Below are 281,821 nucleotides of genomic sequence, written 5' to 3'. Positions count from 1 at the left end.
AATATTCTGCAGCGAACAAACAGAACTAAAAATTGTTTCAATAAAAAAAAGAGCCACACTTGGAGCCAACTGCATCTCTGAAAGTCTGTTTATTCTGTTGCCTCAAATCTGACAGGCCCATGATGAATTAAATGAACTACAGTTCAAAGAAGTGTTTGGGGTGAACTAGAAACGCTTTGTTTTCTTTTTTCGCACTAGGACTCAGCTGACTTACATACCTCATCACAAGATGCAAGGATGTGACTCTGCCCTTCTTACTGTGTGACAAAAACTTAAAAATAAAGGCTGTGGTAAAATTAGAAATAGAAATCTTAGAAGCTTGATATTATGCAAGCTATTCCTTAACACAGTAAAAAGAGGGGTATTTTACCCTTCAGCTTCATGATTTGGAGCTTGTGGCTGTCAGATTACAGGAATAAATTGCAAAGGAGAGTCAGGCTTGCGTGGGGCTGAGATAAATTGCTGCCTCAGCTCTTTTAAGGACCTCTTTGTATTGGATTGGGAAGATCAGGCTGTTAACCTGCATTTTTTGTAATAAAGGAAATAGTATTTCTTACTTGCAAACATGTTAAGATTTTGCCAGATATTAAAAGGTGTTAGTTGAAATTAATCTTCTGAAAATGAACCTCTCTGCTTTCCCTGCTGAATAAAAATTTTCAGGCCCTCCTACTGCTCCTCCATAAAACTCTGACCCCTGAGAAATCCTTGTTCTCCCAGAAAGGACAGACAATAAAACCGCTGTCCGTAAAAAAGATGTACACCTACCCCTATACAGCAAAAAAAAAGACTTACCTCCCTTTTCCATGGACAGGACAAGGATACTGAAGAACTGTTTTCCAAGAGGTCCCCTCCTCACTTGTACTGGCTGGGAGGGGAGAGATGAAGATTCCCACTTGGAGGTGCCCCACCGCCTTCAGAGGAGACTGTGGATCCAGAAGGAGATCCAGGAACATCGTTAAAAATAAATCCGCTTTGTTATCTATATTGACAAACTGACAGACAGATTCTGACACTGCCATTTTGCCATCTCCACCGTTAAACAGCTAAAACGGGCCCTGGTATGGTTCTGGCCCTGACCAGCCAGCAAGTTCCCAAACAAACCCTTAGCACAGATCCAGAATTAGGAAAGACGGGGGACTATTTCCCAATAGGTAGCTTGAGCTCAGCAAGCTTGTTTATGAGACTTCAGTAGTACGAGCAAGACTAGTCTGTGCCAGCTGGCCAGAGGATCGGCGTACGGATCCTGGCACTGCTGAATCTACGAGTAGAGGGGTAGCCCTTGTGTCTCCTGTGTTATTGAGACAAAAGCTGTTAATGTTTACCACTAAGAATGGGATGAAATCAGTATAAGGCCTAACACTAATAACACTTGTGGAAGGGCCAGGAGGCTTAGAGAGGTGAAAACCCAGCTTATATCCTGTAGTTAGGCAAGGACTGGTGTTGATTTGAGTAGGGATGAAGGCAGGTGGAGCAAATACATGGGCTTTTCTGAGGAGACAGGGGAAATAGGGGGCCCCATCACCTTTTGGATATTTAGAAGTGTGAGAATTTTTTTTTTTAATCCCACAGTGTTTGCAGATATGTTCATGATTTTCAAGATTCAAGATTTTTTTGTGTTACTTTGTATTTTGGTCAACTATTTTCCATGGCTCTGGGAAAAGTTTGCATTATAGCAAGACAAGGTGGGCTTGCCAAGTCATAGACTTTTGTTATAAATTCAAAACACTGAGTAAACTCCTCCAGATTTGCCAATATTTTAGACAAATGATTGTGATGTATCAAGGGCTAATCAAGCAGAATGGAAAGGAGCAAATGCACATCTACTATATCATTTAAATGAAAACAAGAAGGTAAACTGATGTACTTACAAAAAAGCTGCAAGGCAGTGCTAACAATAAATATATATATATATATAAAATAATTAATTATTACTACATATTTTCTTTACTCAGAAGATAATATGGAGACCAGCTTTTACAAAACTGTGTACCAGTCTTTAAAGTGGACTTAAAGTCCGTAGACAAAGTTGGCCACCAAGTTCAGTAGCAAAAATAAACTCCCTTTAATAATTTGAATGTGATAGAAAAGTTACCCCACTCTGAAGATGCAGTAAGAATTCAAATGAAAACCCAAGCAGTTAGGCTGGAAAATTTTAATAATTGCTTTTTTCTCTGAGGAGGGAGTGGTAATTTTATATCATTACAACTTTTTGAGATTATCCAATTGGCCAGGTTAAAACCCTGTTTCAATTCCCTTCAAAATTACTTTGAAACAAATAAGGATTATTTCAATTGCGCTTGTAAATTGAGAGAAAAAAAACATATTTAGACTCATTATTTTTAAATTCCTTCCGTCTATCATTCTTTACCACAACTAAGTCAAAAGAGGCTATTAGACACTGCTCCTTCTTTAGGAGTTCATTAAGATAGATGAAATGCTAGGTTTTGACTTTCATTTAATTAGAAGATAAATTTAGTTTTGGTACACACTGAATCACTAAAGCATATTAACAGCTATTTCAACTAGGTGTTAATTTAAGCCCTAAAACAGGAAACATTTTGCATGTCCCTGAGCCAAAACCGGTGTGGATATTTTCCTTTTAAATGGAGTGAGCTAAACTGAATGTTGATTTTATCCTACATCTACTTTCACTGAAGTTTCTTCATTTCCTGTATGAACCCGTTCTGCAATGGCGTTTGCACTAGTAAATAGCACACTAGATTCTAATGAAAGATAAAAGATCTTAAAGCATTTCTTATTGCCGCATGAAATAATTGCCTCGCTCATAACTTCCTCACAGAATCTTGATTAAAATGCCACACCCATATAACAACTCGTAACGACATTTCAAAGCACAAAGAATAGACATATTTAGGGAACATAGGTGCCCCCAAGCAATTTTTGTTTCCAGCAGAAGTCACAAGAAATGGTGAATCTGGTAGAGATATCTTGAATGTGGGTTTAAGGTGGTCAGAGGAGACAAAAATCTGTGTCCCGATGTGCACCTGCTGTGTTGGTGGCAGCACTGCTTTTGAACTCAGGTCTACAGGGACCCCTTCCCACCGCACCTCAGAGCAGAGCTAATCCTGACTAGTCTGAATCAACTCATGATTTCATACCACAGGAAGCCACGGTGTGGAATGACGGCAGACTGCAGGGTGCCAAGTACCACAGATATGCCAGAGACATGTATGTGAAGCAAAAGATGAACAGAGACATCCTTCAGAATGAATCAGTTCTCTTTCTACCTAACGGGGGCTGGGGTGGAAGCAGTATTTTGACGGAACATGTGCCTCGGTATCCAAAACTGCAACACCAAATCTTCTGCTTGACTGTGGTGGGTTGACTCTGGCTGGACACCAGGTACCATCGAGCCACTCTATGACACCCCTCCTCAGCTGGACAGGGAAGAGAAAATATAACAAAAGACTCGTGGGTCAAGATAAGGACAGGGAGATCAAAGCCACATAGACTTCACAAAGTTGCCTTCTTGTTTGGCTTTAACATCCTTTATAAGGGCTGACCTTTCATACGTATCCCAGGTGTCACACCAACTATAACTTGATACCTTTTGTCTGCCTCACATCCCCAAAGGTCCCAATACAGTACTTGATCGGAGAATAAGACCAACTGCAATAAAATGAGAGTCCATTAAAATAGCAATTGAACCCTGTAATTTTTTTTCAAGTGCCCTCCAAGGGCAAAGATGATGACGGAGTTACCCGCACTGTGTCAAATTATATGAAAATTAGGGCACTCACCAGGACCTTGGACCTAGTTCCACCTCCCTCCTGAGCCCAATGAAGACTCAAACCCACATCTCACATCTCTGAGAAGGTAACCTAACCACTGGGCTACGAGTTACGCATAGAAATGAACAAGTGGCAGTGTTGCACAGTAGCACAGCTCCAAAACCAGGAAGAAGGATTTGTTGAGGAGGTGGGTTTGACCTCTGATTCCCTCAGACCTAAAGCAGAGGAGAGATCTGAGTCTCAGTTTCTAAGTGCTTGGGCATGTGCTGAAATGATAAAAAATCAAGGGGAACAGCTCCATGTTATGATTTCAATCTTTAAAATGAAAGAGTGTGCCCACTCTGAAGGAAAAAACTCTCTCTCCAGGAGTTGAAGCTTAGTGGTGGATCACAAGTAGGTACTTATTCGTGAGAGGGCGTGTACACCACGTGGGAGGACTTCAGGCATACTTCTATGCCAGCAGCGTCTCTGCTGTCTGCTCACACCACTGACTACTCTGGATCCTATAGTGAGGCATTTCATTGGTTAGATAGACTGTTTAGATAGACCACGTAACATTAAATCCAGCAGCGTGAATGAAATTCAGGTATTGTGCTGTCTTCATGTCTGAGTTCCTAGGTCCTGGATTCACCCTGCATCCCTAGGCATTTAATTGATGTGCCTAGAGGTTTTTGGTAGTCTATTAAGAGACTCAGCTCTTTTGAGTGTCTCAAAGCTGAATTACTACCTGGAGATGCCCCTGGGAATCCATTAGAGTTCCCAGACTTAGGTGCATGCCCAACCTCACATACCCCAGCTCTAAGACAAGCAAGACACCCAAACGACTGTCTGCCTTGGTTTCCAGATGAATGAGATACAGGTGCAGAAGCCAGAAAGGAACCACCATGTGCTCCAACAGCTCTCCCCTATCTGGCCGGTCAGGGATACAGGACTGCAGGGCACGATAACTCATCTCCCATTGCTGACTTCGCAGGTTGCTGACAGCACTTGGTTCCTAATTTAGGCACTGGTAAAAGGCCAAAGGGAAATGGCATGAATAGGTGCCTTATCGGATCAGTTTTTATCAGATCTAGTGCTCCACTGAATCGTATCACTCTATTCTGTATCACTGCAGAATTTTCTGTATTTCCCTACCTGGTACATGAAGAAACATTTCAAGCTGTTGGAAGGACTGTGGTTTTGTTCTTTTGCTTATTTAAAATACAATAATTTACATATATACACAGACTTAAGACCCATTCTTCTGCTTACAAGCTACCATGTGATTTTTAAAAATGCATTAATTTATTTTTTTATTGAATATTTCATGTCTTAATTTCATTTTTGAGCGGAAAGACAAAGGATGAAAAATAAAAAAAAAATCACTGATTATGTGAAATTAACAAGGGAATGGTTGCAAGCAAGGTCAGAGAAATATGCTGCTAACTTACCTCAATTTTCATTGTTCTTTAAATTCTTATGGTTGGAAAGAGGACTTTCTTAGAAAATAGTTTCTCAATCTTTTTTTTCCCCTGTTATATGAATTATCATGATGTGCTTGATGTATTAACAGTTTTTAATTGAAGATTCCAAAAGTTATTGCAAGGATATGTTCAAAGATGTGAACTCTGACCAGTCAGATGACCTAAGCCTGCAAATTGAATGACATTCCTGCAGAGAAATTCACTTTTAAAGTTCAGAACAACAAGTAAGATTAAATAAGTCATCAGATACCCCACAATAGAGCTAGTGAGACTTTCAGAATTGTAATCAGGTGAATTAATGAGGTTGCTGAAATATATGGTAACACGAGTAAGACCACGGTGACATGAAAGGCCTTGCACTGACTTTTTTTTTATTTTTTTCATGGCTGTGTTGTTGAGACTTGTGATTCCAGCATCTACACTACATTATCAGTTAGTCTTGTCAGTCTTGCTTTAAACGCTTGCTCAATGCAGAACCGCTATTACCCTTAGGAAAGTAATGTAAAACCTACAGCACCTCAGTTGTCTAGGTAGAGACCTTTGCATAGCTGCAAAGGCACCGAGGAACTCTCGAACCACAGTGCACAGAGGGACGTTTTCAGTCCGCCCTCTGCTCCCTCCTAGGTTTCCTCCAGCAGAGGCACAAAGAAGGCACACAGCCTTGTTCTGCCCCTCACCTCTACCTTCATGAACCATCTGTTGAGCGCTTGGGGAACTTGTCCCAGACACAACGTATGCTGACACTGCAAAGTGTTGTTACTACTGGGATCATTTTTCCCTTATCTAATTTAATCCTAGAAATTCTGCCTTTTAAAGCATAGACATAATGCCACTGATTAATAAGATAAGGAATATTGTCAGCTATTTCTTTTTATACTGATATTGAATAGGCATGTCCGGGGTCTGAATCTTATTAAATGATTTCTCTACAAGTTCGGTGTATACGTATTTACATTCCATAGGCACATGGGAAAACATTTTAAATATTTATGTTCCTTTGGATGAGGAGACCTGAAAATTAGCAGAAAGGAGGTTTCCAGTATTTCAGTGAAGGCTGTGAACACTTGCTTTCCTTGATGAAATGTACCTATTTTCACTTTGCAAGCTTGCCAGGTGGTAAAAGTGAGTTAAAGTACCTGGCAAACACAAGTTCTGGGTACATCTGAGCTGCCAGTTGGGCTTGCTCCTCTTGCCCGTGTGCACATGCTGAAACCCTCCAGCTAAAACCTGGAACCGACTCGATAAAAAAAAAAACTGGAACTGACTCGATAAAATCATCTCAGGGCCTGCTCCAATAAGCATTATGGGTGGAAGTAAGCCAACTCTCACCACCTCCACCTGGCCTAGCCTTCAAACACCATCCTACCAGGCGGTGAGCTGTCATAATACATAACTCCTTATGCAAACACACCCTTGGCATCACACACAAATACTCTAGTGTTAGAGACACCTGTAAGTGGCTGCAAGGGATAGCTGCTGCACCCGTGATATCCGAGTGCTACGGAGAGGGCCAGGCTGCTCAAGGGGGAGTGCAGCAAGTTGTAGGACACAACTGACTGGTTGGAGAACTGGGAACCCATCCCTGGAGCAGGTGGTGGTACCAGCACAGACACAGTCATCCTTTCCCAGCTGGATCCTTACAGACAGAGGTTGTGCACAAGCCAACCCCAGAGAACCTGCAACTGAGAGAAGTCTGGCGATGCCAAATACTGAAGCTTATTTGAAGCTCATTTCCTCCTAAGTCTTAGCTTGAGAACTAGTATCAGTTGGTCACGCACTGAATGCCCTGCTTACTTGCTTGCTTTTTTTCTCTGTTTTTCTTCTTTTTTTTTTTTTTTTTAATCACGGAGATGGCCTGTGCTGAATGCTGTAGGTCAGGTTTGGTTAACCAGCCTTGCCTCCAGGGCTCCACGCTGTGTACAAATTCCTGCGCTGCACAGCCTACTTCTTGTTTGGTGACTCCTCCCGAATTAATTGTCCACTTTCACCCCAATGCCTGTTTCTATCTTCTGTGCTTTTTGCGGTTTTGCCCAAATGCCTTATTACCTGCATTTTCTAGGATCTGAAAACAATTTTGTTACTTTTATCTACTCTTATTACTAATTGTATTTTGCTCTTCTATATGTCAACTCTGTCATTATCTACAACACCCTATCTCATAAGAACACAAAGACATTGTTCAAAGGTGGGGTTTTTTTAGATCATTAACCACTATGTTTAGATAACAACATTGAACTCTACAGAAGACTAATAGACATCATCTCAATTCAATACATTGCCCTAAACTGATACTCTTTGTAGTTTTATGAGTTATTTTTCAATCTATGTGACAGAATTTATAGCAAATTGCATTTGGTATAAATATTTGAAATATTAATGGATAATTGTTCAAATAGTTTATTAAAATCCACGTAAGAACTATGCCACTTTCTTCCTTTCACCCAGTAATTTGTTCCAACAAACTTTTTCTTGAATCATTAGTGTAATATAAACCCACTGTGTGCAATACTTTTAATTTCTTTTATCTGTATATTTTTTTCTATATACTAGTTTCAGTAGTACTGGAGGTTAAAACAGAATTAATTGAAATTATTTTCAAAATGTCCTACATCTTTTTTTTTTACTGAAAAGTAATCTTTTCTGATTTTTTTAATGAGATAGCTTACCCTTTTGGCTTTTTAATTTAACCCAAATTTAACCTTCCTGCTTTTAAAGTATTCATAAATTTGGGGGGTTTATTTGGAGGCTTTGAGGCAGTCCTTGCCTCTGCCTCAAAACTCTGAGCACCTCTCTTTAAACTTTTTTGGTTGTCCTTGCCATTTTACGTTGTAGTCCTGGATCTTGCGTTTAATGAAGAACTCTTCCAATTAGGTGCCTTGTGTTATTTTCCAGAGAAATAGCTTGTGGGTTTTTTTAAAATTGGCAATATTTTTCTCCACTTATAGAACCAATTAAGCCCCTGACTTGCATATTGTTCACCATACTTCTTTGTTCTGTACACGTATCTGTCTCAAAACGTAATGGCCTTCTAATACTATAGTTGGTAAACTCCTTTCTTCTTATATTATTAAATACCTGGATACAATTTTTTTTTATTTTTTTCCCCCCACTTAGTATCACTATCATAAAGAAGCAGATGAAGATCTTAAGCATTCAATGGATATTTTAATATCTATCTTACAGAGCCCATCCATGATGCTTTGTTATCCGGTGGTGGCCAACGTACCTGAGATTGTCTCACAAGAAAATTATTTTGTTATTAAATCTTTCTTACACCTAGCATGCTATAGTCAAACTCTTCTGAAACTTCTCTCATTTCTCATTCGCTTTATCTTTCTCAAAACAACTTCCCAGCCAGACTTTACTTTCACTTCACATTTCATCAGTACTGCACATGACCCTGCTATTCTTTCCACCTTGCACCATCTCTTGCATCATTTAACCATCTGTAATAAAATGTAAAAGCCCTGGAGTGACAGCAAGCTATTGATGACCTTCTGTATTGGTGGGTTCAAAACTAGGCACTAGTGTTATAGCTGTGAGCTACACACAAGCCAGCGGTGTACCTTGGCAAAAGATGCTAAAGATGGACAACAGCATCTGGAGCTGTATTAACAAAAGTACAGGCAGCATTTGTTAGACCAAATGAATAATACTGCATCCAGTTTGGGGGCCTCAGTACAGGAGGCATCAATAAACTGGGATAAGTTCAGTGAGGGCCACCAGGATGTTTGGGGCTGGACCACTTGCCCCATGGAGAGGCTGAGGGGCTGGGGGTTGTTCAGCCTGGAGAAGTGATGGCTCTGAGGGGACCTGACAGCAGTCCCTGGTACCTACAGATATGTCAGCAAGCATATCATAGAATCATAGAACCATAGAATCGTTTAGGTTGGAAAGGACCTTTAAGACCATCTAGTCCAACTGTTACCCTAAACCTAACACTGACAAGTCCACCACTAAACCATGTCCCTAAGCACCACGTCTACCCATCTTTTAAATACCTCCAGGACTGGTGAGTTAACCACTTCCCTCGGCAGCCTGTTCCAATGCTTGATAACCGTTTTGGTGAAGAAATTTTTCCTAAGATCCAATCTAAACCTCCCCTGGCATACCTTGAGGCCGTTTACTCTTGTCCTATCGCCTGTTATTTGGGAAAAAAGACCCTCCCTCTCCTGGCTACAACCCTCTTTCAGGTAGCTGTACAGAGCAATAAGGTCTTCCCTCAGCCTCCTTTTCTCCAGGCTAAACAACCCCAGCTCCCTCAGCCGCTCCTCATAAGACTTGTTTTCCAGTCCCCTCACCAGCTTCGTTGCCCTTCTCTGGACACGCTCCAGAATCTCGATGTCTTTCTTGGAGTGAGGGGCCCAAAACTGGACACAGTATTCAAGGTGGGGCCTCACCAGTGCCGAGGACAGGGGGACGATCACTTCCTTAGTCTTGCTGGACATACTATTTCTGGTAAAAGCCAGGATGCTGTAGGCCTTCTTGGCCACCTGGGCACACTGCTGGCTCATATTCAGCTGGCTGGCAGCCAAGAGCCCCAGGTCCTTCTCTGTTGGGCAGCTCTCCAGCCACTCTTCCCCAAGCCTGTAGCGCTGCATGGGGTTGTTGTGACCCAAGTGCAGGATCCGGCACTTGGCCTCGTTGAACTTCATACCATTGGCCTCGGCCCATCAATCCAGTCTGTCCAGATCCCTCTGTAGAGCCGTCCTACCCTCAAGCAGATCAACACTCCTGCCTAACTTGGTGTCATCTGCAAACTCACTGAGGGTGCACTCAATGCCCTCGTCCAGGTCGTTGATAAAGATATTAAAGATAACCAGCCCCAGTACTGAGCCCTCAGGAACACCACCTGCCAACTGGATTTAATTCCATTCACCACCACTCTGTGGGCCCAGCCTTCCAGCCAGTTTTTTACCCAGTGAAGCATACACCCATCCAAGCCATGAGCAGCCAGTTTCTCTGGGAGAATGCTGTGGGAAACGGTATCGAAGGCTTTAGTGACGTCCATGTAAAAAACATCCACAGCCTTTCCCTCATCCACTAAGTGGGCCACCTTGTGATAGAAGGAGATCAGGTTAGTCAAGTAGGACCTGCATTTCATGAACCCATGCTGACTGGGTCTAATCACCTGGTTGACCTGTATGTACTGCATGATGGCACTCAGGATGATCTGCTCCATAACCTTCCCTGGCACCAATGTCAGACTGACAGGCCTGCAGTTCCCTGGATCCTCCTTTCAGCCCCTCCTGTGGATGGGCGTCACATTTGCTAGACACCAGTCAACTGGGACATCCCTGGTTAGCAAAGACTGCTGATAAATGTTAGCAAGTGGCTTCATGAGCACTTCTGCCAGCTCCCTCAGTGCTCTTGGGTTACCCCATCTGGCCTGGTAGACTTGTATGTGTTTAAGTGGAGTAGCAGGTCCCTCACCATTTCCCCTTGGATTATGGGGGTTTCATTCTGCTCCCCATGCCTGTCTTCCAGCTCAGGGAGCTGGGTACCTGGAGAACAACTGGTCTTACTATTAAAGCTTGAGGCAAAGAAGGCATTAAGTACCTCAGCCTTTTCCTCAGCCTTTGTCACTGTTTCTCCCTGCATCCATTAAAGGACGGAGATTCTCCTTAGTCCTCCTTTTGTTGTTAATGTATTTATAGAAACCTTTTTTATTGTCTTTTATGGCAGCAGCCAGATGGAGCCAGCCAGGTGTTTCACAGTGATGCGTGCTGGGAGGATGAGAGGCAGCAGACATAAATTGAAATAAGATTGGTTCAGACAGGATATGGGGAAAACCTTTCCCTTCTATGAGGGCAGTCAGGCACTGGAGCAGTTGGTCCTGAGAGTTTATGCCATCTCCATTCATGAAGGAGATGACTGGATAAAGCCCTGAGCATCCTGGTCTGACCTCAGAGCTGGCCATACTTTGAGCAGGAGGTTGGCCTAGAGACCTCTGAGGTCCTTCCCACCTGCATTACACTGTAGTTCTATGGTTACAAAGATCACCCACAGAGTAGCATTAAATAACACATAATATCATTCTCATAGATTCTCTTATTAAAAATGTTCAGATTTACCATTAACCTGGTTAGCACAAAGACTAAATTTCTTCACTTGTAATAGTAATGGCTGCTGGTGAGATCTGTAACTGTGGTCCGTTTCATATACTCTTTGCTATTGTGTAGAGACACTAGAGCACATTCATGCTCTTGTTCTTTGCCTTCTGTCTCCTAGCAACTCCATCTGCTGCCTCATTTTGTATGTTGGAAGTACAAGTCAGAAATTTTTTTTAGTTAGGGAAAAGCTGCTCCTTCCCTGCTTCCAACCTAGCTGAACGCACAGTTTTATATTTAAGATGCTGGAATCTCTTTTGCACAAGTGAAGTTCATTTCATCCTGCGCTTTGGCATGACCAGACCCTCTTTTCCACAGATCTAGGCCAGTCTTTTAGCCATGGATTCTTGGCCACATAGGAATTTCAGTGACTATTTATATTGTCTTTTCTCTCCAAGACTCGTTAATCCACCTTTGGTTTGAGGGAATGTTTCTGTTGTTTTTTACCCCTATTGTTTGGTCTTTCATGAGCTATAAATAGACATTCTCTGGCATCCATAATTCACACAAATCTCGATTACTCATTCCCTGGCACATGACATCTTTCCTTGCCAATATTTGTGGAGCACACTGTGAGCTGAGTGGCACTGAGAAGTATGTAATAAAAAGTGCTTACCCTGTACATGCCTGTCAGTTACACACCCGTTCAATTTAACTCATCCAGCTCCACTGTGATATTTGTATCCTTGACTACAAGCGATTAACCATCACAGCAACAGAATCTCTTACCCATCCAACGGGTAGAACGTCATACTATAGGGTGATGGGTAGAAAAAAGGAGAGAAAAATCAGTCTGCACTTGGAGGGTGTGAGAGCGCCTCAAGAAAGCACCAAAATACTATGAAACATTTCACCTTTCTTATAATATTTTATTATTTATACATGGAAGGATGACTTTTCTCTACAAAGTAAAAGAATGAAACCTAACCCTTCTTAGTAGCCTACAGAAAAATCATGATGAATTTCAAGTATTTTCAGTGGAATTGGAGCTGAACGTTTTGTTTTAGAGTTCAGGGGTTCCTCAGCCTGAGTATTTCCCCCTTCAATATCTTCAGTCCTTTTCATAGCGTGTAATTTTTATGCAATTTAGTCCTCTCTCCAAAGCTCATTCATTGATCTCTAACTGCTTCAGGCATTGTCTCTGCTGATATCAGCAAAAAAATATCGTTGGGCTGCTCATTTCTGGAGTGGAGTTTCTGCCTAAAATTTGAAAAGATGGATTGAGAAGGGAAAATAGCCTGTCTTTATTGCATCCAGGTTAGATTGTGCCCTAAAACAGAATCTAAAACAGGAAAGCAGCAAGTGCAACAGCCATAAATGAGAACATTTATGAATTTTCAGTCATTCCTAGGACTCTCTCTTTTGAGGTATAGGACTGAGTTGTGATGCTGAAGGTAAATTGTTGTATGGATTCTAGTGGTTTTAGGAGAACAGATTAAAAGAAAACATTAACATCAAAATGCGTAACAATATAGGAAACTTCCTTTATACAACAAACAGGCAGTTTAACTGTAGTCCAGCCAAAATATCTATTTTGTCTCCTTTATATATGACTCCTTGCAAGGAAGGGTGTTTCAAAAAAACCCACGTATTAATGGTGTCCAAAATTTTTATTTTTAAAACATTCCCGAGCAATAGCTAATCGCCAATGGCTAACAGTACAGGCGATTGCTGGGTTGGTGTATAGGTGATGTAGTCAACTAAAAAAACCCACCTCATTCCAAAATTCCCATGTGGACACAAGCTATAATACAGCCAATTGGCCCACATGTCTTGGGGTCCATTGAGGCTGTCACAAACAGAACCAATAATCCCCTAATTTAACAGAGCAAAATTATGACAATGAGTTAATCCTCCCAAGCACTTTGCCCATGAGACAGTAACAACTAGAAAACAAGCACGAAATACTCTGGCTGTTTGTGTTTACTCCTTTTGTAGTTGCCACGGGCAACAAGAAAACTAACACGTAAAAAAAATATAATAAAATATATATTGATTTTAATTGACAAAGAATATATCATTTTGAAAATAAACAAACCTAGCAGGAAAAAAGATGTAATGAAAAATATGACCTTTTTAAGGTTTCTTTTTTAATTTGCACAGCTGCAGTCTTCTATCATAGTGAACTAAAAGAACAGTAAATACTAGGCAGCTGACACTTAAATCATTATATATCTTCTAGTTTTCAGCTCAGCATCTGCTGCATCATTTCTCAGACTTCAAAGTGTCTGGGAAGAGAGACCAAAGACAAGAAAAATGCATCTTTTCAACTGAAAGCATATATTTTTCAATGACAAAGGACTACAGGCCATATTCCATTAGTATTACACAATAGAAGGGCACTCTGAAACTCTCATTTTAATTTGAAGAAAAAGCTACCTTTACAATAGCAATTTGGAGGGAAGGGGTGGTTACAGGAAAAAGAAACTTAACCAAAACATGTCAAGTTTTCATGTTCAGTGAAAACGAACATGTTCATTTTTCCAAAAGAAGTTTCCAAAAGAATGTTGTAGTGCGGACAAGCTGTTTCCGAGTGGGAGAACACCCTCAGGTACCTCCAGAAACCAGTTCAGAGAAGCAGTAGTTTTTCCTGTTCTGCACTGATTTTCAGTGCCAGAGGAGAGTTCTGATTTCACGGATTTCTTACTTAAAATGAAAGGGCCTGATTCTCCTCTTACGCCTATGCAAATCAGGGGAGAAAGACAATAGAGTAATACCAGCGCTAAAGAAAAGAGGATAAGACACAGGAGCTTGAATATCGTTTTATTTATCATCCCTTTCATTAAATGGAATTACAGTTAATTAGCCCAGCTTGTAGAGAAATTAGACATTCCATGCATATCCTATTTAATCTTTCTATTATCTTTTTCTAGGTTTTCTCTGTGTTTGTCAGAGCTTCTGTAAAGGAGCATATTAAATGACTTTGGCCCACATCATTAGAAAAATCAATACGTTTTAGTTTAGAATCAGATCAAAAGACTGTAGCTCCAAAAAATCAGAACTGTAAAGCCTTATTTAAAGCCTTTCTTCTGTTAGGGGAAGTTATACAATTTTCAAAGCATTTCGGAAGCCTCAGTACTATATTTTAAAAAGACTGAAGAACTGAAATCCTACTGAAGCCACACTGCTAACCACTAGACCCCGGCTGTCCGCACTGCCTAAGCGGTGCCTACTCCCTGCCTCTACTTTGAATGGCTTTAGCCAAAAACCATTTCATCATGGAGAGAACTAACCCTAAGCAGCATGGATTTCAGCCAGTCTGTGCCATTTGACCCCAAGGCCAGCCATAAACGCCCAAATCCCCAGCTATCGATACTTCACAAAACAGATGTATTCAGAGAGATTAGAATTTAGAGACCGGGACTCAGCCCCAAAATGAGATGAAGTGTTGTGATATATTCCCTTCCTATGCAAGTGCTCATGGGCTCACCACGGGCATGCTGTCAAGCCCTAACTACTACAATGTGGTCAGAGTACCAGTTTTCACGGAGTTTTAGGAAAAAATGATGACGTTGCTGAGGCAAAAGTATGGAGATGCTTTTTCTTCCTCCAAATTGCCTGTTGAAGGAGGAGAGCGATACCCTTGTTTGGCTGTTCTTCCAGCCAGATGAGGAGATGCTGGGTCACAGCTGCAGCAGGTGCCTCTCTCCAGTCAGAATTCATCACCGGGAAGCATTTACCGATTCCTACAAATCAAAAGCGTGTCTCAAAAGTCATTCCTCTTTCTTAAAATATAGCTGGAGGGTAATGAAGCCGTGTTAGGTGATGTTGGCTGCATTCTCCATGTTCCTCAAAAACATTCCATTTTTTGGACAGTAAGAATTCTCTGGATAGAGGGAACACCCTCCGTCCTTCATGCTGTATCTTTTCTACCTTGAATAAAACAATTAAAATGTGACAGGGAGTGGCAGCCACCACAAGAATGAAGTCTGGTCATCACAGGCCAATTACATTAATCACCAAGTACTTCGTGTAACCCAAGGATAAAGTACTGTCATTTTTAAGATGCTTTTCCCTCCGTATTTCTTACTGACCAGCTGCGGTAGCTCTTTATTTGGCTTGCTGGGGCTTTATGCTCTCCGTGCGTAAACCCTAATTCTACCCACACATGCAGAAGTACATGCACACACAAACACATAACGCCCATAAATACCTCTGCTGGTGTGCATCGTACTCTCATCCCACAGTGCTACACGGGGATTTCACAAGGCAGCAATGTCCTTGCAAGGCACATCTTGCGACAGCGCATTTTTCTGTGAATCTAGCCCTGGTGTAGGAAGCCAGCTAGGTGTTTTCAAAATGTTAGTCGTGTTGCTTGGTTACAACACACAATATTTAAGAACTTAGACACAATAGACCTAAGTAACCTGGTGCAAGAAATCATCGAAAAAGAAAATCCAGTCCAGCCTACAACAGAACCCCTGTTCTAGACCAGTACAGACTACACTTGTCTATTCATCCAGTTTGAAAAGGCAACATGAAAACTCATTTCTGAAAAAGGTTAATTTGCACATTGATTTAGCAATTATGAAGCACAAAGTTCTTTCCAAAAAACATCTGAGGGATTTTGCTCCCAAAGCAGCAGAACTTACCACTCCTTTTTTCAAGATCTGTGTTCTGCCATTAAAAAAGATGCCTGGGAATCAGAATTCACTCTTGCAGTGCTAAATAAATATCAACAATAAGGAATCTGAGATGATCAGTTTTGACAGCTTATTTTTATAGCATTAATTTACTAGGTTTTCCTTATGAAATATCAATATACTAGGCACTTAACAAGGATGTTCAAAATCATTCAAATATTGATACAAGCCTCTGTCTGTTGCTATGATACTGCACTCATTTTATATTCCCATTTAGGTTTATAAGAACATTTGCTCTGTTGTTTACTACAGAAAAGGCAAGACAAAAAACGGCTAGTTTTATTTCCTCTCCTCTTTAAGGAGAACTTGAACCAACTCATTATACCCCTCACCCTGCCTTTTGTTAGAATTACAGGGCTGGGACATCACGTTGGAAATCAGCATTGGGTGTGCCGGCTTACTGTTTTTAGCCTAGTTGCTATAACACCGAAAATTAATTTAAAAATATACACGTAGGCTCATATGATGAGATATACATGAATGATAGGGAAACAGTGTAGAAATGGTTAAAGATGGTTCTAATTTCCTCTTCCACCTGTGCCCAACAGGACAATTAAAAGCAGCTGGTAGAGGGGAGAGTCACGAGGATGGCATGTGTGAAGCTTGTCTTGTAGGTGTTTTGTTGGCCTTGCAGAATAAGAAGAAAAAATAATAAGGGGAAAACGTCTGAGCAGGGAAACTAAGGGTCAGGTAAGGTGCTGCTTTTTCTTTTCCTTCTTTTTTCTACTTTTTTTTTTACCATTTCATTTGGAATTCTTGTCATCTGTTTTGAAATAGGTTCCTATATGTTATCCTGCAGCTATTTTAAGGCAAGATGGACTGCTTTGCCTGTTCCCAAGCTGCTGATGGAGCTGTTTTGGCCTGAAAAAGTGTGTCTCTGCCCATGCAGTCTTCTGTTCCTCCTGAGGAGGAAATGTGTAGAGGATCATCTACAGAGCTACAGTGTAGCTCTGGCTTTACTGTGTTTTATCTCCTTTCCTTCTTCATTGGGGTAGCCTTGCCCCTTTTGCTCTTTTCTACAATTTGAGAAACTCTGGAGGATAAAAAGCAGTAAGCAGAATGTTTGTCCAGATCACCACAAGAATGAGAAAGGTCTGAAAGACAGCAGTGGTCTTTGAGAGGAATGAGGAAGTCCTGCCTTTTCACAGCATCTCAACCCCCTTTTTTCTCGGTATCTATTGGCCCTGTAGTTTCCTTAGAGCCCTACAGATCTTCCACAAACCTCTCTTACCCCCGTGGGATCCCACCAGCTTCCTAGAAACCCAGTTCTCTGCAAAAATTGTCTGCACTGCCAAAAAGCTTTGACTTAGTTCTGGTCTTTAGCCAGAAGGGAAGTGGTGGCTTTGGAGATAAGGGAGCAAAGGGCTAGCAAGTATCAGAGTGGAGAGAGGTCAAGGCGGACCTTATAATTGGCCAGATTATATGGTGGGCATACGCAACGCCCAATTCCCTGTTGGATGGGGATTAATCCCTGCATTATATTGACAGGAGGCATTGTGGGTGCCTGTGATAAGCCCACCTAGAGGAGATCTCATGAAGATTGTTGGAGCTCTTTGTGTAAACATAAAATTGAGCGTTTCTTCAATGAGAGCACCAGGCAGTATGCAGGAGGACACTTCAACTACATAGGAAATAATCCTGGGCAGTGAGGATTTCTGTAGGCATAGCAGTGCAGCCACCTGCCATACGATCGTATTTTCAGAACAAAGGTGCTGTCTAAAATGGAGAAATTTATGGTGTGACTATGCTGGCGTAACAGTATTAGCGATGGGTTGTTACACTGGTCTGATTATACGCTACTATAAACGTACCAGTGAATTTTCCTGTGCAAACAAGCCTTATAGAGGAAAGTGCAGTATCTTTTATTGTTCCCTGATGAAAGACTGAAATGTAAAAAGAACAGCGTGCGCAATCTGTCCTTTGAAAGGAAAAACAGCAGTTCTGAGTGTCCTTCTTCCTCTCAGGCAGACACAAAGGACTTGAAGGCAAGCCTGTTGTACGACTGCTGTACTGCTCTCTGCCCCTCGTTTTAATGAATGCATAGCACTGAGGAGGAACTAAATCCTGCTTGTTTTACCCAAGCAAGTGATCCCATTGACTTGAATTAAGCTACCTGCAGGATTAGAAGTGGAAGGATTAAGACTTCAGCGTGGCAAATTCATTTCGCTCTTTTTCAAATGCAAATAGTCGTCTCTACGATTGTCAGCTTGATTGTCTGCTGGTTGTTTAGCACAATGAGGCCCTGATTCCGCTCCCTGATTGTGTCTCCTGGGCTGCTCTGTACCACAAACATACTCAAGACTCCACAGAATAATTGGGACGGAACGGGAAAAATAGGCGCCTTGACAATTTTTATATGTATATATATATAATATGATATTTAAATATATCTCAAAGAAGTCAGAAAAACTTTCTCACAGGGAATTTGTTACATTGATTAGTTGAATCCCTGAGCTTCCGGTTTGCAATGTGATTTTATACCTATTTTCCCTTTGATGTAGACAACCTTTTGCTCACCTGTGTCCTCCCCTGTGATGCTGAGGGAGAGATGCTGATACTTGATATGCAGCATGGGAAGTCGCACATTATTTTACAACTCATGCAACTGTCTTGTGAAGCCACTTTCTATCTGCTCTCATTAGAATGTCTCCACTGAGTTAGATAAATTACTCAATGTTAACTCAGCTGTAACTGAGAACATATTTTGATCTGAAATGTCATTTTAATCTGTAACCTATCATTTTAACATACTTAATAGCTGTTTTAGGTGGGGACAGCATTGGCAGTTTATTGTTGATTTTATTTAAACTATTTGAAAAATCCAGTAAAGGAGACTGTTACTATGTTTATCAGAAGTCTCATAGTGTCTTGAAACTCTGCCAAATTATTCCTAATTGTATGATGCATATCTTTTCTTTACCTTTACAGAAAGGCTGAAGCTTTCCAGAACTCCTCTTTGATCATCTATTTATTTGATCTGCCACTAAAGCTAAGTTTTACCTTCCTGCTGAAAAAAAAGCACGTTAAGAATTCTCACTAGGTCAATGTTATAACTTCTTTAATTTTGTCAAAAAAAAAATTAAAATTTACATCTTGTACCAATGAAAATTACTGTGAAAGGAAAACAGTGATAAGATCTGAGGTTACATATCATACCAAGGGGTTGAGTTCCAAACAGAAACAAAAAAAATGAGGAAAACCAAGAAAAAAAGGCAACTTAGCAGAGCACAAATACATGTTGAATCTGTTTTTTAAGAAAACATAATCTTTTCATCATTTAGAGTGTCTCAGAATTTTATTTTTAAATAACACACTTTATTATGAGCACTTCTGGCTTTGTAGCTAGGATCACTGGATGAGTGTCTACTGCCTATATTAAAACATTCAACCTTCAGAATCTATACATTATTTGAAAAATGGAGCTCATTAGAAGAAGTATATTTTGTGTAACCCTCAGGAACTGTAGGTACTCTACGGAGTGTTTGGATGTCAGGTTTCCAGCTGTGTTTGCTTACTCTGATCCTCCAAAAGCCAGTACCCCTAGGTATTTGACATCTATACCTGCACAGTTCTAATTTAAGAGTAAGAATTCAAAATTTGGCATGCTCGCCTGAATCAATACTTCAGGTCTTCTTTCTTGAAGCTTTAATGTTGTTAGGTTTTTTAATGCCTTGCCAGTACAACCATCCTGACTTTAGGTTTGCCGTTGTGTCGTCCTGATCTGGCAGTAAGACTCCTTTGAGGGAACAGAGCCAGCGCGCCCCTTAGAAGATAGGAATCTAGGACGCCAAATCCTCATCAAGTTTAATGAAAGAACAGGAAAGAACCAATAAATTATCTGTCAACTCTGACTTAGCAGCAAGGAAGGTCCTGGAAAAAAATTAAGGGTCAATTACAAAGTCAAAAATACAATTCGGCTTAAAAAAATCAGAAGCTCCTATAAGGAGACATAACAAATATGATGAAATCCGGTGCTGAGTTATGTATTTAACATATCAACCTTTAGAAAGATGTTTGACATCGTAATACAGCAGACTAAGAAATAGTCAGGTACAAATTAGTCACTTGCTTTTACTCTTCAAAGAACTGCTTGGACTGAAGGCAGACAGCGGTTAACCACGGTTGTTACAAGGTCATGGTGCAGACAAAGACTTGCAAATAGGGTACAGTTAAGTGGAAAAAAAAATTATCCTCCTGTTGATATTTCACCAGGAACACTACAATGTTACAAATTGCTTGCTAAAACAATAACGTCCTTCCTAGCAACTCTGTAAGATACTCAAGCAAGTCTTCACTGCATCGCAATAAACATTTTACAGGTAAAATGCACTGTAAATTAAATATTAATTCAAATGCATTAGTTCTAACAGTCATAGGATTGCTAGAAATCCGGCATGGCTCAGAGAATTAAAAAAGGTGCTGGGCTTAACTGATACTCAATCTAGGCTCAGGCAATTGCCGTTACAAATCTGGTGCCAACCGCCATTTGATAGTAACTAAAATTCTCTCCATTGCTTCTTGAGTGACCAACACAAAGTACATCTGACAGAGTTGTGGAGGACACATTGCCCATGTTCTCAAACCCTTAATGATTATCATAAGCTCAGAAACCAAATATTTGTGAATAATGGGGCAGAGCATCCCCTGCCCGCAAGTGCCTTTTTAGTAGAGAATAGAGGAGGAATAGGATTCATTACTGAGGTCCTTCAATGATGCTTCATTTAGCCCACGGCCCACCACCTCTGACAGCAGCGTGATTGCACCTCTGTTCAGCACAGGCTGTGTTGCCTTATAATACAGCATATGTGTGTGTTTTTAGAAAGAGCTGGGATTTTGTCACCTTAGCTGCTTGTCAAATTTAGTGGCAAAATATACTTGAAACATAATGGCAAAAAAGCGATATTGCTCCTTCAGAATGATGCTTAACTTTCATTTTGCATAAAATCATCCACATAAAAAGGTCAGAGTAGATCAATTTAAGATTAATCCCGAGAAAGAAGTGAGATGCCTTAAAGTTATGTGAATAATAAAACGTCTCCTGAGAACGATCTGCATTGTCACTGTACAGGGAGACGTCTCAGGATGGAATTCAAAACAGCCAGCATGCTAAGCAGGCAAATGTCTAGACTTAACCAAAAGACGTCTGAAATCCCACCATTCTCTAGAGCTCAGGGCCTTTTGGTCTGCATAATGTTCTCTTGAAAAATATAAGTTCACATCATTTCTTTCAAAGAACGTTGTAGGACTGCAAGTGACTTTTAAAAAGCTAGTAGGTGATGTCATTACTCAATAAGACTCATACTTACCTGACTGCTCGAAGTAAAATCATGTCAGTCTTAGAGCACAATAGTCAGATTTTGCATGCCCAGTGATTCTTCTGACCATTTATATGCTGTACTCTTCCTTTCTTTGCTATTTTCTTGCTTCCCAATACTTTGAACGGCTTTTGGGTTTGACATGGGGCAGGATAGAGCCTGGTGTTAAGACACTGCCCTGAGAACTGAAGATTTGTACCCCTTCAGACACAGCATTGAATCAGGGTCACACAGGTTGGGTGGATGGTATCCCTTCTGGGTTGTGGCAAAAAAAAACCGCTCCTTCTTCTAGCTCCCTTCTAGAGGAAGAGACATTTTCAACTAAGTTTTCTGAGAAACAAGATTCATTATATGTGTTGGAACTGCTCCAAAAGCTCCTTTGGGATTTGAGTTCCTCAAAGAACTCAGATGCTGAGAGGAATGCCTGGTTTCTGGTTCTCAGTCAGCCTTCAGTGGAGGGAAGAGGCTGAGCTGTTCAGAAAGGGCAGGCCTCACCAGTGGGTTAAATTGCAGTGCTTAAGCTTAAATCACACCAGTATTCTTGGTATATTGCAACGAACGATCACAGACCATGGGCACAGACATTTCAGTTACAGACTGTTGTATTCTTTCAGGCTGGTTCAAAAAGCTTTTTCAAAATTCAGAGAGAGAAACATTTTGCCTGAAAACTTTTGAATGCCACAAGTGACAAGTGTGACAAAGAAAAGAAGTACATTTTTGGAGAGAAACAGAGAGACATTAGAAGTCTACAAAGTCTTGTGTTAGTGGATATTCAAAGGACAGGAGACCCCACTTTTTCAGGCCCCCGAAGTAAGTATGGTAATAAATTCTGCTTAGTGTAATGCATGTCAAAGTTAAATGGAAACTATTTCTAATTAGGTGGTTTGAGGCAAGTCTAAGGAACAAGTAAAAATACGTGTGGGTATTTAGATATATGCGACAGCACACCTGCATTTAAAAAAAAAGAAACTGGAAGATTTTCCTTGAGATTGATTTATGGTGGAGGGGCGTGATACGTATATATCACCAAAACAACTACGAAGATTTCAGTTGTAGTTATTTCTAACAGGGCATCGTGAATGTGATGAGATACAAAAAAAAAATTGATGCAAATGAAAAGAAGAAAAAGGCAAGCACACAAATGTGCTCATAATGTAAGATTTATTCTCTGTAGAGCTTACTCATGATTACACTGCCCTACTATTTGTCTAAATTAGTTTCAGTAAAAAAAATATAAACATTACATATTTGTACTTATATATACTGCTGCAGTTCATACCAAGAAGATACTCAATACTCATTCAATTAATTTTGCTACACTTCATATTTTCTCATACTAGAGTACAAACACAAGGGAAGAGGAAATTAGAGTTTGATATGAGGCTATCAAGGTCAGATGGGTTAAAGAGCTTGTGTTTTAAAAGGTTTCTTGGTTTGAAAGGCTCCGTTACAACTTTTAACACAATACATGGCTGAGTTTTGGTCACAAACTGCAGGGTTAGTCAGGATTTGAAAATGGGATAGTAATCAGAATGACTTTCTAAAGGGAAAATTTGTGTTGTAGCTATTGGTTGTCTCTTTTCTATGTCTCAAAGCTAATTAAACAAGTGACAATTTATATTTTATCATTGCTATTTTAAAAGACAAAGTTTACTGGCTATCCCCCCTTTTTTTAAAATTGCAACAAGAATGTGCGTATGCAGTATTTCCAGTTTTTAGAACACAGTTTTGAAGACATACTTTGTCTCAGAAAAAGAGAAGTTGATATTTAAAGCCAACCATCACCATGTAGTGCCATTTTAGATGCTTTATGACATATGCTACATCCATGTGGGGTTGGTAGATACACAAGACTTTTGGGAGGCTGCTTGATTTTGAAATGTGTGCCTGAGGACAGCTCGAATGCGTAATTTCACTTTCATACTTTAAAAATGCAGCTCTCCCATGATTTCAGACCTTTCCAACCAAGAACAAAATAAACAGCATGGAAAATTGTCATTTTTGGGTTATGACCAAAAGGGCATCACATGCGACTCAGAGGAGGTGTTAGGTAGGGCTAGTTCGCTGTGGACATCCTCCTGGTTGACGTGGCTGATAATAGTTTTCACCGCCATAACCATGGAGACCACTATGGTGCATTTTATGCCCACGTGTTTTCTAGGAGAGCATTTGCTGGACCAAGAGAGGAAAGCCAGGCAGCACCGGAGCTGTATTCAGCACGGTGCTGTCACATGCACGGACGAGTTTCCAGAAATACCATACAGCAGTTTCTCTGTTCAGCAGGTGGAAAAGCTGATGTTATGTGGCTGATCATTATTTCCTTCCTTGTGTTCGCAGTAGTATGTTGACGCTGTCGTGATTGTCAGCGTTTACCATCTGTGGGAAAAAAAATAAAATCAGATAGCTGATTCATTATTTATTGTAGTCTTAATTTGTAATAATTTCTGTAATAGTTGCAGTTCAGAACTCTTGCTCCAGATTTCTGCTTCTTACGACATTAAATAAGGCTCTCAATCATAGTATTTATATACCACTTTTCTGGAAGAAATTCTTTGGGCTGTTATATTATTAACATTTATAAAAATTATAATTTATAAAAATTTCTGTGACAGATAAATATGAATTTATATTGACATCATGAGTAGCAACCTGGGAGAATGACTGAGGCTTTCATAGTTAAATTCTAAAACAAATTCCTCAATTCCTGTGTCTTTTCCTAACCTGCTGGTGTCAATAACCATTAAAACATTTTTGTATGGATTATTATTTGTAATATTTTACATGGGTATTCTCTGTGCTTTTGTGCTCTTTTTAGCTTGAAATAGCACACTGGTACTTAATGTAGACACCTGCTATGATTCATCAGTTTACTCTGTCAGGAAAAGAATAAAGGCTAAGTAATTCCTAATACTTTAAAAATATGTATGATGTAATTAACAAAACATAAGCAAAAAGCTTCATGTGATACTCCCTAAGAAATTATCTTTTAAAATAACTTCAAATAAAAATACAGAGACTGTCTCATTTAACTTCACTGATTTGCAAACAGTCTTTAGGCACTGTGTTACATCCTACACATTAATTTGGTCTTTTAAAATATTCATAGGTCTAAATTAAGTATTTGAAATAATTTCCATTTTGAGGCTTAATATGAATATTAAAATCCCAAGGCAACTTAGAACTTGCATATTTAAAAGACACTTTAAACTTACTGGTAACTTCTTAAAAGTATGGTAATCTGTTGAGTTAGCGCTTGGAACTTAAAACGTAAACAAACTGTTTAATACTATGACCTATATTTTAGAATAAAAATTATAGATAGATGGTTGGTTGGCTTATAGATTAATCCTATGAGTCTCCTTCTCTCCCAGTTACAATCACAAAGAAGTTCCGCATCTGTCTTACCTATTGTTTGCATTGAATTAAAAAAAAAAAAAAAAGAAACTGTTTATTGTGTTTTACTTAAGTTTTAAATTCAAATTGCTAGCTGAAAATGAGGAGGAATCACTACGTGGGCTTCATCAAGGCCCACTGAATATGGGAAAGACAGGTCAAGCTACATGGATCAATTCTGGTACCAAATACAAGTGCACAACAGAGCACTTCTGTAAGAGTGTCTACTCTAACTACCCAGTTCCAAACAATCTCACAGACCAAGCAGATTTTTAGTTCTGTACAGAACATATCAGCTTAGGTTCAAAACTAGTTTTTGCAATCTTGGCACGAAAATATTTTAAATTGGGCACTCAAATGCCTCGAAATTTTGCTGTGGGACAGAATGCAGAGCGCTGACAGAAAGGCAGCTGCAATTTTTGAAAGAGATGCTGAAAAAAATAAGGAAATTAATTATGTGTACCTTACCCACATGCCAGCATAATTCAAGGTGATTTTGTTGCATGGACATCATGTCAGAAACTTCCCAGAAATATCTATGGTGCAGCATCTGTTTTGTTGCTAATGCTGGAAAACTTTGCAATAAACCCACAGGGCAAATTCTGACAAACTAAATGAGATTAAGGGGACAATCCATTTCCCTGAGTGATGGGCAGATGAGTTTTTAGACTGCAATACCTTTCATGAAGACGGATAAGAAGAAGAGGTAGCAATTACCTATTTATTAAACTTAGCAAATATGCATATCCATGATTTCTGAAACCCATTTCAGCCTTTTCAGTGTATTCCATAGTTCTACAGCTATTTTTCGTGAGTCTAAAAGGTTAAAGAAAACTTCAGCCTAGAGGAGTACACTATACTATAGCTTTGCTGACTTTGAACACAGAACGCTGAAGATAAGTAAAAAGATTTATAGTTTGGGGTTTTTTATGAGCACACCTGGGTGCTGTTCTGGGCATTGCAATCCCAGGTTCAAAAATAGTATGCAGTATAGTGAGACAGCCTCAGGTTTGGCACCATTTGCCCTAACCATCCTCCAGTGCTATTCCAGTGGGTTTTGAACCCTTTTCTTCCCCTCCACTAACATTTAGGACTCATCTCGCCTACCTTAATAAACCATTAAAACACCATGCTGATGGGCCCCATCACAACCTTCCTTTAGGAACAGACAGCTTTGAAGAATAACCTGCCCAAAAAGAAATGTCTTCTTAGAGCAAGTCAGAAGTTCTTTTGGTCTTCCAGGAAAAAAAAAAAAACAAAAACAACTCTGCATATTTTGGCCTTCCAGAAGTTAGATATCCCAGGATGGATTCAACAAAGATGTGCCCTTTCATTTTAGTTTTTACCCAAAGATCTCATTCCTTGCATCCATATAGTTTTTTATTAATCAGAATTTAGCAGGAGTCTTTGAAACATCTTACAAAAGCTTTGTAATGAATGTGAGTGTGAAAAAGCATCTTGCTCTTTCATTATACCAGAATTACACATTTTGTTACCCTCACACTTGTTCTCTCACCTCCATCGAAGATGCTTAACAGGGTGGCCTCTAGTTGCAAGTTTGAATAAAGCACAGATATAGCATGTGCTTATTTACTTCTGTTCTAAACTTGAATGGACTGGCAACAAAGTAATTGCTGACAAATGAGCTTGGTATATAGGGATGTGGGCATGCTCTCTCAGCTAACGTGGTCCACATTATGTGGTCTCAAATAGCAGGGAGTAATGGTCCTTGCAAGTTATACTTCCCATTCTGGCTGGGACAAGGAATTTTGCAGCCATAGTGCAAACCATTGCTGCTGCAATTTTTATTCGCGTGTTTCCAGGATGCTTTCAGGAATCTCCAAGGGAATCATTAACAGACCGCAGAAATCAGCTGTCGCTTTAAACCATCGCTCTTCCTCTTCTTCTCCTCCGTAGCGACCAATACGATGATTTTCATTAAAGAAGATCAGCTTTTAGCTGCACTTTATACAGAATTCTCACTAAAAATAAATGAACAGAAATACCATTCATGAACATAAGTTACTATTTGTTTCCTTTCCTTTTTTTCATTGGATCAGGGGATGCCACATGAAGCAAGTCTTACTTTAATAACATGATTCAGCTTCTCTATTGAAACTTGGCATCAGATTTTCAGAGATTTGAAACATAAAATGTAAATATGTATCATCTTATGTATGTAATTTCTGTATTTTCTGTATTATTAATCTGTTTCTTAGAGGAAGGTACAAGCTACCCTGCCGCTAAGTCATTAATGAAGTTCTCCTATCTAATTAATCAGAGGAAGTAGCTATGGGAATGGTGTCTTGTGAAGCTATGAAGGTATACTCGGAAAGATGCTCTGTTCCTAAACTTCGGTGTTGGCCTGAAAATCTTAGTACAAGTGCAACTAATTATCTAGCGAGGTAATTTTGACCCAGTGTCAGGGGTGAGATGGCTACAATGGGGTACAGGTCTGCTCAGATCTTCTAGGTGGGTGTTGCGAGTCTTCCTTAGGGGGGAGATGCGGGGTTGGACTCCCTGAGAGACCCCTCAAATCTCCTGCCTCAGCACTTCAACGCTTTCTCACCCCAGCTGGCTACCGAAGAGCTGCCTCCCACACCTCCTGCTTCTAACTGCTGATGCAGTGATTATTCCAGGAGAATTATTTATGTTATTTCTTAACCGCTGATGTTCCTAGAGCAGCAGGAATATGCCTGGACGTGGAATGACAAAAAAAACACATACGTTGAGGAATGATACGGAGTAACTGTATTCTTTTGTCTATTTATCTTAACATTTTTTTTATTCTAGTTTTCTTTAAAATCTCCTTGCAGCTAGGAGTTATATAAATAAAGGTGAAAGGGAATTATTCAGCAATATTTATCACAACAAATTATTAAGGACTGCTCCCACATCTAACAAGAAAAGAGTGGAGAAAAAGCACATCTCCAGCTGGATTTACACATTTTATAGTTTGAGGCTTTCACAGGTGAACAGCAACTGACGCAAAAATTATATATAAAAAAATATTTAACGAAAGTTTTGACTTTGCTCAGCTCCTTGAAGACAGGCCTGTCTAGGCAATTCACTCTAATTGGCTACTGAAGAACTGTCTCCTCGTGAGGTCCTTATTAAACTGTAGCATTATTTACATTTTACAACATTTCTTGCAAATTAGACCTAGCAATAGACACTTGGTTCAGTCAAATGTTTTTCAAGCACCTAGAAGGCGCGCGTCAACAGATGTTTTGCTCAGTCAAGCTTCCATCTCATGGTTCAACGTTTATGGTGCTTTCTATGAAAGATTTCTTATTAGAATGGATATTTGTATGTACAACACGTCCTCTAATCACAAATGCAGTAAAGCATGTGTGAGTACACTAATTTGTGGGCAGCAACTACTTGTTACTTCTCATTTATAGGTGTCTGAGATATTTAATTAAGAAACAAAAATGACAGCATATGATTTGAGTTGCCAATATTATAGACACTCATGAATAACAAGTCAGAAAATTTGGCAGTAGCTTGGCTAACCTTGACTGATACACATATGCAAATTATGATACTTGTAAATAAGAAACAGAAAAAATGACTCAGTTCATCTAAAATTTAATTGCTAAGTGATAGTTCAGATAAATCCCATCGCAATCAATAACAATCAAGAATATCTTCATACAATAAAAGCATTAGAAACAAAAATGGCATTTTGTTACGCAACAAAGAAGGTTTAACTAAACACACAAACCTTTATTTATAGCAAACAGAAATATCAACTCATTTCACAGTGTGATACTTGGATCATCAGATGTTAATCTGATATCAACATGGCACCTTTCTCCTAACGAACTTTACAAAGCACATATCACACCAGGAACGTGTAAATCATTTCATGCCAAGAACACCCCAAGCTGCTATGTCCCATCTTGTAAAACCTTTATGGAAATTATTCTGTGAGCACTGCATGAGAGGATTCAAAGGAATTCAGCCTGGATGGAGACAGAATTATTGCAAGTATCAACATATTTCTATGCATACAGTCTTGCAGTCTTTTACCCGCTGTAGTCTCCACAGGATCTTAAAAAATTCCACCTGCTTTGATCAGATTACAAGAGCCAATCACGCCTCTTTTGCATGACATTCCAGTTAGAGTAACTCAATCTCTTATCAACGGAATGTTTCATTTAAACTGATTAAAAAACATAAGAAAACATCATCAATTTTAAAGGAAAGAAAATAATGCAACTTCTAGAATACATTAACCTTGATTATTTGGTATTACTGAACGATTCCACAGGAAGTTACCTTGTATCAACTAAAACTCCTCTTTCGAAACTGTAGAGGGGAGAATCAAAGGAAGGCTTATCATGATAGAAGGTGGCAACGTGCCATTTTTCTTTTGTTGTCATTGGCAAGAACACAATTACGTGCCCTTTAATCTTTGTTATTCAGCCTGCTGCTCATATGGATAACACGGTCAACCACTTCTTTCAATCAAAGGAATAGGAACAGAATTGTCTGCACTGGGAGAGGTGCCAGGACTAGACTGAATTTGTGAAACCCAACTGCTATGCATCCCAGTCTAACATGCAGTTCTAAGCTGTGGAGATAAAAATATTCTGTACTTTGTTGTACACTTAGTATCTTCTAGCTTATCAAATTGCTTGTGAATATGTTGAAAACAGTGTACCAGTACTTAAAATTTAGAGAGATAAAAGATTTCTTCATTTGACTGCTTAATTTAAAAGACACTGTAGTGTGGTACAAATTAATTTTCTAGGCAATATCTTTAACTTATTAATATATTTTATTTCATACCTCACATAGTGCACACATACTGCATTACTAATAGTAATAGTATTAATAGAAATAGCAATATACTTGATAAATTCCATTTATTCAACTGTGATGGTAATTGCTGAGTGATCTTGTCCTTTTCTCAACCCACAAGCTCTTCATTATATTTTTTTCTCTCCCGTCCGGCTGAGGAAGGGAAGTGATAGAGCAGCTTTGGTGGACACCTGGCGTCCAGCCAGGGTCAGCCCACCACACTCACATAAGGACATACACAAAAAAGGTCTCCTTCACACTTCAGATTGCACAGCTATAGCCACTAAGGACCTAGAATATCTGACTCTTCTTACGAAGTGGCCAAATAATTAGGTAGGTTTTACTCTTAAAGTATGCCAATGAAACTCCTCTTTTTCATAAGAACTGAATGACTGATACGGTTTCCTTTAGACAGATCTTGGATTAAATATCTGCTCGGGTCCCTCCACATCCTCTCAGCTGAAAACCCCAGTCACTGGACGACTGAGTTGTCATCTTCTATACCCCCATTTTGCATTTTTGGCTGCAATGTGTCCTGCTTTCAAGAACAAGAATGGAGACACCACTGCCCAGGACAAACTGAGATACTACAGTAGTGGTGAAGGTGTTCTTATGCAAGGAGATCTGTGCAACTGAATCACTTCAGCCTGCAGAAGATGTGAGGTTGGGTTTTCCATTTCCTACATACATGTTGCAATGGTGAGGCTATGCTGATAAAAAAGGCACTGTTGTGACCAAACTGTTTTTTGAGAATGAAAACACTGAGCTTTGCGCACACCTCAGTGCAATTTGCATGGGTTAAGTCTAACTGAAATGCTTGGATGATTAGGTCCCTCTGAGGGACTTTGGTAGAGTTTAGTTACCTCATCACCTCGTATCTCAATTAAATAGTTAGGGAGCTTAAAGGCAGAGACATCTTTTAAGTTCTAGGTAGCATGATCTGTAAAGAGCTCTTGGATCTTCTCTTGCTGTGAAGAGCCTAAATTTCACCCAATTCCTGTTAAGAGCTGAGCAAGTCATTGAAAATACACAGTCACAACTATCCTTGGCACTGATTATTACTTAAAAGTATTATACACATAATAGTTATGTGTATATCTACGCGCATAATAGTTATGTTTATATTTAGAATATTTTCCTTGCAAGGGAACCAAACTTATTTTCTCTTCAGACCTTTCACAATATGCAGTGGCAGAAAGTTTGTAAAGAAAAAACAGAACAGTCAATGGATCATCATTTTCTGTACATGTCATATTCTAAAAATCAGAAGAGTCACTGATCTGTCAAATGCGGAGCTTGTGCTTCAGAGACTTTACTAATGAAAGTAGCCTGTAGATAATTTGTCAGTTTTCTTGTTTTATTTTACTAGTTTCAACTTTATAGGCAAGTGTCAGACAACCCAGAAAAAATATTAGTAGCTATACATAGAAGTTACGTATAAAAAAATGGCAGAATCAAGAGATTACCATGTTGTGCATATGATTCCACTTATGATGCCATTATTTAAGCAAAGGTCTTGTTCATTTAAAAATCTGCCATTGGTAATTTAGCTAAGACAGGTTTTCAAAGAAAATCAATGGGACAAAACAGATTTAATGCACGCCATTCCATCATAGTTACAAATGCAAATATTTTACACAATCACAATTCAGTATTGTTCCATTTGGATTCACTATTAATATGAAATCAAGAAATAGTTCATTATTTAGATAGGCCAGTGCAATGATCTTTATAGTCCAAGAGCTTCAATAAAAGCTAAAACAAAGTATAGTCCACCTCACTGAATCCTTGTCTAGATTATACTTTTTGTTTCAATATCCCCACACTGTCTACTATCTCTCCCGATACTAAGGCAGTGCAAACATTTCTGAAAAGGGCTCAGTACAATTTCCCAGAGCCTTGTATGAACATTCATAATCAAGACGAATTATGTAAATACAATCTCTGCTCTAATTAAGAAAATGCGAATACCTCATACCTGCCTTAACACAACTTAAATAATTTGTGTGCAGAGCACCTTCATATTTATGTCATTGTATACAGAGCTAATCATACCCATACTAAATATTTTACACTCCCCAGGCTCTTGCGTGACTCACAGTGGAGTAATCTAATTTTTCCAGGAAGAAATCTCACTAGAACATCAACTCAAGGAGTAAAAATGCTTATGATAGCAAAGGCCTCACATTTAAATACATGACAGCATTCATAACACCAGGCTTTTAATTTCAGAAATAGATAAAAATCTAGATTAATTTTAAGTTTGCTCATCTGAGATCATAGGCACTCAGTCTTCTTCTGTGAAAGCTCATCTATAGTACAAACCCACTTGCATTCCTTTAATGACAGCTGGGGAACTTCACAGGTCCCTCATACCATCTCACTAAAGAGTTTTGCTTTACATCTTTATGTGTTTTTATTAATACTCTGTCTAGTCAAACTTAAGGATGTCCATTATCTCTACAGTACAACAGATCTCAAACCCTAGGCATTTTCCCAGATAATCTTCTTAAATTTCATTAATTTGCTTAGCATTGCTAACTAACTCTATTGATTTCAATCAGTTCAGATATTTAGAGATACCCAATTTGCCCAGTTTGATCACTGCATATGCTACATATATGAAAATGTAAATACATGTATTTCTAGAAATTGTACAAATTTATGAACTATATGAATAACTACTTCGGAATACAGGTATTTATTTATTTATACAAATTTCTTTTTAAGGGGTTGGTCCAGAACTTTATATAGGGGTGGCCCCTGGAGCTGACCTCAAGCAACTGCATGATCCTTTCCTGTGTCTCAAGAAATGACCAGCTAAGCCTAATTTATTCCACTACATCTCTGACACGGGCGTGGCCCCACTATCCTGGAGACAGAAAGTGGTAATGTTCGCAGCAGTACTTCAGAAGTATCATCAGTTAAGCAGGATCAAGTAAACATGGTAGTCATCAACTGGAAATAAACAGGGAGTTGAATTTCTATCATGTGCTACCTTTCTTGGCTGCTGAAGGGCCATCCAAGTACTAAAAAGACTTTGCTTCGTAGTTTTGGAGAAAAGACAGCTGAAGCTTATGGTACCCATTAGATGATAAAAGCAGAGATAGACCATCCACTGCTAAATGAGAAAACAGGTGCAAGGAAAAGAGAATAGATATATCTGACTAAAAGCCTGGGCACAGCAAGATACCTTTCTCCAGCCATGGATATCATCCATCTAACATGATTGCCTTAAAAATTAATGAACAGATAAAATACGATTTTAAGTTACACTTGATTTGTAATCAGGAGACCACTTCCCTCATAGAAAAATTAAGGCCAAGCCAACCTTCTCCATCTTGTACTTTTGCACTTGATTTTTTTTTTCTGCCAATGTGTAAAACCTTTCACTTGTCATTATACAATTCAAACATAACTCTTTCAGTCTGACTGACTGACTCCTGGCAGTCAAGATCACTTTGAATTCAGATCCTGTGCCACCCTTAGTGCTTGTAGCCCGATTCATATTGCTTGCAGAGGTAGTAAATATCCTCTCTGTTCTTGATACGAGACATTAATGGTAGCACTAAGTAGTGTCCAGCCTAGGATAGGACTTTGTGCAACCTTTGTTGATATATCCCTACAGTTTGACAGCAAGCCATCGAAACAATTCTTCTGAGCTTGATTTTTGCACCTAGCTTGTGCAGCCACCTTGCAGGGGGATCGTCTAGATCCCCAGCTTCTGCGTGAAACTGTCATGTGAAATGGTGCCTGAAGCCTTTTAGCGGTCAAAATAAATCATATCTGCTGCTTCTCCTTTATCCATCAGCTTGTTACCCTGTCATAAAGAGAAATAATTTGGTTTGACAGGATCTGTAATGGACGAATTGATGAGGGCTGTTATTTTTTCATCTTGCTTTCAATGAGTTTATTTGTTACACTACTTTTACAGGAATTTAAGTTAGGCTAAATTCTTTAGTTTCCTGGTCTACTTCCTTTCCACTGGTTTTCAAGGATTAGTGCTATTTTTGCCCTTTTTACAGTCTTTTGGGAAGTCATCCATTCTGCATGAGTTCTTAGATAGAAATGCTAACGGCTTTGAGATGGTCTCATTCAGTTTGCTGAATCTCCTACTGTGTATTTTACTTGGCTGAGTGGATTTGAAAACAACTCATGAATCTCTTCCCACTTCTTTTTCTTGTACTCAATGATTCTTACCTCCATTTCCATATGTGTTCATTATGTTAACCAATTGGACTTTTTAGTGAAGAATGAAAACAATAAAAAAAGACATTAAACACTTCACATTTCTCAGGATATTCCACTATTGGATATACTTTCCTTTTCCACAGAGATCGTTCTTTGCTCTTCTGAATACCGATATGCCATCAGAATATTTTGTGCCTCCTCATAACTGCTTCTTATTTTATATTTTTGTGATTTTGTCTCTACAAGTTCATGCTATTCTTTTATGCTCATCCCTAATAATTTCCAAGTGATTCCTTCTGGTGTTTGAGGTTGCTGAAGAGTTCATATCCCAATTAATCTCATTGTTTAGCATAATTTCTACCCTTTCTTTGCACTGAGTTTTACGTTTGTGACCTGAATATGGCTTTTAAGAATCTATCAGACTTTGTGGTCTTTCTTCCTTTAAATCCACTTTTCATGGGTTCTAAACTATCAGTTCACTGAAGTCTGCTTTGCTGAAATCAATTCATATTAGTTGTTCTCTCCATCTTAAGAGTAAAGAACTTTAAAACACATTATTTCATACTAACCTTTATCCATCAGCTTTCACAGTCTCAGTAAGGTCTTCTCAATTAGCCATAACCAGATCCAAAAGAGTCTTACCCTCCATCACCTTACCTTAACACATTTGCTCTATTTCTCTGCAAGCTGACGACTGGAGAGCTGGAAGTTTTCCACTGACACAAACTCCTGTTTTCAATTGTTAATTCCCTTTAAAAAACACAATATCTGACACTTATGGTTTTATTTTCTACAGGACACCCTCACCACAACAGTAAATAACCCTTTGTCATTAGCCAAGTAAATTCAACATGTCTATCTATGACCACTTTGGGTGCTTGAATGCCTTTCTACATATTTTTAATATGAAATGTAACACCTTCTTTCTTTTCCATTCACAATTAAACTGTACTTTTCTATATCAATATCCTAATCCTGTGAACTAAGTTTCTGTAGTGCAAGATAAATCATTATTTCACTTGAGTACTAAAATATCAAGCCCATCGTTTGCATTACTTATCTAAATCTAATCTACTGTATTAGATCATACACCTAAAGTATTTACTATACAGTTTTATTCTTTCTATCATCTTTATGGCATAGAAACTTTCCCCTTTTCAGTCTGAGGCCTTTAATGCTGACTTGTAAACTTACACTGCCATCATTTGCTAATCTAATCTAAAATTCTCCTCTTCCACAGTAGACAGAATGTTCCTTCATCTTTGGTATCATCATCTGCTTTAAAACCCCAGTGGAAGAAATGAATCCTACCTCTGCTCACTCGTCCTCCTTGGAACATCAGCTGAGGGCAATGAAGACAAAGTCACTCTGCTTACAAGTCGGCAGCTGTATGTTTTTATTTAATTTATCTATACCTATCTGGACTGTTATCAATAGCTAGGGGCACTGAAGGGAACTCCAGATGAGATTTCACTTTTGAGCTATGTAGCCACTTACCTGCCTATGATCACTCCCGGCACTATCCTTACAGCCTATGACCCGTGATAATCACAGTCACGTGAGTGTCATAACCTTTTTCTTAGCTTCACAGGTTCTGTCTCCTGGAAGGCAACACACTTCAGAGCTGCTAAGTCAACTGAGCATATAGATACCTTCAGTATCTTCAAAAGCGTGTCACTGAATACCCCCATTATTTTTCCTCTTGAAAGTGGTAAACACTAACTTCCACACCTTTTGGACATGTGGTTCCTCAGCATTCATAATTGAGACTACTTCCTCACTCATTCACAGGGCAGTGGAGCAGTTTTTGACCTAGGAAAATGCCTAATTGGTTGCAGGGCAATGCAGAGAGAACCAGCAGCCAGTTTCCATCACAAAGTCATCCCCGTCCACCAATCTTTGTCAGCGCTGCTCCTATCCCTTCTATTCCTTTCTGTATTCTCCACCGTTGGTTGTTTCTATGTCTATCCCATTGATCAAGGCTTCACAATAGCAGATGCACCTTCATCTGCTTCCTAGGAGGGTCTGCAAGCAGATGCATACACCCTGGCTGCAAGTCCTGAAAATCAAAGCCAGGACCTTGGGTAAATGAATTAATCTGCTTTCCCTCCACTATTATTCTGTGGTTCCTGCACATTATCGTCTCCATTCTTCCTTGCAAAACCACTATTTCCTACTTAATTTGAAAAATTTTACCTACCTGACTCCTCCATCCTACTCTTAATCACATTTCTTCTCTTCATTTTATCTGATGCACATAAATGCACTCAACATCCCAAATGGGATATAACTTTCCTGTAATGTTATGATTATAACCACTCATGGTACATGATTTATTCAAGAACTCTTACCTCAAGACCATGCCTCTTTTTCCCAGCTGATCAAAACCAGCCCTTGATTTTTTGTGACTTTTTTCCCCTCAGAATTGCTGGAGTGACATATACTCATTTAGACTTTCAGCTGATATTCATCGGCCTGATTTCTTTAAATTCCCTATTTTTAGAGTACTATCTTGTTAATATCATTAACAAACCCACAAAAAGCTCTCAGGATGACGACGAAAATACTCAGTCCAAAGACTGTTGTGGTTAGATTTTTGGATGATATATGCCCATGGCATTTTCCTCTCCTAATGCATTTCTGAATGCATTATATCCATTCATATATTGCTAATAGAAATAAATTGTAAAAACCCTCACATTTAAAAAGATTAGCATTTCTTGATTATAAGAATGGAAACATGTTTTTATAGAGTTTATTTGTTCAACTCCTTTCAAAATCTTTGGTTTTTATAGACTTTATTTGTCTGACTTCTTTCATTAGCTTTCTCTGTTAGCAACTCAAACTCAAAGTATGCTTTTTTCCCCTACTGTATTTTAAAAATAGCTCACTTCTCTTATGGTCACAGTCATCCGTGATCTTTTCACAAATTCAAGTCACTCTCAGAAATTATTTTGCACTATCCCACAATTATTTTACTTGGGTTTACATCTCTTACTATGTTATGCAGGTATATGTTCCCAAAGCTGTTCAGGTCAATATAGGTATCAATCTTAAATAGCAGATCAATAGCCTTATTACAATATTTTTCTTGCCTCTCTGCTGTTGCAATATACTGTCATCTGAAAATTTTGTTGAAGGGAGCAAAGAAGAAGATATAAACCTGCAATGGTTCTAGGGGAAGCACAAAAGAAAATTAGATAGAAAACTAAGAATGAATATGCGAAAAATAAAAATATTCAAGAGACAGATTTCTTTCCTCACATGGCTCAACACTTATTGAGTACATCTGCACTAATACTCCTACGCAGTCACAGCTTGTAAGCTGTATACACATGAGCAATATTGACACCAAAAACCAATCAGGTACTTCTTGATAACCTGTTAAGAAATGTTAAGAAAAGGGAAATTAGAAAAAAAATTAGGAAGGGATAGAAATGAAGAAAGTGAATAATTACAAAGCTAGTAACTTTTGAATGTTCACCTTTTATATAGTTCCCTGGAAAATGACAGTAAGCTCCCCCAGAAGTACATGCAAACTCAAAAGGTGCCAAAATACTTTTTTGCGTTAAGGAAAACACCCACTAAACGGTAACAAATTGAGCATATCTCCATTTGCAAGCATGACAGCTGAAACCAAAGACCAGCAACGACAGTGAGTATCATGGAAAGCCCCTCGGTAGCAAATAGATGTTGTCCTATTAATTGTATTGGTATTATATAAACAATAAATAAACCAAGCAGTATTAGGCCCAATGAAATCTTTTAGGCTATGAAATAAGGTCGCAAGGCAGCCAGGTATGAGCTCCTTAAATTTACACGCTAAAATGCTGCAACAAAAAATACTAAAAAAATGTTCTAATGGACAGTAAAGTACACTAGATGATTCACCACGAAAGGTCTTTTCCACCTCTAATTTCTATGAATTGAGGCTCTATAAAACTGATTGATTTCCTGGGGCTGTCACCCCCATTTCATTCAACAGTAATTTCTATTATTAGTGCAAAAACAAAGTGACTAATAAAGACTCCAGTGGCATTTGGGTAGTTATCTGTAATTAAAATGCAGACCCTTTATTCTAATGCTGCTAACATTTCCTAAAAAACCCCTCTGATTTGCATGTAAATTTATCTAAGTAAAAATATCTTGCAATCTTTTACCATGTTTCTCTGTAGAAATAGAATTGAAAGTTAATATACTTTTATTAGTTTATGTTCTCATACTAATCTAGTCTGAGAATACAGACCTGATGCAATTCTATCACATAATTAGATTATGCGAGACCAAATGTCTTCTGTTGCATTATTAAAAAAAAAAACCTAGGGAATATGTTAACTCCCAATGGTTCAATACGCCACGTTCCTGTGAATGGGCTTTATAGCTGCATATACAGTCATTTAGAATTTGGAAGTTTAATTCTATATCTTTGTAGTAGAAAAATTAAAACATTGAATATAGGGGTTTTTTCAGGCACTTTAATTGCTCATCATAATTATGATCAAATTAGGGATTTTGTTTTTAGAGTTCTGCTAAAGTTATGCACAATGACATTATTTTTCAATTACCCATGAAAAGAACAAAAATACAGTAGTATGTCAACTTTCCACCAATTGTGAAGAAACCAAAGTATTAGTTTTAAAGTAAACAAAATCTTTGAAGTTGCAGGACAGAGATATCTAAGTCTTACATACGATACCATTACAACCTAGTTCCTTTCACGATGTGTGTATGCAAGCAAAAATAAGTGGGAACATCTATTATATTCCATACATAAAATCAGCATTTGTTAACGTGAATTTATCAAAATACACGCAAGATTTGGTGAGGCTTACTTGGAGTGTGAGAAAATATAAAGAATAAGATAAGACTGATGAAAACAGAGGCAGCAGAAATGAAAAACTAATTCCCATGTGAAAGTGCAAAAAGGTGTGCTAATTAAAAAACATCCATTTTAGGTTGTATTCCAATCATAACTTGTGTCTTGTAGAATACCAATTATCAGAAACATGCATAATTAAAAAGTATTAAAGAGGGTGGAATTTCCTTTTTTGCACAACATTAAGGTTATATAAGGTTTCTCATGAATGCAAACCCTTTCAAGCAGGTCACATTTTTGTCTTGCTTTACAAACTTGAAAATTAATTTTATAGCTGTGTATTAAATACATTAAATGCTCAGTCTATAAGTATCTCTAGGAATTATAAAAACGTAAAAAAATAATTTAAAAAGCGACGAACAATATTTCTTTTCTGTATTGAAATTGCTGTTCTGTAGTTCTCACAGGCACACTTTCTTCAGATTCTCCTTGTTGCACTAAACATCTTTTTTTATTTTTTTATTATATCCTTCCACTGACTTAAAGAATGAGAAAAGTGTACTTCACCTTGTGTTTTGAGCCTCTTTTTTTTCTTCCACCTTTCCCTACCAGTGCTGCTGAACACACTCATTCATTGCTATTCTCAGCCAGAAGTTTTATTCTGCATTTTCCCAGTGTCATAGCTTGCCTGTGCTATTGTTTGTATTTTTAATTGTAGGAACTGATCTTGCACATACCAAGGTCATTGGGAGTTTGGAACTGAATTGAGTAACAATGGAGTCAGGACTTAGAAAACTGAGCAACAGCCTTGCATTAAAAATTTTAAATGACACTAAAAGGTACTCTCATAAACTCCTTTGGAGTTGAGGCGTTGGCAGGAAGACATACATGGTCAAAAATAGACTCTGAATGGGGGAATGAGACAAGTCGGAAACAGCGATGGAGAGCAAAAAGAAAAGGAAAAATAATTAACAATGCAAGGAAGGAAAAAGAGAAAGTAAATAGAACTGCAGGGAGAAGGAGAAGAAGGAATATAAAGTATGCTATTAAATGAATTAACACTAAAATTAAGCAAGCTGTTTTATTTATAACCATTCATTTTTAATTTTTACATTATTTGGTTCATTTAAAATGTAGGAATCCTAAACCAGCAGCCTTAATCAGTTCTGACCGATGGAGGGATTTTGAGCAATAATTTTGTTGTTTCCTGGCATTTTTTTAAGCTGAAATACTGATATTTCTTGCATATAATGTTCTAATTTGATAATGTTCAAACCCCAAATTTAGTATCACTGAGTTTAATACTGATCATTAAACCTATTTTATAATGAAGGTGAAGTTTCTTATTGCACGGAATCTACAATTTTCTGTGTTTTCTTTTGCTTTATAATTCATATTATGTATCTCTCTGTGACCTATGAAGAACTTACAAAGAACTTGTTAATACTTCTATTCTGGAAAGTATATTGATATTGGTAAACAAAATGTTGCCAAGGCAGCCAAGCTAGCTGTAATGAATGGATCAATCACACCGAATTAAAGTTGAAGAAGGCAATATTTCCAAACAAAAAAAAAAATTTGCCTAATACAAGGGTGGTTGTACAACTGAAGAAAAAGATTACTTGCCAATATCTGGATTAAGAGAGAGATTTTTAATAACTTTTTGATATTAACTGTTTGTCATGATGCAAACCTGCAGAGAAAAAAATTGAATGGTGTGAGAAGTTACAACCTTCATCTGTCAGTTTATGAAAATACGCTTGAATTACAGCTTTCTGATTACCCGAGCTAGCCCACCTTAGTTCACTTTAAGAAATCTTCGGAGAACACACTGCTGCTAACGTGGCTGTTGGTCCATACCTCTACCTTCAGTCTGAAAAAGTGAATAAAATAATGCTTTCTTCCTAAGCAGTAATATCTGTCTCAGAATATGATTAGACATGCAAAACCACCAAGGACTAGCCCATATCTATTTAATACCCATAAACAATTCAGTAAGTGGAATACCAGCCTCCGCCCTCCACGGGCCTAGCCAGTCTGCTTGGTTCAAAATCCCTCTTGTCTTTATTTCTCAGCAGCATAATAAACCTTGAATTATTTTCTGCCAAGTAGTGCAGCTTTGAAAGAAATGCTTTTTTTTTGCCACCATCCTCCTCACATCCTGACAGTGAGGTCACTCTTCAGAAATAGGAGCTCTTGGTTTGAATCAGTGACTCAGTGAACGTGAAATCTGAGACAGCAGTACCAGCTAAGGTGGTGAAATCTGATGATGATTCTTTAAGACACACATGCCTATAACTTTTGCTCGGATGCGATGATACTAGCTTCTGAATGACTCACCTCCCTATCTGGTGGTAGACAGATATATATAGAGAGAGACGGATAACGATATGAACAAGTATTTCCAATATAACACATTTTATGTATTTCTTGGTGAAGAGATTTATTCTGTAATTAGAAAACTGAAAAGTATCAGTGTAATGTACCACAAAAAAAAAATCATAATTTTCTCTTTATGACAGTACATTATATGTACTATAAGGCCTTCATAGTAAGATTCAGCCCCATTTCAAATCTCACCTACCTTAATTAGGGTAAATATGTCGCTCATTTTCCAACTAAAATTCATCTTAAGCTTTCTTATCACAACTACCTTGGTTTCTAGGTCATAACATAGATGGGTTTTGACTCTTTAGTAGTTCACTTCTGTATGACTCCAAATAAGCTTCGTTTTGCTGTAAGGTCAGTCCTTTTTTTCACTTCCAGATAAACTGAGAGATCATTTCTGATGACTGCAACCATTTGTAGTACACAGCACTTTCCATTTCAAAATGAGTGACCAGTGAGCAATCCTTTAAATCATTACATTTTCCCCTAAATGGTAACGTATATTTGATAATGAGCTTTTGCAGCCTCACCGACAATGGAAGGATCCTGCCATCCATCTCTTCCTTGCAGCACTTTATGTTTTATATCTGTAAGTAGTTTATTTCAGCTTTCTCAACAGATCTTTTACCCTTGCTTAAGTTCCAACAGCATCTCGAATTGGAAGATGATTGCAGATCCAGACAGCTCCCAGAAAAACATACCAGAAATTTGTCTTAATGACACCGGATTAACACTTGGACCTTCAGAAGCTGTATAAATTAAATGTCTTCTGCACTCTGCTGAAATGGTATATACTTGCTCCTCCTTCTTTGATCAGCCTCTTAGATATCCTCAAAACAACAATAAAAAAGTATCATAAATTGCAAACAACAACAACAACAAAAAAATCAGCGTCTTGTAAGCAAGAACATGAGTGCATAGACTATAGAAACTGTGCAACTGAGACCACAAAACTAGTACTGTGACATTTGGTTTTCATTTTGGTGGTCATTCCAAAAGCCATGCAGTTTTACCACATATAAAAAGACACTACTTAAGCTATGAAGAAAAATCCATCTGACTTAAATTTTCCTGTTTGAGCTGGCCTTGGATATCATCTCAAATCACGGCTTAAAAGACAATAGAGTGAAATACTTCAGCCCACACCTCTCTTCTTAAATAGGACATAACTTTTACTTGATTGTTAGGAAAAAAATAAGATATAAACATGGTCTTTTACATGGAAATCGAGTCTGTACACTTCCATCATAGGAAGACATTTCTATGCAGCCTGTGCAAGGCACCAAAGCTTCAGAGAAGAGCAGAATTCAGACACATTTCTGAACTGTAATTTCTAAATGCCTGTTACTCTGTAGCGGCATGCTCCATGAAGTCGGATACACCAATTCCCATTCTGACATTCCAAATTCTTTCCTTTCACAGTACAAATCATTAGCCTAGCTTTCTTGCTTAGTCTTCTGCACCGCTTATAGGTGCAGAAGACTAAAAGCACCTAGGACCCCTGACTTTGAACAGCTAAGTTGTTTATTGCCAACAACCTTTGCCTGTAACAGCTTTTCCTTTCAAAGCCCATAGAGCCTTAACATTGTAAGCTGTTTTGTGAGCTTCACGTATTACAGTAATCCTGTTTTTCCATTTACTCCTTCAGGAACAGTGCCAAAATACTTTCCTTTCTGGAAAGCCACTTGTCTAAGGAAATGCATGTTTTGATTTATATCTTATGTTTGATATATTTTATTTATATCGTATCTGTTGACGCTGAAAATTAATAGGCTAAGGCTGCTCCTTTCACACTCTCAGGGATTATAGAAAGTACATTAAATCTTGGAAGCTTGCAGGAGTTAGCAGGTCTGCCTCCTCTTACTGTCAGATCTGCTCATCCCAGAAATCAATAAAGGTTTGAAGAATGTCTTTACCCTGAACGCACACGTGCAAGCTTATGAATGAGAGACAGTTCTAATTTAAAACTGTGCCTGCAGATAGATGCCATGAATTATTTTTAGTAGTTACGATAACATCTTGGGCAGAGGCCTAAAAAACACTTACATATAAATTTGTACATATAAATCCAAAACTGAGATTGTGAAAGTCTTCCCTCGGTTTCTGCATAACTGTTTAAACTCTGCAGGTTCCTCACATGTTTTGAGTTTAACTGTGTGCCTAGAAGTGCAACAGTCTTAAAGCGCTAAGGAATTTGGCCCAAGCCTGACTGTGATCAGCAATTAAGCACTCCTCCGCCTTCCTCCGTGACAAGCTCAGTCTCACAGGCAATGAAAGCTAGGTGCAGACACTGCACAAAATGCAGGTGTGGCAATTCCTGTCTTCTGAAATAGGTCGGGGAAAGTGGCAGGCTATTAAATCTTACACCAGGGAACAGCTAATTGATAAAAATACCTGCCCAGTGATAAATGATGGGATTAGGTTCCTCACAAAATGCAATGACATTTCTCGTACAACCATGTGCTTCTCCCAGGAAGAAACTCAATTACCTTTTTATGGTGCAATAAACTTTGAAGTTCTTGCTGCAATATCTGGCACCTCTTTGGGAAATGAGATGGAAAGCATCTGCTCTCAAAACAGACCATCCGCTGTTTAGGCTGACTCTCTAGAGACATAAATTTGATCTCCTCAGGGAAAGGATGGTATTCAACCCAACCACCTATTTCTTTCCTAAATGCTTCAACATCTACACTAGTGTGTGAACAGGTAACATCACCTGGCATGCTCTGCCATAACAGTAAGGAGAGGCATCACTAGCAACTCTCTGTCTCATTAAAGTCCTTCTATTGCACTTTGAGAAGGGGTTAATTCTGCTCACGTGTGTTTGGCTTGCTCAGGGCAATTGTAATTGATTAGGCCAATGGGGACACTTAACATGCCTAATATACAGAGGCAGATTCAACCTGTCCAAGTCTACGTTTCTATAATGTAGATGGTCTACATCTAAGAGAACCTGGAGGGCTTCTATTACTTCAGTAGGGAGATAATTTGTCCAGTCAATGGACTCTAGAAAGCTATTAATCTCATCCTGAGGTGGACACTTACATTTCATAGTCTAAATATCTCTCAAGCTCTAAATAGGTATCTATTATATCTAGCTCTTGATAAAATATAATTAGATCTAAGACATCTAGTTTACATATAGACAACAGCCCTAAAATTAGGATAGGCTGTATTAAAAATGTATCTGCATTTAATTTTAATGTATCTGCATTTAAAAATATGATGGAAAGGAGAGAGCCATACCCATGAGACCGGAGTCGCATGAGAACAGGTTCAACATTTCAAGTTGAAAAATATCCTCAGCAGGTGTATATGTCTACAGTGATAGAGGCAGAGTATGGAAGCCAGGGAATCAATTGTACCTATTGAGCAGACTCACTAGGTGTAGATCCTGGAAAGGAGAATCTTTGATTTCATACAATTGCACAAGTTATGTGTCTGGCCCCATTACATTTGTTTAACAATTACCTTCTTGGCTTGGAGAATGGCCTCAAATTAAAGGCTAGCCTCTGATTCACCTGACACTGAATTTACTCTAATTTGAGTCAGATAAACCTAGAGCTGTTCACTGGCTTTACACCAATGCTTTCCAGCTCCTGTTTTCTGTTTGTGAGAAAAAGGTTTTCAAGTTTTCCAGAAGATTGCTGACAACCCTTTTAAGACTTGAAAAACCAGTCAGTGAGTCAAGTTTGGTGTGATGCTAATTAGTAACAATAATTAGTGCTTTATGTTGCCTTTTATCTTCAAAGCACTTAAGAAATGCTGACTTGGTGTTAATTCTCACAACACCATCTCTAACCTTGCTAAGTATACTAACAATTGAGCAGCTGATTTAAAAAAAATAAAATAGAGAGAGAGAAAGAACACCTCAGTTTCTAGTTTCTACCTTTCTTCTGCAATACTCCCATAGGCGTACAGCTCCTGGAATAGGTTTCGAATGTGAAGAGAAACTGTCCATGCCAGAAGTGCAAAGGTGGATAAAATCCCTAAACTTAAAAACTGATAAACTTGTCATGTACACATTTATGTTGTGTATACATTTCACAGTGTGCATCCACACACTGATTTTTATAACTCCATTTCTTAGGTGCCTGAATACTCCGGAACTCCAGACAAAGAATAGGCACCTTACTCACAGGCACAAATTGCAGTATTTATCAAAGAACCCAACAGCTAGACGCTGCGAAACACAATTTATGTTTTATAGATAGCCTTAAAAGATTCATAGAAGTGAAGCTCTGGAAAGAACCTCAAAGATCTCTCTAGGGAAGATCAGATTTTATTTTTTAAATCTGAAACAATTTGACCAATTTGTACTTCTAGAAGTGTTAAAAGCAGAGCGAACTTCAAAGTTAGATCAGGTTGTTCAGGGAAACTTCCAAACATGGAAATTTCATTACCTCTCTTGGCAATCTGTTCCAGTGTATAACAATTTTCACCCTGAAATTTTCTTCCTTCTATTCAGTTACAATTTTCGTTATTGCAACCTGTGACCAACACCTCTTGTCCTTTTACTGTGCACCTCCTATGAGAGTCTGGCTCTGTAAGTCTCTTTTAGGTCACTGAAGACAGCAATTTGATCCCCTTTTAACCTTCTTTTCTCCAGACCAAACACATCCAGGTAACTCAGCCTCACACATAATATGCTCCAGCCACTCAAATGACACTTTGCTGGACTAACTTTCTCTAGGACTGGGACGCACAAAGCTGGACACAATACACCAAATGTGGCCTTCAGAGTGCAGTAAAGGGGAATAAGGACTTTATTTGTCTTGCTGGCTACACACTTATTGATGTACCTTGGTATGAGATTGGTCTTCATGCCTACCAAGGCACACTGGTGATTTGCATACAATTTGTTGTGCACCAGCACCCCAAGGACCTTTTCTGCGATGCTGCTATCTCAGCAGCTTGTATTGCTGCCTGCAGTTGTTCTGTCTCAGATACAGGACTTTACATTTGCCTTTGTTAAACTCCATGAGGTTCCTGTCAGTCCATTTCTCCAGGATATCAAGGTTGCTCCAAATCATAGAATCATACAATCATAGAATCATTTAGGTTGGAAAAGACCCTTGGGATCATCGAGTCCAACCATCATCTCCACTCTACAAAGTTCTCCCTTACACCATATCTCTTAACACCACATCTAAACGAGTCTTAAACACATTCAGGGATGGTGACTCCACCACCTCCCTGGGCAGCCTATTCCAGTGTCTGACCACTCTTTCTGTGAAGAATTTTTTCCTAATGTCCAGCCTAAACCTACCCTGCTGCAGCTTGAAGCCATTCCCTCTTGTTCTATCGCTAATTACCTGTGAGAAGAGACCAGCACCAACCTCTCTACGATGTCCTTTCAAGTAGTTGTAGAGAGTGATGAGGTCTCCCCTCAGCCTCCTCTTCCTCAAACTAAACAGTCCCAGCTCCTTCAATCGCTCCTCATAAGATTTATTCTCCGGGCCCTTCACCAGCTTTGTTGCCCTCCTCTGCACTCGCTCCAGCACCTCGACATCTCTCTCGTATTGAGGTGCCCAGAACTGGACACAATACTCAAGGTGTGGCCTCACCAGTGCAGAGTACAGGGGGACAATCACCTCCCTACTTCTGCCGGTCACACTATTTCTAATACAAGCCAGGATGGCATTGCGATCGCAAGCCTTTCCCTCCAGTGCATTGATCAGTGTTGCCCTCTTTCCTCACTGCCCTCCCCGCCCCCTGCCATTTTGGTGTCATTCACAAACTTGCACTGTTAAAGGTTTCATCATCCAGGTCATTGATGAAAGTACTAAGTAGAGTCAATCCCAATACCGGCCCCTGAATATCACTGCTAGTTAGACTTCTGTCTGTTGACTACCACCCATTAAGACTGGTGTTCCAGTCAGTTTTTCATCCAGTTTGTAGTCCATCTAGTCTGTATCTAGGCTACACGCTTGTTACAGGAGACTATGTCAAAGGCCTTGCTTAATTCAAGGCAAATGACATATACCACTCCCTCCATCCAATACAAAGAGCCAGTAATATCACAGAAGGCAATCAGTCAACCATACTTGGCCTTGGTAAATCCATGCTGTCTGGTCCCAAACATATTCTTGTCCTTCCCATGCTTGCAAATGACTACCATGACGTCTTTCTCCATAATCTTCTGAGAGACTGAAGGGAGGCTGACTGACCTACAGTTCACTGTATCATTCCTCCTGACCTTTCTGAAATGTATATAACATCTGCTTTTTCACAGTCATCAGGGACCTCCTTCAATAACCATGAGCGTTCCGAGATAATAGAATGGCTTCACAGTGGTATCAGTAAGCTCTTCAACCTTTCTTCATGGATAAGCATTTCTAACCCTATTATCATTCTTTTGATTTCCTCTGAATTCTTTCCAGTTCATCTAAAGCTTTAGAAAAACATAGTGGCCAAAACGGGACATGGCGTTCCTATTATTGCATACCAGCACACTCTAAAATGAAAAGCAACATTACGTTGGTGACAAATGCTGGAGTTTTGGTTCATGATAGCTCCCGCACTAGCTAATTGGAGACCACACTGAAGTCTGGTAAGGCAAAACAAAGATATTTCTGATTCATAATATAGCACTCACATTACCAGGCAATGCCTTTCTCTCAGGAGAGATTCAGGTTTCTAAGATATGGAGTTCAGTGAGATCTGATGATTTATAGCATCCGTCATGATCAGAATGACAAGATTCAGTGCCCTGGACCGAGAATGTTGTGATGCAGAATTTCTACAATGAGCTAAAAAAAATAATTCACTTGTTATATTAGGCTCATTGTATATATCTGCCCTAACATAAAACGTGAAAATACTCTCTTTTTCCCCAAATTAAGTCACAAAAGCATTTTAGCAGCTTTTTTTTTAGTTAATTTTGCATCTGATGTTAACCACTAACTCTGAAATCCAAAGTCTCTCCATTTATGAAATATAAATTTTAAATGCTCAAAACGAAACAAACCCATACCAATTAATTAATAATAACAATCCTCGGACAATAACACACAGAACACAATTAGCATTGACCATCATAATGATTGCTGAAATATGCATTTTAAAAGAACTTCTTTTGATTCGAAACTTTTTGGTGGGTTAACCTTGGCTAAGGGCCACACACCCTCCCAGTTGCTCAGTCACTCCCCCTCCTCAGTGGGACAGGGGGAGAAAGTGGGACATGAGGACTTGTGGGTCGAGATAGAGACAGGGAGATGACTTACCAGTTACTGCCATGGGTAAACCAGACTTGACCTGTGGAAAATTACTTTAATTTATTGGCAATTAAAAAAGATTCAGGCAGTAAGAAACAAAGAAAGATAAACATTAAAGCTAAGCCCTTCCTCCTCCCTTTCTCAGGCCCAATTTCACTCCCAGCACCTCTACCTTCCCCCACCCCGAGCAGGGCAGGGGGTGGGGTGGGATGATCAGTACATGGTGGTTTCTCTCTGCTCCTCCCTCCCTCTCACACATTTCCTCTGATCCAGTGTGGGCTCTCCATGGGCTGCAGTCCCTCAGGAATATCCACGTGCTCCACCAGAGTCCCCTCCATGGCTGAAGGGGAATGTCTGCTCCGGCACCTGGAGCAACTCCTCCCATCCTCTGACTTTGGTATTCTCTCTGTTGTTTCTCACTCTTTTTGTTCCCTTCTCCACTCTGTCTTGTGTATTTTTTGCTTTTTCTTAAATACTTTTTTCCTGAGGCACCACAGTTGTGGCTGATAGGCTCAGCTGTTCCCTGGGGTGGATCTGTTGGAGCTGGATGGAACCAGCAGTGTCTGCCACAGGGCCTCTCCTCACAGAGGCCATGCCTGTGGTCCCCCGCACTGCTGATGCCTGGCCATGGACATCCAACACAAACTTGTATATGTTCCGTTAGAAGGAACATTTAATCCTATCCTATCACTCAGCCGGTGCCTACTTCAGATGTTCATCTGACAATCTAGTTAAAACAGCCTTTCAATTTCTCCCAGAAATATACTATAAATGACTATATATCCAAGAAATTATTTGACATGGTCTTTTTACAAGACAACTAACCAAGCAGGCTGTCATAATCTTCAGGAAGGGACCTCAAAAGATCATCTGGTCCAAAGTTTCATGGGAAAGGGACCCTAAATGAAATTATCTCATCTAGCACCCTGTCCAATTGCATCTTGAAAACCTTCAGTGATGGGGACTTTACAACATCCCTGGGGAGGTTGTTCCAGCGAATTATTGTTCTCACTGTAAAACATTTCTTTCCTATATCAAGATGAAATCTCTCCTGGTTCAACTTGTATGCATTGCCCCTCGTCTTCTCCATGTGGCTTCTTGTTAAAAGAGAGCCTCCGTCGTCTTTGTAGCCACTTTTTAGGTACTGGAATACTATGACGACGTCCCCCCAAGCCTTCTCTTCTCCAGGGTGAAAAGCCCTAACTCCTTCAGTTTTTCCTCACAGGGCAGGTTCTCCAACTCTTTGTTCATCTTTGTGGCTTTCCTTTGGACCCTTTCCAGTCTGTCTGCCTCTTTCTTGAATTGTGGGGACCTGACCTGGACACAGTACTCCTGGTGTGGCCTAACACGTACTGAGTAGTGCGTTGATCACATCTCTCTCTCTGCTAGAGGTAGGACCCAATTTGCCTTTGTTGCTGCAGCAGAACACTGTTGACCTGTGCTCAGCTTGCTGTCCACCAGGACTTCCAGGACCCTTTCAGCAAAGCTGCTCCCTTGTCTCACAGATCCTACCCTGTACTGGGCTGTTATCTTGTCCCAGCGGCAGGACTTCGTACTCATGTTTGTTAAACTTCATACAGATCTTGCTAGCCCACCCTCCCAGCTTGTCCAGGTCTCTCTGTCAGATGGTTCTCCCTTCCTACATTTCCCACCCAAAGCCACCCCGTTTTGGTGTCATCAGCATACTTGGTGAGGGTGCTTTCAGTCTCACCACCCAGATCATTTATGAAGATGTGGAACAGCGTGGGGCTCAGTATCAATCCCTAGAGTACCCAATTGCGACAGGATGCCAGACTAAGTAAAAGTCATTGATCCCCACCCTCTGAGTGCAGCCTGTGAGCCAGTTTCCTACTCATCTCACAGACCATCCGTCAAATCTATATCTTGCCAGTTTGTCTAGGAAAAGGCTGTGAGAAACAGTGTCAAATGGTTTGCTGAAGTCCTGGTAAACAATGTCCACTTCTCTCCCCACGTCAACAGAAGATGTTATTTTCTTGTAGAAAGTTATTAGGTTAGTCTGGCGTGTTCCACCTTTGGTATACCTATGCTGGCTTTTCACAATCACCTGCTTCATTGGGGTGGTAATAGTTGCTAGGACTAATTCCCTTATTTACCGGGGCACAGAAGTAAGACTAACGGGCCTCTAGTTTCCTGAGTCTTCTCTTGGGCCTTTCTTGTAGATTGGTATGACAATGGATTTTAAAGTGTTTACATTAAATCAAACTTACACTGACAAATAAAAATGTTTAATTTATCTTATACTTTCTAATATTATTGATTCTTCCCTGATTATGGCTACTGATAAGTGCTTTTTCATTGAATTCTTCTCTCCTTACCTGCCTCAAATGCTAAATTTGGGGAAATAGGTTTTGACTGTGTTTATTAATTAGATATTGTTTCATGAGCATTTATGAAGAAATTTCAGTGTTTTGACACTTTAGTATGACCTACACTGTATTGTAATGAGTTTCATACTAATGTCAGATGTTAATAATTTCATGTTTATTTTTAAATAATTAATTTGTAAATGTACTACTGAATGAAATTCAGACAGACTTTCATATTCAATAAAATGATCCTTAGAAAACCTCTGTATTTACGATGTAAAGCAAACTCTCCAGTGTACGTTCCTCCAACCTTCTACTCTCATACAGTTTCTAAGGCAGTCATATAAGAAATAATCTGTATCATATTTTGTACAATATTGAAGTAGACTGATAGGAGATCTACACTTTTTTCTAGTCTTCCATTTGCAGGTGTCCTGGTTTGAGGTAAAATGTAACCAATTTTCTGTTCAGTCATTTTACTTTGCAGATAAGCCTAACTAACTGAACTCTCTGAAACTCTCTGAAATTAACAGCATATTTTGGAGACACTGTTTGCTCTCAGAGTGATAAGACCTATTTTTATAACTTACGCCAAAGAATGGTCTGCAGGGAGGCTCCTGCTTATACTTATTACTGTAACAGCCAAGGCCGGCTCACTTTGTTATTTGCCCCATTGGGGTGTTGGAAGCGGAAGAGCTTAGCGGGGTACCACGTGTGGGGAGGAGCGGACAGGACAGGTGACCCAAACCTGGCCAACAGGGTATTCCATCCTTCCTGCATCGTGCTGGGTCTAAAAGCTGAGGGATCAAAGGGCTCAGCCTCTTTCTTCAATAGCCGGCTTCTGAGGAGGACTCTCTGGTTTTGTTTGCCTTTTATCCCGATCCAGGCATTCCTGAATCCAGATCTGAAATCCCGTTCCCTTCCATCACTGAGTCCAGTCTGAGACTGTCCCAGTGCCTGCTGGTGACATGATCTTCATCCTGGGAGCTCGAGTCTGTTTGGTATATGTTGTATATATTTCATTATTTTCCTTTTTATTATTTTATTAATATTTAATTAAAGTAGTTTAGTTTCTTCTAAACTCATAGGTCTCTTTCTCCGTCCTCCCCTTGGAGACGGAGGTGGGGGAGAGCATCTCTCATTCGTCTCAGTGGTCAGTCTGGCCCAAACCACAACAGAAAGCGAGTTAAAGAGCTGCCATCTGAAGGACCGTCTGCATATTTGGAACATCCTGGGTCTATATCCTCCATAATCATATAAAAGCCCATCTAAAATTTCCAAAATGGTCTAAATAGTTAAAATGCTCTGGAAAATCTCAAACTTTAATTCTAAATAATCTCTTCAATATACGCTGTCGTATCTGTCTTTGATAACATCAAAAAGACCTCCAGTATCATCTTATTAGAACTGGGAACAGTTCTTTCCTCTCACTATTCAACAGAAAATTGGCAAATCCTCTCATGTCTCCATAGCATAAAATTGGAATCTCCAAACTACAGGTAAATCAGTTTCTGAGGCAACTTCAATCAATTAATAACCTTTCAAAGACATAGTTGGGTTGGGTTTTTTTGCAGGGTGTTCTTCATTTATACTAAATCATTTTTCAGCCATACATTTACAGGGGGAAGGTTTGGGAGCAGAAACATCTCTATAACCACTGAGTTGACAATTTACACATCCCCTCTCCTGTACAACACCAAAGTGTCATGCAGTTTGCATGCAGCTGCCATGCATATATGTGGCATATGCGCATACCCTAGTCCTCTCTGTATCGTGGGGTTGTTTCATTTCTTTGATACGACACAGAAATATGCCTGACGAGGGAAACAGAGAATGGCTGAGTTCCCACTTACACGATGGATGCCTCTGCCCTGCTACGTTGGTCTTTTTAAAAGTAATTTTCTCCTGAGCTCCAGATGAACTGTCTTTATCAGTAAACTGATTTATTCTCTGTGTTTTCTTATTTCTAAACAATGAGTCACAGTGGAACCTGAAAAATTAAGTAATATTTTGTACTGCTTCATTATTCACAGCTATGCTTGGCATTAATATTTAGAATAGTTAGTAATACTGTTTTTTTTGCTTGTACTGTAACTTTTGCTGCATTGAAAACAAATGTGTTACTATTACTATTACTGGAAGCCTTTCCTGGCAAGGACTGAAGGCACCGGTCATAGGTAAGCAATAAAAAATGCATCTTTTTCAGACATAGGAGGGATTCCATTTTTTTTCTCTGTGAAAAAACGTCAATACATTATCACCATAGCAATGCTCGCTCTGAGCTTAACAGTTTCTGTGAGGAGAGGAAATACATGCAGTGGTTTGTTATGGATGAAAAATTACTTCAAATGGGGTCCCCTAGGAAATATAGCACCCAATGCTATATCTTCCCTTCTTCCTCATGGTATTAATAAGAGAATAGCAGAATTTTGAAATTTTTGCCAGGGTGCTAAAATTCACTGAAATCTTGTGCATTATTTAAATATCTAAATACTACGAGTGATAACTACTTCTTTCTCTATATTTAGTTTCATATATTTAGTTTAAATATTCATATATTTATCTTTCATATATTTAGTTTCTCCTTTAACACAGATGGAGGAAAAGTATCGCCCAGAAAACGAATTCACTGAAGAACCTATTCTTTAGGAATTTCTGTGTTCTTTTGTACTGAATGGGAATGAGAAGAATGTTATTTTAGCAAAGACAGCCATTTCCTTCATTCCACTACCATCCTCCAGTTCCAAAAGGGCAAAGACCTGCCATTTCACCTAAGAACAGGTCTGCATTTTGTGCTCTTGGAACTATGGAAAGCAAAAACCCTTCCCAAAAGCAGCATTCCTTCCTGAAATTTTCTGAAAAAACACTCTCTGAAATCTTTAGATGTTCTGTTTAATTAAAACTCACTGGAATCTAGGCCATATAATGTGTGTGAATAAAATTGCACTGTAATTAAGCAATGTTTGAACAAACACTCCACTCCCATTGTACATGATTATACGGATTGCAAAAACACCCTGAAAACATGCTCCTGTTAACTGTTAACATCGTAGCATTGTCAGTGTTGTCTTTTCTAGTTATCAGACAACAATTTTCTTCATAACTATTGACAAATAGTATAGGACAAGTATTACTCACTGACAGTCCCAATCTCTTAGCTATTTTGGACCCAAGTTACTGAGTTCTGGACACAGTCTACAGCTTCGAAGTGAATACAAAGGTTGAAAAGGTTGTGATATTATGCGATATTATGTCTCTTCCCTGTAATAGTGAATTTTATGCGCAGGAAGCCCAGATCTTTTGGGTCTCTGGGACTGTGGATTTACTTCCCATACGGTTTGAGATCCATCAAAGTTCTCCTAATTTTCCACCCAAGACATGAGACAAAGAGAAAGAGATCAAGAGACTATCACAGCAAGGGAAATGATACATGATAGGATTTAGAGGCGTAGGCAATATGTGCAAAACTCAAAGAACACATTTTTAGTTAGCTAAACTGTTTCTGTAGGTTCGATATCTTCTAGGAATAATTTGGGAAAAAAGTATCCACAAACTGCCAGTTCTATTAAAAGAAAGAGAGACATACAGCATCAGTGAAACCCTCATTAAAGAAAACACAGAAACTATCCTGTGACTTGGACTGCAGTATTCTGCCATACAAGTGGGTGACTTACACCCTAGGCTTCAAAGTTAAATATCCTTCTGATATTTTTGCATGGCTCTTAAGAAAGAGGAAGCTTTTTCTCTGTAATTTTGAAGAGTATCCCCATATCCGTTCTTTTGATATATTCTCCCGGGAAGTTTTGGTTTACAGCCCTTTCAGCTAGAGGAAGTAATAGGATATACGTCTCTCATTTCCTTGGCAACTGTGCTAACCATTAGGTTATTCTATGAAAGAAAAGAGTGAGCCCAGCTGAGTTCTCTAAGGAAGAGACTGTTGGTGCTTACTTTCAAGTAAAAGCTTTCTCAGGCACTCTGCGCTGCTCTGCAAGCTTTTGGTCTGCTAAATACATTTTGCTGCAAGTGGATAAAATGATAAGATAATGGAAACCATAAAAGAAGCCACAATATATATAATGTATTTGGCCTGGTCACTAACAGAAGAGCATTTAACACCACTCTTACCAGCATTTAAATAAATATATTTAAGCAATAACTTGGCCCATACTGTTAACCTACGTAAAGGGCCAGGAAGCCAAGGGCAAATGGCACTAGCCACCTCGAATCTGCACTGCTTAGTGCTGGCGCCTGGATGAACAGATATGTCTTGGATGGAGGTAATCCAACACAGAGACAGCGACTGAGCTAACATTTAGGTAACATTTAAGTACCATGCTCAAGATCACCCTGTGGCCCTCTTTTGTTTCGGCACAGATGGACAAGAACACAGATAAGTTAGTTGCTTACGTTTTGTCAAGGTTTTCAAAATCTTATAAAGCTTCCAAAAATACTTGGTTAAGAGTTAAATTTAGAAATTTCTAAGATTTTACTTTAATCCTTGTCCTTTTTATTTTGAAACCAGCAGCCCTACCGGGAATAAACTCAGAGTATTCTGGTTCATAAAAGGGCTCCACTGTCAAAGGCTGACCTTGTGACTGAATACAGCTACACCAAAGACAGCATCAGTTCAAATGTTCCCACAATGATAAGCTAGAGATGTCATTTTCAACCATTTCCACTTTTGTAAGCTTAGCTGTTTTTCAGTAGCATACAGAACAACTTCAGTTCACCAACAAATAATCATCCTGCTTTTCTTAAATACCTGCGTGGTTTTTTTCTTTTCTTTAGAAGGAATTTACAGTCCCTTGAAGTCGTGGTATCACAGGTTAAAACCCACTATGCTGGACAAACATCTCTACATCTCATCCTGCAGTCCTTTCTCACGCACAATTTTCACTTGCCTTTCTTTTTGATTTAAATGAGAGTTCTGCTTGGTGTGCATTTTGGGTTCAGTTGAACTCCTGTTTCCAAGTTTTGGGTTTTTTTTACGGAGAAGGTGCTTCCTCACAACTCATTTCCAGATGGTGGCTGAATTTGTCTCTTCTTTCCAAGACAAATACTGTCCTAAAATCTGTAACAGGAAAGCCAACTGACAGATGTGTGTAAGATAAAGGCACTCTTCTCTCACAAACAGAGCGAATTAAAATTATACAGGAATCTATATTCACTTAGGTTCACTCCACCTTTAAAATATTCTATTTTGCTTTTGGTTTACTGTCAAGGTAACATAAAATTACAACTACGTTTGTTCTGAAAAGCAACTGAATAATGAGTCGACATGAACGTACACTGAACTACCCCATGACATCTATTCCATTATTTTCACTAGTTTTATATCGAATACAGTCTTCAGCATAACAACCTCTTCTCAGTCTTCTTTTAAGAGCAAAAGCTGAGATTTTTCTATGGCTAAGGGACGTCACTTTCAGGGGAGAAAAATGTAATAGGTGTAACAGAATATGAAATCTACCTGACAGTTCTTTTAGGGAACAAAGCTGCAGAGAAATTTTAAAAATATGAACTGTTCCTCAAAAAAAAATGACAGTGGTTGCTTTTTTGTCTTTCTGGGAGGTATTACCGGTCATGAGTAAGATACGCTCAGCAGCAGTGAGGTAATGAATCCCAAAGGGAAACAGAAAAGGGACAAACTCCACAGAACCTACCACCCTGAGAAACTTGTCCTAAATAAGTTTATCTCCCAATGAACAAGGGAAATGTCTTTTAAGGAATTCTTCTTATCCTGTACATGTAGGACATTTTTATTGTCCTTTTTAATCAGGCACAGACTTTGTTTTAAAATTTATTACAAAGTATTGACTTCTAAAAGTCCTTGAGAAGTTGTTTGATTTCTGGAGTTTATATCAAATCAGAAGTACAGAGTCAACATTTGACTCCTCACCACAGAAAGAAGAGCCAAGCTTCAACCTGTAATCTACACATATCCTCTAAATTAAATATCCAAGTTTAAGATATTTCTTTTGATAAGAGCTGAATAGAGCTGAGGCCAAGATAGAACCACAAAGACTGGACTCACCCAAGAAGTACTTGCTTTCACAGACATTGACATCAACTGCCCTGTTGTTTCGTACTTACATTCTTATGAAGAAACAGCTATTTGGTCCCAGCTCGCTTCCAGCTATCTGGCGTTAATTCTGCCTTCCAAGTGGGTCTCACAGAATAAGTGCATTGCACGATAGTTTTAGTAGTTTCCTATAGTGTCTCTGCTTTTAATGTTACACGTCGAGCCCAAACCACTCCTTACCCTCCTGTTTGAAATGCCCACATAGTCTGACAGCTGTCTCTAACTAAACGTGCAATTGTATGTCCAATACTCAGTATGCTTCCAGCAACAGTCCTGATACCACCTATCAATCTGGTCATTAATGTCCTAATTGCATTTTGTTAGTTCAGGAAAGGGAGAGGTTATTTTGGATGACGGTTTACATCTTCTTCAGTAAGAAATGTTTTACCAAATTTGTTCTCATTTAATGGCTAAACACTCCTTCAGCAGATATTCTCCCGTGGGAACAGCCTCTGACTCATAAATAGATGAGGTGCCCTCCTCCATTAACCTTCTGGGATAACATGTGCCATTCCCTGTCTCTGAAGTGACTGTCTGTAAGACAAACTCATTTGGAAAGCTATATACAGCTGTGGACAGGACAGAGTTTCAAAGGTTTTCTAAGACTTTGTTGCAGACTTAATTCCTGAAACCGTCAAGGTCAGTTGAAGAAGGAACGAGGATGTAAATACAATAATTTCTTTTATCAAGAGGTTAGTTATGTATTTTTCAAGCCTTTCAGCAGGATCTCCCTTAAGATATGAATAGAATTGAAAAAGTCCAGTGGCATTATTTGAACTTTACCCCTGAGCTGAGCTTCATGGTGTTTGGCTGGGTTAGAGAACAATGCAGATGATCACCAAGCCAGGAGCAGTTGGCTTCCAGCAGTTGCAAGATGCGTGACTCACTGAGCATCCTGACTCAGCAGGCAAAGTAGAAACAGGACGTGCATCCACGTGACCAAACTCAGCCTGGGGTTTTGTGGGGATATGGAGTGAAAAGTCAGTGATTCCCTTTCTTCTTTGCATTCCTGGACAGCTGTTGCACAATTAGAGCTGTGGTGAAATGGTCAGATTGACCTTTTCAGCCTGCTAAGTGGAATGAAGATATTGAGTAAACTGTGTTCAGACTGCTAAATCCCACCACTGAGCAGTTCTGAGATGACTAGTTTCAGACAGCCCCAGGCAGAGTCTCAGAAAATCTGTGTTAAATTTGCATGGGACTAGACAAAGGGATTCCCCACAAAGGCCTGCCGCGAGATCATTAGTATCCAAATAGCCTAACCTTTCAGTTTTTAACTGACCAAAAATCCATTAAAATAGTCTGCTCTGGAACTTCATAGGCAACTTGTGTTTTTCTTTCAACTATGGAGCAACCTGCAGTTCATAAATCCAGTTACATTATTAAGGCCTCTTACCTCACACTATGTTATCATCTTTGGGATGACAGTTCCAGGGACAATGACTTGAAGCATAGTGTTAGCCCAGCGCCAGCCACTCAGCCAGACATCTGTTTCCCCATCTCTGACATATTCTGAATGATCTGCTGCATCCAGAAAGCATCTCAAGAGACTGTTTCCGCTCTAGGACAGAAATCTGCCGTGTCAGCCCACTAATTTGAGATCCATCATGAATGTGTATCCCTTTCAATGATCAACATGGGCCCCATTCAGTTGCCTAAACAAAGGCACCAAGGGCACCTCCCCACCTCCAGCTGCCACTGAAGAAAGGTGCAGGTCTCTCACAGAACTTGTGTCATAACCTGCTGGTCCTCTGTTTAGGGTATCAGAGGCATCCGGAATTCTCCAGGGCTTCTCAAATTACACTTATCAGTTATGTTTGGGTGTTGTGTTTCTGCCATGAGACCAGAGCTAGATAATTTCATTCCTAGCAAAGGCTGTCATTTCTTTCAGTACTTTTGCAGTGGAAGGGCTGGTCTCCGGTCAGATCTTGAGCCAGTAGCATCTCAGGCTATCATTTAAAACGTCTAAATTAAGATTAAAGCTGAAACAATGACAAAATCGTGGAGAATATGTTATGATCACTATACAGAGGAATATGTGGAGCCAAGCACGGTCATGTTTTATGATTTTGCTGTTTCCTCTCATGTTTCTTACAGAGGGGACAGTCAGATAGACTCATCCTCTCCCCTCCAAATGGAGCATTAGGTACAAAAAATAGTGCTGGGGCGAGTCTGGTCTTTACATCTCTATATGGGACTACAGAGTCCAGATCATAGGACTCTCTAATGATGTAGCTGAATCCAGTTTATATAAGGCATGAGAAGCTGTACCCAGTTGTAACAATTATTGCGTGTTTCAGCAAGAATTCCCCATGTGTATAGCTGTTTTGAAACATAGATTCATCATGTGGATTTCCTCATCAACTCAAACTCTGATTGGAAAGACAGGAAGAAACCTTCTTTTCATGGGAAATATTCCAGCAAGGTGATTTTTGTTGTGATATTAATTGAAAGGCGGCCTCACTTATCAGGCTAAAATTTTATCTTTTTACTGTTGAAACCTGAAGATCCTGTAGCCTGCATGACACCAGAAACAGTCTGCGGATTTACCCTATCTAACACCAGGCTTGTATTCAGGCCACCATAGCCTCCATTTAAAGACACAGGAGAAGAGATAGAAAACTCATGAATGTCCTTATGTACTCTCAATAGCACCTCCAGATGGCAAACTAGCCCACCTATCATCTGAGTCACCCGCTGACTGTTGAAAATCAAAGGCAATTACATTCCTGATGCTGGATCTTCGGTTATTTGCCTAAAATTAGTTCAGAAAAATCTGGACTCTAAAATGTTTCAACGTACCGGCTGATTAAACTACTGCTGACTCTTACAGAATGAACTGCAATCTGGAGAGCAGAAAGCAGGTTTGGAAAAACCCAAAAATATCTATATTTCTTTTGTATAAGTAAACCAAACAGTCAGAAGCAGCACAGTTTCAAGTTACCAGTCCTAAGAAAGTTTTCCATTCTTCTCATCATCACCAACCTTAGGATCCAAAAGGATTTTTTTTTAACAAAAGTGCCTTAGATTTTGCCCAAAATAGTTGAGCTAATTCAGTTTGCAACTAACTCCTTTGGTTAATTTTATCAGACTGACTGGCTGATCTTTCTTTAATTTGCTAATATTCTTAGCATTTTACTAATCCATTTCTCTGTCTCTTCTTAATCATTGTTCCTTGTTGAGTGTCCTTGTTTCTTATTATCTCCTCATAAATTATGTTGCAAGGCATGCTTTCATGGTTTCTAAAACAATTCTCGCATGCCAGTATTTGTGAGCACTAGCTGTATGGTTGATACACAAATAAGTCACTTCCTGTTTCATAAACAAACAAGAGGGGCAAAGGGAGGGTGACGAAAGCTTGGTTTCCATAGAATCACAGAATGGTTTGGGTTGGAAGGGACCTTAAAGATCATTTAGTTCCAACCCCCCGGCCATGGGCAGGGACACCTCCCACTCGACCAGGTTGCTCAAAGCCCCATCCAGCCTGGCCTTGAACACTTCCAGGGATGGGGCATCCACAACTTCCCTGGGAAACCTGTTCCAGTGCCTCACCACCCTCACAGTAAAGAATTTCTTCCTAATATCTAATCTAAATTTACCCTCTTTCAAATTTAAAACCGTTACCCTTCGTCCTATCACTACACTCCCTGACAAACAGTCCCTCCCCATCTTTCCTGTAGGCCCCCTTAGGTACTGGACATGAAGCTGAAATGCAGCTGGAGTTTGTAGCTGGCCCCACACCTTGGGATATGCCCCCACGTTCCACAGTTCAGATTGCCTTAAGTGCTACTAGTATAGCAGAAAGGAAGTCAAATAAGAAAGTAAAGAGTATAAATTTGTTTTTCTTATGAGGCTTCCTGTGACCTACCTTTCCAAAGTGCAGTAATGACTGATCCATCTCTTCCCAGAACCAATGTTCAAAGCTCTAAATTTTTGGCTCTCAGTTCAGATTTTGACTAGATAGGGCTCAGTCAGCACTTGTTTCTTTAGCTGCATTCATCCTAGGCTAGTCACTTTAGGACTATTAAAGGAATTTATAGGTTTAGTTCAGTAGAAATCAAGAATCAAGGTTAAATTTATTTAATTACTAGAATCAAAGCTCCAGCCTGGTTGCTTTTTTACCTCTAAAATGACCTGACAGAAAGCATAGCTTCATGTTCATAAAAAGTTATGGATAAATCTTCAAAGAAATATGTTTCTTTTCTCCTCATAACTTTTAGACATCCTAAACTACCCAACATATTCATTTCCAAAGCATTTCTAAAACATTAGACTACCTACTATTAGCTATACTCATTTAAACTGAATTTATATTAGCTTCTATTACCAAATTGCCATAGCTAAGTTACTAATATAACAACTTTGAACTTGGGTGCTTTCAAAAACAAATTACTAAGCATCCAAGACATTCCAACTTCATGAAGATATAGATTTCCTTTCCTTAGTAGACATCAAGTAAGATTTTTAAATGGTAAATAGAGCCCTTCTGCTGGTAAACTAACTTCTATTTATCGACACGCTTCATAACTTCTATTTATCGACACGCTTCATAACTTCTATTTATCAACGTACTTCAGTTCATTTTATCCAAATACAGCAAACTTCTTAAAGCTAAATTTTCCCTCATTGCACTTCTGCAAAGCCAAATAGCCTTAGTATCTTCATCACCATTTTTATACAGAGCTGTTGCTAAGTAAAAAAAAATAATTCAGAAGGTCTTGAATTTTTAAGAGCTATTACTGGGCTGTTCTTTAATATCCCCATGAAAGGGATCACCTTATCTTCGCATATATCTAAAAATTGCATGGGGCTATATGGCCTACAGTCTCAGCACAAACATGTTAACTGAGGTTCAGACAAGAATAAATTAAGTCCCAGTTTTCTATTTTTCTCAGAAGATGGCAGAAGTAAAATTCTGGAAATCCATGAGGTAAAAAAGATCCAGCAAAACCAAAATTATAAATTTCAGAAGCAAAGAAAACTTGTTGCAGAACTTCCTAAAACGGGGACAAGCTAAGGTATCAGCCAACCCAACAACTTAAAGCAGCAGTCACAAGCAGTTCCAATATAAAAAAAAAAAAAAATTGTTTAAGTGCAATGGAAAATTAATAAGATGAGCTGCAGCTGGGAGCTTTCTACTCATTAATGTCTGAGGACTACACTGGGATATAGCTTCAGCTAAAGGTGAACTGGTATGGAAAATAAAATGACAGTAGCTGGTTAGCAAGATTCTTGAACTTTGAAATACAACTTCTTCTATTGTGGAAGTCAAGGAATGAGGTTGGTAGGGCTTGCTGGAAAACCTGTGGTGAAAATGACTAAGTAAGAGTTTAAGGACTAAAGAGAATGAATATATTTTGATTTTACTTGCTCTTACAACAGAATAGAGCTACAGCCAAAGGTAAATTGCATTCAATGCTCATCTATAATCAAAGTAAATGGTCACGTAACAGCAGAAATCAAAAGCATGGCTCCATCACCCCATTTTAGAAAGAATTGCACCATAAGCCATATCTGCTTTCATATTTTGCTACTTTGCATTGCATCAAGAAACTGGAAAAGCATCATAACTGCCTGATTAAAAGATGTCTAAAGCTTTTACATACTATTTATCTGTTTCAAGCTCTAATTAAAATATGGTGGGCATCTCTGGAGGGCAATTCATTCCACCATAAAAACAGATACCTCAGACAGGTGGGATGAACTGCTCCTTTGGAGATACTTGTCTGATTTCATTTAGTATGGAAAGAGCTTGTCTAGTGTAGGCAACGCAGTTAACATATACATAAGTGGTTAAAATGAGTGAATCCTACCTGGAGGATATTGATGATTAGCTGCTAGTGATAGACTGAGATATGTTATGTACTTCGTTAAATTTCAAGCCAGATTAGTCTGAGATGCCATGACCTTTAGATGATTAAAATTAGAAAAAATAAGCCTTCCCTTTTTCTGACAAGAACAACTGCCCTAGAAAGGGGGTGTAAGTCATCTTCCAGCTTATTCCAAGGGTGGGTGTGAGCAGGCAATACTTGAAAACTTCATCCAAATGTAGCTAATTAAATTTATATCATACTTCATTGCTTTAATATCATTATTCCAATAACTGTTTTGAATGGAAGGAGGTGTTAAGAGGCTTGTCAGGTTATCCTAAATTCAACAGTTAGACATGGCGTTTCCAGGTTATTTCTGAGCACTATGTTGCAAACGGTTCTTGTCTCACATCACCTGTAAGTGGCTCTGGAAGAAAGGAGTGGAGGTAGTCCATCTGTATATGACTACTTATTTTGTATGTTGCTCCAAATACCTGTATCTGTACGGCTTTATACAGACATAAGGATATAGCATTCACAAAGCTGATGATTCGTTTCTGGGTAAGACTTCACTGAATATCATTCCTGTATTTCTGCTCTTTGGGGTTTCTTCAGTTAGTAAATGTGCTACACCAGTTTTAAAAAAGGGAGAGCATTCGAAATTCAAAATTAAACTGTTTGGCTAATAGTCCACCTGCTCTACAGCTACTCAGTAGTCAATCAATCATAAGCTAAGAAGTTTGCTTAAAAATATAGAAGAGGAATATATCAATATCAAACTTTATAACATATAAACTCAGTCTACTTTTTGCTCTGTAGACTATGAAAATATAGGGTATGTAAACAGATACTAATGTAACCCAAAGATAAGTTTCTACTTACAAAGTATGGCTGCTCCTTCCTCTGACGTCTAATGATTTCTACAGTACAGAATATTAACCTGGCATTAAATTTACATAACAAGAATGTGATTTAGTGAACACTCTTTTTCACAGAATATTTGAGAAGGTATAATCTTTGATTCTAAATTGCATTAATGCAACAAACATTATAATGTAGTTTACACAGTTGTTACTTTAAAAGTTGCCATTTTATAAACCTTAAATTTTGTGACCTGAGTATGTAGTTGCCCACTTTGATGCTTGCTAATGAATCATTTGTTTCTAAATACTTCTTTAATGTCTTCACAGAAACATATAAAATATATACATGAATAGTGCTTTTGATATACCGACAAATATACAAAATGATAAGATCCTGCGTGTCTTCGCTGACCTTTGGGGCACGGACAATGGATAAGGTCAGATGTATTCCTTCTTCCAGCTAAGCACCTTTGTATTGCAACTTGAAGGATGTTTCTGTCTTGCTAGCAGGAATCCAAACGTTTTTTCTGGCAATCTAAACTCAGTCAGAATTACTTCTACTAATTGCAATGGCAGGAGGAATAGGTATAACTCAACAACGTGATATATATCTTCTTTTCTCCTCCTCTTCTCCATTCTGTAATCAAGGATTACAGTAAGTCGTTTTTGACACAACACTGTGCTCAGATGTTATGGCAACAAAATATGGATTCTTTAAGGACCTAAGAAAATAGCCTGCCTCACTTTATGAAAAAAACAGTACACAGCTGTGAATCAGCCGAAGTATATGGTTCCCAGCTGATAACCTTAAAGGCAGTCCAAGCTCAAAGAGAATGGTGTAATTGGGGGTGAGGAGAGGAAGGAGAAGAAGGTGAGAGATGGTGTGTGAACTGAACGCTAATGGTACGCTTGTGTCTGCGTGGTGAACCGAGTGATACTTTCTTTTTTGGGTTTGCTTGTAAAATAAAGCCTGTCTGTTTAATTGTGATAGTTGTACAGGGCTGGAAACTATCCCAGCTGTGCTACTTTTGTGGTCTCGTTTCTCATTTTAAAAAAGTGCAAAAGAGGTAATATGTTATTTTTTTAATATTGGTATTTTTGGGGGGGAAACCCTCCTACCAGTTAACTTGTAAAAATGAAAACATCATGTAGCTTTATGATGGGTTTTTTTGGTAGTTGATTTTTGGAGGTTTTTTTGTTGGTGAGTTTTTTTGGTTGTTTTGTTTTGCTTTGCTTTTGTAAAGCACTGATTTTTGAGTTACTGTATAGTATATAAGAGTGGAATTGGAATCTGGTCAATGGTAGAAGCACCTTTACAGTAGAAGTAAACTCTATTAAAGGATAAATTGTATAGACTGATACATTTTAAGAAGTACTTGTTAATCAGCTAGTTAATAACTTATTTATTTTATGGTCTATATGGTGTTGATGCCTGAGTTGGAATACTGTGTAGTACTAACCTGGAAGCCTATACGTGCAATTCTGTCAAAGAGAGAAAGAAGATTTATATAAAAGTAGGTCTCATTAAATAAGAGAATAACTAATGCTATTTCATCTTTGGTTGTCTAGCACTGCAGTCCTTTCTGTTACCTAAGACGTGACATTAAAATAATTACAGAGTAATTATTGTTGTCATTCTGTTTATACTTCTGATACTAGCATAGATCTAGTGTTCTAGTTCTCTTCTTTTAAAAGATCTTTAAGTACCAAGACAGGACAGCTCAAGGGGGGAAAAGAAAAAATAATTTAAAAAATCTTTGAGTTTTGAGCCAGGGCTTTTGGAGTTCTTATTGTGGCTCATCTGCATGATCAGTTAATTTTAAAAAGCTTAGTCCTGTAGATCTTCCTAACATCTGTCTTAAGTGTTAATGGAATGAAAAGTGCCTGGCTGCTTCAAGGTAATGTAAGTACTCCAAGAAAATAACTTTATGTACGTGGCATTGAGTCATAAGTAAGAAAAGTCAATGGATGCAGACATTTTTTTGAGTGTATGTATACATATACCATTGTGCTCTACTGTGACCTTACTACTTCTTGTTTGTCATAGCTCTGTTTACTGTACTATAATTTATTCCCGGTGATTTTTATCCATTTGCAGGAGTTTTAGTTTTTCCTTTTATACTTCATCCCTCTCTTGGTAGGTCTCTTGATTTTATTTTATTTTTTTTCTATCTTCAGGTGTTCGTCCTTCTAAAACAGACGCTATTTTAAAAGGGACAGCAAAATTGAGGACTGTTTAGTAGGTTGTAACTGGTGTTAGGGCACTTTCTCAGGAAGTTGTATTTAGTTCTCGGACACAAAAACTAGGATGAATATTTCTAAAAATTGATCACGTTACTCTCTGCTTTTATAGTTATTCTCTATCTTAATAATCTCTAATGACATTTTAAATACACATTAAAGTGTCCATTAGAATTAAGCATGTGTTCAGTTCCTATTCAGAGCAGCATTTCAGTCGCTGGCTATAGCTGTTTCTTGAACAAGTCATTTAATTTTTGCTATAGCTACAACTCTGGTCCATGTAAGTCCGTATGTTCTAAGAAGATACCTGGTTTGTTTAGGGCACTGTCTAAATTTTTTCAATGTGGTTTTGGGTTCTCCCAAATAGAGAAGCTCTGTTCAAATGCAGAATGGTGCTTAGGTCTGTTTTTTCTCACACTATATGCTCTGGTTCTTGCAAAGGTGTTTCTGTTTGTATTTTTTACTCTTGGTGTATGAATTTCATTCAATGCCTGCATGTATCTTTGTAGTTTGCTAGCTCAGTCTGCTGTATCACTTTATTTTGTTGTCAGAGCTTGTAATCTAAAATATAGATATGCTTGGGTAACTGAAGTCCATGCTTTCCCTAAGTCTGATGGAGAATCTTGACAGTTTTCTTCTGTTTCTTCGTTTCTGATTCACATTACAATCTAGCCCCAAATTAGAGATGTCATGGTCCTCCAAAAGTGTATGTCTGACTGAACTGTCATTTCCTTAATAAAGCCTTCAAAAAATTATCCCTTGAGTTTCTCATATGAATCTAGTAACTTCCAAAAGTAGCTTTCCCTAAAATATGACACTCTTTAAATAGATTATCCTGTTCTTCCTCATGAGCAATTGAAGTGGAATACTTCAGATTGTACAATTTCACATCAAAAACAACAACAAAAAAACCCAACTATTCTTTTGATCCTTGGGGGTTTGCATATTTTTTTGTTTTGGTTGGGTGGTTTTAGTGTGGTTTTTTTTTTTGTGTTGTTTTATTAGTGTGATACTCACATGATACTTACATGTGAATGGAACTCAATTCTTATTTGAATCTCTCCTGTTGTAATAACTTCTAGGAGAATTCTGGTTACACTGGGTTCCTGAACTACTGTCTTCTTGTCCTTCTCCCCTTTTAAATTTTTTTCCCTCCTCTGTTAGAGTACACATCCTTCATATCCTTGTGTTTCTTCCTTTTCCTGTATTACCAGAGAGAACTTTTTTGGAAGGAACTGATGAGATAGAAGTTTGGCAGGTTTTTGGAAGTGGGAAGTGGTTTCTTTGTTTGCTCATCTGCCATTCTAAACTCCTGTGGGGTTAGAAGGAGAAAAACACATCTTGGTCTGTTAACTCTGCCTCTGCAAATGATTTCATTAGTTGTACTACAACATGCTGAAATATGGTATGCCTAGAGTTAACTCGGTGTTGATGTTCCTTCATTAAGGGTCCACTACCCTAGTGATTATACCATACTTACATTTATGAAATGCATTTATGAAATCACTCTGATTCAAATCCTCAATTTTAACCAAGAGTTTGTTTGGGTTTTTTTGGTGGTGTTTTTTTTTTTATTTATTTCTTCAAATGAGTGAATAAAGAGGCTCTGGAGGTTTAGGTTTTTTTAATTTTATTTTTTTTATTTTTTTAATCTCCTGCCCTCTTACATCTCAGGCACGGCTATACATTTAAATAGTCCATGGAAAAAATAGAAGATAACCATTCATTTAAGGTGACCAGAACAATTTCCTGGGAAGTGGAAGATGTGACATAAGATGCAGATGATCTGTTTTAAAGTTCACCCACAGGGAGCATGAGCATTAAACTAATCTCATGAGGCTGTACCAGTGTATTTGTATGTTGCCACAAAGGACTGGATAACAAAACATTATTTTTGAGTTAGGAACTTACTTTCCCCCCCCACCAACAGAGGTGAGAGAACTTCAAAAATCATCCCCACCTCATGTGAGCGAACTTTACTCTTGCACAGCTTACTAAACTATGGAGACACATAGCTCTGCTTTGACTCTTGCGTGTGCGCGCATGTGATGGAGGGAAGTAAATGAAAGATTCTATCGATTTCACTCAGTACTTAGTCTCTTGATTGGGCCTACTAATAAGTCACACAGGTCAATTTATCTGTATTACCTAGAACTTACTTCCCAACAGAGAGGAATTTTTCTTCAGTGGGCCGAAGCTTGTAGTAAAGAGAGAGGAGACACTTTCCCAGCATGGGCTTTAAAGTTAATGTGCTATTGAATGTGTCAGCAGTCTTATCAGGGAGGATCTGTGCCCTGTTTGCTTTGTAAAAAGGCCAGCAAAGAAGATGAATGAGGAATAGTGGAGTTATGCTCCACGTCAGAGACAAAGAAATAGAAGAACACTCTGACTCGAGAAAACAAAGATGCAAGAAAGTAGCATGTTGCTGTGCACTCAGACTACTAGCTTTGAAATGCATCTCTTGCAGAGGGAAGGCAACCTTGCAGGTGCTTTCCTGATGTGCTTGAGAGATCATGCACCACGCTGGCTATGAGAATACCCACAGTTTTTTCCCCACAATTTTCCAACTAAAGTAAGAGATCCTGATAATCTATCTACAGCAGATACTGCTACATGTTATAAACAGTTCCTGGATCCTGCACCTGTAGATGTCAAATTTACACTAAATGGTAAGATCTGAGATTTTAGAGTCTCCATAAGGGATGCTGCTATATAAACCGTGCTAAAGCTTTAAGAAAAAGTAAATAAAAGGAAAGAAGGTAAACGATACAGCAGCAATAGGATTTGCAGATGGTGATCTGAGGGAAATTCTTCAAAAGTTTTGTAGGCACAGCATAGCATCTGATTCTTCTAAATACAGGTCAGTAAAGCCACTTGTAGCACAAGAATTTGGGGGAGAAAAGAAGAGAATTAAATGGACTCCTAATTCTGAGTTAGAGGAACGGGAGTGGAAGAGGGAGCAAGGATTGAGGAAGCCAGCTGGGTAAGATCCATTGCCGGTCTTACCACGTCAGTCACAAGCCTGCAGCACAATGACACAATTCCCAATATACTATAAGCGTGTTACTAAACTGTATGAGAAACTGCAGTACCTCAACAGCAGAACTGGCAAAATCTGTACTTTCAGATGCAGCATCCAGCATGGGAAGCAGCAGAGATGGAGAATGTCCCACAAATAATGTCCAAGTAGGCTTTATCCAAATGTTTTGAAAGATGTTAAAATCTCAGTAGAATAATAAATTGTGCGTTGCATGCTTGCCTCTTGATTTAGCTGTTTACTCTATGCTCCTGGAAATATCAATAACGGTGCTTGTTCTTGGGGACCAGTTGAAATAGGAAGTTCCTTTTGGCTGCCCTGCTGATACATATTAGTAAGAAAGTCATCTGTCAAGTGACTAATATAGTAGTCCTTAGTAATTATAAGCCTACAGGGGTGGGAAAAAAAAAAAAAGTCCTGTACGGAATAACGTGGCTAGTCCAGCAACAGGTATATGCGTAAACCTCGGAGTTCAGTAAATGCAATGTGATGATTCATGTGTAGAAAGTCTCTCGTGTTTGAGCTTATCGCGGAGAAAGTTCACTGAGCTATTAATTTAACTGAACTCTATGACTCCAAACTTTAAAAAGAACACAAAGCTTGAAAGGGCTTAATTTAATTTACAGTTTCTCAAGAAAACTGTTTTAAGTAACTTGCAGTTACTAAAACTATGTCCATGGATAACTGTGTCGGTTTTTAAACAGTTGCACCCCAGACTATTTTTTTTTTTTTTTAATCACATCTTTAGTTTCCTCGCTAGACTTTCAAAGATTTCACTGACAACAAAATTGTCCTAAATTTATCCCTGGCATCCTGCTCTGAGTCTGGAATTTGAATTTAAAACTTACCTGTTTTATCCATTTGAGAAGTCTCAGTAATGTGATTCATTCTTGTGTAAAAATACAGTAGAAATGAAAATATGATCTCATCCCATTTTTCTTTTTGGGATACGCATAATTATTGCTCGCAGATCAGCATGTCTGAATTGCTAGGGGTTTTTTCCTGCCAAGCCAATTTAGTTTCCAATAGAGTTCAGGAGTTCCGTGCATTGTAAAGGATGCAGGATTTATAGTTCTCATGTATATTGCATCATTTCTGGCAGAAGACTGGTCTTGATGGCCCAAGTAGATTTTTCCAGTCCTATGTTTCTATAGTAGGACTTTCAATGGGATTGCATCCTAGCCTGTATTTTATTTCTTCATCCTATGTAACAACCCAATAAACGTTATTCCATATGTTATCTTGGAGAGGACTTGAGGTTTATGAGTTTCGGTCCAGTTCCAGTCCAAGGTCCGGTTTCAAAGCTTACTGGCATATGCAGATTTGAAAGTCAAACATGCTATATCTTCTTTTAAACCTAGATAATATTTTCAAAGCAATAATATCTTATATAACATTGCTAATATGTCATCTTTATGGGTTTCTAATGCTTCTTTTTTTCTTTGAAATTTTTCCACTTCATTCACACACTACAGTGCTGTTGGTTAAAATCTTCTGGGTAACTTTTCTGGCTTTTCAGGGTGACTGCAGATTATGCCCTGGTAATATTTCTTCAACTGTGTTTGTCTTCATGTAATGCATAGCGGGTTTAAACAAATATATGTAGGAAAAGTCTGCATTTCTACGTAAGGGGAAATCTGGTGGAATGCTGTTAAATAATCACTTGCTACGATCTTGAAAGGAAAAAGTTACTCATGAGTACCACATTTACTTCAACGTGTGCCTATTTTTATTTATTCTAATGCCAGTCACATCACCATGGCAGAAGTAAGATGTTGGGGCTTTCTTTGTTGATCTCCCCACTGTACCTAAAAGACATCATAATCATAACTTCAAGAGCTGATATATGTGGCTCAGCATTACAAAATGCCAGAGCTGTAAGCTTTTACTTTGCACAATTTTATTTGTGTGTGTGTGTACTAAGTGAGTTTTAAAGAAAGAATTTAAAGAAGACAACAAAGTTTGGGTAAGGTAGAATTAAAGTCTAAACATTGGCGCAATAGAAAGTATAAAGACAAAAGTGGGTGAAGGGAGGGACCCTTCAGTTAGCAAGCTCTTGAATTTGTGACAGCTGGCATAAAAAAATAAAGTGGGTTTTTTTGTTTGTTTTCCTTTAGCATGTCTCTACAATTAAAATTGGGAAAACTTGATTTGCAAAAAAATGACAAAGCAAATAAATCCGGAGAGTTGAATTTGTTCATTTTTTTTAAAGAAAATATTTTTATTTTTTGAATGTGTGAGCTTTGTTTTCTTTCATTTGTGCTGTATATAGAAACTAAACATGAGTAAGCATAAGTTGGTGTCACTATTTGACCTGAAAAACAATTGGATAGAGAGGAATAGGCATCTCCATTGTAGCAATAGAGAAGAAGGCCTTGTCTCTAATACGGAGGTAGTATAGTGCCTGTCCTTTCCTTTTCAATTGTAAGGAGTTCTGTAAAAATAACAAAATAGACTTTAGCTTTGTTGGAACTATGTTATTTAACTAATCACATTAACAGCTTCATAACACATCTTGACATTGATAGTTTAGTGACCAAGAGGGTTTTTTTCCACATTACTACTGGTTTAAGTCCTATTTGTGGACAAAATGTGATGGTAAGAGCTAGTTGTTTCAGGTAAACAAAGAACTCTATCATCACCTGATTGTAGTGAATTGCAAGTTTTATTGCAGAAGTACTGAATTCTGTGGTTTATAGCTCCCTGGCTGCAATTTGATATGTAAACTGTCTAGTTTACATATTTTGAAGTTCATAGAATCATCATAGAATGAGTTGGGTTGGAAGGGACCTTTAAAGGCCATCTAGTCCAACCCTCCTGCAGTAAGCAGGGACAACTTCAACTAGATCAGGCTGCTCAGAGCCTCATCAAGCCTGGCCTTGAATGTCTCCAGGGATGGGGCCTCCACCACCTCTCTGGGCAACCTGTTCCAGTGTCTCACCACCCTCATTGTAAAGAACTTCTTCCTAATGTCTAATCTAAGCCTACCCTGCTCTAGTTCAAAACCATTGTCCCTCGTCCTATCACTACATACCCTTGCAAATAGTCCCATCCCAGCTTTCCTGTAGGCCCCCTTCAGGTACTGGAAGGCCGCTATAAGGTCTTCCCGGAGCCTTCCCTTCTCCAGGCTGAACAACCCCAACTCTCTCAGCCTGTCTTCCTAGAAGAGCTCCAGCCCTCACATCACCTTCGCGGCCCTCCTCTGGACCCACTCCAACAGGTCCAGAGGACCTGTGCTGAGGGCTCCAGAGCTGGACACAGTACTCCAGGCGGGGTCTCATGAGACCAGAGTAGAGGGGGAGAATTGCCTCTCTCGATCTGCTGGCCACGCTTCTTCTGATGCAGCCCAGGATGCGATTGGCTTTCTGGGCTGCGAGTGCACACTGTTGGCTCGTGTCCAGCTTTTCATCCACCAGTACCCCCAAGTCCTTTGCCGCAGGGCTGTTCTCTATCACGTCATCCCCCAGCCTGTATTGATAATGAAGTTATCTCATTCCACATTCCCTGCTTGCTTGTAAAGAAATTACTATATTGGTTTCTATCATATTTTGAAAGCTTAAAAAAACAAGACTTAAAAATATAATTCAAAAGTAGAAGGATTAGCTTAAGAAACCATGGAACTTTCCGCCTTTATGTCCAGTCATGCAGGGTACTGGAGCTTTCAAATTATCTGGTGGAAATTCTTGTTCTGCTGTGTTGAAACTAACGTTTGTACAATTCTGATCCATGTGAGCAGTGATAGTGAACAAGGCAGACTGCCAGACTCTGATTTTGGATGCCTTCTGAACAATTTGTTCTGCTAAAACTTATTTATAAAGGTGCCAAGTGAATGAACGCAACTGCTGAAAACCCCACCTTAAAGGGAGAGGCTGACTGGCAACGTGCTTCATTCTGTAACAGCAAGCAGATGACAGCAAACAAGAAAAGAGTTGAGTATTGTCAGAAGACAGACACGTTCTGGTTACAAAGCACTTAATGTTAACTTTCAGTTGGCTGAGTTTGTTTTGATGGTATAATAAATCCGTCTTTCAAACATGTGGGCTAATCTGGTGCAAAAAGAGGCTCCAGAACTATACTAGCACCTTTTTCTCAAAAAAACCCAAACAACCAAACACCAAAACAACCAAAGCACACATGAAAAACAACCCCACACGACAAAAAAAAACCCCAAATTTGAACCTACAATACTTTATCCTAACTACTGAAGTACTGTCAATAGCAGATCTAGCATAAGGCTGGTCTGGATGAAATGTGTACTGCTGAATGCTCTTACATGGCACAGCACGAGGATTATTGCTCAGAATCAGTCTCAGACAAAGAATATGAAATGAGTATACCACAGTCCTGTTAAAAAAGGAAAAGGTGTCTTCCTCTGAGGACCACAAGAAGTGGAAATATGGTTGTGAATGAGGACTGAACATCCAGCTCCCAATTCACGCCATTAACTGCCTAACGAGTTGTAGAATACTTTGTATTTCAAGTGAAGAGAAAGAGCTTGGAGGTGGACTAAGAAGGTCCAGAGTTATTCTTGCTTGGCAACTCCTAATTACACTGTCAAACACTATTGTTCACCACAGGGTGAATGAAACTTATGGAAGGTGGACTCTGCTCTGTGGACACTTAGCAAGATTGCCCCCAAAAGCAAAAAGACTTGAGATAAAAAGAGATGGAGAGTAGCAGTTGCAGCTTGCAAAGAACAGTGCTCACCACACCATGTGTGGCTCTGTACAACACAAGCCCAGACAAATTCCAGAGTTTGGAGCAATGTGCAAGAATTGCAATAAATTGCATCACTTTCGTAAAAGTTTGCCAGCACTTAGCTTTTAAGGCACGCACACTAAGATGGCTACAACAGCATTAGTGCAGAAGAATAATTTTGAGGTGTGACAGACTAGGTTATGCCAGAAGATAGCCCATTTGTCAGGCAGTGCCTGTTTGGTGAAGGAAAAATTACTCTTTGGATACTAAGTATCAGTTTTCAACAAAAAAAACCCCAAACAAACAAAAAAAGAAGCCAAAAAAACCCCTCAAACAAAAAAACAACACAAAAAACACAAAAATGAGCTAAAAGGTGGAGGGTTTGATGTTGTGTGGGGTTTTTTTGTTTGTTTTTTTTTTCCCCTTGGTTCTTGGCTGTAGGAATGATTTTAGGTAATCCCTAAAAGAGAAGCTAGACAGACTTATTACTCTGATTCTCACAGGGAATACAATTTGGAGGTGGTTAGCACCATAAGACGTGGCGCTTGTTTTTGTGTGGCTCCTTCTATCACTGCTGGATTATTCTTTTCTTTTTCTTTTCAATTATGTAGTCAGTATTTTTAAATACTTCCTGGATGTTCTCTGGTGCTTCTGACTGCATTCAGAAAGTAGCTTTTTCTTCAGTGATGGCATTAATCTGTCTGTCTTTCTGCTACCTGGACAGCTACCTCTGAGAGAAACTGTGTGAATTTATTGGGTTTGACATCCCCAGCTCTCTGTTTAAAGGAAGAAAAAAAAAAAAAAGTACTTGAAATTTGGCTTCAATGCTTAAGCATTGGTGGGCAATACACAAGCTTAAGAAAGACAACAGTTGCACAGTTCTCTTGTAGTTGCTGTCATGCAGGAAGAAATTGTTTGCAAAAATATTTATCTGTATTCAGAACCTGCAGAATTCGAGGCTTTATTTAGGCACTCTTTTGGAGGGGAGAAGAAAAAAGAAGAAAACATGACAGCATGCATCTTCATGGGATCACAGTTTTCTGCAGACTGCAACCCACACCACTTTTGGCATGCAGACTTTTTTCTTTGTGTGTGTGTTAATAACACGACTCTGGCCTGTATGCCTGAAGTTTTGAGCTGTATAAAGCAGCAGAAAGTGCGGTAAAAGTGCAGGGCTACAATTCCAACAGACAAAAAGCAACTATGTAAGAAAGCAATCTGGGTGAAAGGAGGTTAATACAACAAGATATACTGAGAGTGCCTACTGCCATGCCTCCTTTATCCTCTAAAAGCAGGTAAGGTATCCTGGAACTAGCAAAGATGATTTAAGGAAATTTTGGCCTAACGTGGCAACCGGACTTAATGAACTCTGCATTAAGTAAGAAAGAGAGGGTATTTATTGCTCCTTGAAAAGATCCTGTCTGGCGCTACAGAGCACAGACACAGGGGCGGGATGTTGGTACATCGTGGCTCAGCTGTTGCAGTTGATCACACCAGACTTCTCGCACCCAAGCTGTATGCTGATGCTCTGGCACAGGACCTCATGGCGATGCAGTGAGGCTGCAAAGGGCCGTCCCCGCTCAAACCGGGAGCTTCTGCATCTTGTGCAACTACACTTGGACACCTATCATAGAATGGTTAGAGTTGGAGTAGATATTAATCGTCTAGTTCCAGCCCCCTTGCCATGGGCAGGGACACCTCCCACTAGATCAGGTTGCTCAAAGCCCCATCCAGCCTGGTCTTGAACACCTCCAAGGGTGGGGCATCCACAACTTCTCTGGGCAACCCATTCCAGAGTCTCACCACCCTCACAAGAAAAAATTTCTTCATAATATCTAACCTAATCTACCCTCTTTCAGTTTGAAGCCGTTACCCCGCGTCCTGTCACTACACTCCCTGATAAACAGTCCCTCCCCATCTCTCCTGTGGGCCCCCTTCAGGTACTGGAAGGCTACTCTATGGTCTCTCCAGAGCCTTCTCTTCTCCAGGCTGAACAACCCCAACTCTCTCAGCCTGTCTTCATAGGTGAGGTGCTCCAGCCCTCTGATACCTTCGTGGCCCTCCTCTGGACCCGCTATAACAGGTTCATGTACTTATGTTGGGGGCTCCAGAACTGGACACAGTACTCCAGGTAGGGTCTCACGAAAGCAGAGTAGAGGGGCAGAATCACCTCCTTCAACCTGCTGGCCATGGTTCTTTTGATGCAGCCCAGGTTGCAGTTGGGTTTCTGGGCTGAGAGCGCACATCGTTGGCTCAAGTTGAGCCTCTCGTCCACCAACACCCCCAAGTCCTTCTTCTCAGGGCTGCTCTCAAGCCATTCTGCCCCCAGCCTGTGTTTGTGCTTGGGATTGCCCTGACCCAGGTGCAGGACCTTGCACTTGGCCTGGCTGAACCTCATGAGGTTTGCATGGGCCCACCTCTTGAACTTGTCCAGGTCCCTCTGGATGGCATCCAGCATGCCAGCCGCTACCACTCAGCTTGGTGGCATAGGCAAGCTTGCTGAGGGTGCGCTCAATCCCGCTGTCCCTGTCACCCACAAAGGTGTTAAACGGTACCGGTCCCTGAGGAACGCCACTCTTCACCTAAATAAAGCATACCAAACAGACAGACACCCACCCTCAACAGGGTATAAGCGAGGACCTACAGGCCCGCAAAGTCGGGGTACGACCCTAGGGCCTTCCGCGGGCCCCGCCGCCTCAGCGCAGCAGGTGCGGGCCCCGCTCGGCCCCGGATTTCCCGGGGGGGTGGGGGGAAGGGGGGAAGAGGCGGGACCGGTCGGCGCATGCGCCTGGCGGCCGGGCTGGCGGCGGGAGGGAGGCGGGGCCGGGGCGGCTGCGCGGAGCGAGGGCGGTGGCGCTGCCGCCGCCGCTGAGGAGAAACTCCGGAGGGGGAGCGGCAGCCGCCGGCCCCCCGCCCCTGTTAGCGGGAAGAGGGGAGCGAAGCGGCCAGGCCACCCCCTCACCTACCCCTCATACCCCGCCCCGTCCCGGAGGCTACACGGTCCCGCCCAGAGCGCGGCGGCCGGCGCTGCGCCCAGCGGCGGAGGGCGAGGGGCGGGCGGGCAGCTGGGGGCCCCGAGGCGCCGCTTGAGGGGAGAAGAGGGGTGTTCCCGCACCCCCCAGCCCCGGCCCGGGTGGATGAGCGGCCTCCGTGGAGGCGGCGACGGCTTTTGCGGCCTCTCCATGGCTGGGCCCCGGCGGTGAAGGCAGCGGGAGCCGCCTGTGTCCGCGTCGCGCCGGGAGGCAGCGCAGCCACCAGGGGGCGGGCGGGGAGGGGGATGAGCGCCGCAGCCGCCGCCTCCTCTGCGGGAGCCGCCGTCGCCGCCTGCACCGGGGCCGAGGGCGGCTTCTTCTTTCCTAGCGGCTCCGGTCCGGCGGGGCCCATGGGGCCCGAAGAGGGCTCAGCCGGTGGGCTGGGAGGCCTGCCCGGCGCCCTGGCGCCGCCGTCGCTGGGCTGCCGGAGCCGCTACCAGCTGCTGCTCTCCGGGAAGGCCCTGGCCGACAGATACCGGAAGATTTATACGGCGGCGCTGAGCGACCGGGAGCTGGGGAGCCACCCGGGCAGGTAACGAGCACCGAGCCTCCTCCCTCCCGGGACAGAGGGGCAGCCACCCCCTCCCATCGCCGGCTGGGAGCGGCCGTTCCCCCGGCGGCTCCTCTTCACCCCCGGGCCCCGTGTGGTGCACCTTCCTCCCGGCGGCGGCACGCTTCTCCTCCGCCGGCCGCCGCCCTCCCCATCCTCGACCCCCTTGTCGGGCAGCCCGGTTGCCCCCCGCCACCTCCGTCGTGTGCCCTTCCCCCCCACCCTGAGGGACGGAGGGGGCGGTGATGTAACCCGGCGGCCGCCCAGGTGCCGCCCGGGCCCTGCCGCTGAGCTTGGCCGGCGTTACCGTGCAGATGGCGCTGCCACCTCCCCTTCCCGGGGAGCTGGTGGGGGGGAGTTACCTGTCCCCGCTCCCCTCCCCCAGCGCGGGGGCCGGGGGCTCCGGCACGCCCTTGCGGCGGAGGGGAGAGGGGTTTCCTCACGCCCTTGCGGCGGGGGATGGAGGGGTTTCCTCACGGTGTCCATGTTTGAGACGTCGGGCGGACCTGGCTCCGGCCGGGGCCTGTCGTGCCGCCGAAAGGAGCAGAGAACCCCCCGTGGTCTCGGCTGGGGGCACCCACGGGTGCCCAGCGAGCGAAGGCCCCCGCTGCCTTGCCGCCTTGTCGGAGCAGCCTTTTAGCTGCCCTGCCTTATTTTTTTCCCTTCCGCCTTCGGTAATCGCCTTGTCGGCGGCCTCGGTGTCTGCAGGGGGCTGCGCCCTAGGCAGCGGTTTCCAGGGGGAGTCGGGGAGGGGTTGGGGGTGGGGTGGTGCGGGCGGTTCCTGAGCCCCCAGTTCCCGGAGGAAGGATGGTGCCCCTCGGGGCTGCCTTTCCCGAGGCCGATCCTGCCTAGCCGGCTCTCGGCCTGGGCAGGGTGCCTGTTGCTCCTGCCGCTTGTCGCCCTGGGGTGCCTCGCCGCCCGCCCGCCCTCCCTCCCTCCCTCCCGAGCCCGGGTGTCCGCAGGCCGTCTGATAGACGGGGCGGAGGGCGGCGATGAGGGGCGGCGGGTGTCGGGCATTATCCCCCGCCCCGGCCCTGACGGACCCTCCCGGGGCGGCGGAGGCGAGGGCGCGGTGTCCGGCCGGAGTCCCGGTGTGAGTGGGGCGAGGGGCGGGCTCCCGCCCTGGTTCCCCGGGCTGTCCCCATTGTTTCCCTCCGGAGGTGGCCGAGGATGGGGATGACAAGAAAGCGGCACCTTTCCCGTGTTTCTCAGCCTTAATCTGCGGTGTGGGTGGCCCAGTCGTGAGGAGAGCTTTGAGTCACCCTTGTTTTAAGTTGGTGAACGGTTGTAAAGCACTGGGTGGTTGGCTGCTTCGGTTTGGGTGGTGGTTTTTCTTTTTTTCAGTCTGACTGGGAACAGCAGGGCATGTTTCCCTCCACAGACAGGCTGCGCCTAGGAGTGGTATAAACGTAAGAAACTAAAAGAATAACACAACTTTCCCAATTTGCTGATGGGAAGTGCTGGAAATGTGGACTGTTAGACCTGGCATTTGACACCTTTGCAATTATTGAGTTATTTTCATATGGCAAGGAAACTATAGTTCCTTTTTTCCCCCCACATAGGCCTGTGAGAGTTGTTTTTTTTTACCCCATATATTCCTTAGTTCAGTGCTCATGCTTTTTCCTTTAAATCTTCTCTTCCTACTTCTGAGCTTTTTATCCTGGGACTGCAAGTGCTAAGGGTAAGGAAACTACTAAATGTAAGGAAATCAGCTGTGGGATTGCTCCATGGTGTTTGGATACTTGCCTGAATTTTGCCTTAACGTGTCTGTATTTTTTTAAAGCTGTAGTTTTGAATTCGTTGTGGCCTCCACGTTTTTTTTGTTTTAGCGTAAGTCAGCTGGTGTCTCTTGTACTTACTACTGTAGAAAATACTAGCCTTAGGTGAGTGTAAACAATGGGGTTTTTAAATTTACATTCTTAAAATAATTACATTTAATTCCAAGATACCAGAGATTGCATTCTTTTGTGTTCTATTTCTTGTTAGCAGATCCTTATGAGAATGCCAGTTAAAAGAAACAGTGACATTTGCAGTTACTGGGTGTCTTTATTCTTAAAGGCTAGATTTAGTCAGATATCTGGGCTAGATGGTGTCATCTTAGAGCAAATCAAATAAGGCAGTGCAGAGGAAACAGGTTATATTAGGCTATTGGCAAGTAAATGACAGCTAGTTAACACTGATGAGTACAGCCAATGTGTATAGTAGGACTTCTGAGAGGAGGAATATTTAATAATCGGCTAGTTGCCCGCTATCTCTTTGTATTCATCTCCAACATCTTGTGTATCAGACTGATGGTAGTCAAGGTACCGCTCATCATCTCCATCCTTTATCCATACTAGTGTTAAAATAGTCCAGTTTAAGGTTTGAGAACATCAGCCACCTGGTAGTCTTAAACAGAAATGGTCAAAAATGCTTTTTCACAAAAAAGGTAACAATCCAAAATGTTTTCTAAAGAGGTGCTTTGAAGTAATTTGTGACTGCATCTAGTTGCTACAGTAGTTAACAGTGCCAGATAAATTAATTGGAAGTTAAGATAACATAGCTTATAACAAGAGTCTTAACTTGATTTTTATCTGTGTGGAAAATCTGAAGCCTTTTAATCTGCCAATAAGAGTGTTTGTGACAAGAAAAATATCTTGGAGTACCTTAAAAAGACTAAATAAATTGGCTTATGAACATTAATAAAATTCTTTCTGTGCTCCGAGAAGGCTAATTTGAAGAATGGTAGTGCAACCTGCCTGCAATATGGCGATGTAGAATTTTTGCTTGAACTCTACAAAATTGTATGCTGCACTTCACGTGGTGTGACCAGCTCCTGCCTCAGTGAGTGCTTTTATTCCAAACCTGAACTTTAATGTTTATGAAGAACTAGAAAGCAGCATGAAAATACTTGTGTGTAGACATGGAAACTAAACATTGTGGAGATTATCTGAAAGTCACAAGTAAGATTAATTTCATATTTGCAAGGTGTTTGTGCTGGTTGTTATCTGAAAGTGATGAATGTCACGTGTTGAGTAGGATGCAGTAATTGGCTTTGAAACAGAACTAGCAGTGCTTTGCATTTCCTCACGTGATACTGGCTGCGGTGTCATGAACACTTTGGTCTCCAAAGGAGAAGGTTCGGTCACTGTGCTTGTTCCCCCTGCCACGTTGACATAATTATTTATATAGTCTCTTGCAGTAACATATTAGAGATTCGCTCTGGGTTAAAATTAACTTGGCAAAAATGGTTTGTTGTAATCCAGTCTAATTCCCCGATCTGGCTCACCTTGTAGTTGTGCTTGTGACAGCATGAGGTGAAGGTTTGCACAAAGATCTCTGTACAGAGCAGCAGGAGCAGAGAAACTGCTGGTTTTGTCACTAGTGCCAGCCTAATAATTTTATGAAAGAAAAAAGTATCTGATGCTGCAACTTAATGTACAACCATCTTTGCTCACATAATAATGTTAAGAATCAGTTACGGTACTGCTAGCAGTGGGAAACTTACTTGGCAAGTCAAGATGGGTTGGAAGATAAATCTACTCTGTGCTTAATTTGTAGTCTCTGCTTTGTGGCTACTGAAATACATGACAATGTGTAGTAATGGCACAATGTCTAATGTAGCCATGAAAGTCTGTAAAACACTAGTAGGAAGCATGAGCCTCTTCAGAGGGCAAATAAAAACTTCATGTTGAGTGTTGTTCCATAAGCTCGGTTCTGAGTGGATGAAACTGGAAGTCTGCTCTCTGTTACTGAAGTAATGTAAGTTGTTAACTGCTTTCAGTGCTGAAGCTTTGTATGTGCAAAGTAAGGTAGTTTAAAAGTATTTCTAATTTTTCACATTTTTGCTGTCTTCAGTTACATGGTTTTTCTGTTGTATAACTTAATTCTAGCACACATCCCTGTCCAGCTGAATTGCTGCTGTTATCTCTCGTGCGTCTCAGGGTTTTCCCCTAAACTGTCAGTCCCTTTACTCTTTGTGTTTGTTTTTTTTTTTAACCTATGTATGTACTACCAGAAGTATCAGATAGGCTCAGTGTGTTCTTTGAGGCTGTTTGTCAAATATGGGTAGATATACAAATTTGTGATGGCTTTAGTGTGTCCCGTTTTGTAATGAAAATGTTCACTACGTAATTTTGACTAACTTGAAATTTTAGTATTACAACGACAATGTACTTTAAAATGGCAGTAATTTCATACTCATGTCAAATTGTTTTTCGTGTTTTGCAGTTTATCAACTGATGTTTACCAAAAAGTTCATAATATCTTTTTTGTGTGTGTGTGTGTGTGTCTGTAGGACATTAACTCAGCAACAGTAAAAGTAACATCATTCAGATCCAAGAATAATTTCTGAATAGGTGGTTCTTCTTTGGTTCCATTTGCACTTTAAATTACTTGTGAGGTCTGTGTCTGGATTTCTGTAGTGACATTAGGTATCAGAGATGCAGCAGTATGTACTGAATGGTATTCAATATTGAAAATTTCTTGTTTTGTACTAAAGGGAGACACCCTACTGAGCTTGTCAGGTGCTTCATTTGTTTGCTGCATAAAGTTCAGTAGAAACATTCTATCCATTAGTTTAAAAACATTAATCATTTGAAAATGCAAATACTTTCTGGGGGTTACTTTTGTTGTTCATTATTTTGTAGCTAAAGTTGCCTCTTTTTACTTGGATCCTTCAGAGGAAAAAACCTTCTGTTTATATGGTGGGGACAAAATGTCCAAACAAATCTAATATTGTGAAGTGGCTTGACTGAGATCAAGGAAAACTTCAGTGATGACTGGAATGTGAGATTGCTACTATTAACCAGAAATCAGATGGCTGGCTTTTTTTATCCATTTTGTCTGAAGAAGAGGCAGTCGACTTTCTTTCATTTTATGGTGATTCTTTCTATTGGATGATAAAAGAAATTTTTGGGAGTAGGCCAGCTCATCCACACTCATAGCTGTAAATGATACGTTATCTGGGCAAAGTTGATCATTAGGTTAGTCTTCAGGCTTTTCAAAGTTGACACAAAGTCTTCCCATATGCCCCTTCTTATGTAATAATAAGTAATAATAATAAGTAATGCAATGCTTATTTGGCCCTTTGATGTTTTAAGTATATATTTTTCAAAACTTCTTGGTGAAGCACCACTGAAACACTTCACCCCTTTGCACTGCCAAATTACTCAAGAATTCGTAGAAACCACGTTTAGTAAATTTAGATATGTGAAATTTGAGTTAATTTGATTGTCGGTACACCGGAATGCCTTAATTTCTTCAGATCTAAAACCTTTACAAAAGCTGTAAGTTGCTTTTTGTTTGGGACTTGGTGCTTTTAACAACTGAAAGTATAATTGCAAAATTTGGAAGTATTCATTTGATTGAAAAAATAAAGGTTATACATAAAGACTAATAAAATTATAGTGGTGTTTCTTGTGAAGTATTATGCATTCCATATTACATTTTCATGCTTATTCCTGTGAAAAGACTTGCTCTATAAATCCCTGCCAACTGAAGTCCCATCCCGTCCCTTCCCATCCCTTCCCAAAAAAAAGGTTTAAGTCCTGTGTAAACTGAAAATTTTATTTAATTGGAAAATTGATGTGCTGTTAAGTCTTGCATTAAGCTAACCTGTGTGTTAGAAAAGCTATTAAGAGTTGCTGCCAGCTGTAGGCTTTTTAGCTGTAATATAATAATGTTCTAATACTAGATTATGCTATTGGTTGATAGGTTAACTAAAACTGTGTGGTTTTACTTGTCTTTTTCACCTTATATTCTGATAAGGAAAACAGTTTTACATAGTAGTTCTTTTAAAAGTACTATAGCAGTTGCTTAGTCTAACAGTGTTTGTATTTGTGCAGTGCTAGCGTAGAAAACATAATAATGGAAGCTGGAAAGAAGCTAATAGTAACGTTATGTTGAGCAGCTTAGGATATTTATTTTATGTATATATATAAAAAAATAATGTATCCTAATTTATATAAAAGATTTGAAAAATTAAAAAACCTGGAATACATAAGAATATTCAGGTTTTGTGGGTTGATAGAAATGCATTTCCTTTTCACAAAAATTGAGGCTCAAAGAGCCTCAGAAGTTTAGTGATGCTAAAAGGGCACCTTTTGTCTTTTGTAGTCGTGCGTCCTTCTGATTCTTGTTTTAGAAGGGAATTGTGTAGTTTGGAGAGGAATAAGTGCATGTGATAGAATCCCATTGTGTGATATTTTCTCTTTGGTTTTTTTTTTTTCCCCCTGTGTTGTATGTTTTGGACTACAAAATAACACTATATGAAGCCTTTTGCTTTTCAGTTAAAAGTTCAATTATAGGCCAAACTGGAATTGAACAGAAGTTACAAAAAATTGTTAAGCTATTTTTTCTTAGCTACAAGAGTGTGCTTATGTGAGAGTGTGTCAAGTAGCAGCAGCTACGGTGTTTATACTGTTAAATAGTGACATTCTGAATGTTCACCTGTGGAGATGATTGACATGTTCTCCAGTCAGTCAATTTGTTACTGCATCATTTGTATTGGGTACCTAACTATTTAGCTGTAATATTTCAGTCATTATTGCTTATGCCTTTTTAGTGTTCATATGGTAATTGTCTCAGGAATTGACTTTTTGGTAAGGTTAGTAATAATGACAGCAGATTATCACCTTTCTTTCAATTCCCATTACCTGCTCTTGGGTTTTGACATTCCGGTAGATGCTTTTCAAACATAGGTAAGGCCTTGTGTAACTTTCCTTTATTGCTGTATTAATTCTTGATGTTTGGTGATTTCTCTATGTTGTTTACACCTTTGTGGATCTTGGCTGCTCAGCCATGTTCCAAAATACCGTACTTAATGTGTTTTAAACTTTTACAATAATTTATCCTTTCTGAATGTCGGGTTGGGGATTACTGATGAGAATATTTGTGGGGACAAATAGGTTGTAGGTGTTGGTATCTATACAATGGCAAAATTCATAACAATGGCAACAGGTCTGGCTCAAGTTTTAGCATTATAATTTTAGTAATTAAATCCATGTGAGGTCATTGCATGAATTTTCGGTGGAGTGGGTCCTGGGAATAATGAAATCTCTTCCACTTCAAGCCGGCAGACGTCGCCTGAATATTCTGCTGAAGTTAACAAGAATTGAGACTTTTCATATGCAAGCATAAGTAAAACTCTGAAGTTGGACATGAGAGGCATCAGCGTATTAGATTTCCAATGATTGTGGTTTATTCTGCTTAATATTTTAACCAGTGACTGATTTTTTTTCTAATTTATTTCAAAGTAGCTACAGCTGGAAATTCTAGGAATAATCAAAGAGTTATTTTTGCTTAACTGAAATTGGACTTTGCTTCCATTTTTTTAAGGGGATGTGAGTTCTGTTGGCAATTTTCATATAAAGTCTGATTTCCTGTTCTCGGTAATCTTTAGATTTTCTAATCTGTGTGTCCTGGGATTTTTAGACTTACTGATTTGAAACCATCTGTGTATATATTCTATTTTATATTTCCTTTTATGTTGTTGGTTTGTGGTGGGTTTTTTTGGTGTTCTTTTTTTTGTTTTTAAACTGAGAGGAAATGCTAGTTAAAGTTTACCCTGTCCGCTCTGGCATGCGGATGGTCTGTTAGATGGCAAATATAAGCAGTTAAAGTTAGTCTGGAGCTAGAGCAATTTAAGTTGTTACAGTTCCTCACTGCTGGCTATGTTAAATGTAGTAAGTGTGCTTCCTCCATACTTAACTTGATGTTGAATTTGAGCTTCTGCTATCTTAACCGTCAGTTGTGGGCGTTTGGTTTTGGTTTTCCTCCCATATTATGATCTTCCTCCTGGCCAAAATGTTTCTTTAGTGAATTCTTTTCCTGACATATGACTAGATATGTTTCACCAAAGCCATAATTTAAAGACTATTTATGCCTTTATAGGAAACACGTATGACATATCAGTAATAGTCTTTGGTACTGAAGTACTTCATGCAAATTGTTTTCCACATCCTCTGTTTACTTCGGAAACTTGATCCCTTTCAGTGTCTCTTAAATACGTGGTTGCATTTTTGTCTTTGTCTTTCTTACCTTGCTTGCCATAAACACTGCTTCACACTGAGGTGCTGATTGGAATAGTAGTATTGTAATTAACTAAAGTTTTTATATTGTAAATATAGTTTTTTGCAGCTAATCTTTCCCCGTGATCTTTCACAGCCAATTCCTAACACTGTGCCCCTCCAAAGGCTGAATACTACAAATTAGCGGAGGAGAATGGGTTCCTTGTGCCATAAGTGGCTACACTAAGGTGTATGGTTTTTGTACATTTAGATTGAATGTTTCATATATTATGAAGCATATTAATATGCTTTTTTCTTTAGTAACAATTACTTCATAGTAAATAGCATGTTATAGCTCACTGTCTCTCTTCAGACGATGAATGTGTTGATGGACTTCTTATTGTTATAACTGAACGGTACTTCGTTCTTTGCATGTAGTATATCTATGACTACTTTGGCCTGAAAATACTGTGAGGATTTTTCTTTTCTTTTGTTATGAACTTAATAATTCTAAATCTATACCAGTTGTATACCTTAGAAAAGAAACATAAATTCAGCTTCCTTGGGCCCACATAAAACTGGAGCCCTGTGGTTAGATTAGTGCCATTCCTTATTTTCATTTTCTTCCCTTAACTTTCCTTGACTTGTGTTCCCAAGCATAATTGTCTATTTGAACTGAGGTTTTTGGACTCTTGGAAAATACTTTATGGATTCCATGAAAGGGTGTTCTGGTTTAACCCGAGCAGGCAGCTAAGCACCACGCAGCTGCTCACCCGCCCTGCAGTGGGATGGGGTAGATGGTTGGAGGGATAAAAATGTGAGATCTCGCAGACTGTTTAATAGGTAAAGCAAAAGCTGTGTGCACAAAGAAAGCAAAATAAGGAACTAGTTCACTACTTCCCATCATCAGGCCAATGTTTAGCCATCTCCAGGAAGGCAGGACTGCATCGTGCATAATGGTTACTTGGGAGAAAAAGGCCCATCAACTGTGAATGTTCCCTCCTTCTTTCCTGCAGTTTTTGTTGCTGAGAATGACATCATAAGGCATGGGATATCCCCTTGGTGAGTTGGGGTCAGCTGTCCCAGCTGTGTCCCCTCCCAACTCCTTGTGCACCCCCAGCCTATTCTTGGGGCGATGTGAGAAAAAGAAAAGGTCTTGTTGTAAGCACTGTTCAGCAACACCTAGAGCATACGTGTGTTATCAACACTGTTTCCATCACAAATCCAAAGCATATAAGCTACTCTGAATAAAATTAACTTTATCCTAGCCAAAGACAATAAAAAGAGAAAGTAAGATAAGGTCAAAAAGTATAAGCCTGTTGTTCGTAGTTTAAGTTCATTAGAATAATTTAAACTGCTACTGAAAAATTTTATAAGTTTGCAAATGAAAATAGTTGGAAGCCTCTTCTCTAACTTACGCTGTGCTGCCATAGGATTTAGATTATTTTGGTCATGATCTCTGTCAGTCTGGAAAAATGTCTAGCCAAGTGTTATAACCTTAAGAGGGTTAACTCTTTGTTTTCTTTCTCCAGTGTTCTCCTTGTTGCAGCTGATTGATAACATCACTCATCTTTTTCTATTGCTGAGCCTTTAAGCCAGCAACTGTCTTTACACAGACCTGTAGCCAGTCATTTACATTACATTGAGATGAGCTTGTTCTTAAATAAGTACCTTACTCTCCTGTTTGTGTGATTTCAGCCTCTTCTTTCTTATTTTGATTATTTCACCATAAGTTACGTGTATTGCTACTTATGACTCACCTCTTATTTGGTTTTACCTTTCCTTTCTCTCCCACAAGCCAATGCATTATTCTAACAGATGTGCTCATATGTTTTCATTAAGCTTGTATGTTTTCAGAGTAGTCATGTGTCTATTCCATTTCTATTCAATCAATTGTCTATCCCATTTTATTTCTAGAATATACTGTTATACAAGGTAGATCACTGACAGCTGTAAACTGGTGAGTTTTCAGTTGTTTGCATTAGGTGGGTGCATCTTCTGCTATTCAGTGAACACAATGTAGAATTTATTTGGTTTACTTGCGGTAGTAATCACTCTAAGGATGTTATACTGTTATTAACCACTGGGAATGTGCTTTTTCTTAATCAGTACAGTTCTTCCTGAACTTCATGGAGCATCTTCCCTAAAATAAAATTCTGCTGGTATGATTCTAGCAAGATAGCTTTGTGTGCACTTTCGTTTTGGTGGTTGCGTTTAGATAGGAAAGTGGCCAAAAGTGCAGATATTGTCATCTTTGCTATGGTTGAATGACTTTTTTTATAAAAAAAAAAAAGAGTCATAAAAATATTTGTTAAGGGCAGGAGATAGATAAATACTTTTCCCTCTGCACAACTTGAGGTAGAATATTTTCCTTGCATGTGTTCTTACAGATCTAATTTCATAGATAACATTGTAGCAAATAAAGAAAAATCAGATGATTACAGAAAAGAAACTATAACTGTCAGTGGTTGTACTGAGGGACCCTTCTGTTTGTGTGGAGAACGCTTTGTAGGGGTGCTTTCTTGTATATTCTCTTTGTTTATATGAGATAGATTTATGCCATTATAGAGGCCTCTTCAGTTATAAAAGGGATCCAGATACTGTTTTGTACTTTTGCACTTTTTTGTGTTTAAATGAAAATCGGATAAAAAAACCAAACGAGCTAGTTGTTTAAAAAGTTAATGTCATAGGAAAGATAATATATGTTAATGTCACAGGCTTGAAAAATAGTTCTGAGTCGTGGAACTGAAGTAACAATTAAAACGATGTGAAATTTCAGCACGCAAACAGTAGCACATTGAAGTCCTAACTGAACAGTCAAGCAGCAAGATGGCCTTTTTCTTTTGGATGAGTGTGTGCAGGGAGGAGTTCCAGACCATAGTAAAGTGGCTGTTAGTCTCACCCATCTTCCAGATGTTTGGTGTCTTAACTGTATGAAGCTCTATATTCCTCCGCAAGCAGTGTTCTCTCACATCCATTAGTCTCCTTTTGTTTTGAGTTTTCTTAACCTTTTCTTTTCAGCTGCCTTAGAAGCCCAGTGTAGCCTGTCCTACTAGTCAGCTTCTGTTTTCACAGAATCTTCAGAGTTGGAAGGGACCTCTAGAGATCATCTAGTCCAATTCCTCTGCTAAAGCAGGATTACCTAGAGCACATTACTCAGGACGGCATCCAGGCGGGTCTTGAACGTCTCCAGAGAAGGGGACTCCACAACCTCCCTGGGCAGCCTGTTCCAGTGCTCTGTCACCCTCACGGTAAAGAAGTTTTTCTGTGTATTTGAACGGAACTTCCTATGTTCCAACGTGTGCCAGTTGCCCCTCGTCCTGTCACTGGGAACCATTGAAAAGAGTCTGTCACCATCCTCCTTCAACCCACCCTTTAGATACTTGTATGCCATAATAAGGTCTCCCCTCAACCTTCTCTTCTCCAGGCTAAAGAGTCCCAGCTCTTTCAGCCTTTCCTCATAAGGGAGATGCTCCAGTCCCTCAATCGTCTTAGTTGCCCTTCGCTGGACTCGCTCCAGCAGTTCTCTGTCCCTCTTGAACTGGGGAGCCCAAAACTGGACACAGTATTCCAGTTGTGGCCTCACCACTGCAGAGTAGAGGGGGAGAATGACCTCCTTCGACCTACTGGCCACACTCTTCCGTATGCAGCCCAGGATTCCATTGGCCTTTTTGGCAACAAGGGCACATTGTTGGCTCATGGATAATTTACTGTCTACTTTTCCTCTAAGCCCATCTTAATTGGATTGCGGTTGATGTTCCTTACCCTGATTTACGGATTTAGGTGACAGGATTTTAATGATTTTTCCATTTGTAGATATAGTGCTTAAGCCCTGACTTTCCTTTTATATTGGCATGGATGAAAATTCACATCAGAATGCTTGATTAATAATGCAAAGAAGATAGCGTATAAGCTGGTAATAGTTTGGAGGGCATACGCACGGCTGTTAGAATGACAGTTGAGGTATTGTCCACCTTACTAAAAATTGGAGTTCCTCAAGTGTTAGATGTTAGGCTTGCTAAATGAAGATGATAGCAATAATGTTAAATATTTGAGGTCATCTGAGGATACTATTGTAATTGACAATGAAAAAATACCAAACTCATTATTTGGGGGAAAAATTGATTGTCCTCTCTGAAGTTGTTTTGGGATCTGCCTATCATTCTGAGCAGTTTTCCTCTTCAATGATTCTCACTGCTGAGTTAATTAAAAAAATCTGTAGCCCTTGATGAAAAATAATAGTACTCTCAGTAGTTTTCAGTAATGGTAGGTAGCCTACAGATACCTTCAGGGCAGGGAGAGCAGTGGATGTTCTTTACCTCAACTTGAGTAAGGCTTTTGACACTATTTCCCATAGCACATCTTTGCTGACAAAGTACGGGTTAGATAAGAGAACAGCAAAGTAGATAAAGAACTGTCTGAATGTCTGAGGTTTGTGGTCAGTGACACAAAGTCCAGCTGGAGGCAAGCCATCGATAGTGTACCCTAGGAATTGATACTGGGTCCAGTACTGTTTAGCATCTTCATTAATGACCTGGATGCTGGGACAGAGTGCACCCCCAGCAAGTTCGTAGGCAGTACAAAACTGGGAGGAATTGCTCATACATCCCATAGTTGTGTTACCATTCACAGGCACGTGGACAGGATGGAGAACTGGGTTGAGAGGAATCTCATGAAGTGCAACAAGGGGAAATGCAGAATCCTGTATCAGGGGAGGAATAACCCCAGGGGGTCTGACCACCTGGAAGGCAGCTCTGCAGAGAATTAGGTTGGCATACTGGTGGACCACAAGCTGATGGTGGGCCAGCTTGACTGCCGTGGCAAACAATGCAGGCAACCTTCTGGACTGGTTTAGGAAGAGTGCTGCCAACAGGTTGAAGGAGGTGCTCTCTGCTCAGCACTCGTGAGGCTGCGTCTGGAGTGCTGAGTTCTGGGCTTCCTAGTACAAGAGAAAGACAGACATACTGTAGAGAGTCCAGTGCAGGGTCACAAAGGTCATTAAGGGTCTGGAGCATTTCTTCCATGAGGAAAGGCTGAGAGAGCTCCGACTGTTCACCTTGGAGAAGGCTCAGGGCAGATCTTATCAATGCAGGTGGGGAATGAAGAAGAGGGAGACAAACTCTTCTCAGTAGTGCCCATGGAGAGGACAAAAGGCAATGGGCACAAATTACAAATACTGAAATTCCATCTGAACACAAACATGTCTTTACTGTAAGCATGGCCAAGCACTGGAACAGGTTGTTCAGGGAAGTTGTGAAGTCTCTATCCTTGGAGACACTCAAAATCCAACTGCGTGTGGTACTAGGTGATCTACTGTGGCTGGCCCTGCTTGAGCAGGGGGTTCACAGAATCAGTCAGAGAACTACATAATTCCAAACAATTACAGGTTGGAAGGGACTTCTGGAAGTTGTCTGGTCCCCCTTTCTGCTCAAGCAGGGTATCCTAGAGCTTGTGTCCCAGGACTGCATCCAGAAGACTTTTGAATGTCACGAAGGATGGAAACTCCACAACCACTCTGGGCAACCCTCACAGCATAAAAAGGTGTCTGAAAGAGGTCCATACTAACCTGGATGATTCCATGATTTTTTTTAATTCCTAGGAAAATAGACCATGAAGAGAAGGGATCTGTATGAGGTTTACCTATATTTTCTGACAGGAGGTGTCACAGGAAGCAAATACATGGAATGCTGAACAATCAGTTTTTACAGCAAAGCTGTGTTGCAAGATGTGGTCACCATGTTACTGGAAGCATGTATTGAACCTCCGAACTATCACTCAACAGAAGTAAAGGAAATATGAGGGGAACTGAAAAGGTAGCAACAGTTGCAGTTTTAAATAAGTTAAAGCTACATATTTGTCCTAACATTCGTGTAGGAAGAGGTGCATGGTAACAAGATCTAAATGTAAGTCTTTTATTACTTAGAGTAGTTTTAAGATGCTTCAAGGTCTTTTGTGTATTAGAGCCTTGCTGGGGTAGTGGGTGGTTGTTTAGTGGCAATTAGTCCCCAGTTTAGGGATATTACTCCAAAAATCCTAGCTTTCTTCTGCAACCTGTCTTCCACTTTTTTATTTTCTTGGGTTGGTTTTTTTTTTTTGCTAGCAGATATCATATTCAAACTCCTAATGTATCACAACAGGCAAAAATACTGTCTGCAAGACAACTGCCATGCAAGTGAGCTACTTTGGCTGTGATTTTGCCAGAAGCACTAACTTATTTTTCCTACCCTGCCTGCAACTGTGCAAAGAGGGAAGGGAAGGTCAAGCAACTGCTTCATGGAGGTATTTGTGATGAAATAGTTCACAGAGCAAGTGTTCCCATCAGAGTTATTCTAAAACCCAGGGATACTAACCAGTGGCTACTGAATTTGTTTGCAAAAGGTGTTTTGTCTAAAGAGTTCTGTAGATTTTGTTGCCAAGTTACAGTGAAAGGATTTAGATGAGTGTATTTATTTCTTCCAAAATGTACGTTCTTGGATTTTTTTTCTATTTCTATTTGTGATTTGTAAGGTAAAACTTTGAGTCAGTTTGTGATGGAAGTATATGATGTAATGTATATTCTGTATGCACATGTGAGTTTCATAAAGCTTGCTAATACTTAGTTTTGCATTACACTGAGAGAGTTTCTGTGTATTTATATAGTACGTATTTGTGTGCCAGGTTTCAGTTTGTATATGTGTATTTTGGTCCCTGTCAACGATATTATGGCAAGTCCTTTTGGAAACTTGACAGGTATTGCTGTAAGTGATATGAAAAATAAAGCATTAAAAAGCTTTTGAAATTATTGTTTGTAAGCAGACCTTTTGTTTGTCAAGACAAGAACAGATTGGTGTTTTTTGTGTGGCGTTTATTTTCCTTCTTTATTTTTGCTACTGACACTGTCCATATGCGTGAAAGTGTGTTGGATGTTTCAGTGGTAGAAAGAGTGATTAGCTGTGGCTACTTAGTCATCAAAGGGAGGTATCTGTAAAGGCAAAAAGTAAAACGTGGAAAGCCTTAGGAAAGTTCAGTTGTAGGGTACTTCAGGGGAAACTCTAAACATGATAGCACATATGCTGGGTCCGGTTGACTCAAAACACTTTCACACTAATCGGTAGATTTGTGTTGGAGGGAGTTAAGATGGAGTAACCCGCAAGCGAGCTAAGAATTAGGAGTGAAGTGTAGATTGCACTTAGTACTTGAGCCATTTTCTAAGTATCTCTCATTTAACAGTTATAGGTGTAGTTTTAAAGCACTTAAGTGACACATTCTCTATGCCAACTTTGTAGAAGGCATATAGCATTTTGATTTTGCAAAGTTATTTACTTTGTGTTGCTTTATGGGGCCTGTTGTAAGGCAGTTTCTCATTGTAGAGACTTAGGATTTTTGGCAGCTGAAATAACAGTAGTGCAGAGATCGCATTGAAGTTGGAGAAATCAAAGGAGATTTTCATTGGAAGGACCCTTAATGCTTAGCTAAATATGGGAGGTTTTGTACATGGAGGCTCTTAAGAGAAATAGTTGCTTTCAAGTGGAATTAAGGCTGATGAAGATTGTACCTTCAGTAAATGCAAGGGCGTACCAAAATAGAGAGTATGAAAGACAAGCAGCAACTTTGATATGTTTTACAACAATATTCAGTGTTTGCATTTTGTCACTGGTATCTCTTTATCTCCTTGCCAACATCCAAACTCCACATATTTTTCTTGCTGTTTCATTCCCTGGTCATAAAACATTTTTTACGCTTATTTATTGATTAGTCCACTAAAGCTCTGCCCACTTTGTTTTGTTTCATATCGTTGTCAACTCCCTCGCCTGAGCCATTGCTTGTTTGTCCCGAACTTTTATTGAACTTTCTCTTCGCGTTTGTTTTTACTTTGGCTGTATGTTTGCCAGATGCTTTTCAGTTGTTAACAGCAAGTCTGGATGTGCTGTAAAATAAAATTAAAAAGCACCTTATTTATTGCAATAAGGTAGGAAATATGGTTGCACAATTTTGAGATCTCTTCAGATCTTCTGATCAGCTTTGAGAACCTTTTTTCTTTATTATTCCCCTTCCTATATTTTGAAGCCCTTATAGTTGAACTTGTGTAGCAATAAGACAGTGAATAGTAAGTTTCCTGCTGACAAGTGTACTGGTATTTATCAGCTGTGGTTCTCCGTTATTGTGTTTGATATTAAGATGCCTTGAAGCTAGATTACAAATTAACAGCTGTTTCGGAGTGCTTTGGAGGATGGAGTAAATGGCATGGGAGATAGGGAAGCCCAGCAGAGGCAGTGATTCCTTTAATGTCTCTCCATAACGGCTCTGCCCTTCATCTGTGTGATCACATCAGATAGATTATCTGCTTACAGAAGCTAAGGAAAAAAAAAAAATAAATCTTAAAATGCACGTTGTTGTAGTTCATCAGAAGAGTACCTCCATGGCTGAAAACTCTGATGCAGATCTGATAGAAAAAATAGCTCTGCTATTTGTTAGAACAAATATCAATCAGTGATTGAAGGCACAGATAGAGAAAGAACAGGCTAGAAAGTAGTTAGGTATTTTCACAATTACAATGAAATTCCCTCTTACAGTGGTTGGAAAAGCTGGCTGAGGCAATTTCAGAGCTATTGAGAATTACCTTGGAGAATTCATAGAAGATATATAAGGTTCTAGAAGACTAGTATAAAGCAAGTTGGTAAACAGTGCCTCACTGAAAAATGGATAAGGAAGGACTCGAAGTACTCTACGACGGTTTCTGTTGACTACATTTCTAAAAGTACTGGAAAAGTTATATAAATGAAGGTGATAAATTAGACACAAAATGCGTTTATGGTGAGCCCTGTCTGGAAAATTTAATATTTAGCCACTATTAAGTTGTCTAAAAGTAATTTTTCAAAAAAATTGGAAAAATAACTTTAAAATATGGGAAATAATTATGGATAATACGGAAAACAATTAGTATTTCACCAAAAGAGATCTTGATTTTAAATGCTAAGCTTGTTCTAAAATCAGGTGATGATTGAGTTTGGACCCAGTGCCATTGTAGTGTGTTCTTCAACTCAGAGCTTGCTCTGAACTGAACCAGACGTTAGAGTATCTCGTTACAGCAGATCAATTATGAGTATACCAGAGCTCTAAGTGGGCCTGCACCAAGAAGCATGTGCTGACCTTTAAGGAGATGCAAGTGAGAAAAGCTTCTGTTGCCCCTGTCATCTCATTGGCTGGACTGTAGCCTTCCTCAAGAGGAATTTTTGGGTGTGTTGCCTTCCACCTGTCAATTTGGCCACCCAGTGCAAGGTGGGTTTAAAACTACCCAGAAGACCAGCCTGGAGAGGTGGTGGGGAATGGCTGGCTGTCAAGGGGGAAGCATGTGAGAAGAGGTAGGTGGTAGCACTTGTTCTGCATCTGGATCTGTCCTAGGTCCTGAACTGATCAGTGTTGTCACTGACGTTTCAGTGTTGGAATTGAGATAGTAGGTGCAAAAGCTCATAGAGAACACAAAGCTGGGAAACATTACAGGTATACTGAAAGTAATAACCTCAACAAATGCTTAGCATCAAGAAAAAAAAATAGTCTGTAAGCACAAATTTAGAAATGACAGTGAATAAAAGGTTAGGTAGAAGTTCCTCATGACAGGTTCTACACATTGTATAGAATTATAAAGTGAATATGATTCATCAGTGTCGTGCTGTTGGAGTGTTTCTCCCTGTTTTTTTTCTTGTTTGTTTTTTTTTTTCCCCCCCTCAAAATGCATGAGAGATTCTTTTGTGTAGGATACCTGAAGCAATTCTTGACCATTTCTTTGCACTTCAGGACTCCGGGACTTATTTTGTCTCTTTCTTTTTTTTTTTTTTGGTTTTGTTGTTTTCTCAACGAGAAGGACTAGTTGCAAGTATGAAAGAAGAGTGAAATTAGATGTCTTGTGGTTTAGGCTGAAGGAACTGAGACTGCTTAATTGACAGATGACTTATTTCTACTCAGACTTTAAATAAATTCAAGCTAGCCATGGAAAAAGAGGAAAATGATTTTTCTACAATAAAGACAAAAAAAAAATCATTTAATTGTCATAATGACAATTTGGAAAAGACCTCACAAAGAGCTAGCTTTCTAGTAGGAGTACTTAGGACATGGTGGAAATGTGGTTGTTGGCAGTGTGTAATATCTCCACAGGGAAAACAGCTGCGAAGAATGAAGTGAAATTTGACTATTCCCGTGCTGGATCAGAGAATGGGAAGACTGACCTTTTGGGGTCCTCTGCAGACACTGTTTTCAGTGATTCTAGAGTACCTTCCATTTGTCGAACTGTATTTTTAGATTGCCTGGGGACGTGCACAAGTTTTCTGTACTGGAGTTTGGAAAAGTCTTGTTAAAGATTCTGTATACGGTGTCTACATTGATTCATCTGCACAGAGAAATGCTTGATTGTTGCATGTAAGCATGTTTTTTCTCATGCACTTCTTAGTGTACCCTTAGGCATTGGTTATATCCAAAAAAGTGTGGATCAATTCAACTGAGTGGCTTGTCTTAATACAGATGTATATTTTAAGTGTGGTGGAGTGGTTTTTATCCCTTGTTCTCGTGTTACCTTTGCATAGTATTGTAGGTTTGATTATGCTGACTAATTCCCATACAAGTCTGCTCTTATGCCTGAATTTGCTGTATGTTTGCTGATCCAGATGGTGAACAGATGAAAAGCTCAGTATGTCTCTACTTGGAAGCGTAATCAGAAACATGGCATGGCACCAGGAAAAATGCTAAACTCGGAATGAGAAAAAAAATCTACTCTTTCCACAATGTACAAGCAGATTTATTGTGCAGTCAAATTTTGCTTGGGTACGTAAACAAACAGTGAGGATCACAGAATAGTTGAGATTGGAAGGGACCTCTGGAGACTGTCTAGTCCAACCTTCCTGCTCAAAGAAGGATCAACCAAAGCAGGATGCTCTGGATGTTGTCCAGTAGATTTTTAATATCTTCAAGCATGGAGAATCTGTAGCCTCTCAAGGTAACCTGTTCCAGTGTTTGACCACTCTTACAGTTCTTACATTTAAATGGAACTTCCTCTATTTCACTTTTTTCCCCCCATTATCTCTTGGTCTGTCACTGGATATTGCTCGGCAGAATCTGGCTTCATTGTCGTTACTCTCTCCCATCAGGTATTCATCCGCATTGAGAAAATTCCCCCTCTGCCCTATTTTCTCTTTTCCCAGCTAAACAATCTGTGCTTGCTCAGTTTCTCCTCATGTGACAGATGATCCCTCCAGTCCCTTAAGCGTCTTAGTGGCCCTTCTCAGGACTCACTCTAGTAAGTGAGTCTCTCCTACTGAGGAGCCCAGAACTGGTCACGGTACTCCAGAGGTGATGTTGCTAGGGCTGTGTAGAGTGTAAGAGCTAACTCCTTCGACTTGCTGGCAATGCTTTGTGTGCCTTCTTTGCTTCAGGGGCAGTGTTACTGGCTTATGTTCAATATGTCTACCATGAGGACTCATAGGTCTTTTTCTCTAAAGCTACTTTCTAGTCAGTTGGTTGACAGTGTTACAGGTGCCTGAGGTTATTCATCCCCAGATGCAGGACTTTGCATTTCCCTTTGTTAAACTTCATGAGATTACTGATGGCCCATTTCTTCAGTCTGTTGGGGTCCCTCTGAATGGTGGCACAACCCTCTGGTTTATAAACCACTCCAAGTTTTGTACTGTCTGCAAACTGGCTTGAAGGTGCGCTCTGTCCCATGATTCACAACTCTGATCCTAGCAATTTGGCCCATTTCCAGTCCACATTTATTTAGCTTGTATGTCATCGGTCTGTGTATGGGGATGTTGTGAATGACAGTGTCAAAAGCCTTTACTAAAAGTTTAAATAAATGAAGTCCACTGCTCTTCATTCATGCACTAAGCCAGCCTTCTCATTGTAGAAGGCTACCAGGTTGATCAAGCTTGATTTCCTCTTCATAAATTCAAGCTGACTGCTTGCTATCACCATCTTGTCCATGTATGTTTGGATCCCTCTTGCCCTTCTTGAAGATAGGAGTGGCATTTGTTTTCTTCCAGTTCTCAGGAACCTATGCTAATTGCTCTGACCTTTGAAAGGCTGAGAGTGGCCTTGCAGTATCATCAGACACTTCCCTCAGCACTTGTGGGCACATTCTGTCAGGACCCACTGACTTATTTAAATGTTCTGTGACCTGAACATCCTTCACCGAGGGTAAGTTGTCATTACTCAGACTTTCCCTGTGGTCTTGGGGACATGGCATTGCTGAAGGCTAGTTTTACCAGTAAACATGTGTCTGACCTGTGTCCCTTGTGAATCATCCATACACTGCAGAAACCTCCTGCATTGCTTGTGCCCTGCTGTGTTCTCTTCCAGCAGATACTGGGATTGTTAACATCCCCTAGAAGGACCAGGGCCTGTGAACGTGAGGTGTCTTGCAGGCCTCATCTACTTCTTCCTGATCGGACTGTCTGTAGCAGACACCCAAAACGATACTGATCATATTGGCCTGCTCTCTTATCCTAACCCTTAAGTTCTCAATTGGCTCACCATCAACTGTTTCATGTTCTGTCTGAATCACAAAAAAGACAAGGACAAACCAGTTGTTGTTCTGCAGCAGCTATGATAAATGTTTTGGTGAAGTTTGGATGTGGGAAGGTAAAGGAAAAACCATCAAACTACATGGTAGAAAGTGAAAATTACTGTCTTTGCTGCTTTCTTTGAAGTATAATTTATATCTCCCAGAGACCAAAAGAAAAGAGTAATGAAGTCATCGCATTTTCTGGGCAGTTGTTCTATGTTGAAACAGCTTTGTTTACTGAAAATAGTCTTTTCTTCCTCATCTCTCTTTTGTAGAAAAGTCTTTGAAAAAAAATGTGGCAATCAGAAATTGTAAGGCATTTACCCAAAAATAAAAAGCACAAAGGCATGTAGACTTATGCAAATCAAACACTACCCTGACAGTTTGCTGGGCAGAACTTAAAGTAGATAAGATGAGGCAACTGTGGCTGATGTCTAACTGCTTTGGACCAATTAATCTTCCTGTAGTCTCACTGTCTTTGTGGCAAACATGATATTCCATCATGTAGTGGCAGCCTCTGGATAATGTGTTTTGTGATTTGTAGATGCGTTGTAGCAGTAACATACCTGCACAAAGAAAGCTGCTAACCAGCACTAGTTATTATGTGGTTTCTGTACATAAAAAATGAGTATTGCTGATCCTGAACTGTTACTCAGTATGGGGCAACTGAGGAAAACAGTGGAGGAAATGTCAGTTTGTGACTCCTCAGACAATGTCTACTCGCATTTCACTGCCCTTTAGTAAAGTTTGTTGGCAGATTTAGAGCTTTTTAAGGAACTTGATGCTGTGATGAAAGACCCTGAGACATGATGGTGACTACATGAGTGATAACAGCTTGCAGTTGCAGGCTACTTGACAGTTTCGGCTTGGGGTTTCACTTTGGACTGTTCAGAAGCAAATGCTTGCTGCTTCTTGTCTAGCCAAATTGACCACCAGCAGCAATAATTCACCAAGGGGAGGGAACAAAAGAATTATTTGATATCACAAATCTGACAGCGTTTCATTTCACAGTCACTGAGTGGTTGTTGCCTCTTGCGAGCATTTCCACTAGCCCTTGAATGCTTAAGCTAACTGTGCAAAGTGAAGAACCTATGGGAACAAAATAATGCAGTATATTTGTCATTTGTTTGGACATAGCATGACTTTGATAGACCTCCCCTGACAACAGTATACCTCTTCCTGAAGATACTTAGCCATCAAACCAGAGAAAGCAAGTTTAGGCAAATAGACTGAGTCAAAGTCAGTTGTAAGATTTAAAAATTTTAGCAGATGCTAGCATGCGGCTTACTAAATTCACTAATTTAAAAAAAAAAAAAATACTCAAAAATTTAATCAACAGCAGAATGACTGGGTCTAATGCTGTAGTAGCTACCGTGACCTTTGGTAGCATATTTCAGATAGAAGCAAAGGTTTTAGGTCAGACAGCTGGTGAGTAACATTTTGTGTTGTTCCTATTCTGCCTCAGCAGTGGAGACAGAATAATAATCTTTCCACTTGTCAGTGACACGTTTAGTGTAACATAAAGCCTAGGAGAGCTTATGCTGGTGTGACACTATGAAGATTAACATGGTGTTAACCCATATTGAGTAATTCAGTAACAGCACCGGGGGCGGGGATGGACAACACTCAACATATAAAGCTTCCTACTCAAATTTAAGTTTATGAATTGGAGTTCAGGACGATTGTGACTTCGAGGGAAGATTGCTCTGTTTGCATTTCCTCAGCTTTTTTTGAACTGAGTAAGAGGAGTGGTGAGACAGTGGTGAGACAGCTGAGGAGCACCCCCCCTAGTAATGCATCAAATATTGCAAATACTTGCTAATGCTGCTTCTGGTTTGAAAACAAATGAACTGAGCATGCTTTTATTTCCTTCTGCAGCACGTGCCACAAAGCTGAATAGAAGTTGCAATCATGCCATTTAACAGCTGTTTTACCTATTTTAAGTTTTCCAGCAATGGGTTGCTGCCCATCTCCTTTCCCCTCGCTTTGGTTTGAGGCAATTGTTCCGTATTCCAGGGTTGAAAATTTTAGGTCTTTGCTTTTATTCTCAACAGATTTTTCTGTGAAGGTTGTAATAACACCATTCATTCTTTCTTTGGGTCCATTTGCCACAAGTCTTTCCTTGTCAAGATGTCTTCGTGTTCTGTACTCATTTGACTTGCATTTCCTTTGTGGTCCATTTCAAAACTGCTAACTTAGTCTTAAATGTTAGAATGGCTTGAAGCAGTATGCGGAAAACCTGCCTAAGATTTGCTGATAATCAGTGTTTGGTTTGTGTGAACTAAACGGTATCAACAGCAGAGTTAAAAGTTAAAGGCTTAAGGCCTTGTGCCACTGGAAGCAGATTGTCAGCATGGAGTTTCAGGACCTTTACAAATGGCAGTTTACAGCAATTTACAATTGTTAACCAAAACCATAATTAATAATTTAGCTAAAAAATCCAACCGAGCCATATCGGGTCTTGTTAATCTTCAGGCAGTGGAAGAGTCAGGCTTATAATTAACACGTGTGGTTTCCAACAGGAAATTACTCATAATCTGCTAAACGTTGTTTTTCATGAATATACTTGCCCATATTTTATCCTTTCTATCTGAATATTAAAACCTCCTAGCAAAATGATATACAGCAGTAGCACTGTGGATATCATATATATCTTTATATGTTATATGCTGATATGTTATAAACGTATTAGAATTATGCATCATAATGATAGATTGCTCAGAACTATTTATAAAGTTAGTGTTGATGATTTTCTTATTTTTTAATTAATCACTTACTAGTTCTGAAGTTTCATTTGGTTACAGGAGCAAAGCATACTTGCCAAAAAAACCATTGGTATTTCGGTATCCTTGAGGTTTTGTTTTAAGAAAAAGTAGGGAGATAAATGTGGATTCTCAATACAGCATTTCTATACCCGAATTGTTTTCATGTAGAAAATTGCTTAAGCCTAAAACTTGCTGAAGATAATGACTGTTACAGTGGAGTGACTACGAAAAGTTTATACTTGCAGCATTTTTAATGGTTGATGTGTGAATGAGGAAGATCGTAGCACCACCGCTTGGAATCTGCAAGAGGAAGTAAACCTGTTGCTGATCTTTCCTACTTGGTAATGGGAGAGAACATTGCCTAGGTATCATTGACAAATGAAGTTAGTCTGCAAAATGGTGGGGGTTTTGTCACTTTGGAAATGAGCCCAATCTTAGCAAGGGGAGGAAAAAAAAAAGGCTGAATTTTGGGGGTTTCTAGATATATACGTACACACGGAGAAATACATACAAAAATACACGGGTTGGTCCTGTGAAAGTTTTACAAGATGAAAAAGTGCTTATAATGTTTGCAGACTATAAAAAATTTGGAGACTTTGCAAGGATTTTGGCAGGCATGATTACATTTGAAATGTCTTGGCAACTTGAGTTAGTGTCCTTTTTAAAAAAAAAAAAAGAAAAAAGCAATGCTTATCAAATTGTCTCTGCTAAGTGCAAATTGTACTGTGTTTAAAGGGCATAATTAACAGCATAACTAGATAAAGAGTATTGGAAGCTCAGATTGGAGGTTTGCAGGAAAATGTTTTCAAATTACTCCTGGTGACATAGTTCTGCCATGCCATATTGCTGTGAAGCTGCTAAATAATACCTGGAATACAGTTAGAAGTGTGACCTTGGAGGCGTATGAGGCAATTCTTCTTCCTCTTCTCAATAGCAAATAATAAGTACTGTTTTCAGTTTTTGTTGATGCGGTTTACTCGTGGTATGGACTGAGATCGCCCAGAAGTCCAAAATAAGTCAGGACTTTTACACTTAGGGTAAAAGTTTCATAAAAGGTTATTTGGCTCCGAAGGAGAATATGGAATGGCTACAGAATGGAAGGGATTGCAGTGTTCTTCGTATTTGACAGCATAAGAATAAGAATTAACTGCATTAAACTCTAATAAGGAAGAAAAAACTTGTCCAATGTAAGAATAACTAAATAGTGGACTATGGTGTTTGATTATAGAAGTTTGGACACTAATGGTTGACATTTCTTCCTCCCTGCTTCTTCAATAGTTTGTATACTGTTACATATTGAAACTTGGCAGTTGAAGGAATGTTAGGGGATTACCCACGTTCTCTTTATAAGCTTTAATTTACTGGGGAGGGTGGAGGGGTTCCCCTTCACTGAATCCCTTCCCTTAACTCCAGGAAAATCGTGGTGGTTCCTTATAAGAAGAGTGATGAGCTGATTTATTCCTGCAGGAAGTGTCTTGATAAGGAGTGTACCTTCCTCTTTGTTAATAGGTAAAGATGAGAAAAGTGATGAAATTTCTAGCAGGCAGCTTTCTTGGGGATGCTCTGCAGGGGTTCTTTCTTTGAGCTTGTTTTCTGACTGGTGGCCATTGGTCGAACTGTAGTTTCCAGCTTTTGACTGCTGCACTGTGGACTTGTATACTCTTGCAGTCAGAATGCTGTACAGGAGGGAATAGTAAGCAATAGGGTTTTAGTCCCTCAAAATTTTTATTTATAACAAAGTTGTCTGAATAAAATACTAAGGTTCTCCTGATTCTCAATCTCTTTCCAATTTGTTACCTGAAAGTGCAACTTCTTACTGCCTGTGTTTTTCAGATTCCATAATTTTATTTTTCCAACTAATCTGAACTGTAAACTATTTGGTAATGTGTAAGTGGCACGGAGAAATGTTAGTAGCTGTTGCTTAAAGTCCTGTATAGGATGAGCTGTATGCTGCACAGATAACATCTGCCTTTTTTTGTGTGGAGGGTTTGTAATCTGGACAGGCCAGAGAAATGTAGAGTGAGTTAAAAAAGCATGCATCTCAAACAGAGTAATCTCTGTGATGGTGACAAAATAATTGTGTGTGTGTATAGTGTATTTTTTTTAAGGATTTTTTGTCGTTTCTTTTTTTTTTTACTGTGTAGTAAAATGGAGGAGAAAAAGAATGTGATAGGAATGAGGTGTGGGCAGAAGAGGATTAGAGAAGTGTGTGTTAGCTAGAGCTGTATGTCAAGGGATGGAAATGAAAAGTCTGTAAACTGAGGGCGGGAAAAGTCCAGACAAAATTAAAAAAGCTGTGTTCAAAAGTTACGGTTTCTTCGACCAACTGAACTTTCTGCCAAATGATACAGTTTTAAAGCTTCCTTTTTGTCTTGGAAGGCTTGAATCTTTATCTGGTAAAGACTTCACAAAACATACATGTTCTTTACCAACAGATTATGTTACTGAGAATTGTCAATAATTCTTACTTCTAGCATCGGTGTGGCACTAATGCACTTGTAATAGAAACAGTAGGGTAAACCAGTATAAAATATAGGTATTTTTTTTGTCTGTTGTAGCTGTGAGAGTAAAGGCCCTTAATTCAGTGGAGCATTAGGAAAGCATCATTTTAAGTGCTTTGTATTCTGGTTTCTACTCTGAAATTATGAAATTGGTTCCCTTTGCTTAGGTAAAAAAATTCTAGATGAGTTCTGACTTTTTCCTCCGCTGGTGCAGCTTTTTACCATGGGGTATGGAAGGGAGTTTAATTCTTTTGTTCTCATGGCTTTTCTGCTCTTTTTCAGAAGTAAGAAACTTTTTAGCAAGAAAAAATTGAAAAGGAAACAGAAGACTAAATTGAAAGTAAAAACGCGCAACAAGGTAAGTCTGTAACTAACTCGACGAAGTTCTGACTCAAAAATGAAAATAATTTTGAGAGAAACATAAGAAAAATAAGTCTAACTAGCAATTTATTTGTTTAGAAAGCATAATAATAGACCAATATTGTTTGTATGTTTACTGTATTCTACTGTATTAATGTATGATGCAATTATTAACCTTATTCAAGTGTTTGCTACTAATGTTTAGCACGAAATAATATGAACAACGTTTTTGGTTCTCCAGTTCCTAAACTGTAAATGTAGCTAAACATGTTGGTGTTGTAGTAAAAATTTAAGAGATGCGTGTCCAGCCAACAGTTAGAAACTACTGCTGCAGAGAGTTCTATCCATACTGGCTAAAGGAGAAAGGGAGCATTCAATATCTAAGGAATACAGAGTTGCCTTTGAAAATCTCTCCATCATGGAATAGATGATACTTATCAGTTTCTATTGATATTTTCAAAATATCAACCCATGTAACCCCTGCCTCCATCACTTTAAATGCATGGGAGTAGTATAGTGAACTTCATAAAAATGTTTCCGTGTTTAATTGTTGCAGAGAAGAAAACTAGACAGAACCAACAGTATTATAAAATACTGCTCTGCTGCATTCATTCTGTATTAGAGAGCTATTATTTCTGTTGAAGCTAGAGTCTTGGAAGGATTTTCATGAAGGCTCACTGCAGGCATGAAGGCTTCTTCCTAGGTTCCCATTGTAATCAGTAAAAAGAGACTCACTTCTGGAATGGTTCTGAAGGACAGAACCACTGAAATATCCAGAGAAAACACTTTCTAGTGTGTTGAATGCCCTTATAATACAAATACGCTGTAGATCAGATTGGCCGTCTTATCCCTATTTGCCAAACCTCATGTAGTTACTCTATCTGAAGACATATGACTTTGGGAGGGGGAAGCAAGCCCTGTATCTCTTCATTTGGTGTTGCCTTTTTGGATACTTACCAGGTAGTTCTGCTTATCTCAAGTAGTGCAGCTCCAGACTATGGTATAGAAGGGGCTTATCTTCACTTCTGTTCTCAGTATTGTACAGTGAAATATTTCTGGTCCAAACTGAATTTTTCAGCCCTTTCTTCAGTTGCTATGATACTAGAAGTTTTAGCCCTGTTCCCTTCAAGATTTTATCAGACCCGCTGTCTACAGAAAACCAAGTTAAAAATTTGTAAGAAAATTTGCAGGCTGTATTTAGTCTTTGTGTGTTCTGTCTGGCGACAGAATCTTGTGCTTTTAAAATAAGGTAACTCTTCATCTTTGGCCATTGTTATTTAAGGAGAATGTCATCTTTCTGGAGAGTGATGCCCTAGTTGAACTGCCGAGTAGGAAGCTAAATCCAGAACTGCTGTTCTTCACAAGCTTGACAGTCAAATGTGCTTTTTGGATTTAGTTGCACTGGATAAATGGATTGGCAGGATCCCTTCTGAATGGCCAAAGACCACACGAGCACATTAAAGTTCTTGTCAGTAGTTCTAGATTTGTCACTAACTCATCATTTCTGTACCTCATGCCTATGCAGGGTTGTTTTCAAGATTTTTCTTGGATTTTAAACAGCTTCTGCTTGAAGCATTAAGTGAGACGTAATGTGCCTTTGAAAGGCATAATGGGTTTTTGCATGTCTTTTACTGATGCCTCTATTCTAGATAGTCTTTGAGGCAGGCTGGGGTTGACCAGCAGAGTGTTGGCGTTTATTCCAAGTCACTGAGCTATAGAAAGGCACTCCAGCTTATTCCTGCATGATAGCAGGAAACTATTTCCTGAAAACAGTGGATAGGGAAAGATAAAATCAGCTTCATGTCTTCAGGTTATCAGACTTTGTTTACTGCCAAAGTGGGATGGTTTTTGGTTTTGGTTGTTTTCTTGGGTTTTTGTTGTTGTTGTTGTTGTTTTTCCCATATGCTTTTCAATGAATCCCCATGCTTACCAGTGCAGAATAAGCACAATGATCATTTTTGCACTGGAATGTCTGAAAACAGATGCGTGAATTGTCAAGAAAATTTGAGTTTCCATTTGAAGCCTTACAATAGAGCATGTTGAAAAAGACCATCACAATTGCACATTCTGAGCAGGAGAGCATGTGTGCATCAGTTCAGTTTTTAAGAACCAAGGTATTTTAGTCTGAACGACCATGGGAGCTTTCTCTTAATAGGCTTGATAGAGGCAGGGAGGACCTTAAATTAAGAATAAGATGAAGGAACCCCCAAATTTGCTATTTATACCCTCCACTTACTCAAAATGATAACTGAGTAATTGAAGAGGAGAGAACATTAAAAAAAAAGGTCATTGCTGAGCAACTGGAAGAAAATTACTTCCAGTATTTAAGCATTAAATGTTATAACATTTTAAGTATAAAACATTAATTGGCATTTACTGCAGCCCAGTAGTTTGAGCCTTTTCTGTTTCTAAGCTGGGGTCATGTTAGGGTCACTTGTATTTGAACTACAGTTAACTTTTGATTTTGTGGTTTAGTATCTTTCTTTTTTTTTTTTTTAACGGAGGTATAAAAGTTTTCCATGTGGGTGCATTGTGTTTTGGCTTTAGAAATTCTGTGCTGAATAGAGTGACTTTTAAATAGAAAACAAATATGTGATTATTAGATGTGGGTGTAGCACCTTGGATTCTTTCCCCTGCTGGTTGTCCTCAAACACCCCCCCCCACTTTTTTTTTTTTTTTTTAGGCAACAATTATCACTAGAAGATTGTAGGTGGTGTAACTTATCTCAGCTGTATGAATATTGCTGCTTCTCCTCCCTTCCCCCCTTTTCAGCCCCTGGAGTTTTTCCACGTTACTGTTAACTCATAGAAGTGCTACTTAGGACACTTAGCTGAGAGACTGGATGGAAAGCCAGAGTTTACCATCTTCTGTTCTCATAATGTTACTTGAAGAATACTGAAAAATTGGAGTCTGCCAGAGACAGAAAATGTACTTGCAATGATCGGCATCCACCTGTTTAGTTTATGCAGAACTTTTAAACTATGACTTGTTTAGCTTTGTACAAATGGAAGGAATAAAACCTTGAGAAAAGACAAGTCATATAGCAGACAAATTTATTGTAAGCTAATGATTAGATGTATACGGTGGATGAACCGGGATGAATATTTGTCTCATTAAAAACACACGTAGCTTCTCAAATAATTTGGCAGTATTTTCAATGGCTTTTCTATTATTTGGTGTTTCAACCTCAAGAGGGCATCCCTTTCTAAGAGATGTTTGAACTGTTCAAAGAATTTGGTGAGGTTCTATGCTCAGTGTTATGCACAGGTTAGTTCAGATGGTTTTTGTAGCCTTACCTATCTTTAACAACAGACTGACTTTCCTCTCCTCGATTATAGTCTATTTCCATCATGTCTGAGAATAAACCATTATTGCAGTCATTTGGTTCAAGAGGAAGGAAATAAATTGGTCAGAAAATAAGCTATGTGTGAATTTTATCTTTTGGGAAAACAGTTTGTTGAGGTGTGAGACAAGTGTAAAGGAGACTGAAGGGTTATGTTTTTCTCACTTCTTGAGTCTACTGGAACATTACAAAAGGCTAACCGAGAAGAGTCCTTGTGAGTCTGGTTGCTCTATTTTATGAACCAAACCTGTACCGTTGAACCTCTCCTGCATAATGCATCCTTCCATTTAGCAGGGACTGTGTGTTTACAAGGACAAGTCACACATTAGGGTATGGGCGTCTGCACTTCATTCTCTCTCTCATAGCATAGCCTCTTACCTTCTAGAAAAAAAAAATTAACACACAAGAATTAAATTTTACCTTCATGTATTAAAACTATGTTCATTATTCTTTATTTACATTGGCATTGCAATTTCTAAGACTTGCATTTAGATTTCATTATTTGGAGTTCAGGATTGAATTGTTCTTTCTTCAGTATCTTTTAAAACTTCAAGAGAAAGGCTTTTTTAATTTTATCTTAACTGTTTGGAGATCATCATCTGCTTCTGTTTTGTCTACCTAAAATACAGAAAACTTCAGTGAGGAATTTAATTACGTTTATTACCTTTACAGATTTTTCTATCTGTTCCTCTGAAAAAGATGCCTTAGTCATTGTGACCACTGAATTGACCTTTCATCACTGTTACCTCACCTTGTGTGGTTTCAGTTGAGGATCTCCTTTTTGAAGTTTATTATTGCACATTTTGTAAGAATGACATCATGTTTAAAAATTGCTCTTCCTTTCCACCGAAACTTAATTTCAGATGTTCTAACACATCTAGATTTTTCCAGCACTCAAGACAGAAGATGTTAGAAATACTGGGTATCTGTTAAATTTTATGATGTATGTTTCATCATGTATCTTGATTTGAGAAGGTGCATTTTCAATTTATGATGATACCAAATGAAGCAACAAAGATAAAGATTTCAGAATGTCCCACTTTTCTTACAGCTCATACAAAATCCGCTATTTCAAAAAGCATAATTCTGTTTTCCAGTCAAGAAATGTAGACCCTATCATCTCGTCTCCTACTCAGACATCCTAGAAGCTGGGCTTCTAGTCATTTTTATACTTAGTGCTTTGGATTGCAGTATTCCAGTAGCCATTAAGAGGAGGACCTTTAGAGGTGCAGAAAAAGTGGCTATTGCTCTTGACTTTATCCAGAGTGTCGTGAAAAGATATTTCATATGTCTGTGCATCTCAGTGCATTTAACATGAAGAAAACAAGCTATTAGGGTGAAATTTTTGCTTGAAATAATGTACCCCGTAGCTTAAGAGATCAAGATTATTAACAGTCCTTGATCTGTGCAAAATTAAGGAGTTGCTTCACTGAGTTCTTAGAGATCGATTAACATTTTGGCTCTAAAGTTTCACGGTTTTCCTTGTCGATGTAGAAATATTTTGTGTCAATGCGAAATGCAGTATCACTAAGAGAACTGTAGCTTAAAAAAGACTTCATTAATTTGTTACGAGACTTACTAAGTGGGGTTCCACAGGCACAGCTTAGATTGTCATAGTGATCTGTTCAAAATCTATGAGCCAGTAGCAAGATTGTACAGGTGGTAGCACAAATCTCACACTATTGGGGAAGTTTGTGTCGCTGTGTAGAAGAGCGACCCAGTGCCATGGTTCTCATTAGTTGCAGAAAAGGAAACTTCTAGTTGATGATGGGATGAACTTAAGTCCCAGTTTCCAAACTTGATCGGTGCATCTGACCTCAGTGAAGTTAGGAATCTGCTGTAATCTGGAAAGGTTCTGCCTCGTATGGAAGAAACTTCTGATGTCTGTTTTGAAGACTTTACAGTAGCACTGTTGCAGAAAAGAAAAAAGGGGGGGTGAAGCTGCTCATTGAATGAGCACTTGCATTAAAGGGGCAGAAAGTCTTCCTGTTTCTTTTTTTTTTTTTCTAATCAGCTCCATCTCTGCCTTTTGCAAAAGAAATCTAAGGCGGCGATGTTTCTACAACCTGCTCATCTGCTCATATACCTTCACTTTCCAACAGATGTTTATTTGTTTGGAAGACCTGGAAATTATAAACGTTATAGTTAAAGCCCCTCAGAGACTTGAGCAAATTGATCACAAATCAATTGTCATTTGGTTTTTACCTAAGTTTGGAGGGCAACAGAGAGAAAACAACATGATGGTAGGAAATTCCCTTCCTAAAGAGTAGGCTCTCTAACCAGAAACAATACATCTTGTCATTCAGTACCTTTCTTCTGCCTTGAGACATGCTAAGCATTTGTGTGCTTACACATTCAATGGCAATTCCATAGAGGACTTTTTCCCCTCAAATGAAAGACAGTAAGTAGTGAAAGTAATAATTACCCTTAAATTTTAACCTGTTCTTACAACCCAACAACTTACTGTTCAAAAAGGGTTTTATTTAGTACAGTCATCAGGCCAGTATTTTTAAACTGACAAAACCAGGTGGTGAATTTCAAAATTATTCTTAAGGGACATTGTTAGGGTTGCTACTATATTTGTCAAGTGTGTAATGATGGAATATAAGATACTTCTAGTTTTAAAGAACTTACAGTTCTCAGACATAAGGTATTATGAAGGCAAAGTGGAGGTATGAACTAAGAAATGTAAACAGGGGGTTAAGATTACAGCTAGGAATTAAACTCTGAGTTGTATATTCTAATGCTACACTGTTCAGATACAGCAGGGTTTTCTGGAGAATGTTATGCTGTATTGAAGTCTGGGTAGGAGATGGTCTACAACTATAGCTTGGGCACTGTTGTAGAAAAGAAAGACGGAATGGTTAAAGTGCTCACTGTCTAAAAGCTAAAGCATTAGGTAAGGGATGTTTTAATGGTTGTAAAGTATTGAGAATAAGGAAGGACTTTATTTTTGAAAATCAGCCAGCTTATTAATAGGCAAGGAAACATACGTTGATATTTTATCTAGCACTGTAATGTCTAAAATTACCTGTGCTGGTTAAATAATTTGGCCAACCTATTTCAAAAGAGGACGTGAGGTACAGAACTTGGGCTATTCTGGAACAAAGACTAAGCTGAACTGACAAAAAAAGAACTGGAATGGAAACTTCACAGATAATTACAATACATGATACCAATTGATAAGTGAACTTCACGTAGAGATATTTCAGACGATCCAGATATTTTTCTCTTCTTGTACCTGTCAGTAAACTAGGAAATGCGTAGTAAACTTGGTGAACAATTTTTTTTTAACCTGTGCAGTTCAACTGAGTTAGCTTTCAAGCTGAAAGCTGATATTGTGTGTTTGCCTTAACAGCAGCTGCAACAACTCTTGGGGCATGTGTATGGATATCTGACATACAGAAGAGTCATATGTTATAACCGTTTAGTTTTCTGGTGCCAAATACATTTTCAAGTATGTAGTAGCTCGTTATCATTGGTATCAGTCCAATTCTATTTTGATGCAGTTTGATACCAGAATAACATAGGAGGTTGTATCTTGAGTTCTAGCACTGATTAATATTGTGGGTTTTTAACAGCAGCTTTATTATTTTGTTGAGCAAGGACTAAACTTAGTGTTGTCTTTCAATCCTGAATGGCAGAAGTTCTGTTGTGCTAAAAAAAAATGAAAAAAACCCCAAACCTCCAAACTTCCAGTATGTATGTATGGAACTTTTTCCAGCTTTAAAAATTTTTTTTCCCTATTTATTTTTGTACTTACTGCTAACATTGGCACGGGTAAGAAAAATTAGCACACTGTCTGTGTTGGATAAAATAGGCTACAGAATAAACCACTGCTTCTTAATGTTTTAGCTTGCAATAATTTTGCAAGGAAGGATATGCAAATACGTACCAGTACAGTTAGAATAATACTATAGTCAACAATAAAAGGAAATATGTAAACTATGAAATATTTTGAAGTTATTTTGAATTTTCTGTTAAGTTTTGTAACGTATGGTGTTAAATGGTCTAATTTAGAAGCTCGTGTTATTTCTGGTAATAATAAAAAGATAAGTGCAGGTAAAAAGGTCTTGTGAACCGTTGCTGTGTTTTGATGTATCAAGTTGGGGCTACCATATTGTAGAAAAATAAATCACCCAATTAATACATTACCAGTTCACTGGTTCTCAAAGTTCTTTTCCCCTCTTTTCTGCTAGTTTAAAGTCCTCTTTGCCATCACTGTGCTCAGTTGTATGAGTATTTCCACTCTGATCTGTTCTAAATCTCTGTAATATAATTCACTGCCTACTCTCCTGCCAAATGAACATGGTCATTCACAATATCTATCCCCCTTAAATAAAAAGAAACAAAAAGACAAAAAGCTTCCCCCCTCACTGTCCCCCAGGAATACAAGAAAGAAACCAAAATAACTGTGGTAATTTAGTCATGACCCTGACTCAGTCTAGCCTAACGCTCCTCCAAATTTTGCCTTGCACGTTCAAGCAGATTTGTCCTGCGCGCTTAACCTAGACCTTCTCTCCTTATGTAGTCTCTGTGCCTTCTGTCTGTACCGGAGGTTTTATAGGGAATTGTTTGCTCCCATACGCCTAAAGTCCAGTGTTTCATAGCCTGTGCTCAAACCAGCCTGGTCTTTGTACTACACAACCTAACATAAAGTATGAACCTGGGGATTTTTTTTTTTCTTTTTGGTTGTGGAGTTGTCTTTGTTTGTTTAAGTCTACCATTCCTCCTGTCTCATCTTACTGTTGCAGAAAGGGAGAGTATGGGGCAGAATTTAAAAGATGTTTTTCAAAAAATGCTTTTTCTTAAGATTTTTCCAAATCTAATGACAGCTTTGCGAAGGCTCTTCTGTTTCTTGGCTGCAGTTGACAGTAATGTACTAGTAGTAGATACCAAGGAAAGGGTGGGGCAGGGTAGCGGTAGGGTAGGGCATGGCTTGTCTCAGCTTCTCAGAACCATTTCCCAGCGCTTACTTTGTGGCTCAGGGCTTCTGAAAGCAAGATAGGGTCCTATTACTTCATAGGCCTTTATAGTTGTGGGGTTTTTTTTATTTTATTTTTTTATTCAGTAGTTTGTCCATTAGATTTTTATTTCTTTTCTAGTTCTACAAAATGATTATCTTGGCATCCTGTTCTGGGAGTTTCTGAACTTGCCATCTGTTTACATTTAATGACAAAACAACTAGTGGTATTTTTGATCTATAATATACATTCAGCAAACAGCTTAAATTTTTATTATTTACCAATAGATTAAAGTTAACAACCAGAACAACAAATAATGCATTTTAAAATTCAATAAAAATAATTAAAAAAACCCCAACACAACAAACTGACCCCTGTTAAGAAGATAAATCCTGAATTCCGCTAGCCTTTTGGCTGTGGCACAGGTTTGAACCATTCTATAGACTGAACTGCTTGATTTTCTGTCCCAGTGTCCTAATCAAGTTATGAGAGGTAGAGACTGAAGCCAGATAGAACATATTGAAACTTCTTCCTCTTTCTCCTTGCTTCCCTGCCTGAAACATTATTGATATTTCAACAGGGAAGTTCAGTCTCCAGTATGAGAATTATTTGGTTGGCCAAAATTACTGAGACTGTTGAGATTACTTGTGTTTAGCGAAGCTTGAAACTTCTAATAAACTTAAACTAATTTTGTTTTTCAGACTGAAAACCTAGAGAGTACAATAACGATACCAGATATCAGATTACATAGCAACCCTTCAGCTTTTAATGTTTACTGCAATGTCCGCCATTGTGTGTTGGAGTGGCAAAAAAAGGAAGTATCTGTATCTTTGGCTTCAAAGAACAGCGTACAGAGCGGGGATTCGGACAGTGATGAAGAGGAGGAATCCAAAGAGCCACCTATTAAACTTCCAAAGGCAAGTAACTGGGTACTGTTTAAAGTGTGCCATGTATATGATCTAAAGTTGGTATATTCTTTGTGGGGAATAAAGAATAGCATTATAAGGCCAGCTGCTCAGAAAATAACTATAGTTTTATTTGTTGTCCATCTAGTCCAGAATCATCTGATTTGATGAATTACAAAGATCTATGTACCTGCTCAATAATTAATTTTAAAGTCAATTAAATGTTAGGTAAACATTCAACTTGTACTTCTTTATAAGCACTGGTACTTGAAAATAATCTACAGCCTCAAAAGTCTACACAGATGGGAATAAGGCATCTCTTATATCTGTCAGAGGCTTCTAGCTGGTATGATAAAGGGTGCTTTCTCTTGGTTTACCACCAAAAAAAAGAATAAATCTTTCTGCTATTGGCATTCAGTTAGTGGAGTGTTTTCTAAGATGATTTGCCAGATATACGTGTAATTGCAGTAAATGTCAATTATTCTTACTACTTTTTTTTTTTTAATCTTTCCCCTTTTTTGGCTTTAGTATCTTTTGGCACTTACAACTATAGATAGTTAGTAATGCACATTAAGATTTTGAACACTATAGTTCGATAGTTAGGGTAGATGTTTTATTCTTTACTACCTCTGTGCTTGCAGTAGGATTAATGGTAGAAAATCAGAAATGATCTGTATAGGAATTACTGATTTTTTTTTCTTAATTGTTTTAATTTGCTGATTCACTGTACTACGTGACTTCTGTGTATTCAGTTTTGTTCATTACTAGCTTATTAATGCTATGAGTCCCGCTTCCTTGTGTTATTGTTCTGAATCTAAAAAGCATATTGAGAGTAATCCCTTGTTTGTGTTTGCTCTGAAAACAATATAAATACTGAATTAAGAAGGGTGTTGCAGCAGTAATTGCGTAGAATGTTCTAGTTGCTTAGAAAATTAGAATTTTATAGCTGATTGTGTTTAGGTAGTGTTATCTGAAGGTAAAGTTGGCGCTTTGGAAATAGTGGTGAAGAATTGCAGAGGAACATAACCAAGTCAGGTAACGGCAACTTGGTAACTGAAATTTCATGGTTAATAGTTGCGAAATAATGTGCAGTGAGTAAGAATAAAGTTAGCATTGTTTATGAACTGCATCTGACTCCTTTTGGATTATATTAAATGAATCGGCAAGTGCTTGTAGATGCTTAATTAGAAATTTTAAGTAAAAGTCAATGTAGCTATTAGCATTTATAAAGGACAGAATGGAGCTCTAGAGAGATTTTGAAATTAAAGGAGGTTCAGAGAAGGATAGATTTACCAGCAATATGGACAGAACACTTGTATGTTCAAACTAAAACACTGGTATTGTTAAACGTGTTGGAGAATTTATCAAAGAGAGACATGGAAAGGTGGTGCAGTTTAAAAAAGATAGTGGCTTAGAAACAATGATGCAGAAACCCTAGGTAGGAAGCTTTACTTTTCCTTTCTCAAAACAGAAAATCAGTGAGCTATTTTGTTACATTTGATACAGCAAATATAAAATTGAAAATCAGTATGCTTTCAAACTATTCATTTTTAGCAAAGAATCTACAAAATATCTAAGAGTTCAAGAATTTTTTACTAATTCAACAATGACTTAGATGCTTGGTAAAATCTCAGTATTTTTAGTAACTATCTAATATTAGATGGTTTAGGTCTCTTTAAGGTAAGATGCTTTTTATTATTAATTTCACTTGCATTCATACATTTGAAAAAGGCATCCGCTTGGAGTTGTCTCACAGGTAGTAAAACTTCTAGAGCCTAACTAAGTAAATGTCTTGTATCCTGAATATTGTCTCATTGTCTCATGCTTTGAGTATGCTATGGTCTGGTTCTTATGTATAATGAACAATATTGGGTTGGGCTTACTTTGTTTAATATAAAGAAGAAAGTTATTAAAGTTTCTGAGGCTTATGGTTAGCTTATTAAAAAGAGTACTGATGTCTTTTGAGTTTGGCAATGAGGTGAAAGTCAGATTCAAAAAAATATGTAAAAGCATTTAAAAAAAGGATTTGTGCTTTTCCAGATTTTTGCAAACTAAATTGAAGTTAGTCCTTGGTGAGGTTTTTTTGCTTGTGAAAATTCTTCATTTAGTTGGGAAACAGTTGATAACATTCTATTTTTTGTGCATCTTAGGTGTTCTGTTGATGTATCTTTTTTTTAGTCTTAAACTTGAAGAAGTAAGGTTTGTTAAAGCTTTTATTTAGAATACATTTTGGAATTAAAAGTTGTCCTATGCAATTTCTATGATAAGGTTGAGAAAAATTGTTTTTAACAAATGTTAAAAGAGACACAGAGATGCAATTTGCTGGTCTTCGTATATTCGTACAATACAGTTTATTTTGTTCAGTCGTTTCATAACTTGCTGTAGTAGCTTTGAATTTTTGGATTTCCATGAAGTATTTGGCTTTGCTTGACTTATTTCTTTAGTACCTTATTTATTTAGTACCTTTGCCAATTGTGGGGAATTCTCTCTACTTGAAATAAGGCAGATTCAGTTCTACTGATTTGATCTGATTTGCAGTTGCTCGCCCTTGATATTAAAATTAACACTGGGTTATGGATGATCTGCAAAAGCCCTGTGTGAAAAGGAACAAATGCCAAATTAAGGTGTAATTGACTGACTAATATTCTTTGTTCCTGTAGTGGCATACATTTTTTGTTTAGGTAATAAGTGTAAGCAAAATTGAAAACTTTAAAGTTGTAACAAAAATTAAAAATAACTGTTCTCTTTAGAAACAGACTTTAAGTCTTTTAAAATTTATTAGGAGAATGTGTTACCTGTGTAAAGTATTTTTGTATGCATTTAATATACATGTAAATTGACACAGAGAATTAAATATACACAGTATTATGTATGTATTCTTAAATAAACAAAGAAATGTGGGTATTGGGCAATTAAGAGAGAGGGAATACAAAGGAAATAAAAAAATAGTGTAGATTAGACTTCTTGAAGAAATAGGTTTTTTTGAAGGAAATAATTATGGGTCATTATGTCGTCTTCTAGGCTGGAATTTTGTGTACCCTTTGTAAGGTGGGTTTATGCTTTTTTGATCCCAAGTCTCAAAGATGTTGCGAAGGGAATGAGAGGATGGCTGTGTGGAGGGAGAGCATCAGTAAGAGCTGGCAGGTTGCGACACAGACTGAGGCTGCAGGGAGTGCTGGTTTTGGCTCAGAGACCCTCCAGAGAGCTGCAAGAACAAGCTTAAGATGGCTTGAAAAGATCTGTTTGCTTATTCTGGCCTTCAGTGCACAGTTTGGAGGAGTTGAGAGAGAGATACCCACATTATTTATATATATGTGTGTGTGTATGTATATATAATATAAGTACATATATATATATATCTATATATTTACTTACTTATTTGAAGGTGAAAAGACCTGTTTTAAAGAAGCCTGCTCAGTCTATTGATCTCAAACAGTTAAAAAAACCCAACAAACAAAACACAAAAACCAAACAAATAAAAAAACCGCCCAAAAAACCCAACCCCAAACCTGTACAGATCAGGCAAAAATCCCAGCAGAACTATCCATTGTTGATTCCTACTGTAGTGGAAGTTCATCAAATGATTTTTCTCCACTGTGTTAGGTTCTCTGCTTTCTCCAGCTGTCTGTCAGCTGCTGTCTGAAGACTGGGGAGAACAGAATGAACTTCTCAGTTTCTCTCAGAGATACTATTGCCCGAAAAGAAAGAGTATTTCTGAAAATGTACTACAGTGTATTTTTTACTCTTTCACCTGCAAGATGTTGCTGGGTTTTGGATCCTGGAAGAACCATCTGTGCTGTTATTTTGTTGACAATTTTTTTCCCCTGTAGGTTCCATGCATGTGTTTTCTCTGATTCCATTGAAGATATGAAACGTAAGGTGCAATTCGCAGGAAGATTGCTTTTGCACTTAATCAAATCAAGTCTTCAACAAATCATGTTTATGTTCTTCCTCCAAAAATGAAACAGGTTGTAAAATAACTTCTGAAAGACAGGAGTTGAAATAAATTGAATGACAGCAAAGACAATTAGAAGGCATCCAGTAGAACTTACAGTTGACTGTCAGAATAGATCTGTTTTGAGCTTAAGCGACGGTTCCATTAACAATTTTACTTATTTTCACATTTCAGTCTTTTTCTTTAGATTTACTCTATAGATTTACTCTGGGGTGATAGAGAGAAATATAGATTTACTCAGGGATGAATCTATATTAAACACTCTAAACAATGGGGCTCTGCTTTTAACAATAACACATAGTAAAGTTTTGAAGATCTGGCTGCTTCTTTGTAATGAGTTAATCCTGTTCATTTTAGTTTCATCCTCTTCATTGTCACATACTGAGTTTGAGAAGGAGGTGACAGGGAACAGTCAGTGGAGAGGAGCATAATTGTAGTCTCAGAATATTCAGGCATGCTAAAAGGGAAGTTGGAGTGGCTGCAACAGCACTCTTACAGATGTTGTATTACTTGGCATAATTCATGGCTGTACATACGGAGTTTTAGTGACAAGTAATTAATCTTTATTTTTTTAATACTGTCACAAGAGGAATCTCAGAGACTTTGGAGGGGAAAGTGCGAGTGCTGCCAGTATGAGCTGTCAAATGCATCATTACTCAAGTTGGGAAGTCAGGTTGCAAGCCGATTCTGGCTTGCTGGCTCACATTAATGAGCAAGGAAAAAGAGGTTTGTCAAATGAAGTGTGAACTCAATAGAAATTAGAAGGGCTCAGAGGCACAGTTTCTTACACTTTCCAAAAAATTGTAAGTTTTCTTATATTTCCAGGGAACTATTACTCTGCTTAGATGTGGTCTTTCATATAATGACGTTGCTTCTGTGTAATATTTGCTAGTACGTTGGGTAGGTGGGTTCCTGATTCTGATTCTCTCTTGAATTACCATTGTATTCTGTACTACATTTCTGTTATTCAAATAACTGTCTTGTTCTGTGAACATTGGGATATATCTTTATTAATGACGACACAAAAATATTATATTAACAGATATTCTGAAATATCTGTACTTCTCTAGATCATTGAAGTTGGATTGTGTGAAGTCTTTGAACTGATAAAGGAGACAAGATTTTCTCATCCATCCTTGTGTCTCAGGAGCCTACAAGCCCTACTTAATGTGCTCCAGGGCCAGCAACCAGAAGGCCTGCAGTCAGAACCTCCTGAAGTCCTAGGTAGTATCTCATTTGTTACTGTATTTGTATTTATATACATCTGTTATTGCATTGGCCAGAAGAAAATGGTTCCAGCAAGTATTTGTGAGATAGTAACATGCTTGTTCTCAAGAGACTGACTTTATTCTGGAGTGTAAACTCCTGCTGTACGTAACCAGTACTTTTTCAGCATTAAGCTTTGGTAGAACAGGAATGTTGGCCTGTAAAGGTGGGTATATATGTTAAAAAAATGTTCATACTTTGTTGCTGTGTAATGCAGTTTCACTGAAACATAGTAAAGCTTACAAATTATGATTCATTTGTCTTACTGAAGCTATAAAATACCTGGTCTTAACTGGAAAGAAGATAGTTCTACAGTGAACTTCTCTTGCAATCTGCTGTTGTAATCTGTAGCTTAGCTATTTAATGTTTTAATTTAAAGGTGCTAAACAAAGTGTCAGAATTCTTGCTTTTACTTCCTCTGGCCATTCGAAAGTTTCCCTGCTTTTAATGATATTGAAAATAAAAGTTGAACTCCTGATGGCTTTGAATGTATGATTGATTATGTCCTTTCAGTTAAAATCCAAATATCTTTTGTTAATTCATAGTATTTGATGGTTTATAACTGCAAGGAAGGCTAGGCCGTAGTGTCTGTTGTTTAAAAAAAAATATCTTAAGACTTTCTGTGTATGTTTTCCTGTGTTATGGCTCAACAATATTCTGTTGCTAAAGATGATAGTAACTTGCTACAGAAAGCTTTTATTTTGTATTGATGCACGGAGTATCAAAAAGCTACAAAGAAGGCTTTGTTTTGATTACAGCCTTAGTGATTATTTTTGTATACTATAAAAAATGGAGGTGGATTTGTGTTCACACCTTGATTGTTACAGATTTTCAACTGCTAAACAGTGCTTGAAAAGAGACATACGATCAAAATAATTTTCAAGCTTTGATTTGAAATGCTCGTTTCTGAGAAATGGGATGTGCTTCAACATGGGTAATGGTCATAAAGATTAGACAAAGTTGGTCAAGACCTACACATCATCTCAGAGATGAGGTAGACTGAATAGGCAGGTAAAGTAACTCCTTCTGGACCATTTCTTATTAATATGTTCCACTGTAACAGAAGGACTTAGTTTTTCTTGTTCTCTGGACATTGTGATTATCAAGTCTCGACATTTTCTGACTGAAGAAGAATGAAAAGTTAGGGATGTTGTAGGCCTATTTAAGTGGGATGCTTTCTTTTCTGTCTGGAAATAGGGCTGAACTTAATGGTTGAGGAAAGATGTATCGTGTATTTTGTAAGTTTGTTTTCCTATTGACTGGCAAATTGCTTGGTGTGATTTTGCGACTAGTCGATGTAATTTCTGTGTTTTATCTGCAGAATCCCTCTTCCAGCTTCTTCTGGAGATAACTGTCCGTAGCACAGGAATGAATGACAGTACAGGACAGTCCCTGACAGCACTTTCCTGCGCTTGCCTCTTCAGTTTGGTAGCTGCGTGGGGAGAGACGGGAAGAACATTGCAAGCAATCTCTGCTATCCTCACCAATAATGGCAGCCATGCTTGTCAGACTATTCAGGTCTTGCACTAAAACTTCTCTGTATCTGGGAATTTATGTAAATGATACGTACATGAGTTCTGAGAAGATCTACTGTGTAAATTCAGTTAACCTTTTTTCCCCTCACTATTTTTGAGATAAGAGTAGGTAATTCTTTGTCTTGAGTTGTAGAGAGAACAGAAAATACGACATTTAAAAAATAATCATGTATTTCACTCACTATTTCTTTTATTGTTTAGGTGCCAACCATTTTAAATTCTCTTCAGCGGAGTGTACAGGCAGTTCTGGTGGGCAAAATCCAAATCCAGGACTGGTTCAGTAACGGGATAAAGAAGGCAGCCTTGATGCACAAATGGCCATTGAAAGAAATATGTGTAGATGAAGATGACCAGTGCCTACTTCAGAGTGATGGTTTTTTCCTCTATCTCTTATGTAAAGATGGACTTTACAAAATCGGCTCTGGATACAGTGGGACAGTGAGGGTAATGTGATTTCTTCTTGTCTGATGAAGATAGTTAATATTGTAACTTAACTTTTATGAAGTCCTGTTTCCATTGAGAATTTTCTGTAGCTTACTAATGATTAGTTCTTTCACAGCTTGTCTATATTTTTCTGATGATTTCTATGATAATTTTACAGCATTTTCTTACAATTTTCACTTCTCAATATGGTTGAAGACATTGTTATTTAGATGGTAAATGATTAAGTCTAAAATTGTCACTGATCTTTGTTAAAAGATTGGAGTTTTTTGCTTTTCAGGGCCATATATACAATTCTACGTCCCGCATCAAAAACAGAAAGGAAAAAAAGTCTTGGTTAGGCTATGCTCAGGTAGGTGAATAATTAAAACATAAAACATGCACCCCACCCCTCATCCCTCATGGGTAATTTAAGTAGACTTTGACTTAGAGTAAGCTTACATGGATATTGTATTGTTCCTTTGGCTTTAGTTATAAAAATCAATTTTTTGGTACTGACAAATAGTGGAAGATGAGGGACATCTGATGGTACTGGCATATAGAAAGGAGTAATGAAACATGTCATTGATTTGTGTTGTCACTGTAAAGACTATTATTTAAGAAGCGCACATCAGTTGACTGTACAATTCATAAATACAATGGTTTAACATAAATTTATGAATTGTACAGTCAATTCTTGACATTACCACTGCAAAGTTATCTATATTTGGATGTTTTGGTTTTTTAGAGTTAGTCCATTTCTGGAATATCAACCACCTTTTTGTATGTCTTTGCCATTCGTTATAAAAATAGTGCGTTTTTTAGAATCCTGTTATTACCACTGAGTGCACGCTCTCTCAAAAACCCCAAAACAAAACAAAAAAACCAACACAAACCCCCAAAACTCAATTGCAGAGAGCAATTAATTTGCTTCATTTTTTAACTACTGAGAATTTTTTATTGTATATTTACTATTAACTGAGTGGTCTCATTGTCTCAGTGTGAAATTAAGTGTATTCCTTGCCATGCTTTTGAAGTGAAATTGTTAATTACAAATATATATCCTATTATTACAGTTATTTTATATATATATGTATGTATTTGAAATCTGGTTTTGTTTAGTATTACAACAGGTCACCAAAAGGTGTACTCGCGTAATGCAAATGTGTGTGGATGCATTCGTTCAGGAGCCTGTTTTATCAGTTTGGAAAGGAATAGGATCCATACAGTTTCACGATATAGAGTTATACATTCGGACATTCTGTACATAGCTGTAAAAATATTCGATATTCTTTGGGTGCTTGTACAGGTGTGTGCACCCACATAGTGACTGTACCCAAAGGCACTGCTATTTAGAAAAATGTCACTCAGGGGCTATATTTATAGGAAGATGCGTAAGTTGCGCTTATTACTAAGTATGTGTCTGTAAAAGAGGCAAAATGTGCCCTCAGTCTCATTTCCCTTCGTGCTTGGTTAAGTCAGCTCAAATTCAAGTGATTTTTCTTACTTCATCGTCTAAGTTATTTTAGACCAAAGCTTTTTTATCTGCTTTAATGCTCTTTACTTATTTTTCGTAATTTGTGTATGTTTGTTCTTTCTCATTGCACAGATTGATTTATCCAGGAAAATTCAAGTAGTTTAGATGGAAGGAAAAGGGTTGGTTGGATTTTTCTGTTGTTGTTAGATGACTGTAATTAGGGTCTCTGACTCTTTGACAAATGAAGATATTCTGAGGTTAAGCCTTAGTGACCTCCCTGTGAAATGCATCCATACTTAGATATGTAGAATCCCCACCTGAGGCCAGTCATGGTTCAAGCAAGTGAAAGCCATTGTCATATCTCCTGCTATGACATTGTGTTGGCAGAATCATTACTTAGTCGTTATTCATAGTGGCCTCTGTAACCCTCCCGTTGGTGAATGCTACTTTGCTTGACCTCAGTCACCTTGCATGACTGTGTTCATAAGTGCTCTTAAGTAATCTGTTTCCTTTCCTGTGGCTGCTTTTATAGCAGAAGTGCTTTCTAAGTGTAAAGTCCCCAACTGTGTTTCTACCCTGCTCCCTTGCAGAATTCATGGGCGTTGTAGAATAGAAAAAGATACAAGACCATTATGGATCTGTGCATATTATGCAAATGTGGGGGCTTATGCAACCCGTCTGGCTTAAACTAAAGCAAAACTTACTTGACTGTTTGTTTAAAAGTGCACTCAAAGTTATAGGTATAAACAATAAACCTTAAATATGAGTTTCAGGTAGGCAGATCTTCTTACTGAGAAACCTTCTAAACTGTTGACTGAATCAAACCTTTAAAAAAGTATATACATATGAACAGAGAGACACTATTTCAGTATACCAAAGGGAGACTTCTTGATGTGGGCTGCTGACCAGAATAGGTGATTTGGGGGAAATGAAGGTATTCTGCACATGGAGAAACAGAAAGATGAAATAATTACTCCTGAATATCTCCATTTCCCTAGGCATGGTTGGGAGGTGAGTGGTATAAGAACTCATTGTATGTAACCTTGTGTTATGGCTGCTGTCACCAAAATTACCATGTACTTTGTGGGAATTTCTTTGATGAAGAGCTCAGAAAGAATAAATACATGGAATCTTGTTAGTGTGGGAGTCAAACTAGTTAACTAACACTTTTGAAAAATCTTCTCATTTTTAATGCACATATTAATGATCACCCTTCTATATACAGCAATATATGTATCTCCTTTCTGAAATTCCTATGAATCTTTTGTTGATTTGGCAAGTGGGGACAGGAACAGGGTTTTTGCTGTGGCTTTTAACTGTAACTGCGTACACATATGTAGAAAAGAATTACTACATGGGGCTTCAAAAGCTGTATACAAGCCTTAGCAAGCTGATCTACAGCATGTAGAAAGTGTGGAAGAAAGGGGTTAAATTTCCAGTTTTTATTGCAGAATTTGATTAGTGGAAAAAAGTTGATTACCAAAATGAAACAAATCTGATGTTAAAGGTTTCCAAAATTTTTAAACAATGCCTAAAATAGCGATTGCATTTTCTCACTTTAGACATTATCCTTTGATGTATTGAAGACTTTTTTCATACCAATATATATGTTCTTACTTTTACCAGGGTTATTTATTATATAGAGATGCGAATAATCACAGTATGACAGCCATAAGAATAAACCCTGAAACTTTGGAACAAGACGGTACAGTTGCTTTGCCAGGTATGAACCTCCAGATATGAGAAGATGGTTATAGTTTACTGTTTACATGCTATGTATTTTCAGGTAAGCAGAAGAGAAATTGAGAGAGATTTTGAGATCGCAAAGAGACTGCTTTGTTATGACTTTGGTTTGCTGCATTAGAACAGCTGCAGTATTTCATTCAGAGGTCTTGCATCTTACTCCAACTACTGGAATAATATTGCAACGTTTTAGAATGTATGGTGATCTTAATTTAAAGACTCAGAGCTTAACTTCCTTCTTGAAGAACTTTTATGTCTTCCTTATTTGAACTTTGAGCATTTAGCTCAGATATGTCTTTGTTTCCAGTGTTAAGTGTACCTCTTACATGTAGGTAGTTACAAACTATGACCAAAACCATTTGGTTTTTAATATAGATAGAAATATATCCAAAAAACAAAGGAGGCTAATGAACAGTGATGGCCCATGCTTCTGATGTTTAAATTGGTGGTGGGCTTTTGTTTATTTGTTTTGGGATTTTTTTTTTTGTAGTTTTGTCCTCATTTGGGTTTTTCATAGAGGAGCCTCATAGTTTCAGTCTCTGTTAAGAGAATGAAGATGTTCCTGGAACATGCTTTAATGGCCTCCTGGTGAAGCACATCTGTTCTTAGTCACTCATGTAAACAGTAGAAGGGCACAAGAATATCTTTTGATCGAACAATGGCAGGCTTATTCTATAGATAGGAAGAAAGATTTTGTGTTGCATCCTGACATAAATAAGAAGGTGCTGACTGAAACCTCAGAAAAATTCTCAAGGCTTTTTGTATTTCAAACACAAACATTAATTTTTGAAACAAACTATGAATGTAGAATCTAGTCTATGCAACTTTCTGTGAGTCCTTAAAATATGGATGTCTGTTTAAGCTGCTTGGCCTTTGTGGGGCTGTATGAGAAATTTGAGTGAGAGCACACTCAAGGACCTGACAAATTGCCTTTTAGGATTTTTTTTCTACTTTCTTCACCTTAAGGCAGCTTCTTCAACCAGTAGGATCCTTAGAGGTCCTTAATTATGTTACCGTTAGTAAACAAATCAGTACTCTTCATGCAAGTCTGGAGGAACACTTGAGCATATTTAAAGTCCACATCTCTGAACTGTTAGCTTTCTTTTGCAAATCTCAGTGACAAGTGTCATTCTGCAGGACAGCCCTATGTTACTACTATAAAAAGGTGAAAATTAAGCAAGAGTATGATTTCTAAACAAAAATGTATTAATCTTTCAGTGCAAAAGCAAATCTTACTAATTGTGGGAATACCCATTCAGAAGTGCATCAAACTACTTCACACAATTGCGTTTCATGTGGCTTGTGCTGGTGTCGAAGTGGATGCTAGATGTTCTTTATAACATTTTGTATTTCTGCCCTTGAACTTTGCTGTTTTACTTTCTGCACTTCACATTTATCTCAGAGTTATATTGTGAGCAGATATGGCGTTGTTCTTTTGGCTAGGACAAATTCAAAGGGGTCCAGTTCTGGTTATTTCCATTTCCCATTAGAAGGAAAGAAATTAAGGCGGGGGGAGGGTATGTGACCTATCCTGAGGAAACCTGAGTAAGTACATAACTCTAAATAGTAGTAGCTGCCCCACTGTAATCTTAATAATGACTTGCAACATACCGTAGTTCTGAAAAACCACACCGGATAGAACTAGAGGGCAGTAACCTTGCTAACAGCTGAACACTGATATGACTCCAGCTATTTCCTCCTAGCTGATATGATATTCAGACATGGCTCTATCTGGAGTTAATCTCTTTCAAATGCCTGGGTTGGTGATAATGCATTTAAATAAGGTATTCATATTTATTCACACAGGGATGTGTTAGGAGATTAGGAGTTCCTTAGGAGATGCGATTAGAAGCTGATCCTAGCTAGAAGTCATATGACCTTAGAGAACTCAGTGGACTATGGAAGATTATCTTCTCCTTTCTCAGACAGTAGGATCCACCAGCTTCTTGAAACCGTAAACTTGTATTTCAAAGGGTAGTCTTTCCGCTCTGATAGATGATCTAGCAAATCTAACAATGTATTTGGAACTACCAGGCTGTGTGTCAACGTTCTTGTATCTAATGCCTTTGTCAAGCTTCATACACTGTCCTTGAGCTGTGGATCTGCCTTCCCAGTCCAAATATCATAAAAGAATCCCTGAATCGTATGAGATTTTCTACGTGATTGGACCTGAATTTACAGAGGAGATCGTCATCTTAACCATTTCTTTAATTGTAACACTTACTACATACCTTAAAAAAAGGTTGCTATGTTCAGCTGAAGAGGTTGAAGTTATGTGGTATTTGGTTTCATTGTTCTTTGAAATTACACACGAGTATCTTGGAACTCAGGACTATTCCCTTAGCCTGAAAAGTACTGCGAACTACGGGTAGCCTGGGTGACCTCAAGAGTACTGATTAGCAGGCACGGGTTGCACTCTATAAATACAGAAGGTGATGCTTGACAGTCCTCTTGAAGGAGGCTGTGATTAACAGGTGTCTGTAGCTTTGTCCTTTAAGTAAAACATAAGCCCTTTTTGTTACAGTCATCTCCAGACAGAAACCTTGGATAAAGATATATCCCCCAGAGCAATTTCCAAAGTCAGATTGAATAAGACTACAGTTGCTCATAAGAGCTCCTTGCTAGCTGAGACACTATACTATCCCACTTTTTTGCAGATATTCCATTTTCTACTCTCCCCATTAATTTGATATTTAACATTGGGCCTGGATGTTATCTCATCAGGTGCTAATTTTTAGGAAGTCTTCTGAAGAACATATTTTTTTTAAAAAAAAAAAAACAAACAACAAAAAAAACCAAACAAAAAAACAAAACCAAAAAATCATCCCTGTTCTAGATTTCCTCTATGAACACACCTACCAAACATATAAACAACCCCACAAAATGTTTACTGGGAGGCTGACCTCTTCTTGAAATGACTCGAGAAATAGGCCAAACAATGTAATACGGACCCACTGGTGGCCAGAATATCCTGTTCTTTTACTGCTATGCTTACGTGAGCATGTAATTTTCAGCCATTCAGGGGATCTTAATACTCACCAACTTCCTATAACCTTTCAGAAATGTCATTTAGATTATTTTTGGAACTTCTCTTCAGGTTATTGACAAGTCTTTTGTTTTATCACAAATACCACTTTGCAGCAGAGAATTAGTAACGTGAACTGACTTTGGTCATTAAATCTGAGGTTATTTTTGAGAGTGCAATATTTCAAACGTCAGTGTATCTGCCGTTCTCCATGCTGCTTGCTGCTGACCCTCTTTGTGATTTGTACCTGCGTGTAAGGGGGAGGTTGTCTACTGTAGGTCTGTTAGTTCAAGATGTGAGAATTGGAGAAGGCCACCTAATGCATATTCTATTCCTGATAAGATACCGTATCGGACTGGGCAGCATAGCAGGAAAAAGTAAACAAGTTTTTGGGTTTGTGAATACTGTGGGTTTTTCTCAGCTGTATTGTTTTTAATAAAACACTGCAGCTACTAGCAAAAAATAGCAAACTTGCTGGTTATGCCAGAAGGATATTACGTGTGCTTCATTTAGCATTACATTTGTTAGATAAAATGGCTGATACTGGATCTTTGTTCAGGTTATGAAGCAGATACTTAGAGTGTGAAGTAGCTGTCCTGTAGTATTTTTCGAACAGGTCTCTTTCCTGTGCGTAATCAGAGAAACAAGTGCCTTTCCAGTCATATATTATCAAATCTTTGTTAGTAGCTCCATCAGCAGAGCAGGAGGGGAAGAAGAGGTAGTGTAGGGACATACTTTTAAACTTGTAGAGAAAGTGGTCTTTTTCCCCCTATATGGGCAGAATTCTTTCCCTACCTTCTTTTTCTTGGAAATAGCTGAGCTGTTTTCAATAAATGTGTGATGCATTCAAGTATATGCTTTATAGTTTTCCAAAACCCCTAGATTTTCAGTTAATAGTTTGGTTAAATTTATGAACAATGGAAAAAGGAGATGAATAATTAAAAGTTTGATTCCGTTTCGTTTATTTCTGCAGGTTTTATATGCTGGACTTTTCTTTAAAGATAATGGCCCTTCTCTTTTAAAAAAAATAGTCTTTGAGGAAGGAGAAAGACTAACACTTTTAGAAAATTAGGATTTAGTTGTGTTATAATAGTTTAGAATATCCATCAGAGGTAAATATTAAGTATTTTTGCAGTTAAATGTTGGGGTAAACCCTTACATTTCATACAATGGAAAGTGCTTTAGTAACTCTTAAAGGGATAAAGGAGTATTATATGCTTTAGACAAGAGAGGATATCCTAGCATAAAATAACATGTTATCAGAACAGTATGATCTCTCTTTAGACAGACTAGAACTCTATAGTCTGATTGTAGTGAGAATGAATTAGACAGATGCAGAGAGCAGTATATGTATGTTAATATGAACTGATGCAGTCTACTTAATCTTTCTCTAACAGATTGTCATACTGAAGGACAGAATATCCTTTTCACTGATGGAGAATATATTAATCAAATAGCAGCATCTAGAGATGTAAGTGTTGTATGTGATGGGTAAACTATTTTTCTCTCAACTTAATTTTTTTTATTTTACAATACTTATAACTTCCTTTTCACTTAATGTTTGGCTTTTTCTTTGCTAACGCAACTAAGGAAGAAATCCACATAACTAGAGATAATGAGAAACTGCCATATTTGTGCATAAAGGAGCAGTATATTGGTATTTATCCACACCATTTTAATTTGTGATAGATTTTTCAGATGTGTTTGATTTTTCAAATAAGTTTTAAGAAAAACTTTGTTGTGCTTTGTTGCTGAGGAAAAATATCTTATACATGGAATAATGGCTTCTTAACATGTTATTCTGCAGGGTCTCTATGGGATAAATTTCTTAGATTTTAATTATTTTTTTCACTAATTTCCTGTAATTTCTTAGGCGTTTTTTTGGGAATTTCAGACAAATCTAATAGAAAGAGGTATGAAAGCTACTACATTCCAGTAGATTTTTTTAATATGAAAATTTCTTATTGGCCAAAGGTGTGGAAACCCAAATAAGTGCTTACGTTAGGGGCAAAACAGTTCTAACTGTTCTGTGTTTTGTTCAGCAGACAGTTAATTACATTCTTAATTCTGGACTGGTCACTTTTTTGACAGTGAGAAAGCTGTAAAACAGGGATGGGGCAGGGGTAGGGTGAGACAGGGTTGGCAACAGGTGACAGACATGCAGCTATAAGAAACCCAGGATTAATCAGTTTCCTCTGCTCCTTTCCCTGCTAAAGGAGCAACTCCTTTTTTAACATGGCCAGATGAAGATACTTCATCTGCACTTGTAAACAGAATCCTGTTTTGGCTACTCTTTGAAGCTGTCACTCTTAAACAGCATGCAGAATTTTGGATTCTGAATCGGCCGAAGTTTGAGGGCTTAAAAGATAGATGTAAATAGTTATAAAAGCAAGATTTCTATAGTAAGATTCAGAGTTAATTATTTTTATAGCAATTCACTATTTTCATAGTGTTCGTAGTGTTTTCAGGGAATACAATATATCTTTTAAGGTCTTTCAGATGCTTATACTCAGCTTATCTTTTTTGGCACCTTCTTATTTTCTCTTCTGTAATATATTTTAATTCATCAGTGTATCCTCAGATAATTTACTCTGAAATAGTATTATACTGATACACTTAGGCCGTGAAAAGTAACTAATGCATTCATTATGAAGTATAAAGTGGATTAATTTTTTTTGTTACAGGATGGCTTCGTGGTGCGAATATTTGCAACAAGTACTGAGCCAGTACTGCAACAAGAATTGCAGCTTAAGCTTGCAAGAAAATGCTTGCATGCCTGTGGCATCTCATTGTTTGATCTGGAGAAAGACTTGCACATTATCAGTAAGTCCTCTTCTTTGAAGGTTAATAACAAGCCTAGTAATTCAAATAATAAAACTGAAACACTGCTCTTCCCCTTTGTTTTTCTTGTGTGCAGGAAGGTATAGGTCCATTATAAACATTTGGAGAAGGACAGGGGTTTTGAAACTGCTTAAGTGTTATTTGACTCATAGTAATCCATACATTCATTTTGAACCGCCTTTCTATAGCACTGTCTGTGGTTTTCCAGTATTGTCCTCTAGTTGTATAATAAATATATAATTGTTTGAAGCTTGGACTTCATAATAGTGCTCATGTAACACATAGTTAAGCTGTAGAACTCCTTTCATAGAATCATAGGGTTGGAAGGGACCTCTGGAGATCATCTAGTCCAACCCCCTGACAGAGCAGGGTCACCTAGAGCAGGTTGCACAGGAACGTGTCCATGTGGGTTTTGAATATCTCCAGAGATGGAGACTCCACCACCTCTCTGGGCAGCCTGTTCCAGTGCTCTGCCACCCTCAAAGGAAGAAGTTCCTCCTCATGTTTAGGTGGAACTTCCTATGCTCAAGTTTGTGCTCATTACCTCTTGTCCTGTCACTGGGCATGACTGAAAAGAGCCTGGCCCCATCCTCCTGACACCCACCCTTTAAGTATTTATAAGCATTGATAAGGTCCCCCCTCAGCCGTCTTTTTTCCAGACTGAAGAGACCCAAATCCCTCAGCCTTTCTTCATAAGAGAGGTGTTCTTGTCCCCTAATCATCTTGGTAGCTCTCTGCTGCACCCTCTCCAGCAGTTCCCTGTCCTTCTTGAACCGGGGAGCCCAGAACTGGCCACAGTACTCCAGGTGCGGCCTCACCAAGGCAGAGTAGAGGGGGAGGATGACCTCCCTCGACCTGCTGGCCACACTCTTCTTGATGCACCCCAGGATGCCATTGGCCTTCTTGGCCACAAGGGCACATTGCTGGCTCATGGTCATCCTGTTGTCCACCAGGACTCCCAGGTGTCTTTCAGCTGAGCTGCTCTCCAGCAGGTCAGCCCCCAACCTGTACTGTTGTATGGGGTTATTCTTCCCCAGGTGCAGCACCCTACACTTGCCCTTACTGAATTTCATAAGGATTTCATAATTTCCTTTCTGTGAGTCAAAGTTAACAACAAAAGTTAAAAGGACCACTTATTGGATTAAGGCAAAAGAAATGCATTGAACGATACTAAATATGTGAAAACCACCTTTGCATCAGAATTTGAGATGCGAAATCATTAGTGTCTCCGAAGGTGTTTTGGAGAAGTATCACTTGGCCTTTGCTTTGTGGGTTTTTTTCTCTGTTAGGTGTCTGCTTTTGTCACTCTCAGAACAAAAGCATGTTTAACTACATGGACCTTTTGTCTGACCAATTGCAGTTGCTCTTATGCTAGTGCTTTTTGGGTTTTTTTGAACAACTTTAACAGGTCTAGCCCAGTAAGTGTTCTTGTGGCAGCAAAACGTGTTTTGGTTTTGTTTTTGTTTTTTTTTTTTCCTCCACTTGTAACTTTCTTAGAACCCTTTTTTTTATGTCATACTCTCCCGGGCGGAGTTGGGTCCGTAAACTGGTGTGTGAAGCTGCCTGGTTAAACTGTGGGGTAACGCAGTCCTTTCGCACAGGTACGGGGTTTGATGAGGAGTCTGCTGTCCTTGGTGCTGGAAGGGAGTTTGCACTAATGAAAACTGCCAGTGGAAAGGTACTGAAAATCTTCTTTTTTTTTTTTTTTTTTAAATAATTTAATTATTATTTTACACCCTTCCTTTTTGCCTTTTTAATTTGTTAGAATGAATTTGTATCACTGTATTTACATACATTTTCAGAGCCTACTTTAAAGGGAAAAAGGCAAGGGTTATTTGAAAACATAAAACAGATGGTGTTGGAACCATTGAGAAATCAGTCGCTTGAATTTGTGGGAATTTCTGCAGCCAATCTTAGAGACAGTTGGGGCTTTCTAGGTTTGGGGGACAAAATTGCCCTTTGTCTACAGGTTTCACAAAACTTCACAAAATTTTTTACCTCATAACTTTCCATAAACAGTATGACCACAGTCATTTATTTTTATCCCATCCTGATTTTTTTCCAGTCCTTCAGAGAATTATTGACTTTCCCTATGCAAAGTTTTCAATTGATTTCTTTAAACCTATTCTTAATGATATGATATACGTATATATGATACAATATAATGCTATGGTATATTTTTCAGGGACATTTGCATAGTCATTGAAACTTAGAAATAATTTTGCTTACTGTCACTATGATTTTTTTTTTTTACATTATTTACTGTGTTTCAGTTTGGTAAGCTGATGTTATTTTACTTGTATAAGCAAAGTTCTTTGTTTCCCTGCATTCAGAATTGTATTGCTTTATTGGAATGAACACCGTGCTCTGCTTCTACCAAAACAGTGAGATTGGTGAAAATGTTCGTAATAAACTTAACTATTTTAATAGTATGAAACAGGAATTGATCAAGCAGAACTCTTCAGACATTAGAGAAGAGAGGTTAATTTGATCTTCAGACTAAGAAATGCCTCTTCATTGTAAAATTAACAAATTTCCTAGTTTTGATCTCTAAAGTGGTGTGATTAGGTATGAAATACACTTTTATTATAAGACAATGAAAGATGGCTTTAGGTGCTCACATAAGTTAACACATCCATTTTATAGTACTGTTGAGTAGTGTGGTTCTAGGGGAAACTTTTTAGTCCATGTCAGTAGTTTTGTGTTTGTTCATGTGAAATATTTTTATTTTATATTACTGTTTATGTATGCAGTGGCTGCTGTGCATTTACTGAAAATAAATTTCAAACATATGTTAAAGCATATTCAAATTTGTAGTAGTTTGGTATTTTTAATTATTTTTATTGTTATAATACCGTCTCGTTTTTACCCAGACCACACGTTTCTCTTAAGTGTTTTAAATGCCTCATTTCCTCTAAATAGTTTCTTCTGAACAGTTCTTTCTTGTGTGTTCTACTCATCTAGCCAAACAATTATATATGAAAACTAACGCTGTGTCACAGCAGAAAGCACATTTCAAAACAAGCAGAATCAATCAGGATGTTTCCCCCATGTCCTTGTTTCAGCTGGGATAGAGTTAATCCAAAACAAAGCAGCTATAGAATGAAAATTAAGTATGAGAAAAATGTTGATAACACGTATTGTTTTAGTTGTTGCTGAGTAATGCTTACATTAGTCAAGGACTTTTTCAGCTTCCCATAGAAGCTGAGGTGGAGATGGCCAGAGGAATATTCCATAAAATAGACATGCTCAGTAGATAAATGGGGATTGGCTGGGGGTCAGGAATCTGCAATCACTACTTGGGATGGGATGGGCAATCAATCATTGCGTGGTGAGAGCGACTTGTGTTGAATCACTTTATTTTGTGTATTCTTTTGCCAGTATTATTATTGTTGTTGTTATTTTCCTCTTCCATTGCTGTTCTATTAAACTGTCTTTATCTCAGCCCATGAGTTTGCTTTTTTCCCCCTTTTTACTCCTTTTCTCCCTCTTCTCCCTACCCTGCTGGGGTGGGGTAGGGAAGTGAGCAAGCTGCTTCATGATCATCATTGCTGGCTGGGGTTAAACCACAAAACCCCATTAAGTCAAAATTCATTGGTTTAGGAGAGAGATATTGAAATGGTGTAAACAATGTCAGGAAAAGTTCTGTATGGTTTGAAATTACAGGATTTGAAAACAATGCAACATAAAAAATGATGCAAGTTTAAAGTACTGTAGCATAAGTGAACATGATGAACTGTTTTCTTCTAGATTTATTATACTGGCAAATATCAGAGCCTTGGAATCAAACAAGGTGGTCCTTCGGCAGGAAAATGGGTTGAACTCCCAATCACAAAATCTCCAAAGATTATTCAGTTCTCTGTTGGACATGATGGCTCACATGCCTTACTCGTTGCTGAGGATGGAAGCATATTCTTCACAGGCTCTGCTAGTAAAGGAGAGGATGGCGAATCAAGTACGTGTTATGCTTTCTTGATCAACAGTTGATAAAAGCATATTAACCACCTTTTAATTTGAAAAGAAGAGTTTTAACGTTTTCCAAGAACACGTAAGTGTGCCATTGGGTTTAAATATTACGGCAGCCACAGGTCCTGACAACCAGTGTCACTGCCTCTCCCAGAAAGAGGTGTTAATCTCAGGTTTAGCACAGTTTGGATTGTGTGGTGGGAGCACTATTTTACAGTTGTCCTGAGAAAAGGTAGTCATAAGTTTGGTAAAGAAGCCATGCTATCTGCCTTGGACTTGGTCTGAAAAACTGAGGAGACAAACTTTTGCCTCTTCACTGTTGTTTTAGAGAACTTTGGAAATGGGTGTTTTGCCAGCAATTGCCTCTTCATAATGGAGAGGTACTTTGATTAGAAATTGTAGAAGCACAGTCTTCTGTGCCTGATCAAGCACAACTCTTCAGGCATTAGAGAAGACAGATTAAGTTGATCTTCAGGCTAACAAATGCCTCTTCAATATAGAAGTAACAAATTTCCTAGTTTTGATCTCTAAAGTTGTGTGTTTAGGTGGAAATACACTTTATAAGACAGTGAAAGATGGCCAACGCTAAAAAACTGTGATCTGCTGTGATATTAAATTAAGTACGTCACTTTAGGAAACAGACTGTAGACTGTTGTGTTATGTTGTGTTAGATTAATGAGAGAAACAAAAAAAGGGTAAAGAATGTGTTTTGATAAATAACTAGCTCCTGAGGATCTTAAAGCTGATGATGTTCTATTTCAATAGTGTAGTTTCGTGTTACCATTAAAATGGATATATTTTTCACAAAGCAGGTTTGTGGAAAAGTTTGGTCTGCTAGCCATAGAATTAAAACGCAGATTTAGTAAGACAGAAATTTTTTTTGCCTCAGTGCGGTCAGTTAGAAATATGATAAACAGCACTCAAATGGTGGTATTAAATTCAAGTCTATAGGTAGTAGTAGATGGTTAGAATTTGAAAATTAATTTAGAATAGAATTTAAAAATAAATTTAAAATCTTGATAAACAGCAGTGGTAGAGCCCAGCTTTGTCTCCATCAGCTGTGTAAGAGTTTTAGCTTTCAAGAAAGTTAACAAAAACTCAGTGAGTTGCGTATGTGAAGTATGGCAGAGCTCATGCAGAAACAAATCATATTTAACTTATCTTTCCCATGAAAGATGAACTACACTGACAGTATTCCCCAGGAATGTGTGGATTTTCCCATGTAATAGAACTAAAATACAGTCAAGAACAGTTTTGATAATGCTTACGGGATGGATTCTTGAATGTGTTCGGGAGGAGGAAGTTGATGGTAGTACTCCTGTGTAAAAATCTGGATAACAAACTTGGCATGTGCTATAGGAACTTTGTAGAGTCTTCTTAAATGCAAATCTACTGAAAACTGTGTGGGACAAAAATCATACTACTTTCTCCAGTAAATCTAGAGCAAGTTTAAGAGATTCAAACAAAAAGCTTTTGGTAAATACATCTAAAAGCACAACTTTCAAAATTTCTTTCTGCAGTTATTGGGAAGTTATCCAAAATGCAATCAAACTGATTATTTTTTGTGTGTATTTAATTAATCTACAATTTCAGAACAGAAGTTTAGCACTTTGAAGTAAATTGCTGTCACTGCTTTCGTTTAAATGAGCAAAATTTAAGTGAGAAGATTTAGTGCTTACTAGATCTTCTTACTGAAGAATCTGCTCAAGGACCATATCAAGGTCTTTCTGAGTTCTTTTAAAAGTTCAGCTCTCTTCGGAGTCATCTGGTTCCCTTTGTTACTCTCTAATTTAGCTTAGAGTGGATGTGTACAAGTTTTAATTTATTTTTTTTTCCCCCCTGATTTTTTTTTAAACCTGGGCAGGGAGACTGGGTTTCTATCAGCAAGGTGTGTATGAGTGTTCTCTGTAGAAAGTTGGTAATTGTCAGCAAGTGAAAGTAGCTGGCGCTTCTCTGACTTGGGTGCAAATTCACAGGCAATAAAGTAGCTGTTAGTTGTTTTATCCAGTCTTTAGCTCCGTTGTTGCCCTTTTCTTTGAGGCCAGATTACAAACAATGATTTTTCGGCTGGGTTTTTTTTCAGTACCTTTTCTTCCCTTTTTCCTCTTGTAGGAATCTGTTGTGACTCAAAGGTTTTCTGAAGATGGTTTTAATAACTAGAGAATTTACTGTTTTTCTTTTTTTAAAAAATGAACTTCTGCAATATTTAAATTCTGTGAATTTACTGTGCATATATCGTCATATATATTCTTCTCAGACCGCAGTGAGGACTTTTTTTTTTCCTATGTGCTGCTTTGTAAAGTTCATAAAGTTAGTCTAGTATATATATATAAAAGAAACACTCAAAGAATCATTACTGAAAGATACCTATCTAATAATGACTTTGCTTGCTCTTGAATTTTTTGAGAGAATCCAGTGTAATCCAATAAAAATTAGACCAGGAGAGCATACAGATGGAAATATTTTTTTCAGTAGCGGCCGGAAAACTAAACCCTAATGTAATACAAATGTTATTGTGCATTTGAAGGTTTTTTGGTAGAATGACTTGCAATTTATTTATTTATTTACAGCTAAAAGCAGACGGCAGTCAAAACCATATAAGCCTAAAAAAATTATTAAAATGGAAGGAAAGATTGTCATATCTACAGCATGCAATAATGGAAGCAGTTCTGTAATTTCAAAAGATGGAGAGCTCTACATGTTTGGAAAAGATGCCATTTACTCTGATAGTACAAGTAAGTTAAATATTTGTCTTTTAAGTGATTTCTCACCTAGAGTAATTGAAATTAGTTTGTAAGTTTTTTTAGCATGTGGAAATGACGTTTGTGTGTTTCTTACTCTCCTAATAGATTTCTGATTTTTCTGCTGATTCAGCCAAATATGACACAAGGGTAGAAAGAGAAGACAGTTTCCTTAAGTTCTGTAAAAATATATAGCAGCACTAGTGACAAATACATGAAAAATACAGCTTCCACTAAGGGGAAAAAAAGATAATCATTTGTTGAGTTAATCTGACACTAGAAGGCCACACAGGGAAAAGTCGCACGAATAAGAACATGTTTTGTTAGGAACAAAGGCTACAAGAAACCAGGCCTTATACATTTCTCTGCTCACAAGACAGCATGTTTTGAATTTGCAGATGATCCAGTACATCTAAATTTAGATAAAAAATAATAGATTAAAAAAAAAAAAAGCTCCAATGGTATTATGACTTCTTTAGAATTGTTTTTCAGAACAAGTGATTTTCAGCAGGGTTTGGTTTGGTTTTGGCTTTCCTTTCTCTGCAGGACAAATGGCCTAAGCCTAATTCTCTTTTCACTACTTATTTTAGCACTTGTTTTTTATACCTACTGTTTTTCTCCCTTGCCGTTAACTTAAAAATTGTCAGTATCCGCTAGCAATTTTGTTATATTGCTGAAGTTTCTTTCTCGGATAGAAAGTGCAATTTACCACTCAATTGTTCTGTGTCTTACAGGTTTAGTAACAGATTTGAAAGGCCATTTTGTGACTCAAGTAGCCATGGGCAAAGCTCACACCTGTGTGTTAATGAAGAATGGAGAAGTTTGGACATTTGGAGTGAATAATAAAGGACAGTGTGGACGAGACACAGGCTCCATGAGCCAGGGAGGAAAAGGTGAGGGACCTAGGCTTTTTTTCCTTTTGTTTTGTGTGCTGGAAAATATCACAAATGAGAAGATAGCTAAGCATTTTATTATAAAATAATTGCAGTACTAAGGCTTAAGTACATGCAACATACTTAAAAAAGACAAAATGAGGTACGGATGATTTCACTTCGACTGTCAGGTATTTGGTGTTCTACACATGCTAATAAACTTAGTTATGTTTAAAAAAAAAAAAAGAAAGAATCTTAATTACTTCTCTTTTGCTGGTGAAAAAGTTTTTCTTTAAAACAAATTAATAAAGCCAAACCTCATCACTCCTTGTGCCTTTGTCCTAGTAAGATTTTTTTTTCTATGTTTTCTTGTTTGCATTCAGTCTTGAGGCTGTTGTTTGCCTAACCAGGCCATGAATGCAAATTTATGTCTTTCTCCATACAACTGAACGTTTCCATTACTCCTAAATAGAGGTATGAAAAATCATACCTATGCACCTTTGCTGGATTGGAATATTTCATGTGTGACAAGTAAATGACCTGTTACTTGTATCCTAGAATATAAATGTTTCATTTCCCTTTCAGTTGTGAAACCTAGTTGTATACACCAGCTCATGCTCGGAGGGGTTTCAAAAGTGTCATTGTGCTGGCTGAGCGCGCAAATCAGGCATACCTAGTCATGCCTTTTAAAATCTGATCGGCAAGTGTTCTTCAGCGCTTCCTCAGTAGTAGCCACTGTTGGCCTCAGAAAACAGCTGTCTCTTGTTTCAATATCTTCGTTAGGTTTTGGAGTTGAGAACATGGCAACAGCAATGGATGAAGACCTAGAAGAGGAGCTGGATGAAAAAGATGAGAAGTCCATGATGTGTCCTCCAGGCATGCATAAATGGAAGCTGGAGCAGTGTATGGTGTGCACTGTATGTGGAGATTGCACGGGCTATGGAGCTAGCTGTGTTAGTAGTGGGCGTCCTGACAGGGTACCTGGAGGGTAAGCAAACCTATGGAAATATACTTGCTATAGGGTGTTTGAATGGCGACAGCAATGCAATTTGCATGTAAACCAAGTTGATCTGTTCTTAACCTTCAATCTAAGGTACCATTATGTCTAAAAAGAGTCTGTGCTTTTAAAATCAAAAGTAGGTTAAAATTTTTGTAAATAGCTTGTGATGGTTGCAGGTGATTTAGTTTTAAATGCTTTTTTTTTTTACATTTCTTAGCATATAGTTCTTTACTAGAAGCTGTTGAATATGAACACTAATGTAATCTGTCTCTTGACAGAGCTGCTGGCTTTGGGATAACCTTTCTCGTCCTGTGTTGGAAGTTTTTTATCTTGCTGTTCCAGTTGCTTTTATGTGTTACTTCAGGGTTGATCTGCATAAAGGGCCACTGCTTTACATATTGCCATTACTATTTCTCCAGCATTGCATGTGCTCGGGGTTTCCTTGTTCATGTTTTCATGTGGTGTGCGTTTAATTAAATGAGGAAAAGTTTAATGCTGAGAAGTCAGTTCAGATACGTACGGTCAGTGTGTGGTCCCTGTCACCATGCGACAGCAGCTAGGATTTAAACTAGCTATACTTTCTGTTTATCTCAGGAAAAAATTACATGTCCACAGATAGAACAGACTAATGATGTGTGTTTTTAATTACCGAGGCATCAGTAACGCATGAAAGTGTAAAAGGTAGTGATAAAGCAACTCTGTTTGCTGCAGAATCTGTGGCTGTGGCTCAGGTGAGTCGGGCTGCGCTGTATGTGGCTGCTGCAAGGCGTGTGCTAGAGAACTGGATGGCCAGGAAGCAAGGCAAAGAGGAATCCTTGATGCTGTAAAAGAGATGATACCTTTAGATCTCTTGCTGGGTAAGTGATGTGAAATTAGCAAAATGGTTTTTAATTTTCTTTTTTACTGCATTTTTTATTTCCCCTCAATACATCTGTTTGCATTCTTTAATAAACTGAGTCCCACTGCTGACTTTTGAAACTTGAATTGGAGTAACTGGATATAATAATTCCAAATAATTGGAATGAATAAGGTTAGTTTAGAAATAGGATTGTTCTTTTCAGTTAATATTTCAGTTAGTATTTTGATTCTTCTGTATAATAGAACTTTGTATCTTAAGTAATGCAGTTCTTTCTTTCCAATCAAATTACTGAACTTTTAGAATTACAGGACAGTTTTTAGTTTAATATTGTTAAAATAGAGAAAATGTTACTCATCAGGCAGATTTATTTCTTGGTGATATAGCAAAGTGGGATCATTCTGGTAAGTGAAATACTTCACTGTAAATGTGTGCCATTTTCACCTGTGTGGTTATGATACTAATGTTGATAGTACAAAGTTGTTCTTGTCCTTTTTTGATAGCCTTAAGATTTTTCTGTAATCTTCTTATGAGGGTTTTTTTGCAGTCCCATAAAAGATGGGGACTATTGTTTCTTGAAAACTTTTTTTCTCTTAGAAATTTTCAGAGAGAAAGAGCTGCCAGAAATGTGGAAATTACTTTAAAAACAAAACAAAAACAACAACAACAACAAAACACCAACCAAAACCGAACGCCTCCCACCTCACCCCTCTCCCCAAAAATACCCACCTTAGCATAAAAAATATCAACTGGTATGATTATTAGAAAATACAGTTTGGGATCTTGCCTAGTAAAATCTGTTATCACAGCAGTTTAAATATTGTATTCTCTGTACGTACAACTGGGTGAATACAGGCTTTTGTAGACCAGACTTTCCTTCCCTGCTTTTTTTTTATGTTTAGATTTACATAGAGCCCTTAATCCTGCATGGATGTATGGATATAGTATCTGGTATAGAAAAGGACCATAAAATAGTGAGATGTATGACTTAAATTGGTGAGATGTATAAATATTTTATCTGGAGGGGGAAGGAGTAGTAATAATAGAAAATTATATTCTATACTTTGAGTGTGAGATTATTTTTTTCCCCAAGCAAAAGTTAAATAGAAACTAGAAGTGGTTCGCTTGGTAAGTTAACACTGAGGACCCCGAATAACCTCACTGCAGTCCTGATACTTTCATATAGATATTTCTAAATGTAATTTGCGTATATATGGCTGTTACAGAAGTAGGTTTATCCTGATGGTGAATGTGGCAATAGCAGCTCTTCTTCACAGCTCTTCTTGTGCATGACCAGGGAGGAGTTATGGTTTTTCGTGCTAACCTCCGCTTCGCTAACTCCTCTCCTAGCAGAATAGACAATGGCTCTTGGTCCTCTGGTGGGCTTGGCATGGTTTGAGGTGAGGGTGTTGAACTGGTTGACCATATTTGTCTGGAGAAAAGTGACAGTGCTTCCAGGTGGAGTTTTTGTTTGATAGTGGAAGTAAGGTGTATTTTTTTTAGATTGTTGCAATTTGCTGAAAAAATACTGGAAAAAGATTGTGCTTACGGTAGTTTTATTGTTGCATTCATTCAAATCATGTTTTCTGTTTTAAAAAGTGCTAATCGGTTTGTTTCAAATTCCTATTAAATGAGCTACTTTGGTAAATAAGTCTGATTTACATACAGATGTATACATGCATTAAAAGTAATTGTACTTCTTAATAAGCACAGAGCATATAGTGGTAAAGCATTCTTAAACTAAAAAATATCTAATCTACTTAAAACATTTTTAAAATATAAGCAATTTAATGTTTGTTTTAATAATAATCCTGTTTGAAACTTTTTTTGGGAAAAAAAAGAGATAACATAATTACATATAGATATGTATATGCCTAACAGAAATAAAGTTCTAAATGGTATTCAGTAATGTTGGAATTGTGGCAGATTTATGAAAACTGGAAAATTGGAAATTCAGAAATAAGGCCTAAAACTATTCTCCAAATTTACTCAACTCCTTTCTTTATTTCTCAGTGTTATGTCAGAGCCATGTAAAGAGCAGGTAGTAAGTAGGCTTCAGTTTTCATTTACTTAATTTCTTCTAGAGTTTATTACCATCATAACAATTTTAAAGATAGTTTTACATATTTTGTTTTCCTAATCTGTGTAGCTGTCCCTGTTCCTGGAGTTAATATTGAAGAACACCTTCAGTTACGGCAAGAAGAAAAGCGGCAACGTGTAAATAGGAGACATAGATTGGAAGAAGGAAGAGGTAAGTGACTTTCTTATTGATGAGAGGCTTGAATACTTTAAGCAAACAAATGGAAGTTCATTAGTTTTGCTCCAATGAGCCAGTATAGTAACCAAACAAAAATTGGACCCTAAATACCTAAGTTATGTTATTTAGCATGCTTTTGGAAAATTATGAAAAATCTGTATGTTTAACAAAGTCTACTTACAAGAATCAGAATTTTAATGGTGATGAGTAGCATTTTATATCACTTTCCTATAGTTAATTTTAATTTTTTGCTGTATCCTAGTTGAATAATAGCTTGTTAAAATGTAGATCCTAAAACATTTTTTACATGAAGAGTTTATATGCCTTTTTACATGAAGAGCTGAAATGACTGCAAGCCTGTCCAGTCCTAGTTACCTATCATATGAATTATGTAATTACTATTAATATAAATTATTGAATATCTGTTGTATAATAGTAAGCAGAATTTCTTGTTTTATAAAATGAGTTTTTCTATATTTGAATAGCATGAAAAAAACTCACACGCTGACTGAATTAAGAAAACAAAACACTGCATCATTTCAGAATTTTATTGCCTTGTGTATTATCTACCTTGGGAATTATTGTTGATTTTCCACACAAACAACACATACTTTAATATGTTTTCAGTACTTGTCTTGTTTTAGAATACCTCACTGACTTAGTCTGGTAAATAATTAAAGTTGAGAGATTTAGACCAATACAAATCATAGTATTTTAGTGAGCATGATGATGGGGTTGGTAAGGTTATTGTGTGTTGAGAAGAGGAACAACTTTATTGGAATTTGATGCTCTTTAAGTTCCTGCTGTGTTAGTAAATACTATTTTGATTCTCCTTTTAGGAATTAGATACTGTTTTTACTCAGATACAAAAAGTGCGTTGCGATCACACTTTATTTCTAGACTCCATGCCAGTGAACCTTGTGGGGCAAATTGTGGCTTTGTTTCACTCGCATGTAAGAAATTACTGGTCTTACCAGAAATAATGAGCAACAAGGAAGAGAAAGCTTACAGTTTCCTATGCATGTGGAAAAGGATGAATTTTTTTTTTCTCTGTGGTTAATTTTAGATGAGAGGTAGAGGGGGGAAGCCTTTTTTCTTCCTTTGCCTAGGTCATGTTGGAGCTGCATTGCGTGCTGCTGGCAAATACTAGGTACAGCTAACGATTGTTTTTTCTTAAATCCTCGTTGAGTGCCTGGATATTATTGAAAGCTACTGCTGTTCAGCCCAGAAGGGTAATGACGACAGAGCTGGGAGGTAAATTTCAGTTGGGGGAAAAAAGGAAAAAAAGAGCATCAGAGACACATTTCAGCTTGCTTCCATTTCTGTGGTTAGAAGTAGTGCCAGAGCAGCTTATCCCTTTTTTATGCCATCTGTCTCTTTAGAGAGAAAAGAAAAAAAAGTTTTGGATCCAAAAGAGTCTCAGGGGATCAATATATCAGGAATGTGTGGTTATTGTTAGTTTGATAGGAGTATAGGACAAAGATACTGCTGGCCAGCTTGTTGCACGCATCCGTATTATATTCTGTATCAAAAGAGCATGGAAATTCTATACCTATGTGGCTACTGGAGGTAGTCATTCAGTTCAGAATGACTGATGTGATAAAGCTGGGAATAGTGTTTCACAAATACTTAGAGATCTTGATTTACATAATCAGGTATGAAAATATGATTTGATAATCAATCTTGATTTACACAATCAGATGAAAAAGTTGGAGTTTTGTTGCTTCTCCATCCAAATGTTGCAGTTTTCCATGGGTTGGTGAAAAGAGTAGCACCATTCTTGAGAACTCTTATGATGATGCTCTTATCGTGAGAGAGACCAAGAACACTTAAATAATCTACTAGACTTTCATTTTACTGTGCAAAAGGTCTTGCAACCTGAAAAAAAACCTTAGTTATAGTAATGTTAAAAAGCTTAGGCAGGCTGCTTAGCTTTCCCAAAAAGTTCTAGGATTTGTGCATATGTAACTGAACAAATCCTGGCAAATGAAATAGTTATTTAGAGATCAAAAGAAGGGTTTCAACTCTGTTAGGGTCTTTCCTTCAGGTACACAGTGTTTTGTTTGTCAGGATTATCATTTCTGGGTTGTAGTGTGTAAATATGTGGCATTTCTTCTTTTATGCTAGATCAGCGAGAAACAAAGCATGTGTGGTTTTTGATAGTCAAGAATAGGATCCATCACTGAATGTTGCTGATCACCCTTTAGTTACTATTGATGACCTTTATTCAATACAAATATTTTCAGTAGATCGTGAATGTCTTATAAACAAGAGGACTCTGAAAGCTTTTTAGTAAATACAGGAACATTTCATTCCTAAAGCAAGCAAGCAAACAAAACAAAATGAACAAAAAATCACAAAGAAACCTCTCACTTATTTGCCCACTGAATGTATTGAAATAGGAGTAAAGTTTAGGACAGAGGTGTAAGAGCACAAGTGCTGGAAGTATACTGGTTTCCACACTACAGGTTTTTAAGCGGTCTAATTGTTTATGCTTCTTTACTAAGGCTCCAAATTTAGTCCTGTTACAGGGACCTCTGATTTTAAAAATATGTTTCAGTGGTCCGCTGGAATTAAGGGAGAGTGATGGTTATGTCTGCAGTCATGACAATCATTTAACTCCTTCAGTTCTGGTCTCTTGTATGGAAGAAGATGACTATGCTCATCTTTAATTGCGTTTTTCTGCATATATAAAGTATGAATTTCAGTATTCTGGGAAGGAGAAGTAGTTGTCGTTAATAGCTACAATATCAACGACCTAGTTAGTAATGTTACTGTATTTTCAATCCAGAGCAGTTAACTCATCTCTCAAACATCTTCCAGGTCAAAGTAGCCTGCTTTTTTTTTTTTTTTTTTATTATGTTGAAATAGCAGTCACAGCAGATTAGATTGCAATTCTGTCATAGCAAGTATAACCAATAAATAATTTTTATGTTTAGAACCAGTTATGTTGCTTCGCTCAAGAAAAAAAGAAAAAAAAATATTTTAGTGACAAATTAGATCCTTAAAATTGACAGTGGAAAAGTGCTTCAGTTTGGCATAATAAATCTATTATTTTAAAAAAACTTAAAAGTTTCTTAATATTAGTTGTATTTTGTTGCTCTTTTCAGTGCAACAAGTACATACAGTGTGTTCAGGTGACCATTTTTGCTTCTTTTCTGTGACTGGTGTAGAACTACTTCACTCAGCTGCTTCTTTCTGCTTCTAGCTTAACGGCTGTCGCAAGAGCAGTGAAGAGGGCTCAAAATCAATTAAATATTCTTGAGTCCGGTGTACGACCTTTTGAGAAGTAAAGACAGCTGTATTCATCACAGCTTCTATGCTAATGCATAATTCCCCAACATAATTATTGATGGATGTTTCTCAGCTTTTCACTGTTTCTCAAGTTCTGGTGAGAAGGGAAGGAGCTGATGTACCCTACGAAGAAATGCTTGTTGTTTTTCAAGCTGGTTTAGAGCTTGATGGGAGTGGTGGGAAGTGAGCATAGAAGTAGTTGCACTTTATTCTCAGGTAATGAGGTAATTCTATGGTAATGAGGATGTCTTATATGTTAGGATGTTCAGAGCATGGTTAGATTATTTTTCATTTCCTATGAAACACCAATTTTCTAGTCTGTAGTCATTAAATTATGCCTTAATGGATTACAGAAATCCCTGGGCCATATTGTGCAATCGATGCAATGAGCCTCAGATTAGCATTTACTGAGTGATCTTATTTTGGAAGCTGTTTCTGCAACTTTTTCAGATTGATAATTGAAGTAATAGAATTTAGAAGTAGTCAAAGATTTGAATTTATCGCTTAAAGATAATTCTGGTTTTTTCAGAAGGCTGTGAGAATGTGAAAATAGCTTTTTAAACAAACTGTATTTAACTAATAAGCTAAAAAATACAGAAATAACTCTTAATATGGTGGTAATAAATGGTCGTGTGGTTCACTGGTATTTCACTATTTCTCAGCCTGTGATGTAAAAACCTTTAGATGGTCATTACTGAGATACAGATTTGGTGCGCAATTAACCGAGGTTTAGCCTTACAGAAATGGAAAATTCTTTTCCTTCATTCTTACTTGGAACAACAAAAAAAAACCCACAGGAAATTGATTTATTTTTGTCAAAACTGCCGTGTATTGAGACAATATTATCTGAGGCTGCCTGTATTTGGGCAATTTTTGATTTTTCTGAAGTGAAACTGATTCAGTAATTAGTTTTACTAATTTACTGTGGTCGGCCGAGTATCACATAAATCTGTTAAACATCTGCCAAAGCCACTGTTGGCTTGGAATCAGTTTGTCAGTAACACTATTCTATGTTCATTGCTGGACATATGCCTAAATATACATCAGAATTATCTATTCCAATACAGGATTTTTTTATTAAATATTAGTGCAGCTTCTTTCAGTAGTTTCAGTTAAATATTTATTTGGATGCTTTCAGGACCTGGAACTTATATTTGTTTCAAAGTTTATTTAAAGAAATAAAGGTGTGAAATTATCGCAGTATAATGTTTTCTGCTCTTAGCGGAACTCGAACTAAGCATTAGTCCCCAATTTTATTATCTGAAATATTTTCTTTAAAATTTACCACCTGTTGATCTATTAGATAACTATTTTTCTATATTTGTGGTTTGCCTTCGTATTTTAGTATTTTTTTTTAAATAAACAAAACCACAAAACCAGCACCTGCCTGTTTTTTCTCTTACGAGTATTCCAGAAGCCAAAAATAGGGTTTTACAACAAAAAGTGCCATCCAACACAGGACTTTTCCTGTGCACCCTTAATTTATACTGCTTTTATATGTTCCTCCTGATACACTCTTCAGTTGTGTGGTCGTGTACTATTTTTTCAGGTAGCCTGCTACATGCAGTGCACTGGTGTAGAAGTCGCCGTTTGGGATCGTTGATCTCGATCTTCTGTGATCACAGCTTGCCAAATAGCATTTGTTTAGGGAAAGAACTAGGAGAAATCAAATTATGTGTAATAAAAATTCAAATCAAATAGTAAACTCTTTGATAGTTCTGTCAAAGTGCTTAGATGGCCGAGAATGCAAAAGCACATAAGTGTGTGTGGGATCATATTAATTGGGTATGTTTTGCTGTAGTCCACTGCATTATTTAATAAATGCATTCTGTTTTGCTAGAAAATGAAATTATTTCTGTGGATAAATGCTTTTTTCCTTTACACTCTTAATTCACTGACAGATAAAGTCCATCTTGAAAGGCCTGAATCCTGCAGACCAAGAAAAAGAAAAGCTAATCTTGATGTTTCCTAGGGTAGGGATATTTAACCCCAAAGTTCAGATATGGAAAAGCGTTCTATAAAAAAATAAAGGGAGAGAGTGAATGTCATTTTGCATCATACAGCAACTGATTTAAAATAGCAGCACTATAGTCTACCAGTGACCTTTGCTTTCCTCTGTAACTTGAGCTACTAAAATAGCTGAGAATAGTAATTATTCCACATGTAGATCTATGCTAGAGACTTCTAGAAGACTTTTTCAAATAATGCTCTGCAGGGATTTTTTAACAAAATTAACAAAGTATCTAATGCATGGCTGAATTGTTCCACCAGAGTGATTCATAGTACCTAAACTCTGTTCCCTTTGTACAGGCAACCTCTGATGTAAATAGAGAGCAGATATGGTCCATATGAATTGTTCTAGCGTTTTGTTTTCCATAGTGTTATTCTGGGGGGGAGAGGAGATACTTTACATCGTACCAGCCCTTGACTTAACACGCAGGCATCAAAACGTAATCAAAATGTAGATATTTCCTATCATATCATGAGCGTGTTACAGATTTAGCATGTGTAAAAAGCCAAAGAGCATGACAGACTTGCACATCCTGTTACATGGATTGGGTACAGATGATTATGAAATGGAGATATATTGCATTTAATTTGGTTTTGGATTCAAGTTCTCTTATATAATGGGTGGGAATGCAGAGTATCTAGGAATATCCAGAAGGAAAGAAAAATCCTGCTTTGGGCAAAAGGTTAGATACTGTTACAGAATTGTCATCTTGACTGGAGAAGTAGAATTCAGGTGAGTGGCTTGGCAGCTAAAGGCAGCTGTGTGTTAGCACTGTACTCGAGCCAACAGCCTTTTGTGCTTCCAAAACATCCTCTGTCTCCCAAATCTGCTGTAGTTCTTTTACTCACCCTAATGTACTTTACTTCCTTCTTCCTGAAATTCTCACTTTTTTTTTGCCATCTTTGCTCTCTAAAATGCCAAAGGCTGCCTGCAGGGCTGTGTCTCATCCCTTGGGCTGTTTGTTGTGCAGGCATTTTCTGGAACTTCAGAATTTTTTTGTGTAAGTTACCTAGAGATCACATCTTCTGTTTGATCCACCCACAAATACCTTAGATCCACACTTTTCAAGCAGCACTCTTTGCAGTCCTTGCATCTCTCTTTGGAACTTTTCTAATCTGCATTTCACTTTTGTCATGTTGTTATGTCTAGTTTCTATTTCCTGGGCTTTTCTCAATAAGCAAGTCCCATTAGTTTTTTCTTTTCTCCCCTCCCACCCCCGTTCTTCATTCAGCTTTCCCCTGTATTTTTTTATCCTTCAAACATTTTTAGTTTTCATAATCTGTTTGTCATTCGTGTTCTTTCTCTTCTGTCTTGCCTCTTCCTGCTCTGCCTCCGTGTACTCCTTGGTAACTCCCTTTCAACATGGAGAAAGGGAAAGAGTGGTATAAATTTTTGTGTAAGTCTAAACACTGGGAAATAGGGTATTAAACACAGCAAGTGGCCTGGCAGAAAGTAATCTCTTTACCAAAAAAGTATTTATTAAATGGAAGCTCCAATTGAGAGGAAGAATCTGCATGGTGAAGGTAAACCAAAAGAAATAAAGATCCTTGATCATCAGGAGTTCTTAATTAACAAGGGGACCTATTCTGGGATAAAGAGAGTCCAGATAAATGCAGTGGAACCAAAACAAAAAAAAATAATCTATGTTGTGTGTAGAATCTTATATGTTTAATTTGGTTTTTGGCCATTATATTAGCTAACGCACGTATGAATCACCAAGCTAGGGGGAAAGGCAGTCATGGATTTTTAAAACATTTTTCATTTTCTTTTTTTAAGTTAATGCTAAAATTTGGGAACTTTTCTGTGTGAAGACAAGTTTCTTCATCTGAAGGTTCTAAAGCCAGATAGATTTGGCCTAAATTCCACTTACATTTCTGTCCATGCCATTTACTATTAGTGAAGGAACTGATGGACTAAAGGAACCGCAGGAAACCCAAGACAGTGGGCATTTATGAAAAGTTAGCCTACATTAACTTGTCAATAAAGTTCAGCTGAGGAAACAGAGTATCGATGATTTGGGGGAAGGAACATGTTAAAAGCATGACACAAAGCCTGATTTGGGGTGTTCTGTTTTGGAGGGTTTTTTTGGTGGTGGTTTTTGAATTGTATGTTGGTTGTGGGGTTTTTTTTGTTTTTTTGGTGGTGTTTTTTGTTTTTTTTTTTTGTTTTGTTTTTTTTTTTTTTTGAAACTCCATGTAAGGGCTGGGACTGGGAACATGTAGAATGGCAGGAGTGACACTTGGCAGCATTAGCAGCTCCTGATTCCTGGTTTCCATTGAATGTGAGACTTCTGGAAGGAGGAGATGCCTCCAAAGAAATTCTTGGTGGCATGCTTAACCTTTAAAAGAGGAAAAAAAAAAAAGACAGTTTTAAGGAGCAAATTGCTGGTCCACGATCTACATATAATCAGCCTCAATTAAACTTAATAGAGCACTGCTTGGGTCTAGATTTTAAAAAGTAGTCTGGAGAAAATTTTAAATACATACATCATTGCTTTTTTCAAATACAAATCTTCTCTTGAAGACCTTTACGTAGATGGGAAAAATAACTTAAATAGATTTCAAAATTAGTAAGTAGATAAGAAAAAACTCATGCGATTTGAATAATTTTCTTCATGGAACAGGTGGTTTTGTGTAGCTATTTTCTTTATAAGTGATAACTCTGCATTTTAAATATGGTAATTAGAAACGCTTGTGCAGTTATGTTTTTTAAATTTAGCATTGATATGACTATGTTGTTCCAAATGAGTATTTTCTATGCAATGTTGTAGGATGTAAGGCATAATAATTAATTTTTTTTAACTATTGAAGACAGTAATAGATACTTGCTATCAAACTTTACTCCAATGTGAGTTTGTTATATTTCTATTGCTTGCAGTAGAGTTGCATACTTACAAGTTCAGCTAAAAGTGTCACTGTGGGATATATATTGCTGCTTTGCGTAATATTTTGGTCTTATGAAGAAATGGCAACTTTCTTATATTTAGGACCTTTTGAATTTAGGAAAACAAGATTATTATATGGTTATTACTCATTTTTTTCATTGCTTTTAATTTGAATTTTGTTTAACACACTGTTTCCATTTTGTGAGCTTTCCTATGCATGTGCAAAATGTTTCTCCTCAGGCCCCCTTGTATTTCCTGGTCCTATTTTTATGAACCATCGAGAACAGGCTCTAGCCAGAATCAGACCCCATCCAGCACAGCTAAAGCATAAACGGGACAAGCACAAAGGTATTTGGTCTTCCTTACTGGCTAGGGTGGAAGTGAGCCCATCCTCCCAGTCACTTCTTCCATGCGCTGAATCTGTCTTTTCAAAGAACTGCACAAAATGGGTTCTGCCTTTCTTCTTGTTAGTATCTTGTTACCTGAGGAGAAAGAAAACGCATTTAAATGTCGACTTTTTCTAAAAAGTGTAAGTGTTTGGTAGTCTGCATCATCTTTGTTTTTCTTTCCCTTTTTATTTTTTTTTTTAATGAAGTATGCATTGCCTTTCTGTGTGTCTCTTCTCATTTCTAATGCTGTCGCATTCCTAAGGTTCTTTAATTTTACTGTAGAAAACTTAAGCACTTCCCAGTGACTCAGACTGCTGTGTTGGTTTTTTGAACTTTTGGGTTGTATATCTGGGGTGATTGCTTTAACATATCAATTTCAGACTTGTTGTTCTAGCATAAAATTTTTCATAGGTACGTTATATTTTAACAAGCCTTTTTTTAGGAAGGAAATATTTAAAATAATGTAAACAACACTTTTTTTTAATTGCTTTGAATGGGGAGTACACAAATCAAAGTACAGGTTTTATGCTGCAATATTCTTGAGTTAAACATTCTTTAGCAGAACGTAAGTAGGGAGGCGTCTGATATTTCTGATGTTTTTGTATGTCTGGAAAGCAAATTCATTATACCTTGAACTTCTAAATGTGTAATTCGTTCAGATATAAGCGACTTATTGTTTCTTTTTTTTTTTTTTTTTAGGAAGAGATAATGTATTACCAAAAATTTCAACTGAATATATTAAAGTTCAGCTGCATCAAATCTGATCGTAGTTTGTATATATCTTTATCTCCATTTATATATACATATGTATTTATATATAAAGGATTAGTATATAAAAGGTAGATTACAGAACTGATCAAAGTAAGTAGAAAGCTCCTAAAATGGTGAGGGCCCAGAATGCTTCAACTGTTTTTTTGAAGAATAGCTAAACATGAAAAGAATTGTTAGAATGGCATTTCAGTTGAAACAACGGAAGTTAGTTGATAGTATTTGGCAGGTGTGCAAACAAATTGTATGACTATGAAACCTTTTAGGATATAATCTCAGTGTGTGTGGGTGATAGGCCTACCTAGTTATGAACATACTGGATCGTGAAATCATTTTAAGTTTATTTTAGGGAAATCTGATCCTTTGTATTTGCATTATATATATTCGATCTATTTGGAAAACATACCATCTGGGCTTTAAGTCTTGATGGATTAAATAGAATAACCTATCATAATTTCCCTGTGAGAGACTGGATGCTGAAAGACAAAACATACAGAACCTAAATGCTGTCATTTGAGTGGCAGTTTGCTAATGACCGGTAATCTTGAGCTGGATAGTACTGCTACTTGTACCACTTGCCAACCGTTGACCTCATAGGTAAATGCGTAAAGGAGTATGTTCATCCTGCCTACATCTGTACTTTTTCGGCATGTGTTGGTAGTTGGAGCTCACTTCAGCTCAAGTATCTCCTTACAAGAGGTATGTTCATTAGTGTCAGTTTGAGGTTTGCATTGCTTCTTGGAGTTGAAAGAACAATGCAAAGTTCTGTATTGTGGTGAAATACTTTGCCAGATATTCTCTGCAGAACTGAACATTTTCCTTGAGGGAGGCTATATGTAAAGAAACGTTCAGTTTCTTCTAGTTCTTTATGTCTCATGCTGAACAGATAAGAAAAACTGTAACATCTTTGAGTAAGTAAACTTTGAGACCCTTCTCTGCCTCAGAAGATTGCTTCTCAAAAGATGACCATAAATTCCACTAGAAACTATAAATGCTCCTTGACTCTGGAAATGCTTCCAAGGGAATAAGGAAAACTGGTGAAATGGTTTGTTGTCAAAGTAATGGGGAAGGTGAGAATCATGAAAAAGATAAGAAGTATACCTCATCTTAAAAGGCATGGCTCTTTTACTATACATAGACTATAAAAGCAATAATCAATCTGAGGCAGGGATGTTGACTTCAGTAAAAGAAGACTATAACATTGCAATCGGCATGTTATTTTGTTTTACTTTTGAATGTGATGCTTTCCAAACTGGCATTCTTACTTCAGAGATTTCTGCTAAAATAGTCTTGTAACTTTTCACACCAACCAGACCTTCAAGATCTAGGGCAAGGAAAATTTATTTTGACTGGTGTTGTACTGATGAGGCTAGTATTAAACTTGCTGATACCTGTTCCTGCTTCTCTCTTTGCAGCTGCAGAACTTCTCTTGATAATGATATTTAAACTTAAATGTGAACAGCCTCTTCAGAATTGACAATTATGGCCTAATTTAAATATGTACTTGTACATATTACCAAATCTATATGGTTTTCACTCATGGAATTCTTCTGTTGAATTGCCCAGCTGAAAACTCCTTCAACTTCATCAAAACACCCATTTTCTGGAAAGCTTGCCATTGTTATCTGCTCATTTCACAATTACAGGGTCTGCATATCAAGGTCCTTGTTATTACAAAACATGCATATTAAGCGTAATCATAATCTTTCTGTTCTATGTCTGTGTCTCCATCACAAGTATTAGATAGAAAGGAGTGTAGGTACCATCTTCATATTCATGGAGTGCTTTGACATTAAGAAAAGTGAGTTTCTGCTTCATCATTCTTTAGTAAGGTAGTGAGCTCCCGGCCTGCACCTCCAATCCCAGTGGACCTCATCACTGGGGATCTGAGTAAAAACGATCAATGAAAGTCTGTCGAATTTGCTCAACTGTAGAAATGAACTGAGGAGCAATTAAAACCAAAGTAGGCTTCTTGAGTCAATTAAGGTTCTGCAAGCAAATGCTGCCTTTTTCCTGTATTTGGGAGTAGTGCCAATGAAAAAAATGCGAGTTTATTGTCACGTTATCATAAGTGTTATGCAGTTGTGATTCTGTGTATCAAATTTCACCTACAAGGTCAAGTAAGCTCTGTAACAAACCTCTCAAGCATCCAACAGACTTACTTTTTTTTCTGCCCTCATAGGATGGATGGTTTTCACAGCTGGAGGTAGGTCTCTTTCCCCCCTGCACTGTAGCTATAATACCGGTTACAGATATTTCAGCTGAAGCCTGTGGTGGACAGCCAAGAAGCTGCAGTCGTAGGCTGAATTTGTTCAAGCAGTGTTGTTGTGTATAAAGCCTTTAAATGACATTAAGGCATTCAGAACATCCTGTGAGGGTTGAACATCACAGATGCTAACCAGTAACTTGACTCATACGCGTTATTTGGGTAATCGCTGATGAACTGAACAAAAATTTGTTGGCAAATGATATGGTATAAAGAGACAGTTACTCTAAGATTTTATTTTTTTTGTATGGTTGTACTGCATTAAAGCTTTTCATCTGTGGGGAGAAGAGATGTATTTAACATCTTTAGAAGCGCTTTTTTCCTCCTCCAAAGATGGTCAGTGAGAAATTAAATATCACCACCCTTACTGCAGTTGAGGAACCAACAAAATGTTTTTCTTCACGTCTGGGCCAAGGGTTCAAGATGCCATTCTGTAACAAAGTTGGGTTTTATTTTGCCAGCAGAACTCTCATTTATAGGTTATGACTTCTCTTGCTGTTGGGACTGAATGAGCTTTTTCTTCCTTCCTGGAAACTAGCTTGCTTTTTTTTTTTTTCTGTGTGCGGGAGCAATATCAGCCAAGAGAACTTTTAACCACGTTTCGCAGAGTGAAAAATTGTCTTGAGTTAAGAATTTTCTAAGGAAAATTGGGTGGTGGGAGGAGGTTGGTTGTATTTCCAGTTATCTCGCTTTCCTTCCCCAACTGTGTAAGGTAACAAAGACGAAAATCCCATCATTGTGAAGTTGTTCATGGAGCCCACCCCTCAGTGTTGATGGCAGGAAGCACTTTAGAGCTTTGCCTTGGTGCTTTCTTGTTTCCAAGAGATGAAAGAGTAGTTTTTGTTCAGATGTAGTACAGGTGGATAACACTGGAAGCACTAACTTGCTCTGCTTACAAGGTTCATTGATTCAGCCAGAAGAATCTCTGCTTCAGTAGCCTTTCTTTCTATGCTTCCCTTGTAGGAACAGTTGTTTTGATATTATTTCTAATGAAATTAATATATGCACAATTGTTTGAAGCAAAGCAAGCATATATCTCCATAATTACAATTATTCCTTGAGACGTGCAAATAAGCTTTCTGCATCCACCTTTCACTCACGTATCTAAAAAAAAATTGACTCTGTGAACATACTGAAAGGAAAGGAGATGAGCCACTTTATTTGCTGCCTTACGTCTAAGTGTAAGAGCTTGTAGAACTTGGTTCTCCTGACGAGTGCTGCTAGACAAATATGATATGCATTGGCTATGTAATGGAGTATACAGATAAACAGTATAGCCCAAAAGTATGCTCTAAAGGTAAGTAGTGATATTCTATTTAGGTTTGTATATTTTAGTCGAAAGACCTCTTTTTTCCTCTTTGAACAAGACTAGCTGAATCTTACTTTTTTTAGTTACAAGGGTTTTGTACTTACTGCACATAAATTACTTTAGAGTGCTTATCAAGTTTGGAAGATCCAGCTGATTCAAAACTCATGAGACAAGTTACTAACTGTGCAAAGAAGGCGGAGAGGAGTTCCATTTTCAGTTTGCAAATTTTGCACTTAAGCAAAGAAAGATATATGTAGAAGTCAGTTGCTTCCATTCCTGCATTCTTAAAGCCTTTGAGAAGTTAGCTTTGGAATTTGAAAATGCCAGCTCTGTAAAACTTTTTCCTTTAAAATAAATTTATTTCTTGGATAAGGAATTGCAAAATGTGTTTCATGTGAAGGTACTTGTCTCTACATCTTGCACAATAGTATTTAGTGGTTCCTTAAGGGTAATATGGTGTTATGCTTTCATTTGTAACTTTGGAAAAAAATGGGAGTATATCTAGAATCATCTTTTATTTAAAGGCAGCATCACGTATTTATCATTTGAGAAAACAACAATCCTCAACTATTTATTAGTAATTGTTGAAGCCCTTAAGAGCAGTATGTTTTTCTTACAATGAGGCAGGAAATGCACGTTTACCTCACGTGATCAGGTGTCTGCAGATCACTTGATGTGACACTGTTACGTGACCAGAATACAACTTCTCCTAAATTTTGTTAATATGACTGTGCGTAGGTGACGTGGTTGCTGTGTGTCTAGTTCATTTCACTGTAGAAAGTGCATGGAACCACGAGACATACTTACTGGACGTGTGCCTTCCTGGCAGATGACTGTTCGAGTGCATTTGCACAGTGGGAGAACTTACATTTTTCATTACAGTCATCAATGATTAAGGGTGGAGGGGAGATGGGGACCACACGTAGACTTCCAGAACAATTAGCTTTTTTTTCTGCTCCTGTCTGAAAAGCTTGTGTGAAAGAAAGAAGCACTAAGTAGGCTGCTTGCTGAATAAATAATTCTGGTGGGAATATTAGCCCTTAGAACCATCTCTTGTTTACTTTGGCATGTAGAGTTTAATGCAAAAGGAGGCATAAAAAGTTCAAAGATAGTGTATTTGAGAAATAGCAAAATTGTTAACTAAAATACTAAAGCATGTTCAGTCAGAATTACATAACTGGGAGGAAAAATTCTGTATTTTCAGGGTTTTTTGTTGTTGTTAAATAGTGGTTCTGTCTCTTTGTATTTGCTTTTGTTGTTAATACAAAAAGAAAAAAGCTACAGACAGACCTTCAGAAACACTTCTAATGTGCATGCAGTCTGGTAGCACACAACTGATGCTATTGGAAAAACCTCAAAAATCCCATGGCAATTCTTAGAGCCAGACAATTCCTTTACCATGTCTCCGCACATATCCAACATGTAGTGCGAGTGTAATTCTTTTTGATGAAAGGCACTCACATTTTCAAAGGGATTCTTTACCTGTGCTATTAAACTTAATTCTACAAAAGCATTACTTAATACCTACATGCACTTTCCTTTACAGATATGAACTACATGGAGATTCATAAATTTCTATACTCAGTCATCCCTAGAAAAAAACTTTATTTCCAGAACAGTAAGATTTGTTAAAACTGGTTTGTTATAGAAGCGCTGAAGTGACTTTACTGTGACAGCAGTTTCCGTGCAATAAAAAGGAAATAAAATATGATCAATATGTATAAAACCAGAATTATATTTTAAGTCTAAAAGATTTGTAAGTCTATAAGCGCTATGCCACACACAGTGAATAATGAAGTCTCAGACTTCAGATTTTCACTAACGGTTACTCAAGAAAACTTGTAGAAATTATATAGATCTAAATTAACACCACCTTGAATGCTTTGAGCAGCAATTGTTTCCCTCTATCAGTTTTTTTAATAAGTAATTGGTCAGGATTATCACAGAAAGAATATGGAATCTCCTTTGTGCAGTTATTTTCACTTCATATATTTTCTCTCATTGCTCTATACTAGAGACAGTGTGACTGCAGTCACATGTGAAATTTTTCATTGTGAAAATGCACTTTCTTTAGAGCTTTCATCGCCCACTTTCTACACAGATGTAGGTGTTTTAATGGTGATGATCATATTGTCTATTTCGCTGTCATCTTGGTTTCCTCCTAGTATTATGAAGCTGCCTTCCTTTGTGACACTGTGACCATATAGTTTAATTACAGTGTAATTGTTAGATGCTGTGAACATTCTGATTTTTTGGAGAAGATAGTGGCTTTTGAGAAATTTATAAATAATACACTTACTTGTCACTTCAGTGCTTTTATTTGATGCAAGAGCAGTTTGAGAACCAATAGTGCCCTTCACACTCAATAAAAGAAATCACAGAAAACAATGTCTAAAAAAGCATCTTAGACAGGAAACAGATGTGCTAGTAGTGAGTATGCTGGCATTGTTATAAATAAGCTACATAATTAATTGTTTTGTAAAACAATGGCCAAGTTGGAGTCAAGTAAAATCCTTAACAAGTAGCAATTGGAAAAAAATAAACCAGGCTATGCCTGTTGAGTTTAACTACAGTGCTTTCTATCTATTCATAATGCCATTTTATTGAAGAATGAAAGTGATGGTTATTAAGCAAAACTTCTGAAGTTGTTTGAATTTCCTGTTTTGCTAGTCATTTTTGTCTGCGCTTTGGAAGCTTCTGTTTTAGAGGATGTGATATTTTCCAGTGTGTAACTTTGTAGTAGGCTGTTTAGAAGTAGTTTCTGTCACCTTTCACACCTACTTTGATGCCACATTTTGAGCTGTCTGTCTTACTATTCTGCAAGTTCTTTTCACCTACCTTACAAATGGCTGGGTGGGGAGTTATTTACTATTCTTGCTCTATTCATTCTTCTTTTAGAAGGCATGAGATATAATTATAAGTTTTATTTATAGACGGAAGTGGAGAAAGAGGTGAGAAGGATGCCAGCAAAATCACAACCTATCCACCAGGGGCTGTCCGCTTTGACTGTGAACTGCGAGCCGTACAAGTCAGTTGTGGATTTCATCATTCAGGTAAAAACAAATAAATCAATATTAATAATAGCATAGAATTTTTGGTTTTTTTTTTTTTTTTTACATGGTCATATGTGTTTTCACTGCTTTGTTTAATTTTCAATAAGGATGTACTTGGGAGTAATAAAGGTTGAAAAGGTTGCAGTATCGTTTTGTAGCCTACTACACTGTCTAACAGTGGAAAGGACTATAAGTATCATATATTGAGTTACATCAGAGCTTTTAAGCAATTTTTGAGTCATTTGAAAACATCTGCATGGCACAGCTCTAGTGCTGCATAGAGATGCTAGCTGTGATGGGCTGAGGAATCTGGTATAGATCTCCCTAGTGTTTCAGTAGGGATTGTTAACTGTGCTGCTCAGAAAGGCTAACCAGCACTGGTGCAGTAGCATGTTAATATGTGCATATGGCAGAAAAATATTCTTCCTTTTTCTTTGTTTTTCAGTGGTTTTGATGGAGAGTGGTGATGTTTACACATTTGGATATGGACAGCATGGGCAACTTGGACACGGTGATGTTAATTCCAGGTGAGCTGGTAATTAAAGCATGTGGTTGGGTACTGCTGTACTGCTGCATAAGAATTGGCTAAATTTCTGTTTCTCTGTAGCTAGCAAGTGTGAAAACTCAAGTATTGTCAAAATTAAGTTGATAAGCTCTTGTTCTGCACGTATTCCCCATAACCCTCTGGATATAGACACAGTAACAGTACTGTTGTAGTGTATAAGTAATTTGTTTAATACACGAAGGCTTCTGTGCATAGTTATTAATGTAGCTTTGATAATTGAGTTTGAAATGCTTCTGTCTTCAATTCTCCCTACGTATATGAGAGAATGATATTAAAATCTCCTTAAGAGATCATTATTTCTGTAAAGTACTATGTGTGCAATAATTCAAATAGTATTATGTTGTAAACCTAGATTAACCTGTTTCTGTTACACCATTGATGGTAGTTCAGTTATGATAAAACATCATTTTTGTTTATTATTAATCTCCAACATTAAGTTACTAAGATTGGGTCTCAGCTGCATTTTGTAGACACTTATTTTGGATGTCAGCATCAGTGCTTTCTTTGTGGTCAATGGAAATAGAGGAGTCAACAGAGGGTGGAGAGCTATTTGACTAACCACCCACTACTTACCTACTTTCGGTGTGCGCAGTAGCTCTGTAAGCTTTATGGGCTTGATCTTCATTGACTACAGTGAGAGCATAGGTTATTAAATGTAGGTGTCTTTATTGTGAAGCTCAATCTCGTCCTTAGTGTCTCTTCCTTAGTATCTTATCTACTCAATAAAGTAAAAAAATCAGTGTCCTGCCATAAAAGGAAATGTAATAATGTTCTTTGGGCACATACATATACCATATAACACATAAGACAGGGGATTTTGAATAGTAGGAATTGTTGAGGCTTTGTGTATGTCCAGTAATGCCCAGTATCCTTATATAAAAGACATACAGAGTGGAGCATCCATGACCTGTCTTCAGTTTGTCACTTCTCTTGTAGCAGTGAGATGAAAATTACTGAACATCTATTCTCCTAATCTCTTTTGGAGACTTCCAAATCATTTGTCAAGTTTCTGAAGAAATCTTCATCTTCTTAAAACTTTCATTGGATTCACTAAACAAAAGGGGGAGAGGGAAGGAAGAAAGAAACTTCACTGGAAGTGATACTTTGTATTGACTGCTGTGCCTAATGGTAGTCTCTAAACTGTTACCCTTACTCAGTTTACGTTGGACTGGTGAATGCAGTCTGTGTTTCTGCCTGTGGTAGAACCATATCACGGTTAAATACTCTGTTTTTCATTCCTGGAAATTCTTGGACACTTGTTCCAAGCTTCAACTGCTTTAGTTGGCAATTCAAGTCACTACTAGAATAAGGCCAGTTTCTGTCTTAAAGACTGAAGAGGTACAAATAGCAGTGGCATTTGTACTGGTAACTTACTGTCTCCTATTTCCAACTGATGAAATCGCTTGGCTTTTCTGAAGGCATCGGAGCTATCTGCTGTATCTGTCAGAATTTCAGGCAGTGAACCCCACATCTGTTGCTTATTTAGACAGAAACTGGATGGAGACCAAATGTAGTTCCAAGTGAGATCCTAGAAGAGAACGTGAAACATCCTGTGCCAAAGGATAGTGCTTGACCGGGCCTAGAAGCTGAGGAGGTACAAACGACTTGGCACTGACCTTTGTCTCATTCTACAACAGACCCTAGAGAGTATCTCAAAAAAGCCTTGAAGAAATTTGGAGTATGTCCTGTGCATGAGAACTGGCTATAGTACTATATTGCTGTTTAGCACCATCATTCAAATGATAATTTCCTCATTGATGTACTTCTTTTTCCAGCTTTAAGTAGAGATCTCTCCTCTGTCCTCACAGTAAGGGATTCAGAGAAGGAAACAGGGAATCCTTATGCAGAGTTCCACCTCAGTTGGGATGCAGTGGTGCTCAGATGGCCAGCTCCAGCCAGGTCAGTGGTATGTCAGTCATGCAGTGTGTCACATTGCCTGTATTGACCTCAGGAAGACCATCATCTTCTGAGTCCAGGAACTGATACTCAACTGTGTTTCCAGGAGAGAGAGAGGGGAGGGGAAAATAAAAAAAAAGGAAGTAATATTTAGGCAGCCTAGCTAGTATATCTAAATATGGGGGCCCATGAAAACAAGAACTGTTAGGGAAAGTGCAGGAATTCTCATTTTCATCTGAGGGAGCCATCTTCATTGTCAGATGAAGCAATGATGGAAGTTCCTGGGCAGTGATTGATTACTTACCCTTTCAAAGACTTCTGTCTTGCAGTGTAAAGACTTAGTAGTGAGACTTTATTTTTCAAAGTTGTGAAAGTGCTTAACTTTTGAATTCTGCACAACTGTACAGACATGTCTTTCTCCTTAATTAAGGGGATTCTGTACTCCCTTATCAGACTGTAGTAAACACCAAAAATTCTTCCTTCTACTTCAGTAGGAATGAGGCATATTACATACTCTAGGAGGACTTCAGACTATGTTTTTTATGCACACAAGCAAACAAAACAGCAAATGAACAGGATGATGTGATTCTCAATAAATCGCTAATAGAACTGAAATGGTGTGGAGGAACAAGCAATATGCACAAGGCAATGTGATTTTTTTTTCCTCCAGCAAAGACTTCAGCCATTCACAGATGGACCACTTAAAAATGCAAGTGATCTGGTTCCTGGGAGGCCATTTTTTCATATCAGTATGCTGGAGCCATTAACCTAGTCTGCATAGGCTTTCTGTTGTGAAATCCACAGTGGCAGATGTTAATGAGCTATTCACTGCATGAAGGATTTGTCAGTCTCTGCTTACATTCTCCTCAAATTAGATGCTAGTGGATATAAACTCAATGGAAGCAAGAAATGCTTTGCTGTATCTAGGCTTGGTGAAAAACAGCATGTTTTGTATTCAGGTAAGCAAAGGCCTGTTTGTTGCTGATGCTTCTCTCAACAAGCTGGGACTTACAACTCCAAGATCTTTCTGTTATTGTTCAAAATTTACCTGCATTTCTTATACAAACTGTTGACTTCAGCTCTGTGTTATCAAGCACATTGATCTGGCAGTCAAGCACCAGAAATGGAACAACTGAAGTAAGACAATCCTGATGTGATTTCTGCTTCCAAAGGTTCAACAATAACATGGAAGAAAACTGAGCAGACATTCCATGGACAGTCAGCTATCTTCTATTTGAAGACAAAGCACAGAGTTTATATCCTATTAATATATTTAGAAAAAAAAACCCAACTTGTTCCGTGATGTGTGTTTGATAGGATCGTGTTTCTAGGTGTATTGTCTGATTATTTTACTTCAGCGGTGCAGTGCAGGTCTTATTTACATCTTTTCAACAAACTTCCAGTTACCTCTAAAATCTAAAAATCTCCGTTTTCTTTTTAACTCCGTACTGTCCCACTCTGCCTGCCATTGGAGGCAGAAGTTGCAGAAGTTACTCCTGGTTTCCTTTTACCCACGGCACAGTACCAGCCCATGGTGAACCTGAATGTACAGCACCACGGACAGCTGCCCCGAGTGACAGCTCACGGGACCTGGCAGCGAGAGGTTGGCTGGATAGGTACCATGGACAGCGATCGTCCGAACACTTAATGCAGGAGGCGTTTTCAGAGACCACATCTGCTTACAGAAATGCTTTACCCTTCAGGATGGAAGAGGGTTTCGGCGTGGACAGACAAAATACATTTGGACCTTCTGCAGGATCATGAATTAGCTGATGCGTATATATCTGCCGCTTTTCATTCAGCAGTCTTACATTTTCCCAAGTGATCTCAGGTTACTTTCCGTATATTTGAGGTTGGTCTTTTGTTATTGACCTGTGTCAAGTGCCTGTACCTGTGTCATGTCCAGAAGCCAAAGAATCTGCGAGTTTGACACCAATGTGTTCTTCAGCTGCATCCCAGAAGAATACTACTTGCTTTCTCCCATTCAAATGGAGAAACCCTGGTTATCAAAACTTTGTCTGAAGAGTTTTGCAGACTCTTAAGTGTCTGTGATGAGCTTTTCTGTGTTGAGTTTCAGAGTGATTGGGAAATACTGAATAGTATCACAAGTTTTAAATTCCATTTACATCAGTTGAATTGGCTTATTTTTCCAAATCTCTCCTCCTTTTATGAAGTGAAAACTATTTTTCTGTAATTTTACTTTATTTTTTGATGTCATTAAGTGTCTTAAGATTTTTTTCCTGTTGAGTTCTTTAGTTGATACACTGTAGTTGCCACTCCAAAAGCTGGGTGATCTTAATAAAAGAGCTATTTAAGAGAATAACATATTACATAGCTCTACATCACTTGCTTGTCCAGTTTTGCTCTGCTGCTGCCAAGGGAATATCATACACAGCATTCAAATAACATTACTGATAGAGTCAGTTGGGAAAACAGAAAGATAAATAATTTTGGTGATAATAGCTTTGCTTTTATGGATCAGAGAGATGAAACATTCACTCTTTTTTTTTTTTTTACAAGGATTGGTAATTCTGTGCCTTCAGCTATCATAATTTTGAGGGAGAGAAAAAAAATTAATAAAAGTATTTCCCTTTAACAGCAGTGCTTTTGGATTAGTTCTTAACTATGTTTTTGTTTCTGCTTCAGTGCCTTTTTAGCTTCCTTAAAGTTAATGAGAGGGAAATGTAATGTTTCTTCTGTTTTTAAAATGTTTCATCATGGCTGCTGCTAAACTTTGCTCTGTACGTCTGTGTATAATGTTACCGATGTCCAAACCCATGTGCCTATAGACCAACAAAATATTCTAAATTCATAAATGTTGTGTATCCTCTACCAAATTTTATGCTGCCCTTCAGTTTCTCCATCTCTACTAGAATCACCTACTGGAAGCCACATTCACCACGAAGGAGCAATTTCTTTCTGTATTACCTGTGTTTCCCCTCCTTCAGGTCATCAACCTATCTTCATGCTGCATTCCTCTGTTCCGCATTTCCATATGTTCATATCTTCTTATCTACCCTTTCCCTACTGAACACACGATGCCTCCCCTTTCTCCTACTTTCTCGACTTCTGTTTTACCTCCAATTCAGCCAAAATCAGAACATGCAGATAATCCAACTTTTTGCACATCAGTTGCTAAACCATCGCTAGGAAACTGTGGGCTGACACTTTTTTTTTTTTTATTCCAGCATAAGACAACCTGTTCTGATTTTAGCCTAACCTACTTTTGAAAGTGCATGTTTAAAATAAGTTTAAATAGTGCTGCTGTTCTCTGGGGTCAGAGTTCCACAACATAGAGTTATTTGGGAATATCTTGTTCTTCTAATTCACAGTCTTTCTAAGTTCACAATAAATTTTAAGTCTAGGTAGACATTCATTATGGGATTCAAAGTCTGATACAGTTCATGTAGGCTCCTGTTCACTTTGGGATTGAGATAAAAATTTTAGTTTTAGTATCTCGTACTTCTTTCTTTTTGTCTTTTCTGCTATTTTTATTCTAAGTTATCACTTCAAGTTTTCTTTCTTTGCTTCTTGATCACCCTATTAGGTTTCTTTCCCCTTCATTTTTACTGGAGTGGGAAATTTATTTTCTTATACCTGTTCGTATTTGGGAGGCACATGGATTAGGTTCTTTAAGATCTTTCTGGGAAACAGTTTGGAGAGGTTTGTTCTTTCTTGAGTCTGTGAGTTTGATGGAGAGCAGTTTTTTAATGCCTTTTTCTCCATTAGAAGGTTCATGGAGGTGGGTAGACCTTCGCTTTTATAATTCCGTAGACGGTGACCTCAGGAGGGCCATATCAATGTTGCTTCTGGTAATTGTACTAGGGTACCAACCACATAAGGCTTTAATTGCTTCATAATGTAAACAGGTTTTTTAAGTGCTTTACCAGTGTCCTCAGCATTTATTTTTTTTTACTACTATAGTTCATTGCAATGTATTTTGTATCCATATGTATATACATGCATGTATTTATCAGTGTAACTGCAGTAACGTTAATGTAATCTTACAATTATCTATTAAATTAACCATTTTTATTCTACGCTAATTTATGAGTTTAACTGAAGAGAGGTTAGTTCATCTAGTTCCCTGTAACAAGAGGGCATAAACTTCACTATCTGGTACAGTCTTTCAAGCCTCTATTCATTTAATATGTAAGATGTTGCTTGACTCAGATTCCATATAGCACGTGAATATAGTGAATGCATTTCACAGTGATTGAAATCCTTATAATACTGATGTACGTGTTAACTGTTGCGTAAGCGTGCATTGATACAAAATTAATTTATTTTGATATAGGGGATGTCCCACCTTGGTGCAAGCATTACCAGGTCCTAGTACACAAGTTACTGCTGGGAGCAACCATACAGCTATTCTCTTAATGGATGGCCAGGTTTTCACGTTTGGAAGTTTCTCAGTAAGGAAGTAATAACATTTACTTATGGGAATAAGCTAGTAGTTAATGTATTGTTCAAATACCTTTCAAAACTGCTTATACTTGCTCTTATAGAACTACTAGTGACTTCTGCATGTCTTTTGGGTCTGTTATGTTTAAAAATGTGTCCTTCTGATATTGCTGTGGTTAGAAAAGCGTGATGCCAGGAATTCTTGGTGGTTTTTGTATTTTAATGAAGGTGGTGGTTTAAAACTGTGTTATTTTATAAGATGGATTATCCATCATGGAGAGTTGGAGTTGCATTTAAAAATTAAAAGTTCATTCAAAAACCCAACTGAATAGGGAGGAGAATGTCTGTCAATAACTTGTTCCTTGTATTTAAATGTGTAACGCTTCACTTAAAGTAGCCATTGCTTTTTGAAGGTAATTTTGCGGCAAGCTCTCTCTTCCAGATTACTGATTTTGTATATTGAAACTACTGAACTTGTTTGTCTTTGAGACTTACTGTTATTTAGTAACTCTTGCTTTCTCTTTATAGAAAGGTCAGCTTGGTAGACCAATTCTGGATATGCCCTACTGGAATGCAAAACCAGCACCTATGCCTAATATAGGCTCTAAATATGGACGCAAAGCAACATGGATTGGAGCGAGTGGAGACCAGACTTTTCTCCGGATCGATGAAGCTCTCATTAATTCTCATGTGCTTGCTACATCAGAGATATTTGCAAGCAGGCATATAATAGGCAAGACCTCTTCTATAATATTTCACGTGCTTATAGAAGTATTGGAGAAAAAATAGCTTCAGTCATGCAAACAATAGAGGAGCAACAAGTCAAAAATGTGAATAGAGGAAATTAAAATATTTTTACTTTCTAGTTATACTGCACATGGTGATCCTAGCTCCTTTAGAAGTTAATTTTATCCAAAAAGGGAATGTAAAAGTCTAAACTGTTCTTGCACTTAAAACTATGGTTTATTTTTCGCTCTAGCAGTATATCTGTTCTTCCCTACTACATTAATGCTTCATGCATGCAAAATGCCATGTAATGAGTGGAGTCTTCATGGTTTTCTGCTCTTTTTGCTCTCTGATCTAGGTTTGGTACCAGCTTCAATATCAGAACCTCCTCCTTTTAAGTGTCTTCTGATAAACAAAGTAGATGGCAGTTGCAAAACATTCAATGATTCTGAGCAGGAAGACCTACAAGGTTCTGGTGTGTGTCTGGATCCTGTCTATGATGTTATTTGGAGGCAAGTGTGGATTATAGCTATTAAGGTCATAGTATGGAAATCCTGTTCAAAATATTTTGGGAGGCTGGAGATTTGATTATGCTCATTTCCTTAGTAAATGAAAAACAATGTTTAGTCTTCCTTGGAACTTTTTTCATCTATTTCATGATCTTTTCAGGTAAACCCAAAACAAACATCTTCTCTTGCCCAGACTTTTTTGATTCCTTTTCATTTTTGTATCATTCTCATTCCAGTCTCATGACATTCAGGGGACTCTAACCTATACTATTTATTTACTGCTTTTATTCTTCATTTGCTTTCCTCCATCTACTTAACATTTCAATGAATAATTTTCTTGCCTTACCCAGCTTCCACAACCATCATCCTTCTCTCAGGTATTAGTGGTTAAGACTTAAATAGGAGAAGGGGTGGACAAATAGTATTCTCAGTTCTGACATTTTGGGAGGTCAAAATAAAGATACTTATTTAGGTGGCATAGACATTCAAATTACAGTTGTACTTATTTCACAGCCTTTGGGGTGGTTGCTTTCAGTGGAGTCTTTGAGCAGGTGTAGATCATAAGCCCTTGTTCCAAAACAGAATCACAACATCCAATTCTTCTGTAATGATTTGGGAGAGAAATTTGAACTGTCATCTGAATGCAAGTGATGGATGATGTTTAAACTGTTTGAAGACTCAGGCAAAACAAGAATAATCACTTACAGTTAGAATAAAGCAGGGAACCAGCTAGTCCTGCATTCACCTTGGAAAGACAGTATCATGTAAGATCATATTGCTAAAAGATCATTGTGTCCATAGAGTGCTTGCATCCTACTTTGGATGTCTTCATCCAAAATTGAGATTCAAGAACTTAATAGCCTCTTAGCAAACATGCATGCTTCAGTGTTGAGCATGTTCCTTTATGACATCTGAAGTTCCTTGGATGGCTGTACTTCTGCTTTATGCACATCCCCAGGATTGTTTGAATCTCATTAGCTAGGTACCACTTCTTACTTAAATCATGCTGAGATTTGAAACAAGGAAGAGTAGTACCTACATCCCTTAAAGTTCTCAGTCATGATATTACCAGCATGATTAAACATACTGAAAGACTCGACTTATGAAAAATGCAGTTATCAATGGCCATGGGAAAGCAGCAAGTTTCAAAAAAGTGATGACACTCAACTTGATGTAGCACACTAAAATGGTTATTCAGCTTGAGGAAGTTCAAAGTCACATGTTGAAGATGATATTATGGGTAAACATGGGTTGAGGTGTTTTATTGTCTTGCAAAATTTTGGGGACTGTAGAACTAAATCTAGAGCTTAAATACTTAACTGAAGAATAGATTCTTGGAGTCTGTGCAAATTTATTTCTGTTATATCCCATTCTTGTTTAATTGAAAATACTGAAACAGTCTAAAGGAGAGACATGTTAAAGAATATGCCTATTAGTAGTGAAATATTTGGTATATTAATTATTATTCCTGTGTATTTTTATTCATGCCCATTTAAATGAAGGGGGGAGTTCATCTGTACACAGAGACAGCGTTCCTGATTACATAGGTTTTAAAGATTTTCTTCACAGCTTTGTGACTTTTTCAGGTAGCAGTAAAATTCAAGCAGTTAAACTAATGTTGTGTGTGTGTATAAACTTGCACATTCCTGATTCATTGAAATCCTCAATACATAATTGTGTCCTATAATATTTTTAGTTAAAACTTTCTTTCTCTGTTAGTTAGGTCATCTTAGCCCCCTTTGGATTTTTAGAACAGTGAAAGTTCCTTTTGTGCTTATTCAGAACACTGCCATAGGCCTATGTCTTCTAACTGTTTCTTCCTTTTACATAGTTATATCAAAGACTTCATTTTTTTCATTTTCTTTTTCTCCATGTTAATCTGTAGTGTGAAAAGTCTTTGTATTCCCTTGTTTATGCTGCCCTTTTCTATAATCCCTTAAAAACTCATAAGGTGATGTTATCCATTTAAAAAAGCCCAAACAAAATATGTTGGATTTCTCAAGATCTTTTTATTCTTATTTGAAGGTGAGTAACCCTTTTACTTTCACTTGGCATCTTTGTCATTTCTGAGCACATCTGCCATTATATCTAGTACTTTGCTAGTTATTTCATGCTTCTTAATAGATTATACCATTTTAATATTTATTATCCTTGAAAAGTGTCCAACATTTTCTGAAATTTGTAAACCCATAATATGACTGTTTGACTTGAAGTACAGTAAGAATGTTTTTGTGTCTTTCCATTTGCTAGCATGTGAAGTTTATATGTGTTTGGTGTAATTATGTTCAATTTTAAGAGTTTGTACTAGCAGATCTACAATTTATATAAAATAGCTTATAAAATTTAATTATCAGTGAGATTTTTGTGGTTTTTTAGTAGGTGAAAGGTGTTTTTTTTACTCTGTTTTGTCTTGCTCTAGGTTTCGACCAAATGCTAGGGAACTGTGGAGTTACAATGCCGTAGTTGCCGATTCCAGACTTCCCTCAGCTCCAGACATGCAATCCCGGTGTAGTATTTTGAGTCCGGAACTTGCTCTGCCAACAGGTTCCAAAGCTCTAACCACCAGATCTCATGCAGCTTTGCACATTCTAGGTATACATTTATAGTTGATGAGTCAGAAGTTTAGACGAAATAAAGAAACATTACTTAATGTATAAATGAATTGTAATCTAACAGCTTTCTGACTTTTTTGAGTTAAAATTTTAGTTTGTAATCTTTCACCATTGCTCTTAACACTTATCATCTGGCTGACATGCATTAATTTTAATCAAAATAGTTATCTTCTGCCATCTTAATGATGCTAGAGGATTTTAGGGTTCTGATGGAACCTGCTACTGGAGGTCAGCATAATATAATACAAGATCTTTCTAGATGATCTTTTTGGACAGTCTGCAGAATAAAGGTAGTACTGTTAAGTTAACCTGGAGTCTCCAAAAGACAGGGAAAAAAGTGCTCTTAAGTAAGCTGTTTTTATTTTAGGGTAAATGCAATATCTAAAATAAGAATTTAACTCTTTGCAGTTTTGTATAACGGGACACTAAGAGTAATATGGCTTTCTTTTGTAGTCTAAAAAGTCTACCAAAACAAAAAATAATCCCACTGTGTTTACGTATAAACTAGCCATATGCAACCTACCCAATGCTTCAAAGCACAGCTTTGGAAGTTCTTTTGGCTCGCTTGCTCACTGATTGTGATGAGTGGTCAGCTCATTGTCCTGCTCCCTTCATTGTGTATTAGAGATGTGATAAATTTTAACTTGAACAGTACTTTTTTGTGTCTGAGTCAAAGTAAGGCACATTAGGTACCCACATATATGAAACAAAATGCCTTTTTTTGAAGGCTTTCAAATCTGCCCATAATCTGGTTGCTACTTCAACTCTTTTTTGGTAATATGTGAAATGTAAAAAGGAAAAAAGAAAAGTGTTGCTGGCAATTTATTTACCATTGGAAAAGTTCCCAGGTAGATTTAATCACGTTTGTTGGTCATTCTGAAAATGAATAAATTAAATGAAATCGATCTTCGGTAGCAAACCTTGATACTCTACAGCAGTGACTCCAGACCTAATAAAAACCATAATGTTATTTAGTAGCATATGTGTGGTTTAGGGACAAAACAATTAGGTTGCTTTGATCTTGTTAACTAGTATTCATTTCCATTTCACTGATTATAATCAACAGTAAGAAATTTTGAGTTCTTTTTGATTTTGCTTTCTTTTAGGTTGTCTTGATACTTTGGCTGCTATGCAGGACTTAAAAATGGGTGTAGCAAATACAGAAGAGGAGACTCAAGCAGTAATGAAAGTTTATTCTAAAGAAGACTATAGTGTTGTTAACAGATTTGAAAGTACGTACACAGTAAAATTTTATAGCACAAGCCAATCAGGCTTGCAGAATGAAAGGCTAAGATAGATGAACTGTACTTGTTGGGGTTTTTTTCTGCAGGTCATGGAGGAGGCTGGGGTTATTCAGCCCACTCAGTAGAAGCTATCCGTTTCTGTGCTGATACGGATATTTTGTTAGGTGGTCTTGGTCTTTTTGGAGGAAGGGGTGAATACACTGCTAAAATAAAGGTAAGTTTTTTGGTTTTGTTTTAAACAATATTATGTCTCAAAATCAGAACTTTAGAAATGCCACCTAAAACCATGATTAATTTTAGTTCTTGAGTAGTTTACTGTATATTAAAAGCATTAGTAGTAGAACTAGAAGGCGGCTTCTCAGTGGGAAGTAATGAACCTCATGCAGGTAAGGTGGGTGAAGTAGAGATCTGAGAATTACTATTCTTATTACTATTACTATTGTCAAGAATTGGCCCATTCTTACCTTCACTAAATGCTATGCCATCTTACAGGTGTCCTGAACAGATGTGGTAATGGGTCAAATGGCTCTGTGATCTATTTACACAAAGCTCAGAGGTCCACCTGCAGAAAATTGGTGTCGTGGGCTTCAAGTTAGAATCACATCCTATGTCAGTACTGTTTCTCAGAAACAGAAAAAGAGTGCTTATCAGTAGCTAGAATTCCTTTGGTACCAGCTGAGTACCACTTCCCACTGTCCTTCTGTCCTTCCCACTGCTTCCCACTGTCCCTACCACTTCTTACTCAAACTGCTTTCTGGACAGCTTCTCAGCTGGGATTCTTCAACTGAGTGTGAATGGCACCAAGTGTACTTAACTCTGCTTTGTGCCAAACGTAAGGATGATTAGAGCTGGAGAAAATAAATATACAAACCTGGCTTTGCATAAAAAAAGCTCACATAAACACACAGTGTGATAAAAGAGCTCTGATTTCTGATAAGTAGCTTCTGTTCCTGCATTTAATAAGGATTTTGGAAACTCCCCAAAAGAGATTGTAAAGGAAGGATATAATATCTGTCTGAGATTTATATTCGCTGTGTATATTGAGAATATTTTATTGTTGTTACTTGTCATTTAGTGGGTTATTGAGTTTTCTTCTACTATTTTCAGATTACTAGGTATTAAGGTTTGTTTTAGGGAGATGTATGGCAGATTCTTAGCAGTAACATTTGTATAAGACAACAGGAGATCCAAAAATAAGTAGTTGTACTTTATTCCAGTTTAACACAATGACTGAGAATTGCAAATGATTAAGGAAAGCCAAGAAACTTAACAAAAAAAAAAAGCATGACTAATGTTTAAATATTAAAGGCAGTAACCATATGAAAGTACTCTAGTATTATTTTTTCAATTTGTTTCTGGTTGTCTAGGATTAGATGATAGCCAAGATAAGATTCACTAGTCCTACCACTGATAAACTGTGTATTAACTAGATATTTGCAAGAGCGATCATAGACATGTATTGTGGTCCGCTTTCAAACTCATCAAGCTGTAGAAATTATTTTTGAATGAGTAAGAAACCCAATTTCTTTTGAGAAAGGTATCATCTTTTGTCCTAGTCACCAACTGTTTATGACACTATTGACTAGCTCTGCTGAACACTCAAACTGTCCCTTTCCGGAGAAGTTAAGTATATCTTCAGCGCATTTCAATCTGTGACAGAAAGCCTGCACTTTCACCCAAGCTTTGCCTTTTTTGGATGCTCTGCATTTGACTTGCCCGCAAGATTTAGGGCATTTCTCCACTTTAAAATATATCTGGTCGTAAGGCTGGGAGATCAGTTTCGATTGCTATTTTTTTAACAGTTAATGATATAACAAAATCCTGACTTCCGTATGGGAATTTACCTGTCAGTGATAGTAACTAGCAATTACTTTCGGGAAGGAGAAAGAATAGTAGTAGGCAGTTTCCAGAATGTCAGACATGAAAAAGTGGTATTATTAGGTTTTTAGCAGCTAAGATGTAATTTTACCTTTTTTCTTACTCCACCAGTTGTTTGAATTGGGTCCAGATGGGGGAGACCATGAGACTGATGGAGACCTTCTTGCTGAAACAGATGTCTTAGCGTATGACTGTGCTGCTAGGTAAGATGTTTTCCTTACCTACTTCTTGATCTTTATTTTTACTTTTTTCTTACTCATTTTAAAATCACTTTAAATATCAACAGAGGTGATCTACATCATTAGAAGTTAGTAGCAAGTGATGTAAAACTTACACTCAACAAAGTTGAGTAAAGTAGTAAAACACCAAATACCTCACCAAGCCAATTTAAAAGAATCGTCATCTCAACGCTTGCTCTTGTATAAATCAAAGTCAAATCCCATATTCCTGTGATGAGAAGACAAGACAAAATGTTGCATCAGCTCTTTTGAATACTTCTATCAAAAGGATGCAGTCTAGTGCAAATGGGTATTTGTATTAAACAACTCATCGTTAAACTTACTGCAATATGAAATTATCATAACCGAAAGAAGGGTTATTGTGCTTCAGCTCATCAGAATACAAGAAGTTATTGCTTGAAAGATTTTGTGCATATGGATGTGGTTAACCATGTTTTAGCTGCTTTTTCATTCCCTGTTATGAAATAATTTAACATTCAAATAATCCATGACTAATTCTTTTGGGTTTAATTCTAATGTGACAATACCTCTAAATATATATTCTATTACTTAAATAGTCATGTATAATTCCTAAGAATTTATTTGTAAACTCTTGCCACTTACAAAAATTTTCTAACATTTAATTAAAAAATATAATCAGTACCTTATAATTAATATTTTACTTGCAGTATTAAATATAATTGGGTTTGTGTGTGTTAATTTGATTTAATCTCTTCTTACTCTGTTTGGCATTTGGTATCTAATTGTTTCAAAATGCAAGATCAAGCTAGACTTAAGCATTTGTAGGTCCTTCTGAATTAGATTTCTTTTTTTTAATTACTGCCGTATTTTTCAGTGAAATATTTTTAAATTTTGAATATAAATAGATCCTTGATTAATAACTTAATTCCATTAATTTTCCATTTTCTTTTGTAAGCAGGGTGTAATTCGTTAAAGAATAATCTAAAAACTAATTCACATACATCTCTTCCAAAATTTATTTCTCCCAGAGAGAAGTACGCGATGATGTTTGATGAACCAGTACTTCTACAAGCTGGCTGGTGGTACGTAGCCTGGGCGAGAGTGTCAGGACCTAGCAGTGATTGTGGATCTCATGGACAGGCCTCTATTACTACAGATGATGGGTATATTTTTTTGTCTGTTTTTTTTAAGGCAAAAGAAGAGATCTAATACTACTTTAATAATAATTGGGTTATTTCTCTTTCAGTGTTGTATTTCAGTTTAAAAGTTCCAAGAAATCAAATAATGGTACAGATGTTAATGCAGGGCAGATCCCGCAGTTACTATACAGGTAATATTTTGACCTCTGTTTTGAACAATTTATTGGCATGTTTTTAAACAGAAGCCCAGTTAAAGTAAGCGTACGCTTCATGAAAATGTTGTATTGAGCTAAGGAAATCAGTATCTGAAAATTTCAGGGAAAACATATTGCTTAGTGTCTTTGAGAAAAGTAATAAATCCATTATACCAACATTTCTTTCTTTGCAGTTTTTCTCGCAGTCATTCTTCATATATTATGTTCTGAGACTTTCATTTGGTTCTGTAGAGCCTCATGATTTCATCTAATGTGCTTCAATTTTTTTGCTAGTTGGGAAGTATTCTATTTAGTAGGCCTCAGTTTAGGAGCAATATACTATCAAACAAGTGATTTTAATGAGAAAAAGGCCACAAAACAAAACAAAACCAAACAACAAATTGTGCTTTAGAGTAAGTTACCATAAATTTATTATTCCCATGACAAATGTTATGTAACTGTCTTTTTAAAAGCAAGAATTCTTTCACTTATTGCTAATATATTTTTCAGACTTCCTCAGATACATACAAGACCTAATTTTTATAATTTATGTATATATATACTCCTCCCCGCCCCCATGTTGATTCTGAAATCATCTCAGTTCTCTTGCTGTGTCCTTTCTAAGCATGTCCTTTTCAGAGTCCCTTATCAGAACAGCCCGCTCTTGCCGGTAAGCTTTGTGTCCATAGACCCCTGTCTCTCCAGAGGAAGGTTTCATTTTGACGGATGCACATAAAGTCCTGGTGTAACCTGTTAATCATTTGGGTGATTTCTATGGAGAGTTGGCTGTAGCCAAAGACAAACAAGCCTTGAGGCCTCTGAAGGAGGGATGTGGCTGAAGAGCCACGAGTGGCACAAAAGGAAAGGTGCTGCAGTAACAGGTGCTGCCTGTGTTTTTTCTCTCCACATATATTTTACCTCGACAAAACTAGACTTCTTTAAGACATTTCTAGTCTTAAAAATGTCATCTGAAGAAATACAGTAAATACTTATAATAATCTCGTATGCAATTAAATCTCGACTTTACTATTACTTGTCACAATTCTGCCAGTTGAACAGAATTCAAGATACTTGATTACTGGTCCAGCAGGATTAGGAACTGAAGGAAGTTATGCTGAAATCGAACATTTTTTGGATAATTACTTTAAACTTTTCTTCCACTTCTGTTCCACTTGAACAATACAAACAGTAAAAACTGCTAAAAGTAAAAAGTGCAAATTTCAAGTCAGTTCTGAAATTGTTCTTCCAGGCTGCCAACAAGTGATGGCAGTGCCTCCAAAGGAAAACAGCAAACCAGTGAACCTGTGCATATTTTAAAGAGATCTTTTGCCAGAACTGTCTCAGTGGTGAGTATTGTCAAGAATCTTCTGTGTTTTCTGCAAGTTCCTTCATACTTAAAAAACTGAAAGAAGTACCTGTGGAAATAACTAACGATTTTTTTCTGTCTACTTTATCAAGCAGAAGTTAGGTACATTGATACATAGAACATCGTATTATTTTTGCTTTTTCTGAAGATTTCAGACGTAAACTTGAATCTAAGCTAAGCTTGGTATTGACCTGAGCATGAGAGCCTAGAAATGTATTTTTTACAAAGTTGAGCTACTTAGTTTTGGGGTTTTTTTTGGGGGGTGTGGGGTTGAGTTCATTACTAGTTGTATTCAATTTACAAACCTTATTCCCTGCTAGTAAATTAATATTAGCAGGATTTTTAGAGTTTTGAGGGAGTTTTACTATATGCTCTCTTCTATGGCTTTTAAATTACTGTCATTAATTAGTCATTGGTGAGATTCGTCTTCCTCTTGGATACATTCCAATATACATTGAGGATCAGATAGCATTTAATTAAACTTTGATAAGCTGAGGTAAGGAATATTAATAGGCACAGGGAACTCAGGGAGCTGCAACTATTAATAGAAGATAGTCTGCAGTTCTTCACATACAAGGAGGTTAGTCACATTTTGAGGAATACTCTGTTAAGTTGAAATGCAATATTATCATGCAGGATAAGGCCAATTCCGTCTTCATGCTTTTGAAGTACAGTCCCTTCCTTATCTGTTACAAGCAATAATTATTTTATTTTCAGTTCCATCCTGGTTTATATTTTATACTGCATTACATATACTGTTGGTATTCTCAGCTGATAGTTACATTGAAGTTACTGCCTCCATATAGACACTCGCAGTCCAATTTTCCTAACCAGCTTGCTTTCTCTCATTTATGTATTCTTCATTTCTTCAGTATTCTCTAATGATCAGAATGATCTTCCTTTGTTCAGGTTTCTTCTAGAAATGTATTATCTACATGATTTGCATTTTTAGTAATCATATTATCAACATATTAATAGCTACTCTTATTACATGTTTGCTTAAAAATATTTGCATTAAGCTATGAACTCCTGTGGCTTTTCATACTTCACATTGTATCGTCCCTCTTCATTATCTTGCTGCTGTTATCCCTTACCAGAGATCTGAATTGGGTTGAGAGGAGAGATTTGGCTTTCTGGAGCATTAAGCATTTTATAATTAAATTTGAACAATCAGCTTAATTGTTGCAGCTTGAAGGTATTTGATACCAAATAACTGTAGTTTGCCTTCCAAGGCACAACTTTATGAAACTATCAACCACATTTAATAATAGTAGAAACAAATTTTTGGACAAGCAAAACTTTTTAAATCCTCAATTTTTTGTGGACTATCATGTGCTTCTGTTGATCTTTAAAGAGAAAGTGTAAAAGTGATATAGTTTCCATGAGTCTGCAGATCATAACTGTTTAAAAAAAAAAAAAAAGCAAAGACAGCCCTGATAAGTCTTTACTGTTATGAGAAGAATGTATTCTGGTAAAAGTAGGTAATGCACTATTCATATGCAAACGAAGCAAGTAAAATTTACCAAAAAATCTGTATTACAGGTGAATACAAACAGTTGATAGTTCTTAAATAACTGAGAGACTTCTAAACACGTAATATTATAACATATGTTATAAATTGCTTTTAGCATGGTATTACAGTGACATGTTCCCTGCATTCTCAGTGCTCTTTTGCTCTTGCTCTCTCAAGCAAATAGGATTTGTGTGTTGTGTGGTAGATGTGTATAGACATTAAGTACTTTTTCATCATAAACATGCATAATAGATGCTATTTGCTTTTCATCTTATACTCATGCTGAAAGCTCACTTTTTGTTTTTAACACAAAATCTATCTTCTGTATCATTCATACCCTGAAACAGGAATGCTTTGAATCTTTATTGAGCATTCTTCACTGGAGCTGGACAACACTGGTGCTGGGAGTTGAAGAACTTCGTGGCCTTAAAGGATTCCAATACACTGCTACTCTTTTGGATTTAGAAAGGTTGCGTTTTGTGGGCACTTGCTGCCTGAGGTTGCTGAGGGTATACACCTGTGAAATATATCCAATATCAGGTATTCCTCTTAATTCATTTGTTTCATATTTATCGGTAAATAATAATCTACAGGACATTCAAAATTTGATCTAAGTATTCATATAGGGTACGCTATAAGATGAAATTGCTTATACATATGGTTTTATTGGAGCAATTAAGAGGCTTGCTGTCAGAAATAGGATATTTGCAATTATCTGCATAACCAAGTGTCCAATACCAGGTGTTTATGCTGTAACTAGTGTGTATTTTAAAGTTAATTTCTTGTTTGCCTTTACAATTTAGTACTTTTGGACTCTTTGTGTTGTCTTTTTTCCCCATTTCTGTACATAGTAGCTGCTTTGGTGGTGAACACAATTTAAAATTGAAAGACAGTATCTGTTTTTCATGCCTGTAGTTTAACAATGTTCATATTTAAAATGCAGCATATATTATGAAAGGCTGGAAAATTGGAAGTTTCTGATGTTCAGGTTTCTTTGATGTAGTTTAGCAGACTTCACTATTTTCCTTTTGAAATTAACTTCTCTGAATGTAGATTCACCGATGTTGCTAAATTCTAGTTGCTTTATTTGTATGTAAAATGTGGATTTTAATATGAAAATCTTTCATTTATTGTGCACTTAATGTTCCTCTTTTTGTAACCTTCTAGCTACAGCTAAGGCGGTTGTAGAAGAAACCAGCAAACTAGCAGATTGCATTGGAAAAACTAGGACCTTGCTGAGAAAAATTTTATCCGAAGGAGTTGATCATTGCATGGTGAAGCTGGACAACGATCCCCAAGGATATCTCAGTCAGCCTCTCAGTCTTTTAGAAGCTGTTCTTCAGGAATGCCATAATACATTCACAGCTTGCTTTCATTCATTTTATCCAACACCGGCTCTGCAGTGGGCGTGTCTTTGTGACTTGTTGAATTGTTTGGACCAGGTACGTTAAAACGACACGAGTAAATATTACAACTTAGCTTCCCTTTTTGCTCAAAGAGAAGTCAAGCAGTATTTAAAACCTTTATTCCTTTTTTGTGTTTGTCCCGATTTGCAACTGGAATTCTGCTGCAGTTTGGGTTTTTTAGTAACTGGGGTTTGGTTGCTTTGGTTTTTTTGTGTTGTTTTGTTTGGGTTTTTTAAAGTGTCTAAGCAATAAGAGTCTCTCTGGGACAGTGAAGAAAATTTGTGGTGCTGGTAACTGTTAGCACCTGCTTTTTTAGTGTTGAGGCCATGCCTTATATGTGATTCATCTTGCTGCATGCTGCTTAGGAGCATACATGTGGCGTTTTTTTATACTCATCACTAATACTTGAGTAATTTCTCATTATTAAGTGTTACAACAGTGCTCTGATCCAGTGAAGTGTACGTGAGAAACTGGCAATATTATTCTGTAATCAACAGCTTTCTTCTAAGTATCTTACTGTGAATGAGCATCCCACATCTAAACACTGTAGATGCTTGCTTGCATTGGTTGTAGGGAGACGTAAACAATTTGCTTCTTTGCATGAAAATTCGTTTAGCATATAAAAATTCAAGGAAGAATCAGTTCTTTAATGTATTATTCTAATTAAATTGTTTGATTGAAGACAAAGCACTTATTATAATTAAACGGTGCTATTATTTCAAAATTACTTTTAAATGGGTTCATTATTTTAAAACATGTCAACCAATACATTTGAATTACTCCAATTTGAAAGATCTAAATGGAAGCTCATGAGAGAAGATAATGTAAAATTCACGGGAAAGCTAACAGTATATGAAATCCTTTCTTTAAATTGTTCTTATAATTACTATAAAACTGGAAAGGTCCTTTCAAAAATAGGTTCTCCCTCATTTACTTTGAATGCAGCAATGCCATTCTGTTGATTTCTTTTTATGTTTTTAGGACATCCAGGAAGCAAACTTCAAAACCTCCAGTAGCCGGCTTCTTGCTGCTGTTATGTCTGCTCTCTGCCACACTTCAGTAAAACTCACCTCTATCTTTCCAATTGCTTATGATGGAGAGGCGTTGCTGCGATCCATGGTCAAACAAGTCAGCACTGAGAATGACTCTGCTCTAGCCCATCGTTTTCCTCTTTTGGTTGCACACATGGAAAAACTTAGTCAGGTTAGGATACATTCCAAAAATTTAACAGTTATGTAGGTTGAAGTTTTAGCTTTATAAGGATGGAGCTGAATTTGCCTGAGTGTTTTCTTTCTAAAAGGCTTGCTTTAGAAATTTGTTATTTTATCCAGTTTTCATCTTTCAGTCTGAAATATTCCAGTTACTGCTTGTTTGGAGAATATTTGAGAAAAATTATTCTTATTTATTTTGGAATATTAAGTTAGCAGAAATATAGTTTAGAGTTGTCTTCTGTTGCATAGAGTTTTCTGCAATGGTTTTTCAGCTTTTTCACGTGATCAAGAACAAGTGGATAGATTCAGTGTTTTGGGGAAGAGTCAACACAGCTTTGGTAATAGATAGTCATGTCTCTAAACTGGAGTTTTGAAAAGAGTCAACAGCAGGTGGACAAGGGAACCCCTGTTCATATAATTCTATTAAAGGTTATTAAACAATTTCCTAATCAAGGGCTCTCAAATGCTGTATTTTTGCAGTTCTGTTATTCCAGAATAGCTTTATAGAAATGAAAAGAGTAAACATAATAATCAAAGATATGGGGCTACTAAATAGTATTCTTCACTTTAGAAGACAAGAGGGGTAAGACCTTATGAAATTATGGATGTTTCATGAAAGGTAAATAAAGGATAATTGTTGAGTCTTCCAATACCAGAAGTTTTGAGCAACCAGAGAACTTTGCAAAAAGTAAATTCAAGAGATTGCTATTCTTCATAAAATGCACAGTTAAGCTGCGGAACATATTCCTGTAAAAGGTCATTATTATGCTAAAAGCTTTTACAGCTTTTGGTTGACCTGATTGTCTTCCCCATCTGTTTACTACTTGGATTTTTTAATTTTTTGGGGGGAGACAAAATGGTGAGAAAGGCAAACTTTTAATTTCCATCAGTAAAGCTGATTTTATTTTTCCTTATTGGGAATGACTTTCAGTATGGATAACCATTTTGAAAAACTGGGTGTCACTGCTAGGTAGAAGACATACTAGATGCCTAAGCTTAGGTTTGTTTCAGTCTTCATTCAGTAAAGCAACAACTGTTTGTATAAGCGTCCCACCACTGGTTTTATCTTACCTGTTTGCACAGAAGATTCTCTTGACTAACATCAAAGCCAAGAGTTCCATAGGTAGCTATGTATCTGTTGTATTCTAACCATAGAATGGTATGGCAAGGAGGGCTATAAGAAAAGCGCTCTCCTGAGAAGGTCACCTATATATCTCCCCAATGCAATAAACAAAGCCCACACCACCTCATTCTGGAAATTAGAATAGAATTATTTTTTGACAAAGGAATACTTATCATGGTAACCTTGAGAATTTTTAATATTTTTTTGTCCTCTATAGACATCTCTTATTATTAAGTCATGGGTTTTTCAATTACCTAATGCTTATAATATGTGAAAACCGATGTGGTTTTCATTTAAGTAAGAACAATGTCATTTGTCATTTTTCTCTTCATAATGCAGAGCGAAGAAAACGTTTCAGGGATGACAAGCTTTCGGGAAGTGCTGGAAAAGATGTTGGTCATTGTCGTTTTACCAGTACGGAACAGCCTTAGAAGAGAAAATGAACTTTTCTCTTCACACCTGGTTTCTAATACTTGTGGGTTGCTCGCCAGTATTGTGAGTGAGCTTACAGCATCGGCATTAGGATCTGAGGTAAAGCTTCCATAAAATCATTACTAGACGTCTTTCAGGACAAGGATATTATGAATGTGATACAGGCTGTGGCCGGAATTGTATAGATGTGCAGATCTTTCATGGATGCTGGAATTCTCAGTTCTCAATAGCTTCCAGATGTTTAACGTAAATACAAAAGCATATATTCACTGTATTAAGTACTGCTGATAATTAGCTACTTCATTATGGCTGCAGAATACTGCAAATTGTTTATAAAATGGCAATTTTCTTTTTAGTGCTTCTCTTTTTGCATGCGTGTGTCTGCATGTGTACACTCAAAATAAATAAATGTGCTCACTGGCGGCAGTGCCACATCGCTGAGTGTCTCTGTGCCTCTCATGGGTATCATGGCTGCCTCGCGTGTTCTAATCCTGTCTGCTTTTGATTATGGGTCAGAATTTATGATGTGTTTTGTTTATGCATTGTGTCTTCCTCCTTTATATGTAAGATACTCTTTATACATATATCATGTAATACTGATAATATAAAAGAAGGTGTGTATTATATTTGTCTATACCATTAGACTTTTTCCAGTTTATTTCCTTTGTATTCGAAATCGAGAGTGGCACCGAGTTCAGCTTTAAAATCCAGGAATTCATAATCACACAGAGAAGTTCCCTTTACCGAGGCTAAATGTCATTAAATGATGGAAATTTATTTGATTTTATTGAAGGGGTGTCACTGTCTCTGCAGTGACATTTTTCAGAAGACTTTTTTCACAGAAAGAACCCAGCTTTTGATAACATCTTGATTAAAGGTGTTTTTATTATTCCGTAAGATCTGTATCTGTCCTTGCTTAATCTTGACCTTACCTAAGGCAGAAATACCTAACTCTTCTTGAAGCACTGTTAAGCTGTATTTTGTGCCAATTCATCCTGTAAAATATATATTTAAATACTTGGAAAAAATAGGAATCGGATTTCCTTATGATTCCTAGTTAATTCCAAATTACCAGAAATTATGTTTTCTTTTTTCTTTTTAGTCGATGTTGAATAGAAGCCCCAGTTGTTGGTATCTTCTGTGTTTTATCAGTTGACTTTTAAAATCTGTCCAGTTGAAAATCTAGTTAATTTAATTCACTTAACTTTGCTTTATTAAAGGTGTCTAACATTTAACAGTTAACTTTTTCTGGTTCTTGTATTTAACTTTCTACAGGTTGATGGGCTGAACTCTCTCCATTCTGTCAAATCCACTCCAAACCGATTCACTAAAACAAGTCAGGGAAGAAGTTGGAATACTGGGAATGGATCCCCTGATGCAATATGTTTCTCTGTTGACAAACCCGGTGTAGTTGTAGTAGGATTTTCTGTTTATGGTGGAGGAGGAATTCATGAGTATGAGTTGGAGGTATTAGTCGATGATGTAAGTACTGCATTTGAGAAAAAAATTTGAACAAAAGTGACCTCAGAGCTTTTCATAATATGGTTTTCAAAGTAATATTGTAATATTCTTATACAGTCTAGGCTACCAGTAAAACAGTGCACTGGTAGTAAGGTTTTTTGGTTCACTTGTGGTGGTGATTTTTGTGTTATTGGAAGCTATGTACCATATCCAGTAGGGTCCTTATCTTGGTTATGGTCTTGAAATCTTCTGTTATTACAAATATTTGAAATATAGTGGGCTTTTCACTTCCTGGAGCTAGACCTGTTATCTCTCTGCAAACTGCAGAGGAAAACAAGAAATAAAGGAGACCAAGTTAAAACATTTTAAACCAAAAATTAAAGAAAGGGGTAGCCTACCAGCATGGTCAAGGCTTACAGCTACATGTGTTTCATATGCTGTCGAAGTACTCTTTTAGAAGAAGATAAAACTGGTTTGTGTGTTCTTGAAATGAAAAAAAACTCCGTTCTTTTACATACCAACTCTTACCGACTGTTCTAATGACTTCCAAAGGGCAAGCGTAGGTTGCTGTGGGAAACTGGCATCTCTGCTCAGTAATTTCCTTTTCAGCAGAAAGGCTTTACTGTTGACTCTGAACAGGATTTTCAGCTTTGTTTCATCTGTAGTGCTCTGCGTAACAATTTATACAAGAAAACAGAACTTGCACGATTGCGTGAATGGGTCATGTATTACATTATAAATCTATTAAATTGGCTTTGTTTCTTTGAATCAGAGTGATCATACTGGAGATTCAACTCACTCTCATAGATGGACATCTTTAGAGTTGGTTAAAGGAACTTACACCACAGATGATTCTCCCAGTGACATAGCTGAAATCAGACTTGACAAAGTTGTGCCACTGAAGGTAAATTAGAGAAGTGCATGTCTGGAGGTTTCGTATGACGACTTCAGATAAGAAAAATCAGAATGTTCAATGTAAATCGGGGTTTTCTTTGTGTACACACTTAGAAATTAATCTTGACATGTTTGCCTCATACGTTTTCAGTTTCACGCTGTAACTGAAAATTTCAAATCCGGGCAGCAAAAAGAAACTAAGTCTTAATTTTTATAATAGCATAAGATAGATTGTAATTGCTTAGTAATTTGGAATATTCTTGAAGGCGCAACTTCTTTGTGTGCGGTTTGGTACCTAATTTTCTTGGGTTCACTCTTCAAGTAATTAGAAGTAATATTTTACTTAAGTTATGGTCCATAGTTTGGGAACACAGATCCCCTTGGGCATTTGTTAAATGGTGGATCTTTTTCAGTTAATTTCATTTCTCAAGCACTTTGAAGGACTTTTCAGACTCTCTAGTATTAATGTAAAATAAAAGCTTTGATAATACCTTGAAGCTTAACTTATATGCGTGTTTTTTACTGCATATTGTTTCTGTCTCTCCTTTTTAAGGAAAATGTGAAATATGCAGTTCGTTTGAGGAATTATGGAAGCCGAACTGCCAATGGAGATGGAGGAATGACTACAGTTCAGTGTCCAGATGGTGTAACATTTACATTTAGTACATGTAGTCTGAGCAGTAATGGCACAAACCAAACGCGAGGACAGATTCCACAGATTCTTTATTACAGGTTTGTATGTCGTCATGATCATGAATAAGTGCTAATACACCACAAGTGTTTTTGAGAAGTAACAGAAATAAATACATCTGGAATGTGTTTGAGGAAAGAGCTTGTTTAAAAGCAATATTGTGTTCTTCCAGCGTGGTTTCTGACTTCAGTTGTTTAATGAAGACAGTTTTCAGGACACCGATTGTACTGCTGCCTCTTCCAGTCTCGTTTTAGATTCTCTTTTTTTTTGACTTGGCAAATAATTTGGCTGACCTCTCTTACGAGGTCCGTTGTCTACTGCTTTAAAGCTGGAATACGGGAGACTGGTAAGATACAATGCCTCAATCTCCGTTTTTTCTATAGCCTAAGAGATTTTTGAGAGACTATGCACTGGAATGTTCATCTCTCTGATTTTGTTCAGTTCCTTCCTCTGTTACTAGGAAGGATTACAACATGTAGGGAAGCAAGTTCTGTTTATATAGGAACCGTCTCCTCTCTTACTGTAGAGTTCAAAGGTACAAAAAGAGAAATTGCAACTGCCCAAAGAAAATCCATTGAAACATCCGACTGTCCTGCAGGGAAGCTTTTTTTAAGCCTTTCAGTATGATAGGAGGAATTCACTTAAGGTAATGCTTTTGCAGAAAGCATTGCGTTCACTTTTGAGGTACTTATGTGATTTTCAAAATGGGGCAGCACCTGAATATATGAATTACTACCATGATCTGTACACCAAAAAAATGTGGCACACCTTTTACTCACATCTCAATTTTGGTGGTAAAAGGCTGATCAACAGTATATCCGAAGAGTAGAAAGAGCAAGGAATAGTAATCTACTCTGATATTTAATTTTGTACAAGATATACCTATCTAATAAAAGATGAAGAGGATACAATAAGTAAGGCTACAACAAATGACATGTTCTGGACTGACAACCACAAGAACGTGTTGCTCTTAAGGAAGTTTTAAAGGAACTAAAATACGAAGAAGTAAAGTTGCCAGCAAAATTGTAGTAACAGTATATTTGAAGATACAGGATAGTTCAGAACTCCTGTAAAATATGAAATTGGATGTACTCAAAAGATCCAGCTTGTCAGTGATAACAGTTGCTTATCAAAGAATGCATACCACGATACTTGTGTTGATTTAGTCTCCTGAAATCTTGGACATCGGTGTTTAGGGAATCCCTCCAGCATTTGGAGGAATTTTATTATGAAGTATGATGATTTTGATGGATCATATTATGTAATAATAACGCAAGAAAGAAGAAAGATGACAAGGAAAACATTTATTCCCACTTCTAGAATTTCTACTTTTATATAAGTAAGAAAGGGAATAAAGGAGAAATAACAATTTCTTTGATTTCAGAAAAGCAAAGGACATAAAACTTCAGTAAATGGAAGTTTCAAGGCATTCTAACTTAATAATAAGCTAACAAGTGGGGAAAAAAAGCACAGCAAAGAGCTGTCTTCAGACAAGAACAGTCTCAGATTTTTTTGTTTCAACTGTGATAAAATTTTAAGAAGCTTTTGAAGGACTGTCATAGCACAACTCAGAACTGTTACAGAATAAATGAAGTTTTGTTTGGAAAATTTGCAGACTGCTGCCTGTAATCACAATGTCTTTTGAAGTTTACTTGGACAACAGAAACCTGAGTGTTATCTGATGAATGACTATAGTTACAAACTTAGACAGTTTGAGGATTCCCAGTCTGATATATAACGACTTGAGGTTTTGATTTGTCTACAGTAAAGGAACAAATGTTGAATTAACTATTACAGAAGAGAGCTCTTAAGATTCACCCTGGATTTTGTCTGAAGGATGCTCAAATACAAACAGAAGTGTTGCTTATCCAAACGCCAAGAAAGACCATACCAAGTGGGTTAATGCTCTTCTGATTAGGATAGAAATGCTTTGGAAGGATCTGTTGGAACTGTACCCAGTTGAAATTACACCCACTGTCAGTCACAAATAAATTCACATTAAAAAGGCTTGAGGCTGACAGCAAAACTACAATTCTAGGACGCATTGACAAATAAAAAAAATAATCTTTTTATAGGAGTGCTTAATTTAAGTCATAGGGAAGGATAGGTATCCTTGTTGTGCACTGAACTGCTCCAAGTAAAGTTTTCAGTGTTCTGAGGTGCTAGGCCTCTAATCTTAATGTTCTGGAATGGCGTTTTGAAAGATCAAATCTTCCTGGACAAATGTAAGAAATCCAAAAGAGAATGGGAAATTTTGCTTTACATGTTGACTAAGTGATTTTGGTTGTCTATGCCAAGGCTGAATCACTGTCACACTAAGGGCTTTAATTAGTTTATAATTATCATTTGACTACTTTGATAAATCAAACCGGATTTTTTATATACCTTGTGAAATAGTTTTGTGCATAATGTTGTTTAGGAGAACCTAATTTGACATACAGAGTGGATTTCAAAGAAAAAGCTATTTTTTAAGGATAAGCCTAAGATTGTGTTTCAAGGCCAAAATTAATCTTTAGAATAGGGAGGGAGAATCTTCTTCCCTGTTACGATACTGCAGAAATATCCATTGAAAGAATTTTACTTGTTTCTGTTGATGCATTTAGTCGTATTGTGTTTTTATAAAGATATGTGGTTGGGCTTGGAAGAGCATAGCAATTAATACGTTTCTGTGGTTGGAAAGGCATCTAGTCATAAGAAACATTTCAAAACATGCTTTTCATATTTTCTGCAAAATAAAAGTAAAATGATTGCAAAGGGCTATCACTGAGACATTGCCTCCAAAATATCCTCTGTGTTTTCTTTGATTGTTTCCTTTATTATTTTATCATAAATTAATTGTTTTACTTATTCTGTGCCAAAATTCAGTCAGTCGTGTTATTTTAACGTAATTTTGTATTTTGTGAACTTACTTTAACTTAATCCACCATCCAGGAGTGAGTATGATGGAGATCTGCAATCACAGCTTTTGAACAAAGCTAACGAAGAAGATAAAAATTGTAGCAGGGCTCTTTCTGTCGTGAGTGCTGTTGTACGAGCAGCTAAAGACCTGTTGCACAGGGCTCTTGCTGTAGATGGTAAGGCTTTTGAAAATTGACTTTCAAAATTTAATTTTCCAAACTTCTTTGATAGCAAGAGATAATAGTAGAATATCAGTGATACAAAATTTGTGATATTTCTCTTTTGCTTTCCAAAGAATATTTTGCTAACCTGTCATTATTGTAGGGATCAAACAGCGAGTAACTTTAAGTCATTGAGTTGTACTTGAGATATCATAGACAGATACCTCATATAAATTTGCTCAGTAACTTAGCAAGTATCATATTAAAGCTGGTAAGATTCTTTATTTCCAAAAATGCTATGATGGGTCAGTTCCAAGTTTTATTGCATGTTTTGCACGGTGGTGGTAATCAGGAAGACTGGTGGATGTAATGCATTTATAAGCACTTAAAATGTAGACATTGGCCCTAAAACTGAATGGTTTTAAGCTACCGTCTTCAGCCATTCTAGTCAAAAATGTCCGGAATATTGCATAGTGCTATAGAAACTGATTTGGAGGGCTGGGAGGAGCTTTTTTACTAGCTTTTTACCATAGAAAGTATGAACACAGTTTCACAAAATGGCAAAGAATGCAATAAAATTATGCTCGTAAGAGGAGGAAATTTTTTAATAGAGAACCGGATATAATGGCATGTTTCTCAAGTGAACTTCACAGGTTTGCCAACGCCTAGATAATGAAAAGTAATTTGAAGTAAAAACTACTGTAGAAACCAGAAGTTTAACTCATAAGAAGCAAACCAGAAAAATAGGATGTGTTTTGAACCATGGTACATTTATTAATAATACCTGTGTTGTAATTATCTTTGTTTAGCTGAGGACATTCCAGAACTACTCAGCTCTTCCAGTCTGTTTTCGATGCTGCTTCCCCTCATAATAGCCTACATAGGACCAGTAGCGGCAGCTATTCCCAAGGTATGCTCCTCAATAGAAATTACTAAAGTTAGAAAGATCTGGATGTGTGACTCATTTATTGATGAATATTGGTGGGATGTTTTTTTTATATTCTCTAAGTCCTGTTTTTATAATAAATATCCAAAGCAGTGATAGCTTCTCATTAAGATTATTTCTGTCAATTTTAGAGATGGGAAGATGTCAGCTATAAATAAAAATATCATTACTTTTCAGTGGCAGACCATTTTCCATCTGCCTTGTCTAGGACACTCTTGAAATGTATTATTAGATTTATAAATGTCCTTAATCCTTAGCTAGTAGACACTATTGCCTTTTATTGTTTTTTCATGAACTGTAAGCTCTCTTCTAATTGCTTTTTAAAGGGGAAGGAAAGAGGACCGGCCACTTAAAATCGAACAGATTCATTTCATTAAAAGAGTTTCAGACTTTAGTTATCTTGTTACTGTGATGAACTTGAATTTAGAACCAAGTGTTTTGCTTTAGATGCGTTGCTCTCCTTTGAAAATGTCATAAAGATTACAGAAAACACTGTGGTCCTTAACATTACACGCATTAAAATATGTTGAATATTTGAAAAAAAAATAATAATGTTATAAAACAAAATATATATATATTCTATATATATATTCTTAACTTCAGTGCAGTATTTGCTTTATCTCAACTCATGCTTATTGTTTGTTAATGTTATGGCTTTTTAGAATCATAGAATTGTCTAGGTTGGATGGGACTTTTAAGATCGAATCCAACTACCAACCTAACACTGACAAAAACCATCACTAAACCATGTCACTAGCACCATGTCTACCCATCTTTTAAATACCTCCAGGGATGATGATTCCACCACTTCCCTAGGCAGTCTGTTCCAATGCGTGATAACCCTTTTGGCGAAGCAATTTTTCCTAAGATCCAATCTAAACTTCCCCTGGCATAACTTGAGCCCATTTCCTCTTGTCCCATTGCTTGTAACCTGGGAGAGGGGACCGATCCCCATCTCTTTGCAGCCTCCTTTCAGGTAGTTGTAGAGAGAGATAATGTCTCCCCTCAGCCTTCTTTTCTCCAGACTAAACAATCCCAGCTCCCTGAGCCACTCCTCATAAAACTTGTTCTCCAGACCCCTCACAGTTTTGTTGCCCTTCTCTTTTAGTGTTAGAGAAGGTGTTTTAGTGAAGGTATCTCACAGTTGTGTACAGATTTTTGTTTCAGCTTTGGCAAGTCTCCAAGATGAGTATTTGAGATTAATGTAGTGATGCTTTTTCTGTACAAGGATTCTGTACAAGCAGAACTGCAAAATGACTGAATGAATTGTGGTAGTGATATTCTGAGAAGACACAAAACAACCGTTGTAAAGAATTGTAGATTTGTGAGTATTGTTTTCACCCAGTCCTAAGTAATACTTAATTGCGTGTGGTGTTATGCTACAGGTTGCTGTTGAGGTCTTTGGCCTGGTACAGCAGTTACTTCCTTCTGTGGCAGTTCTGAATCAGAAATATGCCCCTCCAGCTTTTAATCCAAATCAGTCTACAGACAGCACCACCGGAAACCAACCAGAGCAAGGGCTTTCAGCTTGTACTACCTCCAATCACTACGCTGTTGTAGAAAGTGAGCATCCCTATAAACCCGCCTGTGTTACGCACTATAAGGTAAGCACCATTTCAAAGTGTGCATGCCGTTTCTGAAAAGCTTTTGACATGTGAATTCTGTTTTCTCAACATTTACTATCTGCGAAGTTGTTGCCGTGGATGATAATTAATATTGTCTAATATAGGAGACAATTTCCTATATTATTACTCTACTGCTTTCTGGAGAAACCTCTGTCTGTCCAATAAGTATAGTGGAAACTAGTGTGGTTTTAATCCCCTAATGCAGGTATCTACTGTTAGTCCCTAAATTTGCTCAGTCTTAGATTTTCCTGCTGTCATGCACGGTTTCTTTGCTCTAACTGTACAGACTGTAGAAGTTGGAAGGCTTTATGTATACATGATCTAATCATATCTCAGACTTTCTTACCAGCTGCTAAAACAATGCTTTGTAAAAATACCTAATGTCAATTCTAGACAAATTAATATGCATTATAGTATAGGGATCCCTATGCCTATTCTGGTTATTGCTGGGCTGCCAGTTTAAATGTGTCATTAATTAGTTTCACTTGGACCATGATTTGTCATTGTAGAAGTCTCTGAAGTCCTCTTAACTGTGTTATGTCACTCTGAGGAGGATTCATGCCGCCGTACATGAGCGACTATTGCAATATAACGAGATTTTCCCCAACATCAGTAGAGAAAGGGTGTTTTTTGTAGTTGAGTACGGGACTGAAGCATAAAATGCATGCCCGTGAGAAATCTTGTGTTTCAGTTCTTGAAATAGCAAGTTCTGTGGTTGCATTGATTCCACGGCTGTAAATCCAGAGGTAGCAAACCTGGAATCAACTAAGAGCTGGAGGAGGTCATTAATTACTGTCCCACGATTCCACTTGCTTGTCCTGTGAGACAGCAAGACATCCACTGCAAAAAATGTAGTTATCATATGATCTTCCTGATGCAATGATGCTTATTATTGTTCTAAAAGTTTACGGAGCTCTTCTGAAGCCTTAGGCTTAGTTGTTTCTGCTTTTGAATTTCTGTAGTTACATGCTATCGTGCTGCAGGCCATGTTCACAAGCCTGATTCGGCTGCTTTGTACTTTTCTAAGATTGCACAAAACAGATATTGAACGTATTTGTTGAAGTTTGTGTTTAAAAAGGTATTTGAGAGTTAAATGCTTGTAGCAGTCCGTGGTTGTTTTATTTAATGATCCTGTGCAGAGTTCTTAAAAATAACCACAGATGGTATCATAAACGCAAGTACTTAATCTGACTATAAGTTATAATACATATTATAATTCACTAAGATGTAAAGCATTTTGTGTATATCTGAATTTCAAAGAATAAATTAGGTTAATGTTACTCTAAAGCATATTGAAACAACTGTGCAGAATTACATAATTGAATCGCTTTCATAGCCTAAAGAGTTAAAACCAAATGGAAATGTAGAAATAAATGTAAAAAACCATCAACCCCCAAAACTTGCACATAATTAGACTATTGTTTTGTTTTAGGTGACTTTTCCTGAATGTGTCAGGTGGATAACAATAGAGTTTGACACTCAGTGTGGCACTGCTCAATCAGAGGATGTTCTTCGTTTACTAATTCCTGTCAGGATTGCACAGAGTCTGGGATTTGGACCAAAGCATGCTTCTGTTCATGAAAACCTTAATTCATGGATAGAACTGAAAAAATTCTCTGGATCTTCAGGGTGGCCTACCATGGTATTAGTATTGCCAGGTAATGAATAGATACTGCAATAATTTCTAGTAATGTGAATTATTAAAGTAAGGAAAGAAAGTTTGATTTTTCTGCAAAATTATCTTAGAAAATCAAGTTGAAATAGTATCTTCATCCAAGCTGGTAAGAGTTCATTGTGAGCCATTGGTTGTACATCAGTTGATTATGTTTATATTACGTTTCTTGCTTGAGGTATTGATCTGCGTGTTACTCATGGTTTTACCTTACATGTTACATCTAAGGCCGGGGTTTCATATATGCGCTGTATGTAGAAAAAACATACAAAAAGTGGAGAAATACTAACTTTTATTTATGTATGTAACCTTTTACTTTCTAAAAGGAAATGAAGCTCTTTTTTCTCTGGAGACTGCCTCAGACTATGTGAAAGATGAAAAGGCTTGTTTTTATGGTTTCAAATGTTATGCAATTGGATATGAATTTAGCCCAGGATCTGATGAGGTAAGGAAAAAGTGAAATGGCTACAATTGCTGCACCTATTTATTCTCTCCTATAAGGCCAGCTTTTTTGGTAAAAATATTTGTATTTCCACTTCTGACTAAATGAGCAGAATATTTTTAAATTAATTTCTTGTAAGTTTTCAACATTTTTTTGTTACAGACGTTATTTGTTTGGAATTCTTTAATCTAAATGTTATTGGAATGGCTTTTGTTTGGTTGGTTTTTTTAATAACTATGACAGTCTGCAAATACATAGCATGACTTTATCTAGTATGTTAAGGGGATATGAAATTTCCTAAAATTCTGACCTAGTATTCCATCAGATATCCAAAGGATTGGGTCTTTCAGATACACAGTGATTTGTGTTTTATTGTCACTACCAATTATGGGATGACGGACTTGCGTTATTTTTCCCATATTCGCTCATACCAGAATGCTCAGGCTCCCTGGAAGTGCTGTGCTCATTTAGGCTACCTGAGATTTTGTGCAGTGGTCACCTCATCTTGACCTTAAGGACATGAGTCATTTCCACCACTGTTTCTTTGTTGCACAGGGAAGATAAAATTTCTTTGTGTCTTTGGACCAGTGCTTTATTTTGGCTTATTTCAAGAGGTTGCTGAAAATACTTAATATACTGTATAATAATTCCAGAAAAATAGCCCTTCCTTTATCTTGGGAGTCTTTGGGGCCTATAGCTTCACATGAACTTCACAAGGTCTGCATCTTACTTAGACTACAACCCTCACAGAAGATTTACCTCATCTTATTCCTGGATTCTTTTCAGGCTAAATCATGTCTTCGGGTTTTCAAAACGTGAGATTCTTTAGAATTTCGTAACATATCAGATAAAAAAACATACCATGAGATCATCAGCTATGATGGTCTCATTGGCTTGCAGCAAATCAGATTTATAAATCCTAGAGATAATCTAACTAGTCTGTGTTTGAGGAGTAATAATAATAATTTTTGCTTAAGTAGGAAAAAAGATGCAGATTCGTATATGTCGTTAATTTTTTTAAAGCATTTACAAAAAAAGCTACTGGCATGTTTTTAACACTCAGTGCTAAAACATGCTAGCCAATATGCTAACTATATCATCTAAAGAAAAATTGCAAGTAATTGTTTTCAAACATACCTTTTTGTAGCCTAAACACTCTAATTTAAAATTCTATTAATAGAAAAACAAGTTTTACAGTGTTTAAGCTACCTTGCATCTCAGGACTAAAGCCTCTGTAAGTAACTTAATTGAAGTCGTTAACTTAATTAAATTGGACACACAATGCAAGTTTCTCGTTCTTTTGGGAACTTTGACAATTTTCTGAAGTGTTACCGCTGGTAGGAAAAAAAAGCGTGTGTTCTAGTGTCCACTGTGTTTTCTCTAGCTTAAAAAAGCCAAAATATCAGTAAGACCTAATCCAAGTCAGTAGGATTAATTTTTGCACATCCGATTCTCTCTCCTTCCAAAGGACAAGCTTCTGTTACATTCACCTAACTATAGTATATAGAATGACATTCATTGTTAGGAAAGTCTCTGCAATAACTGAAAGATGACATTAAGTGTGAGCAAGTGCATCAAGGAATCAGGCGTAGTTGAACTATTAAAATTTGTTTAAACCTAGGATTTTTTAAAAAATTGTACATTTATGCTTTGAATGAAAAGAAAGCCACTTTGCCGGTCATTATTAAATGTACAGAATATATGCAAAACCTGCCTTCTTCATAAAGGATGTTCACACAATAGAGAACTATCCAGTGAGTTGATCCACATTTCACATCTTGCTTGCTATTTCTGAACCTGCTGTTTTGAGTCCTAAACATGCAGTTCACGAAGGGTTTAGTTTAAAATGCGTTTTGGAGATTTTGGGTCTGCTTGGGAGCCTCAGAGAATACAAGGCAAGTCTAGGGTTACTGCTTTCAAAGGCTCTTCCCAAAAGGATTTTATTTTTTTTTTACCTACTTTATATATTGACGGTTTCTGTAAATCCGCATAGAAAATCCATCAGATAGAGGTTTTCCATCTCCCCCACTGTTTTTTGCTGGTGGTTTGTTTGGTGGTTTTTTTGGTCCGTGAGAAGCAACTGTCAGAGGTGTGCTGAACCACCCACAGATTTCTTTTAAAGTTGGTTTTAGTGTCAACATGACTTTGAGAGCAAAGTTAAAGAGGTTGTGCCTGCATGTATCTGGGACAAGTTGAAGGGAAAATAAAAAGTTTAAAAATTAGTTACAGCCTCCCTAGCCATACTGCTCTCCCCCCATTCCTTGCCCTCAGCCTCCTTCCTGACGTGTATTGGAAAACTGTATGTGTGATCTGTTTTTTGTTTGTTTTTTTTTTTTTCTCTTGTGGACAAGGTTGAAAGAATACTGATGGAGAAGCTCTCATGTTTTCAGTGACAAGTCTGGTAGGAGGGAGGAGGAGTCTTCTCATTCCCTTGAACAACACCGTCAATGGGAATAAAGAGCTTTCCAGTGTAAATAGAAGGGAGAGACTGTCAAGGGCTTCTCCCAAGATTTATAATGGAGAAAGGGAAATTATGGAATCGTTTTCCCATCCTTGCCTCTCCAACTAGAGAAAGGGAAGAGGGGAAAAAAAAATATTTATGAACAGTACTACCTTTAAACAAGATGGGAGTGTGAGTTTATGTGGAATGTACAACTTAGAAGAGGCATTGCTTTGCAATCCAAGTATGTATTGGTAGGGTTTTTTTGTATTAGGAAGTTCACTTTTTCTTTAACATTACAGACAAAAGACAATTATCATCTTCAGATATTCTTACTAGGCTACCAGAAGCATGGTAACCCATTTATTAATACTCTTACCTACTTGAAGTTTTTCTAAAAATTTGGTACTCTGGCCCGTGTCAGAGCAAAACATGACAGTGGCTGTTTGACAGGATCAATATCACTGAGAAACATCAAACTGGAACACACAATTAGGATAAATTAGTGTCAGGGAAACACATTCGTTGTCCTCTTTTCTGAGACACTTATTTTTGTTTTAAAATGTGTTTCAATTTGAAGGGTATTATTCAGCTGGAGAAAGAACTGGCCAATTTAGGAGGATCATGTGCAGCAGCTTTGATGAAGAAAGATCTAGCGCTTCCTATTGGTAAGTCCTATTCAAAGAACATCCTTTGTTATTTCATCATTGCTTTGGGTTTTCTGAATGAATACTACCTCTAAGTCTTAATGTTGCTTTCAGTTAGAGATAATCATAAAAAATCAATTCTTAAAACTGGATTAATCAAGCAAGATAATAAAGTGGTGGTGTTTTCTGCTTACACTGTTCCCTTCATGTGTGTATGGGGAGGAGGGAAACCTGGTCATTTAAATCTGACCCAACTCACCCCATTCACAGGTAGTGTATCAGTTTACGAGCTATGTCCTACAGTTTCCTCGTGGTACTTCACAAATGTGCAGGTATCTTGTTTGTATTTCTCTTTCACTGTTTTTTCTCCCTGCACTCCACACCTTTCTGAATGAAAAATACCTGCAGCATTGGATTGTAAAATTTAAAGTTACTTGTTTAAAATTGAAAGTAACCATTGCATCTGTAGACCTTATAGCCTAAAATATTTCTGCTGTAGTTTTTTTTTCTTACCATTACAAAAAAAACCCTTACATACTTTTACAGCAGATGCAGCAAATAAAGGTTTACAGTAACCCAAATGCAATTTAAAACTTAAGGAAAAATAAGAGTTTATGAAAATTAATGGATACAGAGATTGAATTAGAACTTCCTAATGATGCAGCCGTATTCTAACAGCATTTCTCCTAATTAACGTTTGCAAATAGGAAAAAATAGGCTCATAATCTATAATAGGATATCTTTTTGATCCTTTTAATTTAGGAGCACAAATAAGAGCTCAAATATTGTAAATGAGACTGAAAGTGTGTATTACTGAGCAGAAGGGCATTGATCAGTGTGTAGTTATAACCACAAAACCTGATGTGTATTTTTTAACCCGGTATTTTGCTTGTGTATTTGAATGTGCAGATTTCTTTACGTTGTAAACGGTCACCTCATTTGCACTGGTAGATCTGTATTTCTCTCTCAAAAGTACAGGCAATTCTGTAGTTTAAATGGTGCCGCCTTCTGTTATCCTCCAAACAGCTTCGTTAACTCCTTAGTTTTGTCGACTTCCCTAGCATCTATTTATCCTGCTGTTCTCCTATGTAAAAAAATAAAAGAAGCTAAAATTGAAATGCTTCTAATTTAATTTCCTATGTTTTCTAATACTTTATACTTCTCTCTAAGGAGGTTTTTCGTTTTGTTCTAATTCTGAATATCTAAAAGAAGGGAAAGTATATGCTTTCAGATAGAAGGAATTTGAAATAAAACATGCAGTTAAGTTACCTATGCGCTCTCAGCCACCTATAAAAGTGGTTGTGTATAATCTGCAAGAGGGGAGGGATAGGTGCATTGACTGTAAAGAGTTTCCTGATTACTGACATAATTACAGTTGATTCATCTGCTCGTTTACTTAACACCAACTCAAGGACTTCAGCCAAGTCAGGCAGTATTACTGATAATATTAGAAAGCTAATGTCAAACAGGCACCGTGAATGTGTATTGTTTCTCTATAAGACCTCTGGACCCTCTGAATAAACAAAACTGATGAATTATAGGTAGCAGTGGTAGTGTTTGCGGATGTAAACCACCGTGCAGGCTTTGAAAGATGGATTTCAATTGTAATTTTGCTTTGCTTAAGTGTTTTGCTTGGTGTTTCATAAAAACACTGTGGTAGGAAAAGAGGCAAAATGTGGTTTTCTAGACCAACGTTTAAATGACTTAGTATCAGACTACTTGTCCTTTTTCTGTGTTCTAGATGATGTATTTTCTACCTTTTGCTGCAAGTGAAATGGTGTCTTAAAAATACCCTATTATTGCCATCGCTCATCTGCAAAGCAGTATCTTATTTGTGGAATGGAGTTTCCTTTAAGAAGAACCTCTATAATCTTATAAAAGACTGTCTTGTAATGCATAAACACAAGGCGGCCCTTTGTGTTAGACTTTTCATACTTTATTTTATAATTTCTACAATTTTAACTTTGTTCCGCGTGTGGATATATACAGGCTAAAGAAAGTAATCTAAGAAAAAAGCTCACTCCAGAAAAGATTTAGCAACTTAACTTACAATGCCCAAACTCTGGCATTTAGAAGTTAGGCATCTACATCTAAGCTAGTAGCTCTAACCTTCTTTTAGAGTTAATGTAGACATCTTGGGAGGATAGTTCGTGTCATCCAAAGATGAAGTTGTGAGAAAAATGAAATTAATCACCCAAAGGGTGAGCCTGTTTCTCCTCCATTTGCTGTAAAGCTATCTTGTAATATCTAAGTCCTGAGCTCATTATCTCATGCTTCACTGCCCCAAAGTAGGGGAAGTAAATCCTGCTCCAGATACTTTTTAGAGCTCTGGATCCAACTATATGCTCTTAAAACCTGGCAATTTCAATGAAGATAAGAAACTTCATGAATGTGGCAGAATTTTAAGAAAAGGAAATTAGAAACACATGGTTGAAAATTCTTAGCACATACTTTCGTGGAAGGTTATGCAAAGGGCATCATAGGAATAAAAAAAAAAAAAAAGATTTGTCTGGAAACTTTCTGTCAAGGAAAATAGAATGATTCAACTGACTTCAGATCAGAGTTAAGAGTTGTTACTGGCATCCTTGCACGACCCTTCCGTCTTCAACTTTATTTGCATGATTTATCTTGGTCTATTGACTTTAGGTTGTCCTTCACAAAGACCTTGCTTTTTAATAACTGTTATAGTGCGTATATTCTGTATACAAGTGGCCAAATACTCATATAAGTATTTCTCTAGAACCATTAGGAAAAAAAGTGTTTTGAAAGGACATCAAAAAGGCTTTTTGCCTTTTTTACTCCAAAGGAAGATGAGCCAGACGGTGATTCCTTCATGCATTAGGAAAACTTTATCTTTGAAAGTACACCCAAATACTATTTGAGTTGTCACGTTCAAAAGGTCACACTTCCTCCTTGCCGTCTTTCCAAGATTCAAATATAACGTACTTCTTCCCAAGAGAGAGGTCTTGTCTCTGACCAAGATCTAACTTAAACAGCAATGTGGAATTGATTTGTGTATTTAACATTATTACTTACTAATTGTTTCAAATTTGATAGAAGTTATTTCTGAGAGCAGAGCTTTTATATATCTTAATTTCTTTGAATTTTAAAAATACCTTAGGACTTGATTCTTGTCATTTCTCTTTCTCTCTTCTTACTAGTAGAATTGCCTGACATGTTTTTGAGAGAGAGTAGAAATATGGTAACCTTATCTGTTTTACTTTTCTTTTCTGTTAAAAGACTGTGTTTGGCAATTCTGGTCACCCTGGAATCAGACTTCTGAGTTGCATTTGTGAGAAAGAAATATTGTATAATAGAATGTATTTGAGTTTTATGTTTTAGGAGGAATCGTAATTTACAAAAGTATGCAGTGTTTATCAGGTTTTCAAATACTGTTACTATGGTAAGTTCTTAAAAGGGAGCAGCTGGTGCATACTTGTACGTCCTGCTTCCCAGAAACCATCTTGACCTCCCAAAATCTTTTTCTGGAAGTATCTAGTCACATCCAAAGATTTGCCATACATACTGTCTTGGAGACAAGAAGACAAGTACCAAATTTTTTCTTTTGTGTAATGTACATTGTTTATTTGCCTGTGCACTGAGCTACACAGTACTGCATGTTTACTGTGTTACTTGAAAATATTAATCTTTCAACTGCTGGTTAAAAAATGTTACACATCATCTTGCAAACTTACATTATTTTTTTTTAATATAAAAGGCTTCACCAAACGGAATTGAATTTTGCATTCCATCATGTGTAGCTAAATTTCAATATTATTGTTACGAAAAATAAGTTCATTTGTTGTTGTGAAAATAAGTTCTATTTTTACAGCAGGTAATGAATTTGAAGAAGATCTTGAGATTCTCGAAGAGGCTGCTTTACAGGTACACCGCTGCTTTTTTTTTCCATTGCAACATGCTTCAGCACATAATTGCAATGAAACTTTTTGACTGCTATGGAAGAAAATAATTTGTAAGGTTTTTATAGTAGAAGGGAATCTGGCTTTTTATAAAATAGTTTAAGAGAGTCTTATGCAAGTTTAGGGTTTACATTAAATCTTCTTTTAAAATAAGTCTGCTTAGAAAAAAATGCGTAAAATATCGCAGTTAGATGACCAAATATACTTCAAAATATATGTCTGGCTCAGGTTGCGTAATTTAACAAATTTGAGATGTTACCAAAATTAATCCTGCACGTCTTTGTAGTTGCAGAAATAAAATCACTTTTTCAGTTGAACGGTAACACTTATCAAATCCCAAATAATATGATTGTAGTTGGTTCTGGATTGATCGTTGGTTCTTGTGATGGGTGCTAATGCTGGTGAGTAGCTCCCTAGTTATATCCCCTAGCTGATGATGCACAGTGAAAAAGGAGTTCTCACATTCTGTGTCTCTCTCCTAATTATCTTTAGGGCAACTGTTTCGAAATTTAGTTGTCACAGTACTTGCTGGAAAAATGTATCAGTGCTACAGTATGACACCATTGCATAGGCCTCAGCTGACAGAACAGTAAACAGAAACTGTCTAGGAGGAATCAGATGTTCCTTGGAAGAAATACATATTTATATTTTTTCAGCAATCTTTTCTTGGACCCACTCCATTCTAATTCAAAACGTGAGCTAGGCGTGTGCATGCGAGTAGTAGATTCAGTTTTGCTTTTAGTCCTGTTAAATATTTTTTGCATCTTTCTACCTTCCTTCCTTTCTTGCAAAGAAAGGATGTCTTTTACTTTGTCTCACCTAAAATATCTTGTTTAACAGATCTTCCTTTCCATAAATTATATCTTTAGCCTTTTATTTTCTTTTGGAACATGCTCATTGGTCACACTTTCAGAATGGCTTTCTTCATTCTTCTCCTGATCACAATTCAGCAGTTTAGGATACTGTTAACATGGAAGTTCATGTTACCTTATTCTTTCTTCCAGAAATTCTCTCTCAACTCGAGCTCTTTTAATCTCGTATGACATAAATTATTGTTTTATAGACTGAACTGACTTTTTTTTAAAACTTTCATCAGACTGAAGTTTATCCACTTGCCTCCTACTTGAACGGTTTTCAGTGCCCAAAATATCTGTGCCAGTTGTGTCACGTTATGGGAAAGTGTCTAAGATACTGAAAAACTGTTTTGTCTCTGTCCTTTCATCCCCAACCCCTGCAAAAAAAAAGGTGTGCAAATCTCACTCCGGCATTCTTGGGAAAGGCTTGGCACTATCTCACTCACCAACCATTTTGGAAGCTCTTGAAGGAAATCTTCCACTGCAGGTACAAAGCAATGAGCAGTCATTTCTGGAGGATTTCATTGCTTGTGTACCAGGATCAAGTGGTGGACGACTTGCAAGGTAAAAAATTAGTGTGCTGCATGAATAAAACCATTACTTCATAGTTGTAATGTTTCAAGGTTTGCAACAAAATAGAAAATATTTAGTTATTCAAAACCTGTGCACTGCTACTTGTCTATACAGCTAGCTATAGAACTTTAATAGTTGAATCAAATATTATTTAAGTAAAACTATTTGACTGTATTGTTTCTATTAATATATTAGGTAAAAGCATTTAAGCATTCAGACCTTCTGCATCCTTTCTTAGCTGGAAGTCATGTTTGTACAGAGTACAAATTTATTTTTCGGGGGCCTGTAAGAGATCTTAATATTAAGTTTTTGTCTTTGCTCCAGGTGGCTTCAGCCAGATTCATATGCTGATCCTCAAAAAACATCATTGATTTTGAATAAGGATGACATTCGATGTGGTTGGCCAACTGTCATTACAGTACAAACAAAAGACCAGTATGGGGATGTTGTTCATGTTCCTAATATGAAGGTAATTGTTGTCATCTTGGCTGTTCTTATACTTCATCATGCCTTCTTTTAGTATTTGTTGTAGATATTCCACCGAATACTCCTGTATAGGGCAGAAAGTGGCATTTGTAAATTCAGTTTGGTCAGACTTTCTGACCTCTCAATCCACAAAATTATCAAATTCTATATTATGTCAACACCGTTTCATGCAATTTATAGCTTTTCTGTAATGAGCTACACACGTGTAGCATGTGGAAATAATCAGTTGTAGATGATGTTTGAAGGAGATGATATGTAAGGTGACAAGAATCTATTTTTTAACTTTTAAGCCAGGAAAGAGTATTATAAATTTTAAACTGAATAAATGTGATGGAAAAAAGAATCAGAAGCACACTATTGGACCATTTCATAGTCACTTTATTTTAGACTAGAAGAGCACTTCCTCCTTTTCTGGTTTTAATATTTGAAAGTTCCTGTAGTATTGGTTGGCTGGTTGGTTTTTTGTTGTTGTTAAAGGACTGGAAAGAGAGTATTCATGATAGCCTCAGCTAGAACTGGAAAACCCTTGCAGGCTTTGGAGTAAATCCGATGTGTATAAAAGTTGGCTGCTTCATTTGAAGTAGCAAAGCACACAAACAAAACAAATTGAAGACAAAATGGATTTAATAAATCAGTTTACGTCTGTGTTTTCACTATTACTCAGGAGTAGTACAAATATTTTCAAGACCTGCTTTTGTTTAAGCCCAAAAGTAGGTGAAGTAGGTGAATCTGTTCTTTGTATAGGATGTAATAATCGCGAGTTATCTTACAGTTACCTTAGCTATAAATGCATTGATGAACTGTGCGTCTACAACAGTAACACAAGAATCAGTCACAAACACAGCTTGATTGCAATTAAAATGTGTGGTTACTGACTTGAACGTGTGACAAAGGAAGTAGGAAACTTTTAAGTAGTGATTTTACTCTATGAGGAAAAGGTTATGTCAAAATACACACATCAAAATTGTTGCTGGATTTCTTGTTTAATTACTGTTTTTCTTCCTGAATGTATTAAAGTAATAAATCTTAATTCAATTATTCATTCTGTTGGACTCATTCAGCGTGCAATGTGCTGATGTGACTTCTAGTAAATTAAAACAGCATATGAAATCAACAGCAATTAAATGCATTTTATTGCAGATTTAGGATGAGTAGTGAGTAAACTTATTTTCTGAGGAAGAACAGACTATCTGGAAAACTTAAATTCAACTGACTCTGTTACCTGCACTAAGGCAGGTCTCTGGGGCGGGAAGTCAGGTGAAATATGTGTTGAATGTGCTGATGTATTAAGGTGACAGAGCCAGCCAAGATCCAACCCGGCCACTGCTGATCCGGATCAAGCAGTCTCTGATGACTCACTCTGAAACCTGTGCACTCATTTGGAAGGCTCTATTCCCTACTTCGAGCATTTTCTGTTGTGGGAAAACCTAGCTAGGTGTACCAGGCTGCGTGCTGCTTCCCAGGGAGTGCTCTGGGCCTGGCAGAACTGACACTGACCTTTGCCGATCGTGTGCAAAGTCAATTGGGTGCTTCCCTCCTGTACATTGACATTTTTCAGATCTAAATGAATGTGTGTGTGTTCTCCCTAAATCATCTTCTGTATTCCATGTCTTATTGCAGGTAGAAGTCAAAGCTATTCCTGTTTCTCAGAAAAAAACATCTTTGCAACAAGAACAGGTTAAAAAGGTACAACGGATACCGGGGAGTCCTGCAACAGCTGCTTCCCCTATCAGTGATATGACCTTTGGAGGGCTTCCTTCACCAAAGCTTGACTCCTCCTATGAGCCAATGATAGTAAAAGAAGCTCGATATATTGCTATTACAATGATGAAGGTAAATTGCTGTCATTTTAGCTATGTAACTATTCAATTCAGCATTCAAAGTGTGTAAAGGTATGCAAAGGAGAAGGAAAAAAGTATATTTCAGTTTGGTCACAATCTAAAAATACGTTGATTACAAATTACTTTCATTATATTTAACTTCAGCAGAAAACTCGGTGCATCAAAAGGGCCAATTGCTGGATTGGTATTTAAAAATAAAAGTTATCTTTGATTTTGATTAGGCAGATTAACAAAGTAGTCTGAGTCACTCAGGAGAAATGAAAACAGCCATCGAAATGGTGGAGGGGAAGTGAAACCAGCGTATCCATATAGAGTTGGAGTGTTGTGGTGAATCTATATTAAAAACTCTAACTAGTGACCATAGGGGAAAAAATAGGAGCTCAACATAGTAAAAAGAACATATAAATGAGTTGCGTATCAACGCATGAATATTAAACAACATCTGTTGAAATTGGCCAGTCAGGTGCATCAGCTCAGAGACTTTGCCAGCAACAGCTTTTAAAGAGGTGAAAACCGAACAGTTAGTATTGATTTGAGTATATTTTAGAACCCGCAATGTATTTACATATGCATAACATATTGACCCAGTTAGGAGAAGTGACATGATGTGTATAACTAGTGGTTAGACAACGTAATATGACATGATTAATCAGGACATAGAGCAGGATAATACTTAGTATAACCGATATGGACTTACGGGGGGAGAATCAGCAAGCTAGCATCTTTTAGAGTATACAGGGTTGTTTTCTAGAGAGGATAGTGCTGCAGTAGCTGTGTGTGAATAGTGCAATGGGCTACTAAATAATGTCTTAATTGATCAACGTAGGAGCTATGAAATATAGATGATGTACAACAAATAGTTTAAAAACTTGTTAAATCACATGTCTAAAAAAAAAAATTAGAACTAGGGCGTGTATATCAAGGAGACAAGTGTGATTTGCTTGTTTCGCTGTTGTTTTTTTTCACTTGGGGTACTGCAAAGATCACTTCTTGGCTTGATGCTGCTTGGTATTTTTACCAGTGACTTGAGGGGGAGCAGGAAATACATTATTTATTCAAAGTAGGAAGCCAGATGGGACTTTTGATTTGACAGGCGCCTGCTGCTTCTTTTCCAGTAATTGGTGTTAGACCTGCTCACACAGGTGTTGCAGTGGCACACCTCACAACACATTAGATACTCAGGAGTAACTGACTGTGAAGCAAGTCAAGGCGTCCAGAAATTAAGCTCTAGATTTGGTGGACCCTTTGAGTGAGGAATGCTTGATGTTAGCTAGTTAACTTGTAATAAATTTGAACTCGAATCAGGCCAAGATAAAGCAAAAATGCAAGCATTCATTTAAAGTCATCTTAGCAGATAATAGCAGTACAAATGTTTGTAAAGATAAAAGTGAAAAAGTAAAAGAAACAAACCAGGGCAAAATATAAAAAGTCTCTCTGCTTTTTGAAACATTCTTGACTTTTACATTTAACAACTTCTTGGGGAATCTCCCAGAGGTTCCTAACAAATTAAGTGTTTTCCATCCGAAACTTTAACTCCTCCTTTTGTTTGTTTGCTTTATTCTGAAGAGAGCTGGTATTTTGCAGCTTAAATTAAGGACTGTCTGACATTGTGGGAAATGCAGATGTGTTACCTGCTGTTCTTGACTAGCTTACTAACAGCTGTACTGATTCAAGAAAGTGTAAAAATTCTCTTGTACTTCCCTCCCTGCGTTACTTACCACACTTATTTCAGTGTAAAACGCAGATGTCCCCCACCTCTTCATTTTATACCAGCCTGCATATTGTATCAGTACTTGACAGAAACATCCAACTATGATTAGAAACTGTAGCTTCTCACCTCATGACAATAAATTGACAGATTCAGAGGACCAAACCCACATCTTGGATAGAGACCCAATATTGCTGATCTGCATGTATGTTCAAATGTTCTTATCCCACCTCTTTTCCCCCTGGTTGTTGGTTTTGGTTTTGTTTTTTGGTTTGTTTTTTTTTTTGTTTAACATGGGAATCTGGTAACTCGGCAACCGTTGCAGCCCACAGAGCCCACAGATACTCTTGCTGATGTAACCAGGAAATTCCAGTTACATATTAGGAGGAAAAAAATTACAATGAGAGTTGTCAAACAGCCGGAACAGGCTGCCCAGAGAAGCTGTGGAATCTCTGACAGTGGGGATACTCAAAACTTGACTGGATGCACCCCTGAACAAACTCACCTGATTTGAAAGTCGGATGTAATTTTTGAGGGTGGCTCTACTTTGAGCAGGGGGGTGAACTCCATTTACCGCCGGAAGTCCCTTCCAACAGAAATTGTTGTATACTTTTACGGTATGCAGAATTATGAGAGCAATATGGTGATATCATGCCAGGACAGACTTAAATTGACTTAAATAATCATGGTCCTGTGTCCCTTAGATACTATGTGGATATTCGTGCCTACAAGGAAGTTGAAATCTAGATTTTTAAAATTATTCAAAGGGGTTTTATGCAAGTGAGATTGGAAGAGATTCAAATACTTGACTGTGAACAAAGCTTTTGTTAACAATAAGTATCCTTATTATCTAAATTAGTGCAATTTAAAGGGAAAGCGAAGATACTTGTTTCATGTATGTATATACGTGTGTCTGTTTCTCTTTCTGTTTTTTGGAATTGGTTTCTGGTTCCATGCTCAGTGCTTCTGGTGAGTGTAAAATTAGATTAGTATGTTCTTTGAGAAAATACTCTTTCTTTTATTCGTGAATTAAGTATAATCGATAACTGTTGATTTTATGTTTGTTGAATTTCACCTGCTTATAGGCATATGAAAATTATTCTTTTGAAGAATTACGCTTTGCTTCACCAACACCAAAGAGGTAAATGTCAAAGAATTACTTTTTAATAGGGACTAAAACTAATGTGTCCTGTCACTTCTGCTTACACCCAGAGTCACAACCCTTTACTGCCAAATAATCTTGTCTAAAGATGGAAACATTACAAAAATTGTGATACTTTGTTTTCTTAAGTTTAAAGATTCTGTTTGAAATCTTTTGTTCTTAGTTGTTTTAATGTTGATTCCTTATGTGTATTACCTACTTTTTGAATGTGTTCTTTCATCATTTGCTATAAATAAATGTGGTATAGAGGTTTATAACTTCTGAGTAATACATTGGATGGGTGGAAAATGGTACTTAGATGATCTGATAAAAAAGAAAAAAAGAAATTTCCAAACTATTACAAACAATTTTCAAGATGACAGTGATTGTTTAATGATTTTATTTGTTTTATTTATGCCTAGACCCAGTGAAAACATGTTGATCAGAGTCAATAACGATGGTACATACTGTGCAAACTGGACTCCTGGAGCTGTTGGTCTCTATACCATCCATGTTACTATAGATGGCATTGAAATAGGTACTTAATTTTCACTATACTTAAGCAGAGATTTGTATTAGATGGAGTTTGTATATCAGTAAATGTTTTGGTGCTCATAAGATTTAGTATTGAAGTTCATAGCAAAATCTGGCACCCAAGTTTTGGTTCAGAAGCTTCCTATCTAATTCCCTCTTATTTCTCCAAAGAAAAAAAGACCACAGCTATTCTCTCCTTGAAATAAGAATAGATTGGGCAAATCATGCATTTATAATATGGTTGGACTACAAGATGAAGAGAGTTTCTTATTCTCTGCTCTCAATGTTGCAAGAAAAATGTCTTGTTTCAGTGACAGAGATGTATAATTTAAGGAAGAAAAAAAAAAAAAAAAACAAAAAAACAACCACCGAAGAACCCATAAAAAGGGAAAATTGTTCCTGACCATTCAGGAGTAAATAATATCATTTCTTCTGTGGAAAACTGAGAAAGTGTACTGTTAATTGAAACTCTACCCTAAGTTTCAGTTATTTGTACAAATTTTAAATGCTTTGAGTTTCTTCCTTGCTATTTTTAGTTGTATTTTAGCTGTCTTGCTGGTCCTAGGGACTACAGTATAAGATACTGTAGTATATCATGGAAAGATTGCCCCATCAAAAAATGTCTGTATCCTGAATTGTCACTTTTCTGGTAGTGTAACTTGGATTGAGAAGCTGTTATCTATTCCTTACGATTTGTGGTTAGCATCTGCAGCAGTACAGCAAGCATAAGCTATTGCTTCCCCAAGAGCTTTTTACTTGCACCCCTCAAACACTTAACTCTGTGTTCACCATTCCTTGAAACGTACTTCTATATATGCCGTTAGGATACAAAATTACCTAATAGCGCTGTGTACTCAAGGTATGACAGATATCTATTAACAACGTGAAATTATATATCTGTAGTTACACATGTGTGAAGATACAAATGTTGAGAAAGTAATACTTTGCACTATGAAGCAACCGCAAGTGTTGTTTAAGGCAGACAGATAAGTGAGTGGTTATTTTGCCTACCCTGAGTTTTAGCACAGATAAACTATAGTTATTGTTTGACTGATATATCCCCTTACGTTTATGTTTTTTTAAACCTTAGTCTTTGTTTGTTTATAGATGCTGGACTAGAAGTGAAAGTAAAAGATCCTCCAAAGGGAATGATACCTCCTGGAACACAACTTATTAAACCAAAAGCAGAGCCTCAGCCAAACAAGGTTTGGAGAATTGAAAAAAAAAAAAAAAAAAGCCCAGATAGTTATATTTGGGTGGGATTTCATTGTTGTTCAGTACATACTTTATCATGTTATAGTGGTGCAGGACTTAATGATATTTGCAAATGACGTTAATGTGCTGAATGGAATGAAATTAATATACTGGATAATGTGAAAGATATTAATTCCATTTTCTGTTTGCCTATCCATTAATAAAACTGTTACAAGTTCTACAGAAACTCCCTTAGTCTTGGCTTGTCACACAAACATTGTGCAGCCATTATGAAAGCCACAGACTGTGTTCTGCACTATTAGTTCTTTTTCTTTGAAATTGTACTCTGAAATTAATTGTACAAAGGGCTTTACAAAGATTTTGTTTGTTTTGTGATAAATATTTCTTCAGTCAATATAAAATCCAAAATTAATTTCTTTAGTGATATTTTCCTTTCTTAGAATATCATTATTTTATTTTTAAAAGTCATCCTTTCTGTAGCTTTTGACTTCGTCATTTCACTTTATCATTCTATCCTGAAGGACTAAAGTAGACACAAATAACAGAAGTAAGCTAAAAGGTGGTGTGGCAGTGCTATAAGGAAAATGCCCACACAAGGGTACCATATTCCAATTCCTTTTAGATACGAAGGGAAGGGGTATTAAATGAGGCACTGAATCTTTTTTTCATGGAATAAACCTGTATTTAAAGATGTGGAATTCTGAAATACCACAAGGTTATCCTTCTCTGTCTTACTACAACTGCAAAGTTGTCTAAGAAATGCATGGTTGCAAAAAGGATCAGGTGTATGCTAACTTCTTACCTATACAGCGTGTCCTGGTTTATTTGGTTTCCAACTTTCTGGATAATCTAGAGGCAGGAACTTTGTTGTACCATTCCCCAGTCTGTAAATGCATCCAGTGTCTGCTTCTGCCACTAACAGGATTCTTCACCCTGCACCCACACCTCAAAATAAAAATAATAAATTTACCTTTAGTTACCACACAATTTTTTTTTATCCCTTATTGCATTTTATTTTATTTTTTTTCCAAAAAATACTTCCAGGCTTTATCCCTTCTCTTGGAAGGAAGACTTCTTGGTTACTTCATTATCTTAATTAAAATTCCAGTCTGAATTCCAGTTCCTACTGGGTGAGATTCATCTCGCAGAACTTAATATCTCCATCCAAGATGATAATCACATGTGTTGTTTACTGTCACCAAAGTGAGAGACACATCTGGTCTAAGATGAGATAAATTGCTGGATGGAAGTGTTGTCTGTCTTTTCAGTTATTACAGTGGGAATTGAGGTGACTGGTTCATACATAGTAGCTACATTTTGTTAAGTAACAGTCTTCATGACAGTTAAAAATATTTGGCAAAATTTAAGCCTATGGTGTTCCGAGGCATTACTTAGTGTTTAATCACCTCCCTGTGTTGTTCTACTTTCATGTTTTGCTTCTTGTTCCAAGTTGTAGTCTCTTTGAAAGAGGAACCATCTTTCCGTCCTGTATATAGTGTCTGTAGAGCCTGCTGCAAAAATACACTAAGCCTCTTGCACATAGCAAACCAGGTTAGAATAATTCTTTGTGTATGAACAGCAGAATTATAAATAATACAGAAAGGTAATTAAATTACTGCACTGTGCTCCATGCTTTTGAAGCCAAGATCATGGCTTAGACATGTTATCAGTCAGAGACAGTCCAATATTACCAAATTGTATTTTGTTGACAAAAAGTACTTAATTGAGCTCTAGAAGCTTCTTCCTCTTCATTGTCAGTCTGAAATTTCAGATAGTTATAACCAAAGGACACTAACAGTGCTTGCTCAGTGGTGATCTGTTCTCAACTAGAAACACCAAAGTTTTGTACTCAAACCTTACTTGAATTGCAAGTTGAAAATGGATACTATACTTATGATTTTGTATTGATTTCTTCATTCAGTTACCTGAAGACAGATAAAAATCTGGTTTTCCTGTCCATCCAGGTTGTTAAAGGAGGTTATCATAGTGATCTGTAGTCAGCCTGGACTATATGAGCCATCACTGCTGCCTCTTCATTGTTTGTGAAGCTTAGATTAACTAATTTGCAGGAAATTCTATTCCACATCCTATTGAGGGAAACATTTATCTTTCAAGCTAAGTAATGTAATTCAGAGTAGTTGAACCAACCAAAAGAAATTCAGCTGAGTTGGAAGGTGCAAAACTGGTGCCAGAATGATTGGTCACTAACATGTTTTGACTGTTTCTCCTGTCCTCACGTGACTGAACCAAGTAGCTAGCACCAATTGCAAAAACAACCCGACCACATCCAAAAATCTCTGTGCAGGGAGTGGTTTTTGGCATCCCTTCACAGAAGGTTATAACCCCCTTGTTAAGGTTGCTTTGTCCTGTATGACACGCCTTTCTGTGCTGCCGGGTGTACCTCTTTTCAGAGTCACCAAATAAGAAGGCACAGTGACAAAGCTCTTGAAAACTGCCGTGTGCTGTAAGGGAGAAGGACAGGTTAATTGCTATGCCTTTCTGCATTAGCCACTTCTTTTAGCCGGAGTCCAGTTTGTGTGAGCTCCGTGGAGGAACTGACTATGAGGGTGTTACAGGACAGTTACTGAACGATTGTGCCATAGAGAAATAGTCCAAGCAAAGAGGTGCTGTAACAGAAAGAAGACTCAGACAATTAAGTTTTTCATGACAGTCAGAAATGAGCCCTAGAGAACCTTTCATCTATTTCCTCTTGTATTGTCGGTCAGCGGATCTGACCCCTAAACAATTTGTAGCTACAGCTTGACGTTTTCTGTTAGCTAGTTAGCTGCTGCAAAGGGGAAAAATGCTCTTTCCAGCCCTTCGCGTATCCAGATCTTGAGTGTGAGTTCTTCCTCTAAATTCAAGTTTTTAATCAAAGTTCTAGCCAGCCCATCATGATTTTCTGAAGTAACGTTTTGGGGTAATAATGCAGGGACCCATAATTTGCAAGGCTTTGTTTATAGGCTTGTCTTATGTTGAGAGTGCCGTCAGCAGTGATTCAGCCTCATATTTTCACATGGACCTTGGAAGTCTTAGTTTTGCCTGTTGAGAGAAATCTAAATCCTTGGAGTAACAGCATTGTTAGTAAGCAAAACCTTGCACATTTTGGAGTCATTTACATTTGAAATTCGTTACATGCTTCTGTTTTGGTTTTAAATTAGCCTTAAAATGAATGTAATTTCTTAAAATGAATCGTTTCTTTAGGAAAAAAAATAATGAATTCATGCGCTTAGCTGTTACTTTTCATTACCTACCTTTTCCCGAGTTTATTCTTTCCATATCATTCTGTGTTTAAGTTAAAGCTTAAGTCCATACTTCAGTTGATACTTCTTTTCAGTTTTATGTGTGAAGTTTGAAAATAACCTTCCAAGAAGAAGGTTTTATACCGCATGCATAGAATATATGCGCTTCTTAAACCAGAGACCAAAAGGGTGGCTTATGTTTGTTCTCTATGGGACAGTTGCCCGATAATGTGTTTAAATGGTGAAAACATGATAGTGAATAGCAACTGGGAGATTTTGGGGGCTGTAGTAAATCAAACTAGTAACAAGGAGCACCTGATCTAACCTTCCTAAGAAAAAGGGAGAAACTGTTGAAATAGCTATTTGAAAAAAAAAAAAAAGGCAGTAGAAAGATACGTTCTTTTTCTATTTTTAAATGGCTATTTAAACTCTTTAGCTAGGGAAAATATCCAACTTTGGCCAAAAAACTGACAAAACAAGATGTTATGGTAGTGCAAATGAGAACCGGTAATCCCAGGTTGATCAGCTACTGCAAATACTAAATTTGAAAAGGTAAACCTCTTGAAACTTGCAAGAATTAGTAAAATGGGGGGGAGCAGTTCAAAGAATCAGAAGCTTGTACTGAATATTGTGTGGTATAGCAGAGATCTTTCCAAGACTGAATCAATGCACTTTTAAGGTTTTCTGGAACTTTATGATTTTATTTGTTATAGTAAAAAAGTGAAGTTACACACAGCAGCCATGGGAAACTAGCAACAAACTGTAACTCTAAAACTGCCATCTTGTCACTAGCATTTCAGAATCTGTTAAACCTATTTCTTTTTTACTCTTTGAGAGCTCTGTTCCAATTTTTTCTTCCTTACTGTCTTCCTTTGCTTCTCTTAGGTTCGCAAATTTGTGGCCAAGGACAGTGCAGGGCTTCGTATCCGTAGCCACCCTTCCCTTCAGAGTGAGCAAATAGGCATAGTGAAAGTCAATGGATCCATCACTTTCATTGACGAGGTAATTAATAAGACATTTCTGTTGAAAATTGGGCTAAGGTGTAAAGTTAATTCATGCAAATAATGTTTTTTTTTTGATGTTTAGATGTTGACATATACAACTTAAGAATGTAAGAGTATAAATTGCAAAAATCTAAATATTTACTAATTTAGTTTTTCAAGCTGTCATTTCCTTTTAATTTACTTACTTGAAAACCTGTATAACAAACTTTTGAGACTCTAATATGAGGAAACAAAATTCCTAGAGCTCATCTTATAATAATATCTCTAAGGATTTAGCTGTTCATGACTTACTATTTCAACTCTACACAAAAATTCAGATGTAGGTGTCATTTTCATCTTTCCACTTACACTTATGAAAGATCACTAGTGTTTTAGACTACTATGCATGTATTTTTCTTACAATATAACTTCATATACAAGGAATATTTTTGCAATTTACTAAGTTATATCAGCAGTGGAAATATGGGAAATATGGGGAACTTAAGCTTATGAAGGCTTGGCTTTCTTTCCTCTTTCCGATCAAAACAACTCTTACTATTGCATGATCTGATTTAAATTTATCTTTGCACCTTGCTTCTAAAAAGATACGCCTCCCATTGCTTTGAAATCCTGATTTTGCCAGTATTTCTCTTCACCTCTTCTTACGTTCTATCAGCATAGTGTGAAGATCATTATTACTTCCTTGCTACTGTTGTCTGTTTGTCTGAAGTCTGTTAATCCTTACTAGCTACGGAACAGTTACAGGAGGGCATGGCTCGTTTTTGTTGCTTGTTTCCCATAGATCCACAATGATGATGGTGTTTGGCTGAGGCTGAATGATGAGACAATAAAGAAGTATGTTCCTAACATGAATGGTTACACTGAAGCCTGGTGTCTCTCTTTTAACCAACATCTTGGCAAGAGCCTTCTGGTACCTGTTGACGTAAGTAAAAGGTGCCTTTGAAAAATATCCAAAAGTACACTCTATCCTCATTACAAGACTTTCTTTAATTAAGGCTGCAAATGAGTCCTGAGGTAAACGATATTTTAATTATCAAATACTACCTTGTATGTGTTTGCATTTTTGAGGGCTATTGTGTAATGAGGGTGGAGTGTAGAAAGGTATGAGGTTTTTTTATGTTGAATCATCTTCTCCCAGAAGAGAAGCAAAAGTGCAAGGACCGTTATGACAGTGTGCAAAAATATAATCATATTAGAATGTGGTCTGCACCAGGTATTTCTGATTCAAGGTGTCTTGTCCGTAAAGTAGCTGATGCTGTGATTTCAGAAGAGGCTTGCAGCCTGCAGTGAATCAGTGTCATTGAGGCTTGTTAAAAAAAAACTTGAAAAGTTCTTTAGGCTCTGTTGGTTTTTGTATATTTTCTTTATGAGTTTTACACCTGAACCCTGGAGTTACCAATTTATTACCTAATCAAAGAATCCCAGAGCATCAAGACTGATTTAAAAAAACCCCTGAACGTATAGTAAGAGTAAGCATAATTCATCTGGATAACTTAAATGGTGATCACCATCACCGCAGTTCAAAGGTTACACCTTTTCTGTAAACAAGATACAGTTTACAAAAAGTTTTAAAACACAGGAAGAAAAAAGTACATTATCTAAACCAATGTTTCTCAAAAATTTTATGAAATTTTTTTACTGGCTCATCTGGTTTTGCGCATTCCTCAAAGCAGACAGTACCTTGGTTTCTTCAGGGCAGAATGTGAGAACCAGATCTGATTGCTAATACAGCTATTTAGATTTGATTTGTTCTCTTATATGAGTGAGCTGCTGCTACAGTTGAAGACAGTTAACAAATATTTGGCCAAATTAAACACCTGCAACCAGTAGTGTCACACTGTTCATGTTTTCCAGTCATAGAACTGAGATATTCCCAGTTCCAGTGAAACTGGTCTGTTTGCTAGTAGCCAAATCTGGCAATTCATAAGTCCCCTGTGGCTGCAGCCCGCGTTCTGGCAAACGCTGTTATATGATGCAACTAGATCTTCTTCCTGTTCACCTTCTTGTCTATAAATTATTCATCGATATAACTCTTATTTGGAGATTTCTTTCAATGAAATACGTATTTTTGGAAGTACTTTCATATTGCATTTGGCAAGCAAATTATTGCTGTACTCAATCATCCGTTACTCAAACGCTATGGTGGCATATTTATCCAGTTTGTTGTAGAATATATGAAAAAAAATTGCAAAAATATAAGCTTTACTTAAAATCTGGCTTGTATTTTTGGCCTTAGAAATTGATACTCATTAGAAAATAGCTATAGTGTATTTTCACACAACAATATTTGTATGCAGCAGTATCGTAAGCCTGGATGGATATTATATTTTGTTAGATTTTATTTCATTTTTTCTATTCTTAATGCTTTTTTACTTGCTGAGGGGAAAAGGTTTGAGCACAGTAGTCAAGTGCCTACTGGTTGGCACATTTCAAATGGCTCTAGTACACACTTCTAGAGAAGAATGTACCTTGTGCTCCCTGACAAAAGCTTGAAAGGAAATGGCTGTCATAAATAAATAAACCAAGTATTCAATCTTGATAATATAATTTTGACAATTCAAATTTCATTTGAATAGGTCAGGTACAATTAAATTCGAAAAATGGCATTTAATTATCATACATTTCACTCAAAATGCTTCTGTAAAGTTCTGATAAAATGTTATAGATCTTTTTTTCTTAAACAGTGCTGTGAATTAGTTTTGATACCGTTTGAACTATTAGGAGCTGGTAGATATTACTAATTTTCTTTTAACTAACCACTTATTATTACATCCTTAATGGCACAAGGTAAAAGTCGCATGCTTTCTTAGCTTCTCATCAGTAAGCAGCCAGTGGGCAACAAAGCAAAAGTCTTAGAAAAGCAGCTCATATAACAATGGAGCTATGTATAATAAGAGATGCATTTTGAGCTAGTTTCAGATGGAAAGTTTCTTTGCATCTCTCTTATTTTCCAATTTTTGAAAGGGCTTAACATGTCCTGAAGTTATTTAATTTCACTGTGACCGTATTTAAGCATTAAGACTTACTGGTTTGATTCATAATGATAAGAGGAAAAAGGAAAAAATGTTCTCTGACATTTCTTAAAGGCCACAAAACAAAAGACAAGGTTCAGTGGCTTGCTTTTGAATGCCTTAAGTCTTTAATGCATGCTATTATGGCGTTACGCAGCACATAACTTCATGAAATTTAATAAACTCTTTTGTAAGTTCCTGACTTTGTAATTTAGCTTAAAACTCTCTTTCCTGCTAAATCCTTGCTAAAGTGATACTGCTTTCTTGGTGGAAAGTTTTAAAATAAAAGTCTCTTTTAAGGTGATTACTGATTGGAGAATATTCAAAAATATATGTCTGTCTTTCTCTAAACTGTCCAAGAAAATGATGTGCCTGCTCGTTGCAGGGGAGGTTGAACTAGATGACTTTTATAGGTCCTTTATGACCTAAATAATTCCGTGGTTGTATGAAAAGAACTGTATTTTTATTAAGTTTTCAAATTCGATCATGCAGTCTTCTAGGGGTGAAGGATTTGTGTGGCAAAAGATGTTCAATTAAGCAATAAATGCTAAAGGTTCTGTAGATAAAATTGTGAAATAATCCATATCTGCGCATCCTTTTCTGTTTATTTGGGTAACCGAATGACATGATGAGCAGCATGTAGTGAAAAAAGGTGTTAATATACAAGATTGTTGGAATCCAACGCTGTTCTACCAGTATTGGTTTCAGAAGAAGGAAATAGACTGGAAGACATCGCTTTCGTGACTGAAAATACAAATGGAAAATCAAGTGACTGAATTAGTTATTGTAGTCCCTGTTCAAATGAATGTCACATCACTCTTATTATGCTCAGTTTTTATTCAACTTACGAGTGTGCAGATTTGGCAACTCTGATTACATTACTTTGTCACATTTAAGCATACAGGCTTTTTCTAATCATCCCTTAAGTAAATAAGATCTCTCAGTACATTTTGTAAAATATATTGAAGGTATCTTTTTTTTAAGGAAAGCTTGAATTCTTCTGTTTCATCACTGTATTAATAGAACAGCGAACACACAAAAAAAAGTAAAATTTTTCAGCTTCTTGTCCTCCTGCTATATGTATTGTATTTACATTTTACGTTTCTTTGTAGACCTTAACCATGTATTTTATGATAATGCAAATATTGAGTATCTTAGATCTTCTAAGTACAGTATTTCTGTATATTTTGATCAAAGCTATTATATTTAAAGAAAAATGATCACAGGAAAGCATAGATCCATTGTAGCTGCCGAACTATTTATTTGAGCTGTGGTCATTTACCTTCTTAAGAAAAGCTGTACAGTCAAATCCTTTCATGAGGGGCTGCCATGTAGTCATTGATCTAAAATTGAGCATCCAATCCATTGTCGGTAATATGATTATGAGACTATGAATTTAATAGATGGTGATTTTGGATAGAGTATGAGTCTTAATAGATAGTTGTTTTGGATAAGCTGCTTCCTTTCCTGGTAGTTACTTTTCCTTCTGTCTTGTGACATGAGGAGCGGCTGAGGGAACTGGGGTTGTTTAGCCTGGAGCAAAGGAGGCTGAGGGGAGACCGTATCGCGCTCTACAGCTACCTGAAAGGAGGGTGTAGGAAGGTTAGAGTTGGTCTCTTCTCCTAATTAACAAGCGTTAGGATGAGAGGAAATGACCTCAAGTTGTGCCAGGGGAGGTTTAGGCTGGATATTAGGAAAAATTTCTTCACCGAAAGAGTTATCAAACATTGGAACGGGCTGCCCAGGGAAGCAATGGAATTGCCATGCCTGAAGGTATTGAAAAGGCGAGTAGATGTGGTGCTTGGGGACATGGTTTAGTGTGGCACTTAGCAGTGTTTGGTTAATGGTTGGACTTGATGATCGTAAAGGTCTCTTCCAACCTAAACGGTTCTATGACTGGGTTAACTGTTTTTGAAAAAATACTTGTTAAGTTCTGATAGAGGGTGTTACATATATAGGGACAGTGATGTATGCACAATTACACATAGTACATACAGCATAAAACAGTACGCCCTAGGGAGAAATAGAATTTTATCTTGGTTAAGCTCTGGAATTTGGCTTTTTAAAAATAATATTCTGAACATGGTTTGGTTACTTCATTTTAAATATGAAACTTTATAGGGAATATTGTACCATACTGCCCAGTTTTACTATTACATTCCCCAACCACCACAGGCAAACAGCACTGAAAAACTGCAAGTTTTTCAAAACACTATTACAGTGGAAGAAAGAACCAAAATTAGTATGTAGGCTGCAGCGTTTGATCACAGAACGTCAGAAAGGTAAATGTTCTATGGAAGCATTGAACGACATTCACAATACATTTCTACCATCGTTTTAGGCGTGATGGAAAGCAATTGGAGAGTAAGACTATGTTGGGTAAAATGTCAAGATGGTTGTTTTAAGATAAGCCTTAGCTTTGAAAAATAATAATAACTGAGATTTTTAAATGCTTCTTAATGGTATGCTAAATTTTGGTGGCAAAACAAAGTAATTTATATTTAATTTTTTAATTTCTGAGACTTAAACTTTATTGGGGGGAAGAAAAAAAGTATGAATTCCTGAAATCATTTTTAGGTTTTGGAAGGGAAAGCTTGAAAGGAAAAAATGAACCAAATCTACAGACAGTAGCATAAGGACTCAATATAAAGCTTGTATGTAGTAGTTTCTTCAGAATCAGAACTTAATTCTCAAATACATTCCTGATCTGTTCATCTAATCTGGCGGACAGTGTGCTAATAGCCAGGAACATCTAAAGTTCCTAGAGCAAAGGAAACCTGGTTTGATCGTCTTGGTGTTGCTAAGCCAGCATGGTCCCACTTCACTGCTGTTGGTTTCTTTTTTATGTTTTACACATATATCTTTTTAACGTGCAAAAGCAGATTTTTGGAACTATACTTAAACTTTTTTGGTATGGATAGTCTGTACAGTAGATATCCACCACAAAATACGAGATATGCTGCAAAGTAATATAATTAGTCTGTGAAACTACGTTGGATGCCTCTGAAGTACACTCTCATTAGGCAAGTGTAGGCTTTTAATAACTCATAGTTTTATGTCAAATTCATAAGCCTTTACTCTGCCAATCTTCCTATCTAACACCTTCCCCAATGCCCCAAAATATATCTCACTAGTGCATTGGTACCTCTTTCAATTTGGGTAGAGGTACAAAATTCTAAAGAAATGCTGGTGTTTGACAATTTACCTGTTTTTGTCAAAATTGCAAATTGCTTGTATTACTGAAACTTGATGTAAGCAGCAGTTTTGCAAACAGTGTATAGCCAGATGATTTGCTTCTATCATGAGACAAAAGCATGGTTTTATTTGCTTTTAATGTGTAAACGTTTTTTCAAGGAACACAGAGGAGGCAGGCCAGAAGTGTTTTGTTCTTGTTTCTGCTTTAAAGGGTTTCACTGCCTTTTCTTTAACTACTGTTAAATGTTAATTTGACTGCTGACCAGGGATTTCACTTGGTTCCCCTGTCAGGATGGGGATAGGAAATAAGATTTTTGATAACTCTCTTCAAACAGATAAAATGGTTACTTTGCTAAAAGGATTCTGTCATAAATATAGATTATTAATACTACTATATATGTACTATTAATACTTTCTTTTGACAGGAACAATGAAAATTTCTTTGAAATGAGTAGAAACCAGTTTATGGCCAAAAGATGGCTTCTTTTTCATGTTTCTGGTGATCAAAAAACGCTGTGCCGGCTGTTTTGTGGGAGGAAAAAATACACAGAAGAGCAGTGCTCATTTCTATTGTACAGGCAATTGATTATAAAATTAGTGAAGTCTCTCTGGCAGCTCTATTTGGTTTATGATAATTCATAACAAACTAGTAAATGCATTGTATATTTTATAAAGCTGATGAAATCTTAGCAATTGTTCTCCTTACAGCACTCTGTGGCATTTTTGGCTCTGGTGAAATCATTCTGTGCGAGTGAATTGCTTTCAGCAATAGTGAGCTTAGCCCTTCTGCATATTATCGGTTCTGACTTGGTAACTAAAAGCCCATGTGCAGTTGTCTTGAAAGAGTTGAAATTATTTTTCAGAGCAGCAGACCATCTTGCTATAAAACTGTGGTTTGTGGTGGGACCAACTACTGTTTCTTTGTAAGAGAAGTGTGGGATTTTTCTGTGCACGAAGTCTCAAGCTTTGTAAGAAATGTCTGGCTCTTAATTTCAGTAAATGGCATGACACACTACATCCATTTCGAGCTTTTGACATACTAAACTGTTTTTGTTTAATGGATGATTTGCCATGGTGAGCAATGGACTCAGGTGACTTGATTAGGAAAACAAAACTTTCCCCTTTTGCAAAACATTCTACCAGTAAATTTACTTGTGGAGAAAGTTTGCATTATAGTACCTCGAGCTTCTTCCTCCAGTGTTTCTTTGTTCCCATTTCTTTGTTGATATATGTCTTTTTTTTTTTTTAAACTTTGTTGCTCAGAATGTCTTTAATGCTAGCCAAGGAGTAAGGGATTTGGACTTTTTTTCATGGACTTCCAAAGCTTTACCCCCTAAGGTGAGTGTAAGTGACAGGAACAGTCACACTGTATCTCATGTTTTCAGATTGTACCTTATGACTCAACTTTACAGTAAATATCCTTTGACATCTGTTTTACTTTGAATTATTTTTATAGGAAATAGCATATTTGCATAGAATGCTCTATCTGTGTCTCTTCCTTTAGGATAAAAAACAAAAGCAAACAGGGCAGATTATTGAATTTTCCATAATTCATAAGTAGCACTCTCCTTTTCTTAGAGAACCAGACGAGAAATTTGGAGAGATGACCTAGTAACATAATAAAGGCTTTCATTCTCTTTTTGATGCAGAATGTACTAGTAATTTTTTTTTCTGTTACTGGATGGTACACATTGTGTTGCAGCATCTAATAAGATGATACATTTGTATGGTAAAGCCACAAATATTTAATAAACACTCAGCCCATTCTTAACCTTTTTTAAAAAAATATACAACTATAGGAACAAGTTATGTACAGTTAAGCAGTTTAAATTATCTACAAAAGTGCTTGTCTAAATCTCTTTGCAGACCTATAGTGATTGTGAGATTGAGTTTTTTTAATATGAACTTTGCAATGAAGATGACACTCGGTGTTGTACATATTGGTTTAGAGATTTAAAAACTTGTTTTTCATCAAATCTTTTTCCCTAAAGTAGTAAACTTCATTGTAATATCAAGACCTAGACAACGTTTAAACTGTCTTTAAAACATACAGAATTTTTTTTTCCCTTGAACCAGTTAACGTCAGTTTGCGTTAACTTGCTTTAAAAGTTACATATTTAGAGAACGGATGCATTTTTGTTCTGGGAAAGACTGCTGTATTACTGTGGACGTAGTGCACAGACTTCAAAACAAGCTGAAAATATGAGAAGTATAGAGATCAGAGGAAATGGTATTAATGAAAAAGGAAATAACATAAGCAGAATTTGGATTTAAAACTGATAGAAGGAAGCTTTCTTTTACACAGCTGGAAGGTGGTGTTGCAGGAGATTGTGAAGGCAGAAAGTATCAGCACATTCAGAAGAAATTAAACAAGTTTGTAGAAATCAGATTCATAAATAAACACTAAAGAAAATAGGGCATGCCCTCTAACATCCATAATAAAAATATTTTAAATGTTGTTGGTGTATAAGGAACGGACCACTAATACAGACTTGAATGCTAATTCTAAATGGCATCTCCTGTTGCCGTTGCTGAAGACAATATACTGGACTAGCTGAGCCACTGGCTTCATCCTGTAGGGCATTACTTAGTCCTTAACTTTCAGATGTTCTTTTAAAAGCACCTATGACTTGCATTATAAGCATAATAGAGCTCGCTCCTGCTTCTCACTTGCTTTCCTCTGATATAAATGCGCGTTATTTTACTCCCATCCCTCATTTTTCTGTACAATAGCCTTTTTATTAAGCTATGGCTGGCTGAAAAATCTATGCTAATGGATTTCTTGTTCTTTTAGTAACTATCGATTTTTCTTGGTAGGAAACTCAAAAACTTTTTTTTATTTCAGATTTGGGTATATATTTCATCTGTAATTGGTACCAGGTGAAATAAATTTGTAGGCCATTTTTATTGTCATAACGAAAATAATAAATATGCACTAATATTTACATGTGCATTTAAGAATCTACGGTGTTGCTGTTGCTCTTTGTCATAATTTTACCTTTATTCTCAATTAACAATGTATTCTAAATGTGAAATAAAAAAGGAAGCGTATCGTTTGGGAAGAGATAATATTCATATTCCCTCTACATAGCCCCAGACTTTTTCACAAAATTTCAGAAATACAGCAGGAGGAATGAGCGTGTATCCTCATAAATATCAGTATAAAACAAGGTTTATTGAAAGCAGCTAGAGTAAATAATTTGTCTCTAATGGTAGATATGAGATGTTCCTTTTTATATAAATGGTTACATTTATACCACTTTTGTTTCAAGAGTAATACGATGACTTTTCAGTTAATGTGCAATTTACTAGTAGTTAGTTTTTTATCGTTGCACGCTAAAATTAGCAATGATGTAACTAGTATCTCTTTTAACTCTGAAATATAGCTGTTGTAGTCTTGAAATAAGTATTTCTTATCTAAAGAGTTCAAAGGTATTATTAATAGGTTTTATTCTGTTTTGTTTTGCCCTTTTTTTTTTTTTAACTTCTCAGGAATCTAGGTCTAATACTGATGATTTTTTCAAAGACCTAAATTCACACTGCCCACAGGAAGCAGTGATGCAAGAACAAGATATGCCATTCCTTCGAGGTGGACCTGGAGTGTACAAGGTAGTGAAGACTGGCCCGTCAGGTCACAACATCAGAAGCTGCCCTAACCTTAGAGGTATCCCAATTGGAATGTTAGTTCTGGGAAACAAAGTCAAGGCAGTGGGCGAGGTATGGATCCTTGTAGCTTCGGTTCATGTCTTCATAGATACCAGTATATAACAGTAATAAGCACAACAAAAGAACAGGTTTGCTTTTCCAACCTTCATGATAAATACTAACCTTTGAACTTGGTTTATGCTATAAATACTAATGCAATTATGTCTTTTTGCCTTTTAGATGTGTGCGTTGATTGGAATAATGTTAAAATTGTACTGCAATTATATATGCTTGCTTGTATATTTCTGTTACAGTATTCCTTACCAAATGGTGTTTCTCGTTCTACTTTTTTTGTCGTATTCTTTGAAAGAATTTTGTTTCATTGAAAAAATATTTTTCTAGGACCTAACCAATTAACAAATTATTCTGTTTCTCTGTAATGATTGTATTCATTTGTTCAGTTGTTGAACTGTTGTTACTATTCCCAATTGTCCAGCTGTGGTGTTTTATGGTTAAGAAGGGCTTAAGGATGAAGTGTGTCATGCTATTTCCTAAATATAATGTCAGGAACAAAATTAGTACTCGTACAAACTTTTCATATATAACTTGGTATTAGAATTCTACTGTTGCAGCCACCAATAGAAAAGCATATTTTGGTGAATATCTCCTTCAAACTTGTTTGAATGTTCTAAAGTTGTGGTGTTGGTGTTTTGCTTCTTCTGAACATAAACGGGTCTAAGATTTTTGGAAATAGACCTAACTGTAAATGTGCCATAAATAGTTTTGGTCCTTCAGTCTGCCTCAGCCTGTGGCCTTAATTTAAGAAACTTTTTTTTTTAATATTTGCTTTGTAGTATAAAGATTGGAATGAGTGTGTTTTTCAGATACTATAATAAGTTGCTGAATCACGCTACTGAATTATCTGAAAAGTCATTAAATTGTGCTTTTTTTATGTGTGTGCATCAGGTGACTAATTCAGAAGGTACGTGGGTGCAGATGGATAAGAACAGCATGGTAGAGTTCTGTGAAAGTGATGAAGGCGAGGCATGGTCGTTAGCTAGAGACAGAGGTGGAAACCAGTACCTCCGACACGAAGATGGCAAGTTGTTGTTTTGTTTTGTTTTTTAAATTAACTTAGAAAAAAATAAGCAGTCTAAAAACAACAAATAAAGAAGGAACTGAGTTTTAAACAGTTATAACATAAATTTAGATTTTTCATTTGAGTTACTTGACACAGCCTAACTTCAAATTTGCTTATAAATGTTCTTTAAGTGTTTTTAAAAGAACAATTACTATATTTCCCCATGTTTTCTTCTGTACCACTTATCATATTTTAACTGTCCTTCTTTTAGCTATGGAGGTCATTTTTAAATAAGTAATTGTGCATTTTTTGTTAGGTTTATTTGGTCTACTTTGTGTCTCTATGAAAAGCACAGCAGAATTAATTATTTATGTTCCTTTTAAGTTCGATAATTCTGTCACAGAGCATTCTGTTAAAAACCTGTTACGTTTTTTAGGACTGTATTTAAAATTAACATCAGATTAGTTAATTATTCTAGTTAGGAAAGTATGATTGCATTCTCTTAAAATGCAAAATTTCTGTCCTGATAATTCATGTTCAATTTGGGTAAGACCTAGAAATAATAAAATAAAACATAAACAAAATGTTAGTATACAAAGTTTTGTCTTGCCCTCCCCTCCACCCGATCATCCTTCATGTTTATCTCCCTCTAAATAGGCTATCATTACTGATCTAAAATATCTTTCTTTCACCCTGAGTGCTTTGTATGAACACCTTGACGTATTCCGAAACTGTTGTTTCCTTAACAGATAGCCCATCTGGGTGAGTTCTCCGGTGCAAGTTTACGGGCTACTTACGTTACCTTAAAGGATGAAACAGGGAGTGATCTGTCAGTATTTGTACTTCTGGAGGTAGATCATCTATCCAGCCTCCCTGTCAGTGCAGATTCAGCTAGATCAGGTTACTCAGGCCCTTGTCTGATCAACTTCTCACTATCTCCAACCTCTCTGGACAACCTATACTGGTATTTGATTACCTTCAAGCTTTCCTAATACCAAATCACAGTTTCCCATCCTGCAACTTTTGTTTATTGTCTCTTGTCCTATCCCTGTGAACCTCTGAGATGAGTCTAGCTTCATCTTCCCTGAACCCTTCAATTAGGTAGTTGAAAGGAGCAATAAGATCTCATCTTAGCTTTCTCTTTGTAAGACTGAACAAACCCAGGTGTCTCAGCCTCTCCTTAGATGTTATGTGCTCTGCTGCCCTGACTGTCTTGGTGGCCTCTGCTGAACTCATGTCAGTCTGTCTTCTGATAGGGAGCCTGAAACGGGACACAGCACCCCGGCTGTCCAGTGTGTCCCTCTTGTCTTTACAATCTCTAGTAAAAATTACTGTGAATCTTCATTAGCATGATTTTGTTACAAGTATTCTCAGGGAGAAACATTTAAGGTTCTTCCGTTGTTAAGAAAATTTTGGTAGAGTTCCCTAAAGGCTGGGGTTTTTTTCCAGCTCACTTCAAGAGGTAGTTTCTTCAAGCTGCCTTTTTTTTTCTTTTTTAAATTTCATCATGTATTTCTCTGTTTTCTGGATAAATCTGGATGTTTTCAATTTATATCGTCACACTCCGTTTATGAGATCTAATGCATCCATTTTCCAAAAGATGTCTTCATGGAAGACCTCCACCTCCGCAGTCATAATCTGCTTGTGTTTTTAGGCAGTACTTCTTGTCAGCCTCTTCTATGTTCATTATAACAGACTCTTTGCCCTTTTTCTGGCTTGGACATTTCGTGCTGGAAATTACTTCACACCTAGACACTCTGATAACTATCATCACATTACCATGTTAAAAAAAAGTAATTCCTTGGTAATATGTAAGTATTTGTTGTAGGCTGTTGCTGCTTGACTTTAAGGTGTAAAACACTCTGCAAAGGGGAATAACCAAGAGTTTTTCATAAATTGTAGAAGCTGGGAAGAAAAAAAGTGTTTACTTAATACTTAGCACAGTATCTTTTTCGAAGTAATAAATTCTCCATTTTTAGGTATGTCTGATAATGTCAAGTTCAGAGGTGCTCAGAGAGCTCAAGTAGATTCTAGAAACTAAGTAGTTGTGCATTGGAACAATACCTTAATGTTGAAAGCACACATACTCAATAATCACACAGAATCACAGAATGGTAGGGTTGGAAGGGACCTCTGGAGATCATCTAGTCCAAACCCCCTGCCACAGCAGGGTCACCTAGAGCAGGTTGCACAGGAACGCGTCCAGGTGGGTTCTGAATGTCTCCAGAGTTGGAGACTCCACCACCTCTCTGGGCAGCCTGTGCCAGTGCTCTGCCACCCTCAAAGGAAAGAAGTTCCTCCCCATGTTTAGGTGGAACTTCCTATGCTCAAGTTTGTGCCCATTACCTCTTGTCCTGTCACTGGGCACCACTGAAAAGAGCCTGGCCCCATCCTCCTGACACCCACCCTTTAAGTATTTATAAGTGTTGATAAGGTCCCCCCTCAACCGTCTTTTTTTTTTCCAGACTGAAGATACCTAAATCCCTCAGCCTTTCTTCATAAGAGAGGTGTTGCAGTCCCCTAATCATCTTAGTAGCCCTTTGCTGCACCCTTTCCAGCAGTTCCCTGTCCTTCTTGAACCGGGGAGCCCAGAACTGGACACAGTACTCCAGGTGCGGCCTCACCAAGGCAGAGTAGAGGGGGAGGATGACCTCCTTCAACCTGCTGGCCACACTCTTGGTGCACCCCAGGATGCCATTGGCCTTCTTGGCCACAAGGGCACATTGCTGGCTCATGGTCATCCTGTTGTCCACCAGGACTCCCAGGTCTCTTTCCACAGAGCTGCTCTCCAGCAGGTCAGCCCCCAACCTGTACTGGTGCATGGGGTTATTCCTCCCCAGGTGCAGCACCCTGCACTTGCCCTTGTTGAATTTCATGAGGTTTCCCTCCACCCAACTCTCCAGCCTGTCCAGGTCTCTCTGTGTGGCGGGTTGTTAACTTCATCATTTTCTATCCTAATACGAGGCTGTTTGCTTTTACAGTAGAAAATAATTTCTCTGAAGTTAATAAATTTAGCAGTGTGCAAAATTTTTGATTCAAGAGTACTTCTTTTACGGAATAGATATAACCTGCATTTTTTTGGTGTACCTTGAATAGTCTTCTCCAGCTTCAACAACTTATTTATCATTTCATCCTTTCTATATGTAAATTGATTTTTCAAGGTATATCTGTGCTTTAAGACAGAACTCCCAAGTTTGTAAGAATTTAAACAGGACCCTTGTTTGAAGATACATCTTCAATTTCTTGATACTTGATATAATCTTGATTTCTTGATATAATGTACGGTTACTAAGGCATGTCTTCAAGTATATTGGTTTTCTCACAGAAGAACAAAAATGCAAGCTCCAAGCTTTGAGGACAGAACTCTGTAGTGGGATTTTTACAATTGAATGCCTTGGGATACCATCTTAGAACTTCCTGATGCAAATCCTATGCCTTGACATGTCTGGCTTTATTCTTTTCTAGATAAGTCTCTTTTAAAAAAGTAGAGTGAAGATAGATGACTCTTGTGCATCTAGCTAAAACAGTTTCAGTGGCTGTTGGTGCAATTACTGAAATATTTCAATCTATTCAACGTTCCTGGTCCTAATCAGTACAGAGCAAAACTAATGAGCGTAAGCCACATCTGAAAATTATTTAAACTAACTGCTTTTCTTTGCCATGAAATTAATTAGGAATACTTTGTCTTCTGTTTCAATGCTTTTGCTGGAGGGAAATAATTAGCATTTGGAGGAGCTCCAACTAGATTTGCAACTGTCTATATTTTTATCCATAAATAATACTATCATTTATATTGCTGTTGCATTTTCATTATTTAATAAAATGATCATGAAATTCTCAGAAAGAAGTAGGATTTGTCAGAGCAGAAGTCATACTGAATGCCCAAGTATATAGGCAGATATCCAGATACTTTAGCTGAAACACTGCAGGAAGATCTAGAGTTGCCTATATTTTGAAAATATCTAGATTCTTTCCTTTTTAAATTGCGTTTAAATTTCCAACTTTCTCCCTGATTTTTTTATTTTATTTTTTTTTTTAATTTGAGTATATGTGTTCTGTAAAAGTTCATACTATGGAATGCAGTTTTGGCCTGAAATACAATTTTCTAAAAATGGCTCTTAGAAGAATTGTGATTTTTTTTTTTTAATCAAATCTACTTTGACTTCAGTACATTTACAAAAGGAAAAGTTGTTCAATGTGACAACCTGAGATTTTAACCTGCATTTGGGAGATTTCACGTGAATTATTTCTTATAACTTATCACTTGGAAAGGTATTTCTGACTACATTAAGTCAGTAATGTCTCCCTAAAACCAAATAGTCAAGTGGATTCTGTGTTTCATTTGTCTTGGCTCTTCAGTTGTTACAGATATTCTGAAAGACCCCAAGTTGCTTTTAGTTGGAGGTCTTTTTAGTACCATACAGAAAGCAAAACTGTAGTGCTCGGTATCAGATATGAATAAATCTGTCAGGGGAAAAACTGTCTGATGTCCTGTGAGCTAATTAAGGGGATAGCCAGGATTAAAAGTTTATTGACTCTGAAAACTATTATTTTCTCCGTGCCACTTTGACAAATGGATTTAGCAATTGCTCTCCGAGGAATTAACATTGAATGATGTGATGTTACTGAAAAGCAAAGTGTCAAGCCTGTTCCTAAGTGGCATATGATGGCAAAGCTGGCAGCAACTCAGTCAAACATAAAACAGTCTCTGTGGTATTAAGTCTTCCGTCTTTTTGTTTCTAGAGCGTGAGCTCTAAAGAAGAGAGATGTGCTTTTCTTTCTGAAGAGAATTGAGTAGAGTGGTAGAGTGCTATCTGTGGAAAACCAGTATCACTCCTTTGTGACTCATCTTTCCCATGTAAATCAATTACTAAGAAGGTCTAATTCGGAAGTGATGTGCTTTTTTTACAGAGCAAGTCCTTCTAGATCAAAATGTTCAGACTCCTCCCCCAAGTCCTTTTTCAATACAAGCTTTCAGTAAGGGGACAAGCTGTAGTAATGGACAAGGGTTTGATTATGGCCTTGGAAATAACAAAGGTATGTTTTTACACTCACATTTCAAAAATTTGTTTTTCTTAACTTTATTTATTTTTTTTTATTCATTTCTTACTCTTTTAGGCACCATCAGATGTCCTCCCAAAGACATAAGCAGTAGTGCAATGAATTGCAAGGGGTTTTACAAAACATGTGGTTAATGTTGCGACTGCTTTTTTCTCTGCTTTAATTCTGCTCAGCCTAAGTACTTTGTTTAATTTCAAGTTGCAGTTGAGGCTTTCTATAGTGGTAGGCACAAAACTATAATGCAGAAATGAAAAATAGATACTTGTAAAACAATATATGAAAATCACTTGATTAGAAAGCATGGGTTTTAAAATGATCAGAAACATTTTATAAACACCTCTCATCTGTATTGACGTTTTTAAGTGCCTTTCATGGGATGACAAAATAAAGGATACCGTTTGAGATTTAAGTTGCAAACCTGAAGTTAGCTTTCAATCACCTAGGTACCAGTTACAAATGCTGGGAAATAAATAAAACCTTGTCAGTTTTACTGACGTAAAATAATTGTTTCTTTTAACTATGATTTGTTTCGTTGACAAGATGTAAATATATATAAGCCATCACAATAAACTCAAGCTGCATGCCTTCTGTTTGTTCATTGATTAGATCTAGAAGATTCAATAATACAGAAGGGACTTTCGTTCAGGCAGGTGTCCTTGAGAAACATTATTGAAACACGGAGCTTTGTCATTCTGCTCTTACGTTGCTGTACTCTGTCTATGCCACTACAAACATGGGCATGAGGTGTGCTGTGTGTTTTTAACGCCAGCATATATTCTTCGTGGGCTCCTAAATAAAATAACTTGATTTAAGACTTGTTTTAAGGGAGAAGAGATGAAGGGAAAAAATTACTCCTAAATATTCTAGTCTTTTATTTTCATAACATGAAATAATTTTATATCATTTCACAGCGCTTGACTGCATAAAGAAGCAGTTCATGCTTGTCCATGCATTGCTATAGGAAAAGTGTTGGGTTTTTTTTCTGGAAAAGTTGAAGTGTGTTTCCTTTTGTTTTATAGGGTCTTTTATACAGCCCTATTGATAACCATACTCATTTTGAAGTAATGGTTGAATCACGAAAGTGGAAGTGTTTAAGATGTTTGTGTGAGGCAGTATTGCAGCTTGTCTCTCAAAGTCAGTTGTGTAATAGTGCAAGTATTATCTATTCTTTTTCTGCAGAAGCATATTAGGAAAAGAATTTTTTCTTCCTGTGTTGTCCAAAGATAAAATCTTGGAGATCGATATGCTATATTAACAGGCATCCTAGTTACTGAAGACATTGTGATTCTTTTTACTATATCCTATCTTAAACAGTTTCTAAGGTGTTTCTTTGGAATATTACAATAGCAGAAAGTCTGAAAGCTGCTCCTGGCATTGAATTCCATATCATTTTATACGCGTTATTCTCTCAACATACCCTCGAGCAGTGATGTTTAGTGTGAGTGAGCAATTCAGCTAGATGACTGTCGACGATGACTTTATTCATTCCGTGTACTGTAATTCCTTCTGAATTGCCCAAGAGTGGAGAGTTGTTGGCAACTGTATTGCAAGAATAATGATATTACTTTCCCAAAAATAGAATTCTTCAGCTGTATTATTACTTTATGTACAGTCTTTTTGCATTCTCAGGTCTAAGAAGCTGAGTTTTGTGGAAAATAAAAATGAAGGCACAAGCATAATCTCTTAGGGCAATTTCTGAATGAAGCAGTTCGTTTGGGGGTGCTTGTTTGTTAAATGAATTTTTGTAGGGATGCACTAGCTTCAATGAAAATTCAGTCACCATCTACGAGCATTTCAAACTGCTGGTCAAATGTAAAGATCCCCATGTAATAGGTTTGTGTTTGCAGTATTACTTGCACGGCAGAAGACATAATTCCCACGATCATTCTGTTTGATTTAGCTATGTCTTCTCTATTCCAGCCTTCCACATTGCAGGCAAGCCTTTAATATTCCTTATGAATGGCCCTACCCACTTCCATATATAATTATTGTGAGCAGATGACTTTCAGCCTCTTCTCAGGCATTCCTCCCTTTAAAATAATTAATCATTTAAGGAAATAGGCCTGTCATATTTAAGAATAATAGTGGTTTGTCAAACATGTCAGTCACTTCTGGGTTATTAAGGTAGGAACGATTGCTGCCCAAGTATTGATTCCAATTTTTTTTAGGTATACTACTTCCAAAACAGTGGAATGAAATTGGTTTATTGATACCTGTAGATGATTATTCAGAAAGGCATTCCAGCTGTTTTCTGGTATTTTTGTTCTCTCAAATTTTGAAACCAAAATATCAAGAAAATAAGTGCAAAATTTAATTTTGGAGTTCTTAGGTAATACAGGGTTCTGTATGCCCACTGGTTTTTCTGTAACTCTGTGAAAAGACAATTGATGATCACCCAAAAATGTTGTACATTCAATGAGTTGTAAATTCTGTATTAGCTGCTAATTTTTTTTACTAGGATTTCTAGAATGCTGTCAAAATGATACGAATTTGCAGAATAAAGTGACACTGTTAGGATTTGCTTGGTGATGGTTCAAATCTGAGATGCTCTCAAACTCTTGGTGTCTCCCAGCTCATATTACTAAGTATTCTTCAAGTTATAACATGGTGTGAGAAACTCTGCCTTCTTACTGTAGGCTTCCTATATTTCTAATGTTCATACAGAGTTTTTTGAGAATTGGCACTCAGAAATTGAAACTCTGTTTTTAACATGTTAGTTTTTTGAAGGCCGTCATTTGCCTCACAAAAAATGTGTGTAGTTCTTCAGCAAACCAGTTCCAGTTCCTAAATGGTACTTATTTTTTTCAAATTATCTTCAATCTGATCTTGAAAAACAGCATGACGGAATACTTTTAAAGATATTTGCAAAAATGAGCAAATATTTACCAAAGCCTTGGCACAGAAATACACTTGCCAAAGCCTAATTACATGTTATCTTTCCCTTCTCATCAGTTTTTCTAATCTTTTCCTGCATGTTCTGTTGCATGTGTGTATTATTGTAAATGCTAGGGTTTTGTGTTTTTTCTTTGGCTGCTCTTCATTTTTTAGCAAGGCGAATATAAATCTCTATTTTGAAATGTTTTTAAATAGTTGCAGTAAAATATCCATGGTCCTTGAAAACCCTGCTTGTACTTTTCAGTAATTTTGTTGCCATGCATGGGGTGAGATTTTTATGTTTAGCCACAACTAGAGGTGTATGTGGCTAAATGAGATTTATGAGCTTTCTCTATTATCATTTAAACTTTAATTGAGCACCATTTTACTCTGCCTTTCTGGAGAATGACAAGTAACAGGTTGTAGTTTTGACTGTTTTGCCCACTACAGGTGACCAACTGAGTGCCATACTGAATTCCATTCAGTCACGGCCAAATCTCCCAGCTCCTTCCATCTTTGATCAAGCTGCAAAACCTCCCTCTTCCCTAGTCCACAGTCCATTTGTGTTCGGACAACCCCTTTCCTTCCAGCAGCCTCAGCCACAGCTTCAGAGTAAGTTTGTCAGCCTTACCTGCCTCATCAGTCCATTTCTGCAGCTTTGACATTGCTGTTCTCCGTTGCTTACCAGCTACTAATCATCCCTCAGTGCACCTTTCTGGTTTTGTTTTGTTAAGTTTTTCATGATTCAGAAGCATGTGAGGTAATGCTCCTAAAGAAAGTAAGCTTGTCCAACTTTAATTTCAATATTGACAATCTTTTGCTGTTGGATTTGTTCTGCAGCGTAGATAAGTCATGAAAGTGCATTTCCAATATTGTATGCAACTCTGGGTTTACAGTTAAGGTAAATATTTTATATGGTACAAAATGTTGATAATTCTTTTAACACCAAAAATGGACTGCAGTAAATTCATAGTAGTAAACTTTCTCGCCTCACAAATTCCTATTTTTGTCATCACTTCTAACTTTAGGGATGTAGGTGGAAAGTGGGAACAACTTGGCGCTACTCATAAGAAAGGCTTTGGTAGTCTTCTGTTGGGTGCTCATAGGATTGGCATGGACGCGCATGTTTGCACCTAGAGGTGAACAGCAGTTAACCTCATTACTGGTGAGAGGACAGGAAACTTTAGGTTTTGATTAATGAAAAAGAAGAGCTCAGCATTCATGATGGATGGCAGATATTTCAGCAAATTACTCCTTATATACAGAACAGGTGTAGCATGGGTCACAGGGAATACTAATCTTCTCCCGTCTCCCATAAACTGTTCTTCTGAAGTGCCTCGGTGGTTCCTTGGTTCTTTCCTGTGGAACCCTATCAGTCCGTTCAGTCTCTGTGTCTGTGCAGTCCTGGATCTGTCCAGCTCAGTTCATTGAAGCGACAGTGAAGTGCTTCATGTGAGAACTAGATTAAAATACCCAATTCACTTTTATAAAGACTGTCAGAAATACTTTGACAGTGATCTCCTGTACTCTGACTTAAACCAGTGTCCTGAAAGCAGAATATTCCAAAACCTACTCAGATAAAACAGCTGTTTGCCAGTGGCATCAGCGCACCACCACTGAGAATTTGTCAATTGCATATTCTTTCCCATCACTTTTAGTTTTTTCCTATTGTTCAGAGTAGTAAAGTCAGAGTTTCTTGTGCAACATTGCATCAAAAATAACCCTAACTGTCTTGTTTCAAATTTCAGATGATTTTTTCTCCTTTAGCATTTAGATCTGTATTGTATGAAAAACTGTCAAACTTCAAAGCAAAACTTCAAGATTTTGCTCAAAGTATTGCCTGTCCAACAGATGTAGATAAACTGTATTCAGTAAGTTACATCCATGGTTTGTGTTTTAATAAGGATCCATGAGTCAAAAGGAAGCCTTTGTTGTCAGATAGGGGGAGAACTGGTAGTCTACCAAATAAAATAATAATAATGACTGGAAAAATTTTTCAAGTTTGTGTCTGATTTGGGATTTTATCTTAGTGTAAGATCTCAACCCATACGGTTTTTTGCCCTTCCAGCAGGGTAAAAATCATCAACTAGAACTGTTATACTGTTGTACTAACTGTGATTTGATACAAGGACTTTCTTCAAAACAGTTTGTTATCTAATTTAAGATGCCATGCAGATAATGTAAATTGTGCATAAAGGAGGGAAACATCAATAGTTTTGTTTTCACTATCAAAATTTAAGAATTATATGGTGGAAAATTTCCTGTTTGAACTCCTTCAGTCTTTTGCAAATGTGTTAATCATCCATTTGCAAGTTCATCCAAATTTAGAATATTCTCAGGGAGACCTGTAACACTATATTCATACACTTTGTTCATTTAATAGTCAAGGAAATTATGATGAATATAATACTATCTAGATTAAATAATTTAAACAGTTATTTTATTGTTACTTTCTTGAAACTTTACATATTAGAAAGTAATAGAGTAATTTGCAATATAAGATTAGTTAGAATAGTAAGGCATATATGCAATGAATATATCTAGACAGAAACTTCTATTTGGGATGAATTCTGCTGTGTGGTTTTTAATGTGTTCAACGTTGATGTATTTATAATAGAACTGCAATAGAAACTTTTCTTAAGTGTGCAGTTTTCATTCATTATTTTCAAAGCACTTTGTAGCCTCCTGTTATCAAACATGTAATTAAAAGTCAAATCCACTAAACAGCATATCCCAAGGCTCCATATCAAGTCGCTTGGATTTTTGCTCTAGACGTGCTTAGTTTTAGTTTCAAATTATATGCTCTGTCCTTCAGTGCTTCCTGCAGTAAAGTTAGATCTAAAAATTAAAATGAATGTTTATAGTCAGTAACTGCTATGTTAAAGGGACTGATGATAGCCTTAATAGTTGAAAAAAGTTGTGCCAGCCTAGATTTCCATGGCAGAAGTTGTACTAAATACCGGTCTTGATTGAAAGTCTGCCTAAATGAGTCTACTGCTTACGTTTTCTATTCTTTCTCAGATAGCTGTCCTCCTGGGAAGAAATTTTATTTGGCAGCGTGATTATGAGGAAAGTTAGGATCATGCTGAACATCCTGTAGAATTATTGCCTTAATTTAGGTTTCTATAATAGGGAGAAGAATGTTGGTCTGATTATAAAACATACTATGTGCCAGTGGCAGATGGTAGTTTTTCTTTGGAGGAGTTTGTAGCTACCTGTTCTTTGAGGAACGGTTTCTGTGCTTGGGGTCTGGTTTGGTTTCCAAATTCATTTAAAGAAGGGGGAAAGGGCTTGTCACAACCTTCTATCTTCTGATACCGTGTCTGTTTGTTTGGGGTTTTTTTTGCGGAAATACTAGGGTTTCGGACAACCACTTTGTCAGATATAATGCTTGAAAAAATGAGAATTGTCTCTGTTATTCTTTTCACATCATAAATAAGTAAACTAACAAGAGTCCTGTGTGTTTTGTCAAAGAATTTGTTACAGAAGGAATATTATAAAAAAGAAGGGGGAACTGTGTTACCAGTTTTGTGTTATTTGCTAGAACTCTATGAAGGGATGATTGTTCTATCCGACCTAATTCTTTTACTAATTTTTCACGCATGGTCACACAAGGGAAAAAAACTGAGAGGGTTTTTTTTTTTTTCGTTTTCATGGGGACAGACAAAATTAAGATGCTCTTGTCAGGTATTTTAATTCCTTGTCAGTCTTTTATTCAGCTAAAAGTCAAAAAAAGCTAGAAGACGTGGCCTAACCTACCTGGAGTTCAGGAACAACTGTATTGACTTAGAATCTTAGCACAGATTTTTTTGCAGAAAGAGCAGAAGTTTGTGTGGTTTTAACTTGATTATTTCAACAAAACAGTCTGTAATTATTCCAGCCCATGCTTGCTTCTTAGAAGTTTGGAAGACCATTATTAACAGATTTGCTCAGGTCTGCAATCTCCCACAGCTGCAAGATTATCACTGGTTGCTTGATTAATTTGTCCCTGGACTTTGTGAAGAGCACAGAAGACTCAAATTTCTGCTTGAATTTTGAATCTAGGTGAAGTGTGGAAACCTAGAATGTCAAGGAAGATGTTGTTTCTCAACCTTCAGCAGCGTGTGCTGGGTCATAAAAGTCCTTAGATGTGACAAGTCAGGCAAACGGGATCTTGCCATGCTGTCCAGCAGCAGTTATCAGAATTTCACAATTGGCTGTTGAGTTCTGAACTTTGGGAGGGAAGTGTGAGACCTTGCAGCCCGCCAGTGTTAGACCTTTATGCCGTGTTTCCTCACATCTGAGTTACTATTGCAAATGAAGAACGGATTTATAGGCTGAAAGAGGCTTTGGACCTGCCTTATTAGCCTCATTTGGCACATTGTCCCTCTTCCACTGCAGCCCTGGCAGCTCCTGTGCAGCACCGTTACTGTTTCGTGACTTATCTCAGTCTGGACAGAAGCTGCCGTGTTGAGAGACTGTTCGATACGCTCATAGTGACCTGTCAAGCTCCTTCCTTGCCAATGCATGCTGCAGAGCTGCAATCCGGCATATGGCCCCACAGTATATGATCAGCCCCTGCCATTCATGTCAGGAGTTCCTTCTCCCTTTAGGATTGTGCTACCGCTTTCTTTTTCATTTTGTTCCTTTCCTTTCTAGGCGCTAGTTACAGAGCATCTAGAACTGCTGGCTTTGCCTGCAGTGCTTCTATCTACGTTTTGTAAACTGTTGGAGACCAGTTTAAGAACGCCCAAGAGACCAGCACACACTTGGAGCACATAACCCTTCTCAGCAGCGTTTCAGTAAAATGAAGGGAGGGAATATTCTTAACCAAGCACACTGATCTCTTCCATATCGTGCTGAAATGGCTTGTCACGCAAAGCAGCCAGGCAGTATTGGTTTAACCGTTTTTTTTCAGATGCTGCATACTGCCAAAGCATCATTCCTGAAAATTTGAGCTAATAAATTTAACAGTTTCATACCCTAGGCTTTATGTATTAGATAATCAAAGGTATGTATGAAGCATACATTTGTCCAGGTCAATTCAAAACTATCCCTGGGGGGCCAGCATGGTAAAGTTTGGAGGAACAGCTCATGTCAAGCTTTATTTTAGAAATAAATTTGGCTTATCGCATCTTCAAAAATTATAGTTACAAATTATAAAACTATAGAATCATTTTTATGACTATTTTACCCTTCTAGCACATGAATGCTTCTTTCAATTAACAAAGTTAAATGGCTCAGGTGTTGGTGCTCCAAACCCTACCTTTGGGTAAAGAACATTGCTAATATTTTTCTAGTGATTTCTGCTTTTGCTTTCATTCAGTCACTCATTCCTCTACTATAACATATCTAATACTTTTCTCTGTTTAAAATGTTTAATATTCAAATGTTTATTGACTTCAGTATATTCTTTTACTCATGGGAAAAAAAAAAGTCCTTGTCCAACTGTCACTATGGCATTTAGCATTTTCATGATGTGAAAAAATATACATTGATTGCAGTGCTTGAGGAAATTTAGCTAACAGGCGTATTGTAGCTCCCATGTCTGTAACTGCAAGCGAAAGAGGAATGCATTCTTTTTGAAGAGGCATCCGTTGCTTAGGCAAAAGGGTACAAGCAGGTCAGTGCTTTCCTTCGTCATCCTGCAGAAAAGCAGGGGCATTTCGAAAGAAACTTTAACTTATCTCCACTCTCCAGAGACATTTTACCAGTTTGTTTTAAGAGTTTGTCTAAAAAAGACTTAACGTGGACCAGTTGGTGGTATGTCATGCCCCCTGGATTGGTTTACCAGCGTTTCCTCAGAGGAAGTAGGCATGGCTATTAGAAGGCTGCATCCTGCCATAGGAATTGAACTGCCTCTTATGTCTCTGTATTGTGTAGCATTTCGAACTGGAGCTATTTCCATGTTGAAGGAAGGAGTGTGACTAAAGATAACGCTGTCACATTCAAACGTGACGTGCGATAGACCTTGCCTACCTTATATTTCACGTCTTTGTAGTCTTTGAGGGTGATTCAAACAGAAGAAATCCTGACCAAAAAGCTGGTCCCTGTGGCTGATGGGTTGTCCTGGATAGATATATATTGTTTGCCAAGGCAGCAAGGAGATTATGTGGGAAACTCATTCTCTTTGACCCACGGTCCGCTTGAAATGATTGAGAAGTAGTACATTGTTGAACATAAACTAGATGACAACATTTTAAAATGTAAGTATTCTTGGACATAGAATGAAAGAATGAAGTGTAAACATGCATTCATGAAAGTGGATTTAGTAAAGACTTTCACTTAATTATTCATAGAGTGGAATGCTAGTATATCAAATTGACGTTCTTAGGATTGCCTACTTCTACTTTGTGTTCCTAATGTGTTTTTCTGCATTTTACCTTTAAAAATTGGTGGCGTGACATCCTGTTACTCAGAAGCTATATAGTTAGTATTGGATCTCTCCAGATCATTTGTAGGCATTGAAGTAGGTAATACTGTTCTTAAATCCATGCTAATACTGGATTGAGAAAATAGAGGTTATTTTCTTGTTTTTAAAAATTGAAATTCTTACCTCAAATGTGTGAACGCCTCCTTATTGTAGAGTCTGTAGAACTATAGCTCATTGCACGAGATAGGGATTTTAATATATTTACGTGTACAAGTTAGTGATGTCTGAAACACTGCAGGAATTGAAAGTACTTATTTTCAGTACGTTTATCTTACTCCATTTGTACAATAGAATCTCTCCAAGATACTCTCTAGAGTATCTTCTAACATAAACATATCTTTATAATTACTAATGCAGTAAGAATTTGACTTATTTTTTTTCTAGAGGAAGGAATAGGAATTGGAATTAGAATTTAAAACATTATAGGAAAGTAAAACGATAGACTTGAAACTAAAATTCCCTGCTGTTATCTCACTCCAAGTTTCACTGGGAGCTCTACCTCTAACAGATTGGTGTCAGTAGACTCTCTACTGAAATTATCTTGGAATATATCAGAATTTAACTTTGTTAATTTAGCTTTGTTTTCCTGTGCAACCTGCTCTAGGTGACCCTGCTCTGGCAGGGGGGTTGGACTAGATGATCTCCAGCGGTCCCTTCCAACCCTGCCATTCTAAGATTCTGTAATTTTACCTTAAGAAAAAAAAACAATTTTAAAGTGTTGATACAGATTTGTTTTCATGTCTATACTGTTTGATAGAAACTCTTCTACTGCTAGTTATGTCTCTTGATAGTATTGAGAAACTACACTTCACGTTACGTGAAGTTTTTCAAAACATTACATTATTGAGGTGCATTCAGATTTGAAAACAGATAGTTTTGATGGGTTTAATGTATTTGTCTTCATTCTTCCCAGCGTGAGACTTTCCAACACAAACATCTAGATGTTCTCTAATTTTCTCAAAAGAATGTGAGAACTGGTCATCTAGAAGGCCATATTGCAGTTCTAAATAATTCATGTCTGAATTTACAGGTTAAAAGTTGACATTTTAAACCAGAGTTCAGTTCAAAAGTAGGTACTGCTGGGTTTTATAATAAGCCATAAATCTCATTGGTTAGTCTACACATATTTCACTAATACTGAAATCACAGATCCTTTATTCTTTTAAAATTTAGGTCAGGGAAAACATTTTGAAGTAACTGTTTCTCATTTAAAACTAATGTAGGCATCTAAACAATGAATTCTTAAAAGGAGATGCATATCATTTGAAATGCTTGTTTTTCTTTACTGCTTTTTCCATTGAATCTGTGCTGCTTCTGTGCAACTGTTTTCCACTGTAGAAACTCCATCCTGCTGCCTTGCTTCTCGTGAGCGTATTTACAAAACTAGTGATGTAGCTGGGCCTGCCTCTGCTATTTCATCTCTCTCTCACAAACTGAAGGGTGGGTATGCATGCCAACATAGCAAGGTTGTTCAGATTTTTACATTCAAAATGTTTTGGTTTGGTTTCTCCTTCTGTTCATTTTCATTTCATTCGCTCAATAAAACACTGTTTTGAAAGTAAACGTTCAAGTTTGGGCGCTCATTTGATGTGACCATTCAGTGTTGCCTTCCTGAGTTGCAGCAACTTCATGATGTATGATCCAGCTGTCTCTTTCTGCTTTGTGAACAGAAAGGTGACTGTTAACCTAATCTAATAACACCTCCTTTCAAACAATAGGCAAATGAAATATGGAAGAAGAACGGGGAACAAACATATGAGCGTTTTTTTTGTTTACAGATAAAGTAGTTCACTGCATGATTATGCAGTTTTTCATTTGGGGGATTTTTTTATTTTTTTTTATGATAGCCTGGAATGCTAATTAAAATTATTTACCTGTATACGTGCAAGTCCAAACCTTTGTTTTTAAAAAACATACTGTTTACTGCTGGAAGCTACTGCTAAGCTATGCCTTTCATAGGCAGTTTTGTTCTGGAATGTTTTCCTGCTTGATATTCACTAGTCGTGCATATACTTTGATACATTGCTGAATGGCTTGCAGTGCTTTATGCCCTTTAAGAGGATTATTGTGGTCTTTTCATTATTTTTTTCCTTTGTGAGGAATTCTGTAAAAGGTTCTATCTAGAATATTTTCTCATCTGGCAGACCTTAAATTCATCTTCTTATTTGTTTGTTTCTGGGAAAAGTGTGTATCAAGTAATTATAATTTACATTTCTGAATTCATATATCATATAGGCATCTCAAAATAGCTCATCAGTAAAACTGGTGAATAACAGAGCTGGCATGAGCAAAATGCTTGGACTGATATTTAGGAAACTTTTTAGGTTTTTTTCATTTAGCAAGAACAATCATTTTATAAACTATGATGTACCATGCTATTTCTTTCCTTCCTCTTCCTCGTCCCTCCAAAAAATAAGTATAGAACTCAAAAGAAAAAAGAATAAAGACAGATTAGACTCTCAAAATCGATCATAATGACATTTGAGATGATCTCATTATATTCTACTGTTTACATTTGGCATATTGTTCCTGAATATAGACAAAATATTTCTTCTCTGCCTGGAGAATTATGATTTCCTACCGTGTCCTATGTCCTGGGAAGCCAGGAGAGTACTCTAACCTTCAAAATTGCTAAATATTCCAATATAGGTATCCTTCACTTTTTCCTGTTGCTGTTTGTCTTTTTATATGCTACTTAAATATGGAGGTAGCAGAATAATAAGAATTGTTTTGTAACCTGAGGAAACATCTGGGTTGGTAGACTTTGCTCCAAAAATGCATTTGGTTTTGTATTGCGAGATGTAACAGAAGGAAAAACTGAAATCACTCCATGCTTGTATATGTTTTCTAGCATAGGGATAAGGCTTCGTGATTGAGAACTGGAAGAAGTCGATTCAGATCTCATAATGCAGAAGGAAATAAACACAGATTACCTACCTTCTGAGTCAATACTGAAGGCACTAGATAAAAAATTACTGCCTATCCTCTCTGTTCCCATTAGGAATCAAGGTCCAAATTTGCAAATATTCACTGATTAATTGAAACTTTATTTTCTTAGCAAACAGTTGCTTCCCCAAAAATGTGCCTGGATGACTATACACTTAATATCTAGAAAAGTAAAATAATCCAAAGTACTGTGACCTAATTCTACAAGCTTTACTAGAGAAACTTCTTCATTTATAACCGAGGAAAATCCATTCATATCAGAATGACTTTGTTATACATTCACGACTTTACAGTGTAATACTTTGTGGAGAGACAGTTGTATTTAATTCACGACTGCTGCATTGCTTGCCAGTAATTTCAACATTGCTTGTCTTAATTTTCAAAATACAGTTCTACAAGAGAGACAGTGTGTTCACAGAACCATTAGAAGCAGATTGCTTTAATGAGCTCCTTATTTGCATATGCTTGTTTTTTATGTATCTGTATTAAGCTACCCATAGTTTGTATAGTTCTGTAGATTAATATATGTACAAATTCAGTGTGCGTAGGAACAATAAATTAGTGCATTAAAATAAAAGGACATCATAGACCAAAGTTGATGGTTTAGCTTAGTGATTGAAAAAGGTGGGTTTTGCTTTGGGGGGTTTTTTAGTAGATTGTATGCTGGTAGCAGAACATTGATAGTTTGTGGTCTTAAAAAGGTGGATACCTCAGATTATCAATGTGAATAGTTTTCAGGACGCTTGTAAGCCTCTTACCCCATTTGCCTTACAGCTGTATTTACTTCTTACATTTCATGACATTTGAGCATTAAAGAAAATAAATCTGGTAATACATTTGATCTTTCTGCAAATCTCTTGCTGCAGTCAGGCTGACACACATAGAGATTATAAATATATAATCCCTGGTTTCTGTTGCAACTGTGGTAAATTTAGTTAACTCCTGGCATTTTACCTAAGGACGTAAATTGCGCTTCCTTTACTAGTGTTTTGTGGAACTAGTGAACTGTGCCTTTTGATACCTCCATAGTAGTGTTTTCTCTGTAAATATTTCCTAACACTTGTTTGTATCTGTCTTCGGCAGAAGAAATGTATTGAAAGTATTCCAGGGGAAAAGATTTTCCCTTATACTTCCTCTCATTTTGATATGAACAGAAGCGTGTGTTTGATTTTATCTTGTTGTTCAGGTCTTGAGTCCTTGTTTTGTATTATTAAAGGTATCACTGCCAAAATGTAATAATTTAATTATAAAATACACTGAACAGGTGACCGAATGAATTTCACGGGAGCTGCTAGACCGGTTTCTCCAGCAGGAAGATCAGACGTGTCATCAAAACACAGAGCTGACAGCAGGTCACCCAAGCTTGATGTGCGAATGAATAGAGCTGCTGCTGACCAGAAGAAACCTAGGAATACAGAAGGCCTATCTGCCAGTGAGTCTCTTATGCTGAAATCAGATGCTGCAAAACTGCGGTCAGACTCTCACAGCAGGTCTTTGTCTCCAAATCATAACACTTTGCAAACACTAAAAACCGATGGAAGAACAACTACTGGTCTGAGAGCTGAATCTCCAGGGCCAGGAACCAGGTCATCTTCTCCAAAGACAAAGACGCTTACAGCCGTTAGATCTGGTGCTAGTTCTCCACGATCCTCATCACCTCACGAGAAAACTCTACCTCAGAAAGCTTCATCTCCTGTAAAAACAAAGCTTGATCCTCCTCGAGAACGCTCCAAATCAGATTCTTACACATTAGATCCAGACACCCTTCGCAAAAAGAAAGTGCCACTAACAGAACCCTTAAGGGGGAGGTCCACTTCACCCAAACCAAAAATTATTGCAAAAGATGGAATACCTGTTACAGAAACTGAAAATAGAGCTCCTTCCCCTCATGTCGTACAAGAAAATCTTCACAGTGAGGTAGTTGAAGTCTGTACTTCAAGTACGTTAAAGACTAACAGCATTACAGATAGCACCTGTGAAGACAACACAGAATTCAGAAGTCTGGATGATGGTTCTAATAAAGTTCATTTCAGCATAGGAAAAGCACCACTGAAAGATGAGCAAGACATGAGAGCATCTCCAAAAGTGAGCCGTAAATGTGCTGGCAGGCACACAAGACCCAAAAAGGAAAAATCCAGCTTTCTCTTCAAAGGAGATGGCTCCAAGCCTGTAGAGCCTGCCAAGCAAGCAATGTCACCTTCCGTGGCAGAATGTGCTAGAGCTGTATTTGCTGCGTTTCTTTGGCATGAAGGAATAGTTCATGATGCTATGGCTTGTTCATCTTTTTTGAAGTTTAATCCAGAACTGTCCAAAGAGCATGCGCCAATACGAAGCAGTCTTACTCAACCACCTGCCGAGGAAAAAGAAACCAAGCTGAAAAATAGACATTCATTGGAAATATCATCTGCTCTTAACATGTTCAACATCTCACCTCATGGACCAGATATATCTAAAATGGGTAGCATCAATAAAAACAAAGTCCTCTCGATGTTAAAGGAACCGCCTCTGCATGAGAAGTGTGAGGATGGAAAAACTGAAACTACCTCCTTTGAAACATCCAGTCATCACACGATGAAATCCAAGTCTCCTCTTCCATTAACGCTGCAGCACTTGGTGGCTTTCTGGGAGGATATTTCTTTAGCAACTATTAAAGCAGCTTCCCAAAACATGATTTTTCCAAGTCCTGGTTCTTGTGCAGTGTTAAAGAAGAAGGAAAGTGACAAAGATAACAAGAAAACCAAAAAAGAGAAAAAGAAAAAAGAAAAGGTTGAGACCAGGCCAAGGGGAAATCTTTTTGGCGAGATGGCTCAGCTTGCAGTGGGAGGACCTGAAAAAGACACCATCTGTGAGTTGTGTGGAGAATCCCATCCATATCCAGTGACTTACCATATGAGACAAGCTCATCCAGGTAAGATGGCATATTTTTTCATTCCCGTGTCCATCTGGTAAATATATTGCACGCAGACACGCAAACATAACTAATACCAAACTAATGTGGTATTAGTTACAGTTACAAAAACGTGTCAGGCTGTCTTGTCTACCATTTTAACACGGTTCACTATATAAGCTAAATTAAAACTTACATATGCTTACTTAACAAATTATTAACATGTTTGTGTATGTAATTTTAAGTAGTTATGGATCTAAACTTCAAAAATGCTGAAGAAAGTTCTTTGAAACAAGGCCAAAATAATGAGCTGACTTGACAGTATCTCTTCAGAAACGTGCCATTTGTTACTCTTCAGGACTTGAAACTCTGCTGAGAAAATTTGAAATAAAATAAAAAATATAAGATTGATTAATTAGAGTTTCTGTTTCTTAGAACTTCCATGTTGCCAAAAGTTTTCAATTACTATTCTACTGTGAGTAGTGCAAAACTTTTATTTATCTGTTGTCAGCACTGGGTATCAGTGGCGTAATTTCTTTGGTTTAAAATGTATCTTAAAAAAAAAAAAATCCACTTCGAGTCTGTAGACAATTTGTATTGTAAAATACAACCTGAGTCTGCTATTTTGTTTTTCTATGTGGATCCCTGAATTTTTTCCAGGATTTTGTTTAATTTTAGGAAAATGGGGTAAACCAGTGCTAGCTAGGCATTACCTTAGCTGGTCAACTGAGTTCGAAAGATACATAAATTGTGTTTTCTTTAGAAAAGGGATCACTAATAGAAGGGATTAGCTACAATATAGCTAATAACAAGTAGCCTTGTTAACGACAAGGCTTCTAGCTTGTCTTTTTCTAGCTTGTAAATATAATTAATTATTTTCCCAGTTAGGGAAATTCAGGCTGATGTTGCATGTGCTTGTTTTAGCACTGTATGTGAAGTTAAAGCAAAATTAAGGAACGTTATTATTCAGCAATTATCAATGCCCTGAATCTTTCTGAGAAACAGTAATCGTCAAAGGAATGCACTTCATTCCTTTTTAAGCTTTGATAGATCGAGGGTAGGGTTTTTATGTTTGTTAAGTTATAGATAATGTTGGCTAGTGTGTAATACTGACCTTACCATCACTTAGCTGTCTGAGCAGGTAGTCGTTAATGCTTTGGGCAAGTTCATAATAAAAACTTGAAAACTGCAGTGTGTTTGGATTCTTTGGATACTGGTGGGACACATGAAATAAAGAAGATAAATGAGATCAGGGATAAAGAAAAGGAGAAAATTAGGCAAGGGAGAGACAAGCATCTTCCTTCCCCCTCTCCATCTCTCTTTTACAATAATAAGTAATATAATAATAATCCTTCTTTTGAAATAACCTTTTTTTTTAATTTTTTTTTTGTCCGATGTAGGCTGTGGCCGTTATGCTGGTGGCCAAGGCTATAATAGCATTGGGCACTTTTGTGGAGGATGGGCTGGTAATTGTGGCGATGGTGGTATTGGAGGAAGCACTTGGTATTTGGTTTGTGATCGGTGCAGAGAAAAATATCTCCGTGAAAAGCAAGCAGCAGCAAGAGAGAAGGTATTTTTATCTGTTTCTCGTATGTTTAGCTCTCTATCTGCTTAATAGCACTGTTCGCAACTTGAAAATAAGGTAGGGCAAATTAAAAAAATTTGGCATTTCAGAATTTTGGAAGGTTTTGAAATATCCGCTTACGTCATTGAGAGGTTTATAACAATAAGATAGAAACTTTGCCAACTACTTCTGACCAGACTTCTTCCCCTTCACGCAGTAGTGTTTTCGAATTTTTTAAGTAATTCTATTTTTTTTTATCCCAATACAACTGCAGTGTTGAATGTAGTACCTAACTTTGTTAACGTATGCATCAGTTTGTTTAACTTTGAATTCGTTTTATTTGTTTACTGAAATATGAGTACTATTTCAACGTTATAGTTTCATTAATTATCTTAATCATCCAGATCATCAGATACAGATGCCAAGCACTGGACAAACTAGAGCAATTTTTAATAGGAACTGTACAAAAGGTGGTGTTCTTATATTGGTCTTCCATGACCAATATAAAATTCTTCAAATTCTTGATTAAAGTATGCAAATATGTAGAGGTTTTAAGATAAAGATAACAATGCTAATTTAACTTTATTTTTGAAACTAAATTTGTTGAAACTTCTTTGCACACAACATTCATCCTAAGGCAAACATCAAAACTTTCAGCTGTTTGTTAAAAGTTTGCAAAGTTATGAAAATAATAGGAGTGCCATTTTGCAAAAAGACAACAGGACGAACGAAGCAACTTTAGTTAAGTGACATTATCACCTTTTCCTGTGATGAAGTATAATTTAAACATACCTTTTTAAAATTTCTTTAGATTAAACAATCTAGGAGAAAACCAATGCAAGTTAAGACTCCTCGTGCCTTGCCAACTATGGAGGCTCATCAAGTGATTAAAGCCAATGCACTGTATTTACTGTCGCTAAGTAGTGCTGCTGAGCCCAGTATCCTCTGCTATCACCCTGCAAAAGCATTCCAATCTCAACTTCCCAGTGTCAAAGAAGGAATTTCTGAAGACTTCCCCATTAAAATGCCTTGTCTCTATTTACAGACTTTAGCAAGGTAATTAAAATAAGTTTATGAATATGAATATTGATTTTAATACTAATCTATTTATGGTTAAAAATGTGTGTATTAACTAAACTAAAAATTACATAGAAAAAATATGTGTTTTCCTAATTCTTTATGATCTTTTTTTCTTCTCTTTCTTCCATTTCCATGATCTTGTTCAATTTCTTAGACTGTATTTGCTCCAAGGGTCAAATATACCCTGAGTAGCTTTTCGATGCTAAATATTTTTTAACAGCAGTTTAGTTTCTGTTCAAAGAATTTAGAATTTCCTGAAAAGCTTAACTTAGTGTGTTAGTAGCAGACATATCACGGAATCACGGATATGTGCTATTTTTCTCTCTTCACAGTTAAAAATAGTAAGAAGGAAACCAGAGCATTTGTGCTTACTTGGTATTTTTAAGTAGATTTCACTGTAGTGCCTCACGTCTATGATGGATAGACATTTGGGCCTAAAGTACATAAAGAAAATATCTAATGAAAATACTAAAAGATAGCAAAGGGTGATCCCCACTCCCTGTTGGTTGAAAATGCCATTATATTTTCCACTCACACTTGGTAAGTCACAACCAGTTTAAGTGCATGAAGTGAGGAGTAAATGAATAGCGTTGGCTGCCCAAATGTATTGGCAAAGGAATTTTGTCTGTGTGTGGTTTTCAGGAACTTCTAATCCTTAATTCTAATTTTAAAATCTCATTTGATGTAGGCATCATCATGAAAATTTTGTTGGGTACCAGGATGACAACCTCTTCCAGGATGAGATGAGGTACCTGCGCTCAACATCAGTACCTGCACCGTACATCTCAGTTACTCCTGATGCAAGCCCTAATGTCTTTGAAGAGCCAGAGAGTAACATGAAATCTATGCCCCCGAGGTACTTCCTTGTAATTCTAAGTACTACATGCAAATGCTAAAGCATTAGCATAACACCAATTTATGTATTTATTTATTTTTAAAAAAAGAAAACATCGCTGTAGTTAAGTAGCTGAAGTATCAGATCGGCCCAGATCAATCTCTGAAATGGCAGCAAAAAAGCCAAAAACTTACGAAGCTGTAGTCAGAAAACTATCTTCAGTGAATCGTATCATACCAGATATATTTTCAACCACTAGCAATGCAAATTTGCAAATTGAATTTGAAACTTTTAACTGTAAATGCAAACCAATTGCTTTTCTCCAGAGAGGTCTTGGTTTTACCACCTAAATATGAAAAAAGGGAAATTTATCCATAGTCCTTACTTCAGGCCTGCTTATTTCCCTATACAGACAAAGACAATTTTTCCAGAATCTCCAGAACTGCAGAACTGAAAAATTGATCTAAAGAGCAATGGTCCAACAACTGTAGCTGTTGCGAACTCCTTGAAAACGTAGCAATTTTTTCCCGTGTATTTCTATTCTTTAACACAACTGACTGTAGTGCAGATTAATGGCCTTTTTGAAAGGAAGTAGTGGTCGTCCTTCTTTCAGGATTTCATTCTGAAGAGAAGTTTGAACTGGAGGGAATTTCATTACCTTACACTTTTCTAAGCAAATGCTACTTCTTTCTGTGGGAAGCTAAAATGTCACTGAAGAAATGACAACTTAATGCTATACAGGACCAAGAGTGCTAGATGGTTTCTGTCAGGTTAAGCTAGTTTCTTAACTCATTAAGTTTATTATGACCTAAATCAAGGAATTAAGGAGTTTTTTGTTTTGCCAGGGAAAAAAAGACCACTTTTCCTGTTACTTAATAATAATCCGGAATCAACTTACATGCTTAGTGTTTTCAGATGTCAAACGGTGATTCCTCATATTACAATGAGGATGTAACGAAGAGAAAACTTGCTTTTAATCTGTTTTTATTTTGATCTGTTATATTTTATACTGACTGCAAAACCAGTTTATTGGAATACTACAATCTACAATGTAGTCTTTTCAGAAATAGAACTTTTCTAACAAAACTCCTTAAGAGTGCATCGTATTGGTATATTCCTTTATTAAAACTGTGGACACCATGGTCTCCTGAGGCCTATAGGGACAGCATAAGCTCGAAGTTCTTCTGCAGACTGTAAGAAGTCCACTGAAGGTAAGGAGCAAAACATGTCAGAGGCGTAGCCGTAGCAATTGAAAATTGGCTTTAAGGCCAATGTTGTTAGAAACTTCTACTTTCACATCAAGTTCGAAATTTCAGTTCGCTTGCATATTAAAAATTCACTCCGTAGATGTTTTCACGTGCATTCTCAAGGCAAATTTGGTCTGAAACGTCAATTGAGGCACGATCTGAATGTTTGTATTCTCTCAAAAAATATACCTAAATTCTTGGAATTTACCACGTACATCATTACATTTGTTTATAAAGCACTTGCATGCTTTTTCACCATGTGTAATTCTAATACGTGTTCTTTCTTTTCCAGCATTGAAATGGTTATTAGGTACATAAACTTTCATGCCGTAGTAGCATTGTTGTCATGAAAGGCATGTGTCTTTGTTTAATATTTATGTATAATTCAAGTACGCTCTGTATATTCGTTAATGGGTCTATAACTTCCCTGATTTCTTTGTAGTTTGGAAACCAGCCCAATAACAGATACAGATCTTGCGAAGCGTACAGTCTTTCAAAGATCATATTCAGTTGTTGCATCAGAATATGACAAGCAGCACTCAATTCTGCCAGCACGTGTAAAGGCAATCCCTAGGAGACGAGTCAACAGTGGAGATGCGGGTAAGAGCACAGACGTCGGAAGCAGTGGAAAAAATGCTCACGGATATGGCATTGGATTTGCAGTTCGTCTTGGAAACTGTAGACAAATATACATTTTTATAACTACATGTAATGGTGTTTATTTATTAATAAACATTAGCTGTTTGTCGATCCGCACAGTGGGCAGTTCAGGAATTACTGTGGTTCTGAAATTTGTGGTGCATCTTTTGTGCTTGATTTAAAAGTTAAAGTGGTTATTTTCTTTCTCAGTTGAAACATCATTTTTCCACATTGTTTTCTTAATGCATTTTTCTCATCGAAGAAATGAACAAAAATATCGATTCTGAAATTGCTCTATTGCTTTTTATTTTTACTGTGGCTATAAAATTAAATAGCACAAAGAATCTAATGTATGCGTATTTTTTTGCTTTTGAATAGAAGTGGGGTCCTCTCTCCTGAGACATCCATCTCCTGAACTTTCTCGGTTAATCTCCGCCCACAGCTCTCTTTCCAAAGGAGAGAGAAATTTCCAGTGGCCAGTGCTGGCATTTGTAATCCAGCATCATGATTTGGAAGGACTTGAAATAGCGATGAAGCAAGCCTTACGGAAATCTGCTTGCCGAGTCTTTGCCATGGAGGTATTAATGTACTAATGGATCTTGTATGATTACAATAACACATTTGTGAATTCTGTCTCAGAATTTTTTTTAAAGAATTTTTGTATAGATTAAAAACCAAAATATTTTGTGATGTGCACTAAAACTTATTCTAAAAGTTCACTTGTATTATTAACTCTAAAAGTTAGGAATACAAAAGTATTGCCTGTAAACCTTCTTCAATAGATAAAAGAATGTTATTAAAGCTGCAAAAATCAATTATGCAAATACTGTTTTCTCCTCATTTGCTCTGCATCTTCCTGGTCTTACTTGCTGTTCCTTTCTCAAAGGAAAGATTAATTGCTTCAATAAAAGCTTCAAGAGGCATCCTCATTCAGGCCTGCCTTTTTTTTTTTTTTTTTTTTTTAATTTCAACTAAGCTTTAGTAAAGTTTCTTCTGAACTTGTATACAGCATAGCTATTTTCCAAGTATTTGTAATGTGAAAAGATAGGTGGATTTTCCAGATAAGGTAAAAAACACACCTCTTTTGTTAAGCACCATTCGTCAAATTTCCAAACATCAAGGTGCAGAAGTATTGCAGCTTTTAGAATATAAGAATGCTACAATTTTTAAAAACCTTTTTCCCTGCTACATTGATTTTTTTTTTTTGGAAGTGGCTGAATTGGTTTGATTAATTCAGTCAATGGCAGAGACCAAACAAGGAAACCAGATCTCAGCTTGTAAAGTTCTAAATTCAAAAGGATCTTTACTTCATTAACCAATTTAAATTGTAAGGAGTGCTGCCACTTCATCCTGTAATAATCTCTGCAAATACATAAGAACATTGTTTCTTCATCCCTCAGCTTTTTTCAAAGAACTTATTTTTGTGTATGGTGTTTGTGAATTAGTTTGCTATGTTCCCTTTAATGTAGTTGTCATTTAATAAGACATATAAGAAATTATTTTGCTCCAGGTTTGCTTAACCAATAATTCCTTGTGTGTATTTTATTTTAGGCTTTCAACTGGCTTCTTTGTAACGTCATTCAAACAACTTCTCTTCATGATATTTTATGGCATTTTGTGGCTTCCCTAACTCCTGCACCTGTGGAGCCTGAAGAAGAGGAGGATGAAGAAAATAAATCAAATAAAGAAAATGCAGAACAGGTAAGTGAGGTTCAGCGTTCGTTTCATAAATACAGTATCTCTTGATGCTGTAGTCAATTTAGAAATATTTTTATTAGTCTCTGTGAAACAGGACCTTAATTACAGAATGAAAGTTCTTAAATTGTAGTTGAACTCTTTCAATAGTAATAGATAAAATAATTTTTGATCTAAATTTGCCAGATTTTTTGTGCTGATGAATTAGTCTCTTAGTGCATTATTTTTGTGAATATTCATGGTAAAGAAAGAAAAAAAGGCACACAAGCACATTGCTAATCCCGTAACAAAAAAAAAAATTTACAGTTTGGTTTTTATTCTTCCTTTGCCCCCCAAAAAGAAGAGAGAAAAGAGAAAATATTTTTCAGAGAAGCTTTGTTGTTCAGTCTGCTGGGTCTTTCAGCGCTTTATGAAAAATCTATAGTTAAGTCTGAAAATCTATAGTTATGTAGTTATATGTATATATATAAAGTAATTATATATATGAGTAATTACAGTTATATGTATATATATAATTATATATATGAGTAATTATAGTTATATATATAAAGTAATTATATATATGAGTAATTATATATACAATAGATATAATTAATTTAATGATTTTTAAGAAACATCTATAGTTAGTTCTGAAAAAGTAGTGTGTAAAACGGTATAGTCCAACATATCACTCTTCCAGTGATTTATTTAACCTTTTTTAACCTTCCAGATTTATTTAACCTTTTTTTTCTCTGAAAGTTTGTTAACAATGTACAAATTGCTTTGCGTCTTAGGAAAAAGACACAAGAGTGTGTGAACATCCTCTGTCAGATATAGTGATTGCTGGCGAAGCAGCTCACCCATTACCCCACACTTTTCATCGCCTTCTCCAGACAATCTCTGATCTTATGATGTCTCTTCCCAGTGGCAGCGCATTACAGCAAATGGCCTTACGGTAAGCACAGATTAAGAAAACGCTTAAAAGGCTGGAAATGTTGTAACATTATACATGTGAAGATTTTTGCAATGTAGATATGAAGTTTGGAAGAACTTTATGTGCCTGTGTGAAAAAGAGCCTATGTGAAAATGTAAAAGATGTACGTGTTTATACATATAAATAATAGTAGAAAAGACTTTGTAGAGAAAAATGTATCTGCTCTTAAATTCTGTACTGTATCCACTATGAAAAAAAACCCGCATAATTGAATAATATGGTAGTATCTGTGTGTGTGCATGGTAGCGTAATAATACCTTTCGCTCAGAAAGCTGTCGTCTGAATAGTACCCTTAAACTGTTTGAAATTTTTCCCGTGTGTCTGTCTCAAAGGTGCAAATTGAATCATAAAGATTCTATTCATTGTTAAAATTCTAAGACAAGTTTACTCCCGCCTTCCTCAAAATGATGCATCGAAACACTTTAGATCCTGCAAAAATTTGAAGTTAAAGGAGGTTTATAGCAAATATTTTGAGAAGCAAAAATGTAATTAATAGTTTGACTGTCAGGCTATGTCTTTTAAACAATAATCAAAATTTCAAAGTGTATTAAATGTGTTTTCAGGTGCTGGAGTCTCAAATTCAAGCAATCTGATCACCAGTTCCTGCACCAGAGCAACGTTTTTCATCATATCAACAATATTTTGTCTAAATCTGATGATGGAGATAGTGAAGAGAGTTTCAGTATTAGTATTCAGTCTGGTTTTGAAGTCATGAATCAGGCAAGTATTACACCTCTCTCGCAGAAGCAGAGGTCAATTGTGAACAGCCCGTGCTTCCTATGATCATTCTGTTTGAATTAAAACATTCTTTATTGCAATGTCATATTTCCATGATGTATCTCAGTTTGGGGTCTTGTTGATGATACTCTGTTTCTCATATTTAGCTTCAGAGGTTCAAATATTGACCCTTAGGCCCTGTAAAACTCAAACCCAAATTTTGGAGCAGTGATTGTAAGTGCTTGTTTGCAGGTACAGTGTTTGGGGGTCTCTTAAGAATTCGTTAATTCATTTGGCTCATTGAGTTAGTTCAATTTTTAAATGCTGTGTACTTCCAGTTCTTACTTGCTTATATCTTTTTTTTTCGTCCGTTATTCTGAGGAGCACAAATTAATACTCCTGATGAATATCTTTAAAGTGTTTTCTTCCATTTATTAATACATTTAGGCGTTTGCTAATACATTCAGCTGTTAGCTATTAATATTTCCTTTGGTTTAAAGGATTGAATAGTTTGAACCAATAAATCACAAATTTCTTCTTTAATCCAGAGAGCATATTCCTCAGAACAGAAACGTCTGTATGGTTTTAAAAATTGTAAATAATGCCTGTATTTGGGCTTACTTTCAGATTTTCTAAATATTTTATTTTGTTTTCACAGGAACTGTGTATAGTGGTTTGTCTGAAAGACCTAACCAGCATTGTTGACATTAAAACATCAAGCCGACCTGCCATGATTGGGAGTTTAACAGATGGGTCTACAGAAACATTCTGGGAGTCAGGAGATGAGGATAAAAACAAAACCAAAAACATCACAATCAACTGTGTGAAAGGAATCAATGCACGTTATGTGTGTGTTCATGTCGACAATTCCAGAGATCTTGGGGTAAGAGGAAAATGAAATTGAATGTCTCTCACTGAACCTGCATAGTCAAAGTTGTATATATTTATCAGTCAAGAACCACCGTTTTCTTTGTCCTGTTCAGTTTGCAATTCTAATTCAGAAGCTCACGTTTCAAAGGTAAATTTTCAAATTTATGTGTTTTAGAAGGCAGTGCCTGATATGATCAGACCAATACAACTAAATTTGCAGTTTGCATGAACCTAAGACCGGGAAACTTAGTTCTCAGTGGCATGTTCAATTTCAGATGCATTTTCAGCATTTAATTATTTCATAAGTTACTTTTCCTGCACACAATTTCTGTAGAAACATTCAAATAAGGGGTTTTCATGAAGTCCAAACTATTTTCTAGACTTACTACATTCATTTTTATTGATCTGTACGGTAAGGTTACAAATATATCTTTATTTCAAATACAGCTTTTAATACAGGAAACAAATTATATATCATTTTTGAGAGCTGTGCTTTGGTATTCTTTGTCCTTGATTTTGATCACTTTCAAATTATTTTTTTTAATAATGAAACAACTTGTCTCTCTTTTATGTATGTATTCTCTTAATGCGAAAGGAATAGTCAGAATGGTCCTCAGTGGTTCTTATTTTGCTTCTCCGTTGCAGAACAAAGTGACTTCAATGACCTTCCTAACTGGCAAGGCAGTAGAAGATCTCTGCAGAATAAAGCAGGTAAACATTTTAACAGCTGACATTCAAAAATTGCCGTCTCTTTTTTTGGCTGTGTATAGCAGAGATTTTTCTAAGCGAGTAGTTTCCATTTCTTACTGTAGGTAAATTATTTTACAAATATCAGGCATCATAATCTTCTTGGAAAATACTGTATTATCAATGACAGAATTCATCCATATATACTGAATATTGATCAAGCTTTTACTCTCTTACTGAAATAGAACAGGGTTTTTCGTTTAATTACTACAGCTGAAAGAATAAGTGATCATGTAGAAGGTTTCCAGAAAAGACTGTTTAGGTTGAGTTTTATAAGGTCCAACAAGCTGTTTGGTTTCTTTCAGGTTACTTATATCTAGGTATACCTGAAATAATTGCATTAAGCAGTATTACACGTTGTTAGATATTCTGATGCCTGGCTTCTTAGCGTTGCACTGTCATTGCTTTGTGTCTGCTTCATGGAATCATTTTTCATTAGAGAAATGCAGCTTAAGAGTTAGCAGAAGTAGAACGCCATGAGAAAGGAGAAAATAAATCATTTACCCTCAACACGAGTTTTTCTGGTTAAGTGATCTAATACACGTTTATAGCACACATTTTGCCCTGTCATCTTAGTTCTCGACTTCATGTAGCTGAAGACTTCTGCTTGGAGACTCAAGTTCAGAATGGTATTTAGTCTTTGAACTTCTGTTGCTAAGCCAAATGATAGAGCTATATTTTTTTTATACAGAGAACAACGTTTTGTATTTTGACACTGATGTGACCCATCACAGATATTTAAGGTTTCAAGCAGGCAGTTACTGTTTTGGTCTCAAAACTTTATTCTTTGATTTATTGACAGTCAGTGATAAAATTCTTCAAGAAGAAGCATTGTCTTATTGCAGAGAGGTGGTTTGTTTTTTCTCTCCCTCTCATCCTCAGAGAGCGTTTAAGGCAAAGATACAGCTCCAAAAGGTGTTACAAATCTGAAGAAACAAAACTTTGGTACAGTGGGCTTGTACTAAACAGTGAAGTGTGAGTGTGTGTGTGTATATACTTAGACAGATATAAAGTTTGTGTGTATTCCTCTGTGAGTCTATATGTGTAGATAGAAAATATAGATGGACACACACCCTCCTCTTGGAGAATTCTTTTTTTTTTGTGGGAAGACTGACTTGGTATGCCTGGGTTTCCAGCTAAATAAAAGAAGACCGTGGCAGAGCTCAGGTGCTGGACTCGTGATCATTCGTACAGCTTATTAGCTTGCTCCCTGGCCCAGTTTCTGTCTGCTCAAACACAACGCCCAGGCATTTTTCCAGGGATGTTTTCCTCCCAGAAGACAGGCGAGACTTTTTGCTGAACAGTCCTGACGCTTCTCCAACAGGTTTTTTTTGTATCTTCAAACACACCCACATATACTAAACCCTAACTCATGCACAGCCTGTCTCATGGTATGTTTTTTTTTTTAAATAAAAAAAAAAAAGTCAATCTTATTTATAGATGATCTCTAGAGGTCCCTTCCAACTCTGAAGATTCTGTGATTCTGTGATTAATCGTCTGCTGCACCACAGCTCAATGCAGACGCTGAGAAGTAGTGTAGGAATGGGAAAGAACAAATATTAGCTTGATTATAAATGAGCCTTATGGATATGAGAGAGGGCTCACTTGCCTCAGGGCCAAGCGTAACTTAGCCGAACTCGGGCCGCTCTGAGCAATATGAGCACTGCATCCTATAGGTTTTTGGCTTCCAGTAGTGACATCACAGTTTAAAATCATATAACATAAATTACATTCTTTTTTTAACCATATTTATTTTAAAATAAACTTAATTTGATACAGTGATCTGTATTCTTCTTTTTTTTTAAACAATTATTAAATCCTGCATCTCTTGATAAGGATATCAGAATTACAATTTCTTTGGCAGGGATTTATGTGGATAGGGTTGAAATAACTTAACTACTGATAATTGTGTGTTATCGTTTCAGTTAAATTATAGTGGTGGGGTTTTTTTAACACTAAAAGTAGTGAGCAAATATTAGTTCAAAGTGATTTTTTTTGAAATCATGAACTGTTGCTTAGAGGATAAAAGGGATAGATAACCCGCTATTTTTAGTAGGCTTTAAAGACAAAACCTAAATGGCTGTATGTCATTTCTTTTAAGTTTGAGATTATTTTTTTTTTTAATCTGAATTCATGAGGTTGAATATTTTTATAATTAAACATGCTGCTCTTACTGCTCGGGATTAGAAATTTCATAGCAAACACTGTATTGGTTCCGGTGATATATGGTGGGTTTGTTTTAGACGTACGTGACTTTTTTGTTTGATGTAATGTCAGTTCCCATCTTTATATTCCTGTTTAATAGGTAGACTTGGATTCAAGACATATTGGCTGGGTAACAAGTGAACTTCCTGGGGGTGATAATCACATCATCAAAATTGAATTGAAGGGTCCAGAGAACACACTAAGAGTTCGACAAGTGAAAATTCTTGGCTGGAAAGACGGTGAAAGCATTAAAATAGCAGGCCAGATTTCTGCAAGTGTAGCTCAACAAAGAAACTGTGAATCTGAGACGCTGCGAGTATTCCGACTTATTACATCCCAGGTGGGTTTTTAATTATGTGTTCTATGGTGAAACTTACTTTAAATCCTAGCCTTTCAGTGCTTTATGTTTTAATGTAAAATGTTGCATCTGCACAAGTTTGTCTTTGAGATAAGCTAATTGTCACTGTCTTTCTTCCAGGTATTTGGAAAACTCATCTCCGGCGATGCTGAGCCAACCCCAGAACAAGAAGAAAAAGCACTGTTGTCTTCCCCAGAAGGAGAAGAAAAAGTACACAATGTATTTATTTGTATTCTATCAATAATACTTTGCTGAAAAAATGATCCAGGATGATTTTCAGTATTTGTCCTATGTCTTATGCTTCCTAATTCTCAGATCAAAACGGAAGTAAAATGTCACAACTGCTTATTCTTTTTTGAGGCATCATTGATTTTTTTTTTTTTTAATTAGTAAACTGTAATTGGAGCATATGCATTTAATGGAAACATCGTAGCAACAGTAGTGCAAAAAACGCCTCCCATTACAGAAGTATTTAACACCTGCAGTAATGGTCAAGCTGAAAGTCCTTCTTGCCTATTAGCTTGTACCTTTAGAGGGGCTCTGGTGATGTTTAGAGAAGGTATATTAAGAAACCGCACTAGTATCCTTTTACCTAGTGTACTCTCCTTTCTTCCAGCAAGGGTTAGTTTAAGAAGTGTTCCTGAAAAGGTCACTGTAGCTGGACTGTCATGTTTAATAGCCAAAATTGGACTGTCCTCAATGAAAGTAATTTAGTTTTTCAGATGATACAGGGGTTTGCTCTACCCAGTACCTTGGGCAGTAAATTCCATGACTGAATTATTGTAAAAGTGTATTTTTCTCACACCTGCTAATTGCGTGTTCACTGTTTCTTTTGTTGTGAAATACGAACTGAAGAGTATATTCTCTGTGCTGCTTTACAAAGACTTAATCAGTAATTGTATTAAGCTATGTGAAGAGGCTGAATCTCAGATAATTATATTTCACTTGGTTTCCTTATTGATTATTTTATTTCATGCTCAAATGTCCTCTTGTAAAGACACTAAATACACCTAAGAGGTATTTATTAACTGTAGTTAAGTTGATCTTGCTTACATATCTTATTTCTCCGTAACAAAAAGCTACAAACTTTTAGAACAAAATTTCGTGATATTCCATGTTAATTGCTCTAGTAATTAGGAAATGTTCTTGAAACTCTTGATCTAATATTAAATATGCTTTTTATGAAGGCAACATCAGATGCAGACCTGAAGGAGCACATGGTAGGGATCATATTCAGCCGGAGCAAATTGACAAATTTGCAGAAGCAGGTTTGTTCATTCTGAAATGCTTTGAGGATTAAAGGTTTGCGTGTTGTAATAAATATGTTCGTTTTCAATGAATATGGTACCTTTTACTTGACAGATACTGTTCTGTTGTTCCTTATAATCAAATTTTGGGTTACATTTTAAATAGTATGTTTCTGTGGTTTATATTAAAAGTCTGCTGTAATTGACACTGGAAAGAAAGCTATTCTAATACGATAAAACCCCTATTCTATTAGACTCAATTTAAAAAGAAAAGATTTAGAATTGAGATGTAAATGGTACTTACTTGTGTTTGTAATAATAATAGCATAATAGTAGACCCTCTCAAATTCTAGGAGAGGTTCAGCAACAGAGTTTAGATTCTCAGTTTTGCACATGTTTTCTCCCCATTTCTGTCATCAAAAAGTATTTAGGTTTGATAAAATTTAGTCCTAAAAAGGTAATGAGTGCACAGATTCTTAAATTATTCTTTCCTGCACTCAATGAAGGTTTGGGTTTGTGGTTTTCTTACTTATCTTTGTTCTTCTTAGCATAAAGCATTAGTTTGAATATGTTTTTTCTTTTGGATGCTTAATTTTATTTTTTTTTAAATACACTGACTAAACCATCTTTTATATTATCTTTATTACACCTATCATGAGATAAACATTGCCATAAAGATTTTTTCAAAGTAATACAAAAGATATTAGATTAATTCTGAAGTTTGTTAGGTTAGTAAGTCATGCAGAACCTACTTTCTTGTCACCCATCTTATCAGACTTTAAAATCTCTTGACTATGCTTTTTAACATGTTATTGGTAAAATGAAAATATGGTTTCTAAAATATTTTCAGCTTCCTGAATGGTAAACTGAACAAGAGAGTTAAGTCTTTTAATAAGTCCTTTTCTTTTGTGGGTGTCGAGTAAATGTATTTCTTTGGGGTTATTTGTATGTGGGTTTTTTGGACTTGAATTCTATGTAAAAAGCAAATCAAAAGGCAGGAGCTACAATAAAAAAAATATTTATTTCAATTAAATTTTACAGAATGAAAAGGAGCAAATTCAGTATTAAGCCTAAATCTTAATTCTAAAGATTTTATCTACTCTTTAAATCTAAATTTTATTCTTCATTTTGAATTCATTTCTGAATTTATGTTGAAAAGTAATTTGAGCACAGGCCAAATTTTACAGGCTTTCCATATTAGTCATCGTTGTGAAGGTACGTAAAACACAATTTCTTTAACTTCTTAAAAGTTTTTAAGCGTTACTACGTATTTGGATTCTGTTTGGATAGGTATGTGCTCATATAGTCCAGGCCATACGAATGGAAGCGACCCGCGTGCGTGAAGAATGGGAGCACGCCATCTCTAGCAAAGAGAACGCCAACTCGCAGCCTAACGATGAAGATGCTTCTTCCGACGCTTATTGCTTTGAGCTGCTGTCAATGGTTCTGGCGTTGAGCGGTTCCAACGTGGGCCGGCAGTACCTGGCTCAGCAGCTGACTCTGCTCCAGGATCTCTTCTCGTTACTGCACACCGCTTCTCCCAGGGTGCAGAGACAGGTGAGTGCCGACTGTTCCTTCTCTGTTTTGGTATTCCTAGCAAAAAAAGTCTATAGAATCCTATAATTGTGTGTATGATAGTACAATATGTTATTTGAACTTATTTTTTTTGTGAAATGTAATTTGGTGTTTTCGCTTCAAAAATGTTTTCCCAATCGTACTCAGATCATCCCTATATTCCACGTAGGGAATAATTGTAAATAAAGCTACTCTTTTTTTTTTTTTTTTAATTGCAATCATGAGGAGAGGGCAAATAGGAATTTATGAACACTTAAAAACAAATTACAAAATCTCCTTTTGGAATTTGTGTTAGTTGTTGGGTGTTTTTTTTCTCAGTTTTTTGAATGGGATTAAAATGATAAAGTTTGTGTATAATTATGAAGTTTGATATACCTCAGCACCACCACAGTTTGACTGTTTAAAACTATTTGCAGGAAGTACACACAGTGTTGAAGGCAATGAAGGCTACAGTTATGAAATTAAAATAAGCTCGCTTTTGAGTAAGTTCTTAATGCTTTGTCTCCAAGAGGTAGAACTGAGGTGTAAGAAATCAAAATTGCTTGACTAACCCGTATGTCATCATGAACCTAAATCAGCGAGCTATTCTGAAGTGCCTTTGAGTAATACCAGTGTTCACCTTTCTTGTCCTTATTCTGAAGGATATTGGATATGGTGGGATAAATTGCTTTCTCAAACCGTGCATCAGAGGGACATACGGTTTGCTTGGCAGGGGTTGCTGCTGAAGTGAAGTGGGATGCACAAGAGCAATTAGTCATTTTGTGTGCCCTAATAGGGGTCTTTTTCGTAAGCACACAGCCTGTGTTTTGGAGTGATATTGTGAAGGATTCTTTCATGAATCTGAACTTCACAAATCTTATTTCACAGTAACCCAGTTTTCAACAGATTCATCCCTGTCCTGTTACGTATGTTCAGTTCGTAAGTTATTTTCTTTCTGTCGCAATGACTAAGAATTCTCTTTTTTAAAATGAAAGTTCAGATTCTGAAGTGGCACTGCCTTGTGACTGGCGATGCTTAAATTTAGACCAGTGTTGTGGGTTACATTCCAAAAAAGAGACTTCTTAAAGTTCATATATTATATTTGTCTACTTTATTTATAAAGGACAGCATCATCCAGAATTATTACATATAAACGCAAGAACCAGAGGTGCTCCTTTTAAATTTCATTTCTCAAATGTATGAACTTTAGAAGACCGTTTGTTTATTTATTTATTGCAAATAAGAATTTGGTATAAAAAGCAGTTAAGTTTTCAGGCGTGGAAGGAAGCTGGTGAGGTGACAGCTTATTTTTTAGTAAGATCTCACGCCGCTCCATTGTGGGGAAATGGTCTGAGAGGGCTACGCCGTCACCCCCGTTTGTGTGTGCTGCGTGTGCTCCAAATGTTGCTAAATATTTGCATGATTTGAGGCGGCCATCGTTAATTCTTGCCCTTTCAATATTGCGTTTGACCTTGAGGCGCAGCGACAGCTACAACTATGGGAGAACTAATCTTGTTAAAAACAAGCGTCTTGATAAAACATCGTAGCACGTGAAGCAGAGGCTTCGCTGGTTGAGATGAGACCTTGAAAGAACAGGGTTGAAATGTCTGTCAAATGGACAGGAGCTAAAAATCCGGTTTTGTTTGAGTATTTCATATTATGCATTATATAAAATGCCTGTATAGGTAAGATCAGAGGTTTTTAATTCGCAGTGTCTGTTACTGATCAGGCCTGAGTCCTTAGCATCTTTGTCTTATGCTCAGGCTATGAGTATATTAGTGTGGAACTAGGCAATTCCTTTCTACTTTTGATATCCTCAGGTGGAGCTTTAATATCTGTTTCTTTCTGAACTTGAATGTTGTCTGAGTATATGTGTGTTTACGTGCACATAGTATAACATAAATATATGGACATATGAAATATTTAGTTCAGTACAGTTGCTGCACTACTTCTGGTTACTAGCTGGTGTGCCTTCTCTAGGTGAATTTTTAGTTCCTGTTTCAGTAGGTTTTATTCATATCCTCTACTTTTACTTCTCCAGTTTTCTGAACTGTTACAATATCACATCTCAACTTGCCTGGAGGCAACTAACTGCCCCACTTAATAATTCTGATATATTGCAGATATGCAAAATACTGTTGTGGGTTTTTTTTCTTAAAATGTAAACAGTTTTTCAAGAGAACATTGAAGGCTTGAGAAATTAGATATGAAATGTTAACTCCTTAAGCTTTCATACATCCTGATTTGGACCAAACTTTGCATGATATAGCCAGTTTCAACCCCAGTTCCACCAGCTGGTAAGGTTGAAGCGTACAGTTTCAGGAGAGCTCCTGATAGATCCAGAGCAATTGGCACAGATTTCCTTTTCAGAAAATTCCAGTTAGAATATTGCAAGGAACACTAAGGGAGGGTGGAAAAGAGTATCACGGAAAAGAATCATGATTTTCAGTACCTCGAGGCAAGTACCTTGTTTTCAGAAGTCTAAAGTGCCTCTAGCTGTTCTGCCACAGAGTTTCTGACATCAAAAGATTGCATGCAAAGTGGGTAACGTGTCTGTAACATGCAAGTAAATCAGAGTTGTACAAACATCTGTATCGATGTTATCGTAAGTCCATTACTAAGCATATTTTTATTATTATATGAAGACTTAACTATTGTTTGAGAGAGATTGGTTCTGGACTCTTCAGCCTTGTCTCACTGGGTATATTAATAAACACTTCAAAGCAAGATAGAGGCCTCACAGAATTTCTTACAGGTGTGATTTAAGTACGGAAAGCAGATTCAGTCCTTCTTACTGAATTAACTTGTGAAGAAAAAAGACTTTATGTGATTTTGCTTGAAAACTCCAGCTGTCTTGGTAAGAATTGTGGTGTTCTGATTTTTTTTTTTTTCCAGGTAACATCGTTACTGAGACGTGTTCTGCCTGAGGTAACGCCCAGTCGCCTGGCTAGTATTATAGGAGTGAAGTCTCTTCCACCAGCAGATATAAGCGATATCATTCACTCCACAGAAAAAGGAGATTGGAATAAACTTGGTATCTTAGACATGTTTTTGGGATGCATTGCCAAAGCTCTCACTGTACAGCTAAAAGCCAAAGGAACTACTATAACAGGGACAGCTGGCACGACGGCAGGCAAAGGAGTTACTACAGTCACGCTTCCAATGATCTTCAATTCCAGGTTTGTTTAAAAATATATATTTTTTTTTTTCAAGCTAAAGGCACAAAATAATTGCATTATTTGAAGTCAGTTATGCTGTCTTTTATGATTTTTGTTTCATAAATGGAAAAAATTATATAACACTGACGGTATGAGTCATAAGTTATTAGTGAGTTTGATTTAAAAACAAAACACAAAAACCCAAAACCCATCAACTTAACCATATGCTGAATATGTGCACTGTTTCTTTGTGGTGGTTTTTGACAAATAGCACTTAATTGCTTGAATTGATTTCATGTGTTGCCATATGTCCCTTGCAGCTATATCCGGCGAGGTGAAAGCCATTGGTGGATGAAGGGTTCAACACCTACACAGATTTCGGAGATCATTATTAAACTCATTAAAGACATGGCAGCAGTAAGTTTCTAGCCTTTAAATGTGTGGAGGATATTCAAATATTTCTGACAATGAAGAGCACATTTTGTCATTAATTTCTATTAGTTAGTATTGGGTGGAGCTGTTAAATGTGAGTTGGTATCAAGAAGAAAAAGTTATAGTCCTCTGGGTAGAGTCTAGCCCTAGGAGCAGTAGGAACTGAGTTCTGATTCTGCTAAACAAATCCATTTTTGAAATAAGCTTTTGAATAAGTCACTTGTACCAGAAATTTAAGTAGTAAACGATATTTGTGCCTCATTTTCTACATTATTAACTTAGAAGCCTAATTTTTTTAAGTCTTGAGCACTCAAAACTCCACTTGAAAAGTAAAAAGTGTCTGTGGAGTAGGGTAATAGTGTTGTTTTCAGGTAACTGTGTGTAGTTTTTATACGTGGAGTTTTCTGGTTAAGACTGCGTGTTAAAATTGACTTATTTCAGACTTACTGAAATCTGCATTTATTGTTGTTTATTACTTTAACCATCTGGCTGAAATTTTCCATAGTTGTCTTTGCTTCAGGCAAGGTTTTTTGGCAGAAGAATTTGATGAAAAGTGATTCAGCTATTTCCCCGAAACAATATTGGGGAAAAAAGAATAGGTTTCGTATACATTTACAGGAAAGGAGTTTAGTTGGGGGGTTGATTTTCTTTTCCTTAATTTTGTACCTGTATCAGTGAGATGCTCTAAATGACCCAGATTTGCCTTCGTGATTACCCTTTGAAAACTGTGTTTCACTATGTTCAGCTTTGGAGGGCTATTTTTCTGAACCATTCACCGTGCTTAGTTTAAGGAGATTCCTTCTCAAAGCTGCTGCAGCCGGATGGGAAAAACTAGGAGCAAAAAAACCCAGCACTTGCAAAGACAAGTACTCAGGAGACAGCAAATGCCAGGATTAACATGATGCCCCCTGTGTGTGCATGCCCCTATGTTTTTCTCAGGCATCCCACTTCTTTCATTGTATAAGATGCAAAATATATTGGGAATGAACTGAGGAGTAATTTGTTCAATATTTTTTTTTGGTTTTTTAAGGGTTGTAGCCACTGTCGTTTGTAGATGTCGTTGGTAGGTATGTTTTGGGTAAGTGGGAAAACATCAGGGAAATAGTGGATTCTCTTCTGCAGCGTTTTTAAATAGTACTGGGCAAGTCTTTTGAAGCAGACTCTGTGGTCCTTGTTTTACGGGATTCTTGTTCCCACGATGATGGGAGAGCCTGTCCTTTAATGAACAGCTGATGAAAACTAAGCTGAGCCCAGACCTTTGCCGGGAATAAAAGAAAGAGATAAGTAGAAACAGAAAGCGTCTGGCTGACTAGAATCAGATGCTTGTATTTTTGTCTAAGCAGCTCCTCTAGCCATTCAAGGCCTTCACCCATGAAACTGTTGCATTTACTAATAGTTGGTTCTCCAAAACCATTGCAGGAGTCAGTAGGAAAGTTCTTAAAGCTCTGGAGTCAGATGTGGCAGTGAGCATGCATACCCAGAGTATGCTAGGCTCCAGCTCCCACATACCTGATAGTTTTCCAATAGCGCTGGCTGTTGGGCGTGCTGGTGTGGGTCTTGAATTCTCTCGTTTAAACCATTCTACTTGGAATGAATATAGAATTATTTATTACAAAAAAAAGAAAGGGATCAAGGCAGTCTGATAAAGTGTAGCCCTCTCAGATGTGGGTATAAATCCCTCTTTCAGTAGATTCTGAATTGCTTACATAAAATGTAGCAGCACCTAAAGGAATGATGGGGACTGAGTTTACTCTAAAGCATTCAGTAGTCAAACAATAAGGACCCTTCTCCTCTTGTATGAAGAAGAGATCTGAACTCATTCCCGTTCATTCTAGATGAGGGAGACCTAACTGAGGCCATTCAAGGCAGGGAGTACGAACATTCCTTGATTACAATTTGTAAGGGACCTCTGTGGTTTAGGCACGCTCAAAACATGCCTCAGGGGTTCAGCCCCGTTACCCAAAAAGAGAGCGCAGTAATAGAGGGATCCTAGTGTAAAAACTTCTCTTTGAGGCTTTTTTAGAGCTGCTAATTAGCAGTAGGGTGGCATCAGTCTTATTAGCCACCTCATAAGAGTTACAAATGGGATTCCTTTCACTTTTTCAACATTTGTGATATGTAGGTATCTACAGCTGAGTTAGTCACCGTAGCTTCCTTTTTAGAGTCCTGTGGGTCTCAATTATTTCTGTCGCCTTTAGCATGAGGCTTAGAAACTTAGAGACTACACTAAGAAATTAAGGATTCAGCAGTCTCTGAATCAGGAGCTTTAGGGTATGAGTCGGTGCCGTAGGCTCAGAATCTTTAAGGTTCGTTTGGAAAGTGTGCTATAGTTCTGATGTCTCCTGTGTACTTCTCTCTATTTCATTCAAATATAGAAACTGCGGAGAATATTTGGGAAGGCTGAGCTAGGCAAGCGAAGCTGATTTCTGTAGGAACCCACTGTCATCTCTGTGTTGTTCACAGTCACTTATTTGTCCTCCGTCTCTGCATCTTTTTTTTTTTCTCCAGGAGGTGGGGGGCTTTAGGAATATACCCTTTCATTCTTCAAATCATATGTCCTCCACCTATTCCAAGTTAATTATTTCAATAGTGGTTCAGAGACTACCTCAGTCAGTCACCTGAGTATTCGAGGGATATTTTTTACCAGATGTGTCTGATTTGAAAACACCTGATTTGTCAAAGTCATCCTTGACTACTTCTTTTTCTATTCTAACTTGAGATCCTAACCTGATGTTGTTTGTAGCAGCTCTAATTACAGTTCTGGTTGTTATTAATATTAATAAAAGCTGTAATAAATTGAGTTTCCTCTTTAACAGGGTCATCTGTCGGAAGCTTGGTCCCGCGTGACAAAGAATGCTATTGCCGAAACCATCATAGCTCTGACCAAAATGGAGGAAGAATACAGATCACCAGTGAGGTGCATTGCAACAACCAGAGTAAGAACTTTACTAGACTTAACATTAGTTCATTGTAAATGTGCAGTAGGAGCCCATCCAAGAGCCTTCCTACATTTTAGAAAAAACTTCCTTTTACGGATTGCGTCAGGAAGTGACGTGTACAGCATAAGGTTTATATTCTCCAAATCTAGCGTGTGCGTACTGGACAGGTATCCTAAGGCAAACACCGTCCTAATAAAAGTCTTGCTTTCTATGTGTCTCAGCAATTTGAGTTTTCTTTGTGGCAGAAATACACCAGTAAAAACTGAATTTTTATTAAATGCGTATCTTGCGTACCTCCCAAGTAATGAAGAATAAGTGTTATGCTTATACATTTGGGGTTTTATCCTTTATTTCTGCTTTAAGTTTGTGATACTTGCCTTTTACTAAATTTAGGAGATCATCTGCGTGGAAAATTGCACAATATGTATCAGCTGTCTTTTTCCAGCTCTCTACAACTTTTTTTTTTGTAAGTGATTTGACTTCTAGGTCATCAGCTGCCACATCTCAAGGCTATTATGAAAACACTCAGTAACAAATATTCTCTAGGACAATTGAGTTAAGCTTCACCTGTGTTCTAGTCTCAAAATGAAAAATCATTTGCCGAGCCCTTTATTATTTACCTGGGGTGGCTTTTTTCTTTGTCTTTCCATGTATTTTGTAGAAACTTGGACTAACTTAACCTTAATAGATTGCCTGAAAACCCACAAATGTCATACTTGTAAATTATGACACCCCTACCATCTTAGGGAGCACAGATTTTGGTGTCTCAAGCATAATAATTACGTCTTGAAATAAGAAGTTTGCAATGGTTACAAGCATTTGACGCTCATGTTTATTTTTCATCTTAAAACGCTGTGCCAATTGACCTTTTCATCCCCTTACTCACATATTCTCTGCTTTTTGGAAGACACGGTCTCAGAGTACCACCGGCTCCTGCTGTCACTGTGTTGGTTTAATCAGGTCTTAGAGGAGCCCTGAGCATTAACCTCCCTCTCCTTGTGAATGAACTTAGTTCTGTCATGGAGGTGCGCGTTTTTAGGAGGAGTCCAGTAGAGGTTTTCAATTAAAGCCCTTTTGTTCAAATCAAGCCTTTGATCAAAAACTATTTCCAAATCTCAAGCGCATTTCAGTTTGGGTTGCAGGCCTACCGACAAATTATCCTCGGGTTGCTCATCTCTTTAGGATTTCACTGTAGTCAATGGAGAGGAAGAGAGAAAAGCTTCCTCCTAAGAATAGTTAGCTCAGGACCCTTTCCTAGGTCATCTCAAATCCCCCGGGCAGTGAGGAGAGAACGTAGGGAAACCAGTCTCATTGAGCTAAAGTTTTTGTTGGTTTAGGTTTGGTTTTTTTAGTCTGTGTCCTTGAATTTCTTCTTCTCCCCCAAACCCTGCAACGTTTGGGAGTGATAAAGAAAAGAGTGGTTAGACACTGGAATAGGCTGCCCAGGGAGGTGGTGGAGTCACCATCCCTGGATGTGTTTAAGACTTGTTTAGATGTGGTGTTAAGGGATATGGTGTAAGGGAGAACTTCGTAGAGTGGAGATGATGGTTGGACTCGATGATCCCAAGGGTCTTTTCCAACCTAAATGATTCTATGATTCTATTCCATGATATGTAAGTCTATATTTGCCATATTTCTCTATATTACTTTGGTTGATCTTTTTTCACTGATTCTCTCATGTGTGCTAACTACTGTATTTATGACCATAAAGTGACAGACCTGAAAGAAACAAGGTAGTTCCCAAAAGTTCAATAAGTTTTATTGTGTGCTTGACTTCTTTTGGAAAAGAAAAAACTTGCGTTGTATGGGCAGGCTTGACACAGTTTGCAGGTCACAGTGACACTGTTATCTGACAAAGTTTATATTTTCAGTATTTGGGATTTTTTTTATTTCGTATTTCTAAAACATTTAATCCTACCTTGCCTTTCAATAGCTATGGCTGGCCTTAGCATCCCTCTGTGTGCTTGATCAGGATCATGTGGATAGGCTATCCTCAGGAAGATGGATGGGAAAGGATGGACAACAGAAACAGATGGTGAGACTGAAAATCATATCTTTTTGTGTTTATTTTTATTCGGTAGTCAAATAATTTAGAATAATGAATAGGGAAAGGTAGACTTGGCCTAACCTTATTCCTCCCTTTTGTCCCCCGTGGAAATTGTGCCTTCATGTTTGAAGTATTTGTGTTCTAGACAAGCACTGCTTAGAAAACAAAAATTCCAACTTAAAACAATAAGTGAGCAATTCTACTGGTATTCAGGATGGAGCAAGGCAACACCTATAGGATGGATTTTTGAGAGTAGATTGACTCAGTTAATACAACACCCGCTGTCAGAGCTTTTATCTTCCTGTCTGGATCTCTGTCACATAACAAAGTCAATTCTTTTGTGTTGCTCGATCACTTCTCTGTAATTAAGCTTCTTCTTCTCCATCTCAGTGGAGAGTGATTACCCCAAAGAGAAAGAAATTCTTTCTAACTGAATTTAGGAAGCTACCATTTACCCGGAGAATTTACAAACTTAATACAGAATATGATGGATTAATTGAGTTTCGGTCTATCTTTTTCAGTATCACGAAAAGCTTATGATTTTTTTAATACGAATCTGGAAAGAGCAAAATAATGAAGCTGGTCTATTTTCAGCTTGGTTAGGTGGATCCCTGTGGGAGGCAAGGGAAGATCGTGCCTTCCCGCTAGCAACTGAGGATGCTTTAAGTGAAAAAGCCTCCACAGCAGTTTCGTGTAGGTAGAAAGAGAATACAGGAGACAGAGCTGCAGCAGCAGCAAGGACTAAAACTCTGCTGAGAAGGAAAGCAGGCACAAAGGTTTCAGAGGTGATTAAGAAAGTCAAGGTACTTGTGCAGAGCTTTGGAAATGTCAGAGGAGCGGTCGAGACATAGTCCAAGCTGCTGAACCCAGCCTGAAATTCCCCAGTCCTGTTTCATACCAGGGTATTCAAACGTTGAGGTGAACTGTGTTCCCTCTGCCAGGACTGCTGTTGAAAGGATGCCATTTGCAGTTGCACGAGCAGTCTCATGGAAACCACACGTTCTGGCAGTATGATGGAAGTTAACTTCCCTGTTAACATGCTCGTAACCCATTGTTACCACACAAATCTTTTCTCAGACTTGTTGAAAATGATGTCTTGGCTGTATCGTTGAAAAATGCATTTTTGTTACATCATGCAAAATATTGAGATGAAGAATATCAGAATATTGAGATGTGGTAAACTGGGGCTTTTTGTGTCCAGGAGTAATTGTTCAGATAGTGATTATTCTAAAGATACAAATAATAGTCTAAACAAGCTCTTTATCCCTCCCTTATTAATTTGGGAGGGAGTGATTGGGGGAGAATAAAAATAGATGCTGAAAGGAAATGAAGGATTTTCATAAAGACAGACTTATTTCATAAGTTATCTTAATTTTTTCAGCCAATGTGTGATAACCATGATGATGGTGAAACCGCTGCAATCATTTTATGTAACATCTGTGGGAATCTGTGTACCGATTGTGACCGCTTCCTTCATCTCCATCGGCGAACAAAAACTCATCAGAGACAGGTAGAGTATACGTGACATCCTGCTGTATACACTGCATACATTGTATGCCTTTCACCAACTAATATATAAGCAAAAGGCAGTAGCAAGAACCAAATCTGAAAATGGTGTTTTCTTTTACATTTGAGATGGGATAGATAAGTTTCCATTGAATTCTTTTAGTTGTTTTTAGTTAAATTCCCTTGTCCGTTATCTTTTGAAGAAGATTGGAAAATCGTGTAGCAGCCTCTAACTCTTATGCTACATCAGCTTGCTTCTCTCTTGTTCTAGCCTTGTTCAGGAACTTTTCTTAGGAAAATCCAGATAGACTTTCTTAAGTATATATTGGTTCTTTATTTCTGTTAAATTAGAACTCCTTTACTACTTTTATCATGTGAGTCAGTGCTTGTCAGCCCCTTCATTTGTAATGTATATTACACGTTTTTTAATATCCAGGAAGACTACTTGACAACAAATATTCCTACTGGTTCCCTTCTGTCAGTCTTCTCCTGTTTTTTTAATATTTCTCCAGCTCTCACTGTCTTTTCACAGAGAAGTATGTTGTCATATCCATAAGCTTGAAAATTTCCTGATTTCTTTTGCTTCTGTTTTTAAGATTGAAATCTTTCCTCTTTGACTTACCTAGATGAGGTTTTACAAATTGCTGTGTACTCTGCTAGTAAGTGTTCTTTTGTGTTATTCTTTTATCCTTTTCATATCTAAACCTGAAACTGCATTCTCCTTGGAATATTTCTTTTTCTCATTGAAATTAACGTTGAAGATGCATTTACTGCTTAAACTACTGAACGGTTCCTCTTTCTTGACACTATTTATCTTTTGTAGGTTTTGTGGCCCTGTATTTTCCCCTTTCCTTTTGACTACTTACATTTGTACGAAGGCTAAAATAATAAACCTCATTAATAAAGTTAATTCAATGGAAATCATTCCTCTTCTCCCTTCCCTAGAGTGCATCTGCATTCAGTTTTTAGTTAGGATCAGGAATCCTTATCTCCCTACTGTGCTTTGGTTGGCGTTATAGAGCAGCCTTGGAGCGCATGAAGTGGATTCCTTTCAGGTGAAACTAAAACCAGAAAAAAAATATAGATGAAGGGACACGCTGCTAATGGTCGTTCAGTGGAAGGGATCAGCTAGTCCAGAGCACACGTGATGTGAACTTCGTCTCGTTGGCACTGAGTTTCACTCTGCAAATGTCCTCCTCGGTGCCTCGGCATTTGCAGCATAGACTCAGCCTGGAAGTTCCACCTGGAGATGTTATCTTCTGTTTCTTAGCCAGAATCTTTGCAATCCCCTTTGCATTTTTCCTGTTTTGTTACCCTAAGAAGATTATTTTATATGTCTTCTCTTCTGTCATGGCACAGCACAGTCTAGTCTCATTTATTTTTCTGATTTCTCCTATATAGCCTGTTCAGATTACTGTTGATAAAAAGTAAGTTCATATCTCATAGAAGTCCTCACTTTTCTCCTTTAATCTGTCCAAAATAGCTACTTATCAGATTTTCCTATTTACTTCTAAAAGCATGTTTAAACTTTTACTCTTTATTCACCGCCTTTACCTTTACATCTCTCGTGTTAAGCCCCTCAAATTTTAATTTCTGTCATGTTCCCAGTCTCCTGTTTTCTGTTAGCTTCCTGTTCTTTGTCCAACTTTTGTCATACGTACCTCTTCAGTGTATTTTCTCTCCTTCCAAGAAAGGACAGCGTGTAAGTTACTGCGACGGGCTTATGCGAATTAGGGTTTTTTTCCTGATTCTAATGAGAATGAAAAGAAAGTTTAGAGTGAGTGTACACATCCATCCCCAGGAAAATTCTAACTTTTGTTGCATTGCAGGTGAAATGAATGAAAACAGAACTGTCTTCAAAACTTAGGGAAGAAGAAAAAGAAGAGACTGCATAAAGTCCACTAAGGATCTCATGCAGTTTTTTGATTTTGCAGAAATGATAAATTTTCCTCATTGTAGCCAAAACTATCCACTGTGTATTTATGTGAAAGTCAAAAATACCAATATTACACACTTAAATAATCTCTGTTATATAGTACCTGTTATTAAGACCGTAATTATCAATGCTGCTTTGATAAACTACTAACAGGGTTATGTTATCTTGTGCTTTTAATATTCTGTGGCCTCCTGGATGAGTTGAATAGTAGTTACAAAGTCCAAAGCTCCATATTCTTTAAATTTGAAAAAATGTTGTGCAGCTCTCTTCTTAGGATTGCTGCATTATTGTTTCCCAGCCATGTTAGCTCAAGCATTAATTTTATATGTTTTTACTTTTAAAAACACAAAGCCATTCTCCATTCTGCGATACGTGCAAGTTATGGAACGCATGAAACAAAAATAGCTTGCAGTAGCCACTCTCTGTAAAACATCGGATGAAAATACAAAGAGACGGTGACAAAAATAACATAGAGATGCTATTTATTGTCTGTTTGGTTACCCTGACAGGTATTCAAAGAAGAAGAAGAAGCTATCAAAGTTGATCTCCACGAGGGTTGTGGTAGGACCAAACTTTTCTGGCTGATGGCATTAGCAGATTCCAAAACTATGAAGGCTATGGTGGAGTTTAGAGAACAGACAGGTAAAACACAACTCTTATTACTTGCTCGTTATCCTGATTATTTTTACCTTTTATGTGAGCATCTGTCAAAAAAGAAACCAAAAACCAGTTGGGGTTTTCACCTGCTTTAGCGCAGTGCTTTTAGTCATTTGTTAATAAAAATAAAATAGTTTAACTGCGTAAGAATTGCTGGTTTTCTGGTTGTTTTCTGTGATTGTTGTTTTTAGATGTCTGTTAGAGTATCAGTTCCCTAGGTTTCATTACAATGATTTTCGGTTTTCTTGACTTTTGCGGACCTAGGCAAACCGACCACCAGCAGTTCTGAAGCGTGTCGTTTCTGTGGTTGTAGGAGTGGAACAGAATTATCAGCAGTGGGAAGCGTTTGTTCTGATACAGATTGCCAGGTGTGTATTAGCAATTATCAATCATCATGAATTACGTACATAGAAGAGACTGCAGGATCAAATTGATTCCTTGTTTTGAGTAAAAATTGTTCATCCCTGTGGTCCGTTTTAAATAAGACCTCTCATATGAAAAGGTTTGAATATTGAATATTATTTTGTAATTCAAATACTTCCAAGTTTGTAAATGTATAGTTTGATTACAGGCTACAAACACCATCAGACAAAATACTGGGTAGTTTCATTATTATCTTCAAAAGTATCTCAAGTTTTCACAATAGCATTCCAAGTATAAAGTAAAATATACACTGCCGCCATGAAGTCTGGTGTACTGGGAAGCTTGATAGAAGCAGTTTGCAATAACAGCCTGTTTATTATGCAAGTGTACAACATTTAAGACTTGGCCACGTTTGTCGAGTGTATCCATGTGTCCTGAGGGATTTTACGCCCGACAGTGTAGATAAAATTGGCAGAGGGCCAAATCCTAACCAGATTCTGATCCCACCCTATTTATTTCTGTTTGTGTGGTAAATTTGTCTCCTTTGTTTTCCCACACAGCCTACTGACTATATTATATTACTGTTATAATAATTCAGTTCACTTCGTTGTTAGCTTCTGGACAACTTTTACAAGTTTTCTGCTTACTAGGGGTAGGAATTAGAGGTGGTTAAAATACCAGTTCCATATAAAAGGGCTTTATGCTGGTTAATGATCAGCTCGTGATGTGTTCTTAAGAGCGGGTTACTTCATACCTTTCCCAAAAGACCAAAATCTGCAGATATCTTAAAGGCTGTTAATAAAGGGCAAGCAATATTTATGTATGAGGTGCTTAACATACAAAATATTAATGAAAGACTATTTCTCTTTACATTAAAATTAAAAATGAAAATTTAAGAATTATGGTTTCATTATGGCATTGCTATTCAGGAGTAACATAAGTAAACGAAGGTAGTCAGTTTTCTTTCAAGTACACAAACTGGGCGGTTTTTCCCAAGTACCTGCTGTAGCAGTAGACAACATGGATCGTGATTCTTTCGTCTCAGTTTATTGCACAAACCCGCGATCCTTCAAAAAGCGGCACTGTATCAAACCGTTCAGTGGAGGGGAAAAAAAAAAAAGAATAATTATTTACTTTTAATAGGAGTATGCTAAAATTGCCTGCAGCAAGACACACCCCTGCGGTCATCCGTGTGGAGGCGTTAAGAACGAAGAGCACTGTTTGCCGTGCTTGCACGGTTGCGATAAGAACGCTACAACTCTTAAACAAGATGCTGATGACATGTGCATGATCTGCTTTACTGAAGCACTTTCAGCAGCACCAGCTATCCAGGTTTATTTTAATATTTTTTTTCCTCCCCTTTTTAAGAGATTAGTATTATGGTTGTAATGTTAAGTGTGTAAGAAGCTAAAATACCAAGTCCCTCAAATTATACTTTTTAAAACTTCAAAACACCGTCAAAAGACACCGTAACAATACGTAAGTTGCTAAAAAGCTTTCTTTTTTTTTTCTGGCATTACTGCTATTTCGAGAAAGCAGATTGTATCAATTTAGTTTCCTGTGTGTACTTTATTCAGAATAGATGGTATTTTATAAATGAGAAAAACAGCTGAGGTAATTAATGGATATAGTTATATGTTTCGTATATCCACTGGTGGTTTGGGAATGGAAAGGTTATGATTCTAACAACCATTTTATATTCTTTCTCTTTGTTAAGAAGAAAATAGGGGCCTTCTAAGATTTAAAATAAATTATTTTTTGGAACTGATACATGTTGCCGCTTAAAAGCAAATAACTACTTCCGGTTTCGTGGTTAATGTAACTTCAGTGTTCACTTCTACGTATTCGTTTCTATAGCTGGACTGCAGCCACGTTTTCCATTTGCAATGCTGTCAACGAGTACTAGAAAACAGATGGCTTGGGCCAAGGATAACTTTTGGGTTTATGTCCTGTCCTATTTGCAAGGTAAATGAGCTGTGTGTTTACTGCCTACGTCAAACAAGTTACCTAATATTGTACAAATTAGTTTTACATCCCTTGTTTCCTTAATTTCTCCTGTCACTCAAGAAAGGGTATCATTAGATGCATCTTTTTACCTTCCCCTGCTGTTCCCTGAAGTAAGGGTGCTCTTAAAGCATAAAGCAGACATTATCTTAATGCTGATTTATTCTTAGCACTATCAGCTTGTAAATTCCCAATGTTTAGGGCTGGCAGGAGCCGGGGGGAAGAAGTATTAATGCAAATTATCTGAAGCAGGAAAGTTGGCTTCTGTATTACACTAACCCTTTTTAAAGCCGCTTTGCTTTTCAGTATGAAAGGGTCAGAGCTGAAGAAGGTATGTCCTTAGTTCAGCTTAAATTACTAAAAATTCCTCTTGTGCTCCACAAAACCATAATTGCTGTGAGCAAAAGCATATGATGGCTGCTGGGAAGGAAGAGCACCTGAACACCCTAACAATATGAAATATGTGAATGGTCAGCCGTTTCTGCGTGCTGTGTTTCTTCCTCCGTGCTGCATTTGGGTAATTTCTGGCAGTAGCTTGTGCCTATTCAATGATAAAGACCTGGCATAGAGGACTGTCAGTCAGCACGCTTAATTGCTGAACAGTAAGTCAAAAAGGACCAAAATGAGAGAAGACATACCATCAGAATATTCCTGTGCTGTGGCGAATATTTCACGGACGCTTTACCATCTCTCTGCGGTCGTTACAGTCTGTTGTAAGGGCTGATGATTTCATATAACGAAAGGTTATATAAAAGTCATTCCTGGTTACTGTTTTTGCAGCAAATAAAGTATATACTGTATTAGCCATATTTTGAAATGTCCGTTGCCTAAGCTTTTAGTTTTTATGACATCATTACACTGTTTGTGTTTGACCATAATACAAATTATCACAGCCGTTGTAATAAAGGTGCGAGATATTTTAATCAGGTGTGTGTTTGTTGTTTTTTTTTTATTTCAGAACAAAATCAATCATACAGTATTAAAGGATTTGCTTGATCCAATCAAAGAACTCTATGAAGATGTAAGGAGAAAAGCGCTAATGAGATTGGAGTACGAAGGGTTGCACAAGAGTGAGGCCATCACAACACCCGGTGTTAGATTTTATAATGACCCAGCTGGCTACGCCATGAACAGATACGCTTACTATGTTTGCTACAAGTGCAAAAAGGTGTGTCGATTAGTGCTTTCTCAAGTGAAATTTTCGCAAATGAAATGTATGTTATCGTTTCAAAAGTAATTTCTTAAAGAATGGAACATATATTTAAAGTGTTGTGTATGGAGTAGGAAAGCAGGAAAAGGAATTGTTGTTAATTGGGAAAAAAAAATAGTGTTGAGCGAACTAAATGTACATAGAGTCTTACCTTGTAAAGCTCAAATGTACATACAGAGCAGTTCAGAGACCACGGCATATTGAGGTCATAGTCTTGGAAAAATGCGCAGATATTGTCTTAGAACACCAACCGTCCCTTTGTCCCACTAGCAACTCATACTTTACATGAACGTTAAAATAGTATAAATGTAGGTTTCATTCTAACTCTTTGATATGGAGAGTTCCTCACTAAGATTCCACCTCAATACTACTTTTATCCAAGCTGGAGTTGATTGGAACTGCAGCAAACAGTGATTTCGGGGCAGAAATATGACCACTACTGCAAGTCTGTTGGTGTGGTTTTCCCCAGTGATCGTCTCAAAAGATGGGAAGCGTCTTCTGTAATTTCGATTCATGATAGTGCAGTAGTTCAGGATGGGGATAAGGAAACTGTCATCCTTAACCGATTATGCCAAAGTTCAGATCTTAGCATCTTGAGTGCCTTTGAAGTGCAGCGACTATGGGGATGATGGCCAGATGCATTAGAAGAATGAAAAAGGAGTAGGAAGAGGAAATGTGTGGTCTAGCCTGCTGGACTCTGGGTCATATATGTACACCTTTCTTCAGGTAGGGGATATGAAACTTATCCAGAAGCCAAAAATTGTGTGCAAACAGCCCCTGGTTTCCCCAGCAGCAGAGAAGAGATGTTCTTTATCTATGGTTAGAGAAATTTTGGATAATCCCTGGACCCCTCCCATAGCTTCTTTTATCTGAAGCTGATTTTAGCGCCCATCTTGATCACATCTTTTTCCTTAGGAATGAATGGAATAAGGCAATTTCATGGCAAAATTTTCAATGGAAACCGCAATAATTTTTACGTTAAGTGCACAATTTGGTAATAAGAGGAGAAAGGATTGACTTCCATATGCTAGAGAAGAGCAATAATGAATCCTTCTTGCTCATTACTACACTGTTATTAAGTTCACTTTTGTTCCTGCCTCCCACAGCTAATCAATTTTCACTCCTCATCCTTTAGCAACTTGCCTAGTGTCTTTTTTGCCTCCCTTACAAACATATTTTTATTATCTTACTTCCTCCAGTTTTTATTCCTGTCCCTGTTTTTCATCATGCTTTCTTTCCAGTACTTAATACTCAGTTATTTCAGTGTCTTTCCCTCTTTTTTCCTTCCCTTGTTTCTTGTTATTCCCTTTCATACTGTGTCCATGTGTCTGAACAGTGATATTCAACTGTCTAATTTCTAACTTCTTTCCTTCTTCCAGCACCTGTTCACCCCAAAGTACTACCTCATTCCCTGACATACATTCCATAGGACTCTCCCTTTTCTTTTTAGTCTGCAGAGCTTGGGGGAAGGTGGGCTGCTTAAATTTTCCCTCCTCAGAGTTGCCTTGAGACCACTTCCCTTTTATAATCAGCGCAAAAAGGCAAGAATTCCCAAGAACAGGAATTTTGTGTGTTGCCTAATGAGTTAATAAGATGATAATGAAGGAAATAAGTTATTCATTGCCTCATCTCACCACTCCATGGGAAAACACATTAGTATATGAGGAAATTCATCAGAGTTGGTAATCTTACTTGGTGCATTTTTGTGCTCAGTGTGTCCTGGTAGAATAAGATGAGAAAGCAGCATGAACTTGTAGAAAACAGCAAAACTATAATAATAAGGGAACCCACGTAAGCATAAAAACTGATGCCGCTTTTGGCTAGTAAAAAAATATCCCTCTTGGTAGAACGTTTCTTTGCTGCCTTCAGCCTCAGTCCTGTCTTTCTCACATACAGTCCATAGAGCAGCCAAATACTATTTGAAATGCCTTACGGTCACTTGCATAGACCAGAATATGTTGCACAATTTTTGGTCTTGTTTATCCTGAGATTGAGACACGTTGTCTTAGGGCCTCAAAAACACACATCTAGAGTCAGAGTCAAGAGATAGCAGAATAGTGGAGACTACAGTAATGACCCTTATTCATCATTTTCCCCTTACAAATTGAATTTGTTAAAATAATAGTTGTCTCTGGTTTAATGTCCAATCATTTCTACATGAAATGTAGGCATATTTTGGTGGCGAAGCTCGTTGCGATGCTGAGGCTGGACAAGGAGATGACTATGATCCCAGAGAGCTTATTTGTGGTGCATGCTCTGATGTTTCAAGGGCTCAGGTAAGCAAAAAACTTGAATTCATGTTTTTATTTCATTCTGAAGCTCCGAGTATCTGAGCTGTATGACAATTCAGTCATTTCTAATTCTATGTATTCTATAATATTGTATAATATTAATATATACTACAGAATGTAGAAATGTGTTGGATTGTTACAGCGTGGCTACTTCATCTATCGGCATTTGTTTTCTTTCTGTTTAGATGTGTCCCAAACACGGTACAGATTTCTTAGAGTACAAGTGCCGCTACTGCTGTTCGGTTGCCGTTTTTTTCTGTTTTGGGACAACGCATTTTTGCAATGCTTGCCATGATGATTTCCAAAGAATGACAAGCATCCCTAAAGAAGAACTCCCACACTGTCCTGCAGGTAGTATTTTTACAAAGCAAATTTACCACACTGAATTCTGAGATTAGTAATTACTTCTAATTGATATTCTTCTCTTTTCTTGCTGATAATTTAAGGGAAAAACACAGGGTCAATCATACAAATTTTAAATTCAGTATCTTGAATGACATTAGGATGGGTCTGTCCTATGCGTGCTTTTGGGTTTGTGTGGGGTTTTTTTCTGGCAATAATACAGGCAGTGTCATCACACTGATCCTTTAAACATTAGCTTCTTCACTACAGAAAGACATGTCAATTTACTTCCACCAGTTCAGACTTGAGATGTGTAATGATGTCTTAAAATTATACTGGAAAAAATTAACACACTACTATTACATGATATATCTGCACTTAGGTACCTGTCACATGCAAACTGTTGCCCCAGTGCCCTAGTTTCTAACTTCGTGTGCCATTTATTTTATCTCAATAAATCCTATTATTTACCTTGCTGTTGAAAAAACAAGTGAGATCTTTTTGATTAGATATTTACATGAAACAAACGAAAAAAATTACTATTCCTGGTATAACCTTAGAATTATTGTTTACTGCAGAGTGTAATTCTTGTTCATATTTATCGATTTTGCTTTTAGATTGTGCTAATTTCTTACGTGGCATTAATTAGATGAAACTTATTTTAGTGATTCTCCCTACAAGCTATTTACTTTTTTTTTTTACTTTGATTTATTTTAAATTACATGGCAGTTTGATCATTTGGGTTTTTTCATCAAATAACAATTCAGCGTTTTACATAACTGTTGTAACTGTTGGCCTATTAAGCCTTTAGACTTCTTGCTTGAATTTGACTTTGTGAAAGAACCTTTCTATCTGTTGTTTCTTAAGTCTTCATTTTTGATGCCTTATGAAGTCATGTTATAGATGTTATTACCTTCACTTAGAGTGTTTTTTGAGGAAATGTAAGATATGTTTATTAACATCATCTGCAAGTGTTAATCTTTTCCTTCTTTTCTTTTCCCCTCACCCTGAAATTCCCTGTAGGTCCCAAAGGTAAACAACTTGAAGGAACAGAATGTCCACTTCACGTTGTCCATCCACCCACTGGTGAAGAATTTGCTCTGGGTTGTGGGGTTTGCAGAAATGCTCACACTTTTTAGACTAGAGTATTTTTTTTTTTTACCAGAGCAAAACAGGTGCCCTCATCCCTCAAGTGTCCTGAAAATAAAGTCCAGCTGGGATGAGGACGGGACCATTTCATAACCCAGGTAAAAGGAACAATTTACAGTGCAAGAAGGATGCCAAATACCATGTACATAATTCTTGCTGTGAGATATTGACATTTTTTGAACTGAGACATCAAAACTTGTGAGGTGTTTGCATGTGGCCATTACAGTCATCGGCTAGGAAACATTGGACATTTACAAATAAATAATTGCTATTAAAGGATCTGTGTGTCTGTGGACTATGAATGATGCTGGCTTTCAGGAGAAAGGAAAAAAAAATATTGATTATTGTATACTGACTTTTTGTAATCTTGTACAATTGTAACGCATCACAAGTGGGGATGGGAAAGAAGAATATTCTGGTTTATTTCCTAGACTGTTATAAAAAAAAAAAAAATTGTGTTAGGAAGGCATAAATGTAACAAGTATCACACTGTATATAAAGGTATCAATGTTTGTCCTGTATAAGAATTATTAAATTACAACAGCAGTTTCATTTAAACTTCTGGGTTATGTTTGAGCCTGAAATTTTAATGAAGTGCAATACTGAGTGTGCCTCATATCTTGCAGCTGTAAACATAATGGAATGTACATGTCAATAAAGCCACTGTACATTTTTATACAGTGAAAGTCTAATGAATGTGTAAGCCTCCATTTTCAGAAATGTTTTTTACAACGGGGCGGGGAGGAGGGGGGATGGTTCCCACACTTATTTCAGCAGGTTCTTTTAAAAAGTAGGAAAGTTTATTGTTTAAACTGGTAGTTATAGAAGTACTTAGGACACAAAGAGCGCTGCTCAAATCTCTAAAAGAGAAGCTGGATAAATGTAGAAGCATTCATATGAAGTACTGTATTTCAATTTCCAACAATGTTTTAAAACATAGAAGACGACTCCATTTAAAATTATTTTTATCCATTATTAAGACTCTTCAGTAAAATTTCACCCCCACTTTTAGGACAAATGGCCTTTTGCCATGAATCCCAAAATGTTCATTTAATAAGAGTCCCAGGTCCTCTGCTCCTCTATAGTGAAAAGCAAACTATAGCTTCAAGTAAAGACATGAACAACTGCGCTCACGTTTAAAATATTGGTAGATGGCACTCAGATAGGTCAGAGCACCTTCACTGGACCGAACCATGGGCTCCATTTCCCCTGACTTCAGACATCTGGAATGTGTATGTCTGACTGAACTTCAGAATAGCTGGGGAAAAACACACACCTCAAGCACAACTTACCTTATTCACGGCGGGGGTGGGAGAGGTTGCAGGCGTGGAGACAAAGGTGGTCAAACGCAGGGCTTGCGCTGGGCTTGCTCTTTGGTTTTTGAACAACTAACAGTCATCCAAACAACTGAACTTGTGACAGTGAGGAATTTTAACTAGTAGGTATGTATTTGCAAAGATATACATCAGGAGATAGGCTGCTTGGTAAGTTCTTGGAATACATTTGAAATAAATATGCTATATGAAGTAGAGAAAGCAACTAAAAGGCGGCTTTACTAGATTTGATTATGACTGAAAGGCAATTTAGATGAGAACAACCATGAAGTGACAACATTCATTCTCTAGTGACAGAGATTGTAGAGTTTCTTTTTTTTCGTGTGCGTGTGTGGTTGGACTCGATGATCTCAAAGGTCCTTTCCAACCATGAAGATTCTATGATTCATCAATCTGAAAGGAAAGGAGAGAGAAAACAAGGTAAAGAAATTATTTTCAGTAAATTGACTGAAGCCTTAGATAAGATCCTGTAGGAATCAAGGGTAAATAAAAAAAAATTATTTAGGGGAGTTGACGTTTTCTTTAGAACAGCTGTACTAAGATCACAGCCAGCAGCTGGCCTAGTGCAAACAAAGGATATAACTTGTACTAAGCAGTGAGCTTAGCCAAGTCAGGAATCATATATTTCAAAAAAAAAAAAAAAAAGAAAAGGAAACAAAATCAAATTACTACAGATGAATAGCAGGGGGGAAAAGGTACAAGATAAAACTTAACTTGCAATGGACATAAAGAATAACAAGTAGGCAAGAGAAAGACTGGTCCTGTATCTGCAATGATGAAGCCCTTCATTCCACAAAAAAATCACCAACAGTTTCAAATCGCATTAAACCTTTATTTGAATGTTAGGAGGAAGCCAACGTGGTGTTTTTATTCAGCATCTTTGAAGAGTCAAGATACTTCCTACACTGTACCTCACTTTTGGAAACAGAGTACGACTCACCTGTCCAGATTATGTCCGTACTGTAGGTGTTTACCTCAGACGTAGTCATCTTCAGTGGAGAGGGGCAGAAACTTCTGGCATGTGGTTCATTTCATCTCAATATAAAACACAAGCCACTTGAATGTAGATGACTACAATGTGCCTTTTCCAAGCCCAGTCATCACAACCTATTCTGCAGTCTGAAGCAGAAGCAATATTTTGGACCCAAGACACCACAGCCTTCAGCACCAGGGCAGACTTTTTTTTTGAGAGGAAATTGAAATACAAAGAGTGAAAGGTCAAAGTTTGACACGCTCTTCCGTGTTTGTGGCTCCACGTTCCCTGGTTAATGTGTTGGGTTTTTTTCTTTGTAAACAGATCATCAGCCTTTCCTCTGCCCTAGCGCTCCACACATTCTGGTGGGTGAAGGGTAGATGTTGTTGCCTGAGGTTTGTTGGGTCATTTTTTGATTTTTGCCAAATAATTCCTGAAGATATACTATGGACCATAAAAAGACTAAGTGTTTTTATTTAAAAAAGTAACTTCCTTACTCAATACTTGACGATCCTGTATCTACAATCTGTGAACTCCTATTGGACATGCCCCAAGTCACTTCAGAATAGTTCTACGGACTCTTCAACTCATCATACAAGAAATGTGCTGTAGGGTTATCAGAATTAATATAGCTATTTAGTTGGGAGGTACTGCAGTCAATTTGGATTATACCAGTGGTATTAAACCAGTGGTTAGAGTACAACAGGGTGTACACAGGACAGAAGCTGGAAAAAAGCAAAGCCCAGTGTGTTTATTAAGGATCTGCCTATCATACTATTTAAATGCCTCACTCCTTCAGAACTCAGCCCCCTCCTCACTCCCTACTTCTCATCTACACTCAAAGCCTCACATCGCTGCCTCCGTTGCTCGTCACCGGGACTCTCAGGTGCTGATTTCTGTCCTAATCCACCACAGACAAGCCCTTTTGCTCCTTCCATTGCTTTCTAGCTACTGTTTCTCCATTTTAGGAGCCTCTTCCTGCACCCCGGTATGCAGGAGCGGAGCTGCCATGTGGATGGGGAGCAGGAGGAGCAGTGCCTGAGTCAGGCTGGGCACTGCTGCTTTTCCTGGCTGACCACACATAGCAGACCCTGGGGCTGCCAAATCCAGTGTACAGTGTATGCTGTACCACTTTAAAGCCAATATAAGATGGCTTTAGAGGGATATTTTTTTTTCCCTGTATGAGTACGCAAAGAGGAACCTTAAGTGTTCATAATGCAGGCGTCAAAAGTATGTAAGAGGTATGGCTGCGTTTACACCACGGATTTCAGCACTTCCATGTTCCCAGGTCATGGATTAGATGTCTGTAACAGAAAATTCAGAGGGTGTTTGGTTTAGAAAAAGTCATCTTTCTCATCATAAACTGACTCGATGAGGACTTATTAAAAGACAATACAAAAAGAAAACTCTTGCCCAAAAAGGATGTTGAAGAAAGACAAATTAACTACAGTGAAAGATTAATGCGTGTAATTTGGTGTGGGTTTATGCCTAGATTCTTGACATAGGTCCTTGTGGGTCTTAAATTATGGAAAAACTAGTTATAGAGAGCAGAAAAATCTGTAGTGTCTGACCACTATCCTTTTTAGAAAATGTCTGAGTGTAGCACCACAGTTACAAATTAATTCGGTTTTTTACTTTTCCAGCCTTCTCTTTCATTTTAGGTTAATATGAGTATTAATTTAGGAAACTGAGATTACAGTGGGGAAAGGACATGATACTGCTACATTCAGTTTATTAAGAGGACTGAGTGAGGGCTAGGCAGCGTCAGGGAAATGTTTCTCTCACACACAACTAACACAACTCCAGGGAGATGGCACAGCTGAGCATGAGCACCAGGCTCTTAGGTAGAGCACAGCTCCCACGCATAATGGCTGCACCTCAGACACTCCGCTCCGATCCTGTGTCAGACATTCACGTCACCGCATCTCCCCCCGCACCGATCTCTACTGCTGATTATAGCCAGATGCCAGTACAGGCCACTAATCAGATCAGTCCACAATAAGATTGCTGTACGCTTTTCCAGCAGTCTCACGTGCTTTTCTGTCAGGTGTTGATCCCCAGCCCACGCAATGGAAATACTCGGTTCTTGTCTGCACCGCCCTGTTTGCCACAGCTCACCACACTCGGCTAATTCATACCAAACTCAGCTCCTGGCCAAGGCGAGGCCACAGTACTCCCCCTCACATCATAGATCATTAGTTTACAAATAGCTTAAACTTTCATGGGTGTATCCACCCACTGAGCACAAAATTAACAGTAAAAGTTAATAAGGCACAGACAATTAGCCGGTCATCATCAGGGCCTGATAATCTTGGTCCTTACAACATGTTTTCATTAATCATGTTGTACTAAGTTAGTTCGTTGTTTCGCCTACGCAGAAGCTAGACAGGGAGCTTCAGGATCACCCAGTTGTTCAGGCTATAACTCAAAACTTCATAGGTTTTTGTCACAGCCCCCTCCTTAACCCATGCCAGACATTGCATGTGACTGAACGTGCAGTAGTTGTACCACAGATGCCTCATGTCCCTCAGCCCAAGGCATACTGGAAGGGCTGCGGTGTCACATCCCCTGCTCTCATTGCTGGGGTCTAGTAGGGATGAACTTGTGCTACCAAGGTGGCAGGATCTTCACCAGGTACACCTACATAGATGCGACCAAATACAGAACAACAAACTGATCATCATCAATAGCACAGCAAGCAGTGTAACAGGGCATCGCGAGTCATTGATGATTGCCCAAAGATGTCCCCTGCCAACTAGCCAGTGAGTCTTCTCAGGTAGTGGCCACCTCCGCAGCATGTTGGGATAGAGGAGGCACCTGAGATGGCGCTCTGTGCTCTTGCCCCAAGATTTCACGTAGGCTATCTGCCACTGGTTGAAATTCAGTCACTTTGGATGTAACGGTTTCTTCCCATGCTGTACCTAACAGGGGGTTTGGCCACTGAAAGCCTTAAACAGTACTTGAGGCATTGCTTTGGGTTAGCTGCTGAGCAGCACATGCAGTGCCATTTACTACCACCATCATGGCATTGCTTCTACGGTCCCACTCCTTTCTGCAGCCCACTGGGCCACAACCACTTGCGTCATCTTCCCTGGGTACTGGTGTAGCAGCTGATATACACAAAGCATCATTTCCATTGGTCACTACTTGCACTTTTCCTTCTACGTAGAGCACATCGTCTATCTATAAATCAAACTGGACAATAAACAAGGCTCTACAAGGAAGACAATACCAGAATGACAATCGTAGCATCTATAGGTCAGTTATTTACAGCTCCGGTTTGTTCTGACATCAGTAAAGTCATCAGTGCGGGGCTGCACCCATGGAGTTCCTCAATTATACGCGGCAGAGGAAGAAACCAGCCTGCAGGAGCCCCATCTGGCAGGGATGGCAGTGGTGCAGGTAGCCCCTGAACCTCTGGCTCTCTACTTGTGGCCCATTACTGCCCTACATGAGGCCACAGGAAGGCACACTGCACCGCTGAGGGTCATTTGGGGATGTGTCCTTTAGTAAAACTGCTCCTTTTTTGCATGAATCCCTCATATGGCTACCTGCTTGTAGCTTGGCTTCTCGCTATAGCTATTTGCATGAGTAAGCACCACTCCTTGGTAGGGGAGGAGCTCCCTGCTTGGGGATGGACCAAGTGATTTCAGCACCCTCAGCCCATGTTAGCTCTTAGCTTCTATTTCAACCTCTCCTTCTGTTCATTCAGTAATATTCCTTCCCTGAGACAGCGTGATGTAGCTTTGTGTACATCCTGCCCTGCACAGTTTATCCTTTCTCCTCAGGCAGCTGCCCTGGAAA

The 281,821-nt window shown here is 37.6% G+C and overlaps 1 protein-coding gene across 14 annotated transcripts; it reads left to right on the top strand.

The window, feature by feature from the left end:
- The first annotated feature begins 75,977 nt into the window (after positions 1-75,977).
- On the top strand, positions 75,978-276,402 carry MYCBP2 (MYC binding protein 2). 14 transcript variants are annotated; one of them, XM_063336007.1, is made up of 85 exons: positions 75,978-76,719; positions 102,803-102,878; positions 111,889-112,104; positions 117,118-117,271; positions 118,635-118,831; positions 119,050-119,292; positions 119,570-119,641; positions 122,372-122,468; positions 126,911-126,984; positions 128,198-128,336; positions 129,956-130,032; positions 132,105-132,309; positions 134,891-135,055; positions 135,796-135,954; positions 136,717-136,921; positions 137,645-137,790; positions 139,939-140,040; positions 148,476-148,583; positions 155,901-156,020; positions 156,466-156,547; positions 162,779-162,896; positions 163,414-163,618; positions 163,970-164,123; positions 166,540-166,712; positions 167,839-167,964; positions 168,063-168,190; positions 169,966-170,057; positions 171,083-171,217; positions 171,301-171,384; positions 172,637-172,733; positions 174,614-174,806; positions 175,434-175,708; positions 176,654-176,875; positions 178,346-178,537; positions 179,714-179,920; positions 180,672-180,803; positions 181,347-181,525; positions 184,416-184,558; positions 185,353-185,453; positions 186,875-187,093; positions 188,547-188,772; positions 189,113-189,231; positions 192,249-192,336; positions 196,151-196,200; positions 197,481-197,653; positions 197,987-198,131; positions 199,769-199,981; positions 202,783-202,838; positions 203,261-203,376; positions 204,480-204,577; positions 208,715-208,831; positions 209,615-209,755; positions 216,303-216,377; positions 218,532-218,756; positions 219,651-219,783; positions 224,677-224,802; positions 228,151-228,312; positions 238,323-239,966; positions 241,346-241,515; positions 242,321-242,565; positions 243,278-243,445; positions 245,114-245,271; positions 245,689-245,888; positions 246,862-247,011; positions 247,779-247,939; positions 248,542-248,698; positions 249,354-249,578; positions 250,211-250,276; positions 252,618-252,857; positions 252,996-253,085; positions 254,063-254,143; positions 255,413-255,679; positions 258,572-258,855; positions 259,155-259,251; positions 262,083-262,202; positions 264,139-264,240; positions 265,634-265,762; positions 268,204-268,336; positions 268,616-268,719; positions 269,858-270,046; positions 270,572-270,679; positions 271,677-271,886; positions 274,097-274,204; positions 274,405-274,570; positions 275,585-276,402. In XM_063336007.1, the coding sequence occupies exons 1-85, from the start codon at positions 76,433-76,435 to the stop codon at positions 275,698-275,700; spliced, it is 14,250 nt and encodes a 4,749-aa protein (XP_063192077.1). In that variant the 5' UTR covers positions 75,978-76,432; the 3' UTR covers positions 275,701-276,402. The 14 variants fall into 14 exon arrangements, with proteins under 14 accessions (XP_063192077.1, XP_063192000.1, XP_063191975.1 ...); XM_063335930.1 differs by having other exon boundaries at positions 252,996-253,094; XM_063335905.1 differs by having other exon boundaries at positions 228,127-228,312; positions 252,996-253,094.
- The last annotated feature ends 5,419 nt before the right edge of the window (positions 276,403-281,821 follow it).

Source organism: Chroicocephalus ridibundus, chromosome 1, assembly GCF_963924245.1.
Source record: "Chroicocephalus ridibundus chromosome 1, bChrRid1.1, whole genome shotgun sequence".
NCBI lineage: Eukaryota > Metazoa > Chordata > Aves > Charadriiformes > Laridae > Chroicocephalus > Chroicocephalus ridibundus.
This window is presented reverse-complemented; position numbering and strand designations above follow the sequence as displayed.

Coding starts and splice junctions, on each gene's coding strand:
- MYCBP2 (XM_063335896.1), top strand. CDS start 76,433: ATGAGCGCCGCAGCCGCCGCCTCCTCTGCGGGAGCCGCCGTCGCCGCC. Junction 126,985..128,197: donor AAATAGCAGCATCTAGAGAT/GTAAGTGTTGTA, acceptor TTTTTGTTACAG/GATGGCTTCGTGGTGCGAAT. Junction 135,955..136,716: donor CATGAGCCAGGGAGGAAAAG/GTGAGGGACCTA, acceptor TATCTTCGTTAG/GTTTTGGAGTTGAGAACATG.